Genomic DNA, 266,024 nt, shown 5'->3' with positions numbered 1-266,024 from the left:
CCCCCGAGCCCCCGATCCCCCCCACTGGGCCCGCAGCCCCTTCCACCCGGCTCCCTGCCAGCCCCGCCCCGGGGCGGCCCGTCCGGAGAGCAGAGCTGGGTGGTGGCCCGGGGGGCCGGACGGTGCAATATCACCGAGGGCTGGGGGGGGGGGCGATTGCCCGGCTTGCCCAGGGCGCCAGTTCCTGGCAGCTAGTCTAGGGCCGCCCCCGGCCCCAGGGTCCGCCTCCCTCCCTGCTTCCCACCAAGCCCCGGCTCCCCGCTGCTGCCTGGGCCAGGACCCGGACCGGGACCCGAACCCAGACCAGGACCCGGACCCGGACCAGGACCCGAACCCAGACCCGGACCCGGACCCGGACCAGGACCCGAACCCAGACCCGGACCCGGACCCAGACCCGAACCCGCCCCCGGCCCCAGGGTCCGCCTCCCTCCCTGCTTCCCACCAAGCCCAGGCTCCCCGCTACTGCCTGGGACAGGACCCGGACCAGGACCCGAACCCGGACCAGGACCAGGACCAGGACCCAGACCCGAACCCAGACCCGGACCAGGACCCGAACCCAGACCCGGACCAGGACCCGGACCCGGACCCGAACCCGGACCCGGACCCGGACCCAGACCTAGACCCGAACCCGGCCCCGGCCCCAGGGTCTGCCTCCCTCCCTGCTTCCCACCAAGCCCCGGCTCCCCGCTGCTGCCTGGGCCAGGACCCGGACCAGGACCCGAACCCAGACCCGGACCAGGACCAGGACCCGGACCCAGACCCAGACCCGGACCCGAACCCGGACCCGGACCCAGACCCGAACCCGGACCCAGACCCAGACCCAGACCCAGACCCGAACCCGGCCCCGGCCCCAGGGTCCGCCTCCCTTCCTGCTTCCCACCAAGCCCAGGCTCCCCGCTGCTGCCTGGACCCGGACCTGAACCCAGACCCGGACCCACCCGAACCCAGAGCCAGACCCGGACCCACCCGGACCCGGACCCGGACCCGAACCCGAACCCGGACCCGGACTGCCAGTTCAGCTCTCTCGCTGGGGGAGGGGAGCAGGAAGCGGGGGGCGGGTGTGACCAGGCCCCGGCTCCGTCCCCACGGCAGCGCTGGCAGAGGGACAGGCCCCGGCCGGTGGGGAGACGCGCCCCCAGGGCCCAGCTCTCCCAGGGCTACGCCCCCCTGCAGGGCCTCGTGGTAACGTCCCTCGGCGGCCAGGCGGGGAAGCGAGTGGGGTCTGCCCTGTCCCCTCGCCCGCCTCCCGTGGGCCCCGCCCTGCCTGCGTAGTGCAGGAGCCGCGCCCATCGCTGGGGCAGCCGGTGTGGGCGGCCCAGCTGCCACTGCCTGAGCGGGGGTCAGGGGGTGCTAGTCCACCACCCTGCACTCTCCCAACAGGCAGGCAGTGTGGGCCCAGTGGGCTGCTGTCCCCTCCCCGCCTCGCCCCCCATCCCTTCCCCCGCCCGCCCCATTGCCCTCCCTCGCCGGGCCCGGCCCCTGCACCCATGGACACCCCCTGCTGCGTCCTGCGCCCGGATTCCCTTCCTAGTCCCCGTCTCAGGCTGGAGACGAGATGGGATGCAGTCGCCCACCCCAGGCGCTCCCTGGCCCCCCGCCCCCCACCCGGCCCCCCGCCCCAGGTGCTCCCCGGCCCCCTGTCCCAGGTGCTCCCTGGCCCCCCACCCCAGGTACTCCCCAGCCCCCCACCCCAGGTGCTCCCCGGCCCCCTGTCCCAGGTGCTCCCTGGCCCCCCACCCCAGGTACTCCCTGGCCTCCCACCCCAGGTGCTCCCCGGCCCCCCGCCCCAGGTGCTCCCTGGCCCCCCACCCCAGGTACTCCCTGGCCTCCCACCCCAGGTGCTCCCCGGCCCCCTGTCCCAGGTGCTCCCTGGCCCCCCACCCCAGGTACTCCCTGGCCTCCCACCCCAGGTGCTCCCCCCCCCCGCCCCAGGTGCTCCCCGGCTGTCCATGCCAATCACTGAGAATTTCCAGGCAATGGTAGGGCCTCGTGGACACCTGAGCAGCCCCCTCAGCAGTACGGGGTCTATGACACACAAGGGAAGGGCTCTGAGTCTCTCCACAGAGGGCAGTGGGGAGACCTGCTGCTGGCCGCTCTGTGAGATCCACCCCCAGCAGCGCTCAGAGAAAACCCTCCCCAAGTGCTGGGAGCCGCACGCGGCCACCTCCCCGGAGGTGTTTTCCCTTCAAAACTTGGCTAAGACTCGGCAAGCACCAGTGCTTGTGCAAATGCGAATGTCTGTGGGCGTACGTGCATTAGTGCAAATGAGCGTGCATTTGTGGGTGAACATGTGTTTGAGTAAATGTGCCCATGTGAGTAAAAGTGTGTATATGCACGGGTGTGGAGGTTTGGGTGTTTACACAGGCAGCGCACACTGGCGCATGCGAGAGGTGCAGGGGGTGAATACGTGCACATGGGGGGGTTGGTTTGCACGGGCAGCGCACGCTGGCGCACGCGAGAGGTGCAGGGGGTGAATACGTGCACATGGAGGGTTGGGTGTTTGCACGGGCAGCGCACGCTGGCGCACGCGAGAGGTGCAGGGGGTGAATACGTGCACATGGGGGGCCGGGTGTTTGCACGGGCAGCGCACGCTGGCGCATGCGAGAGGTGCAGGGGGTGAATACGTGCACATGGGGGGCCGGGTGTTTGCACGGGCAGCGCACGCTGGCGCATGCGAGAGGTGCAGGGGGTGAATACGTGCACATGGGGGGTTGGGTGTTTGCACGGGCAGCGCACGCTGGCGCACGCGAGAGGTGCAGGGGGTGAATACGTGCACATGGGGGGTTGGGTGTTTGCACGGGCAGCGCACGCTGGCGCACGCGAGAGGTGCAGGGGGTGAATACGTGCACATGGGGGGTTGGGTGTTTACACAGGCAGCGCACGCGCACGCGAGAGGTGCAGGGGGTGAATACGTGCACATGGGGGGTTGGGTGTTTGCACGGGCAGCGCACGCTGGCGCACGCGAGAGGTGCAGGGGGTGAATACGTGCACATGGGGGGTTGGGTGTTTGCACGGGCAGCGCACGCTGGCGCACGCGAGAGGTGCAGGGGGTGAATACGTGCACATGGGGGGCTGGGTGTTTGCACGGGCAGCGCACGCTGGCGCACGCGAGAGGTGCAGGGGGTGAATACGTGCACATGGGGGGTTGGGTGTTTGCACGGGCAGCGCACGCTGGCGCACGGGAGAGGTGCAGGGGGTGAATACGTGCACATGGGGGGTTGGGTGTTTGCACGGGCAGCGCACGCTGGCGCACGCGAGAGGTGCAGGGGGCTGTTTGCTTTTGCAACGCCCCTTCGGCCAAGCTGGGAGCCAAACAGGCACAAACATTCCTGGTGCATGAGGGCCAGCGCTCACGGCGCATTTGTGTTCCTCTTCCCGGGAGCCGTGTGAGGGCTGCTGGGAGCTGGGCTGGGGTGGCGCAGCCCCTTCCTGCCAGGCCTTGGCCCGGCCCCGGGCCCTTTGCTGGCTCCCCGGCCCAGGAATCTCCGGAATGGCTGAGGACCCAGCTGCGGAGACGAGAACAGGCTGGAGCCGCGTGGGGGAGGCCCTGCTGGGCTGGAATTTCTTCACTCCCTCCCGCCCCCACGCATGCAGGCCTAGGGAACCGGGGGGCACGGCCCCTGGCTCGGCGTGTTCCCCATTCCCCGCAGTTTGGCTCAATGGCTCCCAGCCCCCCCAACAAAGCCACGGCTGGGACCCCCCCGGCCCATCTCCCGGGACCAGGCAGCACCCGGCTGCTCCCATTGCTGTCGGGGGGGGGGAGGATTCAACCCCGGCGCAGCCTCTGGCGGGGCCAGGCCGGGGAAAGTCCAGGAGGAAGTCAGCAGCGGGGGAGGGGAAGCAGCCTCGGTGCTTGTGGGCAGTGCGGCGCCGGGCGGGGACAGAGCCCAGCAGTGGGGGGTGGGGGGGCCAGTCCCGGCTCAGCCCAACAACCCCCAAGGTTTTAACATGCAAATACCCTGCTGAGAGACACTGCGCTAATCACTAGGCCTCGCTGCCTCCCCCCAGCTGGGCAGAGAACCGGGAGTCCTGCCCCCCCCCCAGTCCTGCACTGCCCCCACCCCGAGCTGGGCAGAGAACCCAGGAGTCTGCCTCCCCTGGAGTCCTGCCCCCCCCCCGGTGGGCTCAGAACCCAGGAGTCTGGCCCTGGCTCTACCCGCGCCCCCCCCTGTTCTTTGCTGCCCGGAGCCAGGCCCGTCCTGGGGGGTCTGTCGGGGCCGGACTCGCAGCTCCAGCCGAGGAAGCTCCCGGGGCCTTTCTTCCACCCTGTTGCCAAAGCAAACGGCCGCATCTCCAAGGAGACCAGGAGCCGGGACCGGGGCCTGGAAGTGAGCCACCCCGCCTGGCACGCGCAGGCTGGCGCCAAGCTAGCGGCCACTGCCCTGGCGAAGTGCGGAGGCCGGCGGGACCCAGGCCGGGGGCTGGGCAGACGCAGGTCGGCTTCGCGGCGGTGCTGGGGGCGGTGGGAATCTCTCGCCCCCATGCAGTGGGGCCCAGCGAGGCCAGGCTGGGGGGGGGGGTTCGCCAGCGACCCAGCTCCCGCAGCACCGGGCAAACCACTGGGCGTCTGGGGAGCCGTGGCCCTGGGCCTCCTGGGGAGCAGACCAAGAACCGTGCGCTGGGAGCCGGGAGAGTCGCTTTGCACCCGCGGCTGGTCTGCAGCGAGCGGCGCTTCCCCTTGCAAGCCCAGAGGCCGTGACCCGCGGCTGCAGGAAGCAGCGCGACCCGCAGGGCACTGGCATGGGGCTCGGCCAAGCGGCTTTCGCCCAGATCAGCGCAATCCCCTGCCCCACCCCCCGGCATGTGTCTGAAGTGTGGGGCAAGCCACAGAGCCCAGAACAGGCTGGTTTCTGCCCTGCCCCAGGCCTGGCCTAGTTCCTAAGCAAGAGCTGTTTGCACCTGCCCTCCCAAGCCGCCGCCAACCCCCCCCTCGTCCTTTCCAGAGTCCTGCACCCTGCCCCACGTGGCCCAGCAATGAGGATGTGGCTTGTGAGGCCTGTGTGGGGAGCGGGGGAGGAGACAGCCAGAAGGCTGGGAAAGGATGGCCCAGAACTGGAAAAACTGTCAGTTATTTGCTCTGCAACTGATGTCCTGTGTGACCTTAGGTGCATCACTTAGTCTCTCTTGGGTCCCCCTCTGTTCAAACCAGGCTTGTGGGGACCAGGGCCTACGACTGCTGGGGCGAAGGGCAGCGCGATGGAGATTGGGGGTCGCCCCTCCTCCTGACCTATGGAGCTGCTGCACCCGGAGCCCCAGCAGAGGGGCTGAGCCGGCAGCAGCGAGAGCCCCTCCCCCGCCCCCAGCATGTGCCCAGCCCCAGCAGAGCCCCTGGCCTCTGGCTCTGAGACATTCTGGGACAAACAAGCCCGGGGCCCTCTCGGTGGCTGCGTGTGCCGACCCCGCCCACGGCGCTGAGATCCGCCATGGCCTGCCGCCGCCGGTCCCCAAGGAGTCCCCGAAAGAGGCTCCTTAGTCCCATAGGACGCTGCCAGCCGGGCAGAACTGCTCAGGGAGTGGAGGAGCCGAAATGGCCCCAGCCCAACCCTGGAGCCAGTCCCTTGTGCTTGGCCGGGCAGGCCTCCGGCGGGACGTGCAGCCATCAGCAGAGCATTGTTTGAAAGACGGGCGCAGAGGAGAGAAAACCAGGCCGTTCTCTCATAACACAGGAACTAGAGGTCACTCAATGAACGGAACAGCCAACAGGTTTCAAACAAACCTGTTTTAGGAAGGACAATTTTCTTCACCCCGCACACAGACAACCTGTGGAACTCCCTGCCAGGGGATGTTGTGAAGGCCAAGACTATGACAGGCTTCAAACCAGAACTAGAGAAATCCATGGAGGTTGGGTCCATCGATGGCCGTTGGCCAGGCCGGCTGGGCAGGGGTCCTTGGCCTCCTCCAGATGCTGGGGCTGGGTGATGGGAGGGATCACGGGATGGTTCCCTGCTCTGTTCACTCCCTCTGAGGCCCCTGGCACTGGCCGTCGTTGGCAGCCAGGACCCTGGGCAAGATGGGCCTTGGGTCTGGCCCAGCCTGGCTGCTCGGATGTTTTCTTGGGAGTTTGGTCCAGTGGGGAATCCCCCTTGGTGAGGACAGGAGCCTTGTTTCTCCTAGAATCCTAGAGCTGGAAGAGACCTCAGGAGTCATCAAGTCCAGCCCTGCCCAAGGCAGGACCCACCCAACTCAATCAACCCGGCCAGGGCTTGGTCAAGCGGAAACTTTAACACCCCTAGGGATGGAGACTCCACCCCTCCCTAGGGACCCAGCCCAGGGCTTCCCACCCGCCTAGGGGAACACTTTCTCCTAATATCCAACCTGGACCCCCCCACATCGTAACTTGAGCCCATTGCGCCTTGTTCTGCCACCTGCCACCACTGAGACCAGCCTCTCGCCAGCCTCTTTGGAACCTCCCTTCAGGGAGTTGCAGGCTGCTCTCAAATCCCCCCTCACTCTGCTCTTCTGCAGACTAAAGAAACCCAAACCCCTCAGCCTCTCCTCATAAGCCATGTGCTCCAGCCCCCTCAGCATTTTGGTTGCCCTCCGCTGGGCCCTCTCCAATGCGTCCACATCCTTCCTGTATGGGGGGGCCCTAGAACTGGACACAATACTCCAGATGCGGACTCACCAAAGCCGAATAAAGGGGAACGATGACATCTCTGGATCTGCTGGCAATGCTCCTCCTAATGCAGCCTAATGTGCCATCAGCCTCTTGGCTACAAGGGCACACTGTTGACTCATATCCAGCTTCTCATCCACTGGAACCCCCAGGTCCTGTCTGCAGAACTGCTACTTAGCCAGTCAGTCCCCAGCCTGGAACAATTCTTGGGATTCTTCCATCCCGAGGGCAGGACTCTGCACTTGCCCTTGTTGAACCTCATCAGATTTCTAGTGGCCCAATCCTCCAATCTGTCCAGGTCACTCTGGACCTGATCCCTGCCCCCCAGCGTATCTACCTCTCCCCCTAGCTTAGTGCCATCCACAAACGTGCTGAGGGTGCAACCCATCCCCTCAGCCAGGTCATTCATAAAGATATTGAACAGAACCAGTCCTAGAACAGAACCTTGGGGCACTTCGCTAGAAACCGACCGACGGCCATCCTGACATCGAGCCGTTGATCCCTACCGGCTGGGCCCGACAGTCTATCCAGCTTTTTATCCATCTTACCGTCCATTTATCCAATCCACATTCCCTTAACTTGCTGGCAAGACTATTGTGGGAGACGTATCAAAAGCCTTGCTAAGGTCAAGGTCTATCACATCCACGGACTTTCCCACGTCCACAAAGCCAGTTACCTCATCAGAGAAGCTAATCAGGTTGGTCAGGCACGACTTGCCCTTAGTGAATCCATGTTGACTGTTCTTAATCACTTTCCTCTCTTCCAAGTGCTTCAAAATGGATTCCTGGAAGATCCCCTCCATGATTTTTCTGGGGACTGAGGTGAGGCTGACTGGTCTGTAGTTCCCTGGATCGTCCTTCTTCCCTTTTTTGAAGATGGCCACTACATTTGCCTTTTTCCAGTCATCCGGGATCTCTCCCGATCTCCACGACTTTTCAAAGATAATAGCCAAAGGCTCCTCAATGACATTTGCCAGCTCCCTCAGTACCCTCTGGTGCATTAAATCCGGACCCATGGATTTGTGTACGTTTAGCTTTTCTAAATAGTTCCTAACCTGTTCTTTCCCCACCAAGGGCTGTCCATCTTCATCCCATAGTGTGCTGCCTAGTGCATGTGTCTGGGAGCTGACCTTGTCCCTGAAGACAGAGGCAAAGAAAGCCCTGAGTACTTCAGCTTTCCCCACATCATCTGTCACTAGGTTACCTCCCTCATCCAGTAGGGGTCCCACCCCCTCTCTGATCACCCTCTTCTTGCTAACATGCTTGTAGAAACCTTTCTTGTTCCCCTTCACATCTCTTGCCAGCTGCAATTCCAATTGCACTTTCGCCTTCCTGATAACTCCCCTGCATTCTTGAGCAATATATTTATACTCCTCCTTAGTCATCTGTCCAAATTTCCACTTCTTGTCAGCTTCCCCTTTGAGTTTAAGCTCACCAAGGAGTTCCCCTGTAAGCCAATCTGGTCGCCTACCAGATTTGCTTTTCTTACTGCGCATAGGGATGGTTTCTTCCTATGCCTTCAATAATAAGGCTTCTTTAAAATACAGCCAGCTCTCCTGGACTCCTTTCCCCTTCATGTTACATCTCAGGGGATCCTGCCCATCAGTTCTCTGAGGGAGTCAAAAGTCTGCTCTTCTGAAGTCCAGGGTGTATTTTGCTACTCTCCTTCCTTCCTTCGGTCAGGATCCTGAAATCTACCATCTCGTGATCACTGCTTCCCAGGTTGTCACCCACCTCTACTAACCCTACTAGTTCCTTCCTGTTTGTGAGCAGCAGGTCAAGCTGTGCATGGCCCCTGGTCGGATCCTTCAGCACTTGTACCAGGAAGTTATCCCCAACATTCTCCGAAAACTTCCTGGATTGTCTATGTCCTGCTGTACTGGTCTCCTAACAGATGTCAGGGTGATTAAAGTTCCCCATGAGAACCAGGGCCTGCGATCTGGAAGCTTCCCTCAGTTGTCTGAAGAAAGCCTCGTCTATCTCATCCACCTGACTGGCGGTCCATAGCAGACACCAACCACAACATCACCCCTGTTGTTTCCACCTGTAAACTGAACCCATAGACTCTCAACAGGCTTTTCTCCCTCTATATACTGGAGCTCTGAGCGATCATACTGCTCTATTACATACAGCGCAACTCCTCCTCCTTTTCTCCCCCGCCTGTTCTTCCTGAACAGTCTATACCTTTCCATGGCAGTGCTCCAGTCATGCGAGTCATCCCACCATGGCTCTGTGATTCCAATCAAATCCTAGTTCTTCGACTGGGCCAGGGCTTCTGATTCTTCCTGTTAGTTTCCCAGGCTTCTCGCATTCATGTACAAACACCTTCGATAACGAGTTGATTGTCCTACTTCCCCATTCGAGTTGGGGGCCTCCTTTGTTGCTCCTTCCTCCTGGTTTTCTTCCCGGTATCCGACTTCCCCACTTACCTCAGGGCTTTGGTCACCGTCCCCCGACGAACCTAGTTTAAAGCCTCCTCACTAGGTTTGCCAGCCTGCTCACGAAGATGCTCTTTCCTCTCTTGGCTAGGTGGATCCCATCTCTTCCTAACAATCCCTGTGCCCAGAACAGAGTCCCATGGTGGAAGAAGCCAAGGCCCTCTCTGCGTCACCACCTGCGCAGCCTCGCATTCACTTCCTCAATTGGAGGATCCCTGCCCGGACCTTTCCCTTCAGCAGGGAGGATGGGCGAGAACCCCACTTACGCTCCCAATTCCCTGACCCTCCTTCCCAACGCTACGTAATCCGCAGTGACCCGCCGGATCGTTAGTTCCTGGTCTGGCCCTGACGTTGGCCACGGGGCCCGGCACTGCCTTGCCCACTGGCCGGAGAGCTCTGAGACCCGCCCGTGAGAACGGCTCTGCCTTGCTATCTCTGAGCCCTGCTCCTGGCCCCCGGCTCCTTCCACGTGTGGGGCATCCCCTGTGCACTGGGCGAAGGACGGCACCAAGGCTGGGCCAGGGCTCTGGCCCAGGGCACCCACAAAGGGACCCCCCACGGGGCACGGACCACGGGGACCCAGCCTGCCGGAGGCACTGCCAGCTGCTGATGGCGCCAGGCCCCTGCTGCCAAAGGGCCCCAGCTGGAGGCGGGCGTCATCGTTGGCCACCGGGGGGGGGGGGGGATTTGTTTGGGGGCTGGAACCTGGATCCCAAGCTGGAAGCCGAGTTCCTCCCCCCCGCCTGGCAGGTCCCCCCACAGGAAGCAGGAGTCCAACCTCTGTGGGCCACCCCAGGAGGTGAGCACTGAACTCTCCCTTCCCCCGCTTGTGCCGCTGGGACGGTGCCACGCTCCCCGGGACCCAGGGCCCCCGCGCTGGCTCCCCGGCCCACCCTGAGCAGTCGTGGGGACCACGCGGAGCCGGCTGACGAGGGGGGAGCAAGCGAGACTGTGCCCTGCTGCCTGGGGCCTTTTCCTGCAGCACCCCTTGACCGGAGAGGAGCGGGAGCAGCAGGAGACGGGGTCTGGGATGTAGGACGGTGCGGGGCCCCAAGCCAGGTAAACACCCCCTTGGGCCTCATGGCCAGACCCCGACCCCCCCCACGCTGAGGTCTGCACTCTCTGCCTGCTCCTGTGGCCAGCGGGGCCACAGCCACTGCCCGCCCTGGGGGGGCTGGGAGCAGTCAGACCTTGTGCCTCCCCCTGCCCCCCCCCCCTGCAGCCAGGGCTGCCCCTCCCGGGTCACCAGAGCTGCGGGAAATGCCCCTGGTGCTGAGTCAGGCAGCGGCCACTCAGGGGCCTTCCCGGACACCTGCCCGGGGGAATTTCAAGCCGAGCAAACAGGAACCTGCCCGGGCCAGGCAGGACACGGCTCGGGCCGGTGCGGGGCAGGCTCTGCCACAGCTCGCTCGGCACGGAGAGGGCTGATGGCGGGGGGGGTGACGATCATGGAGGGAGAGGGGTGCTGGCGGGGGGGGGGAGGGAGGGTGCTGGCGGGGGGGAGGGGATCATGGAGGGAGAGGGGTGCTGGCGGGGGGGGGGGGAGGGGGTGGCGGGGGGAGGGGATCATGGAGGGAGAGGGGTGCTGGCGGGGGGGAGGGAGGGGTGCTGGCGGGGGGAGGGATCATGGAGGGAGAGGGGTGCTGGCGGGGGGGGAGGGGAGGGGGTGGCTGGCGGGGGAGGGGATCATGGAGGGAGAGGGGTGCTGGCGGGGGGGGGGAGGGGGTGGCGGGGGGAGGGGATCATGGAGGGAGAGGGGTGCTGGCGGGGGGGGAGGGAGGGTGCTGGCGGGGGGAGGGGGGGGGAGAGGGAGGTGGCGGGGGGAGGGGTGGAGGGAGAGGGGGCGGGGGGGGGTGGCGGGGGGAGCGGGGGGGAGGGAGGGGTGATGGCGGGGGGGTGGGGAGCCCCCGGCGGGGTAACTGACTAACGATGGTGTCTCGGGGCACGTGGGGGGGTGGCCATTGGGCGATTCCAGCTGGCTAGTGACCCCCCCGGCTCCTCCCCCACATCCCGGCGCGGGTCTCGCCCCCACGCCCAGCCCAGCCCCACGCAGGGGGCCGGAAGGCTCGGGGGGGGAGCCCCCGCCTGGAGGAGCTCGGGCTCCGCGGCCTGCTCTGCCAAGTGCCCGTGTCCCCGGCCAGGCGGGGCAGCCCCGGCAGCCGCTGGGAAACCCGGCCCCGGGCTCAGCGCAGCCTCCCCCGCGGGAGAGCGCAGGGCAGGGGCAGGTCGTGTCCGCGGGGCTCGGGGGCATCTCCTGGGGCGATTTCCCGCTGCCAGCCGGGCAGATAAACACAGCGGGGGGGGGGCTGGAACGCGGGGACCCGAGAGGGACTCTCCCCTCTGCGCCACGAGGGACTCCCGTCCCAACCGGGGGGGGGGGGGGGGGGGGGGGGGGGGCTGCTGGCAGGGAGCCAGGCTCTAGCGCTGCTCCCAGCGGGGGGGGGGGGGGCGCGGAGCTGCTGGCAGGGAGCCAGGCTCTAGCGCTGCTCCCAGCGGGGGGGGGGGAGGGGCGGGGCTGCTGGCAGGGAGCCAGGCTCTGGCGCTGCTCCCAGCGGGGGGGGGGGGGGGCACGGAGCTGCTGGCAGGGAGCCAGGCTCCAGGGGTGGCCTGTCCACACAGCGACGGGGGGGGGGGGGGGGGGCGCGGCAGCAGTGCTACTGAGCACGCGGAGTCCAAGCCAAGCGGGGGGGGGGGGGGAGCACTGACCCTGCCCTCCCCCCCTGCAGGGGCTACTTGGCTCTGGGACACTCCCCTTCTGGCACAAAGCGGCAGCGAGCCGGCCCAGGAAACGAAACGGGCTCCGCGCCTCAGCTGCAGGCCTGGCCGCCCTGGCACCGCGTGGCCCCTGGAACGCCTGCGCTGGCTTTGCGACGTGCCCTGGCCCGGTGCTGGGAGGGAAGTGGAGTCTAGAGGTGACAGCCAGGGGAGAGGGACAGATACAGCTGGGATCTAGGAAAACTTTCTGGCGTCCAGCCCAAAGGTCCATCCACCCAGTGCCCTGGCTGCCGACAGATGCCAGTGCCCCTGGGGGAGGGAACCACCATGGGTTGCCCCCTCACCTATTCCCAGCCTCGGACACAGAGGCCAGGGACACCAGCCCTGGCTCGTAGCCACTCATGGACCTCACCTCCGTGAATGTGTCTAGTTCTTTTTTTAACCCTCCTCAAGTCCCGGCCTTCACCCATCCTCTGGCAAGGAGTTCCACAGGTTAACTGAAAAAATCTCATGTGTTTTAAATCTGCTGCCCACCTATTTCATGGGGTGACATTCCTGTTACATTAGCAAAGGGGTAAATCATTTCCTCACTCACTGCTCCCTGCACCACTCAACAAGGCCCAAAGCCACAGCCAAGGCAGGACCAGAACCCGGGAGTCCAGGCACCAGGCGTCCCAGCTGGTGTGTATAATCCCCTTCCTGGTGTAGAAATAGAACCCAGGGGGGCTCCCTGACCCCCTGCTCTAACCACTGGGCCCACTCCCCTCCCACAGCTGGGGACAGACCCCAGGAGTCCAGGCACCTACCCTCCTTGCTCTAACCACTAGAGCACGTGCTCCTGCCCTCTGCTGAAAATAAAACGCAGGTGCCCTCACTCTCAGGCCCCTGCTCTAACTACTAGGCCACATGCCCCTCCCCGTGCTGGAAACAGAACCCAGCAGTCCTGGCTCCCAAGCCCTGCCCTGCTCAGGCCGCTAGTCTGACGTTATTAGACTAGTTTTTTCCAACCAATTGGCCACGAGGCCCCAGGGCAGCACGTGCGAATAGAATCTCATGGTAATTGCGAACGATTCAGATCCCTCGGTCAGATCCTGGAGCCAAGGCAGCCCCTTTCCCCGGATGCGAACTGTGCGCAAGAGCAGCAGATGGAGGCTCAGCTCTGACCCTAGGGCCTTGCCTACACAGGCAGTTCTCTTGCCAAACAGTGAGTGCGCTCACACTACAGCGTGACTTTCAGTGGGAGGAGGGAATCCAGCTTTGGCAACAAGACGCTTCCAGCCCCGCCCCCATGACTTGTGTTTTCTCCTCTTTATTACCCACAAAGAGCCAGTGAGGACTCTGCCATTGTCCTGTGGAGACAACTGGCTTCTGCCGGTAGCCCACCTGCCTGCCCTGCTGGCTGCACTCAGTGTGTTGGGGTCTCCGCTGCCCTGCAGGCCTGTGCCCCTCCCCCTTCAAAGCTCGGGGAAGTGCCTGGCAGCTGGGGGAGCAAACAAAGAGCAAATCACTGGCCTGGCCGTGGTGCCGGGAGAGGGACCCAGTGGGGGGCCGGCTGCTGCTGCCAGGGAGGGCTGGGGAGAGTTCCCAGAGCTACGAGGGAATCCCAAGCAGTGCAGGGATCAGCTGCCTTCCCACCACACTGGGTTGCTTACCCACAATGCCTTGCTCTGTCTGCCGCCAGGGTGCTAGAGATGTGGCCAGGAAACCGGAGGCCTGACCAGTTTCACTGTTGGTGAGTTTGCACGTGGACCCTTTCCTCACCAAGCCCGACCAGGGGGGAAGGGGGGGGGCCGGAGCCAATCGAGCTGGGCACAGTTGTCCAACCAATCCCCTTTTCCAGAGCAAGCTGCGGCCGGGTGGCACGAGCCGGTCTGCCACCTGGGGCCAGCGCTGCTCGTTGGGGGAAAAGAAAAGTCCGAGAAACGGAAAAGGTTTGGTTTTTAGCGCAAAACCGATTTTCCTTGAAAAGAAAACGTGTGCAATTCCTCGAAACGGAGCAAAACGTTTCCTTCAGCCCGGCCCGGAGCCTGCTCCTGCCTGCGAGCCACGGACACGGGCCGCTGACGGGCTCTCGGCTGCACCACGCTCCCCCGCGGGCACCCTGCCCCCACCCGGCCTGTCACTCCCTTCACCTTCCCCAGCCAACAGGAAGGAAGCGTCGGGTCACAGAGCACCACAAAGGGGAAAGGGTTTCTCCTGCGCCAGGGCTGAGCGGAAACAGCCCTCGCCCGCTGCGGGGCTGCTTTCGACCCGGGGCTGGTTCCCACGCTGCCCATGTGCTGGGCCTGGCCCAACGGGCCCCGTCTCGGCTGCCACGATGCGCTCCACACACCAGAGAACGCCCCGGCTGCCCCCAGCAGAGAACCCCCCAACCCCCCCCAACCCCCCCAGCGCGGAGAACGCTCCGGCTGCCCCCAGCAGAGAACCCCCCAACCCCCCCGCGTGAACACCCCCAACCCCCCCAGCGCAGAGAACGCTCCGGCTGCCCCCCAGCAGAGAACCCCCCAACCCCCCCGCGTGAACACCCCCAACCCCCCCAGCGCAGAGAACGCTCCGGCTGCCCCCAGCAGAGAACCCCCCAACCCCCCCGCGTGAACACCCCCAACCCCCCAGCGCCCCCCGGAGAACACTCCCAACCCCCAGCAGAGAACCCCCCAACCCCCCCGCAGCCCCCCCAGAAAACACCCCAAGCCTCCTTAGCGCAGAGAACCCCCCCAAACTCCCCCCCCCCCCTTCGCCAGGCTGGGAGTCTGGGCTCCTCTCAGGCGTTGGGTGTTTCCCAGCCAGCTCTGCCCAGGGCTTCTGCGAGCACGGCCCCCCCCCCGCAGCCCAGCCTCAGGCCAGCCCTTCGGAGCCCCCGCTCCAGGAGGGGCACCCCTGGTGCTCACAACTGCACCGGGGCAGGAGCCTAGGGCCTCTCTCCTGCAGCTGTGGGCCCCAGGAGGGTCCAGCCCCATGACTCGTGCACAGGTCCCTCATCACGCCTTCTGCAGGGGGCCACCAGGGCCGAGACGCTGCCTCTGGGGGCAGGGGGAGGAGGGGCCAGGCCCCCTTGGCACACCCCTCCCCCCGTAGATATGGGGCTGCCTCACCTCCGCTTCCCCCCAGAACGGGAAGGGGGCTGGAGCGGAGCAGACGGGGGAGGGACTGCCTGGCCTGCACACACAGCGACACCGGCCGGCCAGCGCCCATGGGTGCCCCTCTGCTCATGGCCTCACGGCGTGCGCACGGCCTTGGCGGGGGCTGCCTTGCCCTGGGGCAGGAACGAAGGCAGCAGCCCTGATCCCGGCCGGCGCCGGAGGACCCTGCTCTGGCAGCTACCACGAGCGAGCAGGCTGACGGAGCCTTTCCGGTCAGGAGCCTGGTGCAGAACGGGGCGATGTGTCAAACTGTGCCAAGGGTGCGCGGTTCCGAGCCAAAGGAAACGGAGCCGGGGCCTCCTCGAGCCAGGCCGGATTCACAGGAACTGCCTGGACTGGAGGCAAGGAAGCACAGGCATGCCAGCGCGTGCTCGGACAGAACGCCGCACCCAGCCAGAGGGAGGAGGCAGCCAGGAGGGCTGCGGGGAGGGGAGAGGCTGGCGAAGGCCTGGGGCTGAGTGAGGGGCGCCTGGCCGGGCACAAGCCAGCAGCCCTGCCCCGCAGAGCATCAGTGAGACGTGGGACCAGGCCAGCTCCCCAGCCCGGCTGGGGGCCTGCGCCAAGGGGAGATCCCTCTGCCCCCGCAGGAATGCGCCAGGGTGCTATGCCGGTGTCTGGAGGGGAGACGGGATTGTTTCTGGAGGGTCTCCCAGAGGGCACAGGCTGCACACAGCAGCGCTAGTGCAGGGTCCAAGCACTGAGCTGCTGACAGAGGAACCTGCCCTGGGGAGCGACTGCAGCTCCAGCACCGACTGGCCTGGCTGGGCCCTGCCCTCCCGCCCTGCAGGCGATGGGGCCACGGCGGGGACCGGCCCGCCCCGCCAGGAACAGCCGCAGGGCAGGCAGCGTGGGAGGAGCAGCTCTTTATTGGCCGTGCGGCAGGACGGGCACAGACACCCCCCTGCCCTGGCAGTCACCTGCGCTCCCGGCGGCTAGGGCCAGTCGCAGTAGGGCAGCCGGAAGGGGTACAGCGCGGTGTAGCGGGCGTCGTGCCACAGCAGCTTCTCCTCCAGGAAGGCCAGGCTGTCCAGCGTCAGCACCAGCGTCTCGTGCTTGAGCATGCTGTACACGTTGAGCCCTGAGAGAGACCAGGGTGGGCTCCAGGGGTGTCCAGCTCCCGAGGCAGCCAGTGCCCCCAGACCTCCCCCCTCTGGTGCGCAGCGTTGCATGCAGCCGCCACGCCCCACCCCAGAGGCAGGCGCATCGCCGCCCAGGTGTGGGAGCCCTGCCCCGGAGCCAGCTGCATCCCGGGGGCGGAGGGATTCTCGCCCCGCCCCACGAGGAGGAAGGGCGTGGGGGCTCGCTGCTGCAGGCAGGGCCGAGGGGAGGCTGCGGTGGGGGGAGTGACCACCCAGCAGGGCACCCCAGCACTCACCTAGGGCTGGCACCAGGGTGATGGTTTTCAGGCTGGCTGCTGCCCGTGTGATGTTCTCTGGCATCCTGTCGCTGGGACAGAGGAGTCGTGAGCTGGGGGCCTTCCCAGGCTGCCTCAGGGCCCAGGGAACGGGGCAGCAAGGACCCCAAACCCCACCCCTCGAGAGGGGCTCCAGCTGCAGCAGTGCTCCCAGGGCACTTGCCCAGCAGGGGGCGCTCCCCCCCCCCGGCGCCAGGCCCAGCCCCCCAGCGCTCTGCCAGGGTTACGGTTCCCCTGGCGGCCCCGCCCCCACTCACACGTCGACAATCAGCACGGACTGGCCCCAGTGCCTGTATCGCGCCAGGTCCGCCAGGTACTGGGGGTCACAGGTCGGCAGGTCCAGGCTGTCCACCACGTGCAGGTTGTCCTGAAGACACAGAACAGGCTGGGTCCCCTCCAGCCGCTGCACGGCCCCCCCGCCCCCCGCTGCCCAACTAGGACAGCCCTTCTGGCAAAGGGCCAACCCCGCCCCCCGTTACCATGTGACCCAAACCGCCTGACAGCCCCCCCGACTGTGAGCGAGTCGACTGTGCATAGGGCTCAGTGCGAGGGGCAGGGACAGACCAGGAGTCCCAGCACCCAGCACCCCCCCCAATCTAGCCCAGGCACACAAGCCAAGAACCCCAGGGCTGGCAGAGACCTCAGGAGGCTGAGTCCAACTCCAACCCCCTGCCGGAGGCAGGACCACAGCTGGGGACAGGCCCTGGGGCTGGTTCCTAGCTCATCTCCCCCCCCCCACGTGATCTAGCCTGGTTCAATTGCTGGGGACAGACCCCGGGACCTGGTTCCTAGCTCATACCCCCCCCCCCCCCCACGTGATCTAGCCTGGTTCAATTGCTGGGGACAGACCCCGGGGCCTGGTTCCTAGCTCATACCCCCCCCCCCCCCCCACGTGATCTAGCCTGGTTCAATTGCTGGGGACAGACCCCGGGGCCTGGTTCCTATCTCATACCCCCCCTCCCCCCCCACGTGATCTAGCCTGGTTCAATTGCTGGGGACAGACCCCGGGACCTGGTTCCTAGCTCATACCCCCCCCCCCCCACGTGATCTAGCCTGGTTCAATTGCTGGGGACAAACCCGGGGGGCTGGTTCCTAGCTCATACCCCCCCCCCCCCACGTGATCTAGCCTGGTTCAATTGCTGGGGACAGACCCCGGGACCTGGTTCCTAGCTCATACCCCCCCCCCCCACGTGATCTAGCCTGGTTCAATTGCTGGGGACAAACCCGGGGGGGGCTGGTTCCTAGCTCATACCCACCCCTCCCCACGTGATCTAGCCTGGTTCAATTGCTGGGGACAGACCCCGGGACCTGGTTCCTAGCTCATACCCCCCCCCCCCCCACGTGATCTAGCCTGGTTCAATTGCTGGGGACAGACCCGGGGGGCTGGTTCCTAGCTCATACCCCCCCCCCCACGTGATCTAGCCTGGTTCAATTGCTGGGGACAGACCCCGGGACCTGGTTCCTAGCCACCCCCCCCCCCCCCCCACACGTGATCTAGCCTGGTTCAATTGCTGGGGACAAACCCGGGGGGCTGGTTCCTAGCTCATACCCCCCCCCCCCCCCACGTGATCTAGCCTGGTTCAATTGCTGGGGACAGACCCGGGGGGCTGGTTCCTAGCTCATACCCCCCCCCCCCCCCCACGTGATCTAGCCTGGTTCAATTGCTGGGGACAGGCCCCAGGGGCTTCATTTGCCCTCCGCGCCCGATCCAGCCTGGCTCTGTAGCGGGGACAGACCCGGGGGCCTGGCTCCCTGCCGGCCACGCTAGCAGCCCTGGGCACGCCCTGCGCACCGCCAGCCGCACGCTCCCTACCTGCATCAGCTTGGCCGTCAGCGCCACCTTGAGGCCCAGCACGCGCACTTTCATGGGCAGCATGTAGTAGTAGCTGGTGGGCCCTCGGGGGCCGTGGGCCACGCCACCTGGGGAGGTCAGGCGGGATCAGGGCCTGGAGTGGGAGGGAGCCTGTCCAGGGGGCCGCCCCGCTGCGCACCCGCCCGCCCACAGCCCCGGGACACAGGAGCAGGGTGGGTCGCGCAAGTCTGGGGCCCCCGGCTCCGTTCCCCTCCCCCACGCGTGCCAGGGCCGAGAGCCACTCACCGCCGCGCCAGAGGGGGGAGCGAATGCTGCCGTGCCGGGCCCGGCCGCTGCCCTTCTGCGCCCAGGGTTTCTTGCCACCCCCGCGCACCTCTGCTCGCGTCTTCACCTTGGCATAGCTCTGCAAGGGGTGCGCCCATCAGAGACAACCCCAAAGTCCGATCCCTGGTCCCCTCCCAGAGCTGGGACCCGCCCCGGCCCCCCTCAGGCCCCCCCCGCTCCATCCAGGCTGCCCAGCCCAACTCGGCGCACTCACTATCCGCTTGTAGTTCCGCTGCCAGACCATGACCGTGTGCAGAATGTCCACCCTGCGGAGGGGAGCAGAGAGCAGGAGGTTGGAGCAGGCCATGAGCGTGCCAGGCAGCCGGGGGGCGGGAGGTGGGGCACAGCGCGCCAGGCGGCCGGAGGGGAGTGGTGGGGCACAGCGCGCCAGGCGGCCGGGGGGGGAGCGGTGGGGCACGGCACACCAGGGGGGTGGACAGAGAGGTGGGGTACGGTACGCTAGGTGGCCGGGAGGGTGGGGAGTGAGAGATGGGGCAAGGTGTGTCAGGTGGCCAGGGCAGGGGAGAGAGTGACAGGCGGGGTATGGCGCGCTAGGTGGCCGGGGTGGGGGAAGTGAGAGATGGGGCATGGCGTGCCAGGCGGCCGGGACGGGGGGGAGTGACAGGCGGGGTATGGCGTGCTAGGTGGCCGGGGTGGGGGGAGTGAGAGATGGGGCATGGCGTGCCAGGCGGCCGGGGGCGGGGGGGGGGGTGACAGGAGAGGCATGGCGCGCAGGTGGCTGGGACGGGGGGGGGGGTGAGAGACGGGGCAAGGCGTGCTAGGTGGCTGGGGGGGGGGGGGGGGGAGAGACGGGGCATGGCGTGCTAGGTGGCTGGGGGGGGGGGGAGTGAGAGACGGGGCATGGCGTGCTAGGTGGCTGGGGGGGGGGGGGGAGTGAGAGATGGGGCATGGCGTGCTAGGTGGCTGGGGGGGGGGGAGTGAGAGATGGGGCATGGCGTGCTAGGTGGCTGGGGGGGGGGGAGTGAGAGATGGGGCATGGCGTGCTAGGTGGCTGGGGGGGGGGGAGTGAGAGATGGGGCATGGCGTGCTAGGTGGCTGGGGGGGGGGGGGGAGTGAGAGATGGGGCATGGCGTGCCAGGCGGCCGGGGCAGGGGGGAGTGACAGGAGAGGCATGGCGCGCTAGGTGGCTGGGGGGGGGGGGGGGGGAGTGAGAGATGGGGCAAGGCGTGCCAGGCGGCCGGGGCAGGGGGGAGTGACAGGAGAGGCATGGCGCGTAGGTGGCTGGGACGGGGGGGGGGGGAGAGACGGGGCAAGGCGTGCTAGGTGGCTGGGGGGGGGGGGGGAGTGAGAGATGGGGCAAGGCGTGCTAGGTGGCTGGGGGGGGGGGGGAGTGAGAGATGGGGCATGGCGTGCTAGGTGGCTGGGGGGGGGGGAGTGAGAGATGGGGCATGGCGTGCTAGGTGGCTGGGGGGGGGAGTGAGAGATGGGGCATGGCGTGCTAGGTGGCTGGGGGGGGAGTGAGAGATGGGGCATGGCGTGCTAGGTGGCTGGGGGGGGGGGGAGTGAGAGATGGGGCATGGCGTGCTAGGTGGCTGGGGGGGGGGGAGTGAGAGATGGGGCATGGCGTGCTAGGTGGCTGGGGGGGGGGGGGAGTGAGAGATGGGGCATGGCGTGCTAGGTGGCTGGGGGGGGGGGAGTGAGAGATGGGGCATGGCGTGCTAGGTGGCTGGGGGGGGGGGAGTGAGAGATGGGGCATGGCGTGCTAGGTGGCTGGGGGGGGGGGGAGTGAGAGATGGGGCATGGCGTGCTAGGTGGCTGGGGGGGGGGGGGGGGAGTGAGAGATGGGGCAAGGCGTGCCAGGCGGCCGGGGAGGAGGGGGCAGCCCCAGGCAGCGGGGAACAACGCTGCACTGAACACCCGGGAATTTGTCTCAGCTCTGGGCTGGAATCAGGCCTAGCAACTGGATCTGTGTTGAGCCCAACCCGAGCCCCCCCTCCCCTGGGGCCCTGGAACAGCCCCATGCCCCGCTCACCCAGCCCCTCCCAAAGGGCGGCTTTGCCTGCAGCAGCAGGAGTAACCCAAGTCTCCCCCTGCGTTGCCTCGGCTCATCGTACGGGGGGCTCTTCCAGGAAGGACTGCTTGGCGGAGATGGCGTTCACCTTTCCAGGAGCGGGAAGGCCTTGTTTGGACACAGACTGGCTAACCTTGTGAGGAGGGCTTTAAACTAGGTTCGACGGGGGCAGGTGAGCAAAGCCCACAGGTAAGTGCTGCATGTGCGGGACTGGGAGATGGGTTGGAAATGGGGGGGACTACGGCCTACAATGGCAAGGAGAAAGGAGGGTCAGGGCACAACAGGGAGGCAAGATCAAATCAGTATCTTAGATGCCTATATACAAATGCGAGAAGTATGGGTAATAAGCAGGAAGAACTGGAATTGCTAACCAATAAATACAACTTTGATATCATTGGTATTACAGAAACCTGGTGGGATGGGACGCATGATTGGAATATTGGTATGGAAGGTTACGGCTTGCTCAGGAAGGACAGACAGGGAAAAAAGGGAGGAGGGGTTGCCTTGTATATTAAAAACGTACACACTTGGACTGAAGTGGAGATGAACGTAGGAGATAGCTGTGTAGACAGTCTCTGGGTTAAGCTAAAAGGGTTAAAAAACGAGGGTGATGTCATGCTAGGAGTCTACTACAGGCCACCTAGCCAGGTGGAAGAGGTGGATGAGACCTTTTTTAAACAATTAACAAAACTAGCCAAAGCCCAAGATTTGGTGGTGATGGGGGACTTCAACTATCCAGACATATGTTGGGAAACTAACACAGCGAGGCACAGGCTATCCAATAAGTTTCTGGACTGCATTGGAGACAACTTTCTGTTTCAGAAGGTTGAAAAAGCTACCAGAGGAGAAGCTGTTCTGGATTTGGTTTTAACAAATAGGGAGGAACTAGTTGAGAACTTGAAAGTGGAAGACAGTATAGGGGACAGTGACCACGAAATAATAGAGTTCGTGATCTTAAGGAAAGGTAGAAGGGAGACCAGCACAATTGAGGTAATGGATTTCAGGAAGGCAGATTTTGATAAGCTCAGAGAACTTGTAGGTAAGGTCCCGTGGGAAGCAAGACTGAAGGGAAAAACAACTGAGGAGAGTTGGAAGTATTTCATAGGGACGTTGTTAAGGGCCCAAAAGCAAACAATTCCGCTGTGTAGGAAAGATAGAAAATATGGCACAAGACCAGCTTGGCTTAACAAGGAGATCTTGCATGATCTCAAAATAAAAAAGGAGTCATATAAAAAATGGAAACTAGGACAACTAACAAAGGAAGAATATAGGCAAGCAACACGGGAATGCAGGGGCAAGATTAGAAAGGCAAAGGCACAAAATGAGATCAAACTAGCTACAGGCATAAAGGGAAACAAGAAGACCTTTTATAAATACATTAAAAGCAAGAGGAAGACCAAGGACAGGGTAGGCCCACTGCTTAGTGAGGAGGGAGAAGCAGTAACAGGGAACTTGGAAATGGCGGAGATGCTCAATGACTTCTTTGTTTCGGTCTTCACCGAGAAGTCTGGAGGTGTGCCTAACGTAGTGAATACAAGCAGAGAGAGGGTAAGTTTAGAAGATAGGATACACAAAGAACAAGTTAAAAATCACTTAGGAAAGTTAGATGTCAGCAAGTCACCAGGTCCTGATGAAATGCATCCCAGGATACTCAAGGAGCTGATAGAGGAGGTATCTGAGCCTTTAGCTATGATTTTTGAAAAATCATGGCAGGCAGAGGAGATTCCAGAAGAGTGGAAAAGGGCAAATATTGTGCCCATCTATAAAAAGGGGAATAAGAACAACCCAGGAAACTACAGACCGGTCAGTTTAAGGTCTGTCCCAGGGAAGATAATGGAGCAGGTAATTAAGGAAATCATATGCAAACACTTGGAAGGTAATAAAGTGATAGGGAATAGCCAGCATGGATTTGTGAAGAACAAGTCATGCCAAACTAATCTGATAGCTTTCTTTGATAAGATAATGAGCTTTGTAGATAAGGGAGAAGCGGTGGATGTCATATACCTAGACTTTAGTAAGGCATTTGATACGGTCTCGCACTAGGCAAATATAACTTAGATAGGGCCACGGTAAGGTGGGTGCGTAATTGGCGGGATAACCGTAGTCAGAGAGTTGTTGTTAACGGTTCTAAATCCTGCTGGAAAGGGATAGCAAGTGGAGTTCCGCAAGGGTCTGTTTTGGGACCCGTACTGTTCAATATCTTCATCAATGATGTAGATATTGGGATAGAGAGTACGCTTATTAAGTTTGCAGATGATACCAAACTGGGTGGGGTTGCAACTTCTTTGGAGGATAGGGACATAATTCAAAATGACCTTAGCAAGTTAGAGAAATGGTCAGAGGTAAACAGGATGAGGTTTAATAAAGAGAAATGCAAAGTGCTCCAGTTAGGAAGGAACAATCAGTTCCATACATACAAGATGGGAAGCGACTGTCTAGGAAGGAGCATGGCGGAAAGGGATCTAGGGGTCATAGTGGACCACAAGTTGAATATGAGTCAACAGTGTGATGTTGTTGCAAAAAAAGCAAATATGATTCTAGGTTGTATCAACAGGTGTGTTGTAAGCAAAACTCGTGAAGTCATTCTGCCGCTCTACTCTGCACTAGTTAGGCCTCAACTGGAGTACTGTGTCCAGTTCTGGGCACCACATTTCAAGAAAGATGTGGAGAAATTGGAAAGGGTGCAGAGAAGAGCGACAAGAATGATTAAAGGTCTAGAGAACATGACCTATGAAGCCAGGCTTCGTGAACTGGGCTTGTTTAGTTTGGAAAAAAGAAGATTAAGGGGGGACATGATAGCGGTTTTCAAATATCTAAAAGGGTGTCACAAGGAGGAAGGAGAAAATTTGTTCCTCTTGGTTTCTGAGGACAGGACAAGGAGTAATGGGCTTAAAGTGCAGCAGGGGAGGTTTAGATTGGACATGAGGAAAAAATTCCTAACTGTCAGGGTGGTCAAATATTGGAATAAATTGCCAAGGGAGGTGGTGGAATCTCCCTCTCTGGAGATATTTAAGAACAGGTTAGATAGACATCTGTCAGGGATGGTGTAGATGGAGCTTGGTCCTGCCTTGAGGGCGGGGGGCTGGACTCGATGACTCTCGAGGTCCCTTCCAGTCCTATGATTCTATGATCCCCTTGACCGGGCGCGGCGTGAGCCTACCGGGGCGTCACTGCAAAGACATCAGGGTGCAGGTGGGCTAGGCCCAGGTGTCTGTCGTCATAGTGCCTCAGGGACTCCACCCAGGCCTGCGGGGGGGTGCGGTGAGCGGGGACGGCCACGCGGCAGTCCCGCAGGACAGGCAGCCCGGCCTGCGCCACGTGCGGCTTTTCTAGGAAGCACAAAGAGCAGATCTGAGTGTCCACGGCAAACCACGGAAGCCTCTGTCAGAAACATCCAGCCCACGGCCCGTGACGGTCACGGCCTAGCCTGGCTGGCACGGGCAGCCCTGCATGGCCACGCACCACGGCACTGCTGGGGCAGGGACCAGAGGCAGGAGCTCCCCTCCAGCAGAACCGCAAACTGCTGCCCAGTTCAACCCAGCAGCCTGACACCGAGGCGCAGCCGAGCGAGGGGCCACGCGCCGGCGAGGGCTGCCCCACACGCTGGTGAGCGGCCCGCCTGCCACAGTGACCAGGAGCTAGTGGTGACACGGGAGACCAACTCCCACTGCTGCCCAGGAGGGTGACCTGGGGCCAGTCCCCGCCCCAATCTGGGCCTCGGTTTCCCCTCCTGGGGCTGTCACTGGGAGGCTGGGGCCACCAGGTGCCTCTGAAACCTTTGTACTTCCTCGCAATCGATACGTGCAGCTGGCGCACTGGGCCCGACCCCGACCCACCCACGGACGCAGGGTCCATTGCTGCCCGCTCCCACCCAGGACACAGACCCCACAGCCCGGCCTCCCGGAGCCCCTCGGAGGCCACGCACCCCCAGACAGCAGGGGGAGGGCCTCCCTCAGGGCAGAGCACCCCCCGCCTGCAAGACAGAGATCCCCCCCGGGGCAGAGAGCCCCTCCCGCCCCCGCGCCATGCTCACCTGCTGGGGCGGCTGCACCCAGGGCTGTGGGAGGCTCGGCTGGGCCCCGCTGGCTGGAGGCGGCGGACAGCGCCTGGGGGGGGGGGAGGGTGGGACAAGTCGAACCCTGGTGGGAATGGCCCCCCCCACACACAGAACCCTACAACCAGGAGCTGGGAGAGGCCTCAGGTCAGGTCCCGCCCCCGCCCCAGGCAGGACCGACACCCCCCAGGGACGGGGACTCCCCCCCCCCAGCGCCTCCCCCCCGCCCGGGGGAGAGTTTCCCCCTCTCCGACCTGGACCCCCCCCCCGCAGCCTGAGCCCGTCGCTCCTCGTTCTGCCCCCCGAGACCGGCCCCTCCCGGCCCCTCGGCCCCCCCCGGGGAGCTGCCGGCCGCTCCCAGCCCCCCCGCTCTGCTGCAGACTGAACAGACCCGGACCCCTCGCAGGTCACGTGCTCCAGCCCCGCAGCATTTCGGTCGCCGCCGCTGCCGCCCCCCCGAGCCGAGCGAAGGGCACGAATCGCCCCTCCCCGCGCTCTGACCTCTGACCCCACCCCCCCGCGCTCTGACCTCTGACCCCCCCGCGCTCTGACCTCTGACCCCAGCCCCCTCACCCGCGCGGCCGCGCACCGGCCCCACAGGCGGATCATGGCGGCCCGGCCGGTTCCAGCGCAGGAAGCGCCGCGCGCTCCACGTGAGTAGCAGCCACACGCCGCTTCCGGCGCGCGCCGATGACGTAAGAGGGCGGGGCTGCAGGCGCTTCCGAGGGGAGGGGCCGCGGGGCGGGACAGGAGGAAATGGGGAGCCAGCCCCCCCCCCCCCCCGGGCCCTGCAGCGCCCCCTGCTGGCGGACGGATCCCAGCGCACGTGCCCCCCAGACCGGAGTGTGTCCTGAGCGCCCTTCTCGGGCCTGGCCCTGCCCCCCCCGGGGGTCCCATTGCTCTCTGCAGAGCCCCCCCAGACCGGAGTGTGTCCTGAGCGCCCTTCTCGGGCCTGGCCCTGCCCCCCCCCGGGGGTCCCATTGCTCTCTGCAGAGCCCCCCAGACCGGAGTGTGTCCTGAGCGCCCTTCTCGGGCCTGGCCCTGCCCCCCCCCGGGGGTCCCATTGCTCTCTGCAGAGCCCCCCAGACCGGAGTGTGTCCTGAGCGCCCTTCTCGGGCCTGGCCCTGCCCCCCCGGGGGGTCCCATTGCTCTCTGCAGAGCCCCCCAGACCGGAGTGTGTCCTGAGCGCCCTTCTCGGGCCTGGCCCTGCCCCCCCGGGGGGTCCCATTGCTCTCTGCAGAGCCCCCCAGACCGGAGTGTGTCCTGAGCGCCCTTCTCGGGCCTGGCCCTGCCCCCCCGGGGGTCCCATTGCTCTCTGCAGAGCCCCCCCAGACCGGAGTGTGTCCTGAGCGCCCTTCTCGGGCCTGGCCCTGCCCCCCCCGGGGTCCCATTGCTCTCTGCAGAGCCCCCCCCAGACCGGAGTGTGTCCTGAGCGCCCTTCTCGGGCCTGGCCCTGCCCCCCCGGGGGTCCCATTGCTCTCTGCAGAGCCCCCCCAGACCGGAGTGTGTCCTGAGCGCCCTTCTCGGGCCTGGCCCTGCCCCCCCCCCCGGGGGTCCCATTGCTCTCTGCAGAGCCCCCCCAGACCGGAGTGTGTCCTGAGCGCCCTTCTCGGGCCTGGCCCTGCCCCCCCGGGGGGTCCCATTGCTCTCTGCAGAGCCCCCCAGACCGGAGTGTGTCCTGAGCGCCCTTCTCGGGCCTGGCCCTGCCCCCCCCGGGGGGTCCCATTGCTCTCTGCAGAGCCCCCCAGACCGGAGTGTGTCCTGAGCGCCCTTCTCGGGCCTGGCCCTGCCCCCCCGGGGGGTCCCATTGCTCTCTGCAGAGCCCCCAGACCGGAGTGTGTCCTGAGCGCCCTTCTCGGGCCTGGCCCTGCCCCCCCCCGGGGGGTCCCATTGCTCTCTGCAGAGCCCCCCAGACCGGAGTGTGTCCTGAGCGCCCTTCTCGGGCCTGGCCCTGCCCCCCCCCCGGGGGTCCCATTGCTCTCTGCAGAGCCCCCCCAGACCGGAGTGTGTCCTGAGCGCCCTTCTCGGGCCTGGCCCTGCCCCCCCGGGGGTCCCATTGCTCTCTGCAGAGCCCCCCAGACCGGAGTGTGTCCTGAGCGCCCTTCTCGGGCCTGGCCCTGCCCCCCCGGGGGTCCCATTGCTCTCTGCAGAGCGCCCCCCAGACCGGAGTGTGTCCCTGAGCGCCCTTCTCGGGCCTGGCCCTGCCCCCCCGGGGGTCCCATTGCTCTCTGCAGAGCCCCCAGACCGGAGTGTGTCCTGAGCGCCCTTCTCGGGCCTGGCCCTGCCCCCCCCGGGGGTCCCATTGCTCTCTGCAGAGCCCCCCCAGACCGGAGTGTGTCCCTGAGCGCCCTTCTCGGGCCTGGCCCTGCCCCCCCCCCGGGGGTCCCATTGCTCTCTGCAGAGCCCCCCAGACCGGAGTGTGTCCCTGAGCGCCCTTCTCGGGCCTGGCCCTGCCCCCCCCGGGGGTCCCATTGCTCTCTGCACAGCGCCCCCCAGACCGGAGTGTGTCCTGAGCGCCCTTCTCGGGCCTGGCCCTGCCCCCCCCGGGGGTCCCATTGCTCTCTGCAGAGCCCCCCAAGACCGGAGTGTGTCCTGAGCGCCCTTCTCGGGCCTGGCCCTGCCCCCCCCGGGGGTCCCATTGCTCTCTGCAGAGCCCCCCCAGACCGGAGTGTGTCCCTGAGCGCCCTTCTCGGGCCTGGCCCTGCCCCCCCCGGGGGTCCCATTGCTCTCTGCAGAGCCCCCCCAGACCGGAGTGTGTCCTGAGCGCCCTTCTCGGGCCTGGCCCTGCCCCCCCCGGGGGTCCCATTGCTCTCTGCAGAGCCCCCCCAGACCGGAGTGTGTCCTGAGCGCCCTTCTCGGGCCTGGCCCTGCCCCCCCCGGGGGTCCCATTGCTCTCTGCAGAGCCCCCCAGACCGGAGTGTGTCCTGAGCGCCCTTCTCGGGCCTGGCCCTGCCCCCCCCGGGGGTCCCATTGCTCTCTGCAGAGCCCCCCAAGACCGGAGTGTGTCCTGAGCGCCCTTCTCGGGCCTGGCCCTGCCCCCGGGGGTCCCATTGCTCTCTGCAGAGCCCCCCAGACCGGAGTGTGTCCTGAGCGCCCTTCTCGGGCCTGGCCCTGCCCCCCCCGGGGGTCCCATTGCTCTCTGCAGAGCCCCCCCAGACCGGAGTGTGTCCCTGAGCGCCCTTCTCGGGCCTGGCCCTGCCCCCCCGGGGGTCCCATTGCTCTCTGCAGAGCCCCCCAGACCGGAGTGTGTCCCTGAGCGCCCTTCTCGGGCCTGGCCCTGCCCCCCCCGGGGGTCCCATTGCTCTCTGCAGAGCCCCCCAGACCGGAGTGTGTCCTGAGCGCCCTTCTCGGGCCTGGCCCTGCCCCCCCCCGGGGGTCCCATTGCTCTCTGCAGAGCCCCCCCAGACCGGAGTGTGTCCCTGAGCGCCCTTCTCGGGCCTGGCCCTGCCCCCCCGGGGGGTCCCATTGCTCTCTGCAGAGCCCCCCCAGACCGGAGTGTGTCCTGAGCGCCCTTCTCGGGCCTGGCCCGGCCCCCCCGGGGGTCCCATTGCTCTCTGCAGAGCCCCCCAGACCGGAGTGTGTCCCTGAGCGCCCTTCTCGGGCCTGGCTCTGCCCCCCCGGGGGGTCCCATTGCTCTCTGCAGAGCCCCCCAGACCGGAGTGTGTCCTGAGCGCCCTTCTCGGGCCTGGCCCTGCCCCCCCCGGGGGTCCCATTGCTCTCTGCAGAGCCCCCCAGACCGGAGTGTGTCCTGAGCGCCCTTCTCGGGCCTGGCCCTGCCCCCCCCGGGGGTCCCATTGCTCTCTGCACAGCCCCCCAGACCGGAGTGTGTCCCTGAGCGCCCTTCTCGGGCCTGGCTCTGCCCCCCCCGGGGGGTCCCATTGCTCTCTGCAGAGCCCCCCAGACCGGAGTGTGTCCTGAGCGCCCTTCTCGGGCCTGGCCCTGCCCCCCCCCGGGGGTCCCATTGCTCTCTGCAGAGCCCCCCAGACCGGAGTGTGTCCCTGAGCGCCCTTCTCGGGCCTGGCCCTGCCCCCCCGGGGGGTCCCATTGCTCTCTGCAGAGCCCCCCAGACCGGAGTGTGTCCTGAGCGCCCTTCTCGGGCCTGGCCCTGCCCCCCCCCGGGGGTCCCATTGCTCTCTGCAGAGCCCCCCAGACCGGAGTGTGTCCCTGAGCGCCCTTCTCGGGCCTGGCCCTGCCCCCCCGGGGGTCCCATTGCTCTCTGCAGAGCCCCCCCAGACCGGAGTGTGTCCTGAGCGCCCTTCTCGGGCCTGGCCCGGGCCCTGCCGGCCTGAATCCCTCCGCCGCGGAGCAGCAACACTTAAGGGCCATGGTCGGTCTAGTGCTGCCAGGCACCGAGTCGCCACCGGCGCCTGCCGATACCTCTGAGCAGCAAATAGCTGAGGTACCAGCCCAGAGCCGGTTCCCGGGACACACAGGGAGAGCCCCGGCTTTCAACAGGCACCTCACCGGGCCCGCTTGCCAACGCCCACCAGTGCCCCTGCTGCAGGGCTCCGTTCCCGCCGGCCCGGGGAGCGCAACCAGCATGCAGCGGGGCGGATGGCTACCCCCGGGCATCGCGTCAGCGACAACGGGAGCCTCCCTCCTGGAGATGCATGATGTCGACCTCACGAGCACAGTGGGGATGGGCCCCTGCGACTTTACAAAATCGAGCTGCGTCCATTCAACCTGATCCCCGCCGCAGAGACCGGCCATAGAGCCTGCGGCGTCAGTGACACCCCAGCTACAGCCCGAGCGGCAGGGTGATGGCCCGGCCACCACCCGAGCGACAGGGTGACATCGCACCTACCACCCGAGGGACAGGGTGACACCCCACCTACCGCCCGAGCGACAGGGTGACATCCCACCTGCCACCCAAGCGACAGAGTGACACCCTGGCCACTGCCCCAGCAACAGGGTGACACCCCACCTACCACCCGAGCGACAGGGTGACACCCTGGCCACCGCCCGAGCGACGGTGACACCCTGGCTACAGCCCGAGCGACAGGGTGACACCCCACCTACCGCCCGAGCGACAGAGTGACACCCTGAACACCGCCCGAGCGACAGGGTGACACCCCACCTACCGCCCGAGCGACACGGTGACACCCCACCTACCGCCCGAGCGACGGTAACACCCTGGCTACAGCCCGAGCAACAGGGTGACACCCCACCTACCGCCCGAGCGACAGGGTGACCTCCCAGCTACCGTCTGAGTGGCAGGGTGACACCCCAGCAGCCTGAGCAACAGGGTGATGGCCCGGCCACTACGGGAGTGGCAGGGGAGAAAGGAGGCAGCTCGGGGGAAGATGCGCTCTGTCTCCATCCTATTGTGCTGGAGCTGAGGACAGCAGGCCAGGGGGTGCTGGGGAGGGCAGGGAGAGGTGGGTCTGAGCTGTGGTCAGCTGAGTTGTGTTGCGGGGGGGGGCAGCCCCCCTCCCCTGGATCTCGGGAGCTTTGTCTGCTGGATTCCAGAGCCCGAAAGCTCTTTGTGGCAGCCGGGCACTTCCAGCCCCGCCCCCTCCTGGGGCATCCGGCCGTGGGCTGAGTCCTGTAGCTGCCTTGGGGTCTTTGTCTCGTGCCCACGCGGGACGCAGGGTCCCAGGCCAGTGGGGAAGGGCTTGTGCCCGGCCTCACTCCAGATCCAAGGGAATCCCAGGCCGGGGGTCAGAGCCGGTCTGCCCACGAGCGTGGGGCGGGGGCGGGGGCGGGAGGTCTCCCGGGGGCTGGCTGGGGACGGTCAGCAGCTGCCCCCGCTCCGGTGTCTGGCTGGGAAAGCGCCGAGCCGCGCCTGGCCGGGCGGGGAGCACCCGGGGGCTAATTTTAGCCGCTTTGTTTTGGGGAAGGCTGCGAGCGGAGATTTCACAAGCTCCGGCGCGTCTGGGCTTGGCCGGGCTTGGCCAGGCAGGCGCGGGCGGGCTGCTGCGGGGGCTGCCCGGGGGCTCCATGGCCAGGGGAGGGGACCGTGCCCGAGGTGGGAGACGCGGCGTGGGGCGCTGGGCCGGCTGCTGGGGGGGCGGGCGCAGGCAGCTGGAGGAAGGGGCAGGGCGGGGCCGGGGTCCTGCAGAGTTTGTGACCCGGTTCCCACAGAGGAGCAGCTGCTCGGGGCTGTCCCAAAAGGGCACCCGGGGCGCCGCCGGGGCAGCGGCTCCTGAGAACGGATCCTTTCCCCTCTGCCCCACAGGGGGCGCTAGTCACAGCCCGGCCGGGCCCCCTTCCTGCGCCCCACACGCGGCGCCCCCCACTGCCCCACAGGGGGGGCTAGTCACAGCCCGGCCGGGCCCCCTTCCTGCGCCCCACACGCGGCGCCCCCCACTGCCCCACAGGGGGCGCTAGTCACAGCCCTGCCGGCCCCCTTCCTGCGCCCCACACGCGGCGCCCCCCACTGCCCCACAGGGGGCGCTAGTCACAGCCCTGCCGGGCCCCCTTCCTGCGCCCCACACGCGGCGCCCCCTGGAGCCACAGGGCCCACACTGACTGTGAGATGAGGCCGCCCCCTACCGGTCTCCCCCCAGCACGGTGCCCCTGGTCGCCAGCTGGGACACGCTGGGATCGGCTCCCGGATCGCAGTTGGTGCGGAGCCAGCAGGATTCGTGCCCCTCCCCTCTCCTCCCCTCCCCCGCTCGGGACCCGGCCCCAGCTCCCTCCCCTCTCCTCCCCTCCCCCGCTCGGGACTGGGCCCGGCCCCTCCCCTCTCCTCTCCTCCCCTCCCCCGCTCGGGACCCAGCCCCAGCCCCCTCCCCTCTCCTCCCCTCCCCCGCTCGGGACCGGCCCCAGCCCCCTCCCCTCTCCTCCCCTCCCCCGCTCGGGACCCGGCCCCAGCCCCCTCCCCCTCCTCCCCTCCCCCGCTCTGGACCCGGCCCCAGCCCCCTCCCCTCTCCTCCCCTCCCACACGCCCTGTCTGGCTCTGCTTCCTGCCACGTGTGGGCCGTGGGAGGCAGGAGTGGGAGGCTGAGGAGAGGCGAGTGGGGTAGGGCTGGAAGGGAACCCGCCCTGCGCCTGGGTTGGAGCCTGCCCTGGGCTGCCAGAGCCCTCTGCCCCGGCCCCCCCTCTCCCGCCTCAGCAGGTTGAAGGGCTGGGGGCCCTGGGGGGGCTCTGGGGGGCAGCCCCAGCAGGGAACAGGACAAGCCGTCCCTGGAGCCCCCCCACATGACACTGAGCCCAGCCAGCCGCCATCCCCCAAGGGCTGGCATCTCTGGGCCCAGCCCCACATCCCACCCCAGCGCTGCCCCCGCCCCCCCAAGTGGGTGATACCCGGGAGGGCGGGACCCAGGGCCGCCAGTACCCAGTTGCACCCCTGGAGCTACAGCAGCAGCTCCGCGCCCTGCGGCCGGTAGTAGGCTGTTATCCACTAGTGGCCTGCATGCTCTGCCAGGGCGAGGGTTCCCCGCCCAGCATCCGCTCTGGGGCGCCCGCTGGGAGCTGGTCGGAGCCCCTCCTCCCCCTCCCAGGCCCCAGCGCGGAGGTGGGGGCAGGCGCGGAGCTGCCTGGGGGTTCGTGGGGGGCAGGGGACGAGTCCGGCAGCCGGTTGCTGAATGGAACCAGCTGCTGGGTCTCCCGGGGCCCTGGCTCGAGCAGCTGGAAGTGCCGGGGCCGACACCCCGCAGAGGGACACGCTGGCCAGGGCGGCCGCCGCGTGCACACGGGTGAGCCCATCGCCCCAGGGCCGCCCCAAACCCGCCAGGAGGGGAAGGGCTGGGTGAAAGGCATCTGCTTCCAGTTAGCCCCCGCTTGGAGACAAGAACCCAGGGAACTAGAGTGCTGCCTCTCCCAGCATGGCCCCCACCGCCTGCCCGGACCCTCCCCCTCCTACTCCCCTCCCCAGCACCCCTCCGCCTGCCTGGTCCCTCCCCCTCCTGCTCCCCTCCCCAGCACCCCCCCGCCTGCCCGGACCCTCCCCCTCCTGCTCCCCTCCCCAGCACCCCCCCAGCCTGCCCGGACCCTCCCCCTCCTGCTCCCCTCCCCAGCACCCCCCCAGCCTGCCCGGACCCTCCCCCTCCTGCTCCCCTCCCCAGCACCCCTCCGCCTGCCCGGACCCTCCCCCTCCTGCTCCCCTCCCCAGCACCCCTCCGCCTGCCCGGACCCTCCCCCTCCTGCTCCCCTCCCCAGCACCCCCCCCCGCCTGCCTGGACCCTCCCCCTCCTGCTCCCCTCCCCAGCACCCCCCCGCCTGCCCGGACCCTCCCCCTCCTGCTCCCCTCCCCAGCACCCCCCCGCCTGCCCGGACCCTCCCCCTCCTGCTCCCCTCCCCAGCACCCCTCCGCCTGCCTGGACCCTCCCCCTCCTGCTCCCCTCCCCAGCACCCCTCCGCCTGCCTGGACCCTCCCCCTCCTGCTCCCCTCCCCAGCACCCCCCCGCCTGCCCGGACCCTCCCCCTCCTGCTCCCCTCCCCAGCACCCCCCCAGCCTGCCCGGACCCTCCCCCTCCTGCTCCCCTCCCCAGCACCCCCCCGCCTGCCCGGACCCTCCCCCTCCTGCTCCCCTCCCCAGTACCCCTCCGCCTGCCTGGACCCTCCCCCTCCTGCTCCCCTCCCCAGCACCCCTCTGCCTGCCTGGTCCCTCCCCCTCCTGCTCCCCTCCCCAGCACCCCCCCGCCTGCCCGGACCCTCCCCCTCCTGCTTCCCTCCCCAGCACCCCCCCGCCTGCCCGGACCCTCCCCTTCTGCTCCCCTCCCCAGCACCCCTCCGCCTGCCTGGTCCCTCCCCCTCCTGCTCCCCTCCCCAGCACCCCCCCAGCCTGCCCGGACCCTCCCCCTCCTGTTCCCCTCCCCAGCACCCCCCCCGCCTGCCCGGTCCCTCCCCCTACTGTCCCCTCCCCAGCATGGCCCCCCTGCCTCATTCCTCACCCGGTCAGCCTCAGCTGCTCCCTCACCCAGTTCTTTCTGCCCCTTCCTTTCCCAGTCGCCTGCAACTCCGGCCACGTCCTCCTGCTCCCCTGCCCCCCAGCCCTGCCGGTGCCCCTCACTCCTGCCCCCAGCCCTGCCGGTGCCCCTCACTCCTGCCCCTCAGCCCTGCTGGTGCCCCTCACTCCTGCCCCCCAGCCCTGCCGGTGCCCCTCACTCCTGCCCCCAGCCCTGCCGGTGCCCCTCACTCCTGCCCCCAGCCCTGCCGGTGCCCTTCACTCCTGCCCCCCAGCCCTGCCGGTGCCCCTCACTCCTGCCCCCAGCCCTGCCGGTGCCCCTCACTCCTGCCCCCCAGCCCTGCCGGTGACCCTCACTCCTGCCCCCCAGCCCTGCCGGTGCCCCTCACTCCTGCCCCCAGCCCTGCCGGTGCCCTTCACTCCTGCCCCCCAGCCCTGCCGGTGCCCCCCACCCCGGCTGGAGCAGGGCAGAGCAGGGGCACTTTGCATAATGAATAAGTTCCTGCTGCTCACACGGCAACAGCTGGGCTGGCACATCTGGGGCTGGGTTTCCAGCTGTGGTCAGCTGTAAACCCAACCCCTCATTAGCTCCCCAGGCTGCCTGAGGAGGGAACCCACCGCGGCCCGGGCAACGGAGCTCCCTGTGGCAGAGCCAACAGGCCCCCAGGAGCACCTGCCACGCCGGGCGCCCCCAGACCCCGCCGGGCGCCCCCAGACCCCGCCGGGCGCCCCCAGACCCCGCCGGGCCCCTGCCCCCATGCTTCCTGCCCTGCTGCCGCCCCCCCGGGTCCTAGAAACCCCCCCTGCATGGCACCCCCAGCCTGCCAGCCCCACGGGCCCCCCGCGCGCACACTCGCCCCAGGCAGCCCCCTGCCCTTAGGCCCCTCCTGCCCAGCTGTCTACGTCTGGCACCTTCAGCGCTGCTGCTTCCTGCCTGCCTGCTGCCCAGAGCTCTCCAGGAACCTGCCCCGGCCTCAGTCGCTGCCCTGCACATCCCCTCCCACCCCCGCTGCAAGCTCTGGGGGAAGTGGGGGGCAGTGCTTAGAGCTGGGGGGCAGGGAGGGAGCCAGGACTCTGGGGGGGAAGTGGGGGGCAGTGGGGGACAGGACTCCTGGGTTCCAGCTCTGTGCTGACAGGCCGGCCCAGAACAGGGAGCACGGAGCTACTGCCTGGGGCGCACGGCCAACGGGAGCGCCCCAAAAGCCTTTGCCTCTGCCCACGTTTCCAGGGCAGGGCAATGGAGCCAGGAGCCGTCAGACGTCCCATGACGGGCTGCCTGGCAGCTGCGTCATTTCGGAGCAAGAGCCAGGGGCAGGATCAACGCCCCCCCCCCCGCCGGAAAACGCCCCAGCACCCCGCTTCCTGGAGCAGAGCAGCCGCGGCTGTGCCGGAGCGGGGCTGAAGGAGGCTTCCCCGACTCAGAGTGTTCAGGCTGCGTCTGGGAGCCTGGCCCAGGGACAACGTGGACACGCTGGGCTGGAACGCACACGTGTCATCACGCCTGCCTGCATGCAGACACAACTGCCACGCACACTCAGCCACACACTGACACACTGAGGCACACCCATTTGCACACACACACGTGTGCACTAACCGGCTGTGCGCCCAGCCCCGTGCGCTCACACGCGTGTGCACTAACCAGCTGTGCGCCCAGCCCCGTGCGCTCACACGCGTGTACACTAACCAGCTGTGTGCCCAGCCCTGTGCGCTCACACACGTGTGCACTAACCGGCTGTGCGCCCAGCCCCGTGCGCTCACACGCGTGTACACTAACCAGCTGTGCGCCCAGCCCCGTGCGCTCACACGCGTGTACACTAACCAGCTGTGCGCCCAGCCCCGTGCGCTCACACGCGTGTACACTAACCAGCTGTGCGCCCAGCCCCGTGCGCTCACACACGTGTACACTAACCAGCTGTGTGCCCAGCCCCGTGTGCTCACACGCGTGTACACTAACCAGCTGTGTGCCCAGCCCCGTGCGCTCACACGCGTGTACACTAACCAGCTGTGCGCCCAGCCCCGTGCGCTCACACGCGTGTACACTAACCAGCTGTGCTCCCAGCCCCGTGCGCTCACACGCGTGTGCACGCTCCCTGTCTGCCAAGTGACCAATCCCTGGCCGCTGCAGGCTGGAGGGAGGGGCCTGGCCAAGTCCTCTCACCTCTGGGAGAGGTGTGTGGCCGCTCTGCTGCGCAGGCTGGAGGGTTCACAGCGGAGGCTCCTGGGCTGCCAATCCAGCCACATCCTGCATGAAATGGACCCAGCGCCCGGCCGGGACAGATCCAAGGGCGGCCCCGGGAGGCCTGGCCCTGGACTTTGTGCCTGCGCACGGGGGAGCTGCCAGAGTCACCACAGAGCCCGAGAGCCGGGGACTGGCAGGGCCCTGCACCGTCCCCCGTCCCCGCCAGGCTGTCCAGCCTGCTCGGGAATGTCTCCAGCGACGGAGACTCCACCACCCCCGGCAGCTCAGCCCAGTGTTTGGCCCCCGGCAGGCAGGGAGGTTTCCAGCCTCAGCCTCCCTGGCTGCAGTTTCAGCCCCTTGCTTCTCGTCCCGTCCTCAGAGGCCCTGGGGAACGATTCCCCCCCCCTCCTCGGGACCCCCTTTCAGGTACTTGGAAACCGCTGTCATGTCCCCTCTCCCTCTTCCTTGCAAACTGAACCAGCCCCGTCCCTCAGTCGTCCCTCAGCTCCTGCTCTCCAGACCTTTCGTCGTTCGTGTTGCTCTTCTCTGAGCCCTCTCCCATTTCTCCATCTTTCCTGAAACGCGGCGCCCAGAACCGGGCACGATCCCCCGACCGAGGCCTGCCCAGCGCAGAGCAGAGCGAGAGAACGACGGCTCGTGTCTGGCTCACAACACTCCTGCTCACGCAGCCCAGAACCGGGCACGATCCTCCGACTGAGGCCTGCCCAGCGCAGCGCAGAGCAGAGCGGGAGAACGACGGCTCGTGTCTGGCTCACAACACTCCTGCTCACGCAGCCCAGAACCGGGCACGATCCTCCGACTGAGGCCTGCCCAGCGCAGCGCAGAGCGGGAGAACGACTGCTCGTGTCTGGCTCACAACACTCCTGCTCACGCAGCCCAGAACCAGGCATGATCCTCCGACTGAGGCCTGCCCAGCGCAGCGCAGAGCAGGAGAACGACGGCTCGTGTCTGGCTCACAACACTCCTGCTCACGCAGCCCAGAACCAGGCATGATCCTCCGACTGAGGCCTGCCCAGCGCAGCGCAGAGCGGGAGAACGACGGCTCGTGTCTGGCTCACAACACTCCTGCTCACGCAGCCCAGAACCGGGCACGATCCTCCGACTGAGGCCTGCCCAGCGCAGCGCAGAGCAGGAGAACGACGGCTCGTGTCTGGCTCACAACACTCCTGCTCATGCAGCCCAGAACCAGGCACGATCCTCCGACTGAGGCCTGCCCAGCGCAGCGCAGAGCGGGAGAACGACGGCTCGTGTCTGGCTCACAACACTCCTGCCAATGCAGCCCAGAACCGGGCACGATCCTCCGACTGAGGCCTGCCCAGCGCAGCGCAGAGCGGGAGAACGACGGCTCGTGTCTGGCTCACAACACTCCTGCTCACGCAGCCCAGAACCGGGCACGATCCTCCGACTGAGGCCTGCCCAGCGCAGCGCAGAGCAGGAGAACAACGGCTCGTGTCTGGCTCACAACACTCCTGTTCATGCAGCCCAGAACCGGGCACGATCCTCCGACTGAGGCCTGCCCAGCGCAGCGCAGAGCGGGAGAACGACGGCTCGTGTCTGGCTCACAACACTCCTGCTCACGCAGCCCAGAACCGGGCACGATCCTCCGACTGAGGCCTGCCCAGCGCAGCGCAGAGCGGGAGAACGACGGCTCGTGTCTGGCTCACAACACTCCTGCTCACGCAGCCCAGAACCGGGCACGATCCTCCGACTGAGGCCTGCCCAGCGCAGCGCAGAGCGGGAGAACGACGGCTCGTGTCTGGCTCACAACACTCCTGCTCACGCAGCCCAGAACCGGGCACGATCCTCCGACTGAGGCCTGCCCAGCGCAGCGCAGAGCGGGAGAACGACGGCTCGTGTCTGGCTCACAACACTCCTGCTCACGCAGCCCAGAACCGGGCACGATCCTCCGACTGAGGCCTGCCCAGCGCAGCGCAGAGCGGGAGAACGACGGCTCGTGTCTGGCTCACAACACTCCTGTCAATGCAGCCCAGAACCGGGCACGATCCTCCGACTGAGGCCTGCCCAGCGCAGCGCAGAGCAGGAGAACGACGGCTCGTGTCTGGCTCACAACACTCCTGCTCACGCAGCCCAGAACCGGGCACGATCCTCCAACTGAGGCCTGCCCAGCGCAGCGCAGAGCGGGAGAACGACGGCTCGTGTCTGGCTCACAACACTCCTGCTCACGCAGCCCAGAACCGGGCACGATCCTCCGACTGAGGCCTGCCCAGCGCAGCGCAGAGCGGGAGAACGACGGCTCGTGTCTGGCTCACAACACTCCTGCTCACGCAGCCCAGAACCGGGCACGATCCTCCGACTGAGGCCTGCCCAGCGCAGCGCAGAGCGGGAGAACGACGGCTCGTGTCTGGCTCACAACACTCCTGCTCACGCAGCCCAGAACCGGGCACGATCCTCCGACTGAGGCCTGCCCAGCACAGAGCAGAGCAGGAGAACGACGGCTCGTGTCTGGCTCACAACACTCCTGCTCACGCAGCCCAGAACCGGGCACGATCCTCCGACTGAGGCCTGCCCAGCACAGAGCAGAGCAGGAGAACGACGGCTCGTGTCTGGCTCACAACACTCCTGCTCACGCAGCCCAGAACCGGGCACGATCCTCCGACTGAGGCCTGCCCAGCGCAGCGCAGAGCAGGAGAACGACGGCTCGTGTCTGGCTCACAACACTCCTGCTCACGCAGCCCAGAACCGGGCACGATCCTCCGACTGAGGCCTGCCCAGTGCAGCGCAGAGCAGGAGAACGACGGCTCGTGTCTGGCTCACAACACTCCTGCTCACGCAGCCCAGAACCGGGCACGATCCTCCGACTGAGGCCTTCCCAGCACAGAGCAGAGCGGGAGAACGACGGCTCGTGTCTGGCTCACAACACTCCTGCTCACGCAGCCCAGAACCGGGCACGATCCTCCGACTGAGGCCTGCCCAGTGCAGCACAGAGCGGGAGAACGACAGCTCGTGTCTGGCTCACAACACTCCTGCTCACGCAGCCCAGAACCGGGCACGATCCTCCGACTGAGGCCTGCCCAGTGCAGCGCAGAGCGGGAGAACGACGGCTCGTGTCTGGCTCACAACACTCCTGCTCACGCAGCCCAGAACCGGGCACGATCCTCCGACTGAGGCCTGCCCAGTGCAGCGCAGAGCAGGAGAACGACGGCTCGTGTCTGGCTCACAACACTCCTGCTCACGCAGCCCAGAACCGGGCACGATCCTCCGACTGAGGCCTGCCCAGCGCAGAGCAGAGCGGGAGAACGACGGCTCGTGTCTGGCTCACAACACTCCTGCTCATGCAGCCCAGAACCGGGCACGATCCTCCGACTGAGGCCTGCCCAGCGCAGCGCAGAGCAGGAGAACGACGGCTCGTGTCTGGCTCACAACACTCCTGCTCACGCAGCCCAGAACCGGGCACGATCCTCCGACTGAGGCCTGCCCAGCGCAGCGCAGAGCGGGAGAACGACGGCTCGTGTCTGGCTCACAACACTCCTGCTCATGCAGCCCAGAACCGGGCACGATCCTCCGACTGAGGCCTGCCCAGTGCAGCGCAGAGCAGGAGAACGACGGCTCGTGTCTGGCTCACAACACTACTGCTCATGCAGCCCAGAACCGGGCACGATCCTCCGACTGAGGCCTGCCCAGTGCAGCACAGAGCGGGAGAACGACGGCTCGTGTCTGGCTCACAACACTCCTGCTCACGCAGCCCAGAACCGGGCACGATCCTCCGACTGAGGCCTGCCCAGCGCAGAGCAGAGCGGGAGAACGACGGCTCGTGTCGGGCTCACAACACTCCTGCTCACGCAGCCCAGAACCACGTTGGCTTTTTTTCCACAGGGTCCCACTGTTGACTCATATTTAGCGTGTGGCCCGCTCTGACCCCTGGATCCCTTTCTGCCGGACGTCTCCCTAGACAGCCGCTTCCCATTCTGTGTGTGACACGGATTGTTCCTCCCTAAGTGGGGCACTTGGCATTTCTCCTTCTTAAACGTCATCCTCTTGACCTCAGCCCGTTTCTCCTGTCCAGATCACTTTGAATTCTGACCCGTCCTCCCGAGCACTCGCAGCCCCGCCCAGCTGGGGATCATCTGCAGACTTAAGAATCGTCCTCTCTACGCCGATATGGAAATCGTTGATGAAGACACGGAACAGAACCGGTCCCAGAACAGACCCTGCGGAACCCCCTTGTTCTGCCCTTGCGGCAGGATTGTGAACCGTCAATAACTCCCCTCTGAGAACGGTTCTGCAGCCACCTTGCAGGAGCCCGTCTAAGCTGCATTTGCCTCGTTTATTGATGGAAGGCTTTGTGAGACCGTGTCAAATGCCTCACTAAAGTCTAGGTAGCCACGTCCACCGCTTGCCCCTTAGCCACAGGACTCGTGGCGCCGGCCCCGTGGGTCCAGCCCACTGCACTCCAGGGAGGCGGGATGGGCCGGCTGGCCAGCTGAGGAGGCGCTGGGCTCCACCGCCGGCAGGCGCAAAGGGAGACTCTCCCAAGGCGACACAAGCAGGCCCTGCCCGGGTGATGCGGGGCCCACGGGACGGGACGGGACGGGATGGGGGGGCAGCTCAGCAAGCGGAGGTGGCGGGGGCGGGAGCGGAAGCCGGTGAGCAGCCCAGCACCGTTCAGGGAAAGAGGAACCTGAGGATGTGGTGCAATTAAACGGCTCCCACCTAGAAACCAGCCCCCGGCGCGTCATCAGTGGAAACCCCCGACCGCCGGCTCCCACCGGGTCAGAGCCGGAGCCCTGTGGGCGGGGGGTGAACGGCACCGTCACTGCGGCTTCTGCAGGTGCCAGCCCGGCCGGCCCAGAGCCTCTGAGAGCCACGAGTGCTGCCTCTCCAGACCCCCCCACCCCGAGATCAGGGCCCGTCGGGCCGGGCGCCCCCAGACCCCCCCGAGAACAGGGCCCGTCGGGCGCCCCCAGACCCCCCTGAGAACAGGGCCCGTCGGGCCGGGCGCCCCCAGACCCCCCCACCCCGAGATCAGGGCCCGTCGGGCCAGGCGCCCCCAGACTCTGGCCGGGATCAGGGCCCGTTGGGCCTGGCACCCCCAGACCCCCCCGAGAACAGGGCCCGTCGGGCCAGGCGCCCCCAGACTCTGGCCGGGATCAGGGCCCGTCGGGCCGGGCGCCCCCAGACTCTGGCCGGGATCAGGGCCCGTCGGGCCAGGCGCCCCCAGACTCTGGCCGGGATCAGGGCCCGTCGGGCCGGGCGCCCCCAGACCCCCCCCAAGATCAGGGCCCATCGGGCCAGGCGCCCCCAGACTCTGGCCGGGATCAGGGCCCGTCGGGCCAGGCGCCCCCAGACCCCGGCCGGGATCAGGGCCTGCTGGGCCGGGTGCTGCCCCAACTCCCTCTGAGGTCCAGGCCCCAATGCTCCAGGTGCGGCCCAGCCCAGAAGCTCCCGTCTGACGGGATGAGGCAGACAGGACCCAGCAGGATTCAGGGCGTGTGGGCAGAGCCGGATGTTGCCCCTGCCCCAGCTCTCTCCCTCGCACCTCCCCGCCCCACAGCCCCTTGGGACGCGGGCGCAGTCGCTTGCCAGGGGGCAGGCTGGGGAGCAGCTGAGCCTGAGGCCAGGTTCCCTCTCCCTGCCCCGCCCCAGGGCTCGGGTCCCACGGGCAGGGCCGGCTGGCGGGGGGCGGAGGAGCCCGGCAGGTGAGTCATCGGCACCAGGCGCCAGGGACTTTCTGCCCCCCCTTGGCCGATTGGAGGCTGGTGGCTGCGCGGCGGCGTCCCCCTCCCGCGGCCAAGGCGGGGGGGGGGTTAACCCTCCCCTGGCCACAGAAGACAGACAGGGAGGGGGAGAGGGATTTGCTGGGGCACCCTGCAGCGGCTGCCCCTGGGAGCCCCCACAAGTGGCCCGGGTCGCAGCGGGCCCTGGCAATAGCCCTTCCTGGGGAGATGTGGGGAGCCAGGGCCCAGGCCGAGCCCCGAGGATTCCCGCCCTCGCCGGGCCGGCGGCCAAGAGGCCCAGATGGGAAACAGCCGAGCAGCAGAGCAGGGCCACGGAAGCTGATGCAAAGGCTGGGGGGGGTCTGGAAGAAGGAGGTTGGCTAAGGCTGGGGGTTGGCTAGGGTGGCTGCAAGACCCGGGGCAGAGGGCTGGGATCCGATCGGCTGGCTGTAGGGCCTGGGGGGATCGGCTGTAGGGCCCGGGGGGATCGGCTGTGCCGGCTGTAGGGCCCCGGGGGGATCGGCTGTGCCAGTTGTACGGCCCGGGGGGATCGGCTGTAGGGCCCGGGGGGATCGGCTGTGCCAGTTGTAGGGCCCGGGGGGCGTTGGCTGTAGGGCCCGGGGGGGATCGGCTGTAGGGCCCGGGGGGATCGGCTGTGCCAGTTGTAGGGCCCGGGGGGGATCGGCTGTAGGGCCCGGGGGGATCGGCTGTGCCAGTTGTAGGGCCCGGGGGGATCGGCTGTAGGGCCCAGGGGGGATCGGCTGTACCAGCTGTAGGGCCCGGGGGGATCGGCTGTAGGGCCCGGGGGGGATCGTCTGTAGGGCCCGGGGGGATCGGCTGTACCGGCTGTAGGGCCCGGGGGGATCGGCTGTAGGGCCCGGGGGGATCGGATCAGCTGTGCCGGCTGTAAGGCCCGGGGGGATCGGCTGTGCCGGCTGTAGGGCCCGGGGGGATCCGTTGTAGAGCCCGGGGGGGATCGGATCGGCTGTGCCGGCTGTAGGGCCCTGGGGGGATTGGCTGTGCCAGTTGTAGGGCCCGGGGGGATCGGCTGTGCCGGCTGTAGGGCCCGGGGGGATCCGTTGTAGGGCCCGGGGGGATCGGATCGACTGTGCCGGCTGTAGGGCCCTGGGGGGATTGGCTGTGCCAGTTGTAGGGCCCGGGGGGATCGGCTGTGCCGGTTGTAGGGCCCGGGGGGGATCGGCTGTACCGGCTGTAGGGCCCGGGGGGATCGGCTGTGCCGGTTGTAGGGCCCGGGGGGGATCGGCTGTACCGGCTGTAGGGCCCGGGGGGATCGGCTGTGCCAGTTGTAGGGCCCGGGGGGCGTTGGCTGTAGGGCCCGGGGGGGATCGGCTGTAGAGCCCGGGGGGGATCGGCTGTAGGGCCCGGGGGGATCGGCTGTGCCAGTTGTAGGGCCCGGGGGGATCGGCTGTAGGGCCCAGGGGGGATCGGCTGTAGGGCCCGGGGGGATCGGCTGTGCCAGTTGTAGGGCCCGGGGGGATCGGCTGTAGGGCCCAGGGGGGATCGGCTGTACCAGCTGTAGGGCCCGGGGGGATCGGCTGTAGGGCCCGGGGGGGATCGTCTGTAGGGCCCGGGGGGATCGGCTGTACCGGCTGTAGGGCCCGGGGGGATCGGCTGTAGGGCCCGGGGGGATCGGCTGTAGGGCCCAGGGGGATCGGATCAGCTGTGCCGGCTGTAAGGCCCGGGGGGATCGGCTGTGCCGGCTGTAGGGCCCGGGGGGATCCGTTGTAGAGCCCGGGGGGGATCGGATCGGCTGTGCCGGCTGTAGGGCCCTGGGGGGATTGGCTGTGCCAGTTGTAGGGCCCGGGGGGATCGGCTGTGCCGGCTGTAGGGCCCGGGGGGATCCGTTGTAGGGCCCGGGGGGATCGGATCGACTGTGCCGGCTGTAGGGCCCTGGGGGGATTGGCTGTGCCAGTTGTAGGGCCCGGGGGGATCGGCTGTGCCGGTTGTAGGGCCCGGGGGGGATCGGCTGTACCGGCTGTAGGGCCCGGGGGGATCGGCTGTGCCGGTTGTAGGGCCCGGGGGGGATCGGCTGTACCAGCTGTAGGGCCCGGGGAGATCGGCTGTACCAGTTGTAGGACCCGGGGGGATTGGCTGTACCGGCTGTAGGGCCCGGGGAGATCGGCTGTACCAGTTGTAGGGCCCGGGGGGATTGGCTGTACCGGCTGTAGGGCCCGGGGGGATCGACTGTACCAGCTGTAGGGCCCGGGGGGATCGGCTGTAGGGCCCAGGGGGATCGGATCAGCTGTGCCGGCTGTAGGGCCCGGGGGGATCGGCTGTACCGGCTGTAGGGCCCAGGGGGGATCGGCTGTACCGGCTGTAGGGCCCAGGGGGGATCGGCTGTACCGGCTGTAGGGCCCGGGGGGATCGGCTGTACTGGCTGTAAGGCCCGGGGGGATCGACTGTACCAGCTGTAGGGCCCGGGGGGATCGGCTGTGCCAGTTGTAGGGCCTGGGGGAGGGGTACGGGCACAGAACCTGACATCAAAGCAAGGACCCAGTGAACACCCGGTCACGGGCTCAGGCCAGGGAGCAGCAGGAGCAGGGGGGCCGGTAGCGGGGAGGAGCCAGGCCAGGGGGTTCGCAGGCTGAGCCCGTCGGATTTGCTGTGTTACTAACCACCCCCCGTCGGCCCCCGCACCGCGGGATGGGGCCCGTGGGGCACAGCAGCCTCGCAGCCCTGGCCCCAGCCGCAAGGACGGGGCTTTGATCGCCCATCAGCTCCCCTGCCCCTGCTGCACAGCGCCCAGGGACGCGTGTTCCCACGGAGCCAGCCACCGCCAGGCAGCCGTGCCCCCGGCACACGCGCCTGCCGTGACGCCCAGGCCCCGGCCGAGCTCAGGGCCCGTCGGGCCGGGCGCCGCCCCGACACCGGGCCGCTTGCAGGGGCGGCTTGACCCTGGTGGCCCTGTGGGGCTCCGGGCCACGCCAGGCCTGGGGGAAGGGCCCGCCCCAGCGAGCACAGGGCAGGCTGGGCCGATGCCCCGGGTGCTGGGCAGGACGTGGCCAGGCTGGGAGGGGGCCTGGGGACCATGCTGATGGGCGAGATGGCGCTCTGCCCCCTGCAGGGGGACGGGTGGGCAGCGCCCCACGGCCAGCAGGTGGGGCCGAGCCAGGCTGGCCCCGGGCAGCCTGGCACCCTGCCCCAGCCCTGCATCCTGGCCACGCCGCGCCGCCCCTGGCCAGATTCGCAGCCGGCAGGCAGGCAGGCAGCAGGAGCCCTGAGCAGCAGAACTGGCAGGGGCGGGAGCAGCGGCCGCCCCGGGGCAGGCAGAGGGGCGGCTCTCGCTGTCATTACAGGCCCAGCACAGGGGCTGCTTTGTTAATTGTCTAATTCGCCTGCCGGGGGCCTGCGGGGGGGCATCCGCCCCTTCGGCCCTGCTCCCAGGGTCCCTCTGAGGGGCCAGCACGGAGGGAGACGCCGTCGGGGCCTCTGCTGGGCATTGGGCCCCCCCCAGCAGCGTCTGCCGCAAAGGGGCCCGGGGCTGAGAGCAGGGCCACTGCACGTCCCCCAGAGCCGGCTCCTCTGGACAGCCCCTCTGTGCGCACGCCTGGCCCCGGCAGGGAGAGTGGAGGGAACTAGGCTGAAATACGAAAAGAATCGCCCAAGGAATCCACGTGTGTGCATGGCTCTGGGCCTGTGGCGCGTGAGCTGTGCGTACGCCTGGCTGCGTGTCCATGGCTGGGTGTGTGCAGGGCTGGGTGTGTGCACGGCTGGGTGTGTGTGTCCACGGCTGGGTGTGTGCACGGCTGGATGTGTGCACAGCTGGTGTGTCCACAGCTGGGTGTGTGTGCACGGCTGGGTGTGTGTGTCCACGGCTGGATGTGTGCACAGCTGGTGTGTCCACGGCTGGGTGTGTGGGCACGGCTGGGTGTGTGTGTGCACGGCTGGATGTGTGCATGGCTGGATGTGTGCACAGCTGGTGTGTGCACGGCTGGGTGTGTGTGTCCACGGCTGGGTGTGTGCACGGCTGGGTGTGTGTGTGCACAGCTGGGTGTGTGTGCACAGCTGGGTGTGTGCACGTCTGGGTGTGTGTGCACAGCTGGGTGTGTGTGTGCACGTCTGAGTGTGTGTGCACGGCTGGGTGTGTGGGCAGGGCTGAGTGTGTGTGTGCACGTCTGGGTGTGTGTGCACGGCTGGGTGTGTGTGCACGGCTGGATGTGTGCACGGCTGGGTGTGTGGGCAGGGCTGGGTGTGTGTGTGCACAGCTGGGTGTGTGTGTGCATGTCTGAGTGTGTGTGCACGACTGAGTGTGTGTGCACGGCTGGGTGTGAGGGCAGGGCTGGGTGTGTGTGTGCACGTCTGGGTGTGTGTGCACGTCTGGGTGTGTGTGCACGACTGAGTGTGTGTGCACGGCTGGGTGTGTGGGCAGGGCTGGGTGTGTGTGCACGTCTGAGTGTGTGTGCACGACTGAGTGTGTGTGCACGGCTGGGTGTGTGGGCAGGGCTGGGTGGGTGTGTGCACGGCTGGGTGTGTGTGCACGTCTGGGTGTGTGTGCACGGCTGGGTGTGTGCACGGCTGGGTGTGTGTGCACGGCTGGGTGTGTGCACGGCTGGGTGTGTGGGCAGGGTTGGGTGGGTGTGTGCACGGCTGGGTGTGTGGGCAGGGTTGGGTGGGTGTGTGCACGGCTGGGTGTGTGTGCACGGCTGGGTGTGAGGGCAGGGCTGGGTGTGTGTGTGCGCGTCTGGGTGTGTGTGCACGGCTGGGTGTGTGCACGGCTGGGTGTGCGTGTATGTAACCCCCAAGGAGATGACCTAGATTCTGGGGCTCTTCTGCTGGCGCTCAGGGGGAGACACAGTGTCCCTGGTAGGAAGGGGGAGCCCAGGCAAACTCGGAGTCTGCTCGGCAACCAGCAGGGCGTGAGATGCCGGTCCCCGGGAGCTCAGGAGAGGGGAGAAGCCATGTTTTGGAGTAGCCAGGGCAAGGGCAGGGCTGGCTGTGGGGGAGCCGGGGAGCCCCAGGCCTGCATGCAGGGTTCCCCCGAGAACTGGCCTCTAGGGACCCGGAAGCAGGATCCCTCCACCGGGCCTTTCCTTTCTCCGCTCGTCTTCCCAGTTTGTGGAGTTTGCTGGGACACTCCCCCCGCCAGGCTGCGTTGGCCTCCAGCTCCCTGGGTGAGAGCAGCCCCCCCCCCCCCCGTCAGCTCCGCTCTGTCGGCTAGTGCCGGGCTGCTGCCTGCGGGGTGTGTGTCTGGGCGCCAGGCTAGGACACTACACTTTGCGTTTTGGTGCAGTTGTGTAACCTGCACCTTGAGCCCTGCACCCCTTCGCGGGGAGGGGAAATCCTGGCACCGAAGCCGCCGGATTGCTGCCTGGAGAGGATCCCCGCCGCCAGCGATCAGCCCCCTGCAGTGACTGAGGCGTCCGGAGTCATCTCTGACCCCGAGGGTCGGTCGTGGAGCGTGTGAGTGCGCCGTCTCCGAGCCCGTCAGTCGGGGAATTTGTCAGGGGAGTTTAGAACCTGCTGCGTATTAAACCTGGGGAGGGATTTGCCCCCGTCTCCCGCCTGTGAGTCCTTTGGGCTGCACTGGACCCCGTCAGCCCCACTGCTACACCGCTGCAGAGAAGGATTGTGTGGTCATAGGTCGTCAAGGGCCCCACCAAAGGATGCGTCCCCGCGGGGCACTGATCTTACACTTGCTACATCGATTCACCAGACTGGGGCAAGTCGCACGTATTAGCAGCGTGGGCACCGGTGGCCCTGAAAACAGCGTTTTACCCGCTTGTGTTATACTGGTCTCCTGGTCAGTATCATGGTGTTGAATATAGTCTGTGTGTTCCTGTTATTTTCTGGGAGTCGCCACGCACATGGCGATTCCCCTGGGTTCGAATTTTCCTCCCAAGCTGCCCTGGTGACCTGCCGGGAAGGAGTGAGGGGGGTGGAGGCACCGCCAAATTCATAGGAAAAGATAAAGAGGATGCACCCTGCTGCGTGGGTGGCAGGATCCAGACGACCCCAGACCTGTCCATCAAACCTGTAGGCAGATTAGTGAGAGAGATGCAGCCGAGTTGGTCTGGTCTGGCTGAAACGAACGACCGGCTCTGCAGCACTGGAAACGCTAACAAGATGGTTTATTGGGTGATGAGCTTTAGGCAGATCGGCATTAAAGCAGGTAACCAGGTGGAGAGGGGGCGCTACGTGTATAGCTGGGTGTGTGCCCGGCTGGGTGTGTGCGTGTGTGTGACTGGGTATGTGCGTGTGTAGGGCTGGATGCGTGGGCACGGTTGGGCATGCATACCCCGCCTCTGTGTTTTATGGATGTGTGTCTGCACATGTGGATACGTGTGTGCCTCAGGTGTGCATGGCTCTGTGTGTGTGTGTGCGCGCTGCTTGGCCACGTGTGCAGGCCGGGCTGTGTGCGTGCCTGGAGCTGTTGTTGCACTTGTGTGTGTTGGCTCGTGTCCCGGCAGGAGGTGAACTCACATTCCCCCAACTGCCTGGCCTTGCTCTGCTGGGGCAGTTCCTCGCCACCCCAGCGTGAGGGTTGTGCAAGAGAGCAACGGCCTAGTGCACGACAGAGCAGCTTCCTCCTCTTCCGGGCTGTTGTGTCGCACGCTCATGTGCAACGGCCCGGCGCGCGATGGAGGTTTCCTCCTCTCCCGGGCTGTTGTGATGCACGCTCACGTGCAATGGCCTGGCGCACGACAGAGCAGCTTCCTCCTTTCCTGGGCTGTCGTGATGCACGCTCACGTGCAATGGCCTGGCGCACGACAGAGCAGCTTCCTCCTTTCCTGGGCTGCCGTGATGCACGCTCACGTGCAATGGCCTGGCGCACGACAGAGCAGCTTCCTCCTTTCCTGGGCTGCCGTGATGCACGCTCACGTGCAATGGCCTGGCGCACGACAGAGCAGCTTCCTCCTTTCCTGGGCTGTTGTGATGCACGCTCACGTGCAATGGCCTGGCGCACGACAGAGCAGCTTCCTCCTTTCCTGGGCTGTCGTGATGCACGCTCACATGCAATGGCCTGGCGCACGACAGAGCAACTTCCTACTTTCCTGGGCTGTCGTGATGCACGCTCCTTTCAGCTGCTCTGTAGTGATGCTCACGTGCTCCTCTCAGCTGCTCTGCCTATTGCCAAGTTCACACTCGCCCTCCCCCGCACTCAGCTCACCCCCCCCCCCCCCCCCCCCCCCCCGCTCCTTTTCACACTTGCATTCTCACAGCTCATGCTCCTCACCCTGCCTCCGCCTCAGCGACTCACCAGCCCAAAGGCCAGGCTGGTACATGCCTGGATCAGACTGTGGCCCGGGGCGCGATTCCCAGCAAGGTGCCCCCAGCGCGGATGGGGCCCTGCCAAGCACCAGCAGGAACCTGCCGGCTCCCAACTCTTCCCGCACCACGTGAGTCACGGCAGACAGCTGGCGGCATGCGTGTGCGGCGCTGCGTGTGCACGTGTCTGTGTGCACGGGCGCTGTGCGCGGCCGTGCGTGTGCGTGTGCGCGTGTGCGCGTGAGCGTGTGCCTGCGCGCCAGAGCAAGGCCAGGCAGGGATCGGGCTGGCGAGAGAAAACGGCGGCTCCCGGGGCCAGGTCCCACTCCCGCACTGGCTGGAGGCGGGTCCTTCCCAGGCTGCCTGTGCTGCACAGCTCCTAGCAGGCAGGGAGGGCCGCCCCCCCCCGGAAAGCACACGGGCTCTGGGGGGCTGGCCCAGGGCGGATCCCAACCACATGGCAGTCTTGCGCCACCTTGTGCAGCAGGGGATCCCCGAGCCCCCCCCCTGAGGGTCCCCCCATGTCCTGTTCCCTGAGGACACCCCCCCATGCTCCCCGTGCCCTTGCCCCACCCCTGCCATCGCCTCCAAAGGAGAATCTGCCTCAGTTTCCTCCGAGACACCTCTCCCCACCCCACTTGCCAGCCCCTCCTGGCTGGGGGTCACTGGAGCAAGGGGGGGGTCTGGTGTTCGGGGGGGCTGGGGCTTAGGCAGGGCTACTCAGCACGCGGCCCGTGGGCGGGGCCTTCGAACGGGGCCTCCACCGGGCAGCGAGGCCTCTCCCAGGCCGGGGAGTGCGGCCAGACAGGTACCGGGTGTCAGCGCCAGGGCATTGTATGAAAGACGCTATTTGCATACATTTGCATATCTATTTGCATGTCTGTGCAGCCACACTGAAGAGGTGGCTCTCGGCATGTGCTGCGAGTGTCACTGTGGCACCCGGGCTCCCACAGCTGAGACGCCCTGGGCTGCAGGCCCTTTGCTTCTGGGTAACAAGCTGTGGGGCCCTGGGGCAGGCTGGAGGTGTGGGGAGGGAGCAGACCAGGAATGTTGGGGGGCTCGTGGGCAGTGGGTGCAGGGGACCCCAGTGCAGCAGGAGAACCTGGGTGGCATGTTAGGCGGGTGGAGTCTTTCTGGGGGGAGGGGGGGGTCAGTGGTGGGTGTGGGGGGATTAGTGGGTTCAGGAGGGCCAGTGGGCGGGAGGGTCCGTGGGGGGGGTTGGTGAGTGCGAGGGGGCAGTGGGTTGTGCTGGGGGGCTAGGGGTTGTGGGGGTTGGTGGATGTGGAGGGCCCAGTGGTGGGCGCTGGGGGGGGGTCAATTGGTACAGGAGGCTCAGCAGTAGGTGCGGGGGGAAGTGGTGGCTGCGGGGGAGGTTGGTGGGTGTGGGGGAGGTTGGTGGGTGTGGGGGTCAATTGGTACGGGAGGCCCAGTGGTAGATGCGGGGGTTGATGGGTATGGGAGGAGAGTGGTGGGTGCATGGAGCCGGCGGGGGTCGCGGGGCGGGGGTCAATGGGTGCGGGCAGCCAGCAGGGGGTGCGGGGGAAGTGGGGAGCCGGTGGGGGCTGCGTGGCCAGGGTTGATAGGTACGGGGAGCCAGCGGGGGTCACGGGGCAGGGGTCAGTGGGTGCGGGGGCGGGGCTGCGGGGAAAGCGGGAAGCCGGCGGAGGGTGTGGGGGTCAGTGGGTGCGGGGGGGGGGTCGATGGGTGCGGGAAGCTGGCGGGAGGTGCGGGGGTCAGTGGGTGCGGGGGGGGGTCGATGGGTGCGGGAAGCCGGCGGGAGGTGCGGGGGTCAGTGGGTGCGGGGGGGGTCGATGGGTGCGGGAAGCCGGCGGGGGATGCGGGGGGTCAGTGGGTGCGGGGAGGGGGTCAATGGGTGCGGGAAGCCGGCGGGGGGTGCGGGGGTCAGTGGGTGCGGGGGTCTATGGATGTGGGGAGCCGGGGGGGGGGTCGGGGTGTGTGTGGGGGGGTCGATGGGTGCGGGGAGCCAACGGGGGTTGGAGGGTGAGGGGGGGGTCGATGAGTGCGGGGAACCAGCGGGGGTGCGGGGCGGGGGTCGGTGGGTGTGTGGCGGGGAGCCAGCGGGGGGGGGGGGTCGATGAGTGCGGGGAGCCAGCGGGAGTGCGGGGCGGGGGTCGGTGGGTGTGTGGCGGGGAGCCAGCGGGGGGGGTCGATGAGTGCGGGGAGCCAGCGGGGGTGCGGGGCGGGGGTCGGTGGGTGCGGGGGGGCGCTGGAGGGGGTCGATGGGTGCGGGGAGCCGGCGGGGGTGCGGGGCGGGGGTCGGTGGGTGCGGGGGAGGCGCTGGGGGGGTCGATGGGTGCGGGGAGCCGGCGGGGGTGCGGGGCGGGGGTCGGTGGGTGCGGGGAGCCAGCGGGGGGGCGCTGGGGGCGTGGCGTAGCGATCTCAGGGCGGGGGGCCGGGCCGACCTCGCCCCCCGTCCCGTTTCGGGCAGCGCCGCGCGCTCCTGCCCCGCCCACGTGCGCCGCCGCGCAGGGCCGAGCAGGGTCGGTCTGGGCGCAGGGAGCCGGGCGGAGCCGGGCGCGCCCCCGGGGAGCTCCGGGGGGCCGGGGCCGGGCTCCTCCTGCCGGGGGCGCAGCAGCGGCCGGGCCGGGGGCGAGTCGCTCCGGCTGCGCCCTGGCCACGTCCCCGCGCGGCGGGAGGGAACCGGAGCCGGAGCGCAGCGCGCCAGCGTGAGTAGCCGGGCGGGGCGGGATCCGCGAACCCCTCGGAGCCGCCCGTCGGAGCCTCGCTGCGGAGGGGACCGGGGCCTTTCCCCGCGCGGGCTGGCTCTGCGGGGATGGGGCAGGGGGCTGGCTGGTTCAGTGGCGAGGGGAGGGGGGCTGGCTCAGTGGGGGGCTGGTGCAGGGGGCTGGCTGGTTCAGTGGGGAGGGGAGGGGGGCTGGCTCAGTGGGGGGCTGGTGCAGGGGGCTGGCTGGTTCAGTGGGGAGGGACGGGGGGCTGGCTGGTTCAGTGGGGAGGGGCGGGGGGCTGGCTCAGTGGGGGGCTGGCTGGTTCAGTGGGGAGGGGCGGGGGCCTGGTGCAGGGGGCTGGCTGGTTCAGTGGGGAGGGGCGGGGGCTGGCTCAGTGGGGGGATGGCGCAGGGGGCTGGCTGGTTCAGTGGGGAGGGGCGGGGGACTGGCGTGGGGGTTGGCTAGTTCAGTGGGGAGGGGCGGGGGGCTGGGGAGGGGAGGGGGCTGGCTCAGTGGGGGGCTGGCGCAGGGGGCTGGCTGGTTCAGTGGGGAGGGGCGGGGGACTGGCGTGGGGGGGCTGGCTAGTTCAGTGGGGAGGGGCGGGGGGCTGGCTCAGTGGGGGGCTGGTGCAGGGGGCTGGCTGGTTTAGTGGGGAGGGGAGGGGGGCTGGCTCAGTGGGGGGCTGGTGCAGGGGGCTGGCTGGTTTAGTGGGGAGGGGAGGGGAACTGGCGCGGGGGGGCTGGCTAGTTCAGTGGGGAGGGGCGGGGGGCTGGCGCGGGGGGGCTGGCTGGTTCAGTGGGGAGGGGAGGGGGGCTGGCTCAGTGGGGGGCTGGTGCAGGGGGCTGGCTGGTTTAGTGGGGAGGGGAGGGGAACTGGCGCGGGGGGGCTGGCTAGTTCAGTGGGGAGGGGCGGGGGGCTGGCGCGGGGGGGCTGGCTGGTTCAGTGGGGAGGGGAGGGGGGCTGGCTCAGTGGGGGGCTGGTGCAGGGGGCTGGCTGGTTCAGTGGGGAGGGGCGGGGGGCTGGCTCAGTGGGGGGCTGGTGCAGGGGGCTGGCTGGTTCAGTGGGGAGGGGCGGGGGGCTGGCGTGGGGGGCTGGCCGGCACTTGGGTGGCAGGGCGGGGGCTTGTTCCCCCGGTAGGCTCAGGAGAACTGTTGCCACCTGGCCCCTCTCTGGACGCTGCAGAAAGCGTTTGCTGGGTCCCAACCCTCGATTTCCTGGGGCCCGTGTCCCCAAGCCCCTCTCAGCCCCATGGCACTGAACAACGCCCCCGTGTATCGGGGGTGGGGTGGGGCCCTACCATTTCCCGGGCCCGCCCCCAGTGACCACGAGCTCTGCCGGCTTTACTGCTGCTTGGGGGCTGCCGACTCCCCGCTCCCATGGGGCTGGGCCTGGGAGGCCGTGGGCTCAGGCGAGCCCCCGAGGCTCCTCTCCAGCCAGGGGCGGGGAGGGAACTGGGGCTGCAGGAGGCGTTACTCCCAGGCCTGGCCCTGGGCTCCTTCTGGGGGTGCTGCAGGCCTGTCCCGGCACGGCTCCCCTCCGCGTGAGCCCCCCTCTGTGTGAGCCTTTCAGCCAGGGAACAGCGAGTCAGAGGCAGGAGAAAACCTGCCCCCTCCCCCCCGCTCTAACCACTAGACCTCACTCCCTTCCTGGAGCCAGGAGAGAGCCCGGAAGTCTTGGCTCCCAGCTCCGGAGCCAGGGGAGAACCCCAGGTATTCTGGCTCCCAGCGCCTCCCCCCTCCGCTCTAACCACTAGACCTCTCTCCTCTGTGGTTCTGCTTTGCACAAGGCATAGACTGGTGCAGCTATTCTCACCCGGCTCAGGGCTGCGTTGAGTCATTTCGACCTTGTGGTAGACCAGGTCCTGCAGCAGCTCCACGTCCGCTCGCGCCCAGGCTGAGATTGGGAGCAACTGTTGACAGTGGCTGCAGGTGCAGCAGGGTTTGGGGCCTGTGAGCCCCGGCAGTGACCTGGGGGGGGGGCGTGTGCCCCTGCCCGAGCCCTACGCGGTGCCCCCTTGTGCCAGGCTATAGGAGGGGCGCGGGGGCACCGCAGGCGGGTGCTACGGGAGGGGGGCGGGGGCGCCGCAGGCGGGTGCTACGGGAGGGACAGGCACTTGAGGTCAGCGCTGGCGGGGCAGCCGGATGATCGATGGGCCACGGTGGCGAGCGGGTCGGTCGGTCGGGCTGGCGGGGAGGGGAGGGGCGTCCGCGCCGTAGTCCAGGGGGGTTTCCCGGCGAGGGAAGTGGAGCAGAGCGGAGGCAGCGGGCGGCCCAGGGAGAGTCCAGCCCGGGAACCTGCCTGCCCAGGCTGGGGACGTGCCCAGGGCGAGAGCCAGGCGCACACGCAGAGCTGCTGGGAGGGCAGGGCTGAGACCGGGTCCCAAAGGAGCTAGGGCCATGCGTGGAGGTGCGGCCCCTCGCTGGCTGCTGGCTGGGCAAGGTCCCTGGCCTCAGTCTGCCAGACACTGGGACTGGGCCCCAGGGCAGGGACCGCGTGATGGTCCCCCCCCCCCTCCCGTGGGCAGCCAGGGTCCTGGGCCCTTGCTCTAAGCCCGCGGGGCCGCCGGGCTGTTCTTAGAAAGCTCATGAGCATGGGGACTCCCCCTCCCGCAGCATCCAGGGGACATGCCGGGAGTGCAGGGGGCGGGGCAGCTCTGGCGAGGTGCACGGGATGTGGTCCAAGAGGCCTACGTGGGTGCGGTAACGAGAGCCGACCGCCCCCCCGTCCTCGCCGGGGCAGCGACACAAACCCGCCGGCCAAGGACTCGGAGCCAGGAGTCAGCAAGGCCACGTGCGGGGCTGTCGGCCGGAAGGGAGCTGGCCCAGACGGGGGTCAGCGGGGAGGGTCTGAAGCCCCTTGATGCGGGGAAGGGGCCAGGCCCGGCGCTGGGGAAGAGCGAAGGAACGAGGAGATTGTCAACGTGCAGCCCGGGCTCCCGGGGGCGGGAAGTTGGGTTTGCAGAAGGCCTGTGGCAAGGCCCCTTGGCTGGCAGCGAGCGTGGGGCCAGGGGAAGGTGACGGGCTGCGAGACAGGAGACGAGGGGCGGGAATCAGTGGTCTGTTCTCTCCGTGCTGGGCCCAGGCATCTCCCTAAAGCCGTGGCGCCCAGCCCACTAGCCGCTAGCCACGCGTGGCGAGTTGGCTCTGCCCCTGTGCTGGCTACTGCTTGAGAACGGGCTGGCCACCGCCCTAAAGGATTCCAAGCTAACCTGCCCTGAGTTGGGCGGTTTGCGGGTGATACGGAATGACGGCTGGCGACGGGGGGTGAGAGGCGGGGCCGGTAAAAGCAGAGGAAAGCACCCTGGCAAATCCGGCCCCCCAGAGCGCTGGGATCGGAGTCGGCCGGTACCGCGCCAGATGGATCTCGGAGGCGCTGGCAGAGCTCGCTGGAAACACCCCCGCACGGTGCAGCTGCAGGCGTACGCGAAACCCACAGCCTGCCAGGGAAGGGACGGGTCCCGTTCTGGAAGCCCCCGAATTCTGGGGGCCTTGATCCGAAGGCGAAGGGCGCAGAGCGGCGCAGCAGGATCCGTGCGAGGAGAGATTGACCCAAGGGCTGTGTCCCGGCGCGGGGGGCTGCGAACCCGCCACGGGTGCAGAGAAATCGAAAAGGGGGGGGTCCCCCCTTGTGTGGCCTGGGAGCCGGGCTCACCCACTGGGTGAGCACACGGCGGGGCTAGCACAGGCGGCAGCCAGGGTTTCTTCGCCCAGCACGCAGGCCGCTGGCGGCTCCCTGCCGGGGCTGTCGGGAGGCCAGAGGCGTCGCTGGATTCGAGACGTGTTTGCTAAGTTCCTGAAGAAGGCGCAGTCTGTCTAGACAGGGCGGGGGCGGGGCTGGGACCAGGCCTCCCCATGTCCTGACTCCCGGCCGACGCGCTCAGGACCCCGCCCCACACGGAAAGTCCCCCCGACGCTGGGGCGCGATGCCGGTGACCCTGGCTGAGAGCTGCCCCTTGTGGGAATGGAGTGCAGCCAGCGAGTGTCACTGGCGGGGGAGGCACCGTGCCTGCAGGACAGGGCGTCCCGCCTGCGACCCGCGGGGGGACAGGAAGCTCCAGTAGCAACGGCAAACAAGTGTCCCACGGGGGCCAAGGGACTGTAGTTCGATCCCAGCCGTGTCCCCGGCCACAGCGCGGGAATGGTGGGGGGGACCCTTTCTGGCCCATGGGCAGCTGCCCTGTCGTGGGAGATCCGGGTGGGATGGGGTGAGACGAGGGGGGCTCAGGAGCTGGAAAGTCCCCGACTGTATGGAGGGAAAGGAAACGCAGGCAACCCAGGGCCGTTAACCTGAGGGACTCGCCTCTGCAGGGCGAGGGACTCTGTGAGCTTGGGCAGGTCGGGGTCCTGGTGCGGCTGCCTCTGTCCCTGGCTGGGGCAGTGCTGGACGGATGAGGGCTGGAGAGATGGATAGGGGAGGTGGCCTACAGGAGGGCAGGGTGGCTGCAGAAGGGGAGGGGCTGCTGGGGGGAGGGGCATCCCACCCCCATCCTGGCATCCCCAGCCAGCTCTGAGCCCTCCTCTGTGTCTTTGTCCCCAGGTGGCCCCATGGCCGGCAGCCGGTGAGGCCGAGCTGCAGGGCCAGGCAGCCATGGGGAGCATCTACAAGGAGTACTTCAACCGGCAGAAGATCCAGGAGCACTACAACTACACCAAGGGGGTGACGGGGTCCCTGGGGCGCAGCGCCACCTCCCACTTCATCGTCGGGCTGTGCTGCCTCATCGTGCTGGAGAACTTGCTGGTGCTGGTGGCCGTGGCCCGCAACAAGAAGTTCCACTCGGCCATGTTCATCTTCATCGGCAACTTGGCCGCCTGCGACCTGCTGGCCGGCTTGGCCTTCATGGCCAACGTGCTGCTCTCCGGCCCCCGCACCTTCCGCCTGACGCCGGTGGAGTGGTTCGCCCGGGAGGGCACGGCCTTCGCCACGCTGGCCGCCTCGGTGTTCAGCCTGCTGGCCATCGCCATCGAGCGCCACGTGGCCATCACCAAGGTGAAGCTCTACAGCAGCGACAAGAACTGCCGCATGGTGCTGCTGATCGGGGCCTGCTGGGCCATCTCGCTCGCCATCGGGACCCTGCCCGTCCTGGGCTGGAACTGCCTGGGCCGCCTGGAGGACTGCTCCACCGTCCTGCCCCTCTACGCCAAGAGCTACATCCTCTTCGTGGTCACCGTCTTCTCCGCCATCCTGCTGTCCATCGTGGCGCTCTACGGCCGCATCTACTGCATCGTGCGCGCCAGCCACGCCGAGATCGCCGGCACCCAGACTCTGGCCCTGCTCAAGACCGTCACCATCGTGCTGGGCGCCTTCATCGTCTGCTGGCTGCCGGCCTTCACCATCCTGCTGCTGGACACCGCCTGCCCCCGGAAGGCCTGCCCCGTGCTCTACCGGGCGGACTACTTCTTCAGCTTCGCCACCCTCAACTCCGCCATCAACCCGGTGATCTACACGCTGCGCAGCAAGGACATGCGCCAGGAGTTCCTGCGGGTGCTGTGCTGCTGGGGCGTGGCGGGCTGGGGCCAGCCGGCCGAGCGGTGCCGGGTGCCGCTCCGCAGCTCCAGCTCCCTGGAGCGCTGCACCCAGCGACACGACCTGCCCACCTCGCCCATCCTGCGGGAAGGTACCACCGGCACCACCTCGGTGTGAGGCGCCCGGCGCTGCAAAGGGACCCGGCCCGGAGCCGGGCGCTTACTGACGGTCCGCGGCCGCCCGTGCCTGCTGGGGTCCTGCTCCAGCGGCCGGGGGAGACTGCCTGGCCCCGCGCGCCGGCCCCGGGGCTTTTCCGGCAAAGTCCCGCCCTGGTGTGCCCGCGAGGGGCGCTGCCCCCTGCTCTGCTGGGCAGAGGCCCCAGGGCTGGTGGCGAGGAGTGTGGCACAGAACTGGGCACGGTCAGACCCAAGCCCCCCGCACATCCCCTTGCCAGCTGGCGGTGTCAGGGCACGGCGCCCACCTGGCTCTGGCCGGGGCAGCAGGAGCTGGGTCAGGCTCTTGTGCAGCCCTCGCCCCTCCTCTCCCCCGGGCCGGGCCACTGAAACGCTCCGGGCTGCGGTTGATGGAAACCCCAGGCGGGGCCGGCTGCCTCCCCTCGCCCGCCTGTCTGCCCTGCCGACGCGGAGCCGCCCCGGCCAGGGCCTGTGGGCGCCGTGTCAGGCGAGGGTCCGGACCCGGCTCCTTAGTGCACTCGCAGCACGGGGGGCTGGGGTGGGGGGACCCGCCCTCTGGCTGGGAAACACTACGGGAGCCCCGGGCCCCATGCGCCGGCTGGATTAAAGGTTTGCTTCTGTAGCGCTGCTGCCTGTGTGAGTGCTGCCGGCACCGGCCCCGGCGAGGGACTGGAACCGGCCCACGCGCTGGGCCCTGCCCCGGCACTGAGCAGCGGGCGGGAGGGCTGGCCTGGGGGAACGGAGCTGCGTTGCCGGGGGCCGTAACCGGCCTGGGGGGCGCGGGGCTGCGTGGTCAGGGCCGTGACTGGCCTGGGGGGGGCGGGGCCGGCCTGGGGGGGCGGGGCTGTGACCGGCCTGGGGGAGGGGGCCGGGGGGGCGGGGCCATGACCGGCCTGGGGGGGGGCTGTGACTGGCCTGGAGGGGGGCCGCGTGGCCGGGCAGTGACCGGCCTGGGGGGGGGGGGGGGCCGCGTGGCTGGGCAGTGACAGGCCTGGGGGGGGGGCCGCGTGGCCGGGCAGTGACAGGCCTGGGGGGCGGAGCCGCGTGGCGGGCGGGGTGGGGCCGGCCTGGGGGGGCGGAGCTGCGTGGCGGGGGGGTGGGGCCGGCCTGGGGGGGGCGGGGCCGCGTGTCCGGGCCGTGACCCGCTGCCTGGGCTCTTGGCTGCGAGTCCGAACTTTGCTTTCTCAGAGCAGGACGTTCCCACCCTCGCTTCCTGCTGACGCCTTGGGGACCCGCTGGGCTGGGGGTGCAGCTGGGCCGGCGCAGGGACCCTGCTCTCTGCCAGCCCCGTCGCTCCCGCTGCCTGGGGGATGCCCCTGCCCGCAGGCCAGCCGGCACGGGGGAGTCTGGCCAGAGGGGAGAGCTGGCTGTGTGGTGGCAGCGGGGCCGGGCGCGGCGTGGTCCCTGCTCCAGAGCCCCCGGGTGGAGGAGAAGTGCCAAGAGGGACTGGGCCAGGGCGCACCCAGCTGTCCTGACTCCCAGCCCCCTAGGCCATGCTGCCTTCCCTGGGCCACTTGGGTATGGGGCTGCCCCAGTGCTGACTCAGGGCCTAGCCTGGGGGGGCAGGCGAGCAGCTGGGGCTTGTGAGGAGCACCGAGAGCAACTCGTCCTGCAACTCACCGCGCTTTGGAAGCTGCTGAGCCAGCATCCTGTGTGCAGCGGATGCTGCAGAGATACCGATCTGCGGGGGTGGGGGGCGGGGGCCAAGCCTGCGGGGCATGAGCCATCCCAAACACTCGCCCCTTGGGGCTGAGCCCCTGCCAGCCAACCACAGCCGGGCCCAGGGCTGCGGAAACCCGGGCGCTTCGGCAGCTGGGGGCTATTCTCAGCTTGCCCCTTGCTAGGGCTCCCTGCCCCCCCACGCTGGGCCCTGCTGGGGGGGGAGTGTTCCTGCAGCGCCGTACGTGTCCCGCATGTGTCTGGCCTGCCTCCCTCCTCCCTGGGGCTGTGCGGCCTCCTGTCCCCAGCCAGGCCCCCGGACGCCGGCGCCTCGCAAGGCAGACAGTCGCTGAGCGCCCCCGTGCCGGAGGTGACACCGTCTGGGCGCAGCTGCTCCCGGGCGTGGGGCCCAGCTCCTGCTGCCTGGGCTCTCCAGCCCCCCAGGGCAAGGGCTGCCTTGCGCTCCTGACGGGGACAGGGCATCGCTTTACGTTCCGCGCTCTGAAATGCAGAAGCCGCGCGGTCGCAGGCCGGCCGGGGTGGCGGAGGAACTGAGGGTTCCTTGAGTTTGTCTCCCCTGGAGTCACGGAGACGGGTTTTGCAGCCTCTCACGCTGCAGTGGCCCCCCTAGTCCCAGAGCCTCAGAGCTAGGCAAGTTCCTAACTCTCCTAGGTAGCTAGGTGCCTGATCCCCTGCACGTCCGCCTTCCGGCTCCCTCGGGGGCCAGGGCCCAGCAGGCTACGTTCTGGGAGCCAGGCCGCTCCTGGCCCCTGGAAATCAGGGCTGCTGGATGCGTGGGCCCGGCAGAGCAGCCTTAAGTCTCCTGCCCCCTAACCACATCCGAGAGCCAGCAGCACGTGTGCAGAGCGACTCCCCGAGGGGAAGTGGTCGGGGCCTCTCGCTCCAGCAGTGCAGCTGGCTGGTGTCTGGACTCGCTTAAGAGCACGGAGGCCTTGGCAGCGCCCCCGCCCCCACCCCACCCCGCCGCGCGGTTCCAGGAAATCGCGAGCTGCTCCTCATTCCAGCTGTCACTCGTCTGCTGCACTGGGTCAATGTCTAACTGTTGCCTGAGCCTTGCCCCACTCCTGGAAACCCCCCCTCCCCCGCTAGCTCCCCAGGGCAGAGCAGGGCTGGGGCGCCCCCCTCGGGTGAATCAGGCCTGCGAGGGCGACGTGCCTGGAAAATGAGTCATCCCCAAGCCCCAGGAAGCGGGAGACGCAGAGCCCAGCTCTGCTGAGTGCACACAGCGCACTGGAGGGCCAAGCGGGACCCGGGGCTGGGAAGGGAGCAGCGGGTGTAAGTGCCGATGGGGGGAAGGAGAAAGAATTCGGGCCGGGAACCGGTTTGCAGCCCCCCGGTTTGTAGCCCCCCAGGTTTGGGGGGCTCCGTGCCCTGGGGACGCTGGAGGGAAAGGCAGGGTGGGCAACATTTTGATAGGGCCTTGGCAAGAACTCGATGGGTGGTCAAGGCCATGCTCGACCATGCTCTTAATGGAGGACAGGGTTGTGACCTGGGGCCGGGGGGGGGGGTGTTACAGCGTCTGGGAAGGGTTGTGACGTGGGGCAGGATGCAGGAGGGTGGGTCTGGGAGGGGTTGTGGCCTGGGGTGGGTGTGACGGACCGGGCCAATCTGGGCACAGCTGAGGGCGTCCGCTCAGGTTGAATTGCTCAAATCCGGGGCTCCTTACAGCCCCCAGACTGGTGACCTTCCCAAACAGGCCACAAACCAGTCCCACAGAGCACTTCAGCTGCCTGCCTGAAGCCTCCCACGCAAAACCCCTCCGACACCCCAGCAATATCCGTGCCCCAGATGGCCCCGGGCCTCATACGCAGGTGGGGGGTCCTAGCACCCAATCCCACCTCCCCCGAACAAGTTCTGTCCGGTTCCAGGAAACCAGCCACAGATCCCTGGTCAATTTACCCTCTGGACCTTACCCACCAATCACGCTGGGCCAATCCTTTAGCATCTACCAACTAAAGGTTTATTACCACAAGAAAGAAAAGCATGAGAGTGAGGTTGTAAAGGATCCTACATTACATGCATCGAATCTCCCAGTCCTCGATGCAGGCTCTAGCAGAGATGTCGCAGCTGCTGGTTTAAAAGTCCTTGTTGCGCATCCTACGGTCAGGATGGGTCCACAGGTCTTTCCGGCTCTTCGATCCCTGCAGTGCTGCCTCTGGGATGAAGTGCTGAGCTGAGTACCAAGGTGGAGTCGACCACGTGGCCTCTTTATCCCTCCTTCCTGGTCTCTTCCTGGCTGCAGCAGGTCACCTGGCCAGCGGCCTATCCCTGTGTTCCCTGCTGGCAGCCCTCAGGTGTCAGCCCTCGTTCTTTAGGTGTGTCCTTGGCCCATTGAGTGCCATTGTCCCACAGGGCCTCGCTGATTAGCATGTCCACAGGCCGGGCTCTGCCCAATGCTCAACCACATGCAGAGACATATTCAGTCTCCACACAGATTACAGATCCCTGACTCCACACACAGACATTATACAACCACACGACTAGCGTACGGAGGATTAGCCGACAGTGAGCTTCTATTCAACACCCCACATGGCCCCTTTTATACCATTTCTGGGGCCAACACCCCCACCTATGGGTGCAGCAGTGATCTGGCGTCGCCTTTGGTGGCCAGGGGCAGCCCCGCGTGGCGCGTGGGGGGCGCTGCGGGAGGAGGTGTTGGAGACCTGCCAGGCAGGGCCCGTTGCGCCCGGCTCCGCTTTGCCAGGCCTGTCCTGGCGACCCCCCGGGGCAGGGACTCCCTGGCCTGGCCCAGAGCGGCACGGCCCTGAGCTCCAGCCGTTCCCCTAGCGTCTCCCCTTCCCCTCCCCTGCAGCCCATTCAGCCCCTGGAGAACCTGACCCCGCCCGTGGACGGCTGTTCCCAGCACCCCTCCCGGCGTCTCTTCTCCGCCCCACAGGCCGGGGCTGGCAGGCTCCTCGCGGCTCCGGTCTGCGCACCCTGCGCTCGGTCCGGGGTCTCCCGCGTGTCCCCGGCCTTCCTAACGGGCGGTGCCCAGACCTGGCCCGGGCTCCCGAGGGGCCGTGCAGCGCAGGACAACTACCCCCCCGCCGTGTGACGCCCCTGCCGACGCCCCTGCCTCACACTAGCCCCTCGGGCGGCTGCCTCCCCATGGCGGTTTGGGACCCCCCCGTCGGAGCAGTGTCCCCCTGCTCTGCCTGTCACAGTGGTCCCCCCCACCTGCCCCGTCTCAGCAGTGCCCCCTGCGACGGCGTGTCGGGTTCCCCCCGATCCCGGAGCAGCCAGAACAGGCTCCGCCGGCCCGTGGAACAGGGGGGTCATTGCTGCTCCAGGGCACAGCCCAGCACAGACGGGACGTGGCCACAGGAGTCAGGGCGCCTCAGACCCCTCGGGGCAGGGTCCCCCCCCCCGGACCCTCAGCCTAGTCTCTTCCCTTCCTGTTTCCCAGCCAGACCCTGTCCAGCTCCCAGGCCCTGCCCCCCAGCCAGGGGCCGTCTCCCCCCCTTTGTCTCTCCCCAGGAAGGGCCAGTGGGGGTGGGGGGGAACGAGACCCTTGTTCTCTGCCCCTGCTGAGCCTGGGTGTCTGGGCCAATCCACAGGTGGGGGAGTCAGAAGGAATCCCAGACCAGCACAGGGGGACCCCGGGTCACAGAGCAGACAGCCCCCCCCACGTCACCCCCCCACCTGCCTCGACTCAGCAGTGCCCTCAGCCCGGCTCTCCAGGCGTTTCCATTCCAGCCCTGCCCCCCACGACGTCAATGAGCAAATGCTCCGCTCCGTTAGCCACCTCGTTAACACACACAGGCTACGTCTACACTGGCCCCTTTTCCGAAAGGCATGTTAATCTCTTATTCCTACTTTGAAGTAGGAATAAGATCCTCTGGAAAAGGGCTTTTTTCTGGAGGATCAGGGCCAGTGTAGACGCTCTTTTCCGGCTTTTCTAAAAGCCGGAAAAAAGCGGCGGACATTTTTATTTAAATGCCGCGGGGGATATTTAAATCCCCCGCAGATTTCCCTATTACGACCTGTGAAATTAACATGCCCCTTTCGGAAAAGGGGCCAGTGTAGACGAGCTCACACTGGCTGCCCTGCACCCAGGCCTGCCCCCTGCTGGATGCCCCTGGCTGACAGCGCCCCCTTGGCAGCCAGCTGTGCCCATGGGAGCCGGGGCTGGGGGGAGGCCATGTCAAAGCCTGATTAGAACCACTCTGCTAGGCCGGAAGCCGAGCCCTGCCCGCCCCAGCCGGGTCCCTGCTCCCGGTGGGCTCCGGCTGGGCTGTTCTCGACCCTTTCTGGCCCTTCGTGCTCATGGGGCACCGGTCATGGGCTGCGCAGGCCGAGCGGTGGCCCTGGGGGAGAGGAGCTGCCGAGCGCTGTGGGACCCTCCTGCGTGCCCGTCACTGATGCCCCCGGAAGGCAGCGGGGCCTGTGTGGGCTGGGGGCAGTGGCTGGTGGGCGTGGTGCCATGGAGGCCTGGGCCGGAGCGGTGCCAGGGCAGGGGAGGGTGGCGTTTCGCTTCAAGATGCTTGGGCAACACCTGGACTCTTGAGCAGAAAGCAGAGAGTGTCTCCAGCAGGAGCCTGGTTTGAGGCGTCTCTGCGGCCCAGCGCAGGACCCCCCCGAGCCGGGCAGGGACTGGAGGGAGCCTCTCCCGGGGGAAGACGTCTCATGGCTGCTATCTGCTGGGCTCCAGAGTCGGGACCCTGGGCGAGGCTGGTGCAGGTGATGGGAGAGCTGGAGACGCCCGAAGCAGCAGCCCCGGCTGGTACCACGGAGCCTCAGCCCCACAAGTGGCCGTGATGCTCAGGCAGTTGGGGCTGTCCCTGTGGGGCGGGGGCTCCAAGGACGGGGATGGGGTGGAAAATCCTTTGCCCTAAAACTCAGTTGCTAGTGAATGGAGAGGTGACCTAGCGCCACCTGCTGCCTGCATGGGGGGACGCCGCACACTGCAGGCCACCCAGGCACCCGCACCCTTGGCTGCTTTGGGGGGTTTGTGCCCCCCCAGGGCAGTGTGTCTGGGGGGAGATGTTATCTGCTCTTCCTGGCGGCATCACCCGTCACCCCTCATCCGTTCGCCACGATGCCCCCACCCTTCAGGAACTGGCCGTGGACAATGAACGTCTCCCGGCCTGCTGAGACCTCTCAGCAGCCATATGAATCCTTTGGGACCTGCCTTCATCCCACGGGGGCACTGAGAGGCGTTCGCCCCTCCCCCCGAAAGGCCCAGTGTGTGGCACAACCTGATGTGTGGCACAGCCCAGCCTGTGGCACAGCCCGATGTGTGGCACAGCCCAGCACGTGGCACAGCCTGATGTGTGGCACAGCCCAGCGCGTGGCACAGCCTGATGTGTGGCACAGCCCAGCGCGTGGCACAGCCCGATGTGTGGCACAGCCCAGCGCGTGGCACAGCCTGATGTGTGGCACAGCCCAGCCTGTGGCACAGCCCGATGTGTGGCACAGCCCAGCATGTGGCACAGCCCGATGTGTGGCACAGCCCAGCGTGTGGCACAGCCTGATGTGTGGCACAGCCCAGCGTGTGGCACAGCCCGGTGTGTGGCACAGCCCAGTGTGTGGCACAGCCCGGTGTGTGGCACAGCCTGATGTGTGGCACAGCCCAGCGCGTGGCACAGCCTGATGTGTGGCACAGCCCAGCGCGTGGCACAGCCTGATGTGTGGCACAGCCCAGCGCGTGGCACAGCCTGATGTGTGGCACAGCCCAGCACGTGGCACAGCCTGGTGTGTGGCACAGCCCAGCGTGTGGCACAGCCTGATGTGTGGCACAGCCCAGCGCGTAGCACAGCCCGGTGTGTGGCACAGCCCAGCGTGTGGCACAGCCCGGTGTGTGGCACAGCCCAGCGTGTGGCACAGCCCAATGTGTGGCACAGCCCAGCGTGTGGCACAGCCCGGTGTGTGGCACAGCCCAGTGCGTGGCACAGCCTGATGTGTGGCACAGCCCAGCGCGTGGCACAGCCTGATGTGTGGCACAGCCCAGCGCGTGGCACAGCCTGATGTGTGGCACAGCCCAGCCTGTGGCACAGCCTGATGTGTGGCACAGCCCAGCGTGTGGCACAGCCTGATGTGTGGCACAGCCCAGCCTGTGGCACAGCCTGATGTGTGGCACAGCCCAGCGCGTGGCACAGCCCGATGTGTGGCACAGCCCAGCGCGTGGCACAGCCCGGTGTGTGGCACAGCCCAGCACGTGGCACAGCCTGATGTATGGCACAGCCCAGCGCGTGGCACAGCCTGATGTGTGGCACAGCCCAGCGCGTGGCACAGCCTGATGTGTGGCACAGCCCAGCCTGTGGCACAGCCTGATGTGTGGCACAGCCCAGCGTGTGGCACAGCCTGATGTGTGGCACAGCCCAGCGCGTGGCACAGCCTGATGTGTGGCACAGCCCAGCGCGTGGCACAGCCTGATGTGTGGCACAGCCCAGCGTGTGGCACAGCCCAGCGCGTGGCACAGCCCGATGTGTGACACAGCCCAGCGCGTGGCACAGCCTGATGTGTGGCACAGCCCAGCGCATGGCACAGCCTGATGTGTGGCACAGCCCAGCGTGTGGCACAGCCCAGCGCGTGGCACAGCCTGATGTGTGGCACAGCCCAGCACGTGGCACAGCCCGATGTGTGGCACAGCCTGATGTGTGGCACAGCCCAGCGCGTGGCACAGCCCGATGTGTGGCACAGCCCAGCGCGTGGCACAGCCCGATGTGTGGCACAGCCTGATGTGTGGCACAGTCCAGCGCGTGGCACAGCCCGATGTGTGGCACAGCCCAGCGCGTGGCACAGCCTGATGTGTGGCACAGCCCAGCGCGTGGCACAGCCTGATGTGTGGCACAGCCCAGCGCGTGGCACAGCCTGATGTGTGGCACAGCCCAGCGTGTGGCACAGCCCAGCGCGTGGCACAGCCCGATGTGTGACACAGCCCAGCGCGTGGCACAGCCTGATGTGTGGCACAGCCCAGCGCATGGCACAGCCTGATGTGTGGCACAGCCCAGCGTGTGGCACAGCCCAGCGCGTGGCACAGCCTGATGTGTGGCACAGCCCAGCACGTGGCACAGCCCGATGTGTGGCACAGCCTGATGTGTGGCACAGCCCAGCGTGTGGCACAGCCCAGCGCGTGGCACAGCCTGATGTGTGGCACAGCCCAGCGCATGGCACAGCCTGATGTGTGGCACAGCCTGATGTGTGGCACAGTCCAGCGCGTGGCACAGCCCGATGTGTGGCACAGCCTGATGTGTGGCACAGCCCGATGTGTGGCACAGCCCAGCGCGTGGCACAGCCCGATGTGTGGCACAGCCCAGCGCGTGGCACAGCCCGATGTGTGGCACAGCCTGATGTGTGGCACAGCCCAGCGCGTGGCACAGCCCGATGTGTGGCACAGCCTGATGTGCGGAACAGCCCAGTGCCTGGCACAGACCGGTGTGTGGGAACCCTGGAAGAGCAGTACCACCCTCCCACCTTCATGGTACATCCCAAAGGTCCTGCTCACTTGGTACATCCCAACCCAACCTCCCTGAGGTTGGTACATCCAGCTCCCCCTGTACTACCTTTCCCGTGGTGCATTCCAACCCTCCCTATAAAAATGGTACATGCCAACTGTCACACCTCTGCCCTAACTGCACTTGGTACCTCCCACTATGATGCATCCCAACGGTCTCTGCTCTGGTATAGGGCCATGTGGTACGTTCCATGCTCCCCCAAGATGGTATCTCCCGTTTTACACACTTCCCATCCCCCTGCCCAATTAGGATTTCCTATCCCCCCCCCCCGTCCCTGGGTGCACGTGTGACATTCCATCTCCCCTGTTCCGTGGAGATGGTTCGGCTCGTCCGTCACTCGCCGCATTCATGTTGATTCCCCGTCGAGGATGGTACATCCCACCCCTCTGCCCTGGGTGAGCATGGTACATCCCATCCGCCCCGCTCTCTTTGGTACCCGCCTTGCAAGGCCCGGCTCCCCTCCCGCATGGTTTGTCCCACGTCCCCCCCGCCGATGGAATCTCCCAGCCCGCAGAATGGTACAACCCTCCCCCCGCGAATGGTACCGCCCGCCCTCCCCCCGCGCCTGGTTTCCGCGCGAAACAGTCTCCGGCCCCGGCTCCCGCCCGCGCCCCCGATGCCGGCCCGGGCCGCCCCCCCCCCGCGCCGCTGCCGCCCGAGCTGCGCCGGCGGTGAGTGACCCCCCCGCGAGCCCCCCCCGGGCCAACCCCCCCCCCCGCCAACCGCCCCCCCGCGAGCCCCCCCGCGAGCCCCCCCCCCCCGCCAACCGCCCCCCCGCGAGCCCCCCCCGGGCCAACCCCCCCCCGCCAACCGCCCCCCCGCGAGCCCCCCCCGCCAACCCGGGCCAACCCCCCCCCCGCCAACCGCCCCCCCGCGAGCCCCCCCCGCCAACCCGGGCCAACCCCCCCCCCCCCGCCAACCGCCCCCCCGCGAGCCCCCCCCGCCAACCAGGGCCAACCCCCCCCCGCCAACCGCCCCCCCGCGAACCCCCCCCGCCACCCCGGGCCAACCCCCCCCGGGCCCCCCCCCCCCCGACCGCCCCCCCCCCCCCCCCGGGCCCCAACCCCCCCCCCCCGGCCCCAACCGCCCCCCCCCCCGCCAACCGCCCCCCGGGCCAACCCCCCCGCGAGCCCCCCCCGCCAACCCGGGCCAACCCCCCCCCCGCCAACCGCCCCCCGGGCCAACCCCCCCGCGAGCCCCCCCGCCACCCGGGCCAACCCCCCCCCCCCCGCCCCGCCCCCCGCGAGCCCCCCCGCCACCCCGGGCCAACCCCCCCCCGGGCCCCACCGCCCCCCCCCGGGCCCCAACCGCCCCCCGGGCCAACCCCCCCCCGCCCCGCCAACCGCCCCCCCCCCCCGGGGCCAACCCCCCCCGCGTGCCCCCCCCCCCGCCCCGCCAACCGCCCCCCCCGGGCCCCAACCGCCCCCCCGTGCCAACCGCCCCCCCCGCGAGCCCCCCCCCGCCCCCCCAACCCCCCCCCCCCGGGCCAACCCCCCCCGCCAACCGCCCCCCCCCCCCGGGCCAACCCCCCCCCCGCGAGCCCCCCCCGCCCCGCCAACCGCCCCCCCCCGGGCCCCAACCGCCCCCCCGGGCCAACCCCCCCCCCGCCAACCGCCCCCCGCGAGCCCCAACCGCCCCCCCCCCGCCAACCGCCCCCCCCCCCCGCCAACCGCCCCCCCGGGCCAACCCCCCCCCCGCGAGCTCCCCCCGTGAGCCCCCCGCCAACCGCCCCCCCTTGAGCCCCCCCGCCAACCTCCCCCCCGCCAACCTCCCCCCGCGAGCCGCCCCCCGCCAACCGCCCCCCCGCGCCAACCACCCCCCCCCCCCGCTGCTGTCGCCCGAGCTGCGCTGGCGGTGAGTGACCCCCCCTCCAACCGCCCCCCCGGGCCAACCTCCCCACCCGAGGGTCCGCCCCCCGCCAACCGCCCCCCCCTCGCGAGCCCCCCGCCAACCGCCCCCCGTGAGTCCCCCCCGCAAGCCGCGACCCCCCCACCAGTTTCCCCCCCGCCAACCACGACCCCTCCTGTCCCCCTCCGCGACCCCTCCCGCCACCCTCCACGAGCCTGACAGTCCCCCCAAGAACCCCTCCCCCGTCCCTCGCCCTACCCCTGAGTTTTGGTCCTCCCAAGTCTGCAGCCTCCCCCACTTACCCCCGTGTGACCCTCGCACTTGCCCCCCCAGGCTCCCCGCTGCCAGCCCGTGAGGGTGACCCCGTCTGAGCCCCCGGCCCGCTGCTGCCCCCCTCATGGAGACCCCCGTCTGAGCTCCCTGTTGGGGTCCAGCCCCCCAGGCCGTGGGGCTCTGCTCTGCTGTAGATGGGCCGGGGGTTCACCCTGCTGGGGGCTGGTGCTCCCACGTCAGCCTCCTTCGGGGTGCGCCCTGCGGCCCCAGGGGTGAGCGTGGGGGGGATCCTTGGGAGTTATCGGACCCTGACCCCCCCCTTGTCCTGCCGCAAGCCCCAGAGCCAGTACGGGTGGGTCCAGGCAGGGGCTGCACCCCACCCCTGCGTGGCACGGGCTGCTTTGTCTTCCTCCCGCCTCGCTCGCAGCCGTTTAGGACAGGACGTGGAGGAGAGCCCCAGACCCGCTCAGAACACAGGGGCACGAGGCTTGGGGGCAGCAGTGGTTTGCCGTTTAGGACAGGACATGGAGGAGAGCCCCAGACCCGCTCAGAACACGGGTGCGAGGCTTGGGGGCAGCAGTGGTTTGCTGTTTAGGACAGGACGTGGAGGAGAGCCCCAGACCCGCTCAGAACACGGGCACGAGGCTTGGGGGCAGCAGTGGTTTGCCGTTTAGGACAGGACATGGAGGAGAGCCCCAGACCCGCTCAGAACACGGGTGCGAGGCTTGGGGGCAGCAGTGGTTTGCCGTTTAGGACAGGACGTGGAGGAGAGCCCCAGACCCGCTCAGAACACGGGCACGAGGCTTGGGGGCAGCAGTGGTTTGCCGTTTAGGACAGGACATGGAGGAGAGCCCCAGACCCGCTCAGAACACGGGTGCGAGGCTTGGGGGCAGCAGTGGTTTGCCGTTTAGGACAGGACGTGGAGGAGAGCCCCAGACCCGCTCAGAACACGGGCACGAGGCTTGGGGGCAGCAGTGGTTTGCCGTTTAGGACAGGACATGGAGGAGAGCCCCAGACCCGCTCAGAACACGGGTGCGAGGCTTGGGGGCAGCAGTGGTTTGCCGTTTAGGACAGGACGTGGAGGAGAGCCCCAGACCCGCTCAGAACACGGGCACGAGGCTTGGGGGCAGCAGTGGTTTGCTGTTTAGGACAGGACGTGGAGGAGAGCCCCAGACCCGCTCAGAACACGGGTGCGAGGCTTGGGGGCAGCAGTGGTTTGCTGTTTAGGACAGGACGTGGAGGAGAGCCCCAGACCCGCTCAGAACACAGGGGCGCGAGGCTTGGGGGCAGCAGTGGTTTGCTGTTTAGGACAGGACGTGGAGGAGAGCCCCAGACCCGCTCAGAACACAGGGGCACGAGGCTTGGGGGCAGCAGTGGTTTGCTGTTTAGGACAGGACGTGGAGGAGAGCCCCAGACCCGCTCAGAACACGGGCACGAGGCTTGGGGGCAGCAGTGGTTTGCCGTTTAGGACAGGACGTGGAGGAGAGCCCCAGACCCGCTCAGAACACAGGGGCACGAGGCTTGGGGGCAGCAGTGGTTTGCCGTTTAGGACAGGACGTGGAGGAGAGCCCCAGACCCGCTCAGAACACAGGGGCGCGAGGCTTGGGGGCAGCAGTGGTTTGCTGTTTAGGACAGGACGTGGAGGAGAGCCCCAGAGCCGCTCAGAACACAGGGGCACGAGGCTTGGGGGCAGCAGTGGTTTGCCGTTTAGGACAGGACGTGGAGGAGAGCCCCAGACCCGCTCAGAACACGGGCACGAGGCTTGGGGGCAGCAGTGGTTTGCTGTTTAGGACAGGACGTGGAGGAGAGCCCCAGACCCGCTCAGAACGCAGGGAGCACGTGGTTTGCGGATCACCCATCCTGCAAACAAAGTGTGGGGGGCTGGGCAGGACCACCCCGTCCTGGTTGAAGGTACCTGCGGGCAGCCTGAGGCTTTCTGGTGCTGTGGCCATGCTCCCTAAGAAAGCGAAGCCTCCTGCCACTCTGCCATTAACTGTCCTCACTCCCGGGCATCTGCCTTTGTCTTGGCCCAAGCCTGATTCAGCCGGGGTCGGGCAGCTCTGATCTATGGGCAGCCCCTTGGCGCCAGGAAAGTGTTTCCTGTTGGCTGTTCAGCACAGCGGGGTAGACGTCTGCTGGCTCTCGTGGTCAAAGCTCTTTCTCTCGCCTGGACCGTTGGGGTTAGGCGAGGGAACCCAAGGACAGTCCAGAGAGCTTCCCGCTCCAGCCACAGCCCCACAGAAAAGCAGGCCTGCGCCCTACTGCTTTGGAAGTGCAGCGTGCTACTTCCGGAGACGAGAGACTTTGTTTTCCCAGGAGGCAGGGTATGCGCCGCCCAGCCCCCTTCGGCTCTGGGGCTGGCACAAAGTGGAGGCCGCTTTGTGTAAATAAATAAAGAAATGAATTCTCGTGTTCCTGGTCAGATCCTCTAATTCTCCTGGGATCTCTTGAGTCTGCTTCTCCCGTCACCCTCTCGGGCCCCTGTCCTGCCGTCCGATCCACCCCTGCTCTGGTGCGGATCTGGCTGCAGAACGTGCATGGGCGGGGGGGGGGGCAGTACAGTGCTCTAGTTCGCACACCAGGCCAGGCGGGTGCAGTTCACCGGGTGGCTGCAGAAGCGGGACTCTGTTTCCTCCTTAACGTCACATGAAACTGCTTGTGGCCCAGCCTCCCGTAACTCCCGTGTTTCCCTCTGCCCGGGGGGGTTGTGTATGGCGCATGGCATACGGGCACTTCCTGTGAGAACCCCCAGCCAGGCGGCTGCTGCCTCCCCCTTGGTACGTTTTTGCGGTGCTGCGTGCATCTGTGGACCCTGGCCTTGTGCTCGGCCGGCCGAGCTAGGTGCACTCAGTGACTTGTTCCGGCTGCCTCTTCCGGTGAAGGGTTGGCTGCCCAGAGCTGCCGTGCCCTGCAGAACCCTCCCTTCTCTCGGGAGTCGGGGCACTTTTGAAGTGTTGGCAGCCAGGGAGTGGAGGTGTTGGTGTTGGGCCCTTAGCTGGACGGGTGATTGGTAGACAGCCTGGAGCGCCTTTTGTTTCCCTACGGTGCAAATGGGCTGGTCCCCCCCAGCTAAGGAAGCAAGCGGGAGCCGCACTGGTTGCTCTTTCCCTACTGTTCAGAGAAGCTGCTGGAAGAATTGGGGCTGATAACGTATGGGGGGGGGGGTGAACGGCTTTGATTCCTGGCCCTGCTGCTTAGCCTGGCGACTGCAAAGCCGCTGTGCGGATGAGGCCGTTCACTTGCGTTCTGCTGTGGGGGGCGCGCGGTGGGCGCAAGAGCCAGCTGGCTTCCCAGCCCTTAGCGGCAGAGCTTGCTGCTTAAGCCATTGCGCGGGCCCGGGGGTACGCAGGTGGGGCCGCGGTTACTCATGGGCTCGTAACAGCCCTGCCATGTAGAGCAGGCGCTGTGTGTGGGGTGTGCGGAGGATCTGGGGTTGCCAGGGAGCCAGGTTGTGTGCGGTGTCGGTGGGCGCAGGGTCGGTGTGCGGTGTGGGACCCAGCCGCGCCATGTGTCTGGACCCGGGAGCAAGCGCTGCGCGTCTGAGCTCAGAGCCTTGTGGCTGAACACGCGCCCTCCAGGTAACCGGGGAGAGGCCCTTGGCAAGCTCTGGGAAGCTTCCCGGGAGAGAGGCTGGGGCACCGTGCGGCTCCCTGGGGTAGCGGCCCCTCGCGGGCACGTTCTCGCATGTCCCTGTGCCAGCAGCCAGCCAAGTGGGCGAGGTTTGCGTGTCCTGCCAGGCCCGTGTGCTCCCCTCCCGGAAGTGGCCTTCCCCTCCTTCTGGCTGTTGGCTCCTGTCTGGGCAGGGACCTGGTGTCTGCGTGTCAGTCCTGCTGAACTCTGAGGGTGCCTGGAATGACTCACCAGCTTAACTCTTAGTCTGTGGAAGGGCAGCCAGAGGCATTGCCCCGGTAGGGGGAGACAGGAGAGTGGGGGCTTGGTCCCCGAGTCATGACTGCAAAGTGCTGGCTGGGCAAGGTGCCGGGGGCCAGTTGCCAGGCTTTGTGTGCCCGATCTCTCCAGGCTCTTCCCCGACCTGCCTCGCCGAGGCAGCGCTCCTGCGGGGTGCCTGGGGCGCTCTCTTCTGGAATCCTTGGCTTCCGGGGCTTGTGGAGCCCTGGGCAGAGTCACCACAGGGTCATTTTCACAGCGTTGGCACAGCCGTGCAAACAGGCCCTCTGCCGCAGCCTTCCCTCCAGTGTCTGGCGCGAGGGCTCTCCCAGTGGCTGAGGCGCACCCCCCGCCCCCAGAGAGTCCCCTCCTCGGCAAGGAGAGGGGCTTGTGTTGGGGGGAAGCGCCCAAGCCCCTTTCCCTGGTCTCGGGGGCAGCGCAGGACTCGAGCCGGGAGTTTCGCTGGTGCCCAGGGCTGGGATCGTGCTGCCGGAGGCTCGCTTCCTTTGCGGGGGCAGCGTTCCCAGAGCCCTGGGCTCCCGGCTCGCTTTGAAAAGGGCACTTGGGCGCTGAAGTCGCGTCACTGCTTTTGAAACTGTCCCCAGGCTGGTATCGGCCGAGCTCGCCCTTCCCCTCCGCTAGGGGCCTTTCCTGCTGCAGGCCCTGGGCACGCCCTCCCTCCTCTTCCGAGTTGGGGCTGCAGAGGAATAGCCCCCGGACCCCGCGGCATGGCCAGGGGCAGCAGCGCTGACAAGCCACGCTTCTCTTGCAGGCTCCAGGATTTGGAGAAGGATGAAGAGGGGCTGAGTGAGAAGGTGAGGTTCTCTCTGCTGGCGGCGCGGGGCGTTCCAGAGACCCCCACTCCTATGGGTGGGCGTGGGCTGTAGCTGGTTAAAGGGGCCATCGGGCTGCCCGCGCACAACTGGCAGCGCTCCAGGCAGCGGGTCTTTCACACGGCGCTTCCCTCCCCCTGCATGTGCCTGTCTGACTCTGCTGGGCCGGCCTGCGGCAGCGGCTGCCGGGGGCTTGAGCGGCTTTCTGAGCTGTCTCCTGCATACTTGGCCCAAGAGTCACGTCCGTTCTGACGTCTGGCTTAGAGCCGTGATTCGCTGGGGGGCAGGGCGGCTTTGGGAGCTCAGTGGCACTGTCCGGATTACAGGAGCACCCGGGGCCCTTTGTGCCTGGTGCTGCTCAGACATAGTGAGCGAGGGTCTCTGCCCTGGGCACAGCTGGGGCTCGGCTGGACCCAGAGACCAGGGCTGTAAAGGGGTAGCCGGGTGCCCAGGAGGCTCTGCCCTGCCAGCATGCTTACTGGGGCATCCTGCCTGTGGGGTGCCAGTCCAACATGTAGCTTCACCTCTGTACCTGAGACCAGGGGCCTGTGTCACGGCTCAGAGCTGGGGCCGGAGCCTGGGTGAGGCCAGAGTTCGGGACCAGGGTCAGTGTTTGGGCTCCGAGCTGGGGGCATGGCTGGCATTAGCCCAAGTACCAAAGCTGGACTGGGACTGGAGTCCGGGTTCAGTGGCGGAAGCCAGGAGTCCAGGAGAGAGTCAGTCACAAGGCAGCTCTGTCGCCACGGCTGGGCGGGGGCGGCTTTGCTGCATGGCTGCTTCCTGGAACTGCACCTGGACCTGTCGGGGCCGCGAGAGACGCTGCCATCCTGGCCTGCCTGCGGCCTCCATCTCTGCAGGGCCGGGGCTGCTGCCTGGCGGCGCGGGGCCTCCCTGCGTCTAGCCCAGCGTTTCTCACCCCGCGGTACGAGGCCCCTCGGGGACGGGAGAGAAGTCTGGGGGGCTCGTAACACGACTGACGTGGAGAAAACTGAGTGTTTGGTTTAAGTTTTTCAGCGTTTTATTCTTTTTGTACTTTTTACACCCAAAACTGTCATCGCCCGCCCGGCTGCGCTTAGGGTGGTTAAACAAATGGGTTGCAATAGTAGAAAACCCGCAGGTCCTGGGGGTGTTTCTCGTTTGTTTCGGAAGAAGGGTGCTTCCGAAAGGTGGAGAAACCCTGGCCTGGTCCCATCCCTGCACAGCGCCGTAGAGACAGACGAGGTCTGGGCGGGAAGGGACCCATCCCAGCGGGTCGGCGGCGGGGCCAGGTGCCCTGCCCTGTGCTCCTGACAGCCTGCCCCAGGCCCCGTGGCGGGGACGCTGGCCGGAGGGAAGTGGCCCGGGAGGCGAACGCTGCAGGCGTGTTTCACAGAGAGCCTCTCGCGCACCTGGCCCTGCGCCTGCGCTGAGGTCGCAGGCCCGTGTTGTGCGATCTGCTGGCACGTTGCGCGCGGGCTTCCCGCCAGAGCCACGAGTCTGGAAACAACCTGCCCCCGGGCGAGATGCTGCTGGCGGCTCCCAGGAGGCTGGGACGAGGGGGGACTCGAAAGGCAGAGAATGGGCTGGGTGATTCCCCCCGCGGTGAGGGGGTCGCAGCCACGAGCACTGAGCAGTAGTGTATCGTGCTGGGGTGAGCCAGGCTTGGACCTCTCCCTGCTGGGGTCAGGGGGCAGCGCCACGCCCCAGCCCAGCCCAGCCCCCCGTCTTCCCACCCAGCGGAGGTGGGTAGCGGGGCCCTGCTCCGGCCCGGCCCGCTCTGAAATAGCGCGGCCGCAGCTGGCACCTTGGCTGCCCCAGGAGGGGTGTGCGGTGGGGGCACCAGTCGCAGGCGCCCGGCCTCTAAGGCGCGGCTCCGTGTCCCCTCAGGAGTGCGTGAAGGAGAAGCTGAGTCTGGTCCATGGCTTCCTGCAAGCAGATGCACAGAATCAGCTGAGCGACCTCGAGACCAAGCTGCGCAGGGAGGAGCTGTCGGAGGTGGGGCACGGAGCGCGGCTTCGCCCGCGTGGGCGGGGGCCAGGGGCCGGGCGCTCGCGGTTCCTGCCTGGGGCCCGGCTCAGAGTCCCGACCTCGTTGGCTTGGAAGTGGCCCCAGGTGGACCTGCTGCCTGGGCAAGTGCAGGCAGCCGGGAACGCCTAGGAGGGCGAAGTGGTAACTGGCCTCGCTCCGCAGGAGGGGTACCTGGCCAGGGTGAAAGCCTTGCTCAGCCAAGAGCTGTCCGTGGAGAATGGCGACGCCAACGGGTGCTCCGAGAACGGCGCCCAGGGGAGCGACGAGGACTCAGGGCGAGCGAGCCGCGACGGGGGGGAGGACAGCGCTATGGAGACGGAGGAGACGGCGGCCGCGTCCTCGTCAGCACTGGCAGCGGCGTCAAAAACCCGCAAGCCCAGGAGGAGCAAGTCCAACGGTGAGAATCAAAGGAAGGAGCTGGCCTTGGCTGTCTGGGGGCCTGGCAGGGCCTGTGGGGCGTGGAGGGCCCTGGCTGGGGCGGGGCGGGGCCTGTGGGGCGTGGAGGGCCCTGGCTGGGGCGGGGCGGGGCCTGTGGGGCGTGGAGGGCCCTGGCTGGGGTGGGGCGGGGCCTGTGGGGTGTGGAGGGCCCTGGCTGGGGCGGGGCGGGGCCTGTGGGGTGTGGAGGGCCCTGGCTGGGGCGGGGCGGGGCCTGTGGGGTGTGGAGGGCCCTGGCTGGGGCGGGGCGGGGCCTGTGGGGTGTGGAGGGCCCTGGCTGGGGCGGGGCGGGGCCTGTGGGGCGTGGAGGGCCCTGGCTGGGGCGGGGCGGGGCCTGTGGGGCGTGGAGGGCCCTGGCTGGGGCGGGGCGGGGCCTGTGGGGCGTGGAGCGGCCCTGGCTGGGGCGGGGCTGCTCCGCACCCAGTGTTCCCCGCTTCACGGGACGGGCTCCCCGTGTACCTCGGGTGGGGGCTGGGCTGGGCGCAGCAAACTCCTGTTGGTGGCTGCGTCAAGGTGTGCGAGCGCCGCGCCACGTGGGGTCGGATTTCTCCGTGGCGGCCGCCGCACCCTCCCCGTTTGCTATTCCCAGCCTGGTGGAGTGTCGCGCTCTGCGGCCGGAGTCCCCCTGCCCCGTGCTGCTCGGTTCTCTACCCTCCGTCCCGCTCAACGCAGCTGGAACCTCTGGGGCAGGAGCGTTGGCAGCAGAGGGCTGCTCCGCCCCAGGCACTGGGGCCGTCTGGGGAGTGGGAGGAGGGCAGGGGCAGCGCCGGGAGGCCAGCGGCACGGCCTCTTTTCTCACCTCGGCTCGAGCGCTGGGCCACGGTCTCAGCTGTGCCGTGCCGGGAGGGTTCTCGGGGGCTGGGAGGAGCCGGCGTCTGCCTCGTTCCCAGAGTAGGGGCGGACTGGGCAGGGCTGGAGTGCACTGCCCCGTGGCCGGTCTTTCCCTCCTGGGGCCGGGGAGCACAGCGAGAGCTCAGAGCCCCAGTGTTCCTAGTCTGCGTGGGAGCGGAGTGGCAGGGAGCGCAGCGGCGGGTCCGACCATGCGCTGGAGCGGGGGGGGCTCGGCTCTCCGGCGGGGTTAATGTGCTGGGGAGATGCGGGGCGCACGACAGCGCCTCTCCCTGCAGAGTCACGAGTGCTGGCTTTCTCCCCACAGGGTCCCCCGCCAGTTCGAGGGTCACGCGCAGCTCCGGCAGGCAGCCCACCATCCTGGCGCTCTTTGCCAAAGGGTCAGTACGTCCCGCAGCCCTGCGCGGTCGGGCCGCCCAAGCCACTCCGAGGTGGAGACGCGGTTCCTTGGTTGCCTGCGGCCCTGGCCCGTGGCTGGGGCGCTGGTAATGCCATATAACCGGGGCTCGACAAATCACCGAATCTACTCACCCCGGGCGAGTAGACTTCGGCCGGTTGCCCCGTTCACCGGCGGCGTGCGCGTGTGCAATGCGGGTCGTGCGCGTGCGCAGTACAGGGCTGGCGAGTAGGTTTCACTGCCGTTTGTCAAGCCGTGCATATAACACACACATTAGCTTGCTTGACGTAGTTACACTTATTAGGGCGGGAAGTCAGCTGATCTCTGTGAGGTTGGGAGTGGGCTAGCGGGCGGGTCGCTGTCCCGACTCTGCCACAGGCTTGCCTTGTGACCGTGGCAAAGTCACTTCCCCCACCCCTTGTCTGTTTAGAGGGTGAGTGTCTCCTGTATTTGTATATGGGACCCTGACTCTGGGTGCTGCTCAGACGTGACTAGTAAAAGCAAGGGGTAGTGGGTGAGAACCGCTTAGCTGGTTCTGCGACCAGTTTGGGAACAGTAGCTGCTGCTGTTGGCAGGGCTTGGGCAGCCCATTAAAGTTGCTTTCACAGACTTCAGGGGACTCTGCTGGTTTGGTCTGTTCCTCTGTCACCGCCCCTGGAAAGCAGTTTGTTCCTTCCAAAGACCTGATCTCTGTTGGGTTTCTCCTTTACCCCTGCAGCTCCAACAAACGCAAATCAGATGAGGTGAACGGAGAAGTGAAGCAGGAAACGAATTCGGAAAAGGAGGAGGAGGAGCTGGAAGAGAAGGTACGCCTGGCCCGGGTTAGGAAACCAATTCTCTGACATCTCCTTAGGCTGGTCGGGCGTGTTATTTCTGCTGCCTCATTTGTAAAGCCATTGAGTTCTTACACGCATTTCTTTGTTTCCCCTTCCTCCCTTCAAGGAGCATGACGAAAAAAGAATGAAAATTGAAACCAAAGAAGGGTAAGAGTGGCTGATACGTTTCTAAACCAGGTGTCTGAATGTTCTGGCTTGTGTGGGCCTGGACCAGATGACCTCTCGAGCTCCCTTCCAGTCCCACAATTGTGTGCGCATGTGTGGGTGTGTCTGTCTGTCTTTGCAGAAATCTGTCAGTTGTGGCAAATTGGAGCCGAGTTTCCTTGAGTTTCTGTGTCGGCCCTCACCCTAACCCTGGCGAGGCAGAGAGAGTGCTCAGGAATTGGAAGCTATTTAGCATCTGCAAGAAAAATGTTACTCTGGGAACTTACTGATTCCTAAAGCTTCGGCATGTTACCCCCACAAATGTCTCTCTCCCTTCCACACTGTAGGGACACACCTTTCCCAGTTCCCAGGCTCAAGGTGCAGCCCCATTAATTTATACACCCACCCGTACCCAATTCTTAGGGCTCAGGATGTAACAATAGGCGGGTTGGCAGGATCTTTCGCCAGTGAGAGAGCCTCCCACAGTAATGTCCTTCTCCTCTATTGATTGACCATTCCCAAACAAGCAAAATGTGCATGCTAAGCACACGGTCAGCTCAGCAATCCTGATACAAGCCGGCAGATTTCCCCTGTTGGCCAGGCAATATCAGTCTCTCTGGTCTCAGTCTGTGTCTCGGAGCTGAGTTGTTCTTTTCCAGGTCTTCCCCCCTCCTCCTGGTCCTCTTCCAGCCTTTTCTTCCTTCTCTTTTTCCTGATGATCTTCCTCTTCTCCTTCTTGAACCCCAGTTTATATAATGAAACCTGAGTCTTGCTTAGCTAGACCGTAACCAATTATTTTAATATTTTACAAACCAATCCTAACATAATGACCCACCACCTTAATTGATTTACACCTAGCAAAATTAATTAATACGGCAGACAGAAACAGTTACAAACCAGACCGAGATCACACAGTCAAACAACAGGCAAGTGTAGTGACGATGCTCATAGGATGAAGACTCCAACATCCGCTATTGAGAAGCAGCTTCTTGCCAGACAGCTTTACCCATCTTGAGATCTGTCTCTTTATCTGGTGCGAGTGGGGAGCGATCAGGGCAAAGTCCCTCCTCACAGCCTGGGGTGACACTTTTGAATACAATTTAGATGGGACTGTGAAAGTGAGACTCCAGGCCTTACAGTGCTGGCTGCTGCCCTTCAGTCTGGCTGCAGAAGGCGGCTTTGGTTCAGGCCTAACACAGGCCCTTCCACCATGGCTACAGAAAAGCCAGATTGTTACAGGCATAGATGAGAAAGTAGAAGAGCGAGGGATTAGCATTGTCCCAGCAGTACAGCCCACGCCCCTGGCGTGAGTGCGAGGTCCTGGTGCAGCTTTTCTCATGGGGACTTAGGCTGGTCGGCGCTTGGAACGCCCGTGTGGACGGTCTGGTCCCAGAGGAGGAGTGCCTTTTCCCCGCTTCGTCTGCCTCCAAAGTGGGCTTAAGCTAAACCAGCAAAAGGGAGTCAGAGCTTCCACAGGAAGAGCTATGCTGCTTGAATCCAGAGCCTCCCAAGTACTGGGGTAACGCCTGGTGTAGCTGCAGCCACACCAGGGTCCATCCTGGCGTGACCTGGTGGTTCCAGACACGCTGCTCCCGTATCGTACCAGTGGGGAGCAGGCGTGTTGAGAGAGGCCCCAAGTCACTTGGGTGCTTTGGAAAGTTTTACGTTCCCAGAGCTGGGCACGTGGCTCCCTTTACCTGCTTGGGACAGCCCCGCAGGAAAGCCCGGTGAGATGCACAGGTGGTAAACCCTGACCATACCTCGTCCCCACGCGACACCCTCCCAGCCAACGCCGGCAGCCATGTGAGAATGGGCGGGGCAGGGCGAACGGGAGGACGACCGAGTTCTGCTTACTGGGTCGAGGGTTGGCGTGCTGGGGTGTGTGGGCACCGTGACGGTGCGTTGGCTTTGCGGGGCGTCGGCAGTGAAATGTTTGCTTGTATTCGGGGGTCTCAAACAGTTGAGTGCCGTGTGGGTGGCGGAATAGCCTGTCACCTATACCTTCCTTCCTTGTGTTCATTCCTCATCCTTGTGTGTTGTGCCCAGGCCGGAGATAAAAGATGAAGCTACTCCAATTAAGACAGCGCCGCCTGCCAAAGTGAGTGGTTTGTCCTCTTCTCGTCAGAGCTCGAGCCCTCAAATCCGGATTAGTCAGCTAACCGGCTACATGTTAGGTTCACCTAACCTTTCCCCGACTAAGCAGGGTCCAGAGGACCGGTCCAGCCCGCAGGGCTTGCACTGCGGAGGCCAGCCCCGGCCGTGTGGGATGGGCTCCCGCGGGCTGCACTGGGGGAAGCGGTTAACTCTTCCCCAGGAATTATCAAGTTCTGCTGCCAGCTTCTGGAGCACGTGGGAGTAAGGGCATTAAAAGGCGGAGCGCTGGCTAATCGCGTGGTCTGCATGATTAGTTAGGGGAAGGGGCTCTGTCCTGGCTCATGCCGGGTGCAGGCGCTGCCCCCGCTGTGGCTCTGCAGTTAAATGTAGCAGGAGCCAAGTGCGCAGGCGGCCCGGCACCTAAACTGCAGAGCTGCAGCGGGGGCAGCTCCCGGAGCCAGCGTGCACTGGGACTGAGCAGTCCTGGCTGGTGCCAGCAGTGGGATCCCTGTGGCCCTGCCCCCCTCCTTGTGCACCGTGGAGACAAGGCAGCAAGCGGGGAGTGAGTAGTCGAGCACTAGGGTTGACACACAAATCCCAGACATGGCGGGGGAGAGAAATTGGTTGAGGGGAAAAAAATAAACGGGGGCCATAGTTGTTGAGTGGGGGGGGGGGTGTCACTGTGCCTTTAAATCCACCCGCTCCCCTCGCCCTCACCAGACGCGGCAGGGGAGGAATGTCCCCACCGGCCTTCTGTCCGAGGAAAAACAGAAAATACCAGGCATTTTGCATGTCCCGTGTCTTCTGTCTCTTTTAACGGACGGGGCCCCGAGTATTGGAGTGTCCGGGTGAGAACCGGACACCTGGCCACCCTGTCGAGTACTCCAGGAGTTGCTTACGTCCCTAGTCGAGAAAGCAGGCTGCAGCGTGGATGTGGTCGCAGCTCTGATCTTTCAGTGCCATGTCAACGGCCCAGGGAGCCGAACACGGCGCCTGTGGGTGCAGCGAGTCCTTGTGCCACACCTGGCCAGGGCAGAGGAGGGCCAGGTACTGGTCGTAGGCAGTGTGAGCCTCTGGTGACTCTTCCTGCTCCACGTTCCTGGCGGATTCAGGACCGGCCGTGGGCGGGGGTCTTTCGGTGATGGTGCCGGAGGGCTGAGGCTGGCGGCTGGCAGAGCAGTTAACGGGCAGGTCTCCTGATGTGTCTTGCAGACCACTCCTCCCAAGTGCGTCGAGTGCCGGCAGTACCTGGACGACCCTGACCTCAAGTTCTTCCAGGGGGATCCCGACAACGCGGTAAGCAGCTTGGTGGCGGGCTTCGGAGAGGCGGCCGTGCCGCTGGGCACAAAGGCCCAATGTCTTACCCTCCCTCCCCCCGTCCCCCTCAGCTGGAGGAGCCAGAGATGCTGACGGACGAGCGCTTGTCCATTTTCGACGCCAACGAAGACGGGTTTGAAAGTTACGAGGATTTGCCCCAGCACAAAGTGACCTCCTTCAGGTAGGGGCTGTGGGGCCGGGCGGGCTTCTTGCACTGCGGCGCCAACAGTCGTTTGGCAGCGCGGGGCGGATCGGGGGGGTCGCTTTCTCCTGCATGGCATGGGGAGACGTGGGTCTAGCCGCAAGACGGCTTCCCCGCACAGGCAGCCTGGTGTCGGCTCCTGGGCATGCGCGCCGCACGCAGGGCGCCGAGCCGCTGCCACGGGAACAGCGCCTGTCTGCTCTTTGCAGCGTCTACGACAAAAAGGGCCATTTGTGCCCCTTCGACACGGGGCTCGTTGAGAGGAACATCGAGCTGTACTTCAGCGGCACCGTGAAGCCCATCTACGACGACAACCCGTGTCTGGATGGTAAGTGTCTGGGCGCAGAGCTAGGCAGCCCAGGGGCCTGGGGAACGCAGCCTGTGGCAGTGCGGGGACGCCCTCCTCTCCGCTGATGTGGGAACAGTCTTAGGAGTGGGGGTGCTGACATGTCCCCCCCCCCCCCCCCCACGCACACAGAGCCCTGGTTGTGGGGCAGGCAGCGGATTCCAGCCCCTCCCCGGTGTGCAGGACTGGCAGCCGGGACCCCAGAGCCAGCAGGAGAGGCCAGGCTGCCGGGTTCCAGGGGTGCAGCCCCCCCCGTTCCTGCTGGGGAGTCCCTTGTGAAGTTGTTCTGCCGGGGCTCTGTCCCGCGGGGGGGGGGACCTCACGTGCTCCGGGTCGGCGGCCTGGTAAGGGCCAAGCGTTTCCAGAGCAGTTGTGAGGGCCTGGTTCTCCCGGGGCCTGTGGGGCGTGCGCCCCCCTTCCCCCTGCCAGCCGGACTCCCATGGTGAGAGCCTGTGTACGTCCCCCTCAGGTGGCGTTAGAGCCAAGAAGCTGGGTCCCATCAACGCTTGGTGGATCACTGGCTTCGATGGAGGAGAGCGAGCCCTGATTGGCTTCACTACGGGTAGGTGGGCTAAGCGGGGGTCTGACCCGTGAGGGCCACAGCGGCGAGCTGCTGGGGGGTGGAGTCAGCAACGGCCGGGTCGGCGGCTGAGGCTGGGAGCGTCGCCCCTCCTCCGAAGGGCTGATTTCCTCGGGGGTACGCGGCTGCCCCGGGCCAGCTCTGGGAGGGGTTGACTGGCTGGCGCAGGCGGGTGGATGGGCACGGATGGAACGGGCATGTTGCCAGCCCCGGCCGGGGCGCGACGCAGCGGGCGGATAACCGCTTCAACACGCAGCCTAACCCGTCGCCCTTTAGCGGGCAGGGTGACGCTATCTGAGCTAAGCCTCTTGACGGGTGTCGATGCCGGGCCCGCAAGCAGGACTCTGTCCCCAAGGCTCCTTTATGCTTTGCCCGCTGCACCCGCCGTAGCGTGTTTGGGCCTTTTGGCTGCTCCCCGCCGCGCTCGGCAGGGCCCTGGCAGTCACGGTCTCTGGCCGTCTCCCGCTTCAGCCTTCGCGGATTACATCCTCATGGAGCCCAGCGAGGAGTACGCCCCCACCTTCGCGCTGATGCAGGAGAAAATCTACATGAGTAAAATCGTTGTGGAATTCCTGCAGAACAACCCACACGTCAGCTATGAGGATTTGCTGAACAAGATCGAGGTGAGACCTCGGGCACGGCCACTCACGCCTAGGGGCCTCCCGCTGGGCGCCGGGGCGGTGCCAGTGTCGGTGGGAGGGGAGAGCCCTGGTCCCAGGACAGCCCCCAGCCTGGCAGCGTCTGTGCCTTCGCTGCTTCCTCTCCGGACGAGATGGCGGCCCCTTCCCCTCGAAGGGGGGCAGGTGGGAGGTAGGAAGATGGCCTGCGTGCTTGGACTCGTGAGCGGGGGAGTCCTGCCTCTGCTGGGCCGTACGGCGAGGGCGACGCGCTGCACCCCGGTCTGGGGGCAATGAGCTTGGCATGGCTGCGTGCCCCAATCAGCCGCGTGGAGTAAGCGAGCGGTCGCCTCTTTGGTAGCCTCTCATGGGTCTGGACGTCCAAGCTGAGCGGCCTGGCTCCAGGCTGTGCCACGCCCCAGGGCCCCGGACACTGGCTGCCTTGGAGCCGCTGTGGGGCAGGGGGAGAGGCGTGCTGTGTGCGCGGCTGTCCCATGACGCTCCGCTGCGTCTCTCCAGACGACCGTGCCTCCTGCTGGGCTGAACTTCAACCGCTTCACAGAGGACTCCCTGCTGCGGCACGCCCAGTTTGTGGTGGAGCAGGTGGAGAGCTACGACGAGGCCGGAGACAGTGATGAGCCGCCCGTCCTCATCACGCCCTGCATGAGGGACCTGATCAAGCTCGCGGGGGTCACCCTGGGGAAGAGGTAGGCGGGCGGGACGGCAGCGAGCCGTCCTCCAGCTGCTGGAAACAGCCGTGGCCTGTTGGGGGCTGCAGGGAGCTTGGCCGGCCTGGCCTCGTGGCATTCACACCCGGCCTCGTTCCGGGAGCGCGTCCCTCCGGGCAGGGCTGGCTAGAGGTGAGAAGTGCTCCTGAACTCGCGGCCAGGGTCCCTCTGGACTGGTGCGAAGGGAGTCCCTCCGCCGTGCTCTGTGGGATTTGGGGGCCTGGTGTCCAGCCCGGCCACAGGCTCCCTGTGCAACCGTGAGCGTGTCCCTGCATGTCTGGGCCTCAGTCCCACGTCCCAGCTTGGGCCGGGGGCCCTTCCGGCGTCTGTGGCGGGCGGAGGGCGTGGTGGTGCCCGGCTCTGTGGGCAGAGGGGTCCCTGCTGCCGCGGGCGGCGTCTGAGCGTCTCTCTGTTCCAGGCGGGCCGCCAGGAGGCAGGCCATTCGGCACCCCACCAAGATCGACAAGGACAAGGGGCCCACCAAGGCCACCACCACCAAGCTGGTGTACCTGATCTTCGACACCTTCTTCTCGGAGCAGATCGAGAAGAACGAGCGCGAGGACGACAAGGAGAACGCCATGAAGCGCCGGCGCTGCGGCGTGTGTGAGGTACCGGCGGCGGGCGAGGCTGGCTGGCTCCCAGCTGCCCTTCGGGCTGGTGCCCCAGAGGGTGACGTTCTCCTCAGCGGCTGGGGCGAGGCTGTTCTGGGCAGGCCGGCTCCGTGCTCTGAGGGCGGGCGCTGCTTCCCTCTCGGGGTGGCCTCGCAGTCTCCCTCCTACCCGCTGCTCCGCGAGGGAGGTTGCCGAGGAGCAGCGTTTCCGCGGGCCGTGGCCGGGAGCGCCCGACGGAGCTGAGCCCGCGTCTCGTCTCCTTCCCCCGCAGGTTTGCCAGCAGCCCGAGTGTGGCAAGTGCAAAGCCTGCCAGAACATGATCAAGTTTGGGGGCAGTGGCCGGAGCAAACAGGCCTGCCTGCAGAGGAGGTAACGGGGTGCCGGGGAGCAGCGCGGGGGGGCTGGCCGCCGGAGGAGAGCAGGGAGTGCTTGTCCGGGACTCAGCCGTCTTCTGGCAGTGGGGACCAGACCGGCTCGGAGGAGGGGCCCAGCCTTCAGCAGGGCGGCACCGGCTGAGCCAGAGGCTGAGCGCCCCGGAAGCAGGCAGGGCCCCAGGGAAACTCCCGCCACCGGAGGCCCGCCGGGCTTGTGGCCCTTGGAAAAGGCTTGGCTGCCGGAGAGCCCCCGCGGTCAGTCGGGGCAGTGCTGGCCGGGAGCCTGCGGGGCTCGGTGGCGGGCCCTTTCTGCAGAACGCCAGGCCAGCGCAGGGGGTGGGGGGCTAGAAAACCTGGTGGAAATTCCCTCCTTCCGTGTCAGAGCGAGGGCAGGGCCCTTATCCGCCCGTCTCCTGGGGGTGAGCACGGAGGGAGCCACCGAGCCCTCAGCCAGGGCTGGGCCGGCGCCCCAGGAATGGGGGGGGGGGGGGCTGCGTCTCCCTCGGGACGTAGCGCCCGGTGGCCTGCTGGGGGCGCTGACTGTCGCTCCCTCCCCAGGTGTCCCAATCTGGCCGTCAGAGAAGCGGATGAGGACGAGGAGGTGGACGACAACATCCCCGAAATGCCGTCGCCCAAGAAAATGCTGCAGGGCAGGAAGAAGAAGCAGAACAAAAGCCGGATTTCCTGGGTGGGGGAGCCGATCAAGGTAGGGCTGGAGGAGCGCACACCTTGCCCCCGGCGGGAAAGAGCTCCTCCCCCCGGGCTGGGCCGTTCCTGGGCCATTGAGCCAGCCTTCCCTTCCCGTCTCCCTGCGCTGGGCGTGTGCGGCGAGGGGCAGGTGCCGGGCGCGCTTCCCGGTGGGGTGTCTAGACTACAGGGCTTTTCGAAAACTTCCCCTGCGTCTGGACGGCTGCCGTATTCCTTCGAAAGTCAGCGTTTTACGCGGGAGAGCGCCTGTGATGCAAACGGGGCTGTCCCGCGAGAGCGTCCAGACGGCCCGGGTGCCCTTTGGGAAAAGCGGCTTGCTTTCGGTTGCAGTCTAGACGCTCTGTGGAAAGAGGCTTGCAGCCCACACGTAGCCTCTGAGCTGGGGGCAGCGTGCTGTCCGGGGCGCAGACTGGCGTGGGAATTGGGGGCTGTCGAGGGGTGACCAAGCCTGAGCCTCCTTGCTCCCTGCACACCTGCGGGTCGTCCCCTCCTCTGGAATGGTCCCGGCTGGGGGCGGCTTGCGTGATGGTTCCGCTCTTGCGGGTGGGACCCTGCCGAGGCGGAGCCGCCGTCCCGGGAGCAGGGGTCGGGGGTCATGGCTCGGCTGCGGTCGCAGCAAGGTGCCCCGCGAGGCTGCCTAGAGCGGAGGGGCACTGGAAGCTCTCGTCCTCCCTTGAGTGTGCGTGTGGCTGCCTCGGGGTCAGCACGCTGGGGACTGAGCCAGGGCCTCCAGGGCAAAAGGCAGGAGCCAGGCTGCCTGCTCCTAGGCCCTGTGCAAGGGCCCGGCTCCCCCGCGGGCGCCAGGCCTGTGTCTAGCTGTCTGCCGCGATGCCGGGCTCCTGCCCGCCTGACAGCCAGCCTTGTCTGCAGCGCGACGGGAAGAAGGACTATTACCAGAAGGTGTGCATCGACTCGGAGACCCTGGAGGTGGGGGACTGCGTCTCCGTCAGTCCTGACGAGCCCTCCAAGCCTCTGTACCTGGCGAGGTTGGTGGGCGTGCGGAGCAACGGGCACAGGGATGGGGCACGGGCGTTCTTCGGGGTGGCCCTGTCTGCATGGGGCTGCCTGCCTCTGTTACTGCTCTGTGCCAGCAGGGCCCCCTCGCGCTGGCACCGGCACGTGTGGATACGTGGGAGGAGGCCTGTCCCAAGAGCTCACTGAAATACACAGGCCGGGCGGCTGGGAGGGGACAGGCGCTGACTTGCCCCGGTCCCCCAGCAGGGCAGTGGGGGTTGGGAAGAGGTTCCAGCAGAGCTCCCTGGCTGGCAGCCCCAGACGGCTCAGGGGAGGGGAGTGGAGGGAGCCTGTCCCGTGCTAACCCGGAGCCTGTCCTGCAGAGTCACTGCGCTGTGGGAAGACAGCAGTGGGCAAATGTTCCACGCCCACTGGTTCTGCCAGGGCATGGACACCGTCCTGGGGAAGACCTCGGACTCCTTGGAGCTCTTCCTGGTGGACGAGTGCGAAGACATGCAGCTGTCCTACATCCACGGCAAAGTGAACGTGGTCTACAAGGCTCCCTCGGAGAACTGGGCCCTGGAGGTGGGTGGCTGCCGGCCCTGAACCGCTGGGCGCTGGCTGGCGGTGCTGTGGCCGAGGTCAGGGCCCCGTTGCCCGGTGGTCCCGGGTCTGGGAGGTGGGAGGGGAAACGGGCACAGAGCAGGCCGCAGGGCCGGGAATGGAGCCCAGGCGGCCTGGCGCCTCTCGCTGTAGGAATTGCAGGTGGGCGCCGCCCGTGTAACTTCCCGGGCGAGGTCTGGGAGGCTCCTTTGCGCCCTCGCCGCAACCCCTCTGCATCGCCTGTCCCCGCAGGGGGGGCTGGACATGGAGATTAAGATGGTGGAGGACGACGGCAGAACCTATTTCTACCAAATGTGGTATGACCAGGAGTACGCCCGGTTCGAGTCTCCCCCGAAGATCCTGCCCTCCGAGGACAACAAGTACAAGTGAGTGCAAGAGGCCAGCTGCTCCCGGGATCTTCCCGAAGGACCTGCCTTCTGGCCACCAGCGCAGCTGAGCCGAGCTTTGCGCTGCCGCCGGGCCTGGGGGAGACTCCGCGCACGGAGAGGGAAGCCGGTCTCGGAGCGCTGTGTGGAGCGTCCCAGCAATAAGGGCGGGCCGGCTGGTTCTGGTCCCCTGGCCCGGCCGCTGGTCAAACAGTGCCTGGGGGGGGATGCCGACTGTGTCCGGGACCATGGTCAGCCGCTGCCTTGCTCAAATCGGAGTGCTACTTCCCTCCTTCCCCGTGGGCTAAGCCTGGCGCGGTGGGGCTGTCTTGCGGGGATCCGGCCCGTGGGGTTGGGCTGTGTGTGACAGAGGCAGGCCCGGCCCCAGGAGCTTGGAGGCCAAACAAAAGGCAGTTTACAGCCCCCGTCGGTGTCTCGGCAGCTGGGCCGGTTCCTGAGCTACAGCTGCTTGGTCCAGCTGCCCTCCGAGCTGTCTGCTTCCCCAGGTTCTGCATGAGCTGCGCCCGCCTGGACGAGGTGAGGCAGAAGGAGATTCTTAAAGTCATGGAGCCCCGGGAAGAGGTGGACGGGAAGATGTTCTATGGCCTGGCGACGAAGAACGGCGTGCAGTACCGGCTAGGGGACGGCGTCTTTCTCCTACCCGAGGCTTTCTCCTTCAGGTTGGTTCTGGCCAGGCGGGCGGCGGGTCTCCGGTCGGCAGGGTGTATGCACAGCCCCCAGGCAGGGTCCTCGTAGCATCTCCCAGGATGGAGAGCACATGAGCCTTGGCTTCCGCTGTACATCGCGCGCCAAGCAAGCCAGCTGCAAACGGGCTCCTAGATCGCTGAGAGTGGAGGGGACCGTGTCGGTCGCTTGGTCCGACCTCCAGCCGCGCGAGTGGAACAGGAAACGCTGCAGCAAATAGTGTCTCGGGTGTTGCTAGACTCTCACAACACGTAGACGGCGTCGTGGGCGCAGGCCGCTCCGTCAGGTGACACGCCGTCTTGATTGCAAGAGCGTGTGCTGGAGAATCCACCGGTTCCCCTGCGCAATTGCCCTCCTCACTTCTAGTCTGCCTTCCGCCACTGGGTCTCCTTCTGCTGTTCTCCACCAGGCCAAAGCGCCCTCGGCTGCCCTAATCCCCCAGGTAGCTCCCGTCCCCTCTTAGCCTTCTCTAGGGTAACTCAGCAGCTTCCTCAGTTGCTCTGTGGCCGTGAGAGCCCGTCTGCCAGGTGCTGGGTGTCTCCCGGGTCAGGGAGAACGTGGCTCGCTGGCACACGCCAGGTAATCTGGCTCTGAATTGCCTGGCACGCAGCTCGGCAGTGGCTGCTCGGGCCAGACTTACGGCGCAGGGCGTGTGCGTGGGGCCCCCGGGGGTGTGCAGCAGGCAGAGCTTCCACCTGGCACCCTGGGGCAGGGCCTGGCACCTCTCACAACCCTCCTCCAGGTCAGAATCCTCTCCTGCAGCCGAGCCCCCGGCCCTGCACACCAGCTCCGACCCCCTCCCAGAGCGCGGCCCTCATCCACTTCCCGAATTCCCGGAGTGCCCCGCCCCCAGTCTGTACAAACAGCCAAGAGCCCTGCTCCCGCAGTGACTTGGAGCCTTGCACCTTCCTGTGCAGCCCTGCCACCCTGGGCTGCTCCAGGAGACGCGTATCCACGCGGCACTTGGGCTCCGGCGTGCCTCTGGGCTGCACAGGCCGGAGAGGGGCCCTGCTGCGGGGAGCGCGTGGGGCTTGCGCCCGAGGCAGTTAGCACCCCTCAGCCCCGCTGCGCTCCCCCCCACTCAGCATGAAGCTGGCCAGCCCCGCCAAGCGCCCCAAGAAGGAGGCTGTGGACGAGGAGCTGTACCCCGAGCACTACCGCAAGTACTCTGAGTACATCAAGGGCAGCAACCAGGACGCCCCGGAGCCGTACCGCGTGGGCCGGATCAAGGAGATCTTCTGCAGCATGCGCAGCAACGGCAAGCCCAACGAGGCCGACATCAAGCTGCGGCTCTACAAATTCTACAGGTGAGCTGCAGCCGGCTGGGCGGCCGGAGCCAGGGCAGGGCGCCGCGCAGACAGACCTTCTCCGGGTCTGCCCCGCGGCTAGGAGGGAGCTTCCCAGCTCAGCCAGCCCGGGTGCTGCTGTTTGCCCCGTGCTCGCAGAGGTGGGACGCGCGCTCCCAGCCCCCGCCTGTGCGGGCTCAGCACTGTTCCCAGGCTTCCTCTCGCTCTGGGTCACCAGACCAGAGCCGCAGGGATAACAAGCCAGCTGCCCTGGGCGTGGGGCGGTAACCTCTGCTCCGAGGGGGGCCCCGGGGACTGCGCCCCTCCAAGCGCGGCCCTAGGGACAGCGCCCTGTCTGCCGCAGGCCCGAGAACACCCACAAGTCTGTGAAAGCCAGCTACCACTCGGACATCAACCTGCTGTACTGGAGCGACGAGGAGGTGACGGTGGACTTCAAGGCCGTGCAGGGCCGCTGCACGGTGGAGTACGGGGAGGACCTGACGGAATGTATCCAGGACTACTCCGCCAGCGGGCCTGACCGCTTCTACTTCCTGGAGGTAGCCTCCGGCGGGGCGTTGGGCACCCTCCCCCGCCTGTGGGGCGCGAGTAGATACAGCCCTGGGGAGTCGGGAAAACCGGCCCGTGGGGCAGGCCCTCGCCCTCGCCAGACGCTGGGCTGGGGCAGCCGCTCGGGAGCACAGCGCGGCCGGAGGAGCGGGGCGTCCCGCAGGGCTGGCTGGCTGTGGAGGGGAAGGCCCACCCCGCGCACTGGGCAGATGGCCGGCCCAGGAGGCCTGCGGCCGCCAGGTTTGACATTTCGAGTGATGGGGGGGCTGCCCTCAGTTAAACAGAGCAGCCCAGTCCTTGTGGACACTGCCCCAGCCCCCCCCCCCCCACACACACACATCCCTGGGCCAGGGCTGAGCGCTTCTGACTCCTGCAGGCGTACAGTGCCAAAGCCAAGAGCTTCGAAGACCCTCCCAACCACGCCCGGAGAGCTGGCAGCAAGGGCAAGGGCAAGGGCAAAGGTAGGCCTGGCTCCTGCATCCCTTTGGGAGCTGCTGCGCCTGGTGTGGGGGGGAGGGGCGGGGGGGCAGAGGCACTGCTGCTCTGCGGTGTGGGGGGGAGGGGTGTGGGGGGGGCAGAGGCGCTGCTGCTCTGCGGTGGAGGGGTGTGGGGGGGGCAGAGGCGCCGCTGCCCTGCGGTGTGGGGGGGAGGGGCGTGGGGGGGGCAGAGGCGCTGCTGCTCTGTGGTGTGGGGGGAGGAGGGGCGTGGGGGGGGCAGAGGCGCTGCTGCTCTGCGGTGTGGGGGGGAGGGGCGTGGGGGGGGCAGAGGCGCTGCTGCTCTGCGGTGTGGGGGGGGCGGGGCGTGGGGGGGGCAGAGGCGCTGCTGCTCTGCGGTGTGGGGGGGGCGGGGCGTGGGGGGGGCAGAGGCGCTGCTGCTCTGCGGTGTGGGGGGGGAGGGGCGTGGGGGGGCAGAGGCGCTGCTGCTCTGCGGTGTGGGGGGGGAGGGGCGTGGGGGGGCAGAGGCGCTGCTGCTCTGCGGTGGGGGGCGGGGCGTGGGGGGGGCAGAGGCGCTGCTGCCCTGCGGTGTGGGGGGGGGCGGGGCGTGGGGGGGGCAGAGGCGCTGCTGCTCTGCGGTGTGGGGGGGGCGGGACGTGGGGGGGCAGAGGGGCTGCTGCTCTGCGGTGTGGGGGGGGCGGGACGTGGGGGGGCAGAGGCGCTGCTGCTCTGCGGTGTGGGGGGGGCGGGACGTGGGGGGGCAGAGGGGCTGCTGCTCTGCGGTGTGGGGGGGGCGGGGCGTGGGGGGGCAGAGGGGCTGCTGCCCTGCGGTGTGGGGGGGGAGGGGCGTGGGGGGTGCCGAGGCGCTGCTGCTCCAAGGAGCCCAGTCCAGGCTGCTGTGCTTGTTGCTTTGCCGTCCCCCACGGTTCCCCCCGGACTGGGCCGCATCCTGGCGGGGGCAGGGGCGTGGTGGGAAGGCGACCCCCCTCCTGCAGTGAACGGGGGGCGGCTCCTGTCCCTTGGCCTCTGGGGGGTACGAGCCTGTTTCACACACCGGGGTCGGCAGCACACGACTGCCCTCGGCCCTGTCCCCCGGCACCCAGCGGCTCCTGTCCCTTGGTGGCTCTGGGGGGTACGAGCCTGTTTCACACGCCGGGGTCGGCAGCACACGACTGCCCCCGGCCCTGTCCCCCGGCACCTAGCGGCTCCTGTCCCCCGGCACCTAGTGGCTCCTGTCCCCCGGCACCCAGCGGCTCCTGTCCCTTGGTGGCTTTGGGGAGCAGGAGCCTGTTTCACACACCGGGGTCGGCAGCACACGACTGCCCCTGGCCCTGTCCCCCGGCACCCAGCGGCTCCTGTCCCTCTCCAGGCAAAGGCAGGTCGGCGGCTGCCGCAGAGCAGAGCCGGCAGGAGGCTGCCGAGGTGAAGCTGCCCAAACTGCGCACCCTGGACGTGTTCTCCGGCTGCGGGGGCTTGTCGGAGGGGTTCCACCAAGCAGGCAAGGAGGCGGGTGGGAGGGGTGGGCGGGTGCACGGGCCCCTCCCTCCATGTGAAACCTCACCCTGGCCACGCTGGAGTCTCCGAAGGGCCCGAGGTTGGCAGCTCCTGCTCGCCCCCTTGGTTAACCTGGAGGCTGGCCGAGCTCCGCGCCCGGGTTCGCGTTGCTTTGTGGTGGATTGCAGCCTCCCCCAGCGCCCCATGACCCGCCGGGCTGGCCTGCAGGCCACGCGCTGCCTCCGGAGTCTGGACGGGCCTCGGGGCTGCCGCGTGCAGCTGCTCCTGTGAATCGGTCCCTGGCTAGCGGGCCCGCGGCCCTGGGGCGGGAGAGGGGCTTGCCCCGGGTCAGCAGCACAGCCGGCCGGAGTCCCGGCCTGACGCGCTCTGCTCCCGCGCCAGGGATCGCGGAGACGCTGTGGGCCATCGAGATGTGGGAGCCGGCGGCCCAGGCCTTCCGCCTCAATAACCCGGGCACCACGGTGTTCACGGAGGACTGCAACGTGCTGCTGAAGCTGGTCATGTCCGGCGAGAAGACCAACTCGCTGGGCCAGAAGCTCCCGCAGAAGGGGGACGTGGAGATGCTCTGCGGCGGCCCGCCCTGCCAGGGCTTCAGCGGCATGAACCGCTTCAACTCCCGCACCTACTCCAAGTTCAAGAACTCCCTGGTGGTCTCCTTCCTCAGGTGAGGGCCAGGCGCCTGCTGGGCTCCCGGGGCCGCCCCTTGCGCATGGGAATGCAAACCGGGCCCCGGGGGGGCGGGCTCTGACCTGGGGGGAAGGGCCGGATGATGTGGGAAACTGAGGCATGGCAGCGGGGGGGTCGTGCCCCAAGGTCAGAGAGCTGAGGAATCCTACCTGCTGCTCGAACCACTGAGCTGCTCCCTGGGTGGGGGAGGGGATGCTGGGGGCTGGTGAGACCCCCTGCCCTGCCCCCTGCGGCATCCACAGCCTCCCTGCTGCCCCGTCTGGCCCCCTCAAGCGAGCCCCCCCACGCTGCAGCTGCCCGGCTGGGACCAGCAGTGCCCTGTGCCCAGGCAGCGCCAGCACCTCGCTAGAGGGGACCCGCTGGGCTCGGGGCCTTCCCTGGGGCAGCGTGACGAGGCCCCAGATCCGTGCGCTGCCTCCCGGGGTAGTGGGGGCGCTGCTGGCTCCAGGGGTCTCCCCCAGCCCTGTCTGACTTGCCCCCTCGCGCAGTTACTGCGACTACTACAGGCCACGCTTCTTCCTGCTGGAGAACGTCCGCAACTTCGTCTCCTTCAAGCGCTCCATGGTGCTGAAGCTCACCTTGCGCTGCCTCGTGCGGATGGGCTACCAGTGCACCTTCGGGGTGCTGCAGGTGGGGGCCGGGGGGTTATTAGTGCACCTTCGGGGCCCTGCGGGTGGGGGCCGGGGGGTTATTAGTGCACCTTCGGGGCCCTGCGGGTGGGGGCTGGGGGGTTATTAGTGCACCTTCGGGGCCCTGCGGGTGGGGGCCGGGGGGTTATTAGTGCACCTTTGGGGCTCTGCGGGTGGGGGCCGGGAGGGTGGGCTGCCCGTGCACCTTCGGGGCCCTGTAAGTCGGAGCCGGGGGGGGAGGGTGCCGGTGGGACTGGGCTACCCGTGCACCTTCGGGGCTCTGTGGGTGGGGGCCAGGGGGGAGGGTTATTAGTGCACCTTTGGGGCTCTGTGGGTGGGGGCCGGGGGGGAGGGTTATTAGTGCACCTTCGGGGCCCTGCGGGTGGGGGCCGGGCACTGGCCAGGATCTGGGGGGGGGCTGCTCTGAGGGAGGCTGCCCCTCCTCTTCCGGAGACTCGACTGAGCCAAGTCCCGCTGTGCAGAGCTCGCTCCCCGGGGGCAGGGCTGGGAGCCGCGCCCCCGTGGGTGGAGGACGCCCCCCGGCGCCCCTGGCCTGCTACGCAGCGGGCCGCTCGCCAGATGGGGGCACGTGCGGCTCAGGACGCCGGGGCCGGCTGGTGACGCTCTCCCTCGGCGCAGGCAGGGCAGTACGGCGTGGCCCAGACGCGCCGACGGGCGATCGTCCTCGCGGCAGCCCCTGGAGAGAAGCTACCCATGTTCCCCGAGCCCCTGCACGTGTTCGCGCCCCGGGCCTGCCAGCTGAGCGTCGTGGTGGACGACAAGAAGTTTGTCAGCAACATAACCAGGTGGGCGCCGGCCCTGGGAGAGGGGCGAACCGGGCTGAGCTCGCGCGGGCAGCCGGTGACTCGCTGAGCGGCCGCTTTCTCTGCCCCCAGGACGTACTCGGGGCCCTTCCGAACCATCACGGTGCGGGACACCATGTCCGACCTGCCAGAGATCCGGAACGGCGCCGCGGCTCTGGAGATCTCCTACAACGGGGAGCCCCAGTCCTGGTTCCAGAGACAGATCCGGGGCTCGCAGTATCAGCCCATTCTTAGGGACCACATCTGCAAGGTGGGGGCCTGGCCACGCCAGGCAGGGCGTGACCCCCGCAGGGGCGCTGGGATCGCACGGGACTGGCCCCGCCCCATGGCCAAGGGCGGGATTGAGGCCCAGATGCGGTGGCTGCCCGGCTTGGGGTAACGCCGGGGCTTGGCCTTGCAGGACATGAGTGCGCTGGTAGCTGCTCGCATGAGGCACGTCCCCCTGGCCCCGGGCTCAGACTGGCGCGACCTGCCCAACATCGAGGTGCGGCTGTCGGACGGCACCACCACGCGGAAGCTGCGTTACACTCACCACGAGAAGAAGAACGGGCGCAGCAGCACGGGAGCGCTGCGGGGGGTGTGCTCCTGCGCGGAAGGTACAAGCGGGTGCCCGCAGAGCCTGAGCGTGCAGCAAGGAGGGGTTGGGGGGCGCTGCTGATTCTTCCCTCCCTTGAGGCTGGAATGCCCGTCTGGCTGTAACGAGCACAGAGGGCGAGCGCGCCTCTTGGGCTATCCCCAGGGCTGCCATCTTGAGGTTAAACACAGGGCCCTTGGCGCTGGGTACTGCGGGCTGCAATGTGGAGGAGCCAGGCTGTGCGCCCGGCTTCCTGGCCATCCGCCCTCCAGTGTGCGCCGAGCGACGTTCCCAGGACACCCCCGCGCTCTGGTCTCTCCCGCAGGCAAACCGTGCGACCCTGCAGACCGGCAGTTCAACACCCTCATCCCCTGGTGCCTGCCCCACACCGGCAACCGGCACAACCACTGGGCGGGGCTGTACGGCCGGCTGGAGTGGGACGGCTTCTTCAGCACCACCGTCACCAACCCGGAGCCCATGGGCAAGCAGGTGGGTGAGCGCGACCTGGCAGGGGCTGGGGGGCGGGGAGGCGGCCACACAGCGTGGCCTTGTGGGCGAGAGCCTCCTGTGCGGGCCCTTGGCCACAGCTGCCTCTCTTTACCAGGGCCGGGTGCTTCACCCGGAGCAGCACCGGGTGGTGAGCGTGCGGGAGTGCGCGCGGTCGCAGGGCTTCCCTGACACCTACAGGCTCTTCGGGAACGTGCTGGACAAACACAGGCAGGTGGGTGTCGCCGGGCGGGGCGTCTGCGCGCAGGAGCCGAGCCCAGCGCCACCCCTAGGTTCACGGCGGGGGAGGGCTCCTGGGCGGGGGGCTAAGCAGGTGAGTGGTGGAGGGCCAGCGCCCCGCCTCAGCAGCAGGGGGCAGAGAGGCGGCTGGGAAGCAGGGTCCCGGGGGGGAGAGGGGCTGGCTCAGAGGGTCACGGGTGTGATCGCACTGGGAGCTCGTGGCCGGATCTGGGCCCGTGTGAGCTCCCCCCTCTCTCGGCAGGTCGGGAACGCGGTGCCTCCGCCGCTGGCCAAATCCATCGGGCTGGAGATCAAGGCGTGCGTGTCGGCGAAAATGAAAGAGGAGGCCACAGGTACCTCGGGGGCGGGCGGACTCCGGGCCTCTGTGCCTGTGCTGAGGGAACGTGAAAACGGAACCGTGGGGCTGCCCTCCTGCGGGCTCGGCGGTCTGTCCTCGGCTAGTGGGCTGGCGTCTGTTTTCCCCCTTGGCCGCCTGCTGCCCGCGCTCGACGCCCCCGCCCGGCCCGGCTTGGGGGAGGATCGGCAGGGCCGCAGCTTTAGAAAGGTCCCTGAGCAGCTGGCTGAGTGGCACCCGGAGGCCGCCCCGCCAGGGTCTCAAAGCGGGCGGCTTGTGGGTGTTCGTGTTACGGCGCCGCCTGCTGCCCAGACTGGCTAGTGGCTCCCAACTCTCAGCCTTGCTGGGGGGCCAGGCTGAAGTGGGACCTGGGGTGACGTTGACCCTCTTGGCCCTTGGCAGAGCCCAGCAAAGCAGCCAAGATGGAAGTGGCGGACTAGCCCGAGTCCCCGGCCTCGGACTCAACCATGCACTGATTTTCGTGTGTTCTGTTCTCGTTGGGCTTGCTGCCGTGACGAGGTCTGTCTCCGTGTTGGTCTCCCTGGCGCCGCGGGAGCTGTGTGTGATGGTCCAAGTGTCACTACTAATCATTCGTGATCGGCTGTGCAGTGCCCCACCGCATTCTGGATTTTAAGGACGATGTTTTTATTATGCATTGAAAATAATCAGCCACTTCCTGCGAGTGGCAATTAATACTCTGTAGTTTTTATATGTTGTAATATTTCTTCAAATAAATCTCGCCTGTAAATTATCCCCTCGGGGACGCTTCTGCTTCCCCTTCCTGGCGGCTGTTGCTGCGCCGTGTGTGAGGCGCCGACTGGCAGCTGCTGCGCTGCAGGCTCCCCCTGATCCTGCTCCTCCCCCCAGCCGGCACGAGGCCATGGCTGTACCGCTGCGGCGCTGGGCTCCATGCTGCTCCCGGAGGGGCCCGAATGCAGCACGCCTGTGAACAGCGAGATGTCTCCGGAGGGTGCCGGGGTCTCCAGTTTCTCAGAAGCCTCCGTCTTTCCATGGACTCTGCGTTCTGCTGCTTGTGCCTGGGCTGGCCAGGCCTTCCACAGGGTTGCGGGGAGTTTATTGCTTCTCCACGATACAGCCCAGCACAGATGTCATCTGGTTACAGGAACTGGGGCTAGGAGGCCTCAGTGCCCCCCTTGAGATAGGGGAGTCCCAGCCCCCTCCCCAGCTCCTTCTCCCCTGCTTTCCAGCCAGGAACTAACCACCTCTCCTCCAGCCCTGCCCCCCAGCCAGGGCAGCATCCACCTTCCTTTGTTCCTCTCCATGGGGGGTGGCTGGTCAGACAGGTTGAGAGACCCTCTTTGCATAATGACTCATCCTGGTTTGCTGGGCCGTGGTACCAACTGCAGCCAGTGGGGTTACCCCAGAGCCAGCAGCATAGAAACCAGCCAGGTACCCCCACTACGTCACAGCCACGTGGCCCACGTGTTGAGTAGCCCTGGTCTAGACCATCCCTGATAGAGGTCTGTCCAACCTGCTCTTAAGTATCACGAGCGATGGAGATTCCACAACTCCCCCCCCCCCCTCCCCCGGCAACTTATTCCAGTGTTTGACCCCCTCTGACAGTTGGGAACTTTCCTAATGTCCAGCCTGAACCTCCCTTGCTGCCGTTTAAGCCCAGTGCTTCTTGTCCTGTCCTCAGAGGCCAAGGAGAACAAGTTTTCTCTGTCCTCATGACACCCTTTTAGATACCTGAGAACCGCTCTCATGTCCCCTCTCAAATCTCCTTTCCAGACTAAACGAAGCCAATTCCTTCAGCCTCCCTTCATCCGTCATGTTCCCCAGACCGTTCATCATTCTTCATGTAGTGCACAGTCACGTTGGCTTTTTTTACAACAGTGTCAGGCTGCTGACTCATTTAGCTTGTGGTCCACTCTGACCCCTGGCTCCCTTTCTGCCGAACTCTCCTAGACAGTCACTTCCCATTGTGTGAGAGACACGGATTGTTCCTCCCTAAGTGGAGCACTTGGCGTTTCTCCTTCTTAAACTTCACCCGATGTAGCTTAGACAATTTCTCCAGTCTGTCCGGATCAGTTTGAATTGACCCACTCGCAGCCCCGTCCAACTTAGGACCATCTGAGCACTTAATAATGGCGTAACTGGAGCCTGCACCCCTCCCTTTCCTACTGGCGCCTCACTCTGCCCCACGGGTCTACGAGGGGTGGGAAACGGGGGGCGGGGGCAGCAACGGTCTATGAGGTGGGCTCACAACCCAGGGCCGTGCCCTGGGGCCGTGCTGCCCCTGCCCCAGCGAGGGGAGAACACGCAGGCCGGACTCTGCTCAGCAGCAGGGCAGATCCCTGGGAGAGGCCTGGCCCCTGCCCCGCGGTTCCCAGCTGTTCCCTTTGACGTTTCCAACCTTGGGGCAGGCTTGCTGGAGCAGTGCTGCCTAGTAGGCTGTGCCTTGGAGCCGCAGCGTCTCCCCATGTGCGCTATGGCCGGGGGTCCCAGCGCCCCGCATGTGTGCTATGGCCGGGGGGTCCCAGCGTCCCCCCACGTGCGCTATGGCCGGGGGGTCCCAGCACCCCCCATGTGCGCTATGGCCGGGGGGTCCCAGCGCCCCCCCCCATGTGCGCTATGGCCGGGGGTCCCAGCGCCCCCCCATGTGCGCTATGGCCGGGGGGTCCCAGCGCCCCCCCCATGTGCGCTATGGCCGGGGGGTCCCAGCGCCCCCCCCATGTGCGCTATGGCCGGGGGTCCCAGCGCCCCCCCATGTGCGCTATGGCCGGGGGGTCCCAGCGTCCCCCCACGTGCGCTATGGCCGGGGGTCCCAGCGTCCCCCCATGTGCGCTATGGCCGGGGGGTCCCAGCGCCCCCCCCCATGTGCGCTATGGCCGGGGGTCCCAGCGCCCCCCCATGTGCGCTATGGCCGGGGGGTCCCAGCGCCCCCCCCATGTGCGCTATGGCCGGGGGGTCCCAGCGTCCCCCCACGTGCGCTATGGCCGGGGGTCCCAGCGCCCCCCATGTGCGCTATGGCCGGGGGTCCCAGCGCCCCCCCATGTGCGCTATGGCCGGGGGGTCCCAGCGTCCCCCCACGTGCGCTATGGCCGGGGGTTCCCAGCGCCCCCCCCACGTGCGCTATGGCCGGGGGGTCCCAGCACCCCCCATGTGCGCTATGGCCGGGGGGTCCCAGCGCCCCCCCCCATGTGCGCTATGGCCGGGGGTCCCAGCGCCCCCCCATGTGCGCTATGGCCGGGGGTCCCAGCGCTGCGCCCTGCGGGAGCCCGGACCCCGCCCAGCAGGGGGCGCCGCCGCTACAGCCCCGCAGCAGGTGCGTCTCCCGGCATGCACCGCGCCAGCTCCGCCCCTCCCCGCTCCCGGCCAGGTGCGGCTCCCGGCATGCACTGCAGCGCCACGCCCTCTCCCAGCAGGCCCCGCGCCGCCATGCCCACGGGGCCGCTCTAGCCGCGACTCGCTGCCCCGCGCGCTTCCGCTTCCGGCCCGCGCGAGAGAGGGAGCGAGGCCGAGTCCTGCCGTCGCCGCCATGCCCACGGGGGACTACGAGTGAGGGGCGGGGCCGGGGGGAGCCGAGGGGGCCGGGGGGCTCTCGGGGGGCGGGGCCGGGGGGGGCTCTCGGGGGCCGGGGGGGCTCTCGGGGGGCGGGGCCGGGGGGCTCTCGGGGGGCGGGGGGAGCCGGGGGGTCTCTCGGGGGGCGGGGCCGGGGCGGGGCCGGGGGTCTCTCGGGGGCGGTGCCGGGGGGAGCCGAGGGGGCTCTCGGGGGGCGGGGCCGGGGGGCTCTCGGGGGGCGGGGGGGGCCGGGGGGCTCTCGGGGCCGGGGGGGGCCGGAGGGGGCGGGGCCGGGGGGCTCTCGGGGGGGCCGCTCTGTGACTGTCTCTGTCCCGCAGCTCGAAGCCCAGCTGGGCGGACCAGGTGGAGGAGGAAGGCGACGACGGTGAGAAGCCCCCGCGCGCCAGGACCCCCCCGGACCCCCCCGCCCCTCCCGGCTGGGGGCCGGGTTCGAGCCTGCAGCTCCCGGGGGCCGGGCCCCCCCACTTGCCGGGACGCGGGTGACTGCGCTGAGCTGCTGCAGGGCCAGAGCCTGGGGGTCCCCTGCCCTGGGGCTTCCTCCTGGGGGGGGGGGTCTGAGGAGGGGAGGGCAGGCAGGTTGCTCTGTGCCGGGGGGGGGATGGTCTGAGGAGGGGGGGGCAGGCTGGTTGCTCTGTGCCGGGGGGGGGGGATGGTCTGAGGGGGGGGGCAGGCTGGTTGCTCTGTGCCGGGGGGGGGGGATGGTCTGGGGGGGGGGCAGGCTGGTTGCTCTGTGCCGGGGGGGGGATGGTCTGAGGAGGGGGGGGCAGGCTGGTTGCTCTGTGCCGGGGGGGGCAGGCTGGTTGCAGCCTCTCCCAGCCCCGGGGCGGAGGGGGCGTCCTTCCCCTCCCATCCTTAGATCAGTGCCGCGACCTCGCTTCTCTTCCCAGACAAATGCGTCACTAGCGAGCTGCTGAAGGACCTGCCCCTGAGTGGGGGGCTGAGCGTGACCCCGACCGTGACCCCCCAGAGCGTGGACCTGAGCGCAGATGCTGAGCTGCTGAAGGGAGGTAAGAGCCGCCGGGGTGCAGGACCCCCTGCCAGGAGCACCTGGTCTCACAGTTCTTACCGGCTTCCCCTTCCCTCTGTAGGTCCTCTCCCGTCCCCAAAGGAGCTCATCAACGGGAACATCAAAACCATCACAGAGTACCGGGAGGAGGAGGATGGGCGCAAAGTGAAGGTGAGTGGGGGGGGCTGGAGAGCAGGCCCTAGAGTTCCCTGGGCTCCCGGCTGGAATCCTGCGTCTGCAAAGCCCTTCCCAGCCCCTGAGCAGTGGGGCTCCCCAGTCTGGGGCTTCATTTGCTTTCGCTTCTCGGCCACTTTCTCCTAATCGCAAGGACTGGCCCTGCTAGGACTCACCCCCCTCCGAAGCCCCCACGCGCCCTGTGGCCCTCCTGCCCCATGGCCCGGCAGGCAGGCATGGCAGCTGGAGCATGGGGTGGCAGGCCCCCCCCCCGGCAAGCTGTGACCCCGCCTGACCCCAGGGCTCTCAGCGACTGGTACTGTGGTCAGTCCAAAGCAGCCGGGAAAGGCCTCGAAAGGAGCTCGCAGAGCCAGGGGGCTGCTGAGTCCAGAGCCAAGGGCCAGGGCGGCTAGAAATGGAGTCTCTGGCCTCTGTCAGAGGCTGGGAATGGGCAAGGGGGGCGGCTCACTGGAGGGCTCTGTCCGGTCCCGCTGGGGCGCCTGGCAGTGGCCGCTGTCGGCAGCCCGGACCCTGGGCTGGGTGGGCCGTTGGTCTGACCCCGCCGGGCTGCTCTTCTGTGCTTATGTCCCAGATCATCCGCACCTTCCGCATTGAGACCAGGAAGGCCTCTAAGGCTGTGGCGCGTCGGAAGGTGAGTGAGCTCGGCCCTGGCCGCTGGCCGGGGGGTGGGATCACAGGTGTGTGCAGGGCGCTGGGAAGTGCCCCAGCCTAGTCCCACCCCACTGCTCCCCTGGGAGCCCCTTGACCTGCTGGGCAGCAGAGCTGGGTCCCGGTGTCAGCCGGGGCTCCCGTGCCTGCAGGACGCTTGGTGTCAGGGCCTGAGACGGCAAGGCCCAGGGAGTGCGTGTGGGGAACGGGGGGACGGTCTCCTCAGCCCCTCCCCCACCAGCTCATTGGCTCTTGCCCAGAACTGGAAGAAATTCGGCAACTCCGAGTTCGACGCTCCGGGCCCCAACGTGGCCACGACCACCGTGAGCGATGACGTCTTCATGACCTTCATCACCAGCAAGGAGGTGAGGGCAGAGCGGGGAGTGGCGGGGGGCCCAGGGCTCTGACAGCAACCCATGGGCCCTCCTGCCCCCATGCGTTGGAGCTGGGCTGCTCTAAGAGGCGGGGGGAGTCCAGGCTCGCCGGGGTGGAGTCCGGGGCCCTGCCCCCGGCGAGGAGGGCGCCGTGGGGCTGACGGGGCTCCCCCTCTGCTGTAGGACCTGAACTGCCAGGAGGAGGAGGACCCCATGAACAAGCTGAAGGGGCAGAAGATCGTGTCGTGCCGGATCTGCAAGGGCGACCACTGGACGACGCGCTGCCCCTACAAGGACACGCTGGGCCCCATGCAGAAGGAGCTGGCCGAGCAGCTGGGCCTGTCTACGGGCGAGAAGGAGAAGCTCCCAGGAGGTGCGGCTGGGGAGGGCAGGGGGCACAATGGGGCACTCTGGCTTGACTGTGGGCTGGCCAGCGGGGGCAAGGCAGGTCCCCAGGCGTGGGAGATGGGCAGGGGGCTGTGTCCAGAGATCTGGGGCTATGTGAAGGCTTAGTGAACCTGGCTGTGCTGCCTTGCTGTATGCTCCCACTGGGTCCCCCGGTGCCGGGCGCCCCTGCTGCTCCGGGTCTGGGTGCAATTGAGTCCGTCCGCCCGCCTGGCCGCACCCAGAGCTTAACCCGCCTTGCCAGCTCGTTGACTAGCCCACCCCTGGCGTGGCTGCTCTGCCTCTTCCCAGGCAGCTCGTGAGTCGTCTCCCACTGGCAGTGTGAGCGCCAGCCGGGGCCATAAACCCGGCACCGGGAAGCCAGGCCGTGAACCCCGTGTCACCCCTAGGCCACAGCCGGAGCAGAGGCTGCCTGACCCAGCTAACTCCCGACTCTGCCAGCCCAGCCCCGGCCCGCCAGGAGTCACTCGCTGTAGCCCAGAGGGGTCTGCGGGGTCCAGGCTGCCTGGCGTGCTGAGCGAGGTCTGGTCACACACTGGCCTGCTGGAGACTGGGATGTGAGAGCAGCTGCCTCCAGTGCCAGGAGCCCTTTGTCCGTCAGGGCTGGCTCTCCAGGGGTCCCCGTTGCTCCCCTCCACCGTCCCGGAGACCCCTGAAAAGTGAACGCCACCCCGCCCGCAGGCTGCTGCTGCTTTGGGGCAGGTGCCAAGCCCTGCTTCAGCCCCAGGCCCCTTTGCCCTTTCGGCTGCCTCGCTGCACGTGCCCTGCTCCGCCCTGGGGCTCTGCCCCTGCAGACCGGGCGGGGCCCTTTGCTGCCTCAGCTCATTTCTTAGGAATGTCCTTTCGGTGCAGACAGCTCGTCCTGCATGGCCTGACCAGCCAGCGGGCACCAGGCTTGCAGGGGAGCTTCCCGGGGCCGTGGGGGCTGCTCTGCCAGCTGGCTTCAGTGGCTCTGAGGGTCATGGGCTCCCCAGTGGCGGCTCCATGTGGGAGCCGGTCTCTGGGGAGGGGGCGGGGGCTCCCCAGTGGTGGCTGTGGGGCTGGCCGGTCCCGTGGGGTGTGGGCTGTGGGGCTGGCCGGTCCCTTGGGGTGGGGGGGCTGTGGGACCGACCCATATCTGGGGCGGGGGCTCCCCAGTGGTGGCTGTGGGGCCAGCTGGTCCCGTGGGGTGTGGGCTGTGGGGCCGGCCGGTCTGGGGAGGGGGCGGGGGCTCCCGCTGGCCGGTTCCTGGCGGGTGGCTGGGGTCCAGGCACTGCTCTCAGCCCTACTCCCTGCCCTCAGAGCCGGAGCCAGTGCAGGCGCAGGCCAGCAAGACGGGGAAATACGTCCCGCCCAGCCTGCGTGACGGAGCCAGCCGCCGGGGGGAGTCCATGCAGCCCAACCGCAGGGGTAAGTGGCAGGCCTGGACCTTTCCGCTCCCCACCCTTAGGCTAGGGGCCGCCCTCCTGCGGGGACACAGCAGCAGAGCCGCTCTGCCGGCTCCATCACCGATCCACAGGCTGGCGTTTGCTGCAGCCCCCCGAGGCCCATCTGGAGGGGTGGGGTCTCCGCGGGGTGGTGCTCACCTCTTGGCCCCCCTGCAGGGAGATTTAGGAGGGAGCTGGTGCCACCTGGCGATGGGAGGTAGGGGGAGCCCTGCATGGACACGCAGGGCTCTCCCCATGTGCCCCAGGAGCAGTAGCACCCCCTGGGGGTGCCTGTCCCTGGTGCTGCGCTGTTCCCACTGCCCTGACTGGCCCCTTTCCCCAGCCGACGACAACGCCACCATCCGGGTCACCAACCTGTCGGAGGACACGCGGGAAACCGACCTGCAGGAGCTGTTCCGCCCCTTCGGCTCCATCTCCAGGATCTACCTGGCCAAGGACAAGACCACGGGACAGTCCAAGGTGAGGGCTGGGGCAGGGGCAGAGCCAGGCTGTCCCCCACAGCTCCCTGGGGCCTGAAGCGAGCTCACCTCCTGCTTCCTCCCCAGGGCTTCGCCTTCATCAGCTTCCACCGCCGAGAGGATGCTGCCCGGGCCATAGCCGGCGTCTCCGGCTTCGGCTACGACCACCTGATCCTCAGCGTGGAGTGGGCCAAGTGAGTGCTGGGTGTGGGCTGCCTGCGGGGGCGGGGGAGCATGGTGTGTGCGTGTGCGTGTACAGGCCTCCCATTCTAATCCCCCCTCTCGCCCACACAGACCCTCCACCAACTGAGGCCGGCGCCTGCCTGCAGCTCCCGGAAGGGCTGACACCGTTTGGGGACTCGGTCGCTAATAAAGATTCATCCCAGCCGGGCGTGTGGGAGACTCATTTCCTCCGGGGCCTCCCACCCTGCTCTGCCTGCTGGGTAGGGCCCTGTGAGCTGGCGGGAAGCGGGGGCGAGCCCCCGTGCCCTGCTTGTGTCAGGCGGCTGGCTCGCGGCGTGATGGGAACAGGCAGCGGCGCGGGCCACATGCACAGGAAACCAGCCGCTGCGGGGGAGGCGGCCAGAGAGCAGGCGACTCGGAGCAGCTGGCTGATGCTTCGCTTTAATGACTGAGCTGGCAGGAGCCCACCCCCAGGCAGGGCCGTCCCGGGGCCTAGCGTGCACTAGCCACAGCTAGTCCCTGAGCCTGGCGCTCGGGCGGCTCAGCCCCAGGCGGCCGGGGGCGGGCGCTGCACCAGCCCCACATGCTGTTGGCCAGGGCAGTGTAGAGCAGCGGGTGGGCGCAGATGTTGAGGGTGACCAGGACCTTGCTGAGCTGGTAGGCCGTGTGGATGTTGAGCGAGCCAGAGTCAGGGCTGCAGAGCTTCCGGCGCCGGTCCAGGTTGAGGTTGCGCAGGACGTGGTAGGGCAGGTAGGACACCGCGTAGAGCGCCAGCCCCATGCTCACCAGCCGCCCCACCTTGCGCTTCTCCAGCCGGGTGATGTGGGGGTTGCGGCAGACGGTGCGGAGGATGGCCGCGTAGGAGCAGAGCGTGAGCAGGAAGGGCAGCCCGCAGCCGAAGGCCGCCAGGAAGAGGCCGTAGGGCTGGTAGGTGGGCAGCTGCTCCTGTTTGGCACTGCCCAGACACTCTGTCTCGTTCCCCTGGGGCCGCAGCTCCGAGAAGTGCAGCGTGGGGGCGGCCAGGACGGCCACCAGCAGCCAGCCGCCGGCGCTCAGCAGCTTGGCGTGGCGCGGCTCCAGCCGCCCGTGCACCAGGAAGGGGTGCACGATGCCCAGGTAGCGGTTGAGGCTGATGCAGGTGAGGAAGAAGATGCTGCCGTAGAGGTTGCAGGTGAAGAGGAAGCGCTCGAGCTTGCAGAGGGCCAGGCCGTGGCTCCAGTGCTTGGGCGGGTAGTAGTAGGCAGCCAGGAAGGGCAGGGAGAGGGCGTAGAGCAGGCCGCTGACGGCCAGGTTGAAGGAGTACACGATGCCCGAGTGCCAGGCGCGCTCATGGGCCACAAAGCGGTAGATGGCCAGCGCATTGCCAGGCACAGCCAGGAGGAACTCCACCGCCAGCACGGGCCACAAGCGTTCCTGGAAGTCACGGATGGCCCCCTCTGTGCAGTTCATCCTGGGCCAAAGCAGGGGGGGTTGGAGTTAGGCAGGGAGCCTTTGTCTCCCCTCTGCTGCTAACGGGGGGCCAGCCCCCGGCTCCGTCTCACCCAGTGCCCCAGAGGGCGGGAGCGGAGCAGGCAACCAGCAAGTGACCCCCCCCGGGTCATTCCCAGGCTCTGGCACATGGATTCCTCCCCCCGCCCCCCCGCCAGTTGCCATTGAGGGACCTCGCCTCCATTCAGCACCCTTTCCAAGTCCTGCCCTTCACGCCTCATGGCAGGGAGTTCCGCAGGTGACTGCTGCAGGAAATATTCCTTGTGTTTTAAACATGTTGCCTATTTGGTGACCTAGTCTGTCACACGCAGGATTCAATAACTTTCTCTGCACCAGTCGCCTACAAAGCTACCCTGTCGTGTTACCCTTTGCTGAGCCTTCCCAACTCCAGCAGTGTGTGTGTGTGGGGGGGGGGGGGGGGGGCGACTACACGGGGGCTGGGTCAGTTTTTCTGGAAAATCAGCCACTTCTCTGGAAAATCTTGCCAGCTGTCTATGCTGGTGGCTTGAATTTCTGCAACAGCCCTGACGTCCTGTCTGAAATCAGGGCTTCTTGCGGAAATACGGTGCTGCTCCCGTTCGGGCAAAGTCCTTTTGCGCAAAAGGGCCGGTGTAGGCAGCTCAGATTTGTTTTGTGCAAAAAAGCCGCAGTTGTGAAAATGGCGATCAGGCTTTCTTGCACAAAGCGCGTCTAGACTGGCACGGACACTTTCCGCAAATGCTTTTAATAGAAACTTTTCTGTTAAAAGCATTTCCGGAAAATCATGCCAATTAGCCGCAGCCTGGCTGTGCCACTGAGCTTGTCCTGTAGAGGGGCTGATGTGAAGGATGTTGCCTCTTAGGTGAATGTGGCTCCATGTGCCTGGTGCAGCTGGCCCTTCAGCAGCCTTGAGCCATGCCCCCCTCCCCCCCCCGATGGTGCCAACAATTTGGCCTTGCTGGGTGGCCTAGGTGCTGGCTGCCTTGGTTCCAGAAGCCAGGCAGCCAGTGGCACGGTAGAGCCCACCGGCTGTTAGGACGTGAGTGTGGCTGTGGCCAGCCCCCAGGCCAGCCCCTCACGCAGGACACAGAAGAGGAACAGCCCAGGCTGCAGAGAAGTGTTGCTGCCCACTGGCCGCAGCGTGGCCCCAGGCTTCCTGCTGCTGGGGGGCAGTGTTGTACAGGGGGATACCGTGAGCAGTTCTGACCTCCCTGCCTGCGGGACTGACCTTCCGCCCCCGCCCTGGGGCTCTGAGCTGAGCTGCTCTCACCCGCTGCAGGCCAGGCCCCAAGGTGACAACTGGGGGAGTTCACAGGCTGCAGCCTGGGCTGTGCTCAGCCTGGTCCCCGGGCCACAGCCATGCCGAGTGCAGCCACAGGCCCAGGCCGCCTGCCCACAGGCCCCTGCACAAAAGCTGCGCTCACTGCAGCAGCCAGCGCAGTGGAAAGTCCCGTCCCTTCCCCCCCCCCCCCCCCCCCCGGCCACCTCCCCCATTTACAACAGAGCCCTGAGCTGGGGCTTAGGGGGCTCTTGTGGGTTACAAGCTGACTTCTTCCCCACCCCCACAGGGGCCCAGGGAGGGGTCAGCCTGTGCTGCCAGCAGCCCCATGCCGCACACTGAACAGACAAGGGCCGGTAGCCCCCAATAGCTGCACTCACCTCCCCACTGCCTCCGTGCCTGTGAGCAGTGCCCCTCCCCCCTCAGCCTTACCCCACAGGGCATGGTTCCTACCCCCCAGTCCTGGGATCCTGCTCTAGGGTCTCCTCCCCCAGCTGCTGGGTGCCAGGGCCTCTGGGACAGACCCTGCCCGCCCCCCCTCCCCCACACATGGCAGCCAGCGCACCCGCCCCGGGCAGGAAAGTCCAAGTCTCAGGCCTCAGAGAGCCCAGAAGTGCCCCCTCACCTGGCACGGCCCTGGCTCCGTGCTGCTCGCCCCAGGACAGCAGACAGAGGTTCCTTCCTGCCCGCGGCTGGCTGAAGGGAGAAGCTGCCCCACCACTTCCCCAACACCACAAGGAAAGGCTCAGCGTGTGCCCGCGCTCAGACTGTGCTTCCGCCCTGCGGGGGGGTAACCCTGCACCCATCGCGCCCCGCCCAGAGGCGGGGAATGCAGCAACCCCTCGCTCAGCAGGAGACAGAGGGCAGGGCCAAGTGGTGTATTGCAGCCAGCACAGGGCACCCACAGTCTATAGCCAAGACAGAGTCCGGGAGGGCTCTAGTGCCGCCCCTTCTTGGGGGCCCTGGGCCCCTGGCGTGTCCCCTTCTGCTGGGCCGCCTGCTTCCTCCGCTGCCCCAGCCTTCTGAAATTCGAGGCAAGGACCCTCGGGCCTCGGGCACGTCCCTGCTGCCCCGGAGACCTGGGGCCTTTCGGCTTCGGTTCGCGTGTTCCTTGCTGCTGTCTGGGGCCCCCCGGCCTCTGGGAGTCCCCTGTCGCCTGGGGGGGGCGCCTGCCCCTCCGTGGCTGGCCAGGGGATCGCCCGGGCTTCGCCTTGCGGCTGGCTCTGCCAGGCTGCTCCCCCGTTCTCAGTCTCTTCCTGGGCTGGGGGGAGTGCAGGAGCCCTGCTTTTCTCTTGGCACGTTTGGGGAACAGATCTGGGGGAGGAAATGCAGAGTCATGAGCTGGGGCTGCAGAGGCCCGGGGGTGAGAACCAGGACAGCTGGAGGGCACAGGGGGTGGACCCTGGGCAGATTACTAGAACCACCCACCAGAGGACTTGACCCCCCCCCCCCAAGCATCAGGTGCCAGGGGGCTCCGAGGGCAGGGCCGGCTGGTGACGGGACCCAGGCCTGAAACTGGACTCCCGTAGCAGCTATTAGACACAGCTCTGCCGGGGGCCGGGGCCCAGCGCCGTTCCGGTGGCCCTGCCGGGGGCCGGGGCCCAGCGCCGTCCCGGTGGCCCTGCCGGGGGCCGGGGCCCAGCGCCGTCCCGGTGGCCCTGCCGGGGGCCGGGGCCCAGCGCCGTCCCGGTGGCTCTGCCGGGGGCCGGGGCCCAGCGCCGTCCCGGTGGCCCTGCCGGGGGCCGGGGCCCAGCGCCGTCCCGGTGGCCCTGCCGGGGGCCGGGGCCCAGCGCCGTCCCGGTGGCCCTGCCGGGGGCCGGGGCCCAGCGCCGTCCCGGTGGCCCTGCCGGGGGCCGGGGCCCAGCGCCGTCCCGGTGGCCCTGCCGGGGGCCGGGGCCCAGCGCCGTCCCGGTGGCCCTGCCGGGGGCCGGGGCCCAGCGCCGTCCCGGTGGCCCTGCCGGGGGCCGGGGCCCAGCGCCGTCCCGGTGGCCCTGCCGGGGGCCGGGGCCCAGCGCCGTCCCGGTGGCCCTGCCGGGGGCCGGGGCCCAGCGCCGTCCCGGTGGCCCTGCCGGGGGCCGGGGCCCAGCGCCGTCCCGGTGGCCCTGCCGGGGGCCGGGGCCCAGCGCCGTCCCGGTGGCCCTGCCGGGGGCCGGGGCCCAGCGCCGTCCCGGTGGCCCTGCCGGGGGCCGGGGCCCAGCGCCGTCCCGGTGGCCCTGCCGGGGGCAGCCGAGTCTTTACTTTGAACTAGAGTCACAGCCCGGCTCGGGCAGAGCCCGTTGGCAGCTGCACCCGCAGAGACCGGACCAGCTGGCCTGGGCCCAACTCACCCTCGTCGGGCTCCTCGCCCACTTCCTGGCGGTAATACTCCGCGTCGTCGTCTGATTGGTCAGCCGGGTCCTGGTCCTGCAGCATCCCAGGATCCTCCGCTTCGCTGTCGCCGTCCTCCCCCTGCTGCTGCTTCCTCTTCATCCCGGCCAGGCTCAGCGTCCTGCGGGCCACAGCGCCGTCAGGCCCCCCGAGAACTACAGCTCCCAGCATGCACCGCTCCCGGGCCGGAGCCCGCTCACCTGTGGGCCTCCCGCTGCTCCTTCTTGCGCTGCACGTCGGCCTCCTGCTTGTGGCGCCGCGCGGCCTTGAGCTGCAGCCTCCGCTCCCGCCGGGCCAGCACGGCCCGGAGCTCCTCCTCCGTCTTGTGAACTGGGGGGGGAGAGGCTCAGTGGGGCCGGGCCCGGGGCCAGGGCTGCAGAGGGGTGGGGCAGGGGCACTTACCCAGGCTGTGGTACAGCACGCTGCCCTGGCCCAGCCCTTCTTCCACCTTGACCAGCTGCAGGGTCATGCGGGGGCCGATCTGCCGGGGAGGGGACAAGCCGTCAGCCGGGCCAGCCCCACCCAGCTTCCCCGTGGGGCGGAGCAGAACGCTTAGTGGCTCCTTGATGGCTCAGACACCCCGACAGGTGGCACCCGCCCGCCAGCTCCCCCTGCCACCGAGCCCCCCGTCCCACCCACCCACCACCCACCCACCACCCCGCCAGCTCCCCTTGCCACCGAGCCCCCCGTCCCACCCACCACCCACCCACCACCCCGCCAGCTCCCCCTGCCACCGAGGCCCCCGTCCCACCCCACCCACCACCCCGCCAGCTCCCCCTGCCACCGAGCCCCGTCCCACCACCCCGCCAGCTCCCCCTGCCACCGAGCCCCCATCCCACCACCCCGCCAGCTCCCCCTGCCACCAAGCCCCCCGTCCCACCCCACCCACCACCCCGCCAGCTCCCCCTGCCACCGAGCCCCCTGTCCCACCCCACCCACCACCCCGCCAGCTCCCCCTGCCACCGAGCCCCCGTCCCACCACCCCGCCAGCTCCCCCTGCCACCGAGCCCCCTGTCCCACCACCCCGCCAGCTCCCCCTGCCACCGAGCCCCCCGTCCCACCCCACCCACCACCCCGCCAGCTCCCCCTGCCACCGAGCCCCCGTCCCACCCCACCCACCACCCCTCCAGCTCCCCCTGCCACCGAGCCCCCCGCCCGCTCCCCCTGCCACCGAGCCCCCCGTCCCACCCCACCCACCACCCCGCCAGCTCCCCCTGCCACCGAGCCCCCCTGTCCCACCCCACCCACCACCCCGCCAGCTCCCCCTGCCACCGAGCCCCCTGTCCCACCCCGCCAGCTCCCCCTGCCACCGAGCCCCCTGTCCCACCCCACCCACCACCCCGCCAGCTCCCCCTGCCACCGAGCCCCCCGTCCCACTCCGCCAGCTCCCCCTGCCACCGAGCCCCCCGCCCCACCACCCCGCCAGTTCCCCCTGCCACCGAGCCCCCTGTCCCACTCCGCCAGCTCCCCCTGCCACCGAGCCCCCCGCCCCACCACCCCGCCAGCTCCCCCTGCCACCGAGCCCCGTCCCACCCCGCCAGCTCCCCCTGCCACCGAGCCCCCGCATCCCCCACCTCCCCCTCCTACCGAGCCCTCCGCCCCCCGCCAGCTCCCCCTGCCACCGAGCCCCCGCGTCCCCCACCTCCTCTTCCTACCGAGCCCCCCGTCCCACCCCACCCACCACCCCGCCAGCTCCCCCTGCCACCGAGCCCCCCGTCCCACCCCACCCACCACCCCGCCAGCTCCCCCTGCCACCGAGCCCCCGCGTCCCCCACCTCCCCTTCCTACCGAGGCACCCGTCCCATCCCACCCACCACCCCACCAGCTTCCCGTCACCGAGCCCCCGCGTCCCCCACTTCCCCCTCCTCCCAGCCCCCCGCCCCCCACCCCCTTCTGAGCCACCCCACCCCCCACCACCCCCTCCCATCCCACCCACCACCCCGCCAGCTCCCCCTCACCACCCCCGAGCCCACCACCCCCACCTGCCAGCATGCTGCTGCCCCCACCCCACCCCCCCGCCTGCAGCACACCTCTGTTAAGCGCACTGCACTCTGCTGGGCCTTCATGTTCCCCCGGCCCGCGTAGGCCTGAGGCAGCTCCAGGATGTTGTGGCTCCCGTCCTGCTCGGCCTCGCTCTCCGACAAGTTAATGTCCCTGCGGGGAAAACCCAGCCAGTGGCAGGACAGCTGGGCCGAGCTCTGCTTTGCCCACTAGGCTCCCCTGCCCCAGTTGGGAGCAGAAACCCGGAGACCTGCCTCCACCCCACCCTGCAGCCTCGGAGGCTGCTCCCCAGGCCGGCAGCAGGCACGGGCGATGCAGGGCGACCTGTCGGAGGGAGCCATGGCCGGGCTGAGACGCTAGGCGCAGCTGCGAGTTCCCGACTCCCCCGGGCAGGCTCTGGCGCACGGGGCCCCGCGCTCACTTGGCCAGCAGCTCACTGATGTCCTGCAGCCGGCTCATGTTGGGGAACTTCTCCTGCAGCAGCTTCTTGAGGCCTTTGCTGGCGCCCACGGGCACCACCTTCACGCTGCTGGGGGAGGAGACAGGCGGGTCACGCCCGGGGCCATGCTCAGCAGGCAGGGGCCTCTGGGAGCAGGACCGGGGGTGGGGCTCAAGGGCAGATGGGACTGAACAGCTCTGCCAGCTGGGGCAGCCTGGCCACGGCCACGTGATTCCAACCCAGCGCTGCTGCTCCCGGGCTCGCGGGTCCCCACCTGCCGCCGTGGCTCAAGCCAGGCCCCGGGGCCCACCCCCACACAGCTGCAGGGACGGGCCGCTGTACATCACAGGGCCTGCCCCGAGACGCCGTCTCCAGCCCGGGGATCAGCCCACACCTGGGAAGGAGGAGGAGCTGCTCGTGTGTCTGTCTGCTGAGCCCCCGCCCCCCCCGGATGCGTCAGAGCGTTTACTGTAGGAGGAAATCACCAAGCCATCAGCAGGTTGACCTCTCATCAGAGCATCCAGGCCGGCAGAGCCCCCCACCCCCAGCCCCTTACTAGTGGCGGAAGTCCAGGCGCTGGGTGTCCGGGGCATAGGTGATCAGCAAGCACCGCTTGATGGTGTTCAGGTTGACCTGGGGGCAGAGCCATGAGGTGAGCGCTGACTCGGGGGGGGGGTCCCGCCCCCCAGCCTCTCCCCACGCACCTTGTGCACGTTGATGGAGGGGAACATGTTCTGGAACATGGTGGCCATGAGCTTGACGTGCATCTGCGGCAGGCCGAAGTTGTTGAGCACCAGCAGCGGGTGGTGCGTGAACTGCTGCTCGTGCATGCGGTGGCGCTTCAGCGAGGACACCACGTCCCTGATGAGCGAGTACTGCAGGGCAGACGAACAGGGCTGGGCGCTGGCGGCCGGTTTGCTCTGTGCTGACCAGCTGGGCTGGGGCTCACCCCCCGGGCATCCCCGGCTCGTTCGCTGCATGGGGGCACCCTGCCCAGCTCGGACACTGGCCAGGCACACCCACAGCAGTTTAGCAGGCCTGGGCTGTAAGGCCACAGGGTTAAATAAATCCCAAACTATCAGAGGTGGACGCAGCTCCGGACCCCCAGCACCCACCTGCATGACCTGGAAGGTCAGCGTTGGCCCTCCTGGGAGACGGAAGAGTTTCTGCAGGGGAGACACACACCGGAGTGAGGCCGGGGGAGGCAGCACCAGCGGGCCCCCCCCAGCAGGACGGATGCATCAGTGCGTTTACTTTGAAAGCGACATCAGAGCGTGCTCAGTGCGATTTGCATCATCAGCTGCATCGGACCCACTTGCAGACCCCAGGGGAGGAACGGCACCGGGTCCTGCCCACGTGCCTCTCTGCGCCCAGCCAAATGCAGCACCAGGCAGGCCAGGGCCATGCTCTGGGCCGGGCTGTAGGGGAAGGTGGTGGGCACAGAGCGACTCCAGCAGACCCCTCCCAGCCCCAGGGCAGCGCCTGCCCCTTACTGAACCCAAGGAGAGTCCCAGCCTGGCAGAGCACGGAGCTGGGGCAATCAGGGTCCTGCCCAGCCCCACAGGCGCCTGCTGGAGCCCCACTTACAAAGTTGACGCTGGTGGGGGATTTGGTGAAGACCAGAAAGTGCGTCACTCCCAAGGGCCCCGCCACCGCCACAAAGTCCTTCAGCGAGTTCTTCTTCCGCACCTGGAAGACAGCAAGAGTCCGGCTCCCACGCGTGTCCTGCTCCTCCCTGCCCCCGCCCCGCCACCCCCGCAGCCGGGCAGGGCTCACCTGGAGGGCGCTGCCCGTGAACGGCTCCATGACCCGCCGCACGTCCAGGACCAGCTGCTGCAGGCTCCGGCCCGCTCGGCCGCGGTGGAAGACGAAGGAGTGAGGGACGGAGGCGAACAGCTCCTGGGCCTGCTGCTGGGCGGCTGCCCGCTGCCGCTTCTGGTTCCTGCTCTGCGGGGCGGGGGGGCAGGGTGAGTGCAGCCCCAGCCCCCCGGCTCCCCCAGCCCCCCCGAGTCCTCCCCCGCCCCCGGCCCACCCCAGAGCCCCCCCCCCCCGCCCTGGATCTCCCCCCGCCCACCCCCCCCCAGAGCCCCCTCCCCCCGCCCTGGATCTCACCCCCCCCCAGAGCCCCCTCCCCCCGCCCTGGATCTCACCCCCCCCCAGAGCCCCTCCCCCCGCCCTGGATCTCACCCCCCCAGAGCCCCTCCCCCCGCCCTGGATCTCACCCCCCCCAGAGCCCCCTCCCCCCGCCCTGGATCTCACCCCCCCCAGAGCCCCCTCCCCCCGCCCTGGATCTCACCCCCCAGAGCCCCTCCCCCCGCCCTGGATCTCACCCCCCCCCCCGAGCCCCCTCCCCCCGCCCTGGATCTCACCCCCCAGAGCCCCTCCCCCCGCCCTGGATCTCACCCCCCCAAACGCCCCGCGCGGCCCGAGCCGCCCCGCACCTTGCTCGCCCGCCCCATGCTGCCTCCCCACGTGCACGCAGCACTTCCGGTGCAGCTCCCTCAGCGCTCCGGTCACTTCCGGCCGGTGCTCCCCTTAAAACGTCCGGGTACTTCCGGGGCGGGGAATCCCTGGGCGTGGCCCCCCCTTGCACCCTATAGATAGAACCCTGCTACACCCACCACTGTGCCCCCTGCCCCCCACCCCATTGCACCCCCCGCACCCTCATTCCTCCCTGCACCCCCCACCCCATTGCACTCCCCTGCACCCTCCATTCCCACCTGCCCCTCCCTGCACCCCCCACACCTCCATTGCACCCCCCGCATCCCCCATTCCTCCCTGCACCCCCACCCCATTGCACCCCCCTGCACCCTCCATTATCACCTGTCCCCTGTGCCCCCCACCCTGTTGCACCCCCCTGTATCCCCCATTTCTCCCTGCACCCCCACACCCGTTGCACCCCCCTGCACCCTCCATTCCTACCTGCCCCTCCCTGCACCCCCCACACCCCATTGCACCCCTTCTGCATCCCCCATTCCTCCTTGCACCCCCACATTCCATTGCACCCCCCATTCCCACCTGCCCCTCCCTGCATCCCCCACACCCCATTGCACTCCCCTGCACCCTCCATTCCCACCTGCTCCTCCCTGCACCCCCCACACCCCATTGCACCCCTTCTGCATCCCCATTCCTCCTTGCACCCCCACATTCCATTGCACCCCCCATTCCCACCTGCCCCTCCCTGCATCCCCCACACCCCATTGCACTCCCCTGCACCCTCCATTCCCACCTGCCCCTCCCTGCACCCCCACACCCCATTGCACCCCTTCTGCATCCCCCATTCCTCCTTGCACCCCCACATTCCATTGCACCCCCCATTCCCACCTGCCCCTCCCTGCACCTCCCACACCCCATTGCACCCCTTCTGCATCCCCCATTCCTCCCTGCACCCCCCACACCACATTGCACCCCTTCTGCATCCCCCATTCCTCCTTGCACCCCCACATTCCATTGCACCCCCCATTCCCACCTGCCCCTCCCTGCATCCCCCACACCCCATTGCACTCCCCTGCACCCTCCATTCCCACCTGCTCCTCCCTGCACCCCCCACACCCCATTGCACCCCTTCTGCATCCCCATTCCTCCCTGCACCCCCCACACCACATTGCACCCCTTCTGCATCCCCCATTCCTCCCTGCACCCCCACATTCCATTGCACCCCCATTCCCACCTGCCCCTCCCTGCATCCCCCACACCCCATTGCACTCCCCTGCACCCTCCATTGCCACCTGCCCCTCCCTGCACCCCCACACCCTATTGCACCCCTTCTGCATCCCCCATTCCTCCCTGCACCCCCACATTCCATTGCACCCCCCATTCCCACCTGCCCCTCCCTGCATCCCCCACACCCCATTGCACTCCCCTGCACCCTCCATTCCCACCTGCCCCTCCCTGCACCCCCACACCCCATTGCACCCCTTCTGCATCCCCCATTCCTCCCTGCACCCCCACACCCCATTGCATCCCGCTGCACCCTCCATTCCCACCTGCCCCTCCCTGCACCCCCCACCCCCATTGCACCCCCTGCATCCCCTATTCCTCCTTGCACCCCCTACCCCCATTGCACCCCCCTGCATCCCCTATTCCTCCCTGCACCCCCCACCCCCATTGCACCCCTTCTGCATCCCCCATTCCCACCTGCCCCCCTCTGCGTGGCTCCCGGGCTCTGCGCTCCCTTCCCGGAGCACAGCCCTCCGACCTGCTTTCCGCCCTGCTGGGCCAGCTCCCGGCTCCTAGTGTGCTTTGGCCGCGCTACAAAGCCCAGGAAATTCAAAGCAGATTGTGCCCTTCCCTGTGCTGGAATGAGGCGGCTTGGCTCCGGGCTTGCCCTGCCTGAGCTCCAGCGCTGCACCATGGGGCCTACCAGGGGCTCCCTGCTCCATGCTCACCCTGCCGGGAGAGCCCATCACAGGTGGCTTGGTACATGCTCCCCTAACTCCCAGGGCCGCTGTGTGGGTGGCAAGATCCCTTTGCCTTTTGGGCTCCGCTGCCAGGCAGAGTGGGGGGTGTCTGCCCCGCACTCCTGCGCCCGTTGTGCGCCCAGCGCGCCAGCCCCCGCTCCCAGGCCCTGCAGGGCTGGGCTAGGGAGGGAACGGCTGTTTGACTAGCTGATAACCAAATGCTTATTGGACAGTTGACACACTCGTCATAGTCGCTCCCGCCCCCCTTGCTGCCGCTGTCGGAAAGGGGGGAAGAGGAGGGGGAGCCTGGGGTCCCTCCCCTGCTGATCCAGGGCTCTATGCGGCGCTGCTGCTTTGAAACGCCTTGTGGAGCTAAAGGCCATGCTCCTGCAGCGTTTCAAAGTGGCAGCGCCACATGGAGCTGGGGACTCAGAGTCCCCCACTGGCCCCGTGCTCCCTGCAGCACTTTCGCTCCAAAGGCCGAGGCGCCCTTATGGACTAATCGAATAGTCAGTTCAAGTTGCAGCGACTATTCCATCCGCTAACTGACCCCTAGGCTGGGCAGAGGCCTGGCGCGAAGCAGCTGCCGGATCCGTGTGGTTCTCAGGCTCCCTCGCAGCCCGGGGCTTGGCCCCACGGTGCTCTGCCTCCCCCGGGCTGACAGGCTGTGCCCACACTCGCAATAGGCCCTGCTCTCAGCCCAGCCATGGGTGCTACACACCAGCTGGCTTTGTGGGTACAACCCAGGCTCGGCCTCATCTTGCTTAGGGGGCACTGCCCCACACAGAGAGCTGCCCTGAGAGCACAGGCCAAGGCGCTCAAACCCAGTAGAGCTGGGCGGGCTCAGCCCCCAGGACGCAGGAGCCCAAGGTTCAACCAGGCCGAGCAGGGGCCTGACCTGAGCCCCCCACAGCCCAGGGGATCCCATGCTGCTGCCCACAACGGCCTAAGAGCCTTTCCCGCAAACCTCGGACCAAGGCCTCATTTTGCACCAGTGTTGCTACAAATCTCTGGCTGGCTGGGCCTGACCACTCCCCAGCATCAGCCGTTGGAGCCCACGGGGCGCCGGAGCCACCCGCTCCCCAGCATCTGCCAGCTGAGCCCACGGGGCGCCGGAGCCACCTACTCCCCATGGCTGAGCGCACGGGACGCCGGAGCCACCTACTCCCCACGGCTGAGCGCACGGGATGCCAGAGCCGCTGCTCCCCAATATCCATTGGCTGAGCCCACGGGGCGCTGGAGCCACCTACTCCCCAGCATCCCTCGGCTGAGCCCACGGGACGCCAGAGCCACCTACTCCTCAGCATCCCTCGGCTGAGCCCACGGGACGCCAGAGCCGCTGCTCCCCAGCATCCGCCGGCCGAGCACACGGGGCGCCAGAGCCACCTACTCCCCAGCATCCGCCAGCTGAGCCCATGGGGTGCCGGAGACGTCCGCTCCCCAGAATCCCGTGGCTGAGCACACGGGGCGTCAGAGCCGCCTGCTCCCCAGAATCCCGTGGCTGAGCACTCGGGGCGCCAGAGCCACCTGCTCCCCAGCATCCACCGGCTGAGCCCACGGGGCGCCGGAGACGTCCGCTCCCCAGAATCCCGTGGCTGAGCACTCGGGGCGTCAGAGCCGCCTGCTCCCCAGAATCCCGTGGCTGAGCACTCGGGGCGCCAGAGCCACCTGCTCCCCAGCATCCACCGGCTGAGCCCACGGGGCGCCGGAGACGTCCGCTCCCCAGAATCCCGTGGCTGAGCACTCGGGGCTTGTGGGACCCCAGTGTCCCCGGGAGCCCGTGATGCTTTCTGGAGCCGAGGGCTGGGAGGCTCCTCAGTGCCCCGCTGCCAGCTTCTAGAGGTGACATCTCGTCCCCGGGCAATGGCTGCAGCGTCTGTCGCTCGCCCTGGGCTCCCTTTTCAGAGCCTGTCCCAGGATCCATTTGTGCCCCTGCCTGGAGCTGCCCTGACCCCGGCAGCCCTGAGCCTCACGAACGTCCCCGCCACCGGGCCTGGCCCTCGGCCGCCGCAGTGATGGCAGGTCTGGGACCCCCGTGTCCCCGGGGTGCCTCTCGAGCAGGCTGCCCACGGCCACTCAGACTGCAGCCGGGAGAGGTGCCTGGCGCTGCTGCCGCTCTCTCTGCCAGCCGTTCCCAGCCCCTGCCCTCCAGGGCTTAGGGCGGGAGGCGCTGCCCCCTAGGCTGCTGCTCCGGGGGTGGGCAGGGCCCCTGCTGGGGGCTGTGTCTGGCCAGCCGCAGGGCCCTGGGGCAGCTTCACGCTGGGCCGGGCACCGGGGGCCTGATCTCGGCCAGGGCTGAAGGCAGGAGCCGGAGTCGGCTCCCCGCTGGTGCCAGCCCAGCCGCCGGGGCTGGGCCCTGCTCTGCGCTGGGAGGGGAGGCGGAGGAGGCGGGGAGCAGTAGCTGGAGCCGTCCCTGGCCGCCTGCCTGTCCGGGAGCAGCATTCCTAGGCAGGCAGCGGGCGGGCGCTCGGCTGGGGCCTGCCGCTGTCACTGCTCTCGCACCCCTGCCAGGGGCTGGGGCTGCCACTCCCGGCGGTGCCACTGGCCGGCCCTGACACTGCATCCAGGGGGCAGGCGGGCTCCAGGTGGGTCCGGGGGCCAGGGAGCACGTGCCGAGGGGGGCGGTTCGGGGAGCACCGGCCCCGGGGCTGCATGGGCAGGAGGCGAGCGGGCGCAGAGCAGAGGAATGAGCAGGATAAATATTTACAGCTGGGCTTGGGCGCTGGGGTCAGGAGAGGCATTCCCAGGCCAGCTCTGCTTAGTGTCAGGGGCCAGGGTGGGTCTGGCTGGGCAGGGGCGGGAGGGGGCTGGGAGCCAGGCCGCCTGGGTCCCATCCCTTGGCTGGGGACAGGCTCTCCCACGTCTAATGCGTCTCCTGCTTAGTGCCCGGCTGCCTGCACCAGCAGCGACCGCGCCCACGGCCGAGGGGCAGAGCCGCGGGGAGGAACTGGTGAGTGGCAGCCCCAGGGGCCAGGCCTGTCCCTCTGATGGGGATCCGCAAACGCGGGGGGGGGGGGCCTGCTGCACGTGGCATAAGGGGCTGCCCCCCGGGCACGCAGCCAGCAGGGGTTCGATTCCTGGCTCCCTGAGGGGGCCGTGTAGGGCTCTGGGGTCTGGGCGGTGCCCTGATCTCGGCGGGGTCCAGGCAACACCCTGGTCCCTCCTGCTAGCATCACCCCCCAGCCCGTTAGCAGCACGTGCGGCCGAGCTCTGAGCTGGGGGCTTTCCCCTGCTCTGCCTGTCTCAGCGTCGGGGGGGCAGCCCCCCGCCAGCCCCCTGTGCTGTGGGCAGGCCTGGCAGCTGGGGGCAGCCGGCTTGCTGAGCCGCGGGAGCGGGGCTGCCCTGCTCTGGACAGGAGCCAGTTCCGGGGGCTGTGGTGGGGCCGGGCGGCTGGAGGGTTAGGCAGGGCTGGTCCCTGCTCCGGGCCTGTGGATCGGCCCCAGGGCAAAGCTGGGCGCTGGGTGGGTGGGTGCCTGCGACGGGGCTATGAACAGCCTGGGAAACGCTTTCGCTGGCAGCTGGAATCGTCACCTGACGTGCTGGGGTTTGGCACGGGGGCTGTTTTCCCCTTCCTGGCCCTGCATGTGTGGGCAAAGGGGGAGAGTGGCCCCTGCCTGCAGCCTCTGCATGCCAGGAGCAGGCGGGGAAGGGTCGCTGTGCTGGGGGTGCAGCTGGGAGCCAGGACTCCTGAGTCCTGTCCATAGCTCTGCCGGAGGAGTGGGGGCTAGTGGTTAGAGCGGGACAGAGCCAGGACTGTCCATAGCTCTGCCGGAGGAGTGGGGACTAGTGGTTAGAGCGGGAGGGAGCCAGGACTGTCCATAGCTCTGCCGGAGGAGTGGGGACTAGTGGTTAGAGCGGGAGGGAGCCAGGACTGTCCATAGCTCTGCCGGAGGAGTGGGGACTAGTGGTTAGAGCGGGAGGGAGCCAGGACTGTCCATAGCTCTGCCAGAGGAGTGGGGACTAGTGGTTAGAGCGGGAGGGAGCCAGGACTGTCCATAGCTCTGCCAGAGGAGTGGGGGCTAGTGGTTAGAGCGGGAGGGAGCCAGGACTGTCCATAGCTCTGCCGGAGGAGTGGGGACTAGTGGTTAGAGCGGGAGGGAGCCAGGACTGTCCATAGCTCTGCCGGAGGAGTGGGGACTAGTGGTTAGAGCGGGAGGGAGCCAGGACTGTCCATAGCTCTGCCGGAGGAGTGGGGACTAGTGGTTAGAGCGGGACGGAGCCAGGACTGTCCATAGCTCTGCCGGAGGAGTGGGGACTAGTGGTTAGAGCGGGAGGGAGCCAGGACTGTCCATAGCTCTGCCGGAGGAGTGGGGGCTAGTGGTTAGAGCGGGAGGGAGCCAGGACTGTCCATAGCTCTGCCGGAGGAGTGGGGACTAGTGGTTAGAGCGGGAGGGAGCCAGGACTGTCCATAGCTCTGCCGGAGGAGTGGGGACTAGTGGTTAGAGCGGGAGGGAGCCAGGACTGTCCATAGCTCTGCCGGAGGAGTGGGGACTAGTGGTTAGAGCGGGAGGGAGCCAGGACTGTCCATAGCTCTGCCGGAGGAGTGGGGACTAGTGGTTAGAGCGGGAGGGAGCCAGGACTGTCCATAGCTCTGCCGGAGGAGTGGGGACTAGTGGTTAGAGCGGGAGGGAGCCAGGACTGTCCATAGCTCTGCCGGAGGAGTGGGAGCTAGTGGTTAGAGCGGGAGGGAGCCAGGACTGTCCATAGCTCTGCCGGAGGAGTGGGGGCTAGTGGTTAGAGCGGGAGGGAGCCAGGACTGTCCATAGCTCTGCCAGAGGAGTGGGGGCTAGTGGTTAGAGTGGGAGGGAGCCAGGACTGTCCATAGCTCTGCCGGAGGAGTGGGGACTAGTGGTTAGAGCGGGAGGGAGCCAGGACTGTCCATAGCTCTGCCGGAGGAGTGGGGGCTAGTGGTTAGAGCGGGAGGGAGCCAGGACTGTCCATAGCTCTGCCGGAGGAGTGGGGACTAGTGGTTAGAGCGGGAGGGAGCCAGGACTGTCCATAGCTCTGCCGGAGGAGTGGGGACTAGTGGTTAGAGCGGGAGGGAGCCAGGATTGTCCATAGCTCTGCCGGAGGAGTGGGGACTAGTGGTTAGAGCGGGACGGAGCCAGGACTGTCCATAGCTTTGCCGGAGGAGTGGGGACTAGTGGTTAGAGCGGGAGGGAGCCAGGACTGTCCATAGCTCTGCCAGAGGAGTGGGGACTAGTGGTTAGAGCGGGAGGGAGCCAGGACTGTCCATAGCTCTGCCGGAGGAGTGGGGGCTAGTGGTTAGAGCGGGAGGGAGCCAGGACTGTCCATAGCTCTGCCGGAGGAGTGGGGACTAGTGGTTAGAGCGGGAGGGAGCCAGGACTCTGTCCCCACCTTCACTCTGGAGTGGCCCAGCTTGGCTGCAAGGCCCGGCTGGCGCTGTGCCCGGTTTCCCGGGGCAGAGTGGGGTGGCCCAGTGCTTGGGGCCGGGGGCAGGGCTGAGTTCTCGGCGCTGCCCGGAGCTAGCCAGGGGCTGCCGTCGGCCCCTCTCCGCCCCTGCCCAGTGGTGCTGGGTCCGCCAGCAGGGCTCTGCTCCTGAGGCCAGCCTGGGAACGGGGGTGGGGTCGGTGTTGTTTAGGGGCCGTGATAAGCGCAGCGCCAGGCCTGAGACAGGGCGTGGGGGGCTGGAGCAGGCTGAGCTCCGGTGGAACTGCACCTGGACCCCTCTTCTGTTAACCCCGCCACAAGGGGAACCCCTGGGTGGGTGGGGAAACTGAGTCAGCCAGCAGGGCAGTGGCCGAGATGGGTCCCGCTCCCCGGCATGCCGGCTTCCAGCTGCATTCTCCCCCCAGAGCCCGGTGCCATGGCCACCTGGCACATGGCCCTGCTGCTGAGCCTGGCGGGACCGGTGCATTCCCAGAGCCGGGGGGGCCAGGCGGCCGAGCCCCGCGCCGGGGCCAAGTGCACCTTCACCTTCATCGTGCCGCAGCAGAAGTTCACGGGGGCCGTGTGCTGGAGCAGCGTGCGCGTGACCCCTGAGCCGCCCGGGCCCAACCGCAGCGAGGCGCGGGCGCTGCAGGAGGCGCTGGGCCGGCAGCAGACGGAGCTGCAGCGGCTCCGGGGCCTGGTGGAGGTGGACGGGGCGCTGGTGAGCGAGGTCAAGGCCCTGCGCAAGGAGAGCCGCACCATGAACGCCCGCGTGAGCCAGCTCTACACTCAGCTGCTGCATGAGATCCTGCAGCGACGCCGCCGGCCTGGCTCGCTAGCCCAGCTCGAGGAGCGCGTGGCCAACGCCTCGGCCCAGGCGCTGCACCTGGCCGCCGGCTACCGGCAGCTGGAGCTGCGCTACCAGGCGCTGGCCACCCTCGTCAACAACCAGAGCGCCCTCATCCAGCGGCTGGAGCGGCAGTGCCAGCAGGGCACCGGGCCAGCCCCCCCGCAGGTACCTCCTGGCAGGGCTACCCCGCTTTGCTATGCGCACGTGCAGATCGCATTTTGTTACGTGCACTATTGTGGTTTGGTGCACGATGCAGAAATGGTGCGTGACATGGAGGTGGGGTGGCATATGGGTGCACATAACAAAATTCATTCTGCACATGGATGATCTGTGGCAGGGGTGGGGCTGAGGGATTCAGAATGTGGGGGGCTCAGGGCTGGGAGGACAGGAGTTCTGGGGGGCAAGGAGGCATCTGGGGTATAGGAAGGGGCTTCAGACTGGAGCCAAGGGTTTGGAGTGCAGGAGGGGGCAGGAGATTAGGGGTGTGGAGTCGGGGCAGGAGCTAGGATCAGGAGGGGCTTAGGGCTGAGGCACACATTGGGGTCCAAGGCACCTACCTGGAGCAGTTCGCGTTTGCTCTTGGGGGAACAGGTGGCTGCATGCTGCCCTGGGCTCACCTGCAGGCCCCGCCCCCCGCAGCTCCCATTGGCTGTGATTCCCGACCAATGGGAGTGGCAGGGTCCAAGCAATTCCAGCCGAGCCCCATAGCCCAGGGCTGCAGCCCCTAAAGCCTCTTTCTTAACGCAGCCCAGCCGCCGGGCTCCCTGCGGGGCCCGTGTGTCCCCCCAGCCGCGGGGCTCCCTGCGGGGCCCGTGTGTCCCCCCAGCCGCGGGGCTCCCTGCGGGGCCCGTGTGTCCCCCCAGCCGCGGGGCTCCCTGCGGGGCCCGTGTGTCCCCCCAGCCGCCGGGCTCCCTGCGGGGCCCGTGTGTCCCCCCCAGCCGCGGGGCTCCCTGCGGGGCCCGTGTGTCCCCCCAGCCGCCGGGCTCCCTGCGGGGCCCGTGTGTCCCCCCCAGCCGCCGGGCTCCCTGCGGGGCCCGTGTCCTCCCCCAGCCGCGGGGCTCCCTGCGGGGCCCGTGTGTCCCCCCCAGCCGCGGGGCTCCCTGCGGGGCCCGTGTGTCCCCCCAGCCGCGGGGCTCCCTGCGGGGCCCGTGTGTCCCCCCCAGCCGCCGGGCTCCCTGCGGGGCCCGTGTGTCCCCCCAGCCGCCGGGGCTCCCTGCGGGGCCCGTGTGTCCCCCCAGCCGCGGGGCTCCCTGCGGGGCCCGTGTGTCCCCCCCAGCCGCCGGGCTCCCTGCGGGGCCCGTGTGTCCCCCCAGCCGCCGGGCTCCCTGCGGGGCCCGTGTGTCCCCCCCAGCCGCGGGGCTCCCTGCGGGGCCCGTGTGTCCCCCCCAGCCGCGGGGCTCCCTGCGGGGCCCGTGTGTCCCCCCCAGCCGCGGGGCTCCCTGCGGGGCCCGTGTGTCCCCCCCAGCCGCGGGGCTCCCTGCGGGGCCCGTGTGTCCCCCCCAGCCGCCGGGCTCCCTGCGGGGCCCGTGTGTCCCCCCCAGCCGCGGGGCTCCCTGCGGGGCCCGTGTGTCCCCCCCAGCCGCCGGGCTCCCTGCGGGGCCCGTGTGTCCCCCCCAGCCGCGGGGCTCCCTGCGGGGCCCGTGTGTCCCCCCCCCAGCCGCCGGGCTCCCTGCGGGGCCCGTGTGTCCCCCCAGCCGCCGGGCTCCCTGCGGGGCCCGTGTGTCCCCCCAGCCGCGGGGCTCCCTGCGGGGCCCGTGTGTCCCCCCAGCCGCGGGGCTCCCTGCGGGGCCCGTGTGTCCCCCCCAGCCGCGGGGCTCCCTGCGGGGCCCGTGTGTCCCCCCAGCCGCGGGGCTCCCTGCGGGGCCCGTGTGTCCCCCCAGCCGCCGGGCTCCCTGCGGGGCCCGTGTGTCCCCCCAGCCGCCGGGCTCCCTGCGGGGCCCGTGTGTCCCCCCCAGCCGCGGGGCTCCCTGCGGGGCCCGTGTGTCCCCCCAGCCGCCGGGCTCCCTGCGGGGCCCGTGTGTCCCCCCCAGCCGCCGGGCTCCCTGCGGGGCCCGTGTGTCCCCCCAGCCGCGGGGCTCCCTGCGGGGCCCGTGTGTCCCCCCAGCCGCGGGGCTCCCTGCGGGGCCCGTGTGTCCCCCCCAGCCGCGGGGCTCCCTGCGGGGCCCGTGTGTCCCCCCAGCCGCGGGGCTCCCTGCGGGGCCCGTGTGTCCCCCCAGCCGCCGGGCTCCCTGCGGGGCCCGTGTCCTCCCCCAGCCGCGGGGCTCCCTGCGGGGCCCGTGTCCTCCCCCAGCCGCGGGGCTCCCTGCGGGGCCCGTGTGTCCCCCCCAGCCGCGGGGCTCCCTGCGGGGCCCGTGTGTCCCCCCAGCCGCGGGGCTCCCTGCGGGGCCCGTGTGTCCCCCCAGCCGCGGGGCTCCCTGCGGGGCCCGTGTGTCCCCCCCAGCCGCGGGGCTCCCTGCGGGGCCCGTGTGTCCCCCCAGCCGCCGGGCTCCCTGCGGGGCCCGTGTGTCCCCCCAGCCGCCGGGCTCCCTGCGGGGCCCGTGTGTCCCCCCAGCCGCCGGGCTCCCTGCGGGGCCCGTGTGTCCCCCCAGCCGCCGGGCTCCCTGCGGGGCCCGTGTGTCCCCCCCAGCCGCCGGGCTCCCTGCCGGGCCCGTGTGTCCCCCCAGCCGCGGGGCTCCCTGCGGGGCCCGTGTGTCCCCCCAGCCGCGGGGCTCCCTGCGGGGCCCGTGTGTCCCCCCCAGCCGCCGGGCTCCCTGCGGGGCCCGTGTGTCCCCCCCAGCCGCCGGGCTCCCTGCGGGGCCCGTGTGTCTCCCCAGCCGCGGGGCTCCCTGCGGGGCCCGTGTGTCCCCCCAGCCGCGGGGCTCCCTGCGGGGCCCGTGTGTCCCCCCCAGCCGCCGGGCTCCCTGCGGGGCCCGTGTGTCCCCCCCCCAGCCGCCGGGCTCCCTGCGGGGCCCGTGTGTCCCCCCCAGCCGCGGGGCTCCCTGCGGGGCCCGTGTGTCTCCCCAGCCGCGGGGCTCCCTGCGGGGCCCGTGTGTCTCCCCAGCCGCCGGGCTCCCTGCGGGGCCCGTGTGTCCCCCCCAGCCGCCGGGCTCCCTGCGGGGCCCGTGTGTCCCCCCCAGCCGCCGGGCTCCCTGCGGGGCCCGTGTGTCCCCCCCAGCCGCCGGGCTCCCTGCGGGGCCCGTGTGTCCCCCCCAGCCGCCGGGCTCCCTGCGGGGCCCGTGTGTCCCCCCCAGCCGCCGGGCTCCCTGCGGGGCCCGTGTGTCCCCCCCAGCCGCGGGGCTCCCTGCGGGGCCCGTGTGTCCCCCCAGCCGCGGGGCTCCCTGCGGGGCCCGTGTGTCCCCCCAGCCGCCGGGCTCCCTGCGGGGCCCGTGTGTCCCCCCAGCCGCGGGGCTCCCTGCGGGGCCCGTGTGTCCCCCCAGCCGCCGGGCTCCCTGCGGGGCCCGTGTGTCCCCCCAGCCGCCGGGCTCCCTGCGGGGCCCGTGTGTCCCCCCCAGCCGCCGGGCTCCCTGCGGGGCCCGTGTGTCCCCCCAGCCGCCGGGCTCCCTGCGGGGCCCGTGTGTCTCCCCAGCCGCGGGGCTCCCTGCGGGGCCCGTGTGTCCCCCCAGCCGCCGGGCTCCCTGCGGGGCCCGTGTGTCCCCCCAGCCGCCGGGCTCCCTGCGGGGCCCGTGTGTCCCCCCCAGCCGCCGGGCTCCCTGCGGGGCCCGTGTGTCCCCCCCAGCCGCCGGGCTCCCTGCGGGGCCCGTGTGTCCCCCCAGCCGCGGGGCTCCCTGCGGGGCCCGTGTGTCCCCCCCAGCCGCCGGGCTCCCTGCGGGGCCCGTGTGTCCCCCCCAGCCGCCGGGCTCCCTGCGGGGCCCGTGTGTCCCCCCCAGCCGCGGGGCTCCCTGCGGGGCCCGTGTGTCCCCCCCAGCCGCCGGGCTCCCTGCGGGGCCCGTGTGTCCCCCCAGCCGCCGGGCTCCCTGCGGGGCCCGTGTGTCCCCCCAGCCGCGGGGCTCCCTGCGGGGCCCTTGTGTCCCCCCCAGCCGCGGGGCTCCCTGCGGGGCCCGTGTGTCCCCCCAGCCGCGGGGCTCCCTGCGGGGCCCGTGTGTCCCCCCCAGCCGCCGGGCTCCCTGCGGGGCCCGTGTCCCCCCCCCAGCCGCCGGGCTCCCTGCGGGGCCCGTGTGTCCCCCCAGCCGCGGGGCTCCCTGCGGGGCCCGTGTGTCCCCCCAGCCGCCGGGCTCTCTGCGGGACCCGTGTGTCCCCCCAGTCGCCGGGCTCCCTGGGGGGCCCGTGTGCCCCGCAGCCATGAGCACTGTGTGGGGGTCTCGTTAGGCAGGTGGGCGGCCAGGTGGCCCCCAGGGCGGGGTGCAGGGGGTGATGGGGGGCAGGGGGGTCAGGCAGGCAGCGGGGCCCAGCAGGGCGCTATGGGGGTGCCAGGCTCAGGCCCCCCTTGTCTCCCCACAGCCCCCTCTGGTGCCGGTTGTGCCCCCCCGCGCGGCCGGCGTTGCTAACGAGAGCAGGGCGTATTTCGACGCTGCGGCCGAGCTGCAGATGGACCAGACGGAGCTGCCCCCCCCGACCCTGCCCTCCGGGCCCTCCGGTGAGTCAGGGAGCTGGGGGGAGGGCGGGCTGCAGCCCCCTCGGCCTGTTCTTGGCTGAGCCCCGTGCTGGCTGCCTGCAGCCGGGGGGGGGGGGGAGGGCTGGCCCATGGCCTCCCTCTGCAGGGCTGGGACGTGCCCCCCTCAGGATCTGGCAGAACATTCACGGGGGGGGGGGGGGAGCCACGATTCACCACAGGCCTTCCAGCCTGGCAGTGATACAGTGCAGCCCTCGTCCGACCGGCCCCTTGGAGCCCCCCCACGCGCCCAAACCTGCCCCCTTCCCCCACTTGGCTCTGCCTAGGCCCATCTCTCCCCACACGGATGGCCTGCGGGCTTCCCCTTCGGCTCCCTCCTCCCCCAGCCCAGCCCCAGGGACCAAAGCGGTGCCATGGGGCCAGCGAGTGGGGGGTGACTGCAGCCCTCCCCTTTAGTGGGGGGGCAGGGAGATGTCCGGGGAGCCAAGGGGCGACTGACGTGGCTCCCTGGCACAGGGCCGTGGCGCGACTGCCTGGAGGCGCGGCGCGCTGGGCACGCCACCAGCGGGGTCCACGTGGTGCAGCCTGGGGGCTCGGGCCCGTCCCTGCAGGTCTGGTGCGAGCAGGAGCACGAGGGCGGGGGCTGGACCGTGATCCAGCGGCGCCAGGACGGCTCCGTCGACTTCTTCACCACCTGGCACCACTACAAGGTATGGGGGGGGCACACGGCCGGGGGGGTCTGGGAGAAGCTTGGGGCCTAGCCTTCTGGCACACGGCCGGGGGGAGGTTTGGGGACCTGGCCAGGGAGGGGCGTGGTCAGGGGGGCACACGGCCGGGGGGAGGTTTGGGGACCTGGCCAGGGAGGGGCGTGGTCAGGGGGGCACACGGCCGGGGGGAGGTTTGGGGACCTGGCCAGGGAGGGGCGTGGTCAGGGGGGCACACGGCCGGGGGGAGGTTTGGGGACCTGGCCGGGGAGGGGCGTGGTCAGGGGGGCACACGGCCGGGGGGAGGTTTGGGGACCTGGCCAGGGAGGGGCGTGGTCGGGGGGCACACGGCCGGGGGGAGGTTTGGGGACCTGGCCGGGGAGGGGCGTGGTCAGGGGGGCACACGGCCGGGGGGCTGGGAGCATTCACCTGGGGATACAGGGCATGGGGGGCACAGGGCAGCCCCTGGTGGGATCCATCCCCGGGGGGCTCTGGGAGCAATGCCACCACCTCGCCGGGCCAGGGCAGGGCTCAGCCCCACGCAGGGCCCCCAGCCTGGGGCAGGGCCTGAGCAGCCAGTGACTGTCCCCTCACTGCCGTCCCCCCAGCTTGGCTTCGGGCCCCTGGCGGGCGAGCACTGGCTGGGCCTGGAGAGCGCCCGGCGGGTGACGGGGCAGGGCCCGGGGCCCTACGCGCTGCGGGTGCTGCTGGAGGACTGGGCAGGGCGCCAGGCCTACGCCCACTACGACCGCTTCCGCCTGGAGCCCGAGAGCGACGCCTACCGGCTGCGGCTGGGCCGGTACCGCGGCAGCGCCGGCGACTCGCTGGCCTGGCACGACGGCCGCCCCTTCAGCACGCGGGACCGCGACCACGACGCCTACGCCGGTAAGGGCCCGGCGGCTCTGGGGGGAGGGGGGCTCCTGGGCCGGGGGGGCACGGCCCCCAGCACCTCCTGGCCCCGACGCCGTGTCCCTCCCCCTTGCAGGGAGCTGCGCCCAGTACCAGAAGGGCGGCTGGTGGTACAACGCCTGCGCCCACTCCAACCTCAACGGGGTGTGGTACGCAGGCGGGCACTACCGCAGCCGCTACCAGGACGGCGTCTACTGGGCCGAGTTCCGCGGCGGCGCCTACTCCCTGCGCAAGGTGCTGATGATGGTGCGGCCTGTGCTCGACGCCTGAGCCACCCGCCCCGACGCCTGAGCCCCCGGAGCCGCCTGAGCCCCCAGAGTCGCCTGAGCCACCCGCCCCGACGCCTGAGCCCCCGGAGCCGCCTGAGCCCCCAGAGTCGCCTGAGCCACCCGCCCCGACGCCTGAGCCCCCGGAGCCGCCTGAGCCCCCGGAGTCGCCTGAGCCCCCCAGTCATCCAATGCCTGCACTGCCTCAGCCCCCTGCTGCAGCACCTGAGCCCCCAGAGCCACCTGCCCCGATGCCTGAGCCCCGGGAGCCTCCCACACGCTGGGCAGGCCACAGCATCACTAAAGCCCAGAGGGAAAACTGCCATCACGGGGAAGGGCCCCCGGAGCCCCCGGCCTTGCCGGCCCCAGCGCCCTGGACACGGCCGGTGCCACGAAGTCTTTATTGTCACTCGGTTTAAAAAGGCAGCTGGGAAGAAACGGTTGCCACGGCGCTGGGCACGGGGGTCAGAGCATCATCCCCTTTTGCCCAGGGCACACGGGCAGGCCCAGCGTCTCAGGCAGGGCTGCAGAGGGCACGTCCCCCCGACCCGCCGTGGCTTGGTCCTGGGGCAGCCGGCCTCGCCCCCTTCAGCCCCGCATCCCGGCTCCAGCCCTGGCCCCAGGCCTCCCTGCGGGGCCCCCGGCGTCCTGCGGCCCCTGAGCCGTACAAGGAATACACGGAGGGGAGGGCAGAGTTGCAGAGCCCTCTCCAGGGCGCAGCGGAGGAGAAAGTGCAAGCAGGGCCCCAGGGCCGGGGGGGGGGGGCTAGTCCCCGGAGTCCTCGCTCTCCTCCAGGTCGTCCAGGAGCAGCTCGTCCAGGTTGCACTGGGCCAGGCTGCCCTGGCTCAGGCAGGTGGCCACGGTGGAGCCGGTGCTGTGGTGCTCCTGGCTGGCACACAGCACCTTGGGCAGCTGGTTCCTGGTGCGGCTGCGGGGGTGCACGCAGTGGGTGCCAGGCACATGGGGCTCTGCGGGGGGAGGGGAGGAGAGCGTCACACGCGGCAGCGGCTGGGGCTCATGGGCCGCTGCCCACCCGTTACCAAAGGGGAAACTGAGGCGCGGAGCGGGACTGGAGTCCATGGCAAAGGCTGGAATAGAACCCGGGGGTCTGGGCTCCCACCTCCCCCAGCCGGGTGGTACCCGGGCGCCCTGGCTCCCAGCCCCCCACCTCGGCGGTTGTAGCAGTCCTCAGCGTAGCAGGAGTGGGGGTTGCGGCTCCGGGGGCCGAGGGCCTGGCGCGGCGAGAGGATGCAGCTGGGCAGCACGCGGGTGCCACACATGAAGCAGGGGGAGGCCATGCCCATCTGCGCCGAGCCACTGCCAGGGAGAGAGCGGGGGGCGGGTGAGTCAGACGCCCCCAGAGCTGCCTGGGCGCCCCCTGCCCCCGGCCCCTCACCTGAAGCTGCGGTTGCAGGAGGGGCAGTGGAACTCGGCCGTGCCCCACATCTTGTCGTAGGGCACCGGGTCGTAGCGCCTCCTGCACAGCCGGCACCGGGACACCTGCGGGGGCGCCAGAGAGTGAGCGGCCCGGCCCCGGCACCCCCCCCCCCCCCCGCCGTACCTGCTTCCGCTGGGGCACCCGGCGCCACCAGGCGCTGTCGCAGGGCTGGCAGGCGAACTGGCGCTCGGCCCAGGGCAGGAGGTTGTGGCTGGCGTGGTCCAACATGCGCAGGTTCCGCTCGGTCAGGGGCAGCACCCGCAGCTGCCGGGCTATGGCCTGGGGGGAGGTCGTCTGTGTTCTCCTCACTGACTCCTGGCCCTCCCCCCACCTGCTTCACCGAGCTGGCCAGGGACAGGCTCCCTCGGGTCGACCGGGGTCTAGGGGGCCCGGCCAGACGGGGCCCTGAGCTCGGCTGGGGTCTGGGGGGGGGGCCGAGCCCGACGGGGCCCTGAGCTCGGCCGGGGTCCGGGGGGGGGGGCCCGGCCCGACAGGCCCTGAGCTCGGCCGGGGTCTCTATTCGCCATTGTGGGAGCTGCGGAGGGCAAGATCTGCCAGGAACAGGGAGCTAAGGCTCCGCTCCTTGGGCCTGGCCCCCTCACCTTGATGTCCTGGTCGTTCTCACAGTCCTGGCTGGATTTCTGCACAGGGAGGGACAGCAATAAAAGGAGAATGCAAATAACCAGACGTGTACGAATAACGACACTCAGCGCTGGGACCTCGTGCCAGGACAGGCGGGCACCCCCTCCCCCAATGCCAGGCGCCCTCCTCCAGCCAGGGACAGACACAGACCACGCACACGTACCCAGGCAGACGCGCTCACCTGTTTCTGCTGCTCCTCTTCTTGCTTCAGTTTCTCCACCACGCTCTAGGGGAAGCGAGAGGAACCAGGCTGGAGAGGGAGGCTCAGCGAGACCCGGGTGACCCAGCCGCAGCCCAGCACCCCAAGGCGCAGACACCCGCCCTCCCGCCGTGAGCAGGGACCCCAGAGCCGTGCCTGGCGGTGACGGTGACGGCCGGGGCCCCCCAGCACAGCCCCATGCCCCCACCGCTGAGAACGGAGACCTACCTTCATCACAGGGTCCTGCTGCAGGGCCCGGCGCTCCTCAGGGTCCATGTCTAGGGCAGGAGAGACCCTGGTTACCCCCAGCCTCTCCGCCCAGCCTGCCCCAGCATCTCGCCCCCCGCCCCGGCCCACGGGCTGCGCCCGCACTCACCCTCCAGCTGCTCCCTGCAGAGCACGATGACCTTGCAGACCATGGCGTGGTCGTTGCAGTACCGACCCATCAGCAGCACGGCCTGCTCCACGCTCACCTGCCCATAGAACTTCTCCCGCAGCCGCCGCACGCTCTTCTCCAGCTGCCAGGCGAGCCCACCTTACACAGCCGGCCCCCCCGGCCTCCCGGGGACACTGCAGGGCCCCGCTCAGCCCTGGGAGGGGCTCTGCCCAGGAGCCCGTCTGCTGAGCACAAGGGGGGCCCCGGGGCTGGGCCTGGGTTCATCCGCCCCCCCGCCTGGCCCAGGGAGCTGGCTGTTTCTGGGCCCTTCCCACCTCTCACCTGCCCTGGTATGTGGCGGGAAAGATGCCGCAGGACAGAGCAGATGCCAGCAGGATGGGGGGGCCTGAAACCTCCCTCGGGCTGCCAGCCTGGGCTCACGACTCCCCCCGCGGATCCGCAAGGCGCCTGCTGGCTCTGCCGGCTGGGCCCGTGGTCACAGGCTCCCTGCCCAGGCCAGCGCAGGCCAGAGTCCGAGGGCCCCGGAAGCACCAGCCGGACAACGGCTCCGTCACATGCCAGGAACCAGTGGGCCTTGCGCAAACCCCTGGCTGGGACGGCCGGGGGCCAGACCCACAGGGCTCTTAGCTCGGCCCCGCGGGTCCATTCTGGGGGGCAGGCGCCCTCCAGCCGGGGACTCCCCCAGAGAGCCGGAGCTCTGCGGGCGCCCCACGCTGGCCCAGGCAGGGACCGTCCAAAGACGTGGCGGGCGGGCACGTGAGGCTCCAGCAGGGCCGAGCGCCCCCCATGCTCCCAGCACCGGGGGGCCGGCGGGGAAGGGAGGAGGCCAAAGTCCTTGAGCCCTGGCCCAGTGCTGGCTGCTCAGGCCACCCGCTCACCAGTGGGGCCCATGCGCCCGGCTGGGCTCTCAGCGCCCCAGGCGGCTCTAGGCCTGGCAGAGGCGGGGGGGGGGGCGATGCCCTAGGCAAGTGGGGCAGCCAAGTCCTGCTCCAGGGCTCGTCCCTACCCTCCTGGCGCTGCCCCCCATCTGCCCCATGGCCCCGCCCCGGCACACCCTTCCTCTGCCCCATGGCCCTGCCCCAGCACCCCCCTCTGCCCCATGGAACCTCCCCTCGCCCGCCCCCCTCCTCTGCCTCAGCACCCCCCTCCTCTGCCCCATGGAACCTCCCCTCGCCCGCCCCGCCCCCCTCCTCTGCCTCAGCACCCCCCTCCTCTGCCCCATGGAACCTCCCCTCGCCCGCCCCTCCCCCCGGCGCACCCCTCTGCCGCGGCGCCCCCCGCCCCGTACCTCCACCGCCGCTCTCCGGTGCTCCATGGCCCCCGGCGCCCGCCCTGCGTCGGCTCCTGCGCCCGGACTCGCTCCGCCCCGCCGGCCGCTTTCGCTTTCGCCCGCCGGGCGGCTCCTCCCCCGGGGCGCAGCGAGCTCCGGGCGCCCCTGGCCCGAGGGGTCCGGGGAGGGCGCGGGGCGGGGACGCACCTGGGGAGGCTCCGGCCCCTGCCCCGTCCCAGCGGGCCGGGCTCCCTCGGCAGGGAGCAGGGCGGCCAGGTCCCTCCCTGCTCCGCCAGCACCTCCCGTCCGGGGTCCGTCAGCGCAGGGCCCTGGGGTCTGCCCCGTGATCAGCTGCCTCGAGCCCAGAGCTGCGCCCCACGGGGACAGGGGCAGGGGCCCGGGCGGAGCGGTTTGGCCCTGGGTCGCCCTGCAGTGTTCTCAGACCAGCCAGCTCCCCGGTTCTTTGGGCGCTGGAGGGGCAGCCCCAGTCCCGTGCCCGGCCCTTCTCCCGCCGGGCCCATCGCCCCAGGCCTCGGCGCCCTCACTGCAAAGGGCTTCGGCCTTATTGGCAAGCAGGCCAGGCGCAGGGAGCCCCCAGCCCCCAGCCCACAGGGCTCCATGCAGCTGGCCAGGTCCCAGCTGGTGTAAAGGGGTGCAGAGGCGTCGAGGGGCGGCACCTCTTTGTGCCAGGCGGGGGCTGTGTCCCTGACATCCACACGCAGCCCCTGCGGAGCCGGGTTCCTTGTTCCTGCGCCTTGGCAGGAAGGCCCGGCCCAGAAAGGGTGTTGCTCCTGATGGAGCTGGGGCGCTTGGTAGCAGCTGGGGCGCTGGCCTTTGGTTCCCATTCTGACTGGCCGAGGTCGAGTGGAGCCGGTCAGATTAACGGACGTGTTTGTTAGATGCAAACAGAATAAAGTCCAGAGCAGAGAAGATCGCCTCTGTGCCAAGTAAGGCCCAGTTCCACTCAGCCGGAAAAAACACCCTGAACCCAGTTCACTGGGAGAAAGGGTTTACATGGAAAAATTGGGAACATCTTAAGAGCATTTTACTAGATGTCCAAAAATTGAGTCAAGACAGAAAGTCACACTGGTTCAAAACCAACCAAACCCCACCCCTAACTTAAGGGGTAGTGAAAGTGGCTATGAAGAATCATATATAACAAATGGGAGTAAGGAGAAGTTTAGAGTAACAGATAGATATTAGAAGTTAGCAAGTGTAAAACATTGATAAAGGAAGCAAAAGGACACAAGGTAGAAGAACAGGGTTGGAAGAGACCTTAGAAGGTCATTTAGTCCAACACCCTGCTCAAAGCAGAGTCAACCCCAACTAAATTGTCCCAGCCAGGGCTTTGTCAAGTCGGGCATTAAAAACCTCTAGGGATGGAGATTCCACCATGTCCCTCATCAACCCATTCCAGTGCTTTACCGCCTTCCTAGACAATATCTCCTAATAGCCACCTAGACCTCCCCCGTTGCAACTTGAGCCCATTGCTCCTTGTTGTCATCTGCCCCCACTGAGGACAGCCCCTCGCCAGCCTCTGTGGGACCCCCCTTCAGGTAGCTGGAGGCTGCTCTCAAATCCCCCCTCACTCTTCTCTTTGGCAGACTCAATAAGCCCAAATCCCTCAGCCTCAGCTCTAAGGCTGTGTCTACACTGGTGAGTTTTTGCACAAAAACTTGCGGCACGTCCACACTACAAGTGCGTTCTTGTGCAAAAAAAGTACCGTAAATCGTAAGAACACGGGGCTTTTTGCACAAGACTTGCTCCTCTTTCTTTGAATAAGAATCCTGCAGTGTAGACGTAGCCTAGCCCATGTGCTCCAGCTCCTCAGCAGTTTGGTTGCCCTTCTCTGGCTCTCTCCAATGTGCCCGCATCCTTCCTGTAGTGGGGGGCCCAGAACTGCAACACGCCAGCTGTGGCTTCCCCAGAGCCAAATCAAGGGGACTCATCACTTCTCTAGATTGGCTGGCAATGCTCCTAACCCAGCCCAATGTGCGTTAGCCTTCTCGGCTACAAGGGACCCTGTTGACTCACATCCAGTGTCTCCTCCACTCTCCTCCCCAGATCCTTTTCTGCTGAACTTGAGAACTTGCTCCATGATTTCCCCAGGGACTGAGGTGAGACTGACTGGTCTGTAGTTCCCTGGATTCTCTTCCTTCCCTCTTATAAAGATGGGCTCTGCATTGGCCTTTCTCCAGTTTCCCAGGGATTCCCTTGATTGCCACGAGTTTTCAAAGCTAATGGCCAATGGCTCCACATCAGCCAACTCCCTCTGCACCCTCAGCAACGCCGGCCCAGAAGGCATATTTGAAGCGTGTGTGAAAGTAGAAAGAATTATACTGTAAGAGAAAGATGAATTGTACTGTAATAATTGAATAAGTTGAAGGAATTCTGTTTGTCTTTCAAGAGGAAGAAGAAAAGTATGTTAATGTTGATTGTAGGTATGCAGATCAAGGTGCTAGCCAATTTGGGCCTGAGTTTAACAGGAAAAGGAACATTAGGTGTTAGACAGAAAGCAATTCCAGATAATCAGGGAGATATAGCCAGGAGATTGCTGTGTGCTTGATATTGAAATGAAGATCCTTAACCACACTAATAATGTGAAGTTTTGCCACACCCTTTGATCTTGTTAACTTGGCCTTTTGACTGTATAAAATCAAGGGGTTTGAACCTTGTATGGTACTCACATTTTCTGAATGCATTTTAGCAAAGCTTTGCAGAATAAACAGAGCAGTCTGCCAAATCTGTGAGTCCTGTCTGACTTTGACAATTTGGAGGTTCTACCGAGATGGCAACCGTCTTCGCTGAGGCTGTGTGATCCCTGACCGTCTTGCAGGATGACCGTGGTAGCTGGCACCTGGGCATTTGGCCGGAGCGGTCCTCTGCCAGAATGGAAAGGTGCACAGCCACAGCGAAGTCTACGCCATCGAACCTGTTGGTTCCCGCTCTGTTCTGGTAGGGATCCCGGGATCTAACATCAGGACTCTGGTCAGGTAATTATTTCTATGTTTTGTCCGGACTGAGGACTGTCTTGTCTCTGTGTCTGTCCGTCTTCCCTGTGGTGTGAGTGAGTCTGGGAGCCATCCCTGTCCGGGGACTGGCTGACCAAGGGGGCTCAGGATGCGCAGGGGCTGTGCAGGGGGGGCCCAGGATGTGCAGGGGCCGTGCAGGGGGGGCCCAGGATGTGCAGGGGGCCCAGGGTGGTCTGGGCACAGGGGCCGTGCAGGGGGGCCCAGGATGTGCAGGGGCCGTGCAGGGGGCCCAGGGTGGTCTGGGCACAGGGGCCGTGCAGGGGGGCCCAGGATGTGCAGGGGCCGTGCACGGGGGGCCCAGGATGTGCAGGGGGCCCAGGGTGGTCTGGGCACAGGGGCCGTGCAGGGGGGCCCAAGATGTGCAGGGGCCGTGCAGGGGGGGCCCAGGATGTGCAGGGGCCGTGCAGGGGGGGCCCAGGATGTGCAGGGGCCGTGCAGGGGGCCCAGGGTGGTCTGGGCACAGGGGCCGTGCAGGGGGGCCCAGGGTGTGCAGGGGCCGTGCAGGGGGGGCCCAGGATGTGCAGGGGCCGTGCAGGGGGCCCAGGGTGGTCTGGGCACAGGGGCCGTGCAGGGGGGCCCAAGATGTGCAGGGGCCGTGCAGGGGGGGCCCAGGATGTGCAGGGGCCGTGCAGGGGGGGCCCAGGATGTGCAGGGGCCGTGCAGGGGGGGCCCAGGATGTGCAGGGGCCGTGCAGGGGGGGCCCAGGATGCGCAGGGGCCGTGCAGGGGGCCCAGGGTGCGCAGGGGCCGTGCAGGGGGCCCAGGATGTGCAGGGGCCGTGCAGGGGGCCCAGGGTGGTCTGGGCACAGGGGCCGTGCAGGGGGCCCAGGATGCGCAGGGGCCGTGCAGGGGAGGCCCAGGATGCGCAGGGGCCGTGCAGGGGGGGCCCAGGATGTGCAGGGGCCGTGCAGGGGGCCCAGGGTGGTCTGGGCACAGGGGCCGTGCAGGGGGGCCCAGGATGTGCAGGGGCCGTGCAGGGGGGGCCCAGGATGTGCAGGGGCCGTGCAGGGGGGGCCCAGGATGCGCAGGGGCCGTGCAGGGGGCCCAGGATGTGCAGGGGCCGTGCAGGGGGCCCAGGATGTGCAGGGGCCGTGCAGGGGGCCCAGGATGTGCAGGGGCCGTGCAGGGGGGCCCAGGATGTGCAGGGGCCGTGCAGGGGGCCCAGGATGTGCAGGGGCCGTGCAGGGGGCCCAGGGTGCGCAGGGGCCGTGCAGGGGGCCCAGGATGTGCAGGGGCCGTGCAGGGGGGCCCAGGATGTGCAGGGGCCGTGCAGGGGGCCCAGGATGTGCAGGGGCCGTGCAGGGGGCCCAGGGTGCGCAGGGGCCGTGCAGGGGGTCCAGGATGCGCAGGGGCCGTGCAGGGGGCCCAGGATGCGCAGGGGCCGTGCAGGGGGGGCCCAGGATGTGCAGGGGCCGTGCAGGGGGCCCAGGGTGCGCAGGGGCCGTGCAGGGGGCCCAGGATGCGCAGGGGCCGTGCAGGGGGCCCAGGATGCGCAGGGGCCGTGCAGGGGGGGCCCAAGATGCACAGGGGCCGTGCAGGGGGCCCAGGATGCGCAGGGGCCGTGCAGGGGGCCCAGGATGCGCAGGGGCCGTGCAGGGGGGGCCCAGGGTGGTCTGGGCGCAGGGGCCGTGCAGGGGGTCCAGGGTGTGCAGGGGCCGTGCAGGGGGGGCCCAGGATGTGCAGGGGCCGTGCAGGGGGGGCCCAGGATGCGCAGGGGCCGTGCAGGGGGCCCAGGATGTGCAGGGGCCGTGCAGGGGGGGCCCAGGATGCGCAGGGGCCGTGCAGGGGGCCCAGGATGCGCAGGGGCCGTGCAGGGGGGGCCCAGGATGCGCAGGGGCCGTGCAGGGGGCCCAGGATGCGCAGGGGCCGTGCAGGGGGCCCAGGATGTGCAGGGGCCGTGCAGGGGGGGCCCAGGATGCGCAGGGGCCGTGCAGGGGGCCCAGGATGCGCAGGGGCCGTGCAGGGGGGGCCCAGGATGCGCAGGGGCCGTGCAGGAGGCCCAGGATGCGCAGGGGCCGTGCAGGGGGCCCAGGATGCGCAGGGGCCGTGCAGGGGGCCCAGGATGCGCAGGGGCCGTGCAGGGGGCCCAGGATGCGCAGGGGCCGTGCAGGGGGGGCCCAGGATGCGCAGGGGCCGTGCAGGGGGGGCCCAGGATGCGCAGGGGCCGTGCAGGGGGGGCCCAGGATGCGCAGGGGCCGTGCAGGGGGCCCAGGATGCGCAGGGGCCGTGCAGGGGGGGCCCAGGATGCGCAGGGGCCGTGCAGGGGGGGCCCAGGATGTGCAGGGGCCGTGCAGGGGGCCCAGGGTGGTCTGGGCACAGGGGCCGTGCAGGGGGGCCCAGGATGTGCAGGGGCCGTGCAGGGGGGGCCCAGGATGTGCAGGGGCCGTGCAGGGGGGGCCCAGGATGCGCAGGGGCCGTGCAGGGGGCCCAGGATGTGCAGGGGCCGTGCAGGGGGCCCAGGGTGCGCAGGGGCCGTGCAGGGGGCCCAGGATGCGCAGGGGCCGTGCAGGGGGGGCCCAGGATGCGCAGGGGCCGTGCAGGGGGCCCAGGATGCGCAGGGGCCGTGCAGGGGGCCCAGGATGCGCAGGGGCCGTGCAGGGGGGGCCCAGGATGTGCAGGGGCCGTGCAGGGGGCCCAGGGTGGTCTGGGCGCAGGGGCCGTGCAGGGGGGCCCAGGATGCGCAGGGGCCGTGCAGGGGGCCCAGGGTGCGCAGGGGCCGTGCAGGGGGGGCCCAGGATGCGCAGGGGCCGTGCAGGGGGCCCAGGATGCGCAGGGGCCGTGCAGGGGGGGCCCAGGATGCGCAGGGGCCGTGCAGGGGGGGCCCAGGATGTGCAGGGGCCGTGCAGGGGGCCCAGGATGCGCAGGGGCCGTGCAGGGGGGGCCCAGGATGCGCAGGGGCCGTGCAGGGGGGGCCCAGGATGCGCAGGGGCCGTGCAGGAGGCCCAGGATGCGCAGGGGCCGTGCAGGGGGGGCCCAGGATGCGCAGGGGCCGTGCAGGGGGCCCAGGATGCGCAGGGGCCGTGCAGGGGGCCCAGGATGCGCAGGGGCCGTGCAGGCGGCCCAGGGTGGTCTGGGCGCAGGGGCCGTGCAGGGGGCCCAGGATGCGCAGGGGCCGTGCAGGGGGCCCAGGGTGGTCTGGGCGCAGGGGCCGTGCAGGGGGGGCCCAGGATGCGCAGGGGCCGTGCAGGGGGCCCAGGGTGCGCAGGGGCCGTGCAGGGGGCCCAGGATGCGCAGGGGCCGTGCAGGGGGCCCAGGATGCGCAGGGGCCGTGCAGGGGGGCCCAGGATGCGCAGGGGCCGTGCAGGGGGCCCAGGATGCGCAGGGGCCGTGCAGGGGGGGCCCAGGATGCGCAGGGGCCGTGCAGGGGGGGCCCAGGATGCGCAGGGGCCGTGCAGGGGGCCCAGGATGCGCAGGGGCCGTGCAGGGGGGGCCCAGGATGCGCAGGGGCCGTGCAGGGGGGGCCCAGGATGCGCAGGGGCCGTGCAGGGGGCCCAGGATGCGCAGGGGCCGTGCAGGGGGGGCCCAGGATGCGCAGGGGCCGTGCAGGGGGCCCAGGATGCGCAGGGGCCGTGCAGGGGGGGCCCAGGATGCGCAGGGGCCGTGCAGGGGGGGCCCAGGATGCGCAGGGGCCGTGCAGGGGGCCCAGGGTGCGCAGGGGCCGTGCAGGGGGCCCAGGATGCGCAGGGGCCGTGCAGGGGGCCCAGGATGCGCAGGGGCCGTGCAGGGGGGGCCCAAGATGCACAGGGGCCGTGCAGGGGGCCCAGGATGCGCAGGGGCCGTGCAGGGGGGGCCCAGGGTGGTCTGGGCGCAGGGGCCGTGCAGGGGGCCCAGGATGCGCAGGGGCCGTGCAGGGGGGGCCCAGGGTGGTCTGGGCGCAGGGGCCGTGCAGGGGGGCCCAGGATGCGCAGGGGCCGTGCAGGGGGCCCAGGGTGGTCTGGGCGCAGGGGCCGTGCAGGGGGGCCCAGGATGCGCAGGGGCCGTGCAGGGGGCCCAGGATGCGCAGGGGCCGTGCAGGGGGCCCAGGATGCGCAGGGGCCGTGCAGGAGGCCCAGGATGCGCAGGGGCCGTGCAGGGGGGGCCCAGGATGCGCAGGGGCCGTGCAGGGGGGGCCCAGGATGCGCAGGGGCCGTGCAGGGGGCCCAGGATGCGCAGGGGCCGTGCAGGGGGCCCAGGATGCGCAGGGGCCGTGCAGGGGGCCCAGGATGCGCAGGGGCCGTACAGGGGGCCCAGGATGCGCAGGGGCCGTGCAGGGGGGGCCCAGGATGCGCAGGGGCCGTGCAGGGGGCCCAGGGTGGTCTGGGGGAGCGTCGTGGGGACCAGCGATGTCACAGCCGGCTCTGCGGCGCAGCGGCCGGCCGGGAGGCGAGGGAGCCAGTGGAAGGAAGGGGGCGGCGGCGCGGGACAGCGGCTGGAGCCGGCGGTTTGGGCCGGGGCCGTGGCTCAGGCGGGGACGACGCGGCGGCGGCAGCACTGGCAGGTGAGGCAGCGCAGGGCCCGCAGGCTGGCGTGGAAGAGCGCGCCGTGGTCGAAGAGCAGGCGGTGGAACGTGCGCACGGAGAGCTCCCCCGAGGGGTCGGCGTATTTCAGCGCCGTCAGCGGCGTGTACAGCGGGTTGGTGAGAGTGCGGAAGGGGGGACGCGACGCCCCAATCACCTGCACCACAGCCTGTGGGGGGGGGCGGTCAGTGCCCTGCAGCATCCGTCTGTCCGTCCTCTCGGCTCGCTCCCCCGCCCGTCTGTCCGTCCTCTCGGCTCGCTCCCCCGCCCGTCTGTCCGTCCTCTCGGCTCGCTCCCCCGCCCGTCTGTCCGTCCTCTCGGCTCGCTCCCCCGCCCGTCTGTCCGTCCTCTCGGCTCGCTCCCCCGCCCGTCTGTCCGTCCTCTCGGCTCGCTCCCCCGTCTGTCTGTCCGTCCTCTCGGTTTGCTCCCCCGTCCGTCTGTCCATCCTCTCGGCTCACTCCCCGTCCATCTGTCCATCTCTCCGCTTGCTTCCCTATCTGTCTGTCCGTCCTCTCAGCTTGCTTCCCCGTCCATCTGTCCTCTTGGCTCGCTCCCCTGTCCCTCCTCCCGGCTCGCTCTCCTGTCCATCTGTCTGTCCTCACAGCTTGCTTCCCCTCTGTCTGTCCATCCTCTCAGCTCGCCACCCCCCCATCCATCCATTCTCTTGGCTCACACCCCCGTCCGTCTGTCCATCCTCTCAGCTCGCTCTCCTCTCCACCTGTCTGTCCTCATGGCTCATGCCCCCATCTGTCCGTCTGCCCGTCCTTATGGCTCACTCACCCTGTCTGTCTGTCTGTCTGTCTGTCTTGCTCACCCCATCTGTCCATCTGCCCGGGCCCACCCAGACCCCACCTGTGCCACCCTCTCATGCCCCCGGTGGCTGGAAGCGGCATTGCAGGTCGTCCCCCCCCCCCCCCCCCGACTGTGGGCCCTCAGTGCCCATGGGGCCGAATCGCCCGCCCGCCTGGCTCAGCTGCCCACCCTGCCACTGCAGCGAGCCCCACCCGCCAGGCAGCGTCCCTGCCCGCGCCCAGCCCCAGGGTCCCCGCCCAGCCCACGCCCTGCCTCTTCGCCCAGCTCCCACCCGTGCCAGACCCGCACCTGGCAGCTGAGTCACCAGGAGCAGCAGGCCCGCAGGCAGAGGCTGGGGGCAGACACTGGGGGGTGCCCCGGTAGCCTCACACCCACCTTGGCCACGGCCTCGGGGCTCTGCCCCATGGTGCTGAAGATCTGGCGGGAGGCGGGCACGTAGACCTCCCGGAAGTAGCGCAGGGTGGCCGGGTCGGTGCCAGGGAACTCGGAGCGGGACACGTCCGCCATCAGCTTCAGCTCGAAGTCCGTGTTCACCGGGCCCGGCTCCACCAGGGACACGCTGCAGGGAGCCGGCGTCAGGGGCTGCGAGCACATGGCTCTCGGCTCCGGGAGCAGGCGGGCGCCAATCCCAGGGTGGGCTCCGTGTTCACGCGTTGCCTGGGCCCACCGAGCAGCCAGCCTGGCGCCTGCACAAGGACCTGCCAGGCTGGGGCTGGAGCCCTGCTCTCCGGCTGGGCATGAGGAGCAACTGGGGGGCCTCCCTACCCCTAGCCCCTCCCTCTGGGCCCCCCTGGGAGGGGGTGGCCGGGTGACACCCTTTGCCTGGGAAGCAAGACAGGCGGGAGGAGGGGCTGGCTGGGGGCTGGGACTAGGAGCTGAGAGTTGGTCAGTCTGGGCTGGCTTGGGGGGCAGGGAGAGGGGGGCTGGGCCAGACTCAGAGCCCCTCCCCCCAGGCTGGGCTGCGCTGGCTGCTCCTGGGCCCTGTACTGACCAGTTTGTGCCGTGCTGGGTCCCTGGGAACCCCCCTATTCTCCCTGCCGGCTGGGAGCCCCCTGGCTGTGGGGCGGGGGGGCAGGGCCTGGGGCTCCCCCCCTCGGAGACGCCTTGACTGGCTGCTCCTGTCTCCTGGGCTAATGAGCGCTGGGCTGCACCCCGCCACCGCTGTTCCACACGGCGGCTGGGTCTGGCTGGCTGGGGGTGGGGCGCAGGCCCCCTGCCTGCCTCGGGAGACCTGCCTGGTGGACTTGCTGCGTGGACGGGGCAGACCCAGGAAGGCTGAAGCCCCACAGGCTTCTTGCCCAGGCGTCGGGGTGTTCAGAGCAGGGAGGCGCCGCCCCAGAGTCCTGGCTGGCCTCCTAGGGTCTGTCTACACTAGCCCCCCAGTTCGAACTAGGAGGGTAATGTAGGATTTGAATTTCCTGGGCTTCATTTGCATCTCGCCGGGCGCCGCCATTTTGAAATCCCCGCTCGTGCGGACTCCCTGCCCGCGGCTCCAGGCGGCTCGAACTAGCTAGTTCGGACCAGGCTTCCTATTGCCACCATCACGCCTCGGGGAGAGCGCAGAGAACTGTCTCCTGGCCCCGCCAACGACGTCCCCCGGAAGGGGAGGGGCTCGGCCACCTCCCCACTGGCCCCGGGTGCAGGCTCGCAGGCCGAAGCTGCAGCGCCCCGCGGTTCCCAGGGAGACCCCTCAGCGGGCCAGCCTCCTGAAGGGTGAACCCCCCCAGGGATAGACCGCGGCCCCCTCCGCCTCTGGGACCACTCCCCCCGTCTGCCGGGGAACCCCTCCTTCGGGCCCCCCGAGGATCACACTCAGGTTCCACCGTGGGCCCCTCCGCCTCTGGGACCACTCCCCCCGTCTGCCGGGGAACCCCTCCTTCGGCCCCCCCGAGGATCACACTCAGGTTCCACCGTGGGCCCCTCCGCCTCTGGGACCACTCCCCCCGTCTGCCAGGGAACCCCTCCTTCGGCCCCCCGAGGATCACACTCAGGTTCCACCGTGGGCCCCTCCGCCTCTGGGACCACTCCCCCCAGTCTGCCGGGGAACCCCTCCTTCGGCCCCCCCGAGGATCACACTCAGGTTCCACCGTAGGCCCCTCCGCCTCTGGGACCACTCCCCCCAGTCTGCCGGGGAACCCCTCCTTCGGCCCCCCGAGGATCACACTCAGGTTCCACCGTGGGCCCCTCCGCCTCTGGGAACACTCCCCCCGTCTGCTGGGGAACCCCTCCTTCGGCCCCCCCGAGGATCACACCCAGGTTCCACCGTGGGCCCCTCCGCCTCTGGGACCACTCCCCCCGTCTGCCGGGGAACCCCTCCTTCGGCCCCCCCGAGGATCACACTCAGGTTCCACCGTGGGCCCCTCCGCGTCTGGGACCACTCCCCCCGTCTGCTGGGGAACCCCTCCTTCGGCCCCCCCGAGGATCACACTCAGGTTCCACCGTAGGCCCCTCCGCCTCTGGGACCACTCCCCCCGTCTGCCGGGGAACCCCTCCTTCGGCCCCCCCGAGGATCACACCCAGGTTCCACCGTGGGCCCCTCCGCCTCTGGGACCACTCCCCCCGTCTGCCGGGGAACCCCTCCTTCGGCCCCCCCGAGGATCACACTCAGGTTCCACCGTAGGCCCCTCCGCCTCTGGGAACACTCCCCCCGTCTGCCGGGGAACCCCTCCTTCGGCCCCCCGAGGATCACACTCAGGTTCCACCGTAGGCCCCTCCGCCTCTGGGACCACTCCCCCCAGTCTGCCGGGGAACCCCTCCTTCGGCCCCCCGAGGATCACACCCAGGTTCCACCGTGGGCCCCTCCGCCTCTGGGACCACTCCCCCCAGTCTGCCGGGGAACCCCTCCTTCGGCCCCCCGAGGATCACACTCAGGTTCCACCGTAGGCCCCTCCGCCTCTGGGACCACTCCCCCCGTCTGCCGGGGAACCCCTCCTTCGGCCCCCCGAGGATCACACTCAGGTTCCACCGTAGGCCCCTCCGCCTCTGGGACCACTCCCCCGTCTGCTGGGGAACCCCTCCTTCGGCCCCCCGAGGATCACACTCAGGTTCCACCGTGGGCCCCTCCGCCTCTGGGACCACTCCTCCCGTCTGCTGGGGAACCCCTCCTTCGGCCCCCCGAGGATCACACTCAGGTTCCACCGTAGGCCCCTCCGCCTCTGGGACCACTCCCCCCAGTCTGCCGGGGAACCCCTCCTTCGGCCCCCCGAGGATCACACTCAGGTTCCACCGTGGGCCCCTCCGCCTCTGGGACCACTCCCCCCAGTCTGCCGGGGAACCCCTCCTTCGGCCCCCCCGAGGATCATACTCAGGTTCCACCGTGGGCCCCTCCGCCTCTGGGACCACTCCCCCCAGTCTGCCGGGGAACCCCTCCTTCGGCCCCCCCGAGGATCACACTCAGGTTCCACCGTAGGCCCCTCCGCCTCTGGGACCACTCCCCCCAGTCTGCCGGGGAACCCCTCCTTCGGCCCCCCGAGGATCACACCCAGGTTCCACCGTGGGCCCCTCCGCCTCTGGGACCACTCCCCCCAGTCTGCCGGGGAACCCCTCCTTCGGCCCCCCCGAGGATCATACTCAGGTTCCACCGTGGGCCCCTCCGCCTCTGGGACCACTCCCCCCAGTCTGCCGGGGAACCCCTCCTTCGGCCCCCCGAGGATCACACCCAGGTTCCACCGTGGGCCCCTCCGCCTCTGGGACCACTCCCCCCAGTCTGCCGGGGAACCCCTCCTTCGGCCCCCCGAGGATCACACTCAGGTTCCACCGTAGGCCCCTCCGCCTCTGGGACCACTCCCCCCGTCTGCCGGGGAACCCCTCCTTCGGCCCCCCGAGGATCACACTCAGGTTCCACCGTAGGCCCCTCCGCCTCTGGGACCACTCCCCCGTCTGCTGGGGAACCCCTCCTTCGGCCCCCCGAGGATCACACTCAGGTTCCACCGTGGGCCCCTCCGCCTCTGGGACCACTCCTCCCGTCTGCTGGGGAACCCCTCCTTCGGCCCCCCGAGGATCACACTCAGGTTCCACCGTAGGCCCCTCCGCCTCTGGGACCACTCCCCCCAGTCTGCCGGGGAACCCCTCCTTCGGCCCCCCTGAGGATCACACTCAGGTTCCACCGTGGGCCCCTCCGCCTCTGGGACCACTCCCCCCAGTCTGCCGGGGAACCCCTCCTTCGGCCCCCCGAGGATCACACCCAGGTTCCACCGTGGGCCCCTCCGCCTCTGGGACCACTCCCCCCGTCTGCCGGGGAACCCCTCCTTCGGCCCCCCCGAGGATCACACTCAGGTTCCACCGTAGGCCCCTCCGCCTCTGGGACCACTCCCCCCGTCTGCCGGGGAACCCCTCCTTCGGCCCCCCCGAGGATCACACTCAGGTTCCACCGTAGGCCCCTCTGCCTCTGGGACCACTCCCCCCAGTCTGCCGGGGAACCCCTCCTTCGGCCCCCCGAGGATCACACTCAGGTTCCACCGTGGGCCCCTCCGCCTCTGGGACCACTCCCCCCAGTCTGCCGGGGAACCCCTCCTTCGGCCCCCCCGAGGATCACACTCAGGTTCCACCGTGGGCCCCTCCGCCTCTGGGACCACTCCCCCCAGTCTGCCGGGGAACCCCTCCTTCGGCCCCCCGAGGATCACACTCAGGTTCCACCGTGGACCCCTCCGCCTCTGGGACCACTCCCCCCAGTCTGCCGGGGAACCCCTCCTTCGGCCCCCCCGAGGATCACACTCAGGTTCCACCGTAGGCCCCTCCGCCTCTGGGACCACTCCCCCCAGTCTGCCGGGGAACCCCTCCTTCGGCCCCCCCGAGGATCACACTCAGGTTCCACCGTAGGCCCCTCCGCCTCTGGGACCACTCCCCCCGTCTGCCGGGGAACCCCTCCTTCGGCCCCCCCGAGGATCACACTCAGGTTCCACCGTGGGCCCCTCCGCCTCTGGGACCACTCCCCCCAGTCTGCCGGGGAACCCCTCCTTCGGCCCCCCGAGGATCACACCCAGGTTCCACCGTGGGCCCCTCCGCCTCTGGGACCACTCCCCCAGTCTGCCGGGGAACCCCTCCTTCGGCCCCCCCGAGGATCACACTCAGGTTCCACCGTGGACCCCTCCGCCTCTGGGACCACTCCCCCCAGTCTGCCGGGGAACCCCTCCTTCGGCCCCCCCGAGGATCACACTCAGGTTCCACCGTGGGCCCCTCCGCCTCTGGGACCACTCCCCCCGTCTGCCGGGGAACCCCTCCTTCGGCCCCCCCGAGGATCACACTCAGGTTCCACCGTGGGCCCCTCCGCCTCTGGGACCACTCCCCAGTCTGCCGGGGAACCCCTCCTTCGGCCCCCCCGAGGATCATACTCAGGTTCCACCGTAGGCCCCTCCACCCCCTTCTTTCTCTTGCGTCCCAGTCCACAGGCTGCAATCCATCCCACCGCTGCCACCAGTGTAACAGAGGTGTGGGCACCCCTCCACCCACGCTCAGCCCCAAACTCCCCTCCCCCCACACTCCCCTCCCGGGCACCCTCCCTCTCCCCTCCTGGCCACTGGCACTCACAAGACGTGGAACTGGAGGAGCTGCACGGCCAGGCTCTCGCAGAAACCCTCCATGGCGAACTTGGAGGCGGCATAGACGTCATTAAATACAATGCCTGCGGAGTCACCGGGGGTCCATTTGTTACTGTCCACAGCCCCTGCATTGTCCCCGCCTCCCCTGCTAACTGCCCCCCAGTGCTCCCCAACCTCTGACCCAGCCCCCACTGCCCCCCAGTGCTCCCCAACCTCTGCCCCAGCCCCACTGGACCCTGCTGCTCCCCAACCTCTGCCCCAGCCCCCACTGGACCCTGCTGCTCCCCAACCTCTGCCCCAGCCCCCACTGGACCCTGCTGCTCCCCAACCTCTGCCCCAGCCCCCACTGGACCCTGCTGCTCCCCAACCTCTGCCCCAGCCCCCACTGGACCCTGCTGCTCCCCAACCTCTGCCCCAGCCCCCACTGGACCCTGCTGCTCCCCAACCTCTGCCCCCAGCCCCCACTGGACCCTGCTGCTCCCCAACCTCTGACCCAGCCCCCACTGGACCCTGCTGCTCCCCAACCTCTGCCCCAACCCCCACTGGACCCTCCTGCTCCCCAACCTCTGCCCCAGCCCCCACTGGACCCTCCTGCTCCCCAACCTCTGCCCCCAGCCCCCACTGGACCCTCCTGCTCCCCAACCTCTGCCCCAGCCCCCACTGGACCCTCCTGCTCCCCAACCTCTGCCCCCAGCCCCCACTGGACCCTCCTGCTCCCCAACCTCTGCCCCAGCCCCCACTGGACCCTGCTGCTCCCCAACCTCTGCCCCAACCCCCACTGGACCCTGCTGCTCCCCAACCTCTGCCCCCACCCCCACTGGACCCTGGTGCTCCCCAACCTCTGCCCCCACCCCCACTGGACCCTGCTGCTCCCCAACCTCTGCCCCAGCCCCCACTGGACCCTGGTGCTCCCCAACCTCTGCCCCAACCCCCACTGGACCCTCCTGCTCCCCAACCTCTGCCCTAGCCCCCACTGGACCCTGCTGCTCCCCACAATCCCCCTCACCCTGCAGCCCCATCACGCTGCTCATCACCACGATGTGGCCACTCTGGCGCTGCTTCATGTCAGGCAGCACGGCCTGCACCATGCGCACGGCGCCGAAGAAGTTGGTGTCGAAGACGCGCTTCATCTCTGCGATGCTGATGCTCTCGATGGGCCCGATCTGCCCCACGCCCGCGTTGTTCACTGGGGGGAGACGCTCAGAGCCCCTGGCCTGGCGTGGGGCAGAGAGCACAGCCCCCCTGGCCCCGTCCCCCCAGCTCAGCCCCCCTCCCCCCAGCTCAGCCCCCGCTGGCCCCGTCCCCCCAGCTCAGCCCCCCCTCCCCCCCAGCTCAGCCCCCGCTGGCCCCGTCCCCCCAGCTCAGCCCCCCCTCCCCCCCAGCTCAGCCCCCGCTGGCCCCATCCCCCCAGCTCAGCCCCCTTCCCCCCAGCTCAGCCCCCGCTGGCCCAATCCCCCCAGCTCAGCCCCCCTCCCCCCCAGCTCAGCCCCCGCTGGCCCCGTCCCCCCAGCTCCGCCCCCGCTGGCCCCGTCCCCCCAGCTCAGCCCCTGCTGGCCCAATCCTCCCAGCTCAGCCCCCCTCCCCCCCAGCTCAGCCCCCGCTGGCCCCGTCCCCCCAGCTCAGCCTCCGCTGGCCCCGTCCCCCCAGCTCAGCCCCCGCTGGCCCCGTCCCCCCAGCTCAGCCCCCCTCCCCCCCAGCTCAGCCCCCGCTGGCCCCGTCCCCCCAGCTCAGCCCCCCCTCCCCCCCAGCTCAGCCCCCGCTGGCCCCGTCCCCCCAGCTCCGCCCCCGCTGGCCCCGTCCCCCCAGCTCAGCCCCTGCTGGCCCAATCCTCCCAGCTCAGCCCCCCTCCCCCCCAGCTCAGCCCCCGCTGGCCCCGTCCCCCCAGCTCAGCCTCCGCTGGCCCCGTCCCCCCAGCTCAGCCCCCGCTGGCCCCGTCCCCCCAGCTCAGCCCCCCTCCCCCCCAGCTCAGCCCCCGCTGGCCCCGTCCCCCCAGCTCAGCCCCCCCTCCCCCCCAGCTCAGCCCCCGCTGGCCCCATCCCCCCAGCTCAGCCCCCCTTCTCCCCAGCTCAGCCCGTGTGACGGCGCGTTGGGGGTTCCCCGTCTCCTGCACCCCGAAATGGCACAAACAGACTGTACCAGCCAGTGGAATTGAGGGTGGTTTATTGCTCCTCCAGCACAGCGCAGCACAGATGTAATCTGGTTACAGGAACTGGGCTAGGATGCCTCAGGCCCCCTTGAGATGGGGGAGACTGGGCCCCTAAACCTCCAGCTCCTCTCCCTAGGCTGTCTCATCCATCCTCACAGACAGCCACCAACCAACTCACTTCCAGCCCTGCCCCCCAGCCAAGGCAGCATCCACCTTCCTTTGTTCCTCTCCATGGGGGGTGTCTGGCCACTGGTTTGCATAGTGACTCATCCTGTTTTGCTGGGTCGTGGTACCCACGGCAGCCAGTGGGGGTTCCCCCAGAGCCAGCAGCATAGAAACCAGCCAGGTACCCCCACTACGTCACAGTTCTCCCCCCTCCGAGAGCGAACTGAGCAGGGTCACTCCGCTCGTGACCTAGGGAAGTTCGGGTCCTCTGCGTGGGAACCCGCCCCGGGGACATGGGTGCTCCCCTTGACTCGGGCCGGCCGTGGCGAGGCCCCACATGAATTGGCTTCCCTCTGTCCACTCGCCGCCCCGCTCCAGGGCGACTGGCGCAGGCCTGTCCTCGGGGGTCACACCCACCCTTCCACTGGCCTTGATCTCTGGCCAGGGTCTCTCGGGCCGGGGCCATGAGCCCAGTGAGCCTTCTCTGGACAGCCAGGGCGGCTTCCACCCCCGATGCTCCATCCAGGGAGGACTTCCCCTCCCATAACTCTCTCAGCCAGCCCAGAGGGTCTATCTGGGGTAGAGACCCCCAAGCCGCTTTCCTACTGTCTTGGGCCTTCCCGCCCCTCTGGCAGGAGTCACAGGACCGGCAGTACCGCTGCACGGCTGTAAAGATTCCCGGCCAATAGAAGTGCTGGAGCAGCCTCAGCCGGGTGCTCCGGATCCCCTGGTGGCCCCCAACCGGGACATCGTGGGCCAAATACAGCAGCTTGAGGCGATACTTTCGGGGGACGACCAGCTGCCGCTCTACCCTCCATGCCCTCGCCTTCCTGGGGGGGAGCCACTCACGGAACAGGAGCCCACGCTCCCGCAGGAATCTCTCCTGGCCACCTCTCCCCCGGGGCTGAGCTGCACGGAGGCCAGCCTGGTCCCTCAGCCTCTGCAAGGAGGGGTCTGCCTGCACCTCAGCCTGGAATTCAGCTGCTGAGGCAGGGATCGGGACCTGTCCCCCACCTCTGCCTAGGTCCGGAGTCCCAGCCTGGCTGGACCCCGTGTCCACTGGGATGGGACCCTGAGGACGCTGCCAGGAGTCCTTCCCTGGACCCACGTTGTCAGCCCCCCGCTGGCTCTGGCTCCAGGTAGTGACTAGAGCCCGCTGGGATTCATGGGGCCACTCCTCTAGGTCATTCCCCATCAGCACCTCGGTGGGCAAGTGCGGGTGCACCCCCACTTCCTTGAGGCCCTCCTTGGCCCCCCATTTCAGATGCACCCGGGCTACAGACACCTTAAACGGGGACCCATCTATGCCCTTCAGGGTCAGCTGCGCGTGGGGTAGTATCCGCTCCGGGGCCACTATGTCGGATCGGGCCAGAGTCACCTCCGCCCCCGTGTCCCAGAAGCCCGTCACCTTCCTACCATCCACCTCCAGGGGTATGAGGCACTCGCTCCGCAGGGGCCGTCCTGCCCCCACCCGGTACACGGAGAAATCCGCCTCCTGAGAATCAGACCTCCCAGGGGAGGTGCACTGAGCATCCTTCCCCTCTCTCTGAGCTGAGGTTTGCCTGCCAGCCCCTGCCTCTGGGGCAGCCTGCCCTTCCTCCCGCCCCAGCCAGTTAACCCTGGAAAGTCCCCGGTCCTGGGACCTGGTGCACTGAGCCCTCTTGTGGCCTTTTTGCCCACAGCGATGGCAAGTTAGGCTTTGGGCTGTCTCTGTCCAGGGCCTGGCTGGTTTTCTGGGGTATCGATGACTGGTCCTGGTCCCCGGGGCTCGCCTCGGAGGTGTCTCTCTCCGTTGCTCCGCCGGGAACTGGTCTCTGCGCGATTCTCCTTCTCTCCGGGACTCCCGTTCAGCCCCGGACCGGCTCTCCGTGAACTCATCCGCCAGTCTCCCGGCCTCCTGGGGGTTCTCTGGTCTCCGGTCCTTGAGCCACAGCCTCAGTTTGGGTGGGCACGCTTCATAGAACTGCTCCATCATGACCAGCTTGAGCAGCTCCTCTGCGGTCTGGGCTCCGACTCCAGACACCCACTTGCGGCAGTATTGCGCCAGGCGGGAGGCCAGGTCCACATAGGTCTCCCGTGGCCCTTTCTGTACCCCCCGGAACTTCTTCCTGTACATCTCGGGGGTCAGCCCGAACTTATGCAGCAGGGCCTCCTTGACTCGGTTGTAATCCCCTGGCTGTAGGTCCTCCAGCTGACTGAGCACTCCGGCCGCCTCCTGGCTCAGTGCGGGGATGAGCTCCTGCAGCCAGTCAGCTGGGGGAACCCGTTGCAGTCCACAGGCCCTCTCAAAGGCACTGAGGAACCCGTCTATGTCACCCATGTCCTTCAATTGGGCCACCATGAGCCTCTCCAAGCGTCTGGCAGCCCTGAGACCCTGGGGCCCATCCGCACTTGGCGCAGCCGGTGCCCCGCCGGTTCTCCGCTCTGCCATGGCCAGCTCATGCTGCCGCTGCCTCTCTCGATCTTGGCGCTCCTTCTCTCGGTCCTCTACTTCCAATTCCCTGATCCGCAGCTGGATCTCCAGGCGCCGCAGCTCCGCTGGGCTGGCCCCTGCCCTAGATGGGCTACTTGCAGGCCTCCCGGGAGACGCTGTCTCATCTCTCCGGTGGGTTCCAGCGCTCCTCCCCCTCTCTGAGCCTGACACACTCTCAGGGGGGGTCTGGCTGCTTCCCCTGGGGACAAGATCCTGGCCCTGTGGCTGGTCATTCTCTTCCAGCTGGGTAATCAGCTGGGCCTTGGTTGCTTTCCGCACAGGCAAGCCCCTCTCTCTGCACAGCCCCACCAGCTCTGCCTTCAAGAGTTGGGCGTAGGCCATCTGCCCGCTGGTCCCCTCGGTGCGGACTCACCAGTCTAGTGCTGCAGCGCCCCACGATTCCCAGGAACCGCTTCGCTCTGTCTCCAGCACGCCTGGCTCCAGGGCTCTTGCTTCTACTGCGCCTTGTCGCTTGCCGCTGGGAGCTTCATCCACGGGGTGCAGTGCATCCCACTCCTGACACCAGTGTGACGGCGCGTTGGGGGTTCCCCGTCTCCTGCACCCCGAAATGGCACAAACAGACTGTACCAGCCAGTGGAATTGAGGGTGGTTTATTGCTCCTCCAGCACAGCGCAGCACAGATGTAATCTGGTTACAGGAACTGGGCTAGGATGCCTCAGGCCCCCTTGAGATGGGGGAGACTGGGCCCCTAAACCTCCAGCTCCTCTCCCTAGGCTGTCTCATCCATCCTCACAGACAGCCACCAACCAACTCACTTCCAGCCCTGCCCCCCAGCCAAGGCAGCATCCACCTTCCTTTGTTCCTCTCCATGGGGGGTGTCTGGCCACTGGTTTGCATAGTGACTCATCCTGTTTTGCTGGGTCGTGGTACCCACGGCAGCCAGTGGGGGTTCCCCCAGAGCCAGCAGCATAGAAACCAGCCAGGTACCCCCACTACGTCACAGCCCCCGCTGGCCCAATCCCCCCAGCTCAGCCCCCCTCCCCCCCAGCTCAGCCCCCGCTGGCCCCGTCCCCCCAGCTCAGCCCCCGCTGGCCCCGTCCCCCCAGCTTAGCCTCCGCTGGACCCTCCCCCCTGATGAGCCCCCTCCAGCCCCTTCCCCCCCCAGCTCAGCACCTGTCAACCCCCCCCGGGTGAGCCCCTGCCAGACCTTGCCCCCCAGCTCGACCCTCACCGGCCCGTCTCTGCCCCCTGGCTGTGCCCAGCCTCACCCAGCACGTCCACCCGGCGCTCGGGGATGCTGCCCAGGCACTCGGCCACCGAGGCGTCGCTGCAGACGTCCAGGCGCTGGATGCTCAGGGTCCTGCCCAGGGCCGTGCCCGCCGCCCGCTCCAGCATCTCCTTCTTCTGCAGGTCCCGCATGGTGGCGATGACTGGAGGGGGAGCGGCGCTGAGGGGCCGGGGCAACATGGGGGCCAGCCACGGCCCTGAGCGCCCCCCCCCCGCCCGGCACGGCCCCTACTGCCCCGCCCCCCCGCCCGGCACGGCCCTGAGCGCCCCCCCCTGCCCGGCACAGCCCTGAGCGCCCCCCCCGCCCGGCACGGCCCCTACTGCCCTGCCCCCCCCGCCCGGCACAGCCCTGAGCGCCCCCCCCTGCCCGGCACAGCCCTGAGCGCCCCCCCCGCCCGGCACGGCCGCTACTGCCCTGCCCCCCCGGCCTGGCACGGCCGCTACTGCCCTGCCCCCCCTGCCCGGCACGGCCGCTACTGCCCTGCCCCCCCTGCCCGGCACGGCCCTGAGCGCCCCCCCTGCCCGGCACGGCCCTGAGCGCCCCCCCCATCCGGCACGGCCCTGAGCGCCCCCCCCCGCCCGGCACGGCCGCTACTGCCCCACCCCCCCCGCCCGGCACGGCCGCTACTGCCCCACCCCCCCCGCCTGGCACGGCCGCTACTGCCCCACCCCCCCCGCCCGGCACGGCCGCTACTGCCCTGGCCCCCCCCCCTCCCGGCACGGCCGCTACTGCCCTGCCCCCCCCGCCTGGCACGGCCCTGAGCGCCCCCCCCGCCCGGCACGGCCGCTACTGCCCTGCCCCCCCCGCCTGGCACGGCCGCTACTGCCCTGCCCCCCCCCCCCCCGGCCTGGCAGCGGCGGGGGAGGGGCTGGCTCAGAGTCACAGGGTTAAAGGGTCAAGCCGGGATTCTCGCTCCCTAAGAGGCTTTGGTGTCACGGTGCCTAATCCCCAGTGACTGAGCCCCTGCGTGTGGCTGCGTGTGCTCGGCGTGTCCATGTGTGTTCTGTGTGCTCCGCGTGTGGCTGCGTGTGGCTGCATGTGCTCCATGTGTCCATGTGTGTTCTGTGTGCTCCGCGTGTGGCCGCGTGTGGCTGCGTGTGCTCCGCGTGTCCATGTGTGTTCTGTGTGCTCCGCGTGTGGCCGCATGTGGCTGCGTGTGCTCCGTGTGTCCATGTGTGTTCTGTGTGCTCCGCGTGTGGCTGCATGTGCTCCGCGTGTCCATGTGTGTTCTGTGTGCTCCGCGTGTGGCCGCATGTGGCTGCGTGTGCTCCGCGTGTCCATGTGTGTTCTGTGTGCTCCGCGTGTGGCTGCGTGTGCTCCGCGTGTCCATGTGTGTTCTGTGTGCTCCGCATGTGGCTGCGTGTGCTCCGCGTGTCCATGTGTGTTCTGTGTGCTCCGCGAGTGGCCGCATGTGGCTGCGTGTGCTCCGCGTGTCCACGTGTGTTCTGTGTGCTCCGCGTGCGCCCGCATGTGGCCATGTGCGCTCCGCGTGTCCATGTGTGTTCTGTGTGCTCCGCATGTGGCCATGTGCGCTCCGCGTGTCCATGTGTGTTCTGTGTGCTCCGTGTGTGGCCACGTGTGCTCCGCGTGTCCATGTGTGTTCTGTGTGCTCCGCGTGCGCCCGCATGTGGCCACGTGCGCTCCGCGTGTGCTCTCTGTTTTGTGTTTGGCTGGGGGGCTACTCCATGCATTCAACTCTGCTCAGCCCCATTGCTCCGTGTGGGGCTGTGACGGTGCGTTGGGATCCCCCGTCTCCTGCACCCCCGAAATGGCACGAACAGACTCCCCCAGCCAGTAGAATTGAGGGTGGTTCATTGCTCCTCCACGATACAGCACAGATGTCATCTGGTTACAGGAACTGGGGGCTAAGAGGCCTCAGTGCCCCCCCTTTGAGATAGGGGAGTCCCAGCCCCCCCCCCCCAGCTCCTTCTCCCCTGCTTTCCAGCCAGGAACTAACCACCTCTCCTCCAGCCCTGCCCCCAGCCAGGGCAGCATCCACCTCCCTTTGTTCCTCCCCATGGGGGGTGGCTGGTCAGACCAGTTTGGAGCCCCCTTTGCATAATGACTCCCCCTTCCCTGCTGGGTCTTGCTCCAGACAGCAGAGGTCCCACAGCCCAGCAAGGCCCCCCCACTACGGCACAGGGGCCTACGAGGGGGGTTCAGCCCCAGACAGAGGCAGCTGCCCCAAATCAGCCACTGGGGTCAGGCCCCTGGCTCTGAGCAGGGCGGGGGTGGGGCAGCTGGGGGAGGGTCATGCCCTGGCTGGGGGGGGGGTGTTATACAAGTGCCCTCCTGGTGGCCCCGCAATCGGCTCTGCCGGCTAATCCCCAGGGATGGGGCCGGGGGGGGGCAGGGCACTGGCTGGGGGCAGCAGGTCCCCCCACTGGCTGGGCCTCAATGCAGCCCCTAGGCCAGGCCTTGCTGGGAGCAGAGGGTGTCGGGGCCAGGACTGCAGGACCCCCCCATGGGGGAAAGAGCCGGAGCCAGGGGCAGCCCCTTCCTCATTCTGCCCCCCGTCCCATTCTGCCCCCCTGCCCCGTTCTGCCCCCCGTCCCGTTCTGCCCCTGCCCCGTTCTGCCCCCCTGCCCCGTTCTGCCCCCCGTCCCGTTCTGCCCCCTGCCCCGTTCTGCCCCCCTTCCCCATTCTGCCCCCCGTCCCGTTCTGCCCCCCGTCCCGTTCTGCCCCCGTCCCGTTCTGCCCCCCCGCCCCGTTCTGCCCCCCCGCTCCATGGACCCTCACCCTGGAAGCGCTGCCCAGGGTCCTGCGCCAGCTGCACGGCCACTCGGAGCCCGATGCCCGAGGAGCAGCCGGTGACCAGCACCGTCCTCGGCGCCGCGCTGCCCATGGCTGAGCCGCACGGCCCCAGGGCTCCGAGGGGATCAGACCCGGCATCACGTGGGGCTGGGATCAGCCGCTCCTGGCAGCCCTGAGCCCGGCGGGGCAGGGACGGTGGGTTCTGGCCTGGCCCCCTTCCGCCTGCTGCCTCGGCCCCTGGCCCCAGGGCCTTGGCCCCCACCCCTCTCGCCCCCACCCACACAGCCCCTGGCCCCCACCCCTCTCGCCCCCACCCACACAGCCCCTGGCCCCCACCCCTCTCGCCCCCACCCGCACAGCCCCTAGCCCCCACCCCTCTCGCCCCCACCCACACAGCCCCTAACCCCCACCCCTCTCACCCCCACCCACACAGCCCCTGGCCCCCACCCCTCTCGCCCCCACCCACACAGCCCCTAACCCCCATCCCTCTCGCCCCCACCCGCACAGCCCCTGGCCCCCACCCCTCTCGCCCCCACCCACACAGCCCCTAACCCCCATCCCTCTCGCCCCCACCCGCACAGCCCCTGGCCCCCACCCCTCTCGCCCCCACCCACACAGCCCCTGGCCCCCACCCCTCTCGCCCCCACCCGCACAGCCCCTGGCCCCCACCCCTCTCGCCCCCACCCGCACAGCCCCTAGCCCCCACCCCTCTCACCCCGACCCCACACAGCCCCTGGCCCCCACCCCTCTCGCCCCCACCCGCACAGCCCCTGGCCCTCACCCCTCTTGCCCCCACCTGCACAGCCCCTGGCCCCCACCCCTCTCACCCCCACCCCCACCCCACACAGCCCCTGGCCCCCACCCCTCTCACCCCCACACCCACCCCACACAGCCCCTGGCCCCCACCCCTCTCACCCCCACCCCCACCCCACACAGCCCCTGGCCCCCACCCCTCTCGCCCCCACCCGCACAGCCCCTGGCCCCCACCCCTCTCGCCCCCACCCGCACAGCCCCTAGCCCCCACCCCTCTCACCCCGACCCCACACAGCCCCTGGCCCCCACCCCTCTCGCCCCCACCCGCACAGCCCCTAGCCCCCACCCCTCTCACCCCGACCCCACACAGCCCCTGGCCCCCACCCCTCTCGCCCCCACCCGCACAGCCCCTGGCCCCCACCCCTCTCGCCCCCACCCGCACAGCCCCTGGCCCTCACCCCTCTTGCCCCCACCTGCACAGCCCCTGGCCCCCACCCCTCTCACGCCCACCCCCACCCCACACAGCCCCTGGCCCCCACTCCCTCTCACCCCCACCCCCACCCCACACAGCCCCTGGCCCCCACCCCTCTCACCCCCACCCCCACCCCACACAGCCACTGGCCCCTCCCTCAATGGGGGTATGTCTACACTGCCACCTTAGTTCTAGGGTGGCAGTGTAGACATACCCTGGGATTGCCACTGAGGGAGGCTGCCCCCACCCCTCCCCCATGCACACACTGGCCGAGGCCCCTGGGGGCAGGTGCAACCAGGGGACACAGGCGGCAGGGGGGGTGGCTGGGGCCAGGGACGGGAGCCTGGAGTGGGTCAGTCTCGGCTGGTTTGGGGGGCAGGGCCCGGGCTCTGAGCCCCTTTCCCCGGAATGTGCCACGTTGGGTCCCTGGGAACGGGCTGGGAGCCCCACCTGGCTGCGGTGGGGCGGGGGGAGAGGGGTGTGTGCAGGGCCTGGTGACTCCTCCAGCCCCGGCGACACCCCGTGTACGTGCCTCAGTTTCCCTAGTTTCCTCAGTACCTAGCCGAGGTTGCCTGCGGGAGCGAGGGAGGACACCAGCCTCCCCCACGTGCTGGCCTGGCCCCCCCAGCTCAGCCCTTGCCCCGGACGGCCAGTGCCCCCCCCGCCCCCCTGTGACCCCCGGCCTGACACGGGCTGAGTCCCTGCCCCATGCTTGCCCCCCAGGGTCCCTCTCACACCATGAAGGGCTGGGGGGCAGGGCTGAGAATCCCCGGCACCCCCCACAGGCAGCTCCTCGGCCCTGGCCCAGGCGGGGGGGGGGGGGCAGGACTCCTGGGTCCCATTCCCGCCCCGCCCGGTGCGGAGGGGGAGGGGCCCCTCGGGGGGCTGGCCAGGTGTGCGGGGAGCCCCCCCCCAGGAATGTGGGCGGGACAAGTTCCAGCAGGAGGGTAAAGGGGGCTCGTGGCCTGGGGCCCAGGGCTGCTCTGGGGAAATGGGGGGCCCGGGGGGGGCGGAACTGGCGGGGGGGGGGGTCCCCGCGGGCTCTGCCGCAGCCGGGCCGGGCCCGGGGCCCGTTACTGCAGAGACCGCGGTAAATATTTGCCGGGGGGGGGGAGCCCAGCGGTGACTCACGCGCTGAGCAATGGGGAGGGCGGGAGCGGAACAGCAGCTGCAGGGCCGGGGCGGGACCCAGGCCGGGCCGGCAGCGCCGGGGGGCGGGGGTGAGGGGCGCTGGCAGGGCCGGGGGGGGCGGGAGTGAGGGGCGCTGGCAGGGCCGGGGGGCGGGGGTGAGGGGCGCTGGCAGGGCCGGGGGGGCGGGGGTGAGGGGCGCTGGCAGGGCCGGGGGGGCAGGGCCGGGGGGGCGGGAGTGAGGGGCGCTGGCAGGGCCGGGGGGCGGGGGTGAGGGGCGCTGGCAGGGCCGGGGGGCGGGAGTGAGGGGCGCTGGCAGGGCCGGGGGGCGGGAGTGAGGGGCGCTGGCAGGGCTGGGGGCAGGGGTGAGGGGCGCGGGCAGGGCTGGGAGCAGGAGTGAGGGGCGCTGGCAGGGCTGGGGGCAGGGCTGGGGGGCAGGGGTGAGGGGCGTGGGCAGGGCTGGGGGCAGGGCTGGGGGGCAGGGGTGAGGGGCGCTGGCAGGGCTGGGGGCAGGAGTGAGGGGTATTGGCAGGGCTGGGGGCAGGGCTGGGGGGCAGGAGTGAGGGGCGCTGGCAGGGCTGGGGGCAGGAGTGAGGGGTATTGGCAGGGCTGGGGGCAGGGCTGGGGGGCAGGAGTGAGGAGCGCTGGCAGGGCTGGGGGGCAGGAGTGAGGGGCGCGGGCAGGGCTGGGGGCAGGAGTGAGGGGCGCTGGCAGGGCTGGGGGCAGGGGTGAGGGGCGCGGGCAGGGCTGGGGGCAGGAGTGAGGGGCGCTGGCAGGGCTGGGGGCAGGGGTGAGGGGCGCGGGCAGGGCTGGGGGCAGGAGTGAGGGGCGCTGGCAGGGCTGGGGGCAGGGGTGAGGGGCGCGGGCAGGGCTGGGGGGCAGGAGTGAGGGGCGCGGGCAGGGCTGGGGGGCAGGAGTGAGGGGCACGGGCAGGGCTGGGGGGCAGGAGTGAGGGGCGCTGGTAGGGCTGGGGGCAGGGGTGAGGGGTGCGGGCAGGGCTGGGGGCAGGGCTGGGGGCAGGGGTGAGGGGCGCGGGCAGGGCTGGGGGCACCCACACGTCTGGCTCCTGAAGAGGGAAAGGAAACGGCCTCCTAACCTCAGGGAGCCCAGGGGGGCTGGAAGACTCAGCTGGTGCCGAGGCCAGGGGCTGCCGGCGGGCAGACAGACAGACAGACAGACAGACAGAATCAAGGCAGTGGGGATGAGGGCAGCCCCGGGGGCACCAATGGGCCCCAACCTTTGCTCTGCTGGGGCCTGGCTGTGGGACAGGGGAAGGTTGGGGGGCAGTGTGACCTAGTGGTCAAGGCAGAGCCGGAGTGAGGGCTCTGGGGGGCTGGGCTGATTCATCCGGCTGAGCTGGGGGAGCTGGGCAGGTTGAGGCGGGGCAGAGATAGAGGGGCTGTGGGGTTAGCCAGAATTGGGGGGAGGCAGGAGTGTGGGGCGCAGGTGGGGGAGGGGTGCAGCCCTTGGGGGGCTATGTGGGGAGCCACCCTCAACCATGTCAGTGGGGAGGGGCTGCCCCAATGGGGGAGAGGGGACAAGCAGCCTGGAGGGGGGCTGCTGGGGGGTTGGTGGGCTCAGTCCATGGGGCTGGGGTGCTGCCTGGCCCCCACTTCACAGTGCTGAGGGGTCAAACTCCCAACCCTGGGATTCAGGTGTTGCCAGAGCCAGCTCCTCTTGGCCTGAGCCCTGGACGCAGGATGGGGGCTGAGGAGAGATGTCAGGAGCCAGGCCCAGATGGGGCTGCAGGACACCTGGGTTCACCCCAATCTCTGCCCCAGCCCCCTTGGGCTCCAGCTCACTGGGCGCCAGCCACATTGCTCCCGCCCGCCTCTCGGCACCAGCCTGGGCACATCCGGCTAAGAGCCGTGGATAGACCTTCCCCCCTGGATTTATCCAGCTCTTCCCGGAACCATTACTGGCCTTCGCAGCGTCCTCTGGCGAGGAGTTCCACAAGTTGACTGTGCACTGGGGTGAAGAAAAACTTCCTTTGGTTTGTTTTAAACCAGCTGCCTATTAATTTCATTGGGTGGCCCCTAGTTTTTGAGTTATGGGAACAAGTCAATAACTTTTCCTTATTCATTTTCTCTACTCCGGCCATGACATTATAGCCCTCTGTCCTATCCCCCTCGTCTCCTCTTTCCCAAGCTGCAAAGTCCTTGGCTTTTTAGTCTCTCCTCAGAGGGCAGCAGTGGGAAAGAGGGTCCGTGGGGGGCAGCCTGTGACCACTGCCAAAATGCGTGAAGAGGCCCCCCTACAAAAATTCTTGCCCACCCCATCATAGGGGAGTAGGGAAGGCAGTCTGAGCGGGGAGGGGAGGGGAGGGCAGGGGAGGAGGGAAGCGGGGGGAGGGGAGGAGGGAAGGCCGGGGGAGGGCTCTCTGCTCACAGTCTCTCCAAAGGGCTGGGTGAGTCTGCACACGGCCAGGCAGCGGGTCCCGGGATCGGAGGCTGGAGCGGCAGGGAGCTTGGCCGAGTCAGCGCTGCGGATGGAGAGGTGCCCGGGCGCACAGGGGCCCGCGAGGGCCACGCTCCTGCTCCTGCTGGCCCTGCTGCGTGGCCCACCCCGGGTGCAGGCAGGTAACAGCGGGATTCAGGGCCTGGCCGGTGTCGCCAGCAGGGAAGCAGGGAGGTTCCAGGGGTCTCTCTCTGGGTGTCTCAGCCGTGGCACAGCGGGCAGCTCACCAAGGGGGCAGAGCCAGGCAGCTCCCATGTGGGGGCTGCGAGGCAGGGTAGGGGACTAGGGGTTCTCCCCATGCACCCCATGTGCCCCACTCCTGCACCCCCCCGAATCCCCCTGCTTGCACCCCCCCAAAACACCCCACCCCCACATGCTCTGCACCCCTTCCCCGGCTGCACAGTCTGTCCTCCGCCCCCACCACAGACGCAGGAGACCAGACCCCTTGCCTGGGCCAGGCGCCCTCTGGCACAGACACACGCCCAGGTGCCCCCCCCGGCTGGGCTGCCCCGATCCCGCAGGGACAATTCTGCCTGGCCCGGGGGGGGCAGGGGCGTAGAAAATGTGCTTTGATTGAAAGTGACAGGGGTGGGCAGGTGGGGGAGGTCGGGGCAGGCCTGGCCCCTGCCCCCTGCCGAGCCAGCTCCCCCTCCCACCTCTGTGCCCCAGCCCCCCAGTCCAGCCCCAGCGCAGCCCTGACTGGCCCCAGGGGCCCATCCCCTCCCGCCACCATGCTGGGTCCCTGGGCTCCCTCCCGGGTGCTGGCTGAGCCAGGCAGGGCAGGAGCAGCAGGGGCTGGGGCCCTGCTCGACCAGACGCTGGCCTCCCCCCGGGCTCAGGGTGCTGGGGGCCAGGAGGGGCCAGACTCATTTCTCTGCTGTCCCCAGGCTCTGGGCGCAGGGGGCCGGTGCCCGGGCCCGGTTCAGCACCATGGACAGAGCACTAAGGAGGGCCCTGCCCCCACACCTGAGGGAGGGAGCGGCCCTGGAGCAAGGGGGCAGCCTGGTTGGCCGGGCCCAGCCCGGGTATGGGACCAGCCAGAACCTCTGGCCTCAGCTGCTTGGCTCTGCCCTGGCATGGGGGGCTCCTCTGCCCCAGTCTCTCCCTGACACCCCCCCGGAGGGGCCAGACAGGTGTCCAACTCTGTGGGGACGACCTGCCCAAAACCACCTGCATCCAGGCCCCCAGCCTTCCCCACGGCTGTCTGGGGGAGCTGGGCCGTCCATCCGTCCCCCACGGCTGTCTGGGGGAGCTGGGCCGTCTGTCCGTCCGTCCCCCACGGCTGTCTGGGGGAGCTGGGCCGTCTGTCCGTCCGTCCCCCACGGCTGTCTGGGGAGCTGGGCCGTCTGTCCGTCCGTCCCCCACGGCTGTCTGGGGAGCTGGGCCGTCTGTCCGTCCGTCCCCCACGGCTGTCGGGGGAGCTGGGCCGTCTGTCCGTCCGTCCCCCACGGCTGTCGGGGGAGCTGGGCCGTCTGTCCGTCCGTCCCCCACGGCTGTCGGGGGAGCTGGGCCGTCTGTCCGTCCGTCCCCCACGGCTGTCTGGGGGAGCTGGGCCGTCTGTCCGTCCGTCCCCCACGGCTGTCTGGGGGAGCTGGGCCGTCTGTCCGTCCGTCCCCCACGGCTGTCTGGGGGAGCTGGGCCGTCTGTCCGTCCGTCCCCCACGGCTGTCTGGGGAGCTGGGCCGTCTGTCCGTCCGTCCCCCACGGCTGTCGGGGGAGCTGGGCCGTCTGTCCGTCCGTCCCCCACGGCTGTCGGGGGAGCTGGGCCGTCTGTCCGTCCGTCCCCCACGGCTGTCGGGGGAGCTGGGCCGTCTGTCCCCCATGGCTGTCTGGGGAGCTGGGCCGTCTGTCCATCCGTCCGTCCCCCACGGCTGTCTGGGGAGCTGGGCCGTCTGTCCGTCCGTCCCCCACGGCTGTCTGGGGGAGCTGGGCCGTCTGTCCGTCCGTCCCCCACGGCTGTCTGGGGGAGCTGGGCCGTCTGTCCGTCCGTCCCCCACGGCTGTTTCAGGGGAGCTGGGCCGTCTGTCCGTCCGTCCCCCATGGCTGTCTGGGGGAGCTGGGCTGTCTGTCCGTCCGTCCCCCGTGGCTGTTTCAGGGGAGCTGGGCCGTCTGTCCGTCCGTCCCCCACGGCTGTTTCAGGGGAGCTGGGCCGTCTGTCCGTCCGTCCCCCACGGCTGTTTCAGGGGAGCTGGGCCATCTGTCCGTCCGTCCCCCATGGCTGTCTGGGGGAGCTGGGCCGTCTGTCCGTTCGTCCCCCGTGGCTGTCTGGGGAGCTGGGCCGTCTGTCCGTCCGTCCCCCGTGGCTGTCTGGGAGCTGGGCCGTCTGTCCATCCGTCCCCCGTGGCTGTCTGGGGAGCTGGGTCGTCTGTCCAGTGTGCCAGACACTGCAATACCGCAGGGCCAGGCTGTGAAGCCCCAGGCGGGGCTGGCTCCTTGGTGCCCCTGGGGTTCAGCGCTTTGATGGGCAGGGCCCTGCCACCCCGGGGTGCTCGGGCAGAGGACGGGGACCGCGAGGCGATGGGGTGGGGTCAGGCCGGAGCCAGGGCCAGGCTGTATTCACACAATGGTGCCACCCGGGCCAGGCCCCGAGCCGGAGAACGAGGCTGCCAAGGCCCCTTCCCGTGGGCTCCGGGTCTGGACCCTTCTCGGGGGCCCCTCCCTCGGGGCTCAGCCCTGGGGCAGCCCCTCTGAGCCCCCAGCCGCCTGTCTCTGCCGTGGGCCCTTGGGGAGTCCCCTCGCCCGGGGCCCCTCCCAGAGCAGCCCTGGTCTCCGGCCCAGAGCGACTCCCAGCCAGGGCAGAGGGTGTCTCACGCTTTGAACCCAGCCCAGCAACTCTCAGGCCTGTCGGTCTGCCCCCCGCCCAGCCCCGAACGTCTCCCCTGCAGCCAGGGGGCTCTGCCTGCCCCCCATCCCGCAGCCCCCTCCCTCCAGCCCAGCCTCCCATCCCCCCAGCAACCCCTCCCCCGGCCTGTGTCTGCTGGACAGATACCCGGGTCGCCTGGGCCCCCTCTTCTCTCCCCTCCCTGCCCTTTGCCCCCCGCTTGGGACTGGCCCTGGGGGCCTTTTTCCACGGCCCTTTGGCCCCCACTGGCCAGACCCGGCCGTGCCCTGCGAGCTGGGTCTGCCGGGCCCGGGGCCCCAGTGGCCAGGGGGCCCAGGTCTGTGCTGGACCTGGAACAACCAACTCCCCCCCCTTCGTTACACCAGTAACCCCCCGGGTACCGAGTGCCCCCCAGCAGGCAGCCCCTTGGCAACCCCCACAAATCCCCCACTTTTTCATACACCCGACCCCCAGCCCCTGCCCCCCAGCCCTGCCAGTGCCCCCACTCCTGACCCCCAGTCCCTGCCCCCCAGCCCTGCCAGTGCCCCCAGTCCCAACCCCCAGTCCCTGCCCCCAACCTTGCCAGTGCCCCCCTCTCCCAACCCCCAGCCACTGTGCCCCATCCCTGCCAGTGCCCCCACTCCCGACCCCCAGCCCCTGCCCCCCAGCCCTGCCAGTGCCCCCACTCCTGACCCCCAGCTCCTACCCCCCCAGCCCTGCCAGTGCCCCCACTCCTGACCCCCAGCCCCTGCCCCCCAGCCCTGCCAGTGCCCCCACTCCCGACCCCCAGCCACTGCCAGCTCAGCCCTGGGCCTGTCCCTGCCTGAGGGGGTCTTTGCTGGGGGGTCCTGATCGGTTGTCCCGCGTCCTGTGGCTGGGGAGGAGACTCGGGGGTGGGGATGGCTCCCAGGACACCAAGAGGGGCAGCCCCCTTGCCCCCAGCTCGCCGCAGCCTGTGAGCCGAGCCGGGGGCGACGCCGCCCCCCTCGCTGGGGCCGGAGATGGAGGTGGCTCCCCCGGGAGCTCCCGGCAGGAAATGGGAACCAAGTGGGGTCAAGAGGGCCTGGGAGACGGAGCGGCCTGGGCCCTGCTCTCAGATGTGGGGTGCAGGCGCCGCTCGCCCCTCCCCAGCCTGTCCAGGCAGCTCCCTGCCAGGCGGTGGGGAGGGGAGGGGCTGCCCCAGGGCAGAGGGGCCCCTGTGTGTCTCCTGGAAATCCCCCGCCCCTCCCCCTGCTCTGGGATTAACCTCCGAGGTGCCGCGTCTGTGGGGCTGCTGGGGGCGGGGCCTCATCCCATTGCCTGGGGTGTGGGAAACTGGGGGGGACAAGTGACCCCTGCGGGGTCCCCCAGGAGGTGGGGACAGGGCGGATCTATGCCCCATGGGGGGATGAGCCCCAGAGGCGCCTGCCTGGCCCCACTGGTCCCCAGCATGAGTCCTGGCCTGAGCGGGAGGGCTGGGGGGTCAGGGAAGGGATCTGGGCCGGAGGGTGGGGGCTGGGTCTTGGGGCCACACAGCTGCCTGGCCCCGCGCTGGCCCCCCATGCCAGGCATGGGCAGCACCCCAGGGTGGGGAAGCTGAGGCACTGGGCGAGGCTGGGGGTGGATTGTGGGGGGTGAGGCGGGTTCTGGAGGGGGGAGCGACCCAGGACGGTGACCCTGCCCCCCCTTGCACCGTAGCTGAGCCTGTGGACGTGCTGCGGGCCCTGGGGCTGTGGGACAGCAGGGACGGAGTCTCCATTGTGACTGGCATCTGCCCCCAGCGGCGCGGGGCCAAGGAGAGCGACTTCGCCTTCCGGCTGCAGAACGGCTCCCAGCTGAGCGCCCCCACCCGCCAGCTCTTCCCCGGTATGGCTGCAGGCAGGGCCTGGCGTGGGCAGAGGGTGGCAGAGTGGGGCTTAGGAGCCGTGGGCAGGGGGGCTGTGGGCAGAGGGGCTGTGGGCAGAGGGTGGTTGTGTGGGGCCGTGGGCAGAGGGGCCGTGGGCAGAGGGGCCGCGGGCAGAGGGTGGTTGTGTGGGGCTGTGGGCAGAGGGGCCGTGGGCAAAGGGGCTGTGGGCAGAGGGTGGTTGTGTGGGGCCGTGGGCATAGGGGCCGTGGGCAGAGGGGCTGTGGGCAGGGGGTGGTTGTGTGGGGCCGTGGGCAGAGGGGCCGTGGGCAGAGGGGCTGTGGGCAGGGGGTGGTTGTGTGGGGCCGTGGGCAGAGCGGCCGTGGGCAGAGGATGGTTGTGTGGGGCCGTGGGCAGAGGGGCCGTGGGCAGAGGGGCTGTGGGCAGGGGGTGGTTGTGTGGGGCCGTGGGCAGAGGGGCTGTGGGCAGGGGGGCTGTGGACAGAGGGTGGTTGTGTGGGGCCGTGGGCAGAGGGGCCGTGGGCAGAGGGGCTGTGGGCAGGGGGTGGTTGTGTGGGGCCGTGGGCAGAGCGGCCGTGGGCAGAGGGGCTGTGGGCAGGGGGTGGTTGTGTGGGGCCGTAGGCAGAGGGGCCGTGGGCAGAGGGGCTGTGGGCAGGGGGTGGTTGTGTGGGGCCGTGGGCAGAGGGTGGTTGTGTGGGGCCGTAGGCAGAGGGGCCGTGGGCAGGGGGGCTGTGGACAGAGGGTGGTTGTGTGGGGCCGTGGGCAGAGGGGCTGTGGGCAGGGGGTGGTTGTGTGGGGCCGTGGGCAGAGCGGCCGTGGGCAGTGGGGCTGTGGGCAGGGGGTGGTTGTGTGGGGCCGTAGGCAGAGGGGCCGTGGGCAGAGGGGCTGTGGGCAGGGGGTGGTTGTGTGGGGCCGTGGGCAGAGGGTGGTTGTGTGGGGCTGTGGGCAGGGGGGATACTGCACAGGGGTGCTAAGTTGGGGAGGCACCACGTGGGCAGGTGCAGGGCCCAGGCGCCCTGGGCACAGGGCCGGGGCTGAGCCCCACACCGAGTCTTCCCCCACCCCAGACAACCCCTTCCCCGAGGATTTCTCCATCCTGACGACGCTGCGGGCCCGGCGGGGCAGCCAGGCCTTCCTGCTGTCGCTGTACGACGAGCGTGGGGTGCAGCAGCTGGGCGTGGAGATCGGCCGCTCGCCCGTCTTCCTCTACGAGGACCAGGCCGGGCGGCCGGCGCCGGAGAGATACCCGCTCTTCAGCCGGGTCAGCCTGGCCGACGGGAAGTGAGTGCCAGGCCTGGGTTGGCAGCCCGGCGGGCGGGCCAGGTAGACGCGGGGGAGCCCCGTGTCCCCCCGGGCCGTGGCGGGGACCCAGGCGGCTGGGCCTGTCCCTGTGACGCTGTCGCCCGCAGGTGGCACCGGGTGGCGCTCAGCGTGGAGGGCACCAACGTGTCGCTGCTGGTGGATTGCGAGGAGCCTGTGACGCTGCCCCTGGAGCGTGGGCCCCGGCCCATCGTCAGCACCGCGGGCATCACCCTGCTGGGGGCCCGGCTGCTGGACCAGGAGGTGTTCCAGGTGGGGGGCTGAGCATGCCGGGGGGAGCCGGCCTGGGGGGTGGCCTGCCTGGCACGGCACTTCCCGCCCGGTCAGGGTGAGTTGGGGCCGGGCAGGGGGCTGCTGCGGGTGGGGCGTTTGCCATCAGCCATGCAGGGGTCCCTGTCCCCCGTGGGTGCAGGGGCAGGGCAGTGCCCTGCAGCCCCCTGGGTGCCCGGGAGGTGCTGAGAGCTGCCCCGGCCCTGCCGCTCCCGCATTCCTGCCGGCGCCAAATGTCAGGGGCCGCGGAGAAGGGCCCTGTGAGGCCGGGGGCGGCTGGGGACAAGGCTGCATTGTCTCCCAAGGGTGCGGCTGGAGCGGGGGGGCCAAGGGGACTGGACGCTGGCCCGGGGGGGGGCAGGGCTGCCTGCCCCGGGGGCTCCTTTTCTCTGACAGCTGCAGCTGGGCGGGGCTGGGGAGCAGCGTGACCTGGGCTGACCCGGGGCCCCCCCCGGCGTGGCCCCCCCCGGCGTGGCCCCCCCCAGCGTGGCCCCGATGCCCCGGCCTGGCTGCTGGCCGTGCCCAGCTGGAGAGGCCGATCTCCCTGGGAACGTGGGGGCGGCCAGGCTGGGAGGAATGTTCCCAGGGAGCCCCCGCCCGCCCATCTGGCCCCCGTTCTCACGACTCACCACGGACGTGCGCTCGGCTGCGGCTGCGGCCAAGCCCTGCGGGGAGCCAGGCAGCATGGGGGGCTGCCCCAGGCAGTGGGCCGGGGTGGCTTGGGCTGGGTGTGGGGGGCAGGAGAGAGGGGTTGGGGGTATCTGGGTATGTGGGGCTTAGGGGGCAGCCATGGGGGGCTACTGGCCCGTGTGCCATTCTCGCAAACCCCTGCCCGGCGAGCTGTGCCCATCACCACGGCCTTGTGGCTGGTCTCACCCGTGGAGGCGCCAGCAGGCCGGCAAGGCCCTGGGGAGGCGGCTTTTGGCTTGGGCAGCACCTGGGCCCCATGCCAGCCCCATCACGCTGCATCTTCGGAAACACCTGTGCCGAGTCCTGGCCAGCTACTCACAGCTGCAGCCATAGGGCTGGCCTGGGCCCAGGAGGGCTGGGGAGCTGGGCTGGGGGGCTCGGACATGGGAGCGCAGGGGGGCAGGCCCAGGAGGGCTGGGGAGCTGGGCTGGGGGGCTCGGACATGGGAGCGCAGGGGGGCCAGGCCCGGGGGGGCCGGGGAGCTGGTCTGGGGGGCTCGGACATGGGAGCACAGGGGGGCAGGCCCAGGAGGGCTGGGGAGCTGGGCTGGGGGGCTCAGACATGGGAGCGCAGGGGGGCAGGCCCAGGAGGGCTGGGGAGCTGGGCTGGGGGGCTCAGACATGGGAGCGCAGGGGGGCCAGGCCTGGGGGGGCCGGGGAGCTGGGCTGGGGGGCTCAGACATGGGAGCGCAGGGGGGCCAGGCCCGGGGGGGCCGGGGAGCTGGGCTGGGGGGCTCAGACATGGGAGCGCAGGGGGGCCAGGCCTGGGGGGGCCGGGGAGCTGGGCTGGGGGGCTCAGACATGGGAGCGCAGGGGGGCAGGCCCGGGGGGGCCGGGGAGCTGGGGTGGGGGGCTCAGACATGGGAGCGCAGGGGGGCCAGGCCCGGGGGGGCCGGGGAGCTGGGCTGGGGGGCTCAGACATGGGAGCGCAGGGGGGCTGTGCCTGGCCCATGCCAGGACCCCCAGCAGGCCCAGGCCCCGCTCAGCCCCTTTCGTCCCGGCCCCCAGGGCGATGTGCAGCAGCTGCTGATCGATCCGGACCCGCGGGCGGCCCTGCGCTACTGCCAGCACCACATGCCCGGCTGCGAGGAGCCGCTGCCCCACGGGCTGCCGGGCCTGGACCCCCAGGAGGTAGGTGCCCCCCCCGCCCGTGGAGCTGGGGCCAGGGGCGTCCCCCCTGCCAGGAGGTGCCCAGCCGCATCGGTGGCTCCGCCCGGGCTGGGATCAGTCACGGGTGGGGCCTGGGAACGGGCCCTGGGAGCCGCCCCCATCCTGGCCAGAGGGGTCCCGCGGCTCGCGATGAGCCCCGCCCCCGAGAGCACTAGGGCACAGCTGGGCAGGGACGGGCCCAGGGGCCCCAGACATGGGCTCTTGCGCCCCGTGCCCGGAGTGCCCGCCCCAGCCGGGGGCCGTGGGCGCGTGTGGCTCTCTCATGCCCCTCTCTGTCTCTCCCCGCCCTCCGGCCGCCCCGCCCCGCCCCACCCCTGCAGAGCGGGCCGGAGCCCCCCGCCGCTCCCGCCCGCAGGCGGGGCAAAGGGAAGGGCAAGCGCCGGGGCCAGGGCAAGAAGAAAAGGAAGAAGGATCTGACGGAGCGGCAGGACGCGACGGCCACCCCCGGGCCGGGCCAGGTAGCGCCACGACCCCGCCGCTGCCCGGCCGCCGCCGCCTTCCGCCGCCTTCCGCCGCCGCCTAACCCAGCTCTGCCCGACCCGCTTGCCGCCGCCGCTCGCTGCTGGGGGCCCTTCCTGGGTGCAGGCCCCAGGCACCCGCCTCGGCCGGGGCCCGCCGCCCCCTGCACCCGCCGCCCGGAGCACCCGCCTCGGCCGGGGCCCGCCGCCCCCTGCACCCGCCACCCCCAGCCCCCGCTGCCCCAACCCCCGCCGCCCCCTGCACCCGCCACCCCCAGCCCCCGCTGCCCCAACCCCCGCCGCCCCCTGCACCTGCCACCCCCTGCACCCGCCACCCGGAGCACCCGCCTCGGCCGGGGCCCGCCGCCCCCTGCACCCGCCGCCCCAAGCACCCGCCTCGGCCAGGGCCTGCTGCCCCCAGCATGTGCCTCAGCCCCCTGCCCCCGCCGCAGCCCTCAGCACCTGCCGTAGCCCCGCTGGCCCCTGCCCCCGCCACCCCCACCCCATCTCTGCCTCCAGCCCAGCCCTCCCGCTAGGCACCGCAGCCACCTCCACGCCTGGGCCCTGCACTGGGAGAGGACTCAGCTTTGGGCCCCCGCTGAGCCCTGGGTGGGGGGAGTCAGGGCAGCTGCAGGGCCTGGGACAGCCCCTCCCGCACAGGCCTGTGCATCCCGCCCAGCTGGCTCCTGACTGCCCCCGACACCTGCTGGGGATGGAGCTGCTGCTGGGTGGAGCAGGGAGCCAGGGGTGGGGGGAGCCTGGGGGGGCAGGGAACCGGGCAGGACGGGGAGCCTGGGGGGGTAGGGAACCAGGCAGGACGGGGAGCTGGGGGCGGGGGGGCCTGGGGGGCAGGGAACCGGGCAGGACGGAGAGCCGGGGGCGGGGAGGCCTGGGGGGGCAGGGAACCGGGCAGAACGGGGAGCTGGGGGCGGGGAGGCCTGGGGGCAGGGAACCGGGCAGGACGGGGAGCTGGGGCGGGAGGGTCTGGGGGGGCAGGGAACCGGGCAGAATGGGGAGCTGGGGGCGGGGGGGCCTGGGGGGCAGGGAACCGGGCAGGACGGAGAGCCGGGGGCGGGGAGGCCTGGGGGGCAGGGAACCGGGCAGGACGGAGAGCCGGGGGCGGGGGGGCCTGGGGGGCAGGGAACCGGGCAGGACGGAGAGCCGGGGGCGGGGGGGCCTGGGGGGGCAGGACGGGGAGCCGGGGGCGGGGGCTCTCTCCAGACTCCTCTGGGGTCCTGCCCCCCAGGACCGGGAGGGGAGTGGGCAGGCCCTGGCGTTGGGCGGGACGGGGCGGGATCGACCCCTCGCCCGGGATCCGGGCCAAGGCTCCAGCTGGGAGTGGAACTGGAGCCATGAGTCACGCTTGGCTGGCGGGCGGCGGGGGGGGGGGGGGGGGTGGATTCCTGCCCTGGCTCCCGGAGCCGCCGGCTGCTGCCATCTCGGGGTCCCGCCCCCCCCCCGGCCCCTGCAGCTGAGATTCATTGTCCCCAGCCCCACTCCCACACTGCCCCCAACCCCCTCCCTCCCTCCCTCAATGCCTCACCCCCCTCCTTCCCTGCCCTCCAGCCCCCCTCTGCCTCCCAGACAGCCCCTCTCTTCCCCAGCCCAGCCCCCCTGCACCCAGCCCCCTTGCTGCATCAGTTCCTCTGCTGCCCCCAACCACCTGCCTCCCACCCCCTCACTGTCTCTCAGCCCCCCCGCTCGCCGCCCCCTGCCAGTCCCTCCCCTCCTGGCACCTGGGCCCAGCGTGGGGCACCCCTAACACCCCGTTTCTCTCCACTGCCCCTCAAGGAGGAGGCCCTGAACCACGCGGCCCCGGCACTAGAGGCGACCCCATCTGGGGAGGAGCCCGTCGCCCCGCTGCCTGCGACAGCCCCTGCCAGCACCATGGCCATCAGCCTGACCCTCACCGAGGCCTACGAGGTACCCCGGCCGGAGGGCTGTGGGGGGGCACAGCTCAGCCCCACACACCCCACTGACCCCCAGCTAATCTCGCCCGCAGAGCCTGCCAGAGCAGCATGTGGTTGGCACGGAGGGAGCCTCTGAGTCCCACGCAGCCGCCCTGGGGCCGGTCGAGGAGCAGGACCACGGGGAGCCCCCCGGCCCGGGGCCGGTCGAGGAGCAGGACCACGGGGAGCCCCCCGGCCCGGGGCCGGATGAGGAGCAAGACTACGGGGAGCCCCCCGGCCCGGGGCCGGTCGAGGAGCAGGACCACGGGGAGCCCCCCGGCCCGGGGCCGGACGAGGAGCAGGACCACGGGGAGCCCCCGGAGGAGGAGCACGAGGCCAGGGAGCCGTGGGAGTCCCGGAGCCAGGCTGCCTGGGTACGCGCCCGGGGTGCCAGGGTGCCGGGTGGGAACGGAAGCACCTGGGAGGGGACACGGTGTCAGGGACCCCCAGGCTGTACCCCACGGTTGGGCTGTGTGATGCCCGGGGGGACCCCTGCAGTGCGACAGCCCCTTCTCGGGGGCCCCTCCCTCGGGGCTCAGCCCTGGGACGGCCCCTCTGAGCCCCCAGCCGCCTGTCTCTGCCGTGGGCCCTTGGGGAGTCCCCTTGCCCGGGGCCCCTCCCAGAGCAGCCCTGGTCTCCAGCCAGTCACCCAGGGGGTTTATTGGCTTTGAACCCAGCCTGTCGGCCTGGCCCCCCCAACCCATCTGAGTCTCCCCTGCAGCCAGGGGGGGGCTCTGCCTGCCCCCCCACAGCCCTCTCCCTCCAGCCCAGCCTCCGATCCCCCCAAGCAGCCCCTCCCCCAGCTTGTGTCTGCCGGCCAGGTAACCAGGACACCTGCGCCCCCTCTTCTCTGCCTTTGGCCCCCCCAGCTGAGACTCGCTGGACAGGGCCCCTTGGCCCCCACTGGCCAGACCCCTGCTGTCACCGAGGGGTGGGTAGTCCCTGGGCCCTGCCCCCCGGCAGCCAGAGGGGCTCCCAGCCGGCAGGGGGCACGGGAGGATTCTTGGTTCCCAGGGACCCATCCTGGGGAGAGGGGCCCAGGCCCTGCCCCCCCCGGCCCCCCTACCCCTCAAGCCAGCGAGAGTCACTGACAGCCCCAGCAGCTGGGTCCAGCCCTGCCCCCGCCATGCCCAGCTTCCCCTGGGCCAGTGTGGACCGACTGGGCTGGGGCAGCCTCCTGCAGTGAGTCACGTCCGGGATCCCCAGCCGGCACCAGGCAGTGTCCAGGGAAACTGAGGCACGCACACATGAGTGAACAGAGCGAATACAAGCCCCGTGCAACCCTGTGACCAGCTGCAGCCCAGAATCAGGCCCTCACCAAGCTAGAGGTCTGGCGTCCAGGGGCAGTAGCGCGGGACGGCGCCCACGGGCAGTATTACAGGACGGTGCCCAGGGGCAGTATTACAGGACGGTGCCCAGGGGCAGTATTACAGGACGGTGCCCAGGGGCAGTATTACAGGACGGTGCCCAGGGGCAGTATTACAGGACGGCGCCCAGGGGCAGTATTACAGGATGGTGCCCACGGGCAGTATTACGGGACGGTGCCCAGGGGCAGTATTACAGGACGGCGCCCAGGCGCAGTATTACAGGACGGTGCCCAGGGGCAGTATTACAGGACGGCGCCCAGGCGCAGTATTACAGGACGGTGCCCAGGGGCAGTATTACAGGACGGCGCCCACGGGCAGTATTACAGGATGGTGCCCAGGGGCAGTATTACAGGACGGTGCCCACGGGCAGTATTACAGGATGGTGCCCAGGGGCAGTATTACAGGACGGTGCCCAGGGGCAGTATTACAGGACGGTGCCCACGGGCAGTATTACAGGATGGTGCCCAGGGGCAGTATTACAGGACGGCGCCCAGGGGCAGTATTACAGGATGGCGCCCAGGGGCAGTATTACGGGACGGTGCCCACGGGCAGTATTACAGGATGGTGCCCAGGGGCAGTATTACAGGACGGTGCCCACGGGCAGTATTACAGGATGGTGCCCAGGGGCAGTATTACAGGATGGTGCCCAGGGGCAGTATTACAGGATGGTGCCCAGGGGCAGTATTACAGGACGGTGCCCACGGGCAGTATTACGGGACGGTGCCCAGGCGCAGTATTACAGGACGGTGCCCAGGGGCAGTATTACAGGACGGTGCCCACGGGCAGTATTACGGGACGGTGCCCAGGGGCAGTATTACGGGACGGTGCCCAGGCGCAGTATTACAGGACGGTGCCCAGGGGCAGTATTACAGGACGGTGCCCAGAGGCAGTATTACGGGACGGTGCCCAGGGGCAGTATTACAGGACGGTGCCCAGGGGCAGTATTACAGGACGGCGCCCACGGGCAGTATTACGGGATGGTGCCCAGGCACAGTATTACGGGACGGTGCCCAGGGGCAGTATTACAGGACGGTGCCCACGGGCAGTATTACGGGACGGTGCCCAGGGGCAGTATTACGGGACGGTGCCCACGGGCAGTATTACAGGACGGTGCTCACGGGCAGTACCACAAGACAGAGCCCAGGGGCAGTATTACAGGACGGTGCCCACGGGCAGTACCACAAGACAGTGCCCAGGGGCAGTATTACGGGACGGTGCCCACGGGCAGTATTACAGGACGGTGCCCACGGGCAGTACCACAAGACAGAGCCCAGGGGCAGTATTACAGGACGGTGCCCACGGGCAGTATTACAGGACGGTGCCCACGGGCAGTACCACAAGACAGTGCCCAGGGGCAGTATTACGGGACGGTGCCCAGGGGCAGTATTACGGGACGGTGCCCACGGGCAGTACCACAAGACAGTGCCCAGGGGCAGTATTACGGGACGGTGCCCAGGGGCAGTATTACGGGACGGTGCCCACGGGCAGTACCACAAGACAGAGCCCAGGGGCAGTATTACGGGACGGTGCCCACGGGCAGTACCACAAGACAGAGCCCAGGGGCAGTATTACGGGACGGTGCCCACGGGCAGTATTACAGGACGGTGCCCACGGGCAGTACCACAAGACAGAGCCCAGGGGCGGTAGCGCGGCCCAGCGCCAGGGGAAGAGGGCTTGTGCTCTCCAGCGTGGTAAGGCCGAGGGGCAGAGCTCCCTGCACGGGGGGCTGCTGTGCCTGGCGGGGGGGGCGGCTGTTTGCGGCCCCGTGACACCCTGCCCCCCCCCGTCCATTGCAGGAAGCCGGCGAGAAGGGCGAGAAGGGGGAGCCGGGCGCCTTTGAGCCTGTGAGTACCCGCAGCCTCGGGCGGCGCCATGGCCCAGGGGAGAGCGACCCGCAGGGTGCATGGCTCCCGGGGGCCCTCATCCGCCAGCCGAGCCTGGAGGGTCGGGGGGACTGGGATTGGGCCCTGGCCAAAGGGAAGGGGGGGTTCCGAGCCCAGGCCCCCCTGGCCCAGGCTGGCCGGCCCTGGGGAGCGGGCGCCCTCTCGCCCACGGCAGCAGGGCCGGGGGGTCACAGTGTGGAGGCGGGGGGGGGGGGGGGCGCGGGAGGCTCTGGGGGGGGGCTGAGCCCCGGTCTAACTGGCTCTCTCCTCCTAGGGCCGGCAGTTCGAGGGGCCGCCGGGAGGCCCGGGCCCAGCGGTAAGGACCCCGCGCCTGGGGCCCCTCAGTGAGCGCGGCTGGCCTGGGGCGGGTGCCGGGGGTCCCAGTGGGGGCAGCCAGTGAGGAGGGGACGGAGCGGGAGCGTGGCGGGGGCTGGGGGGTCGCCGCAGTGACTGAGGCTCCTCTGTGTCTCTCCCAGGGCGAGATGGGCCCCCGGGGGCCGGCGGGGCCGGTGGGGCTGCCGGGGGACCCTGGCGAGCAGGTGAGCAGGCGCGGGGGGAGGGGCTCAGGAATGGCTGGCATGCTGCCTGCCCCAGGGGCTGCGGGTCCCTGCCTGCCTCGCCCTGATTGACGGGCTCCCTCCCTCCTCTGCAGGGCCCCGTGGGGTGGCCGGGGCTGCCAGGAGCCGACGGGGGCCGGGGCCCTCCAGGGACCATGATCATGCTGCCGGTAGGTCGGGCCAGGATAGTGGGGGGGGGGGTCCTGCAGGGCTGAGCATTGACACCAGAGGGGGGCGGGCAGGACCCTGCTCTGCGGGGGGGCTGGTGCCGGGGGGGCGGGCAGGACCCTGCTCTGCGGGGGGGCTGGTGCCGGGGGGGGGGCAGGACCCTGCTCTGCGGGGGGGCTGGTGCCGGGGGGTGGGGGTGGGCAGGACCCTGCTCTGCGGGGGGGCTGGTCCCGGGGGGGTGGGGGTGGGCAGGACCCTGCTCTGCTGGGGGGCTGGTGCCGGGGGGTGGGGGTGGGCAGGACCCTGCTCTGCTGGGGGGCTGGTGCCTGGGGGTGGGGGTGGGCAGGACCCTGCTCTATGGAGGGGTGTCTGGAGGGGAGGCCAGGGGGGCAGGCAGGACCCTGCTCTGCGGGGGGGCTGGTGCCTGGGGATGGGGGTGGGCAGGACCCTGCTCTATGGAGGGGTGTCTGGAGGGGAGGCCAGGGGGGCAGGCAGGACCCTGCTCTGCTGGGGGGCTGGTGCCTGGGGGTGGGGGTGGGCAGGACCCTGCTCTATGGAGGGGTGTCTGGAGGGGAGGCCAGGGGGGCGGGCAGGACCCTGCTCTGCTGGGGGGCTGGTGCCTGGGGGTGGGGGTGGGCAGGACCCTGCTCTATGGAGGGGTGTCTGGAGGGGAGGCCAGGGGGGCGGGCAGGACCCTGCTCTGTGGGGGGCTGGTGCCGGGGAGGCGGGCAGGACCCTGCTCTGCGGGGGGGCTGGTGCCGGGGAGGCGGGCAGGACCCTGCTCTGCGGGGGGGCTGGTCCCGGGGGGGGGGTGGGCAGGACCCTGCTCTGCGGGGGGGCTGGTGCCTGGGGGTGGGGGTGGGCAGGACCCTGCTCTATGGAGGGGTGTCTGGAGGGGAGGCCAGGGGGGCGGGCAGGACCCTGCTCTGCGGGGGGGCTGGTGCCTGGGGGTGGGGGTGGGCAGGACCCTGCTCTATGGAGGGGTGTCTGGAGGGGAGGCCAGGGGGGCAGGCAGGACCCTGCTCTGCGGGGGGGCTGGTGCCGGGGGGGCCAGCTGCTCCCTTTCCTATTGCTGACGGGTGCCCCCCCCCAGTTCCAGCTCGGCGGGGAGCAGCCCCAGGGCCCCGCCGTGTCGTTCCAGGAGGCCCAGGCGCAGGCCGTCCTGCAGCAGGCCAAGGTGAGGCCGGGGGTTGCGCCCACACTGGGATCCCCCCCCATCCCTGGGCTCTGCCCCCCCCACCGCAGCCAGGGGGGGTTCCCAACCAGCAGGGGGCACAGGAGGGTTCTTGGTTCCCAGGGACCCGAAGTGGGGAGAGGGGCCCAGACCCCTCCCTTCCTGCCCCCCAAGCCAGGGCCCTGACCCGCCCACTCCCCAAGCCAGCCCAAACTGACCCACTCCCCACTTCCCACTTCCAGCCAGCCCCTCCTCCCGCCTGTGCCCTGCTTCGCAGGCCAAGGGTGTCACCCAGCCACCCCCTCCTGGGCTCGGGTTGCGAGCCAGTGTGTGTGCGTGTGTGCGTGTGTGTGTGCGTGTTTACACATTTGTGTGTGTGTGTGTTTACATGTGTGTGTGTGTGCGCGTGCGTGTGTGCGCGTGCATGTGTGCGCGTGCGTGTGTGCGTGCGTGCGTGTGTGCGTGTGTGTGTTTACACATTTGTGTGTGTGTGTGTTTACATGTGTGCGTGTGTGCGTGTGCGTGTGTGTGTGCGTGTGTGCGTGTTTACACATTTGTGTGTGTGTGTGTTTACATGTGTGTGGGGGGCACCTGGGCCAGCCTCCCTCAGTGGCAGTCACACCCAAACTCTCTATCCCCATCTAAGGATTGGTGCAGCACCCAGGGAAACTGAGGCACGCCCACGGGGGTCACTGCAGGACAGTAGAACTCCCACACACCAGGGGGCTAAAAGACTAAAAGCCCCCCCCCCCCATGCAGTCTGTGCCAGCCTAACCTGTCTCCTTTTCTTCCAGCTCTCCATGAGGGGACCCCCAGGCCCTATGGGCTTGACGGGCCGGCCAGGTCCCCTGGTGAGTTGGGGGGCGGACAGCCTCGTGTGGGAGTAGGGGGGGAACGCACGAGGGGGGCAGTCTGGGACATGTGAGGGACCAGCCTCGTGTGGGAGTAGGGGGGGAACGCACGAGGGGGGCAGTCTGGGGCATGTGAGGGACCAGCCACGTGTGGGAGTACGGGGGGAACGCACGGGGGGGCAGTCTGGGGCATGTGAGGGACCAGCCACGTGTGGGAGTACGGGGGGAACGCACGAGGGGGGCAGTCTGGGGCATGTGAGGGACCAGCCACGTGTGGGAGTACGGGGGGAACGCACGAGGGGGGCAGTCTGGGGCATGTGAGGGACCAGCCACGTGTGGGATTACGGGGGGAACGCACGGGGGGGCAGTCTGGGGCATGTGAGGGACCAGCCACGTGTGGGAGTACGGGGGGAACGCACGAGGGGGGCAGTCTGGGGCATGTGAGGGACCAGCCACGTGTGGGAGTACGGGGGGAACGCACGAGGGGGGCAGTCTGGGGCATGTGAGGGACCAGCCACGTGTGGGAGTACGGGGGGAACGCACGGGGGGGCAGTCTGGGGCATGTGAGGGACCAGCCACGTGTGGGAGTACGGGGGGAACACATGGGGGGGCAGTCTGGGGCGTGCGAGGGACCAGCCACGTGTGGGAGTACGGGGGGAACGCACGGGGGGGCAGTCTGGGGCATGTGAGGGACCAGCCACGTGTGGCAGTACGGGGGGAATGCACGAGGGGGGCAGTCTGGGGCATGTGAGGGACCAGCCACGTGTGGGATTACGGGGGGAACGCACGGGGGGGCAGTCTGGGGCGTGCGAGGGACCAGCCACGTGTGGGAGTACGGGGGGAACGCACGAGGGGGGCAGTCTGGGGCATGTGAGGGACCAGCCACGTGTGGGAGTACGGGGGGAACGCACGAGGGGGGCAGTCTGGGGCATGTGAGGGACCAGCCACGTGTGGGAGTACGGGGGGAACGCACGGGGGGGCAGTCTGGGGCATGTGAGGGACCAGCCACGTGTGGGAGTACGGGGGGAACACATGGGGGGGCAGTCTGGGGCGTGCGAGGGACCAGCCACGTGTGGGAGTACGGGGGGAACGCATGGGGGGGCAGTCTGGGGCGTGCGAGGGACCAGCCACGTGTGGGAGTACGGGGGGAATGCACGAGAGGGGCAGTCTGGGGCGTGCGAGGGACCAGTCACGTGTGGGATTACGGGGGGAACACATGGGGGGGCAGTCTGGGGACTGTGAGGACCAGCCACGTGTGGGATTACGGGGGGAATGCACGAGGGGGGCAGTCTGGGGACTGTGAGGACCAGCCACGTGTGGGATTACGGGGGGAACGCATGGGGGGGCAGTCTGGGGCGTGCGAGGGACCAGCCACGTGTGGGAGTACGGGAGGAACACATGGTGGGGGCAGTCTGGGGCGTGCGAGGGACCAGCCACGTGTGGGATTACGGGGGGAACGCACAGGGGGGCAGTCTGGGGCGTGCGAGGGACCAGCCACGTGTGGGATTACGGGGGGAACGCACAGGGGGGCAGTCTGGGGCGTGCGAGGGACCAGCCACGTGTGGGAGTACGGGGGGAACACATGGGGGGCAGTCTGGGGACTGTGAGGACCAGCCATGTGTGGGGTACCGAAGCGGGAGAGTGCATGAGGGTGCCCCAGGCAGGCCCCCTGGGACCGGGCTCACTGTGGGGCCTGGGGCCAGGTAGGGGCCAAGCCACATGGGCTGGGACCGGCTCATGGTCACCCCAGAGATGGTGGCAGCCAGCAGTGGGGTCAGAAGGGGCCGGCCTGAGGGGCAGGGCCGGGTCGTGACCTTTGTCCCATGTGTGACTCTGACCTGTGGGCCACCTCCCCACCTGAGGATTTTCTCCTTTGTTTTTTGTAGGGTCTCCCAGGGAACCCGGGCCTGAAAGGGGATGCCGGAGATGTGGGGCCGCAGGTGAGCGGAGCTCCCGGGGCTGCCTACAGCTTGGGGCAGGGGCCGTCACAGGGGAACCCAGGAGCTGCCTGCGCCGTGGGGCAGGAGCCGTTGCAGGGGAGCTGGGCTGCACACGGCCCCTGTGCCCAGCCAGCTGTAGCCTTCCCAAGGCCCTGGCCCTGACCTGGAAGCGCTGAGCCCCTGTTCCATCTCGGGGAGACCCAGGGCCTTCTACCCCTGAACCCCCCATCTGAGTCCCAGAGCAGTGCCCAGGGAAACCGAGGCACACATGGGGTTACTATGGGCCAGTTGAACTCACGGGCGACCTAACAGGGGGACTCAACCGCCCCTTTGGCACAGGGGGTCAGTGCTGGGGCTGGGGGGGCAGCATGGGGCCCAGTGGGGTGGAGGTGGGAGAGGTTGGGGGCCCAGTGGAGGGGACAGGGTGGGGCGTGTGGGGCCTGGGGGTGTCCAGTGGAGATTTCAGCCCCTCTCTTCCCTGCAGGGTCCGTCGGGGATGCAGGGCCCACCAGGCCTGCCGGGCAAAGGGGGCAAACGGGTGAGTGCGGCTACTGGGGGGGTCCCTGCGGGCGGCTCCCCACCCGGCCCGAGGGGCCTGGCACCGCAGTGCCCTGCCCAGGGCAGAGAAACCAGGGCCGGGTCCCTGGTCCCCGCAGCCCGCTCTGTGCCCCCCGCACCCCGCAGTATCCCACAGCGCCCCCTGCTGGCACCTGGCTCTGTGCCCCCCGCCTGCCCCCTGCGCCCCCCAGTATGCCACAGCGCCCCCTGCCGGCACCTCGCTCTGTGCCCCCCGCCTGCCCCCTGCTGGCACCTCGCTCTGTGCCCCCCGCCTGCCCCCTGCTGGCACCTCGCTCTGTGCCCCCCGCCTGCCCCCTGCTGGCACCTCGCTCTGTGCCCCCCGTCTGCCCCCTGCACCCCCCAGTATCCCACAGCGCCCCCTGCCGGCACCTCGCTCTGTGCCCCCCGTCTGCCCTCTGCTGGCACCTCGCTCTGTGCCCCCCGCCTGCCCCCTGCTGGCACCTCGCTCTGTGCCCCCCGCCTGCCCCCTGCGCCCCCCAGTATGCCACAGCGCCCCCTGCCGGCACCTCGCTCTGTGCCCCCCGCCTGCCCCCTGCTGGCACCTCGCTCTGTGCCCCCCGCCTGCCCCCTGCTGGCACCTCGCTCTGTGCCCCCCGCCTGCCCCCTGCGCCCCCCAGTATGCCACAGCGCCCCCTGCCGGCACCTCGCTCTGTGCCCCCCACCTGCCCCCTGCTGGCACCTCGCTCTGTGCCCCCCGCCTGCCCCCTGCGCCCCCCAGTATGCCACAGCGCCCCCTGCCGGCACCTCGCTCTGTGCCCCCCGCCTGCCCCCTGCGCCCCCCAGTATGCCACAGCGCCCCCTGCCGGCACCTCGCTCTGTGCCCCCCGCCTGCCCCCTGCACCCCCCAGTATGCCACAGCGCCCCCTGCCGGCACCTCGCTCTGTGCCCCCCACCTGCCCCCTGCACCCCTCAGTATCCCACAGCGCCCCCTGCCGGCACCTCGCTCTGTGCCCCCCACCTGCCCCCTGCACCCCTCAGTATCCCACAGCGCCCCCTGCCGGCACCTCGCTCTGTGCCCCCCACCTGCCCCCTGCACCCCTCAGTATGCCACAGCGCCCCCTGCCGGCACCTCGCTCTGTGCCCCCCGTCTGCCCCCTGCACGCCTCAGTATGCCACAGCGCCCCCTGCCGGCACCTCGCTCTGTGCCCCCCGTCTGCTCCCTGCGCCCCCCAGTATCCCACAGCGCCCCCTGCCGGCACCTCGCTCTGTGCCCCCCACCTGCCCCCTGCACCCCCCAGTATCCCACAGCGCCCCCTGCCGGCACCTCGCTCTGTGCCCCCCGCCTGCCCCCTGCGCCCCCCAGTATGCCACAGCGCCCCCTGCCGGCACCTCGCTCTGTGCCCCCCACCTGCCCCCTGCACCCCTCAGTATGCCACAGCGCCCCCTGCCGGCACCTCGCTCTGTGCCCCCCGTCTGCCCCCTGCACGCCTCAGTATGCCACAGCGCCCCCTGCCGGCACCTCGCTCTGTGCCCCCCGTCTGCCCCCTGCACGCCTCAGTATGCCACAGCGCCCCCTGCCGGCACCTCGCTCTGTGCCCCCCGCCTGCCCCCTGCGCCCCCCAGTATGCCACAGCGCCCCCTGCCGGCACCTCGCTCTGTGCCCCCCGCCTGCCCCCTGCACTCCCCAGTATGCCACAGCGCCCCCTGCCGGCACCTCGCTCTGTGCCCCCCACCTGCCCCCTGCACCCCTCAGTATGCCACAGCGCCCCCTGCCGGCACCTCGCTCTGTGCCCCCCGCCTGCCCCCTGCTGGCACCTCGCTCTGTGCCCCCCGCCTGCCCCCTGCTGGCACCTCGCTCTGTGCCCCCCGCCTGCCCCCTGCGCCCCCCAGTATGCCACAGCGCCCCCTGCCGGCACCTCGCTCTGTGCCCCCCACCTGCCCCCTGCTGGCACCTCGCTCTGTGCCCCCCGCCTGCCCCCTGCGCCCCCCAGTATGCCACAGCGCCCCCTGCCGGCACCTCGCTCTGTGCCCCCCGCCTGCCCCCTGCACCCCCCAGTATGCCACAGCGCCCCCTGCCGGCACCTCGCTCTGTGCCCCCCACCTGCCCCCTGCACCCCTCAGTATCCCACAGCGCCCCCTGCCGGCACCTCGCTCTGTGCCCCCCACCTGCCCCCTGCACCCCTCAGTATCCCACAGCGCCCCCTGCCGGCACCTCGCTCTGTGCCCCCCACCTGCCCCCTGCACCCCTCAGTATGCCACAGCGCCCCCTGCCGGCACCTCGCTCTGTGCCCCCCGTCTGCCCCCTGCGCCCCCCAGTATCCCACAGCGCCCCCTGCCGGCACCTCGCTCTGTGCCCCCCACCTGCCCCCTGCACCCCCCAGTATCCCACAGCGCCCCCTGCCGGCACCTCGCTCTGTGCCCCCCGCCTGCCCCCTGCGCCCTCCAGTATGCCACAGCGCCCCCTGCTGGCACCTCGCTCTGTGCCCCCCGCCTGCCCCCTGCTGGCACCTCGCTCTGTGCCCCCCGCCTGCCCCCTGCGCCCCCCAGTATGCCACAGCGCCCCCTGCCGGCACCTCGCTCTGTGCCCCCCGCCTGCCCCCTGCACCCCCCAGTATGCCACAGCGCCCCCTGCCGGCACCTCGCTCTGTGCCCCCCACCTGCCCCCTGCACCCCTCAGTATGCCACAGCGCCCCCTGCCGGCACCTCGCTCTGTGCCCCCCGCCTGCCCCCTGCGCCCCCCAGTATGCCACAGCGCCCCCTGCCGGCACCTCGCTCTGTGCCCCCCGCCTGCCCCCTGCACCCCCCAGTATGCCACAGCGCCCCCTGCCGGCACCTCGCTCTGTGCCCCCCGCCTGCCCCCTGCACCCCCCAGTATGCCACAGCGCCCCCTGCCGGCACCTCGCTCTGTGCCCCCCACCTGCCCCCTGCACCCCTCAGTATCCCACAGCGCCCCCTGCCGGCACCTCGCTCTGTGCCCCCCGCCTGCCCCCTGCACCCCCCAGTATGCCACAGCGCCCCCTGCCGGCACCTCGCTCTGTGCCCCCCACCTGCCCCCTGCACCCCTCAGTATCCCACAGCGCCCCCTGCCGGCACCTCGCTCTGTGCCCCCCACCTGCCCCCTGCACCCCTCAGTATGCCACAGCGCCCCCTGCCGGCACCTCGCTCTGTGCCCCCCGTCTGCCCCCTGCGCCCCCCAGTATCCGACAGCGCCCCCTGCCGGCACCTCGCTCTGTGCCCCCCGTCTGCCCCCTGCACCCCCCAGTATCCCACAGCGCCCCCTGCCGGCACCTCGCTCTGTGCCCCCCGCCTGCCCCCTGCGCCCCCCAGTATCCCACAGCGCCCCCTGCCGGCACCTCGCTCTGTGCCCCCCGCCTGCCCCCTGCACCCCTCAGTATGCCACAGCGCCCCCTGCTGGCACCTCGCTCTGTGCCCCCCGTCTGCCCCCTGCACCCCTCAGTATCCCACAGCGCCCCCTGCCGGCACCTCGCTCTGTGCCCCCCGTCTGCCCCCTGCACCCCTCAGTATGCCACAGCGCCCCCTGCCGGCACCTCGCTCTGTGCCCCCCACCTGCCCCCTGCACCCCCCAGTATGCCACAGCGCCCCCTGCCGGCACCTCGCTCTGTGCCCCCCGTCTGCCCCCTGCACGCCTCAGTATGCCACAGCGCCCCCTGCCGGCACCTCGCTCTGTGCCCCCCGCCTGCCCCCTGCACCCCTCAGTATGCCACAGCGCCCCCTGCCGGCACCTCGCTCTGTGCCCCCCGCCTGCCCCCTGCGCCCCTCAGTATGCCACAGCGCCCCCTGCTGGCACCTCGCTCTGTGCCCCCCGTCTGCCCCCTGCGCCCCCCAGTATCCCACAGCGCCCCCTGCCGGCACCTCGCTCTGTGCCCCCCGTCTGCCCCCTGCGCCCCCCAGTATCCCACAGCGCCCCCTGCCGGCACCTCGCTCTGTGCCCCCCACCTGCCTGCCCCATGTGCCTCCCAGTATGCCACAGCGCCCCCTGCCGGCACCTCGCTCTGTGCCCCCCGTCTGCCCCCTGCACCCCTCAGTATGCCACAGCGCCCCCTGCCGGCACCTCGCTCTGTGCCCCCCACCTGCCCCCTGCACCCCCCAGTATGCCACAGCGCCCCCTGCCGGCACCTCGCTCTGTGCCCCCCGTCTGCCCCCTGCACGCCTCAGTATGCCACAGCGCCCCCTGCCGGCACCTCGCTCTGTGCCCCCCGCCTGCCTGCCCCATGTGCCCCCCAGTATGCCACAGCGCCCCCTGCCGGCACCTCGCTCTGTGCCCCCCGCCTGCCCCCTGCGCCCCTCAGTATGCCACAGCGCCCCCTGCTGGCACCTCGCTCTGTGCCCCCCGTCTGCCCCCTGCGCCCCCCAGTATCCCACAGCGCCCCCTGCCGGCACCTCGCTCTGTGCCCCCCGTCTGCCCCCTGCGCCCCCCAGTATCCCACAGCGCCCCCTGCCGGCACCTCGCTCTGTGCCCCCCGCCTGCCCCCTGCGCCCCTCAGTATCCCACAGCGCCCCCTGCTGGCACCTCGCTCTGTGCCCCCCGTCTGTCCCCTGCACCCCTCAGTATCCCACAGCGCCCCCTGCCGGCACCTCGCTCTGTGCCCCCCACCTGCCTGCCCCATGTGCCTCCCAGTATGCCACAGCGCCCCCTGCTGGCACCTCGCTCTGTGCCCCCCGTCTGCCCCCTGCGCCCCCCAGTATCCCACAGCGCCCCCTGCTGGCACCTCGCTCTGTGCCCTCAGTCTGCCCCTTGCGCCCCTCAGTATGCCACAGCGCCCCCTGCTGGCACCTCGCTCTGTGCCCTCCCCAGCCTGCCCCATGTGCCCCCCAATATCCCACAGCGCCCCCTGCTAGCACCTCGCTCTGTGCTCTCCCCAGCCTGCCCCATGCGCCCCCCAATATCCCACAGCGCCCCCTGCCGGCACCTCGCTCTGTGCCCTCCGTCTGCCCCCTGCGCCCCTCAGTATCCCACAGCGCCCCCTGCTGGCACCTCGCTCTGTGCCCTCCCCGGCCTGCCCCATGCACCCCCCAGTATGCCACAGCGCCCCCTGCTGGCACCTCGCTCTGTGCCCTCCCCAGCCTGCCCCATGCGCCCCCCAATATCCCACAGTGCCCCCTGCTGGCACCTCGCTCTGTGCCCTCCCCGGCCTGCCCCATGCACCCCCCAGTATCCCACAGCGCCCCCTGCTGGCACCTTGCTCTGTGCCCTCCTCAGCCTGCCCCATGTGCCCCCCAATATCCCACAGTGCCCCCTGCTGGCACCTCGCTCTGTGCCCTCCCCAGCCTGCCCCATGTGCCCCCCAATATCCCACAGCGCCCCCTGCCGGCACCTCGCTCTGTGCCCTCCCCAGCCTGCCCCATGTGCCCCCCAATATCCCACAGCGCCCCCCAATATCCCACAGCGCCCCCTGCCGGCACCTCGCTCTGTGCCCTCCCCAACCTGCCCCATGCGCCCCCCAATATCCCACAGCGCCCCCTGCTGGCACCTCGCTCTGTGCCCTCCCCAGCCTGCCCCATGCACCCCCCAATATCCCACAGCGCCCCCTGCCGGCACCTCGCTCTGTGCCCTCCCCAGCCTGCCCCATGTGCCCCCCAATATCCCACAGCGCCCCCTGCCGGCACCTCGCTCTGTGCCCTCCCCAGCCTGCCCCATGTGCCCCCCAATATCCCACAGCGCCCCCTGCCGGCACCTCGCTCTGTGTCCTCCCCAGCCTGCCCCATGCACCCCCCAATATCCCACAGCGCCCCCTGCCGGCACCTCGCTCTGTGCCCTCCCCAGCCTGCCCCATGCGCCCCCCAATATCCCACAGCGCCCCCTGCTGGCACCTCGCTCTGTGCCCTCCCCAGCCTGCCCCATGCACCCCCCAATATCCCACAGCGCCCCCTGCCGGCACCTCGCTCTGTGCCCTCCCCAGCCTGCCCCATGTGCCCCCCAATATCCCACAGCGCCCCCTGCCGGCACCTCGCTCTGTGCCCTCCCCAGCCTGCCCCATGTGCCCCCCAATATCCCACAGCGCCCCCTGCCGGCACCTCGCTCTGTGCCCTCCCCAGCCTGCCCCATGCGCCCCCCAATATCCCACAGCGCCCCCTGCCGGCACCTCGCTCTGTGCCCTCCCCAGCCTGCCCCATGCGCCCCCCTTTACTGAACAGTGCAGCTCCTCAGCTACTGCCCCAGCCCTTCCCCTGGCCCCCCTGTGGCCCCAGGTGCCCCGAGAGCTCGGTGCTTCGTTCTGTTCCTGTGAGCTGGTGGCTCGGCCCCCAGGCTGCCTCAGTCCCTGCAGACACCCCAGGGCTCCCCGGGCCTCCAGCGCCCCCCCCAGATCACCCCCGTCCTGTGTTTTGCAGGGACGCTCTGGGGCAGACGGGGTCCGAGGCCTCCCAGGCGACACCGGACCCAAGGTCTGTGGCTGGACTGAGGTCCCTGGGGGGGGAGGCTGGGCCAGGGGAGCAGCTGGCGGCTCGGGAGGGTGGGGCCAGGCATCCAGCTGGGGGCACCCCAGCCCTTGGTTGCCTCAGTTTCCTTCTCTGAGATGAAGAGGCACCTAGGTCCTGTGCAGCCGAGAGGGTTTGCAGGCGGAGCTGGTTGCGGTAGGGGCTGACGGGAGGGCAGAAGTGGGGACGAGGGGGCAGGGGAGGGGGGACGAGGGGTGGGAGGAGGAGGAGGGGGAAGAGGGAAGGGGCGAATGGAAGAGGGAATAGGGGGTGGGGGGACGAGGGGGAAGGGGGAGGAGGGGAACGAGGGGGCGGGGGAGGAGGGGGAAGAGGGAAGACGGTGGGAAAAGGGCTGGCTGAGCAATTGTGGCAAGACCTGAGCCCTGTGGGGTGGGGCAGCGCCACCTGTGGCCCCCTTATGCCGTGGGCTGGGCCCGGTCCCTGCCCCACACCCCACCAAGCCGGCACGGCTAATGCTGCCCCCCCGCAGGGAGAAAGGGGCTTCGATGGGCTGCCGGGGCTACCGGGCGAGAAGGGTCACAAGGTAAGTGTGAGCACGACCCCCCCCCGGCCGAATCCCACGGGCGGGTGTGAGCACGACCCCCCCCCGGCCGAACCCCACGGGCGGGTGTGAGCGCGACCCCCCCCGGCCGAACCCCACGGGCGGGTGTGAGCGCGACCCCCCCCGGCCGAACCCCACGGGCGGGTGTGAGCGCGACCCCCCCCCGGCCGAACCCCACGGGCGGGTGTGAGCGCGACCCCCCCCGGCCGAACCCCACGGGCGGGTGTGAGCGCGACCCCCCCGGCCGAACCCCACGGGCGGGTGTGAGCGCGACCCCCCCCGGCCGAACCCCACGGGCGGGTGTGAGCGCGACCCCCCCCCGGCCGAACCCCACGGGCGGGTGTGAGCGCGACCCCCCCCCGGCCGAACCCCACGGGCGGGTGTGAGCGCGACCCCCCCCGGCCGAACCCCACGGGCGGGTGTGAGCGTGACCCCCCCCCCCCGGCCGAACCCTGTGAGCGCGACCCCCCCCGGCCGAACCCCACGGGCGGGTGTGAGCGCGACCCCCCCGGCCGAACCCCACGGGCGGGTGTGAGCGCGACCCCCCCCCCCCCCAGCCGAACCCCACGGGCGGGTGTGAGCGCGACCCCCCCCGGCCGAACCCCACGGGCGGGTGTGAGCACGACCCCCCCCCGGCCGAACCCCACGGGCGGGTGTGAGCGCGACCCCCCCCCATGTGCACACCAGGACCCGACACCCGGCCCCACAGGCCTCACCTCTCCCCTCTGTCCTGCAGGGGGACGTGGGAAAGCTGGGGCCAGCAGGGCCCCCCGGAGAGAGCGGAGCCAAGGTAAGAGCCCCGGGCAGGGCAGGGGGCTGGGCGCTGCTGGCCCAGTGCCCCCGTCACTCTGCGCTCTCTCCCCTAGGGCGCCAGCGGCCCGCCAGGACCCAGGGGGCAGCCCGGGGAGCCCGTGAGTATCCCCAGTGGCAAACGGGGGGGGCAGGACTCTCGGGTTCCCTGCCTGGCTCGGGGGGGGGGGGGGGCAGGACTCCCGGGTTCCCTGCCTGGCTCGGGGGGGGGGCAGGACTCCCGGGTTCCCTGCCTGGCTCGGGGGGGGGGGGGGGGCAGGACTCCCGGGTTCCCTGCCTGGCTCGGGGGGGGGGGCAGGACTCCCGGGTTCCCTGCCTGGCTCGGGGGGGGGGGGCAGGACTCCCGGGTTCCCTGCCTGGCTCGGAGGGGGGGGGGGCAGGACTCCCGGGTTCCCTGCCTGGCTCGGGGGGGGGGGCAGGACTCCCGGGTTCCCTGCCTGGCTCGGGGGGGGGGGGCAGGACTCCCGGGTTCCCTGCCTGGCTCGGGGGGGGGGCAGGACTCCCGGGTTCCCTGCCTGGCTCGGGGGGGGGGGGCAGGACTCCCGGGTTCCCTGCCAGCCTGGGGTGTCGGGGGGGGGGCAGGACTCCCGGGTTCCCTGCCGGGCTGGGGGGCCGGGGGAGGGGAGGGCGTGGCGTGTGGGGCAGGCTGACCTCTCTCTCTCTTCGGCCGCAGGGTGTACGAGGCTTGGTTGGCTCCCGCGGCCCCAGCGGTGCCCCAGGACAGCCGGTAGGAGCCCTGTCTGTGTGAGCCCCCCTCCCCCGCCTGTGCTGCCCCCCACTAACGGTCCCCCCTTCCCCCGCAGGGCATCAGCGGCATGGATGGCACCCCCGGGCCCAAGGGCAACACGGTGAGAACAGGCGGGGCAGACCCCGGGGCCTGTGCTGGGGAGCTGGGGGGGAGGGAGGGGATGTATGGGGCTGTGGAGGGGGGTGGGTTGGCTGCGGAGGGGGTAGGGAGCTGGGGTCAGGTGGGGGCTGTGGAGGGGGGCGGGGGGGCTGCGGAGGGGGTAGGGAGCTGGGGTCAGGTGGGGGCTGCGGAGGGGGTGGGGGGCTGCGGAGGGGGTAGGGAGCGGGGGGGCAGGTGGGGGCTGTGGAGGGGGTAGGGCACGGGGGGGCGGGTGGGGGGCAGGCAGGGGGGCCTGGCTGAGGTGGGGGCTGTGGAGGGGGGTGGGGGGCTGCGGAGGGGGTAGGGAGCGGGGGGGCAGGTGGGGGCTGCGGAGGGGGTAGGGCACGGGGGGGGCGGGTGGGGGGCATGCAGGGGGGGCCTGGCTCAGGTGGGGGCTGCGGAGGGGGGTGGGGGGCTGCGGAGGGGGTAGGGAGCGGGGGGGCAGGTGGGGGCTGCGGAGGGGGTAGGGCACGGGGGGGCAGGTGGGGGGCAGGCAGGGGGGCCTGGCTCAGGTGGGGGCTGCGGAGGGGGTAGGGAGCGGGGGGGCAGGTGGGGGCTGCGGAGGGGGTAGGGCACGGGGGGGCGGGTGGGGGGCAGGCAGGGGGGGCCTGGCTCAGGTGGGGGCTGCGGAGGGGGTAGGGCACGGGGGGGGTGGGTGGGGGGCAGGCAGGGGGGGCCTGGCTCAGGTGTGGGCTGCGGAGGGGGGTGGGGGGCTGCGGAGGGGGTAGGGAGCGGGGGGGCAGGTGGGGGCTGCGGAGGGGGTAGGGAGCGGGGGGGCAGGTGGGGGCTGCGGAGGGGGTAGGGCACGGGGGGGCGGGTGGGGGGCAGGCAGGGGGGGCCTGGCTCAGGTGGGGGCTGCGGAGGGGGTAGGGCACGGGGGGGTGGGTGGGGGGCAGGCAGGGGGGGCCTGGCTCAGGTGGGGGCTGCGGAGGGGGTAGGGCACGGGGGGGGTGGGTGGGGGGCAGGCAGGGGGGGCCTGGCTCAGGTGGGGGCTGCAGAGGGGGTAGGGCACGGGGGGGTGAGTGGGGGGCAGGCAGGGGGGGCCTGGCTCAGGTGGGGGCTGCGGAGGGGGGTGGGGGGGCTGCGGAGGGGGTAGGGAGCGGGGGGGCAGGTGGGGGCTGCGGAGGGGGTAGGGCACGGGGGGGCGGGTGGGGGCAGGCAGGGGGGGCCTGGCTCAGGTGGGGGCTGCCAGTGGTGGTTCCCAGCCGGATGCCCTGTGCCGGGCCAGGTCTCTCTGCCCCATTGGCCGAGAAGCCCCCGACCCTGGCGGCAGGAGGGGCGGGGGGCTGTGCCCGTCTCACCGGTGCTGCTCTCTTCCCAGGGGATCCAGGGGGAGTCAGGCCCCCCTGGGCAGCAGGGGACCCCGGGACCCCAGGTACGTCTGGTGCCGGCCCCGGGGCCGAACGTGGGTCCAGGGGGAGGCCGGACCCACAGGCAGTTCGCTGACCGGCCCCGTCTCTCGGGGGGGGGGGCTGTGGCCTGGTGTGTGGGATGTGGGGGGCTGGTGTCCGGGGGAGGTGTTGGGGCGGGGCTGGGGGTTTGGGGCCCAGAGCATGGGGGGGTCAGGGCTCACAGGTAGTGCCCACACTCGGCCTGTCGGTCCCTGGGCAGGACCCCCCCCAGTGCGGCGACCCTCTTGTGGGGGGCCCCCTCTCACCTGGGGGTCCACCCCCCACCTCCGGGACGGGCCTGCCTCCACCGTGAGCCCCCCGGGGCCCCCATCCCAAAGGGGCGATTCCCGGCCGGCGCCCAGCAGGAGGGGTTATGGAGCTCGGAACCCGGCAAAGGATCCCTCCGGCGGGTCGGCCTGGCCCCCCCCGGGCCCCCACGTCTGCAGCCTGCTCTGCCCCCCATCCCAATCAGCCCCATCTGCCAGCAGAGCCCCCAGCACCCCCAGCAACAGCCCCTCCCCAGCCAGTGTCTCTGCAGGTAACAGGGTCACCTGGGCCCCTCTCCCCTCCCCTCCATCCACGGTCGCCAGGGTCCCCCTCCGTAGCCCCTTGTCTCTCGTCTGGGAGCGGGCGCCGGCTCCAGTTCTGGGCTGTTCTCTGCAACAACCAACTCCCTCCCCCCTCACGTTAGCCAGTAACGCCCGGGCACTGAGCCCCCCCCCCCCGCACGCAGCCCCCTCTGCACCCCAAACTCCCCACTTCCTCACGGGGTCTGTTCGCCTCCCCCCGGTGACACGTCTCTGTTCTCTGCCAGGGCCTGCCTGGGCCCCAGGGGCCCGTGGGGATGCCGGGCGAGAAGGTGAGTGTGGGGCTAGGATGGGGGAGTGGCCCCCAGCTGGTCCTGCCACAAGATTGGGGGCATAGAGCCCCTGGTGGGGTGGTGGCCAGCAGGGCAGCCAGTGCTGGGGGAGGGCTCTCGTGGCTAGGGGTGTTATGCTCATAAGAGGTACACACATGCGCAGACACACACGCACAGACACAGACATGCACACACACGCATGCGCAGACACACACGCACAGACACAGACATGCACACACATGCACGCACAGACACACACCTGCACACACGCACAGGCACAGACACACATGCACAGACATAGACAGGCACACACACGCACGCACAGACACACTCCTGCACACACGCACAGGCACAGACACACACGCACAGACATAGACAGGCACACACACGCATGCACAGACACACTCCTGCACACACGCACAGGCACAGACACACACGCACAGACACAGACATGCACACACACGCACAGACACACACACCTGCACACACGCACAGGTACAGACACACACGCACAGGCACAGACATGCACACACACGCATGCACAGACACACACGCACAGACACAGACATGCACACACACACACACGCACAGACACACACCTGCACACACGCACAGGCACAGACACACACGCACAGACACAGACATGCACACACACGCACAGACACAGACATACACACACGCACAGGCACACGCACAGGCACAGACACACACACCTGCACACACGCACAGACACAGACATGCACACACACGCACAGGCACACACCTGCACACACGCATGCACAGACACACACGCACAGGCACACACCTGCACACACGCACAGGCACAGACACACACGCACAGACATAGACAGGCACACACACGCATGCACAGACACACTCCTGCACACACGCACAGGCACAGACACACACGCACAGACACAGACATGCACACACACGCACAGACACACACACCTGCACACACGCACAGGCACAGACACACGCACAGGCACAGACATGCACACACACGCATGCACAGACACACACGCACAGACACAGACATGCACAGACACACACCTGCACACACGCACAGACACACACACCTGCACAGACAGACATGCACACACACGCACAGGCACACGCACAGGCACAGACACACACACCTGCACACACGCACAGACACAGACATGCACACACACGCACAGGCACACACCTGCACACACGCATGCACAGACACACACGCACAGGCACACACCTGCACACACGCACAGACACACACACCTGCACACACGCACAGGCACAGACACACACGCACAGACACAGACATGCACACACACGCACAGACACAGACATGCACACACGCACAGACACACACACCTGCACACACGCACAGGCACACACAGACACACAGAGGCACACACATGCGCACAGGCTGTGACGGCGCGTTGGGGTCCCCCGCCTCCTGCACCCCCGAAATGGCATGAACAGACCCCCCCAGCCGGTAGCACAGAGGTGGTTTATTGCTTCTCCAGGGTACAGCCCAGCACAGATGGAATCTGGTTCCAGGCCAGGCCTAGGACGCCTCAGCCCCCTTGATATGGGGGAGCCTGGGCCCCTAAATCCCAGCCCGTTGCCTAGGCTGCTTCCTCCATGATCCCAGCCAGAAACCAAACTCCCTCACTTCCAGCCCTGCCCCCCAGCCAGGGGCTGCCCTCCGCCTTCCTCCCTTTGTTCCTCTCCCTGGGAGATAACTGGCTGGACAGGTGACCTCCCGGTCCCATCAGCTACTCGGCTGGGCCGTGGTACAGGCAGCAGCCAGTGGGGGTCACCCACAGCCCAAGCCAGCAACCAGCAAGGTACCCCCACTATGTCACACATGCACACACAGATACACATACAGACACAGAGACACACACAGACACACACGTGCACATGCACATATAGACACACACAGAGACAGAAGCAAAATGCAGGACTATGTAGCACTTTAAAGACTAACAAGATGGTTTATTAGATGATGAGCTTTCGTGGGCCAGACCCACTTCCTCAGATCAAATAGTGGAAGAAAATAGCACAACCATATATACCAAAGGATACAATTAAACAAAAGAACACCTATGAAAAGGACAAATCACATTGCAGAACAGGAGGGGGATGCGGGGGGGTGGGAAGGGGGAGGAAGGAAGGTAAGTGTCTGTGAATTGATGATATTAGAGGTGGGGAGAGTGGGATGTTTGTGAGTTAATGGTATTACAGGTGATAATTGGGGAAACTGTCTTGGTAATGGGTGAGAAAGTTTGAGTGTTTGTTCATTCCTTCCCGGAGAATGTCGAATTTTAACATGAATGACAGTTCAGAGGATTCCCTTTCAAGTGCAGATGTAAAAGGTCTTTGTAGCAGAATGCAGGTGGCTAAGTCATTTAGAGAGTGTCCTTTCTGGTTAAAGTGGCAAGAAACTATTTTCTCTTTGTGATCTTGTCTGATATCTGTTTTGTGGGCATTAATCCTTTGGCGAAGTGTCTGAGATGTTTGTCCAATGTACATAGCAGACGGACACTTTCGGCACACGATAGCGTAGATTATATTTCTGGATGCGCAGGAATATGTGTTCTTGATCTTATAACTCACTTGGTTGGGTCCAATAATGGTATCAGCAGAATGAATATGTGGACAAAGCTGGCAACGGGGTTTGTTGCAAGGGAAGGTACCAGGGTTGGTATTAGTGTGGTATGTCCTGTGGTGGTTGGTAAGAATCATCTTGAGGTTAGGTGGTTGTCTATAGGGGTATGTCTACACTAGAAAGTTAGTTCGAACTAACGGACGTTAGTTCGAACTAACTTTCCTATGCGCTACACTAGCGCTCCGCTAGTTCGAATTTGAATCGAACTAGCGGAGCGCTTAGTTCGAACTAGGTAAACCTCATTTTACGAGGACTAACGCCTAGTTCGAACTAGCTAGTTCGAACTAAGGGCTGTGTAGCCCTTTAGTTCGAACTAGTGGGAGGCTAGCCCTCCCCAGGTTTCCCTGGTGGCCACTCTGGCCAACACCAGGGAAACTCTATGCCCCCCTCCCGGCCCCGGACCCCTTAAAGGGGCACGGGCTGGCTACGGTGCCCGTGCCAGGTGCAAGCCTGCCAGCACCCAGCTAGCAGACCCTGCACCTGGCACGGCACAGAGCCACCCACCCGATGCCCCCCAGCCCACCCCCTCTTGCCGGGACCAGGCTGGCGGCTCCCGGGAGCTTGCCCTGGACCGCAAGAGGCGGGCACCTTCCTGGGCTAGTGCGGACATCGTGGACCTCGTCCACAATCTCCGCACTAGGCACAGGAAAGTGGCCGTCTAGGGCAGGAGAGCTGCCAGCCTGGCCACCCAGGACCAGGTGTGCATGAAAATCAAGGGGGTCCACTGAGACCCCCGACACTGAGCCCTGAGCTTACAATGGCCGTACTGGGTCAGACCAAAGGTCCATCTAGCCCAGTAGCCTGTCTGCCAACAGCGGCCAACCCTAGGGACCCTGGAGGGGATGGACTGAAGACAGTGACCAAGCCATTTGTCTCGTGCCATCCCTCTCCAGCCTTCCACAAACTTTGGGCAGGGACACCACTCCTACCTCCTGGCTAATAGGACTCCATGGACCCAACCTCCATCACTTTATCTCACTTCCCTTTAAACTCTGTTCTAGTTGTAGCCTTCACAGCCTCCTGCAGCAAGGAGTTCCACAGGTTAACTATTTGCTTTGTCAAGAAGAACAACTTTCTCTTACTAGTTTGAAGCCTGCTACCCATTCCTTTCCTTTGGTGTCCTCTAGTCCTTCTTTATGGGAACTCAGGAAGAACTTTTCTGAATGCACCCTCTCCACCCAACCCCTGCTTTTAGAGACCTCTATCCTGTCCCCCCTCCATCTCCTCTTTTCTAAGCTGAACAGTCCCAGTCTCTGTAGCCTTTCTTCATCTGGGACCTGTTCCCAACCCCTGATCATGTTAGTTGCCCTCCCCTCTCCCAGCCTTTCTCTTCCCCTCTCCCACCTCCTTTTCCCAGTGTCCCCCAGTTTTTTTCAATAAAGACAGAGTCAATGTTGGAAGAAACGTTATCTTTATTTTGTACATCAATAAGAAGAGGGGCTAGGGAAGGGTAAGTGGAAGGAGGTGAGGGAGGAATGGGGTACGAGCCCCCGATGGGGAGGACTGGGCTGGCTCTGCGGGCTTCTGGGGGTGGAAGCTCTCCTGCAGCCCCCCAATTACTCCCTCTCCCCAGATGGCAGCCTGCGGCAAGTGCAGCCGGGCTGATGGCCGAGTGGTGTGATGTGCCCAGTGTGGGCACTCAGGGCACTCCAAGCCAGAACTTCTTTGCAAGCGGGGCACCCCTTAGAACTGTGTGTCCGGGGTGGGGGTCGGGACCCTTTAAGCGCAGCCCTCGGCTAGCCTGAGACAGCATCTCCATGCTCTAAGTCCTCCTTTTATGCCCTGCCGGCACTGCTTCCGGCCATCCTTAAGCCCTGTTCAGAGTCCACTCAATGTGGACTTACTAGTTCGAACTAGCAAAACGCTAGTTCGAACTAGTTTTTAGTTCTAGATGCGTTAGTTCGAACTAGCTTAGTTCGAATTAACTAATTCGAACTAAGTTAGTTCGAACTAGCGCTGTAGTGTAGACGTACCCTAGGAGACTATGGGTCTGTCTCCCAGAGCCTCTTGGAGTATGGTATCCTGTTCCAGTATAGGCTGTAGTTTATTGATAATGTGTTGGACAGGTTTAAGTTGGGGGCTGTAGGTGATGACAAGTGGTGTTCTATTGTTGGTTTTCTTGGGTCTGTCTTGAAGTAGATGGTTTCTAGGTATTCGTCTGGCTCTTTCAATTTGCTTTTTTATTTCTCTGGGTGGGTAGTTGAGATTTATAAATGCTTGGTAGAGATCCTGAAGCTTCTGGTCTCTGTCAGTGGGGTTAGAGCAGATGCGGTTGTATCGAAGGGCTTGGCTATAGACGATGGATCGTGTGGTGTGTTCTGGATGGGAGCTGGATGCATGTAGGTAACTGTATGAGTCGGTGGGTTTTCTGTAGAGAGTGGTGTCTAATTTTCCATTGTTGATTTGTACTGTGGTGTCCAGGAAGTGGATCCCTCGTGTAGAATGGTCCAGGCTGAGGTTGATGGTGGAGTGTAGGTTGTTGAAATCTCTCTGGAATGTCTCCAGTGTTTCTTGGCCATGCGTCCAGATCATAAAGATGTCATCGATGTACCGTAGGTAGAGGAGGGGTGAAAGGGGACGGGAGCTGAGGAAACGTCGTTTTAAGTCAGCCATAAAGATGTTAGCATACTGTGGGGCCATGTGTGTACCCATGGCTGTGCCGCTGATCTGGAGGTATAAGTTGTTCTCAAACTGGAAATAATTGTGGGTGAGAACAAAGTTACATAGGTCTGCTATCAGGTTGGCAGTGGTGTCCTCTGGGATAGTGTTTCTAATTGCTTGTAATCCGTCTTCATGTGGGATGTTGGTGTCTAGAGCTTCTACATCCATGGTGGCCAGGATGGTGTTATTGGGGAGGTTATCGATGTTTTGTAGTTTCCTTAGGAAGTCAGTAGTGTCTCGGAGATAGCTGGGGGCATTGGTTACGAAGGGTTTGAGAAGAGAGTCTACATAGCTGGATAGACCAGTAGTGAGCCTGCCAATACCATGTGCACACACACAAACACACAGACACGCACATGTGCACATGCACACACACAAACACACAGACACACGCACATGTGCACATGCACACACACAAACACACAGACACACACATGTGCACATGCACACACACACACAGACACACACATATGCACATGCACACACACAAACACACAGACACGCACATGTGCACATGCACACACACAAACACACAGACACACGCACATGTGCACATGCACACACACAAACACACAGACACACACATGTGCACATGCACACACACACACAGACACACACATATGCACATGCACACACACAAACACACAGACACACTCACATGTGCACACGCACAAACACACAGACACACACATGTGCACATGCACACACACAAACACACAGACACACACACATGTGCACATGCACACACACAGACACACAGACACACACACATGTGCACACGCACAGACACAGACACACACAGACTGTACCGTTATTGGCCAAGCCAGACTGAGCACAAGCGAGGTCTTTGGGTCGCGGTTCGAGGCTCCTCGGAGGCCCGGCCTGCAGGACCCAGGCGAGTCTCTTGGCAAACGCCCCTTTAGACACGTCACTTCCCGGGGAGTCTGGGGGTTTTGCCGCTCCCAGCACCGGCTGCACCTTGGTGGGTCCCCAGGCGCTGCAGGGCCAGTCGCTGCTGTCGCTTGAGGCCAACGGGAGCCGCCTGTGACCCCCACCCAGCCCTCCCCGGGCTGTTGTCAGGCGCCCGGCCTCGTCTCTAGCTTGTGTCTCGCTCTGGGGTGTCCGCCTGTCTCTGGGGTTCCTCTGGTCTGCGCCGGGGGTGTCCCTGGTTACCTCCAGGGGTCCCACTCCTGGGCCCCGGGGCATTTGCGCAGGTGTCACCCCAGACTCCGCCAGAGGTTCCACCCGGGGCCTGGCGCAGAGGGGAGGTGCAGCCTGGAAGCAGGGTGCCACGGCTCACAGGGCGCGCCCACACGCAGCCCCCCCAGTGCGGCAGCCCCTTCCCGGGGGCCCCCCAGCCCAGCGGCAGAGACAGCCCCTTCCTGGGGGGGACCCTCTCTCGGGGGGCCCCTCTCCCCTGGGGGGCCACCTCTCTGCCTCTCAGGGCCTCCGCCGTGAGCCCCCCAGGGGTCCCCTCCCAGAGGGCCTAGAGCCCCTCCCGGCCAGCCCCAAACAGGGGGACTATGGAGCTCTGATGGCAGCAAAGGATCCCTCCGGCCGGTCGGCCTGGGCCCCTGCCCCCAGCCCTGCACGTCTGAGCCTCCCCTGCCACCCGGGGGTTCTGCCCGCTCTGCCCCCGTCCACATCAGACCCCCCGAGTCCCCAGCAACAGCCCCCCCCGGCCAGGGTCCCTCCCGTGACAGGATCACAGACCCCCCGAGTCCCCAGTACCCCAGCAACAGCCCCCCCCCCCCGGCCAGGGTCTCTCCCGTGACAGAGTCACAGACCCCCCGAGTCCCCAGCAACAGCCCCCCCCCGGCCAGGGTCCCTCCCGTGACAGGGTCACAGACCCCCCGAGTCCCCAATACCCCAGCAACAGCCCCCCCCGGCCAGGGTCTCTCCGTGACAGGGTCACAGACCCCCCAAGTCCCCAGTACCCCAGCAACAGCCCCCCCCGGCCAGGGTCTCTCCGTGACAGGGTCACAGACCCCCCGAGTCCCCAGTACCCCAGCAACAGCCCCCCCCGGCCAGGGTCTCTCCGTGACAGGGTCACAGACCCCCCGAGTCCCCAGTACCCCAGCAACAGCCCCCCCCGGCCAGGGTCTCTCCGTGACAGGGTCACAGACCCCCCAAGTCCCCAGTACCCCAGCAACAGCCCCCCCCGGCCAGGGTCTCTCCGTGACAGGGTCACAGACCCCCCAAGTCCCCAGTACCCCAGCAACAGCCCCCCCCGGCCAGGGTCTCTCCGTGACAGGGTCACAGACCCCCCGAGTCCCCAGTACCCCAGCAACAGCCCCCCCCGGCCAGGGTCTCTCCGTGACAGGGTCACAGACCCCCCGAGTCCCCAGTACCCCAGCAACAGCCCCCCCTGGCCAGGGTCTCTCCGTGACAGGGTCACAGACCCCCCAAGTCCCCAGTACCCCAGCAACAGCCCCCCCGGCCAGGGTCTCTCCGTGACAGGGTCACAGACCCCCCAAGTCCCCAGTACCCCAGCAACAGCCCCCCCCGGCCAGGGTCTCTCCGTGACAGGGTCACAGACCCTTAGGGTCCCAGGGCAGAAGAGACCTCATCAGGTCCTGGCCCCTCTTCTCCGGCTCCCCCTCCCCCTCCCCCTCCTCCCGACTGTTCTCCCCTCGCGGGGTCTCCCCTCCGCGCCCCTTGTCTGGCATCTGGCCGGACCCAGCCGTGTCCTCCGAGCGCTCCAGTTCTGGGCTGTTCCCTGCAACGACCAACTCCCTCCCCTCGGCTCATCAGCCAGTAACGCCCGGGCACTGAGCCCCCCCAAACTCCCCAGCTCCTCAAGCCGTGCCCAGCAGTCGGGGGCCCTGCGGCTCCGGGGCTGGGCCCTGCATGGCTGAGCCCCGTGGGGGGCAGGGTCTGACGTGCCTTTCTCTGCACAGGGCTCGCCGGGAAAGCAGGGCATCCAGGGCGTGGCCGGGGCCGACGGGCCCCCCGTAAGTACCAGGGATGTCGGGCTGTGGGGGGTGGGGGCCGGAGACCCACCCAGAGAGCCGGTTGCCATGAAGGGGAGGCAGGTCCCCCCCGAGCCTGTCTCCCCAGAGCACTCCCCCGGCATGTCCTTCCCCTCCCCCCAGCACGCCTCCCCCTGCAGCCACCCCTCGCAGCAGGCCATCCCCAGCCCCCCCGGCACGCCCTCTGGCTTGTCTCCGGCAGTCACCCCTCCCTGCAGCCAGTGGGGCCGGGGGCCTGGCCTGGCACCACGTTCCCAGCCCGGGTCTTGCTTCCTTGCAGGGTCACCCAGGCCGAGAGGGACCGGCAGGGGAGAAAGGGCTCCAGGTACAGACCCAGGGGAATGGGGGGGGGTGACGGCGCGTTGGGGTTCCCGCCTCCTGCACCCCGGAGTGGCACGGACAGACTCCCCCAGCCAGTAGCACAGAGGGGGTTTATTGCTTCTCCAGGGTACAGCACAGCACAGATGGAATCTGGTTACAGGCCCAGGCCTAGGATGCCTCAGCCCCCTGGAGATGGGGGGGGGTCTGGGCTCCTAAACCCCAGCCTGTTGCCTAGGCTGCTTCCTTCATGATCCCAGCCAGAGACTAACCCAGTCTTCCAGCCCGGCCCCCAGCCAGGGCAGCATCCCCCTTCCTTTGTTCCTCCCCATGGGGGGTAGCTGGTCAGACAGGTTTGGCGCCCCCTTTGCATAGTGACTCACCCCCTGCCCTGCTGGGCCACGCTACAGCCAGCAGCCAGTGGGGGTCGCTCACAGCCCCAGCAAGGTACCAACACTACTGTGACGGCGCGTTGGGGTCCCCCGTCTCCTGCACCCCCGTAAGGGCACGAACAGACTCCCCCAGCCAGTAGAATAGAGGTGGTTTATTGCTTCCCCAGGGTACAGCCCAGCACAGATGTCATCAGGTTACAGGGCAGGCCTAGGATGCCTCCGCCCCCCCTTGAGATGGGGGGGGTCTCGGCTTCTAAACCCCCCAGCCTGTTGCTGAGGCTGCTTCCTTCATGCTCCCAGACAGAAACTAACTCACTCTCCTCCAGCCCTGCCCCCCAGCCAGGGGCAGCATCCCCCTTCCTTTGTTCCTCCCCATGGGGGGTAGCTGGTCAGACAGGTTTGGAGCCCCCTTTGCATAGTGACCAGACAGCAGAGGTGGCCACAGCCCTAGCAAGGCCCCCCCACTACGTCACAGCGATGTCACAGGGGCACGTATGGGGCGGGGCAGGGCTGCCTCTGGGGCACCAGACAGCCCCACGCCTTGGGCCACGGGGGCTGTGGGGCGCAGGGCTGGGGAGTCTGATGCGCTTTCTCCCTAGGGCCCAGCCGGCACCGTGGGACCCGTTGGCTACCCGGGCCCCCGTGGGGTCAAGGTGGGTACCACCCCGAACGCCTGATGCCTGCACCGCCAGTCAGGCCAGCCCCATGGCAGGGTCAGAGCCCCCCACCACCCTCCTGGGCCCACGTTTCCCACTGTGCCCTGCCCCCCATGTGCCCCGGAGCCCCCCCCCATGCGCAGGTCCCCGCCTGACACCAGCCTGGATCCCATCCTGCACCTGGGGGTCTCTGCTGCCCCCCTGCCCAGAGCCCTGCTCTGATCCCCCCTCGTGTCTCCCCAGGGGGCCTTTGGAGCCAGAGGCCTGAAGGGAAGCAAAGGGGAGAAGGTAAGAAAGGGGCGGGGGAGGGGAGGGGAGGGACCAGCTGGGACCTGCCAGATGATGAAGTGATGGAAAATGTCCCACTGCAGGTCTGGGGGGTTGGAGTGAGGGGCGCTGGGGGGCAGGGGCAGGGGGGCGGAGTGAGGGGCGCTGGGGGGCAGGGGGGCAGAGTGAGGGGTGCTGGGGAGTAGGGCTGGGGGTCGGAGTGAGGTGCTGGGGGGCAGGGGCAGGAGGGCGGAGTGAGGGGCGCTGGGGGGCAGGGGCAGGGGGGCAGAGTGAGGGGTGCTGGGGAGTAGGGCTGGGGGTCGGAGTGAGGCGCTGGGGGGCAGGGGGCGGAGTGAGGGGCGCTGGGGGGGCGGGGCAGGGGGTCGGAGTGAGGGGCGCTGGGGGGCAGGGGCAGGGGGGCAGAGTGAGGGGTGCTGGGGGCAGGGGGGCAGATTGAGGGGCGCTGGGGAGTAGGGCTGGGGGGCGGAGTGAGGAGCGCTGGGGGGCAGGGGGGCGGAGTGAGGGGCACTGGGGAGTAGGGCTGGGGGGGCGGAGTGAGGGGTGCTGGGGGGCAGGGGCAGGGGGGCGGTGTGAGGGGCACTGAGGGGCAGGGGGGCGGAGTGAGGGGCACTGGGGAGGGGCAGGGCTGGGGGGGGGGTGGGGGGGCGGAGTGAGGGGTGCTGGGGGGCAGGGGCATGGGGGCGGTGTGAGGGGCACTGGGGGCAGGGGCAGGGGGGCGGTGTGAGGGGCACTGGGGAGTAGGGCTGGGGGGCGGAGTGAGGGGTGCTGGGGGGCAGGGGCAGGGGGGCGGTGTGAGGGGCACTGGGGGCAGGGGCAGGGGGGCGGTGTGAGGGGCACTGGGGGGCAGGGGGGCGGAGTGAGGGGCACTGGGGAGTAGGGCTGGGGGGGCGGAGTGAGGGGTGCTGGGGGGCAGGGGCAGGGGGGCGGTGTGAGGGGCACTGGGGGCAGAGGCAGGGGGGCGGTGTGAGGGGCACTGGGGAGTAGGGCTGGGGGGCGGAGTGAGGGGTGCTGGGGGGCAGGGGCAGGGGGGCGGTGTGAGGGGTGCTGGGGGCAGGGGCAGGGGGGCGGTGTGAGGGGCACTGGGGGGCAGGGGGGGGCGGAGTGAGGGGCACTGGGGAGTAGGGCTGGGGGGGCGGAGTGAGGGGCGCTGGGGGGCAGGGGCAGGGGGCGGAGTGAGGGGCACTGGGGGGCAGGGGCAGGGGGGCGGAGTGAGGGTTACTGGGGGGCAGGGGCAGGGGGGCGGAGTGAGGGGCACCGGCGGGGCTGGGGGGGGGCGGAGGAGGGGTTACTGGGGGGCAGGGGCAGGGGGGCAGAGTGAGGGGCACTGGGGGGCAGGGGCAGGGGGGCGGAGTGAGGGGCACTGGGGGCAGGGGCAGGGGGGCGGAGTGAGGGGCGCTGGGGGACAGGGGCAGGGGGGCGGAGTGAGGGGCACTGGGGGCAGGGGCAGGGGGGCGGAGTGAGGGGCGCTGGGGGCAGGGGCAGGGGGGCGGAGTGAGGGGCACCGGTGGGGCTGGGGGGGAAGATGCTCGAGACCTTTGGGCGTCCCTACGTGGGTCTCGCCAGGGGCTGCGTCTCTGTCCAGGGAGAAGACGGATTCCCCGGCCTCAAGGGTGACATGGGCCACAAGGGCGACAGGGTGAGTGGGGCCCGAGGGGGTGAGGGGGGCCCGAGGGGGTGAGGGGGGCCCGAGGGGGTGAGGGGGGCCTGAGGGGGTGAGGGGCCCGAGGGGGTGCGGGGGGCCCGAGGGGGTGAGGGGGGCCCGAGGGGGTGATGGCTGGTTGCTGAGGGGACCGTTGCCCCACATTTCACTGCGGATTGTGGGGCATTTCCTGTTGGCAGGGTCTGGCAGAGCTGGACAATGGGGCAGAGTCACAGGGGTGGGACGGTGATGAAACCTGGGTGGGGGGAGGGGAGGGGCTCTGGGGACAGAAGAGGAGGAGCTCTGGGTGGGAGTAAGAGGGGGAGGGGAGGGTCACAGGGGAGGGACGGTGCCCTGGGTGGGGGCAGGGGCTCTGGGGGGGAGTGAGGGGGAGGGGAGGGTCACAGGGGAGGGACGGTGCCCCGGGTGGGGGCAGGAGCTCTGGGTGGGAGTAAGAGGGGGAGGGGAGGGTCACAGGGGAGGGACGGTGCCCTGGGTGGGGGCAGGGGCTCTGGGGGGGAGTGAGGGGGAGGGGAGGGTCACAGGGGAGGGACGGTGCCCTGAGTGGGGGCAGGGGCTCTGGGAGGGAGTGAGGGGGAGGGGAGGGTCACAGGGGAGGGACGGTGCCCTGGGTGGGGGCAGGGGCTCTGGGGGGGAGTGAGGGGAGGGGAGGGTCACAGGGGAGGGACGGTGCCCTGGGTGGGGGCAGGGGCTCTGGGGGGGAGTGAGGGGGAGGGGAGGGTCATAGGGGAGGGACGGTGCCCCGGGTGGGGGCAGGGGCTCTGGGGGGGAGTAAGAGGGGGAGGGGAGGGTCACAGGGGAGGGACGGTGCCCTGGGTGGGGGCAGGGGCTCTGGGGGGGAGTGAGGGGGAGGGGAGGGTCACAGGGGAGGGACGGTGCCCTGAGTGGGGGCAGGGGCTCTGGGGGGGAGTGAGGGGGAGGGGAGGGTCATAGGGGAGGGACGGTGCCCCGGGTGGGGGCAGGGGCTCTGGGGGGAGTGAGGGGGAGGGGAGGGACGGTGCCCTGGGTGGGGTAGGAGTTCTGGGGGGCAGGAGGGGAGGGGTTCTGGGGGGTCCCAGTAGGGGGCTCCAGCCCGCTCTGCCTGCTGCGGTACCCTGGCCCCGTGGGGCGTGTCTCTGTTGCAGGGCGACGCGGGGCCGCTGGGGCCGCGGGGGGAGGACGGCTCCGAGGGACTGAAGGGCCAGCTGGGCCCCGTGGGGGAGACGGGCACCTCCGGCCCCCCGGGGGAGAAGGTGAGTGTGGCCCCCTCTCGGCCGCGTGGCTGGCTCCGGGCACGGCTGCCTCTCAGCTCCCCGTCTCTCCTTGCAGGGCAAGCTGGGCGTGCCAGGCCTGCCAGGGTATCCCGGGCGCCAGGGCCCCAAGGTAAGTGGGGGGCTGGGCTCCCAGCACCCCCCAGCTGGCTGTAACATGGGGGTGTCTGGGGCAGCGCTGGGAGGGGCGCTGGAGGGCGAATTGCTCAAAACCGGGCTGCGTACAGCCCCGGCCTGCGGGCCCTTCATTGTAAGCACCAGACCCGGCACATGGAGCACGGCAGCCGGCCAGCGAGGAGTCACGAGAGTGAGTCCCTCCCACTCTCTGTGTTCTCCGTGCAAGCACCGCTCCTCGCACGGGTGAGAGGTTATAAACCCCTCCCACCCCGAGCGCTCCCCGTGCGACAGCCAGCGCTGCTCCTCGCACGGGTGAGAGGTTATAAACCCCTCCCACCCCGAGCGCTCCCCGTGCGACAGCCAGCGCTGCTCCTCGCACGGGTGAGAGGTTATAAACCCCTCCCACCCCGAGCGCTCCCCGTGCGACAGCCAGCGCTGCTCCTCTCATGGGTGAGATTTATAAACGCCTCCCACCCCCAGCGCTCCCCGTGCGACAGCCAGCGCTGCTCCTCGCATGGGTGAGATTTATAAACCCCTCCCACCCCGAGCGCTCCCCGTGTGACAGCCAGCGCTGCTCCTCGCACGGGTGAGATTTATAAACGCCTCCCACCCCCAGCGCTCCCCGTGCGACAGCCAGCACTGCTCCGTGCACAAGTGAGATTTATAAACCCCTCCTACCCCCAGTGCTCCAGTGGAACGAGGTGTACCGGTAGTTCGAAGTAGAGATCCTAATTTGAACTACCTACTCCGTGCCGCGTGTAGCCACGGGCATGGAGTTCGGACTAAGGGGGATTTAAAAATGGCAGCGCCTGGGAACATGCAAATAAAGCCCGGGATATTTAAATCACGGGCTTCCTTTGCAACTTCGAATGCTGACATTAGCCTCCCTAGTTCCAACTAGGAGGCTAGTGTAGACAGACCCTTAAAGTCCTAGCCTTCACCACATCCTCTGGCAAGGAGTTCCACAGGTTGTGCAGTGAGTGAAGAAAAGCTTCCTTTTGTTTGTTACACAGGTGAGGGGTTATAAACCCATCTCCCCAACTCTGAACTGGTTCCCCCAGTCCCAAAGGACCAGCCACAGTCCCAGGTCAATCTGTACCTCAGATCTTACTCCAAAGAGCTCGCGAGGCCAAGCCTGTAGAACAGGGGTGGGGAACCTTTTTATGGGTCGGGGCCTGGACACGCATGAGAAGCAAAAAACCCCAACCCCTCGCGGAGGGGCCCCCTGAGCGAGGAGAAAGACCCCCCCCCCTGCATTCCAGCCCCGTGGCGAGAGAGCAGGGGAGAGAGGGAGGGGCTGGAGCCCCAGTGCGGGGGCTGGATCCAGGCAAGCCGGGTTCCCCACCCCTGCTGTAGAATCTGAAATCTCCACCGTGATTCAGAAAAGGGTGGGAGTTTATCTCTCGAGGGGGGGGGGGGGGCAGTGCCCAAGCCAAGCCAGATTCGTCCTGGCTCCGCGTTGTTAAAGACTCAAAGCCGCCCCGCGGGGGTGGGCGTGGGGGGGATACGCTGCTGCTTTGAGTCCAGCCTTGGGAGTCCCGGCCGGCACAGGACGGGCAGCCGTCCTATTCTGCAGGCCCCCCCGGAGAGGAGGGGAGACCGAGGCCAGCGCAGGGCCCTGGCGATCCCGGCCATGCCGGAGACGTCCCAGCACCCGGCCGGCGTGTGGGGCTGCAGGACTCAGGGCTCCGCAGGCGGGCGCAGGGCCCCCGGGAAAGGCCGTTCGGGTGGCTGCTGCCTCCTGGCTCCATTGCCCGTCGGCTGGTCCGCGCTGGGCCAGGCGGCCGAGCAGCCTTCCCCGACGGGCCGGCCGGCTGCTCCGGGGTCACCGCGGGGGCTGCCGTGGGACAGACGCAGCCTGTGCCCTCAGGCGGCACAGACAGACCCAGCGAAGCCTCCGCTTCCCCCCACCCCCGGCTTGGCCTCTTGCTCCAGGGGCTGCTGCAAACCTCGACCCGGGGGCACCTTCCTGTCGCAGCCATAACCTCACTGCCCTGTGCTCTTCCGCAGGGCTCCAGCGGCTTCCTGGGCCCCCCGGGCCTCGCAGGGGAGAAAGGCAAGAGGGTGAGTGAGCGGGGACCCCGCGCCGGCAGCCGGGGACACTGAGGCACGGAGCACCCAGGGATCTGGCCTGAGCCCTGAGTCGCAGCCCTGTGGGTCCCACACTTGGCCAGTCTCCCCCCCCCCCCCCCCCCCCAGTTCAGGCCCCTGGCTTGAGGTTGCTTGGAGAGAAATGCCACCTTTGCCCTGCTCCACAGCAGTCTTGGGAAGGCCCGATCCTGGGCCAGGCCCCTGGGGTCCCCAGTTCCTCTGGGGCAACCCCATGTCCCTGCTGCCAGAGCTCTGGGCCTGCAGCCTCCTGCACCCCAGGAGCTCCAGGCACCACGTCCCAGGCAGATGCCTCTGGGACTGACACCCCTCACCCACCCTGCCAGGCAGCAGCACATCGGGGAAACTGAGGCACGTTCCGGCTTGGTATCAATACAAGATTCCCAGGTGGGCAGGGGCTTTGGGTGCTGGCCCTGGGGCATGCGGGTGGGCGCCCGTGGGCAGAGCAGTGCTCACACCGCCATCGCCTTTTCCCCTCGCAGGGCAAAGCCGGCCAGGCCGGGCAGACTGGACAGCGGGGACCTCCGGTGAGCAGCCCCCTCCCCCGCCCCCCAGCACCAGGGACAAGCCACAGACCCTGCTCTGCCCTCCAGTGACAGCCCTGATGCCCCCACGCCCCAGAGACCGGCCCCAGTGACCCCCCCACGCCCCAGTGACCCCCCACACTCCAGAGACCGGCCCCAGTGACCCCCCCACGCCCCAGTGACTGGTCCCAGAGACCCCACCCATGCCCCAGTGACCCCCCCACACTCCAGAGACCGGCCCCAGTGACCCCCCCCCCACGCCCCAGTGACCCCCCCACGCCCCAGTGACCCCCCCACACTCCAGAGACCGGCCCCAGTGACCCCCCCACGCCCCAGTGACTGGTCCCAGAGACCCCACCCATGCCCCAGTGACCCCCCCACACTCCAGAGACCGGCCCCAGTGACCCCCCCCACGCCCCAGTGACCCCCCCACGCCCCAGTGACCCCCCCACACTCCAGAGACCGGCCCCAGTGACCCCCCCACGCCCCAGTGACCGGTCCCAGTGACCCCCCCACGCCCCAGTGACTGGTCCCAGAGACCCCACCCATGCCCCAGTGACCCCCCCACACTCCAGAGACCGGCCCCAGTGACCCCCCCACGCCCCAGTGACCCGGTCCCAGAGACCCCATCCATGCCCCAGTGACCCCCCCACACTCCAGAGACCGGCCCCAGTGACCCCCCCACGCCCCAGTGACCGGTCCCAGAGACCCCACCCATGCCCCAGTGACCCCCCCACACTCCAGAGACCGGCCCCAGTGACCCCCCCACACCCCAGTGACCGGTCCCAGAGACCCCACTCATGCCCCAGTGACCCCCCCACACTCCAGAGACCGGCCCCAGTGACCCCCCCCACGCCCCAGTGACCGGTCCCAGAGACCCCACCCATGCCCCAGTGACCCCCCCACACTCCAGAGACCGGCCCCAGTGACCCCCCCCCCCCCACGCCCCAGTGACCGGTCCCAGAGACCCCACCCATGCCCCAGTGACCCCCCCACACTCCAGAGACCGGCCCCCGTGACCCCCCCCCCATACCCCAGTGACTGGTCCCAGAGACCCCACCCATGCCCCAGTGACCCTCCCACACTCCAGAGACCGGCCCCAGTGACCCCCCCACACTCCAGAGACCGGTCCCAGAGACCCCACCCATGCCTCAGAGACCGGCCCCAGTGACCCCCGCCACACCCCAGAGACTGGCCCCAGAGACCCCCCCACACCCCAGTGACCGGCCCCAGTGACCCCCGCCACACCCCAGAGACCGGCCCCAGAGACCCCCCCACACCCCAGCGACCGGCCCGAGGCCCCAGTGACCCCCGCCACACCCCAGAGACTGGCCCCAGAGACCCCTCCACACCCCAGTGACCGACCCCAGTGACCCCCGCCACACCCCAGAGACCGGCCCCAGAGACCCCCCCACACCCCAGTGACCAGCCCCAGTGACCCCCCCCATGCCCCAGTGACCGGCCCCAGTGACCCCCCCACGCCCCAGAGACCGGCCCCAGAGATCCCCCCACGCCCCAGTGACCGGCCCCAGTGACCCTCCCACGCACCAGCGACCAGCCCGAGACCCCACCCATGCCCCAGTGACCCCCCCACACCCCAGAGACCGGCCCCAGTGACCAGCCCCAGAGACCCCCCCCATGCCCCAGAGAGCCCCCGACACACCCTAGTGACCAGCCCCAGTAACCCCCCCACACACACCCCAGTTACTACCCTCTGGGGTTCCCCCCATGCCCCAGTGACTGACCGAGCCCTTTACCCCCACACCCCAGTGACCGGCCCAGTACTGAGGAGGCCACGATGCCCCCTCTGTTCCCCCCCCACCTCGCATGGCACCGGCTCATCCACCTCCCTTCTTCGCCCAGGGCCTGCAAGGGGAGCGAGGCCAGATCGGAGCGACAGGGAAGCCGGGCCCAAAGGTACCTCAGCATCCGGCAGAGCAGCCCCCGCCCTGCCCGCGCGCCTGTTGTCTGTCCGCCTGTCCACCTGTCATCTGTCCGCCTGTCTGTCTGTTGCCTGTCCGCCTGTCCATCTGTCTGTCCGCCTGTCGCCTGTCCGCCTGTCCACCTGTCCATCTGTCTGTCCGCCTGTCGCCTGTCCACCTGTCCATCTGTCTGTCCGCCTGTCCGTCCATCTGTCCGTGTCAGCGGCTGCCAGCCGAGTCTCACCTGGCACCACTCGGGGGCACCCAGCCCGACACCCTGTCACCCCCATTGGCCTGTAGTCACAGCGTGCGGGGGAGTCACAAGGGCTTTCGGGGACGGGGACACGGCTGGGGCCATCAGGACAATCCGACTTGGGGAGGGGGCCCAGAGCCGGTGCCCTGCCCCCCTCACAGCCCCAGCCTGCAGGCAGCCCCGCCCCTCCCTGGGCCAGATTCCCAGGCAAGGGGCCACCTGGCTGCTCCCCCACGCTGGCTGTACGTGCTGAGATGGGGCAGCCTGGCACGGCTCTCCCCCCCAGTGTGGTGACCCTGTCCTGGGGGCCCGCTCTCCCCGGGGTGGCCTCCCCTCCACTTCCGGGACGGCGCCTCTCAGGGCCTCCAGCCGCCACCTCCGCCGTGAGCCCCTTGGGGGGTCCCCTCCCCCGAACCCCGGGGCCTCCCCTCCCAGAGGGGCAGCGCCGCCCCCTTCCCCGGCCCAGAGCGACTCCAGGAGGCTATGGAGCTTTGAATGCAGCCCAGGATCCCTCGGGCCAGTCGGCCTGGGCCCCCGGCCCCCACGTCAGCCTCCCTGCAGCCGGCTGAGTCCTGCCTGCCCTGCTCTGCCCCCCAAACAGCCCCCGGCTCCCAGCAGAGCCTCCAGTGTCACCCGCAACAGCCCCTCCCCCGGCCACTGTCTTCTCCCCAGGTAAGAGGGTCGCCCGGCCCCTCCTCTCCGCCCCCCTTCCCGTCCAATGTTCCCCCCTCGCTGGGCCCAGGGTCCCCCTCTGCAGCCCCTTGTCTGGCGTCTGGACGGGACCGGACGTGTCCCCTGAGCGGGGCCGGGGGCACAGACCCTGCGGCTCCAGTTCTGGGCTGGTCTCTGCAACAACAAACTCCCCCCCTTGTCACATTCAACCATCAACATCCGAGCCCCCCTGTATGTAACCCCTTTGAGCCCCCAAAGCTCCCCACTTCCTCACACAGCCCCCCTCAGTGAGAGCCACACCCACTATTCCCATCCCTCGCTGGGCACTGGTGCAGTGCCCAGGGAAACTGAGGCACACACACGGGGTTACAACAGAGCAACACAGGACAGGAGTAGGAATCACATGTAGGGTGGCCAGGTGTCCGGCTTTCGCCCGGACTGTCTGTTATTCGGGTCCCCCGTCCGGAAAACCCCCAGAAAATACCGAGATGAAATGTCCGGTGTTTCCTGTTTCCCTCGGTCGGAAGCCCGGCAGGGACAATTTCCCCTTCCGTGTCTAGGGAGGGGTGGGGGAGTGAGGAGCGTGGGGCTATTTAAAGGCTCCACGCCCTTTTTTTTTTTTGCTCAACAGCTTTGGTCTCCTCCCCTTTTTTTTTCTTCTCAACAGACTTTTTTTCCCGGTGGGTTTTTTTTTTTGTGGGGGGGGGGGTGCAGTATTTTTTTGTTAAACCATCTGGCAACCCTAAACAGGGTACGTCTACACTACAGCGTTAATTCTGCCCTGAGGCCTCCTAGCCCCAGTTCCTGTAACCAGATTGCATCTATGTTGTGCTGTATCGTGGGGTGTGTCTACAATGCAACGTTAATTCGAAGTAACAGCCGTTACTTCGAATTAACTTCAATAGCGTCTATACAGGCAAACGGCTAGTTCGAAATTAATTCAAAACGGCGGAGCGCTTAATTCGAATTTGGGAAGCCCCATTCCACGAGGAGTAACGCCAAATCTGAAATAGCTATTTCGAATTAAGTGCTGTGTAGACACTTAATTCGAAACAGGAGGCCTCCAGCCTTCCCAGGGAGCCCTGGTGGCCACTCTGGGCACAACCAGGAAAACTTAGGGTATGTCTCATTTTTTGAGGAGTAACATTAGTTGGGACTAAGGGCTTTAGTCCGAACTAACGCGTCCCGGCGCGCACTTCCTGGTTTGAATCAGCTGTGATTCGAACTAGCGCGCCGGCGAGATCATGTTAATGGAGCGCGGGATATTTAAATCCCCGCTTCATTAACTAGTTCGATTGTCTCCATTTGCATCCCTAGTTCGAACTAGGGATGCAGTGTAGACGTACCCTTACTCTCCTCTCCCCCAGCCCTGGAGCCATTAAAGGGGTAGACCCTGGCCGCAGTGCCTGTGCCAGCTCCAAGCCTGCCAGCCCAGAGCCAGCAGTGGCCACCGGGGCCCCTGACCCAGTGGCCCCAAAACATGAGCCAGCAAGCCACTGGCAGCCAGCCCTCCACCGCTCCCCAGGAGCAGTCTGCCAGCTCCCAGGAGCCTGACAGGGGCTGGAGAAGGCGGGCGCCTTCCTGGTCCAGGATGGAGATCATGGACCTTATTCAGGTTTGGGGGGGATGCCCCCAACTTCCATGATCTCAGCCCTAGATGGAGGAACACAGCCGTCTATGGTAGGATAGCTGCCAGCCTGGCCTCCAAAGGCCAGGAGCAGGTTAGCATGAAAGTCAGGTTGGTCTGACGAGACCCCCAACCCTGAGCCCTGAGCTTCCCCCCCCACTTCTTCCCCTTGCTTCCCCCTTCCAGCTCCCTCTGTTGTACCAATAAAAGCAAGCAGGCTCTTATGAGGGGGATAAGGCAAAAAGCCACATTTATTGTAAAGATAATAATAAAAAAATAAAGAAAAGATAGAAGCAAACAACGTTGTTTAACGTTTAACCAGCCTGGAGGTTGCTTGTGACCGAATACTGGCCAGGTATTCTGTACACAAGTGATGGGAGTGGGGAGCGAAGTCCTGATCGGATGCGCATCTCAAGCTCCTGATGGGCTGGCAGCAGAACCTTGGACTCTGACTCAATAGTCTTTTAGTCCAGTTCTTATAGGAATTTCTTCCTAGGCCAGTCTATGGGAATTGCTGCATCATGCTGATGTCCAGGGTGGCTGCCAGGTGCTCCTCAGTGATCTCATCGGGTGGGTCTCCAGTACTTGGTTTTCTCCACTTGACACCTTTTGGTTGCACTGGCACCTGACGCCTTCTTCAGCCCTTTGTTGCTGCATTCTCAGGCTGGCACCTCTCAGAACCATTCATTCATCGTCCAAGCTCGCGCTCTCTCTCTCTCTCTCTCTCTCTCAAGTACATTCCCTAATTCATGTTTCCCAGACAGTATTTTGCATAATAATAAAAGTTGTAGTTACAAAAGTTTCTGGGTGGTTTTGCTCAAGACATTCTCCCAGTGCTGAGTAAAGTTACAATGTTTTAAAGAGAACAGGTCAATTAAGTAACAAGGCCCTTAGTCAATTACAGGGCTTGGCTCCCAGAGCAGAGTTAGTGGCTTGACAATGCATCTTTACAATGTATCTCTGCAATGTCAATTTCAAGCAGCCCCTTGCACAAGCCTGAGCATGCCCTGGGGCAGAGGGGGGGCTGTTTCTGGCTACATAGGGTTATATTCTTAACAGTTCTAAGTTCCATGACCTAATACATTATATTCTAAAGGGGCAATAATAATAATAAATCCAAACATTTAACGATCTTAACTAATAATAATAATAAGAATTAATAATAAATCTAAACACTTTAAGTTGTGGGGAACAAATTCTGGGGAGTCACTTCCATTTGGGGGAATCATTTTCAATACATTAATATGTTATCCCTACACCTCCTCCCAGGTTTCCCCCTCCCCTCTCCCACCCTCTCTCTTCCCCTCTCCCGCCTCCTTTTCCCAGTCTCCCCAGAGATTCACCCCCCCAGTTTTGTTCAATAAACCCAGTTTCTATTTTTGAACATACGTGTCTTTTATTTGACATCAGGAAGGGGGGCTAGGGAGGGGTAAGTGGAAGGACGTGAGGGAGGAATGGGGCACGAGCTCCCGGTGGGGAGGACCAGGGAGGCTCTGAGGGCTCCTTGGGGTGGACGCTCTCTCTCAGGGCCTCCTGGATCCTGACAGCCCCCTGACGGATCCCCAGATGGCAGCCTGCAGCAAGTGCAGCCAGGCTGAGGGCAATGACCCCACGAGACACACCGGCGTGCCCAGGGACAGCTCTGGCTCCATGTGGCCGAGTGCTGTGGTGTCCCGAGTGTGGGCACTCAGGGCACTCCAAGACAGGACTGCTTTGCTGTCCCTCATCGAGGTAGACAAGCAAGCTGGGAACCCTGAGAACTGTCTGTCCGGGGCCCCACACACTAAGTCCCAACCTGATGCCCTGACGGCACTGGTTCCAGCCAGCTTTAACTTCGGTTCAGGGTCCACTCAGGGTGGACTTGCTATTTCGAAATAGTTTTTGTATCTAGATGTGTTATTTCAAATTAGCTTCATTCGAATTAACTATTTTGAATGAAGTCAATTTGAAATAGCGCTGTAGTGTAGACAGACCCTGGAGAAGCAATAAACTCCTCTATTCTGCCAGCTGGTGGAGTCTGTTCGTGCCATTACGGGGGTGCAGGAGGCAGGAAACCCCGATGCGACATCAGTCCCCCAGCGCCGCATCCTCCTAACCTGGCACCTCCGCGGTGCCTCCTGCCCAGCACCCCCCTCGCCTCACCCTGGGTGCCCAGCCCCCACCTCTCAGCCCACACCCACCCGATGCTAGCCCCTGCTGCCCTGGCCTGGCTGGGGTCCCCGGGCGGCTGACGCATGCTCTGGCGCGGGTGCCCAGGAGAGTCTGGTCGCTCTCAGCCCATTCTGTGTCCGCAGGGCGACGCCGGCCATGATGGGGCCCCTGGGGCCGGGGGGGAGAAGGTAAGTCCAGTTTCCAGACTGTGTCTGTGCCATGGGGTCCACCATAGGCCCCGTGTCCTGGGGGAGCAGGGCTGGTGGAGGAGTGGTATAGAGCCCCAGGAGGGGTGGGGGAAGGGCGCAGGGCCTCTGGGGCCGAGGAAGGGGTATCGGGCCCCTGGAGGGGTGGGGGAAGGGAATTGGGGGGGTGTCAGGATGCTATTTCCCTTGTGCTCACAGCTGATCTCTCCTGCTCTCACAGGGCCCCCAGGGGCCACAAGGCCCCAATGGTTTCCCAGGCCCAAAGGGGCCACTGGTAAGTACCCACCAGAGTAGAGGGCTCAGCACCCTTGGGACCACCCAAGCCAGGTTCCCCCCCACACCAGTCACTGGCCGGTTGGTGTGTGACAGTCCTGGGGCTGCCTGGGGTGGGGGAGAATCCGGCCAGTCACTGGGGGGGCAGGGAAGTGTGTGGGGCTGCCCGGGGGGAACCCGGACAGTCATGGGGGGGCAAGGAGGAGTGTGCGGCTGCATGGGGGGAACCCGGCCAGTCACTGGGGGGGCAGGGAAGTGTGTGGGGCTGCCCGGGGGGAACCCGGACAGTCATGGGGGGGGCAAGGAGGAGTGTGGGGCAGCCTGGGGGGAACCCGGCCAGTCTTGGGGGGGGCAGGGAGGCGTGTGGGGCTGCCCGGGGGAACCGGCTGGTAGGCGCCCGCAGCCCCTGACTCTGAGCCTTGGCAGGGCCCTGTCGGGAAGGACGGGTTGCCCGGACACCCAGGACAGCGTGGGGAGCCGGTGAGTACCCCCCCGTGCCCCGTCGCTGCCCCAGTGGGGCCCGTCACAGCTGCCCGTCGCTCACCCCTTCTCTCCGCAGGGATACCATGGCAAGAACGGCCCCCCTGGCCCCACAGGGGTGGTGGGACCCCAGGTGAGTGAGCCCCCGGTCCGCGATGGGTCCCCGTCCCCCCGGGGGCATGGCACAGGCTTGCCCTGCAGCGGGTGCTGTGCTCCCTGGGGTGTCTGTAGGTCCAAGCCCCGGCAGCCGCTGCGTGGGGTGTCGGGGTGCCAGGGCCAGGCTCTGGCGCTGCCCGGGAGGGAGCCAGGCAGGACTCTGGGCAGCCTGTGGCAGGGGCCAAGAGGCCTCGTGGCACTGCCCTTGGAGCACTCAGCCCCCATCCCCATGTGGGGGGCTCCCGGGGCAGCCACAGGGCCTGCGCCCCAACTCGGCAGCCTCTGGGCCCACCCAGCGCCTGGAGCCGCAGGTGTGTGAGCTGGGTTGGGCCGTGGTGACAGGAGCAGTCAGGGTCTGTCTACACTACCCTGCTAGTTCGAACTACCGAGACTCCTCATTCCACGAGGTGCCTCATTCCACGAGGTGCACCGGTAGGAATAGGAAGCCTAGTTCGAACTACCTAGTTCGAGCCCCGTGTAGCCGCGCTGCACGGGGTTCGAACAAGCGGGGTTTTAAAAATGGCGGCTCCCCGCTTATGCAAATGAAGCCCGGGAAATTCAAATCCTGGGCTTCATTTGCAAGTGCGGTATGCCTACATTACCCTGCTAGTGCGAACTAGCGGGGTAGTGTAGACAGACCCTCAGTCAGGTACATCTGGGGAGCTGGGTGGGCCTCAGTTTCCCTGGCTCTGCCCCTCCCCTAAACCCCACCAGCCAAGACTGACCTGCTCCCAGCTGCCTGCCCCCTCCCCTGGCCTTTGTCGGGCCCAGGGTCCCCTGGTGCCCCCCTCCCCTGCCCGGCTCAGGATACGAAGGGCACCGACCCTACCCTCAGCAAACACCCCCCGGTTCCTACCACCGGGACATTGGTGCCACACACAGGGAAACTGAGGCATGCCCAGCATTCACGCAGAGCAGCCAGACTCCCATACACCCTCACAAGGGGAGAGCCTGCCTCCTCAGCCCCCTTCTCTTGCAGGACCCAGCAAGCCTCACATGGGGGGCAGCCCATCCTGCCCCCCTCATTGCTGCCCCTTCTCTGCCCTTCAGGGTAACTCGGGCGAGACGGGCCCCATGGGAGAGAGGGGGCATCCAGGCTCCCCCGGGCCCCCTGGGGAGCAGGGCCTCCCAGGGGCTGCCGGCCGGGAAGGCGCCAAGGTAAGTACCATGTGCAGGGAATGCGGGGTGTTTGTGTGCACCCCCAATGCCTGCACAGGCAGCACCGCCAGCAGGCCTCACCCAGGGCTGGGAGCTTGGACCCCTGGGGCCTCTCCCTGGCTCTGGGAGGGCAGTGGGGCCTAGTGGTTAGAGCGGGGGGGCGGGGGCGGGGGGGGCGGGGGTCTGGGGATTGCTCAGAGGCCAGACTCCTGGGTCCTCTCCCTGGCTCTGGGAGGGCAGTGGGGCCTAGTGGTTAGAGCGGGGGGGCGGGGGTCTGGGGATTGCTCAGAGGCCAGACTCCTGGGTCCTCTCCCTGGCTCTGGGAGGGCAGTGGGGTCCAGTGGTTAGAGCGGGGGGGGCGGGGGTCTGGGGATTGCTCAGAGGCCAGACTCCTGGGTCCTCTCCCTGGCTCTGGGAGGGCAGTGGGGCCTAGTGGTTAGAGCGCGGGGGGCGGGGGGTCTGGGGATTGCTCAGAGGCCAGACTCCTGGGTCCTCTCCGTGGCTCTGGGAGGGCAGTGGGGCCTAGTGGTTAGAGCGCGGGGGGCGGGGGGTCTGGGGATTGCTCAGAGGCCAGACTCCTGGGTCCTCTCCCTGGCTCTGGGAGGGCAGTGGGGCCTAGTGGTTAGAGCGGGGGTTGCCTGGACTCCTGGGTCCTACCCTTAGCTCTGCCCTGCAGGCTCGGTTCCTGGCCACAGACTAACTGGCTAAAGGCAGGAGGACGCGCCCCGAGGGCAGCCCCCCCCCCTCCTGCTGCACTGGAGGCCCCAGGCCAAGGGCCATGATGCCCTGGAAGCAGCTGCCCCCCCCCCCCCCCCCCGCAAACACCGGTACCGTCCTCCCACTCTGCGTGTGCCCAGCACCTGCTCCTGGCCCCCACATCCTGCTCGGCCTGCAGCCCCCCCACTGCTCCCCATACCACCGGGGCCCTGCCCCAAGGCACGGGGAATGGGGGAGGGGTCCCCACTCACTGCTAACCCTCTGTCCCCTAGGGTGACCCTGGCCCAGCCGGCCTGCCTGGGAAGAACGGCCCCCCCGGCCTCCCAGGGTTCCCTGGTGCCAGGGCCCCGCCCGGCCAGACGGTGAGTGTAGCGGGGGGCGGGGGGGGGGGGGCTGGCAGGGGCCGGCTGTAACGCTCCCACCTTGTCTTCTCCACAGGGGCCCGCCGGCCTGAAGGGCAGGGAAGGGCCCCCAGGACCCCCCGGCCCCACGGTGAGTAGCTGGCCCCAGGGGGGGGAGAACCCGCATGGGACCTGAAGGGAAGGGGGCTTGGGAATAGCTGGGGGCCTTTGGAAGGCTTGTGGGATGGGGGAGGGGCTAGAGGGGTCTCGGGGGTGATGGGTGGGTTGGAGGGTGGGGGGTTTCCATAGGGCGCTGGGGGCATGGCCCCCCCAACACATGTGCACTTCTCTCCAGGGCGCCCCTGGTGAGCGAGGCCCCTCGGGGGCAGCTGGAGGCATCGGGCTGCCAGGCCATGGAGGGGAGCAGGGCCCCCCCGGCCCCGCTGGGGAGAAGGGGGCCCCGGTAAGTGCGGGCTGCTCCTGCTGGGGCCACTCTGAGGCTGTGACTTGGGGGGGGCAGTGAGAGCATTGGGGGCTGGGCCTCTCTGAGGTTGGTCTGTGCCCTGGGGGGGTTGGTCTCTGCCCCAGGGGGGTCAGTCTGTGCCCCGGGGGGGTCAGTCTGTTTCCCCCGGGGGGGGTCGGTCTGTGCCCCGGGGGGGATCAATCTGTTTCCCCTGGGGGGGTCAGTCTGTTTCCCCTGGTGGGGTCGGTCTGTGCCCCGGGGGGGGGTCAGTCTGTTTCCCCTGGGGGGGTCGGTCTGTGCCCCGGGGGGAGGGTCAGTCTGTTTCCCCCAAGGGGGTCGGTCTGTGCCCCGGGGGGGGGTCAGGCTGTTTCCCCCGGGGGGGTCGGTCTGTGCCCCGGGGGGGTCAGTCTGTTTCCCTCAGGGGGGTCGGTCTGTGCCCCGGGGGGGGGTCAGGCTGTTTCCCTCGGGGGGGGGGTGTGACGTAGTGGGGGTACTTGCTGGGCTGTGGTGACCCCTGCTGTCTGGAGCAAGACCCAGCAGGGAAAACCTCGCTAGGCAGAGGTAAGGCCAAACTTGTTGAACCAGTGGCCAGACACCCCCCATGGAGAGGAACAAAGGAAGGTGGAATGCTGCCTTGGCTTGGGGGCAGGGCTGGAAGTTAGGGGGTTGGTTGCTGGCTGTTGGAGGGCATGGAGGAGAGCCTAGGGGAAGGGGCTGGAGTTTAGGGGCCCAGTCTCCCCCATCTCAAGGGGGCCTGAGGCATCCTAGCCCAGTTCCTGTAACCAGATTCCATCTGTGCTGCGCTGGGCTGGAGGAGCAATAAACCACCCTCAATTCCACTGGCTGGTGCAGTCTGTTTGTGCCATTTCGGGGTGCAGGAGACGGGGAACCCCCAACGCGCTGTCACAGGGGGGTCGGTCTGTGCCCCGGGGGGGGTCAGTCTGTTTCCCCCGGGGGGGTCGGTCTGTGCCCCGGGGGGGGGTCAGTCTGTTTCCCTCGGGGGGGTCGGTCTGTTTCCCCTGGAGGGGTCGGTCTGTGCCACGGGGGGAGGGTCAGTCTGTTTCCCCGGGGGGGTCGGTCTGTGCCCCGGGGGGGTCAGTCTGTTTCCCTCGGGGGGGTCGGTCTGTGCCCCGGGGGGGTCAGTCTGTTTCCCCTGGGGGGGTCGGTCTGTGCCCCGGGGGGGGGTCAGTCTGTTTCCCTCGGGGGGGTCGGTCTGTGCCCCGGGGGGGGGTCAGTCTGTTTCCCCTGGGGGGGTCGGTCTGTGCCCCGGGGGGGTCAGGCTGTTTCCCTCGGGGGGGTCGGTCTGTGCCCCAGGGGGGTCAGGCTGTTTCCCTCGGGGGGGTCGGTCTGTGCCCCGGGGGGGGGGGTCAGTCTGTTTCCCCTGGAGGGGTCGGTCTGTGCCACGGGGGGAGGGTCAGTCTGTTTCCCCTGGGGGGGTCGGTCTGTGCCCCGGGGGGGTCAGTCTGTTTCCCCTGGGGGGGTCAGTCTGTTTCCCCTGGGGGGTCAGGCTGTTTCCCTCGGGGGGGTCAGGCTGTTTCCCTCGGGGGGGTCAGGCTGTTTCCCCTGGGGGGGTCGGTCTGTTTCCCCTGGGAGTGGGGGTGTAAAATGGAAGGAGGGTTGGTCTGTGCACCATGTGGGGGGGGTCAGTGTGCGGGTGGGGGGGCTGTCTGCTCTGTGACCGGGGTCCCCTGCGCTGGGAGGGGAGATTCTCACCGACTCCCAATGTGGATTAACCAGACACCCCGGCTCAGCGCCCGGGGGGGGGGGGGGGATCAGCCCCTGGCTGGGGCAGGGCTGGAGGAGAGTTTGGTTTCTGGCTGGGGTCGTGGAGGAGGCAGCCTAGGGAAGGGGCTGGGGTTTAGGGGCCCAGCCCCCCATCTCCAGGGGGCTGAGGCATCCCAGGCCTGCCCTGGAACCAGATCCCGTCTGTTGGGGCCATTCCGGGGGTGCCGGAGGCGGGCCCCGCCATGCCGCCACGGGGGGCCGTCTCTGCCCAGCCGCTGACCCTGCTCTCAGTGGCTCCCATTTCTTCCCACAGGGGGAGAGGGGCCCGACGGGGCCGGCCGGGCACGACGGGATCCAAGGCCCCGGGGGCCTGCCAGGCCCAGCTGGGCCCCCGGGCCCCGGCGGCGAGGACGGTGACAAGGTGGGGAGATGGGCAGCAGCGTCTGCCTGTCCTGAGGCCTCGCACCGAGCTGGAGCTATTCTGGGGGGGGGGCTGAGCTGCACCCCCCCCTTATTCCTGCTGGGATTGGGCCCCGTTGCTGTGAATGGCTCTGCCCCCTCCAGCTGCAGAGCCCGGGACTGGCGGCAGGACCCCGAGGGCCGGGCAGAAACATGGGGCCAGCAGGACCCCCGGGGGCCACCCAGAGGACAGGACCTGGGGCGGGAGGAGCCAGCGACAGGTCCAGTCCCCAGTGTGGGGAACCCAGGTGCAAAACCTGGGGGTGCTACAGCTGCCTCTGCAAACACCCACTTTCCATGCCTACGGCTGCCACGGGCAGGGCTATCTGGGGCTATGGCGATGGCCGGTTCCTGGGGGACGGTTCCCCTGGCGATGGCGGGTTACCTGGGGCTAGTTGCTATGGCGATGGCCAGTTCCTGGGGGACGGTTCCCCTGGTGATGGCGGGTTACCTGGGGCTAGTTGCTATGGCGATGGCCGGTTCCTGGGGGACGGTTCCCCTGGCGATGGCGGGTTACCTGGGGCTAGTTGCTATGGCGATGGCCAGTTCCTGGGGGACGGTTCCCCTGGTGATGGCGGGTTACCTGGGGCTAGTTGCTATGGCGATGGCCGGTTCCTGGGGGACGGTTCCTCTGGCGATGGCGGGTTACCTGGAGCTAGTTGCTATGGCGATGGCTGGTTCCTGGGAGACGGTTCCCCTGGTGATGGCGGGTTACCTGGGACTAGTTGCTATGGCGATAGCCGGTTCCTGAGGGATGGTTCCCCTGGCAACAGGGGGTTGCCCTGGGGTGCCCCTGGTGCGGCTTATGAGGTCTCTTTGCCTTTGCAGGGGGAAATGGGGGGCCCTGGCCAGAAGGGGAGCAAGGGGGACAAGGGTGAGGCGGTAAGTGCCGGGGCATGTGCGGGGGGAATGGGGGTGTCTGAGGAGGGGGCAGGCAGGGGTGTAATGTGGGGGCTTGGGAGATGCTGAGGGGTGAACAGTGGGGCGGGGTGGGGGGCTGCTTTTGCCCCAGCTCTGACTGTCCTCTCCCCAGGGCCCGCCAGGACCCACCGGTATCCAGGGACCCGTCGGGCACCCTGGCTCCGCGGTGAGTATCTAGGGAGCCCAGTGACACCCCATCTGCTCTTTCCACCCCCCCATCCCTGGCCAGTGCCCCCCACTGCCCTGAGTCTGGCTGGGCCTGGGGGCTGTATGCCCTCCCTGAGCTGCCTGACCCCCCCCGGAGCCGCCTGACCCTCTGGGGCCTCCTGACCCCTCGGATCTGTATGGGCCCCTGGAGCTGCCTCACCCCCTGGAGCTGCATGTCCCCTGGGATGGGGGGGGTCGGCCTGTGTCCCAGGGATGGGGGGTGGGGAGGGTGGCTCTGCAGCTGGGGGTGCTGACCCCAAACCCTTGGGCCCTGCAGGGAGTGGATGGGGAGCCCGGCCGACGTGGGCAGCAGGGGATGTTTGGACAGAAGGGAGACGAGGGGGCACGGGGATTCCCTGGCCTGAGCGGCCCTGCTGGATTGCAGGTAGGGAGGGGCGCTGGCTGGGGGGGGGGCAGGGCCGGGCTGGCAGGGGCTGGGGGTGGGGAGGGAGGGGCGCTGGCTGGGGGGGCAGGGCAGGGCCGGGCTGGCAGGGGCTGGGGGCTGGGGTGGGGAGGGAGGGGCTGGGGGCTGGGGAGGGGGAGGGAGGGGGCTGGGGGGGCAGGGCAGGGCCGGGCTGGCAGGGGCTGGGGGTGGGGAGGGAGGGGCGCTGGCGGGGGTGGGGGGGCTGGGGGGGGGTGGGAGGGAGGGCAGGGCCGGGCTGGCAGGGGCTGGGGGTGGGGAGGGAGGGGCGCTGGCTGGGGGGGGCAGGGCCGGGCTGGCAGGGGGCGGGGGGGGCGGGCTGGCAGGGGCTGGGGGTGGGGAGGGAAGGGCGCTGGCTGGGGGGGCAGGGCCGGGCTGGCAGGGGCTGGGGGGTGGGGAGGGGCGGGGGTGGGGGGAGGGGGCGCTGGCTGGGGGGGGGCTGGCTGGGGGGGCAGGGGCTGGGGGTGGGGGGGCAGGGCCTGGGGGGGGGGAGGGAGGGGGCTGGGGGGGGGCAGGGGCTGGCAGGGGGGGGTGGGGAGGGAGGGGCGCTGGCTGGGGGGGCAGGGCCGGGCTGGCAGGGGCTGGGGGCTGGGGGGAGGGAGGGGCGCTGGCTGGGGGGGCAGGGCCGGGCTGGCAGGGGCTGGGGGGTGGGGAGGGAGGGGCGCTGGCTGGGGGGGCAGAGCAGGGCCGGGCTGGCAGGGGCTGGGGGTGGGGAGAGAGGGGCGCTGGCTGGGGGAGCAGGGCCGGGCTGGCAGGGGCTGCAGGGGTGGGGGGGGAGGGAGGGGCGCTGGCTGGGGGGCAGGGGGGGGGGCAGGGGCCGGGCTGGGGGCAGGGGGGGCTGGGGGTGGGGAGGGAAGGGCGCTGGCTGGGGGGGCAGGGCCGGGCTGGCAGGGGCTGGGGGTGGGGAGGGAAGGGCGCTGGCTGGGGGGGCAGGGCCGGGCTGGCAGGGGCTGGGGGTGGGGAGGGAGGGGCGCTGGCTGGGGGGGCAGGGCCGGGCTGGCAGGGGCTGGGGGTGGGGAGGGAGGGGCGCTGGCTGGGGGGGCAGGGCCGGGCTGGCAGGGGCTGGGGGTGGGGAGGGAGGGGCGCTGGCTGGGGGGGCAGGGCCGGGCTGGCAGGGGCTGGGGGTGGGGAGGGAGGGGCGCTGGCTGGGGGGGCAGGGCCGGGCTGGCAGGGGCTGGGGGTGGGGAGGGAGGGGCGCTGGCTGGGGGGGCAGGGCCGGGCTGGCAGGGGCTGGGGGTGGGGAGGGAGGGGCGCTGGCTGGGGGGGCAGGGCCGGGCTGGCAGGGGCTGCGGGTGGGGAGGGAGGGGCGCTGGCTGGGGGGCAGGGCCGGGGGCAGGGGCTGGCTGGCTGGGGGGCAGGGCCGGGCTGGCAGGGGCTGGGGGTGGGGGAGGGAGGGGCGCTGGCTGGGGGGGCAGGGCCGGGCTGGCAGGGGCTGGGGGGGGGAGGGAAGGGCATGGGCAGAGCTAGGGTCGGAGGAACAGTGCTGGGCTAGCAGGGGGCTGCTGGGGGTGGGGAGGGGGGGGCCTGGGGGGCAGGGCCGGGCTGGCAGGGGCTGGGGGTGGGGAGGGAGCAGAGGGGCAGTGGGGGGGCAGGCCTGTGAGCCCCGTATCCAGGAGGGACTGGCAGGGCCTGCACCCCTATTAACCGTCCCCCCCCCGGTTCTGTGCAGGGCATGCCGGGCCCACAGGGCGACAAAGGCGAGAGTGGAGATGTTGGCCCCATGGTAGGAACTCCCTGCCCCTCCCCTCCTCCTGCCTCAAGCCCTCAGCCCCCCGCCCCCCGTCACCCCCTCTCTCAGGTCCCGTCCAAGCGGCCAGGTGGGGTCAGACCAAAGGTCCATCCAGTCCCGTGTCCTGGCTGCCCACAGTGGCCAGTGCCCAGTGCCCCAGAGGGAGGGAGCAGAGCAGGGAACCACCATGTCCCCTATGGCCCAGTCCCAGCGTCCGGCAGAGGCCAGGGACCCCCGCCCGGCCAGCCTGGCTAAGAAGTGTTCAGGGACCTTGCCTCCATGAACTTCTTTAGGGGTTTTTTTGGACCCTGTTAAAGTCCTGGTCTTCACAACATCCTGTGGCGAGGAGTTCCACAGGTTGACTGTGTGCTGCGTGAGGACACCCCCCTGCCCTGTCATGCTCTCACAGGTTGTTCCCACACTGGCCCCTATGGTCCCGGGTGGAACCCCCAACAGTGAGACAGCCCCTTCTCGGGGGCCACTTGTACTTAAAAGAAGCACTCGGGATCTTTTTCAGGGGGATAAGGCAACACGCCCCATTTACTGATCACACATAGAATAATTAACAGTTATCATATGCATCTGATATATATATATATATATATATATATATATATATATATATATATGTCACACACACACACTCACACACACTCACACACACTCACTCACACACACACTCACACACACACTCACTCACACTCACACACACTCACACACACTCACACACACTCACACCACTCACACACCACTCACTCACTCACTCACACTCACTCACTCACTCACACACGCACAAGCACACTCTGTCTTGCTGTTGTTACCAACAAGTTGCTCCCCTTAACTTCACTGGCCAGTGCGTTAGATGGGGGAGGGGTAGAGCCGGGCTTGATCCGGATCGATGCTCCGATGGTGACTAGACGAAACCCGGGGTCCTCTGCAAGACAACTCACTTTTCTAGCAGCTTCCCTCTTATGCAAATAGATCCCAGATTCAAACTCTGGGTCTGTGTCCCTTGGTCCCTTTGTGCTGCAGAGAGGGGGTTTTCCAGAGAAGGTGCCTGCTCCTAATCCCCAAGGCCGTCAGTATGTCTGCTCCCCTTTCTTCAGCCCATTGATACCCTGGGTCTGGCTTCCACCCCCTTTTCAACTGGTGTAGCTCTCTGGAGGTGCTGGGCTCCCAAGTGTTGCTCATTCACACCTCGTTCATTCAACTGGGCAATTGATTACAGAGTGGGGGGAGAGAGTGGGGGAAAATCTTATTCTGCTCCAAGTTTTCTATCTAGGGTTCTAAGACAAAGTTATTTCAAGCAGCCCCTCGCACAAGCCTGAGCCTGCCCTGGGGGGGGGGGGGGGGGCTGTTTCTGGCTACATAGGGTTATATTCTTAACAGTTCTAAGTTCCATGACCTAACACATTCTATTCTAAAGGGGCAATAATAATAATAAATCCAAACATTTAACGATCTTAACTAATAATAATAAGAAGAATTAATAATAAATCTAAACACTTTAAGTTGTGGGGAACAAATTCTGGGGGGTCACTTCCATGTGGGGGAATCATTTTCAATACATTGATCTGTTATCCCCACACTCTCTCCTGGGGGTTCAGCCCCTCTGAGCCCCCAGCCGCCTGTCTCTGCCGTGGGCCCTTGGGGAGTCCCCTCGCCCGGGGCCCCCTCCCAGAGCAGCCCAGGTCTCCGGCCCAGAGCGACTCCCAGCCAGGGCAGAGGGTGTCTCGCGCTTTGAACCCAGCCCAGCAACTCTCAGGCCTGTCGGTCTGCCCCCGCCCAGCCCCGAACGTCTCCCCTGCAGCCAGGGGGCTCTGCCTGCCCCGTCCAGCCCAGTCTCCGATCCCCCTAGCAGCCCCTCCCCCAACTTGTGTCTGCTGGTCAGGTAACCAGGGCGCCTGCCCCCCTTCTCTGCCCTTAGCCCCCGGCTGGGACTGGCCCCGGGGTCTCTCGGCAGCCCCTTGGCCCCCACTGGCCAGACCCGGCCGTGCCCTCTGAGCTGGGTCTGCCGGGCCCAGGTCTGTGCTGGGCCCCGGAACAACCAGCCCCCCCGTTACACCAGTAACCCCTGAGACACCGCGTGCCCCCCAGCAGGCAGCCCCTTGGCAACTCCCTCCTGCCCCCCACGCCAGGGACTGTCCCTTCGGTGCCTGCGCACCCGGCTCTAACGGCTCCTTCCCCTTCTCTGCAGGGCCCCCCTGGCGCTGCCGGACCCCGTGGGGCGCAGGGCCCTGCTGGCGGCGATGTAAGTGCCTGTCTGCTCCAGGGGCGCCCATGCGGGGGGAGGCGTCTGGGGGAAGAGGCTGGTGGGTGAGCCCCCTCCCTGCGCTCCCGTGGGGGAAGGGGCGCGGCTCCCAAGGGGCTGAGCAGCGAGTGACCCCCACCCCTGTGTGCCTAGGGCCCTCTGGGGATGCCTGGTGGAGCGGGGCAGCCGGGCGCCGTCGGGGACAAGGTGAGTGGGGGGCGCAGGACGACGCGCAGCTTCGCCCCTCGGAGCCACCTCCCTGCCCCCTCCCAGCAATGCCCCCTGCACGTGTCCCCCCTGCCCTCCCCCGCTGCCCCAGGGCCCCCTCCCCTGCACACGCCCCGCCCCCCTGCCTGGCCCCCCTGCCCCAGGGCCCCCTCCCCTGCACACGCCCGGCCCCCCTGCCCCAGGGCCCCCTCCCCTGCACCCGCCCAGCCCCCCTGCCTGGCCCCCCTGCCCCAGGGCCCCCTCCCCTGCACCCGCCCGACCCCCCTGCCTGGCCCCCCTGCCCTCCTCCGCTGCCCCAGGGCCCTCTCCCCTGCACCCGCCCGACCCCCCTGCCTGGCCCCCCTGCCCTCCTCCGCTGCCCCAGGGCCCTCTCCCCTGCACCCGCCCGACCCCCCTGCCTGGCCCCCCTGCCCCAGGGCCCCCTCCCCTGCACCCGCCCAGCCCCCCCTGCCCTCCCCCACTGCCCCAGGGCCCCCTCCCCTGCACCCGCCCGACCCCCCTGCCCTCCCCCGCTGCCCCAGGGCCCCCTCCCCTGCACTCGCCCGACCCCCCTGCCCCTCCCCCACTGCCCCAGGGCCCCCTCCCCTGCACCCGTACAGCCTCCCTGCCCTCCCCCGCTGCCCCAGGGCCTCCTCCCCATCACCCATACAGCCTCCCTGCCCGCCTCCGCTGCCCCAGGGCCCCCTCCCCTGCACCCACCCAGCCCCCTGCCTGGCCCCCCTGCCCTCCTCCGCTGCCCCAGGGCCCCCTCCCCTGCACCCGCCCAGCCCCCCTGCCAGGCCCCCCTGCCCTCCCCCGCTGCCCCAGGGCCCCCTCCCCTGCACCCGCCCAGCCCCCCTGCCGGGCCCCCCTGCCTGGCCCCCCTGCCCCAGGGCCCCCTCCCCTGCACCCGCCCAGCCCCCCCTGCCTCCCCCCCCTGCCCCCCCCCGCTGCCCCAGGGCCCCCTCCCCTGCACCCGCCCAGCCCCCCTGCCGGGCCCCCCTGCCCTCCCCCGCTGCCCCAGGGCCCCCTCCCCTGCACCCGCCCAGCCCCCCTGCCGGGCCCCCCTGCCCTCCTCTGCTGCCCCAGGGCCCCCTCCCCTGCACCCGCCCAGGCCCCCTGCCAGGCCCCCCTGCCCTCCTCCGCTGCCCCAGGGCCCCCTCCCCTGCACCCGCCCAGCCCCCCTGCCGGGCCCCCCTGCTCTCCCCCGCTGCCCCAGGGCCCCCTCCCCTGCACCCGCCCAGCCCCCCTGCCAGGCCCCCCTGCCCTCCCCCGCTGCCCCAGGGCCCCCTCCCCTGCACCCGCCCAGCCCCCGTGCCCTCCCCCAGTTCCCCTGCGCCCCCTCCCCTGTCCTAGAGCCCTCCCAGGGGTGCCATCCCAGTCCCAGCTCCAGACAGGGCCCCTCCCCAGTCCAGCTGTGCTGTCCAGAACCGTTGTGCATAGCACACCCTGCGAGCCCAGACAGGTGGGGGGAGGGTCCAATCCGCCTCCCTTTTACCCCACCCAAGAGGGAAAAGTAGCATCTGAGGGGGGAGCCAGTACAGCATGTGGGGAAACCGAGTCACACATGGTATCCCTGCAGATATTACCCCTCTACATCCTGCCCCTGGCCTTGCCCTCTGGCTCCCCCCGGCCTAGCAGGGCGGTGGCCTCTGCCTGGGCCAGCCAGGGTGGGGAGTCCCCAGGCCCTGCCCCCTCGTCCTCAGGCTGGAGAGAGTCACCCCCCCGCCCCCGCCAGCAATTGATCCCAGCCCTGCAGGCAGCCCCCTCCGCCATGCCCAGCTTCCCCTGCACAAGGGGTCACCGGTCGCACCCCCTCCTGGGCTCAGGTCACTGTGAGCCTGGGCCAGTGTGAACCGGCTGAGCTGGGGCAGCCTCCTGCAGAGAGAGTCACGCCCGGAACCTCTATCCGGCACGGGGCAGTGCTCGGGGAAACTGAGGCACGCACCCATGGGGCCGGGCCAGTAGAAATCCCAGGAGCGAACAGCGAAGACAACCCCTGCTTCCTCACAGGCTTGCTCTGCTCTTCTCTGCCATGCAGGGGGAGCCGGGCGAGGCAGGAGACCCCGGGGCCCCAGGGGAGCCAGGCCGGCGGGTAAGTTCTGCGCACAGGTGGGCCGGGGGGTCTCTACGCTTGGGCACAGCAGCGGGGAGCAGGGATGGGACCCGGGCAGCACACTGAGCACTCAGCTGAGCGCATGATCTGTGGCAGCCTGGCCAGCTCCCTCCTGCGGCAGGGTGACGGCGTGTTGGGGTCCCCGCCCCCTGCACCCCCGTAGCGGCACGAACAGACCCACCAGCCGGTAGCACAGGGGGAGTTTATTGCCTCTCCAGGGTACAGCCCAGATGTCAGCTGGTTCCAGGGCAGGCCTAGGATGCCTCAGCCCCCCTTGAGATGGGGGGGGAGTCTGGGCTCCTAAATCCCAGCCTGTTGCTGAGGCTGCTTCCTCCATGATCCCAGACAGACACTAACTCCCTCTCCTCCAGCCCTGCCCCCCAGCCCGGGCAGCATCCCCCTTCCTTTGTTCCTCTCCATGGGGGGTAGCAGGTCAGACCGGTTGAGAGCCCCCTTTGCATAATGACTCACCCCCTGCCCTGCTGGGCCGTGGTACCGGCAGCAGCCAGTGGGGTTACCCCAGAGCCAGCAGCATAGAAACCAGCCAGGTACCCCCACTACGGCACAGGCAGGTAGAATCATAGAATCATAGGACTGGAAGGGACCTCGAGAGGTCATCGAGTCCAGCCCCCTGCCCTCAAGGCAGGATCAAGCTCCGTCTACACCATCCCTGACAGATGTCTATCTAACCTGTTCTTAAATATCTCCAGAGAGGGAGATTCCACCACCTCCCTTGGCAATTTATTCCAATATTTGACCACCCTGACAGTTAGGAATTTTTTCCTAATGTCCAATCTAAACCTCCCCTGCTGCACTTTAAGCCCATTACTCCTTGTCCTGTCCTCAGAAACCAAGAGGAATAAATTTTCTCCTTCCTCCTTGTGACACCCTTTTAGATATTTGAAAGCCGCTATCATGTCCCCCCTTAATCTTCTTTTTTCCAAACTAAACAAGCCCAGTTCATGAAGCCTGGCTTCATAGGTCATGTTCTCTAAACCTTTAATCATTCTTGTCGCTCTTCTCTGTACCCTTTCCAATTTCTCCACATCTTTCTTGAAATGTGGCGCCCAGAACTGGACACAGTACTCCAGCTGAGGCCTAACTAGTGCAGAGTAGAGCGGCAGAATGACTTCACGAGTTTTGCTTACAACACACCTGTTAATACAACCTAGAATCATATTTGCTTTTTTTGCAACAGCATCACACTGTTGACTCATATTCAACTTGTGGTCCACTATGACCCCTAGATCCCTTTCCGCCATGCTCCTTCCTAGACAGTCGCTTCCCATCTTGTATGTATGGAACTGATTGTTCCTTCCTAAGTGGAGCACTTTGCATTTCTCTCTATTAAACCTCATCCTGTTTACCTCCGACCATTTCTCTAACTTGCTAAGGTCATTCTGAATTATGTCCCTATCCTCCAAAGAAGTCGCAACCCCACCCAGTTTGGTATCATCTGCAAACTTAATAAGCGTACTCTCTATCCCAATATCTACATCATTGATGAAGATATTGAACAGTATGGGTCCCAAAACAGACCCTTGAGGAACTCCACTTGTTAGGTAGGCCTACAGGTTAACGCCTGGTCATCCTGTGTCCGCACTGGGGCTGCCGTGGGGTGGGGACCTGCTGCCAAGGGGCAGGCTCCAAGTAGCCCTGACACCCGTGTCTCCCTGCAGGGTGTGAAAGGAGACGTGGGGGAGAAGGGAGAGTCCGGGCCATCGGGCGCTGCTGGGGCTCCTGGCAAGAGAGGGCCCCCAGGAGAGGATGGAGCCAAAGGCAACCTGGTGAGTGCAGCGGGGCTGGGGGGCAGGGCATGGGGCCTGTGGGGCTGGGGGGCAGGGCATGGGACCTGCAGAGGTGGGGGGCAAGGCATGAGGCCTGGGGGAGGGGAGGGCATGGGTCCTGTGGGGCTGGGGGGCAGGGCATGGGGCCGGGGGGCATGGCCTACAGAGCTGGGGGGCATGGCATGGGGCCTGGGGAACAGGGCATCGGGGCTAGGGGCAGGCTCCTCCCCTGGCCTTTGTCTGCCTCTGGGGCCCAGGGTCACCCGTCGTATCCCCCACTGGGGCTCAGGGTACGAGGGGACTGGCAGGCACATGTGCAGGCAGCTGGAGCAACCCCCCACAACACTCCCTCTGGTGCCACACATGGGGAAACTGAGGCACACACAGTGTTCATGCAAAACAGACCCACGTGGGCTCACACCCGAACACAAAGGGACCCTCCCTCTTCGGGCCTGAGCTGTAGCCAGGGACCCGAGTCCTGGGGGGCAGGGGGCACTGACATTTGCACTCCCTGCACGGGGCCCTGGGCCGCAGACTCCACCTCTGGAGCTCCGCCCTGTAGCCAGGGCAGCGCCCAAAGAGATCCCGCGGCAGCCCCCCAGCCCAGGGCCCAGCAGCCTCCCTGTGGCTGTAGCCGGGCTCCCGGGCAGCTGCTCCCCCCGGCTCTCGGGGGTGTCTTTGCCCCCCTGCACTGGCCTGTGTCGGCGCCGCGCCAGCCTGCCTCTGGGGCAGGGCTGAGCCCCAGAAAGGGCCTGGGGAGGCCTGGCCAGTGTCCTCGGCGCCCAGGGACCCCCGGCCCGGCTCAGTCTGGCTCACAGACACCGCGGGCCCCGCCCCCCTCCGCAGCCGGGGGGCTCCCAGCCGGCACGAGCACGGGACGGGTCTTGGGTCCTAGGGACCCAGCGCGGCACAGACTGGTCAGCCAGGGACCAAGAGCAGTGAGTGCAGTCCAGCCCGGGAAGGGGGGCCCAGAGCCCGGGCCCTGCCCCCCCCCAGCCTGGGCCCTGCCCCCCTCCCAGCCCCCCAGCCCGGGCCCTGCCCCCCCCAGCCCGGGCCCTGCTCCCCTCCCAGCCCCCCAGCCCGGGCCCTGCCCCCTCCCAGCCCGGGCCCTGCCCCCATCTCTGCTCCCCCAGCCCCCCCAGCCCGGCCCTGCCCCCCTCCCAGCCCCCCAGCCCGGGCCCTGCCCCCCCCCAGCCCGGGCCTTGCTCCCCTCCCAGCCCCCCAGCCCGGGCCCTGCCCCCTCCCAGCCCGGGCCCTGCCCCCATCTCTGCTCCCCCCAGCCCCCCCAGCCCGGGCCCTGCCCCCTCCCAGCCCCCCAGCCCGGGCCCTGCCCCCTCCCAGCCCGGGCCCTGCCCCCATCTCTGCTCCCCCAGCCCGGGCCCTGCCCCCTCCCAGCCCCCCCAGCCTGGGCCCTGCCCCCCTCCCAGCCAGGGCCCTGCCCCCATCTCTGCTCCCCCAGCCCGGGCCCTGCCCCCTCCCAGCCCCCCCAGCCAGGGCCCTGCTCCCCTCCCAGCCAGGGCCCTGCCCTCATCTCTGCTCCCCCAGCCCGGGCCCTGCCCCCTCCCAGCCCCCCCAGCCTGGGCCCTGCCCCCCTCCTAGCCCCCCCAGCCAGGGCCCTGCCCCCATCTCTGCTCCCCCAGCCTGGGCCCTGCCCCCTCCCAGCCCCCCCAGCCAGGGCCCTGCCCCCATCTCTGCTCCCCCAGCCTGGGCCCTGCCCCCTCCCAGCCCCCCCAGCCTGGGCCCTGCCCTCTCCCAGCCCCCCCAGCCCGGGCCCTGCCCCCTCCCAGCCCCCCCAGCCTGGGCCCTGCCCCCCTCCTAGCCCCCCCAGCCAGGGCCCTGCCCCCATCTCTGCTCCCCCAGCCTGGGCCCTGCCCCCTCCCAGCCCCCCCAGCCAGGGCCCTGCCCCCATCTCTGCTCCCCCAGCCTGGGCCCTGCCCCCTCCCAGCCCCCCCAGCCTGGGCCCTGCCCCCCTCCTAGCCCCCCCAGCCAGGGCCCTGCCCCCATCTCTGCTCCCCCAGCCTGGGCCCTGCCCCCTCCCAGCCCCCCCAGCCTGGGCCCTGCCCTCTCCCAGCCCCCCCAGCCAGGGCCCTGCCCCCTCCCAGCCCCCCTCCCAGGGCCCCTCAGGCTCTGCTCTTGCGCACACGGCTCCTTTCTCCCTGCAGGGCCCCGTCGGCTTCCCTGGTGACCCAGGCCCCGCCGGGGACCCTGGCGTGCCGGTGAGTACCCTGCTCTCCCACCCGGCCGAGGCTGGACCTGGGGCCCTGCACCTCCCCGACGAGTGTGCCTGCCCATGGCAGCGCCAGCCCAGCCAGGCTGGGGGACCCAGTTCCTCACCCGGCTCTGGGAGGGGCATGGGAGCTAGTGCAGTGGGTCTGGGCCAGCGGCCGCCGTCAGCTCAGTGCCGTGTGGTACCCCGCGGCCGGGACAGATGCAGCCCACAGTGGTAAACAGGGCCAGTGGTTAGAGCAGGGGGCTGGGTGCTGGGTCTCCCGGGTTCTTGCTGTCATTCGGGGAGGGGAGGGCAGTGGGGGCCAGTGGTTAGAGCAAGGGGCTGGGGGCCGGGTCTCCCGGGTTCTTGCTGTCATTAGGGGAGGGGAGGGCAGTGGGGGCCAGTGGTTAGAGCAAGGGGCTGGGGGCCGGGTCTCCCGGGTTCTTGCTGTCATTAGGGGAGGGGAGGGCAGTGGGGGCCAGTGGTTAGAGCAAGGGGCTGGGGGCCGGGTCTCCCGGGTTCTTGCTGTCATTCGGGGAGGGGAGGGCAGTGGGGGCCAGTGGTTAGAGCAGGGGGGCTGGGGGCCGGGTCTCCCGGGTTCTTGCTGTCATTAGGGGAGGGGAGGGGAGTGGGGACCAGTGGTTAGAGCAAGGGGCTGGGGGCCGGGTCTCCCGGGTTCTTGCTGTCATTAGGGGAGGGGAGGGCAGTGGGGGCCAGTGGTTAGAGCAAGGGGCTGGGGGCCGGGTCTCCCGGGTTCTTGCTGTCATTAGGGGAGGGGAGGGCAGTGGGGGCCAGTGGTTAGAGCAAGGGGCTGGGGGCCGGGTCTCCCGGGTTCTTGCTGTCATTAGGGGAGGGGAGGGGAGTGGGGACCAGTGGTTAGAGCAGGGGGCTGGGTGCTGGGTCTCCCGGGTTCTTGCTGTCATTCGGGGAGGGGAGGGCAGTGGGGGCCAGTGGTTAGAGCAAGGGGCTGGGGGCTGGGTCTCCCGGGTTCTTGCTGTCATTAGGGGAGGGGAGGGGAGGGGAGTGGGGGCCAGTGGTTAGAGCAGGGGGCTGGGGGCCGGGTCTCCCGGGTTCTTGCTGTCATTAGGGGAGGGGAGGGGAGTGGGGACCAGTGGTTAGAGCAAGGGGCTGGGGGCCGGGTCTCCCGGGTTCTTGCTGTCATTCGGGGAGGGGAGGGGAGGGCAGTGGGGGCCAGTGGTTAGAGCAGGGGGGCTGGGGGCCGGGTCTCCCGGGTTCTTGCTGTCATTAGGGGAGGGGAGGGGAGTGGGGGCCAGTGGTTAGAGCAAGGGGCTGGGGGCCGGGTCTCCCGGGTTCTTGCTGTCATTAGGGGAGGGGAGGGGAGGGGAGTGGGGGCCAGTGGTTAGAGCAGGGGGGCTGGGGGCCGGGTCTCCCGGGTTCTTGCTGTCATTCGGGGAGGGGAGGGGAGTGGGGGCCAGTGGTTAGAGCAGGGAGGCTGGGGGCCGGGTCTCCCAGGTTCTTGCTGTCATTAGGGGAGGGGAGGGGAGTGGGGGCCAGTGGTTAGAGCAAGGGGCTGGGGGCCGGGTCTCCCGGGTTCTTGCTGTCATTAGGGGAGGGGAGGGGAGTGGGGGCCATTGGTTAGAGCAGGGGGGCTGGGGCCGGGTCTCCCAGGTTCTTGCTGTCATTCGGGGAGGGGAGGGCAGTGGGGGCCAGTGGTTAGAGCAGGGGGGCTGGGGGCTGGGTCTCCCGGGTTCTTGCTGTCATTCAGGGAGGGGAGGGCAGTGGGGGCCAGTGGTTAGAGCAGGGGCTGGGTGCCGGGATTCCCGGGTTCTTGCTGTCATTCGGGGAGGGGAGGGGAGTGGGAGCCAGTGGTTAGAGCAGGGGCTGGGTGTTGTGGAGATCGGGAGAGATCCCGGATGACTGGAAAAAGGCAAATGTAGTGCCCATCTTCAAAAGAGGGAAGAAGGACGATCCAGGGAACTATAGGCCGGTCAGTCTTACCTCGGTTCCTGGAAAAATCATGGAAGGGATCCTTAAGGAATCCATATTGAGGAAAGTGATCAGGTTAGTCAGCAGGGATTCACCAAGGGCAAGTCGTACCTGGCCAATCTGATTAGCTTCTCTGATGAGGTAACTGGCTCTGTGGACGTGGGAAAGTCCGTGGATGTGATAGACCTTGACCTTAGCAAGGCCTTTGATACGTCTCCCACAATAGTCTTGCCAGCAAGTTAAGGGAATGTGGATTGGATAAATGGACGGTAAGATGGATAAAAAGCTGGATAGACTGTCGGGCCCAACGGGTAGGGATCAACGGCTCGATGTCAGGATGGCCGTCGGTCGGTCGGTTTCTAGCGGAGTGCCCCAAGGTTCAGTTCTAGGACTGGTTCTGTTCAATATCTTTATTAATGACCTGGATGAGGGGATGGATTGCACCTCAGCAAGTTTGCGGATGACACTAAGCTGGGGGGAGAGGTAGATACGCTTAAGGGCAGGGATAGGGTCCAGAGTGACTTAGACAAATTGGAGGATTGGGCCACAAGAAATCTGATGAGGTTCAACAAGGACAAGTGCAGAGTCCTGCACTTGGGATGGAAGAATCCCAAGAATTGATACAGGCTGGGGACCAACCAGCTAAGTAGCAGTTCTGCAGAAAAGGACCTGGGGGTTACAGGGGATGAGAAGCTGGACATGAGTCAGCAGGCGCCCTTGTAGCCAAGAAGGCTAATGGCATATTAGGTGCATTAGGAGGAGCATTGCCAGCAGATCCAGAGAAGTCATTATTCCCCTTTATTCGGCTCTGGTGAGGCCACATCTGGAGTATTGTGTCCAGTTCTGGGCCCCCCACTATAGAAAGGATGCGGACGCATTGGAGAGGGCCCAGCGGAGGGCAACCAAAATGATTAGGGGGCTGGAGCACAGGACCTACAAGGAGAGGCTGAGGGATCTGGGCTTATTTAGTCTGCAGAAGAGTGAGGGGGGATTTGATAGCAGCCTTCAACTTCCTGAAGGGAGGTTCCAAAGAGGATGGAGAGAGGCTGTTCTCAGTGGTGACGGATGCAGAACAAGGAGCAATGGGCTCAAGTTGCGGTGGGAGAGGTCCAGGTTGGATATTAGGAAAAACTATTTCCCTAGGAGGGTGGTGAAGCACTGGGATGGGTTCCCTAGGGAAGTAGTGGAGTCTCCATCCCTAGGGGTGTTTCAGTCTCGGCTTGACAAGGCCCTGGCCAGGTTGATTTAGTTGGGATTGGTCCTGCCTAGAGCAGGGGGCTGGACTTGACCTCCTGAGGTCTCTTCCAGCTCTATGAGTCTATGACTCCCGGGTTCTTGCTGTCGTTCAGGGAGGGGAAGGCAGGGGAGGGGAGTGGGGGCCAGTGGTTAGAGCAGGGGGGCTGGGGGCCGGGTCTCCCAGGTTCTTGCTGTCATTCAGGGAGGGGAGGGGAGTGGGGACCAGTGGTTAGAGCAGGGGGGCTGGGGGCCAGGTCTCCCGGGTTCTTGCTGTCATTTGGGGAGCGGAGGGCAGTGGGGGCCAGTGGTTAGAGCAGAGGCTGGGTGCCGGGACTCCCGGGTTCTAGGCCTGGCACCGCGCCGCACGCTGGGTGCCCAACCGTGTTCCCGGACCAGGTTGAGTTGTTCAGAGATTCGGTTCGTCACGGGGACGGCAGGGACGGGCACTAACCCGGCGGCTGTGCACAGGGCCTGGCCGGCGGCCCAGGGGTGGAGGGGGATGGCGGGGCAGGGCCTGGCCGGCGGCCCAGGGGAGGAGAGGGACGGCGGGGCAGGGCCTGGCCGGCGGCCCAGGGGAGGAGGGGGACGGCGGGGCAGGGCCTGGCCGGCGGCCCAGGAGAGGAGGGGGATGGCGGGGCAGGGCCTGGCCGGCGGCCCAGGGGAGGAGAGGGACGGCGGGGCAGGGCCTGGCCGGCGGCCCAGGGGAGGAGGGGGACGGCGGGGCAGGGCCTGGCCGGCGGCCCAGGGGAGGAGGGGGACGGCGGGGCAGGGCCTGGCCGGCGGCCCAGGGGTGGAGGGGGATGGCGGGGCAGGGCCTGGCCGGCGGCCCAGGGGTGGAGGGGGATGGCGGGGCAGGGCCTGGCCGGCGGCCCAGGGGAGGAGGGGGACGGCGGGGCAGGGCCTGGCCGGCGGCCCAGGGGAGGAGGGGGACGGCGGGGCAGGGCCTGGCCGGCGGCCCAGGGGAGGAGGGGGACGGCGGGGCAGGGCCTGGCCGGCGGCCCAGGGGAGGAGGGGGACGGCGGGGCAGGGCCTGGCCGGCGGCCCAGGGGAGGAGGGGGACGGCGGGGCAGGGCCTGGCTGGCGGCCCAGGGGAGGAGGGGGACGGCGGGGCAGGGCCTGGCCGGCGGCCCAGGGGAGGAGGGGGACGGCGGGGCAGGGCCTGGCCGGCGGCCCAGGGGAGGAGGGGGACGGCGGGGCAGGGCCTGGCCGGCGGCCCAGGGGAGGAGGGGGATGGCGGGGCAGGGCCTGGCCGGCGGCCCAGGGGAGGAGGGGGACGGCGGGGCAGGGGCTCCGGGTGGCAGAGCACTAACCCCGCGGCTGTGCGCAGGGCCTGGCCGGCGGCCCAGGGGAGGAGGGGGACGGCGGGGCAGGGCCTGGCCGGCGGCCCAGGGGAGGAGGGGGACGGCGGGGCAGGGCCTGGCCGGCGGCCCAGGGGAGGAGGGGGACGGCGGGGCAGGGCCTGGCCGGCGGCCCAGGGGAGGAGGGGGACGGCGGGGCAGGGCCTGGCCGGCGGCCCAGGGGAGGAGGGGGACGGCGGGGCAGGGCCTGGCCGGCGGCCCAGGGGAGGAGGGGGACGGCGGGGCAGGGCCTGGCCGGCGGCCCAGGGGAGGAGGGGGACGGCGGGGCAGGGCCTGGCCGGCGGCCCAGGGGAGGAGGGGGACGGCGGGGCAGGGCCTGGCCGGCGGCCCAGGGGAGGAGGGGGACGGCGGGGCAGGGCCTGGCCGGCGGCCCAGGGCAGGAGGGGGACGGCGGGGCAGGGCCTGGCCGGCGGCCCAGGGGAGGAGGGGGACGGCGGGGCAGGGCCTGGCCGGCGGCCCAGGGGAGGAGGGGGACGGCGGGGCAGGGCCTGGCCGGCGGCCCAGGGGAGGAGGGGGACGGCGGGGCAGGGCCTGGCCGGCGGCCCAGGGCAGGAGGGGGACGGCGGGGCAGGGCCTGGCCGGCGGCCCAGGGGAGGAGGGGGACGGCGGGGCAGGGCCTGGCCGGCGGCCCAGGGGAGGAGGGGGACGGCGGGGCAGGGCCTGGCCGGCGGCCCAGGGGAGGAGGGGGACGGCGGGGCAGGGCCTGGCCGGCGGCCCAGGGGAGGAGGGGGACGGCGGGGCAGGGCCTGGCCGGCGGCCCAGGGCAGGAGGGGGACGGCGGGGCAGGGGCTCCGGGTGGCAGAGCACTAACCCCGCGGCTGTGCGCAGGGCCTGGCCGGCGGCCCAGGAGAGGAGGGGGACGGCGGGGACCCCGGCCTGCCGGTGAGTGCTGCCAGCAGGGCCTGTCCGGGGCGGGTGCAGACCCTTAAGGGGGAGGCACTGGGGAGATGCCAACAAGTGGGGGGGCTCACAGATCCCGCCCCCCGCCCCCCGGCTCTGGCCCTGCTCCTGGAGCCGGCCCCCTGGTGGGCACGTGAGGCGCTGGCCAGCCCTGGGCTGTGGGCGGAGCCTTGTGAACCCCGGAATTCAACCCCTGGGCCCAGCCTGTCACTGCTCCTGGGGGGGCTCCACTCCAGCGAGACGGCCCTTCCCGGGGGGGGGCTCCACTCCAGCGTGACGGCCCTTCCCGGGGGGGGGGCTCCACTCCAGCGAGACGGCCCTTCCCGGGGGGGGGCTCCACTCCAGCGTGACGGCCCTTCCCGGGGGGGGGGGCTCCACTCCAGCGCGACGGCCCTTCCCGGGGGGGGGGGCTCCACTCCAGCGCGACGGCCCTTCCCGGGGGGGGGCTCCACTCCAGCGCGACGGCCCTTCCCGGGGGGGGGGCTCCACTCCAGCGTGACGGCCCTTCCCGGGGGGGGGGGGGCTCCACTCCAGCGCGACGGCCCTTCCCGGGGGGGGGCTCCACTCCAGCGCGACGGCCCTTCCCGGGGGGGGGCTCCACTCCAGCGCGACGGCCCTTCCCGGGGGGGGGCTCCACTCCAGCGCGACGGCCCTTCCCGGGGGGGGGCTCCACTCCAGCGCGACGGCCCTTCCCGGGGGGGGGGGCTCCACTCCAGCGCGACGGCCCTTCCCGGGGGGGGGGGCTCCACTCCAGCGCGACGGCCCTTCCCGGGGGGGGGGGCTCCACTCCAGCGCGACGGCCCTTCCCGGGGGGGGGGGCTCCACTCCAGCGCGACGGCCCTTCCCGGGGGGGGGCTCCACTCGTGGGGCGACGGCCCTTCCCGGGGGGGGGGGCTCCACTCCAGCGCGACGGCCCTTCCCGGGGGGGGGGGCTCCACTCCAGCGCGACGGCCCTTCCCGGGGGGGGGCTCCACTCCAGCGCGACGGCCCTTCCCGGGGGGGGGCTCCACTCCAGCGCGACGGCCCTTCCCGGGGGGGGGCTCCACTCCAGCGCGACGGCCCTTCCCGGGGGGGGGCTCCACTCCAGCGCGACGGCCCTTCCCGGGGGGGGGGGGGCTCCACTCCAGCGAGACGGCCCTTCCCGGGGGGGGGGCTCCACTCCAGCGCGACGGCCCTTCCCGGGGGGGGGCTCCACTCCAGCGCGACGGCCCTTCCCGGGGGGGGGCTCCACTCCAGCGCGACGGCCCTTCCCGGGGGGGGGCTCCACTCCAGCGCGACGGCCCTTCCCGGGGGGGGGGGGGCTCCACTCCAGCGAGACGGCCCTTCCCGGGGGGGGGCTCCACTCCAGCGAGACGGCCCTTCCCGGGGGGGGGGGCTCCACTCCAGCGCGACGGCCCTTCCCGGGGGGGGGGCTCCACTCCAGCGAGACGGCCCTTCCCGGGGGGGGGCTCCACTCCAGCGCGACGGCCCTTCCCGGGGGGGGGGGGCTCCACTCCAGCGCGACGGCCCTTCCCGGGGGGGGGGCTCCACTCCAGCGCGACGGCCCTTCCCGGGGGGGGGCTCCACTCCAGCGCGACGGCCCTTCCCGGGGGGGGGCTCCACTCCAGCGCGACGGCCCTTCCCGGGGGGGGGGGGCTCCACTCGTGGGGCGACGGCCCTTCCCGGGGGGGGGCTCCACTCGTGGGGCGACGGCCCTTCCCGGGGGGGGGGCTCCACTCCAGCGTGACGGCCCTTCCCGGGGGGGGGGGCTCCACTCCAGCGTGACGGCCCTTCCCGGGGGGGGGGGCTCCACTCCAGCGAGACGGCCCTTCCCGGGGGGGGGGGCTCCACTCCAGCGCGACGGCCCTTCCCGGGGGGGGGCTCCACTCCAGCGCGACGGCCCTTCCCGGGGGGGGGGGGGCTCCACTCGTGGGGCGACGGCCCTTCCCGGGGGGGGGCTCCACTCGTGGGGCGACGGCCCTTCCCGGGGGGGGGCTCCACTCCAGCGTGACGGCCCTTCCCGGGGGGGGGGGCTCCACTCCAGCGTGACGGCCCTTCCCGGGGGGGGGGCTCCACTCCAGCGCGACGGCCCTTCCCGGGGGGGGGCTCCACTCCAGCGTGACGGCCCTTCCCGGGGGGGGGGGGCTCCACTCCAGCGTGACGGCCCTTCCCGGGGGGGGGCTCCACTCCAGCGCGACGGCCCTTCCCGGGGGGGGGGGGGCTCCACTCCAGCGCGACGGCCCTTCCCGGGGGGGGGGGGGCTCCACTCCAGCGCGACGGCCCTTCCCGGGGGGGGCTCCACTCCAGCGTGACGGCCCTTCCCGGGGGGGGGGGCTCCACTCCAGCGCGACGGCCCTTCCCGGGGGGGGGCTCCACTCCAGCGTGACGGCCCTTCCCGGGGGGGGGGGGCTCCACTCCAGCGTGACGGCCCTTCCCGGGGGGGGGGGGCTCCACTCCAGCGCGACGGCCCTTCCCGGGGGGGGGGGCTCCACTCCAGCGTGACGGCCCTTCCCGGGGGGGGGCTCCACTCCAGCGCGACGGCCCTTCCCGGGGGGGGGCTCCACTCCAGCGCGACGGCCCTTCCCGGGGGGGGGCTCCACTCCAGCGTGACGGCCCTTCCCGGGGGGGGGGCTCCACTCCAGCGCGACGGCCCTTCCCGGGGGGGGGCTCCACTCCAGCGTGACGGCCCTTCCCGGGGGGGGGGGCTCCACTCCAGCGCGACGGCCCTTCCCGGGGGGGGGGGGGGCTCCACTCCAGCGCGACGGCCCTTCCCGGGGGGGGGGCTCCACTCCAGCGTGACGGCCCTTCCCGGGGGGGGGCTCCACTCCAGCGCGACGGCCCTTCCCGGGGGGGGGGGCTCCACTCCAGCGTGACGGCCCTTCCCGGGGGGGGGCTCCACTCCAGCGCGACGGCCCTTCCCGGGGGGGGGGGCTCCACTCCAGCGCGACGGCCCTTCCCGGGGGGGGGGCTCCACTCCAGCACGACGGCCCTTCCCGGGGGGGGGCTCCACTCCAGCGCGACGGCCCTTCCCGGGGGGGGGGGGCTCCACTCCAGCGAGACGGCCCTTCCCGGGGGGGGGCTCCACTCCAGCGCGACGGCCCTTCCCGGGGGGGGGCTCCACTCCAGCGCGACGGCCCTTCCCGGGGGGGGCTCCACTCGTGGGGCGACGGCCCTTCCCGGGGGGGGGGCTCCACTCCAGCGTGACGGCCCTTCCCGGGGGGGGGGGCTCCACTCCAGCGTGACGGCCCTTCCCGGGGGGGGGGCTCCACTCCAGCGCGACGGCCCTTCCCGGGGGGGGGCTCCACTCCAGCGTGACGGCCCTTCCCGGGGGGGGGGGCTCCACTCCAGCGTGACGGCCCTTCCCGGGGGGGGGGGGCTCCACTCCAGCGCGACGGCCCTTCCCGGGGGGGGGGGGCTCCACTCCAGCGCGACGGCCCTTCCCGGGGGGGGGGGGGCTCCACTCCAGCACGACGGCCCTTCCCGGGGGGGGGGCTCCACTCCAGCGCGACGGCCCTTCCCGGGGGGGGCTCCACTCCAGCGTGACGGCCCTTCCCGGGGGGGGGGGCTCCACTCCAGCGCGACGGCCCTTCCCGGGGGGGGGCTCCACTCCAGCGTGACGGCCCTTCCCGGGGGGGGGGGCTCCACTCCAGCGTGACGGCCCTTCCCGGGGGGGGGGGGCTCCACTCCAGCGCGACGGCCCTTCCCGGGGGGGGGGGCTCCACTCCAGCGTGACGGCCCTTCCCGGGGGGGGGCTCCACTCCAGCGTGACGGCCCTTCCCGGGGGGGGGGGCTCCACTCCAGCGCGACGGCCCTTCCCGGGGGGGGGCTCCACTCCAGCGCGACGGCCCTTCCCGGGGGGGGGGGCTCCACTCCAGCGCGACGGCCCTTCCCGGGGGGGGGGCTCCACTCCAGCGTGACGGCCCTTCCCGGGGGGGGGCTCCACTCCAGCGCGACGGCCCTTCCCGGGGGGGGCTCCACTCGTGGGGCGACGGCCCTTCCCGGGGGGGGGCTCCACTCCAGCGCGACGGCCCTTCCCGGGGGGGGGGCTCCACTCCAGCACGACGGCCCTTCCCGGGGGGGGGGGGCTCCACTCCAGCGTGACGGCCCTTCCCGGGGGGGGGGCTCCACTCGTGGGGCGACGGCCCTTCCCGGGGGGGGGCTCCACTCCAGCGCGACGGCCCTTCCCGGGGGGGGGGCTCCACTCCAGCGTGACGGCCCTTCCCGGGGGGGGCTCCACTCGTGGGGCGACGGCCCTTCCCGGGGGGGGGCTCCACTCCAGCGCGACGGCCCTTCCCGGGGGGGGGCTCCACTCCAGCGCGACGGCCCTTCCCGGGGGGGGGGGCTCCACTCCAGCGCGACGGCCCTTCCCGGGGGGGGGGGGGCTCCACTCCAGCGCGACGGCCCTTCCCGGGGGGGGGGGGGCTCCACTCCAGCGCGACGGCCCTTCCCGGGGGGGGGGGCTCCACTCCAGCGCGACGGCCCTTCCCGGGGGGGGGGGCTCCACTCCAGCGCGACGGCCCTTCCCGGGGGGGGGGGGGCTCCACTCCAGCGCGACGGCCCTTCCCGGGGGGGGGGCTCCACTCCAGCGCGACGGCCCTTCCCGGGGGGGGGGGGCTCCACTCCAGCGCGACGGCCCTTCCCGGGGGGGGGGGCTCCACTCCAGCGCGACGGCCCTTCCCGGGGGGGGGGGCTCCACTCCAGCGCGACGGCCCTTCCCGGGGGGGGGGGCTCCACTCCAGCGCGACGGCCCTTCCCGGGGGGGGGCTCCACTCCAGCGCGACGGCCCTTCCCGGGGGGGGGGGCTCCACTCCAGCACGACGGCCCTTCCCGGGGGGGGGGGCTCCACTCCAGCACGACGGCCCTTCCCGGGGGGGGGGGGGCTCCACTCCAGCGCGACGGCCCTTCCCGGGGGGGGGGGCTCCACTCCAGCGCGACGGCCCTTCCCGGGGGGGGGGGGGGCTCCACTCCAGCGCGACGGCCCTTCCCGGGGGGGGGCTCCACTCCAGCGCGACGGCCCTTCCCGGGGGGGGCTCCACTCCAGCGCGACGGCCCTTCCCGGGGGGGGGGGCTCCACTCCAGCGCGACGGCCCTTCCCGGGGGGGGCTCCACTCCAGCGCGACGGCCCTTCCCGGGGGGGGCTCCACTCCAGCGCGACGGCCCTTCCCGGGGGGGGGGGGGGCTCCACTCCAGCGCGACGGCCCTTCCCGGGGTGGGGCTCCACTCGTGGGTCGACGGCCCTTCCCGGGGGGGGGGGGCTCCACTCGTGGGGCGACGGCCCTTCCCGGGGGGGGGGCTCCACTCCAGCGCGACGGCCCTTCCCGGGGGGGGCTCCACTCCAGCGCGACGGCCCTTCCCGGGGGGGGGCTCCACTCGTGGGGCGACGGCCCTTCCCGGGGGGGGGGGCTCCACTCCAGCACGACGGCCCTTCCCGGGGGGGGGGGCTCCACTCCAGCGCGACGGCCCTTCCCGGGGGGGGGGGGCTCCACTCCAGCGTGACGGCCCTTCCCGGGGGGGGGGCTCCACTCCAGCGCGACGGCCCTTCCCGGGGGGGGCTCCACTCATGGGGCGACGGCCCTTCCCGGGGGGGGCTCCACTCGTGGGGCGACGGCCCTTCCCGGGGGGGGCTCCACTCGTGGGGCGACGGCCCTTCCCGGGGGGGGCTCCACTCGTGGGGCGACGGCCCTTCCCGGGGGGGGGCTCCACTCGTGGGGCGACCCTCTCTCGGGAGTTACAGGGTCACCTGGGCCCCTCCCTCCTCACTGGAGCCAGCTGGGCCGGTCCCAGGGTCCCTCTGGCCAGACCCGGCCTGTCCCCTGAGCGGGGCCGCGGCTCCAGTTCTGGGCTGGTCTCTGCAGTGTGGCCAGTAACAGGCTGTGGGGGCTGTGGCCAGAGTCCCTCGGGGGGCGAAGCCCCTTTCTCGAAGTGGGGGGGCCCCGCGCCCTAACCCAGCCCTACTGACTGTGTGTTTGTGCAGGGGCCAGCCGGCGCCTCCGGGGAGCCGGGTCCCCCTGGCGCCCCCGGCAAGAGGGTAAGTGGGGGCCAGTCGGGGAGGGGGGCTCAGGGTCTCGCTCCCCATGGCGGCGCGTCGGGGGCCCCTGCTCGCTGTGACCCGCCGGCCGGTTCACTGGCTCCAGACAGGGCAGCCTCGCCCCCGGGGGAAGGGTCCACGGGCCCCTGAATCCCCCTTCTCCTGGACTTAGTCTGCTCCCCTCATGCTCCCCCAGCTCCCAGGCCCTGCCCCCAGCCAGGGGCCGTGGCCGCCCCCCCACGAGCCTTGTTCCCTGCCCAGGCTGGGACCAGGTGTCTGGGCCAACCCACGTGTGGGGGAGTCGGTGGGAATCACTGGTAGCAACACAGCCACATGAAGGGCTGCAGTGGGGGGGGGGGCTGCAGCGGGGGATGGGGCGGGGGGGCCACAGCGGGGAAATGGGGGGGCCATAGCAGGGGATGGAGCAGGGGGCCACAGCGGGGGATGAGGCTGGGGGCCGCAGTGGGGGGGCCGCAGCGGAGGGCGGGGGGGCGGCAGCGGGGGATGAGGCTGGGGGCCGCAGTGGGGGATGGGGCGGAGGGGCCATAGTGGGAGATGAGGCTGGGGGCCGCTGTGGGGGGGGGGGCGGCAGCAGGGAGTAGGGGGGATGGCAGTGGGGGGTATGGTTGGGGGGGGCCGCAGCGGGGGATGAGGCTGGGGGCCGCAGTGGGGGAGCAGCAGCGGAGGGCAGGGTGGGGGGACTGCAGCGGGGGATGGGGCGAGGGGAAGTAGCGGGGGATGAGGCTGGGGGCTGCAGCGGGGGATGGGGCGAGGGGAAGTAGCGGGGGATGAGGCTGGGGGCTGCAGCGGGGGATGGGGCGGGGGAAGCAGCGGGCGTTGGGTTGGGGGGGCCGCAGCGGGGGATGGGGTGGGGGGGAGCAGCGGGGGATGGGGTGGGGGGGCCGCAGCGGGGGATGAGGCGGGGGAAGCAGCGGGCGTTGGGTTGGGGGGGCCGCAGCGGGGGATGGGGTGGGGGGGAGCAGCGGGGGATGGGGTGGGGGGGCCGCAGCGGGCGATGGGGCGGGGAAGCAGCGGGGGATGGGGTGGGGGGGCCGCAGCGGACGATGGGGCGGGGGAAGCAGCGGGGTTTCGGGGGGCCGCAGCGGGGGATGGGGCGGGGGAAGCAGCGGGGGATGGGGTGGGGGGGCTGCAGCGGGCGATGGGGCGGGGGGAAGCAGCGGGGGATGGGGCGGGGGGAAGCAGCGGGCGATGGGGCGGGGGGGGCCGCAGCGGGGGATGAGGCTGGGGGGGGCCGCAGCGGGGGATGGGGCGGGGGGAAGCAGCGGGGGATGGGGTGGGGGGGCTGCAGCGGGAGATGGGGTGGGGGGCCGCAGCGGGCGATGGGGTGGGGGGAAGCAGCGGGGGATGGGGTGGGGGGGCCGCAGCGGGGGATGGGGCGGGGGGAAGCAGCGGGGGATGGGGTGGGGGGGCCGCAGTGGGCGATGGGGCGGGGGGAAGCAGCGGGGGATGGGGTGGGGGGGCCGCAGTGGGCGATGGGGCGGGGGGAAGCAGCGGGGGATGGGCCGGGGGGAAGCAGCGGGGGATGGGGTGGGGGGGCCGCAGTGGGCGATGGGGCGGGGGGAAGCAGCGGGGGATGGGGCGGGGGGCCGCAGCGGGCGATGGGGCGGGGGGAAGCAGCGGGGGATGGGGTGGGGGGGCCGCAGCGGGGGATGGGGTGGGGGGAAGCAGCGGGGGATGGGGTGGGGGGGCCGCAGCGGGGGATGGGGCGGGGGGGCCGCAGTGGGCGATGGGGCGGGGGGAAGCAGCGGGGTTTCGGGGGGCCGCAGTGGGGGGGCGACGGTGACTCACTCCCCTGTCTCCGTTCAGGGTGCGGTGGGGCCAGCCGGGCGCGAGGGTCGGCCGGGTGAGACGGGCACCAAGGTAAGGGGACCCCCCAGCACCTCGTGGGCGCTGCCAGCCCCCCTCCCGGCAAGAGCGAAGCCGCCCCTGGGGGCCCTGCCCAGAGCCCGGGCTCTGACGTGGCCCCTTCTCCCCTTGCCCAGGGCGAGCCTGGCCCGGAGGGACCCCCCGGGAAGATGGGCCCTGTGGGGGTGCAGGGCCCCCCTGGCCGGCCTGGCTCAGAAGGTCTGCGAGGGATCCCTGGCCCAGCCGTGAGTGGGGCACAATGGAGGGGCAGGGGGCGGGGGGGTGAGCAGGGGCGGGAGACACGTTGGCTGTGGGAGACCCTGTCTGACAGTGGGGATGCCTGGGGGGGCTGGGGGGGCACTTGGCATTTTGGGGGACTCATGTCGGCTCCACGTTGCACTCTCATAATTCTCTGTTTCCTCCCCAGGGCGAGCAGGGGCTGCTGGGGGCCCCGGGGCAGGCGGGGCCACCAGGCCCCATGGTGAGTGAGCTCCAGGCCTGGCCAGGTCCGGGGGTTGGGGGCCGGGAGGGGCAGGGCTGGGGGGCAGAGCCAGGGGCCGGGAGGGGCAGGGCTGGGGGGCAGGGCCAGGGGCCGGGAGGGGCAGGGCTGGGGGGCAGAGCCAGGGGCCGGGAGGGGCAGGGCTGGGGGGCAGGGCCAGGGGCCGGGAGGGGCAGGGCTGGGGGGCAGAGCCAGGGGCCGGGAGGGGCAGGGCTGGGGGGCAGGGCCAGGGGCCGGGAGGGGCAGGGATCAGCACCCAGGAAAAATGACCCCCAGTCTCTTGCAGGGCCCCACAGGTTTGCCCGGCCTCAAGGGCGACCCCGGCTACAAGGGCGACAAGGTGAGTGAGGCCCCAATGGGCGGGGGTGCCCCCCCCACCTTCCCCTCCCCCAGGCCCCTGCAGCCTAGGAATTGCCCCCAAGCCTCTCCTTGGCTTGCCCCTGCCCCCGGCCCCTGGGATCTGTCCCGGCTCACAGGTGGTGCCCACACGTGGCCCCTCGGCTCCTGGGTGGGACCCCCTTCCCGGGGAGCCCCCTCCATTGGCAGTGAGACAGCCCCTTCCCGGGGGCCACTCCAGTGGGGTGACCCTCTCTCGGGGGCCCCTCTCACCTGGGGGGGCCCCCCTCCGCCTCCGGGACGGCGCCACTCAGGGCCTCCAGCCGCCTCCTCCACTGTGAGCCCCCGGGGCCCCCTCCCAGAGGGCCTAGCGCCCCCCTGCTCCCCAGCCAGAGCGACTCCCAGCCAGCCCCAAGCAGGAGGGTTATGGAGCTTTGAACAGCAAAGGACCCTCAGGCCGGTCGACCTGGGCCCCCCCCCAGCCCCACGTCAGCCCCCCCGCAGCCAGCTGAGTCCTGCCTGCCCTGCCCCCCAAAACAGCCCCCGTCGCCCGGCAGAGCCTCCAACACCCCCCCAACAGCCCCTCCCCCCAGTGTCTTCTCCCCAGGTAAGAGGGTCGCCCGGCCCCTCCTCTCGCCCCCTCCCCGTCCAATGTTCCCCCCTCGCTGGGGTCAGCTGGGCCGGTTGCCGGGGTCCCCCCTGCAGCCCCTTGTCTGTGTCTGGCCAGACCCGGCCGTGTCCTCTGAGCGGGGAGGGGGGGGGGCACCAGGGCCCAGACACCCCGGCTCCAACTCTGGGCTGTTCCCTGAAACCACAACCCCCCCCCCCACATTGAACCAGTAACTGCTGGGCACCGACCCCCCTGTGTGCAACCCCCCCGAATCCCCAAACTCCCCCCTTCCCCACGGGATCCACCCCAGCACGAGCCCCCTCCCATCCCAGCCAGCGCTGCCCTCATGGGGGGCTGGCGGGGGGGGTGTAGTTGAGGGGGCCCGGCTCGTGTGCTGGCACCATCCCCCGGGGCACCTCCCGGGTCTGCGCTTGGAGCGTTTGGCCGAGTGGCCTGGGCAGGGCGCCCCCCAGCTAAACCCTGCGCCCCCAGGGCCACGCCGGGCTCATCGGCCTGATCGGCCCCCCAGGAGAGCTGGGGGAGAAGGGCGACCAGGGGCTGCCTGGCAACCAAGGGGCCCCAGGGCCCAAAGGAGACCCAGTGAGTAAGCGGGGGTGAGGCAGGCGGGATGGGAGAGTGGGGGGGGCTGAATGGGCGGCAGGGGGCTTGAGTGGGGGCTCTGTTGGAGGCAGGGGGCTCAGGCAGGGGGCTGTGAGGGGGCCAGGGGCTCAGGGGGGAGATGTGGGGGCAGGGGGGCAGGGGGCTCAGGCAGGGGGATGTGAGGGGGCCGGGAGCTAAGGGGGGAGATGTGGGGCAGGGGGCTGTGAGGGGGCCAGGAGCTAAGGGGGGAGATGTGGGGGCAGGGGGCTCAGGCAGGGGGCTGTGAGAGGGCCGGGGGCTAAGGGGGGAGATGTGGGGGCAGGGGGCTCAGGCAGGGGGCTGTGAGAGGGCCGGGGGCTAAAGGGGGGAGATGTGGGGGCAGGGGGCTCAGGCAGGGGGCTGTGAGAGGGCCGGGGGCTAAGGGGGAGATGTGGGGGCAGGGGGCTCAGGCAGGGGGCTGTGAGAGGGCCGGGGGCTCAGGGGGGAGATGTGGGGCAGGGGGCTCAGGCAGGGGGCTGTGAGAGGGCCGGGGGCTAAGGGGGGAGATGTGGGGGCAGGGGGCTCAGGCAGGGGGCTGTGAGAGGGCCGGGGGCTAAGGGGGGAGATGGGGGGCAGGGGGCTCAGGCAGGGGGCTGTGAGAGGGCCGGGGGCTCAGGGGGGAGATGTGGGGGCAGGGGGCTCAGGCAGGGGGCTGTGAGAGGGCCGGGGGCTAAGGGGGGAGATGTGGGGGCAGGGGGCTCAGGCAGGGGGCTGTGAGAGGGCCGGGGGCTAAGGGGGGAGATGTGGGGGCAGGGGGCTCAGGCAGGGGGCTGTGAGAGGGCCGGGGGCTAAGGTGGGGGGGGGAGATGTGGGGGCAGGGGGCTCAGGCAGGGGGCTGTGAGAGGGCCGGGGGCTAAGGGGGGAGATGTGGGGGCAGGGGGCTCAGGCAGGGGGCTGTGAGAGGGCCGGGAGCTAAGGGGGAGATGTGGGGGCAGGGGGCTCAGGCAGGGGGCTGTGAGGGGGCCGGGAGCTAAGGGGGGAGATGTGGGGGCAGGGGGCTCAGGCAGGGGGCTGTGAGGGGGCCGGGAGCTAAGGGGGGAGATGTGGGGCAGGGGTCTCAGGCAGGGGGCTGTGAGAGGGCCGGGAGCTAAGGGGGGAGATGTGGGGGCAGGGGGCTCAGGCAGGGGGCTGTGAGGGGGCCGGGAGCTAAGGGGAGATGTGGGGGCAGGGGGCTCAGGCAGGGGGCTGTGAGGGGGCCGGGGGCTAAGGGGGGAGATGTGGGGGCAGGGGGCTCAGGCAGGGGGCTGTGAGGGGGCCGGGGGCTCAGGGGGGAGATGTGGGGGCAGGGGGCTCAGGCAGGGGGCTGTGAGGGGGCCGGGGGCTCAGGGGGGAGATGTGGGGGCAGGGGGGCAGGGGGCTCAGGCAGGGGGCTGTGAGGGGGCCGGGGGCTCGGGGGGAGATGTGGGGGCAGGGGGGCAGGGGGCTGTGAGGGGGCCGGGGCACAGGTGAGGGGGCTATATGGGAGGCAGGGGGCAGGCGGGGGTGAGGGGTAGGGGACACAGGGGAGCAGAGCTGACATGTCCCTTCCCCCGCAGGGCTTGACTGGCCCCATTGGACCCCCAGGGCCTCCCGGATCCCCAGGGCTTGCGGTTAGTATTGGGGGGGCTGCTGACATCATCAACCCAGGCCTGGCCCAGAGATTCCAAGGCCCCTTGCCCCCTGCACACCTCAGAGCCCTTCGCTTGCCCCCTGTGACGGCGCGTGGGGCCCCCGCCTCCTGCACCCCCGGAGTGGCACGGACAGACCCCCCCAGCCGGTAGCACAGGGGGGTTCATTGCCTCTCCAGGACACAGCCCAGATGGAATCTGGTTCCAGGCCAGGCCTAGGATGCCTCAGGCCCCTTGATATGGGGGAGCCTGGGCCCCTAAATCCCAGCCCGTTGCCTAGGCTGCTTCCTCCATGATCCCAGCCAGAACTAACCAAACCGTCCCTTCCAGCCCTGCCCCCGGCCAGGGGCTGCCCTCCCCTCCTCCCCTCCCCTCCCCTCCCTCCCCCTCCCCTCCCCTCCCCTCCTCCCCCTCCCCTGCCCTCCCCTCCCCTCCCCTCCCCCCTTTGTCTCTCTCCTGGGAGGCGACTGGTGGGACAGGCCGGGAGCCCCCGGCCTAGTGACTCAGCCCCTGCCCTGCTGCAAACAGCCGCCAGCGGAGTCACCCGCAGCCCACCGCCCAGCACAGCACCCAGCAAGGTACCAGCACTACATCACAGCCCCTATGTACCCCGGGGCCCCTCGCCACCCCTACGTACCCCGGGGCCCCTCGCCCACCCCTACGTACCCTGGGGCCCCTCGCCCACCCCCTACGTACCCTGGGGCCCCTCGCCACCCCCTACGTACCCTGGGGCCCCTCGCCCACCCCCTACGTACCCTGGGACCCCTCGCCCACCCCCTATGTACCCCGGGGCCCCTCGCCCACCCCTACGTACCCTGGGGCCCCTCGCCACCCCCTACGTACCCCGGGGCCCCTCGCCCACCCCTACGTACCCTGGGGCCCCTCACCACCCCCTACGTACCCTGGGGCCCCTCGCCCACCCCCTACGTACCCTGGGGCCCCTCACCACCCCCTACGTACCCTGGGGCCCCTCGCCCACCCCTACGTACCCTGGGACCCCTCGCCCACCCCCTACGTACCCTGGGGCCCCTCGCCCACCCCCTATGTACCCTGGGACCCCTCGCCCACCCCCTACGTACCCTGGGACCCCTCGCCCACCCCCTATGTACCCCGGGGCCCCTCGCCCACCCCCTACGTACCCTGGGACCCCTCGCCCACCCCCTACGTACCCTGGGACCCCTCGCCCACCCCCTATGTACCCCGGGGCCCCTCGCCCACCCCCTACGTACCCTGGGACCCCTCGCCCACCCCCTACGTACCCTGGGGCCCCTCGCCCACCCCCTATGTACCCCGGGGCCCCTCGCCCACCCCTACGTACCCTGGGGCCCCTCGCCCACCCCTACGTACCCCGGGGCCCCTCGCCCAGCCCTACGTACCCCGGGGCCCCTCGCCCACCCCTACGTACCCTGGGGCCCCTCGCCCACCCCCTATGTACCCCGGGGCCCCTCGCCCACCCCTACGTACCCCGGGGCCCCTCGCCCACCCCTACGTACCCTGGGGCCCCTCACCCACCCCCTACGTACCCTGGGGCCCCTCACCCCCCGTGCACTATGGGACCCCTCGCCCACCCCCTATGTACACCGGGGCCCCTCGCCCACCCCCTATGTACACCAGGGCCCCTCGCCCACCCCCTACGTACCCTGGGGCCCCTCGCCCACCCCCTATGTGCCCTGGGGCCCCTCGCCCACCCTCTACACACTCCAGGGCCCCTCGCCCACCCCCTACGTACCCTGGGGCCCCTCACCCCCCGTGCACCATGGGACCCCTCGCCCAACCCCTATATGCCCCGGGGCCCCTCACCCACCCTCTACGCACTCCAGGGCCCCTTGCCCACCCCCTACGTGACCCAGGACCCCTCACCCCCCATGCACCATAGGACCCCTCGCCCACCCCCTACACACCCTAGGGCACCTCACCCACCCCTTATGTACCCTGGGGTCCCTCACCCACCCCTGCACCCCAGGCTGGAGGCATATCCTGCTGTCACTGCCCCCCACCCCGGCAGTGTCCCTGTCAGCTGGGCGCTTGTGCAGCCGCCCAGGAGAGCTGCACATGCCACCCAGCGGATTAGCAGGGCGCCAGGAGCTCAGGGGTTTGTTTGCACTGGTGGTGCACGTTTGCACAGGCGTCGGTGCACAGAACACATTTTCTCCCGCACCTGGGAGGAATCAGAGGGAACACTGCAGCTGCTGGTGCCATACAGCCAGGTCAGTCCGTGTGTTGTACTTAAAAGAAGCACTCGGGATCGTTTTCAGAGGGATAAGGCAACACGCCACATTTACTGATCACACATAGAATAATCAATACTGATCATTTGCACATGACACATCACACGCACACGCACACTCACACGCACGCACACGCACACATTCACACGCGCACGCACACGCACACGCACACGCACACGCACACGCACACTCCATCTTGTTACCAAAAGTTGCTCCCCCTCACTGCACTGGCCAGGTGAGTTAGGTGGGGGAGGGGTGGAGCCGATCCGGATCCATGCTCCCATGTTGTCAAGAGGAAAACCCGGGGTCCCTCTGCAAGACGCCTCCTAGTTCTCCCTCTCGTGCAGCCGGTTAGTCATCAAGGGGCCTTTCCTCACGCTGCTCCAGAGAGAGCTTCCAAGGGCGGCACTTGCTGCTGGACTCCCGAGGCGTCTGTCTGTCCAGTCTTAACGAGCTCACTTTGCAGGGATTGGCTTGGGTCTGGCTCCCAGCCCTCTGCTGCTGGAGGGGCTCCCCTTCCGTTCCCCATTCTCAGGGACGGGCAGAGCTCAGAGACAGGTTTCCTCCCAAGATCTATGTATCTTAGGAGAAACGTTCCGGAGATTCTCTAAGACACTGAACAGAGACAGATCGACAAGGACGAGATCTTAATACCAAGTTCTATGAGCTTGATAAAATTCCAGGGATTTATCCGCACGTGCGTCTGTCTCAGGGACGGGGCGGCAGAGACAGGGGACCTGCCCACCCCTGCCCTGGCTCTGGGACCCCCCAGGCCTCCCGACTGTTCACCCCCTTTTCTCTCCCCAGGGGCCGCTGGGCCAGAAGGGCTCCAAGGGGTCACCGGTGAGCACCCAGGGCAGGGCGGGGGGGGGGAGCAGGAGGGTCCCAGGAAAGCTGCCTGTATGGTGAGCCTCCCCCCCACCCTGCCCCACAGAGCCAGGAGAGAACCCAGGAGTCCTGACTCCTAAGAACAGCCCGGTGGCCAGGCGGGCTCAGAGCAGGGGCCCAGCCGGCTCAGGACCCTGGCTGCCCACGGGGGGGGGGGGGGGGAACCATCACGTGGTTCCTGCCCTGGGGCCCAGTCCCAGCGTCTGGCAGACTAAGGCCAGGGACCCCGCATGGCCAGCAGCCAGCGAGGGGCTGCACCTCCACGCATGGCCCTAGCTCCTTTGGGACCCTGTTAAGGTCCTGGTCTTCACAAGAGGGGAGGGGAGGGGAGGAGCTGCGGGGGGGAAGGGGGCTGGGGGGGGCCTGTGGGGAAGGGGAGGGGTGCGGCTGGGCGACTCCGTGCTCTGCTCTTCTGCCCTTCCTCTGCAGGGCGCTCTGGGCCCCAGAGGGGACACGGGACCCCCTGGACCACCAGGGCCACCGGTGAGTGATGGGAGGCAGGAGGGGTTGGGGGAGGAGGGAGGGGCCCCGGTTCCTCCCTTTCCCCTCACAGCCCGTCTCTGTCCAGGGCCACCCGGCAGAGGGGGAGCCGCAGCCCCTAGGGGGAGGCCAGAGGAGACGCCGGGCGGCGGAGGAGGACGAGGGGGGCCTGGAGGAGGTGTTCGCTTCGCTCAGCTCCCTGCGCACCGAGATCGAACAGCTGAGACGCCCCCTGGGCACCCCCGAGAGTCCCGCCCACATCTGCAAGGAGCTGCACCTGTGTCACCCCCACTTCCCCGACGGTGAGCCTGCCCCGGGACCCCAGAGCTGGGGGGGCGCTGGGACCCCAGAGCCGAGAGGGGAGGGGCGCTGGAACCCCAGAGCCCAGAGGGGAGGGGCGCTGGGACCCCAGAGCCCAGAGGGGAGGGGCGCTGGGACCCCAGAGCTGGGGGGGGCGCTGGGACCCCAGAGCCCAGAGGGGAGGGGCGCTGGAACCCCAGAGCCCAGAGGGGAGGGGCGCTGGGACCCCAGAGCCCAGAGGGGAGGGGCGCTGGGACCCCAGAGTCCAGAGGGGAGGGGCGCTGGGACCCCAGAGCCCAGAGGGGAGGGGCGCTGGGACCCCAGAGTCCAGAGGGGAGGGGCGCTGGGACCCCAGAGCCCAGAGGGGAGGGGCGCTGGGACCCCAGAGCCCAGAGGGGAGGGGCGCTGGAACCCCAGAGCCCAGAGGGGAGGGGCGCTGGGACCCCAGAGTCCAGAGGGGAGGGGCGCTGGAACCCCAGAGCCCAGAGGGGAGGGGCGCTGGGACCCCAGAGCCCAGAGGGGAGGGGCGCTGGGACCCCAGAGCCCAGAGGGGAGGGGCGCTGGAACCCCAGAGCCCAGAGGGGAGGGGCGCTGGAACCCCAGAGCCCAGAGGGGAGGGGCGCTGGGACCCCAGAGCCCAGAGGGGAGGGGCGCTGGAACCCCAGAGCCCAGAGGGGAGGGGCGCTGGAACCCCAGAGCCCAGAGGGGAGGGGTGCTGGGCTCCTGGAATTGGGGATGTCATCGTGGAGTCGAGACGCTTAGAGGCAAATGCTCTAGACCCCCCGCCCCCCACCAGTCCACTTGTTAGCGGGCTCAGGGTATGTCTACACTACAAAGTTAGTTCGAACTAACGGACGTTAGTTCGAACTAACTTTAATAGGTGCTACACTAGCGCTCCGCTAGTTCGAATTTGAATCGAACTAGCGGAGCGCTTAGTTCGAACTAGGTAAACCTCATTTTACGAGGACTAACGCCTAGTTCGAACTAGCTAGTTCGAACTAAGGGCTGTGTAGCCCTTTAGTTCGAACTAGTGGGAGGCTAGCCCTCCCCAGGTTTCCCTGGTGGCCACTCTGGCCAACACCAGGGAAACTCTATGCCCCCCTCCCGGCCCCGGACCCCTTAAAGGGGCATGGGCTGGCTACGGTGCCCGTGCCAGGTGCAAGCCTGCCAGCACCCAGCTAGCAGACCCTGCACCTGGCACGGCACAGAGCCACCCACCCGATGCCCCCCAGCCCTCCCCCTCTTGCCGGGACCAGGCTGGCGGCTCCCGGGAGCTTGCCCTGGACCGCAAGAGGCGGGCACCTTCCTGGGCTAGTGCGGACATCGTGGATCTCGTCCACGATCTCCGCACTAGGCACAGGAAAGTGGCCGTCTAGGGCAGGAGAGCTGCCAGCCTGGCCACCCAGGACCAGGTGTGCATGAAAATCAAGGGGGTCCACTGAGACCCCCGACACTGAGCCCTGAGCTTACAATGGCCGTACTGGGTCAGACCAAAGGTCCATCTAGCCCAGTAGCCTGTCTGCCAACAGCGGCCAACCCTAGGGACTCTGGAGGGGATGGACCGAAGACAGTGACCAAGCCATTTGTCTCGTGCCATCCCTCTCCAGCCTTCCACAAACCTTGGGCAGGGACACCACTCCTACCCTCTGGCTAATAGGACTCCATGGACCCAACCTCCATCACTTGATCTCACTTCCCTTTAAACTCTGTTCTAGTTGTAGCCTTCACAGCCTCCTGCAGCAAGGAGTTCCACAGGTTAACTATTTGCTTTGTCAAGAACAACAACTTTCTCTTACTAGTTTCAAGCCTGCTACCCATTCCTTTCCTTTGGTGTCCTCTAGTCCTTCTTTATGGGAACTCAGGAAGAACTTTTCTGAATGCACCCTCTCCACCCAACCCCTGCTTTTAGAGACCTCTATCCTGTCCCCCCTCCGTCTCCTATTTTCTAAGCTGAACAGTCCCAGTCTCTGTAGCCTCTCTTCATCTGGGACCTGTTCCCAACCCCTGATCATGTTAGTTGCCCTCCGCTCTCCCAGCCTTTCTCTTCCCCTCTCCCACCTCCTTTTCCCAGTCTCCCCCAGTTTTTTTTCAATAAAGACAGAGTCAATGTTGGAAGAAACGTTATCTTTATTTTGTACATCAATAAGAAGGGGGGCTAGGGAAGGGTAAGTGGAAGGAGGTGAGGGAGGAATGGGCTACGAGCCCCCGATGGGGAGGACTGGGCTGGCTCTGCGGGCTTCTGGGGGTGGAAGTTCTCCTGCAGCCCCCCAATTACTCCCTCTCCCGAGATGGCAGCCTGCGGCAAGTGCAGCTGGGCTGATGGCCGAGTGGTGTGATGTGCCCAGTGTGGGCACTCAGGGCACTCCAAGCCAGAACTTCTTTGCAAGCGGGGCACCCCTTAGAACTGTGTGTCCGGGGTGGGGGTCGGGACCCTTTAAGCGCAGCCCTCGGCTAGCCTGAGACAGCATCTCCATGCTCTAAGTCCTCCTTTTATGCCCTGCCGGCACTGCTTCCGGCCATCCTTAAGCCCTGTTCAGAGTCCACTCAATGTGGACTTGCTAGTTCGAACTAGCAAAACGCTAGTTCGAACTAGTTTTTAGTTCTAGACGCGTTAGTTCGAACTAGCTTAGTTCGAATTAACTAATTCGAACTAAGTTAGTTCGAACTAGCGCTGTAGTGTAGACGTACCCTCAGTTCCGGCTCGCGCCGGGGCTGGGCGCTCAGACCCTGCCCCCCAGACAGGGGCTGCTGCGACCCCGCAGGGCCCCCTCTTTCTCAGCGGCAGCAGCACAGGGCGGCAGGCAAGCGCCCCCTGGTCGGCAAGAGGAGCTAGCGTTTACAGGCTCCCACCTGCCCCCCGGCCGGCCGCCGGCCCCCCCGGGGCTATGGGCCAGTCACGGAACCCATACGAACTATAACATCCCTCCCTGCGGGCTAGGGGAGGGGCTGGGAGTCAGGGGATGGGGGTATTGGGGTGCCAGGGGCTCTGGAAAGGGGGGCTGGTGCTGGGAGATGGGGGTATTGGGGTGCCAGGGGCTCTGGAAAGGGGGGCTGGTGCTGGGAGATGGGGGATGGGGGTATTGGGGTGCCAGGGGCTCTGGAAAGGGGGGCTGGTGCTGGGAGATGGGGGTATTGGGGTGCCAGGGGCTCTGGAAAGGGGGGCTGGTGCTGGAGTCGGGGGATGGGGGTATTGGGGTGCCAGGGGCTCTGGAAAGGGGGGCTGGTGCTGGGAGACGGGGGATGGGGGTATTGGGGTGCCAGGGGCTCTGGAAAGGGGGGCTGGTGCTGGGAGATGGGGGTATTGGGGTGCCAGGGGCTCTGGAAAGGGGGGCTGGTGCTGGAGTTGGGGGATGGGGGTATTGGGGTGCCAGGGGCTCTGGAAAGGGGGGCTGGTGCTGGAGTCGGGGGATGGGGGTATTGGGGTGCCAGGGGCTCTGGAAAGGCGGGCTGGTGCTGGAGTCGGGGGATGGGGGTATTGGGGTGCCAGGGGCTCTGGAAAGGGGGGCTGGTGCTGGGAGATGGGGGATGGGGTATTGGGGTGCCAGGGGCTCTGGAAAGGGGGGCTGGTGCTGGAGTCGGGGGATGGGGGTATTGGGGTGCCAGGGGCTCTGGAAAGGGGGGCTGGTGCTGGAGTCGGGGGATGGGGTATTGGGGTGCCAGGGGCTCTGGAAAGGGGGGCTGGTGCTGGAGTCGGGGGATGGGGTATTGGGGTGCCAGGGGCTCTGGAAAGGGGGGCTGGTGCTGGGAGATGGGGGATGGGGGTATTGGGGTGCCAGGGGCTCTGGAAAGGGGGGCTGGTGCTGGGAGATGGGGGTATTGGGGTGCCAGGGGCTCTGGAAAGGGGGGCTGGTGCTGGAGTCGGGGGATGGGGTATTGGGGTGCCAGGGGCTCTGGAAAGGGGGGCTGGTGCTGGAGTCGGGGGATGGGGTATTGGGGTGCCAGGGGCTCTGGAAAGGGGGGCTGGAGTCGGGGGATGGGGGTATTGGGGTGCCAGGGGCTCTGGAAAGGGGTGCTGGTGCTGGAGTCGGGGGATGGGGTATTGGGGTGCCAGGGGCTCTGGAAAGGGGGGCTGGTGCTGGAGTCGGGGGATGGGGTATTGGGGTGCCAGGGGCTCTGGAAAGGGGGGCTGGTGCTGGGAGACGGGGGATGGGGGTATTGGGGTGCCAGGGGCTCTGGAAAGGGGGGCTGGTGCTGGGAGATGGGGGTATTGGGGTGCCAGGGGCTCTGGAAAGGGGGGCTGGTGCTGGAGTCGGGGGATGGGGTATTGGGGTGCCAGGGGCTCTGGAAAGGGGGGCTGGTGCTGGAGTCGGGGGATGGGGTATTGGGGTGCCAGGGGCTCTGGAAAGGGGGGCTGGAGTCGGGGGATGGGGGTATTGGGGTGCCAGGGGCTCTGGAAAGGGGTGCTGGTGCTGGAGTCGGGGGATGGGGGTATTGGGGTGCCAGGCTCCCCTCCCAACCTCTCCCCCCACCCCAGGTGAGTATTGGATCGACCCCAACCAGGGCTGCGCCCGCGACGCCATCAAGGTTTTCTGCAACTTCACGGCAGGCGGCGAAACCTGCCTGTTCCCGGACGAGAAATTCAAGAGTGTGAGTGGGGGTGGGGCAGGGGGTCGGGATGAGGGGCACGGGCGGGGCTGGGGGGGCAGCGGGTCGGGAGTGAGGGGCACGGGCGGAGCTGGGGGGGCAGCGGGTCGGGAGTGAGGGGCACGGGCGGGGCTGGGGGGGCAGCGGGTCGGGGGTGAGGGGCACGGGCGGGGCTGGGGGGGCAGCGGGTCGGGAGTGAGGGGCACGGGCGGGGCTCGGGGGGCAGGGGCAGCGGGTCGGGGTGAGGGGCACGGGTGGAGCTGGGGGGGCAGCGGGTCAGGGTGAGGGGCACGGGCGGGGCTGGGGGGGCAGTGGGTCGGGGGTGAGGGGCACGGGCGGGGCTGGGGGGGCAGTGGGTCGGGATGAGGGGCACGGGCGGGGCTGGGGGGGCAGTGGGTCGGGGGTGAGGGGCACGGGCGGGGCTGGGGGGGCAGTGGGTCGGGGTGAGGGGCACGGGCGGGGCTGGGGGGTCAGCGGGTCGGGGTGAGGGGCACGGGCGGGGCTGGGGGTGCAGCGGGTCGGGGTGAGGGGCACAGGCGGGGCTGAGGGGGCAGCGGGTCGGGGTGAGGGGTACGGGTGGGGCTGGGGGGGCAGGGGATCGGGGTGAGGGGCATGGGCGGGGCTGGGGGGGCAGGGAGTCGGGAGTGAGGGGCACGGGCGGAGCTGGGGGGGCAGCGGGTCGGGGTGAGGGGCACGGGCGGGGCTGGGGGGGCAGCGGGTCGGGGGTGAGGGGCACGGGCGGGGCTGGGGGGGCAGCGGGTCGGGGGTGAGGGGCACGGGCGGGGCTGGGGGGTCAGCGGGTGGGGGGTGAGGGGCACGGGTGGAGCTGGGGGGTCAGCGGGTCGGGGTGAGGGGCACGGGCGGGGCTGGGGGGGCAGCGGGTCGGGGTGAGGGGCACGGGCGGGGTTGGGGGGGCAGCTGGTCGTGGGTGAGGGGCACGGGCGGAGCTGGGGGGTCAGCGGGTCGGGATGAGGGGCACGGGCGGGGCTGGGGGGGCAGCGGGTCGGGGTGAGGGGCACGGGTGGGGTTGGGGGGGCAGTTGGTCGGGGGTGAGGGGCACGGGCGGAGCTGGGGGGTCAGCGGGTCGGGGGTGAGGGGCACGGGCGGGGCTGGGGGGGCAGCTGGTCGTGGGTGAGGGGCACGGGTGGAACTGGGGGGTCAGCGGGTCGGGGGTGAGGGGCACGGGCGGGGCTGGGGGGTCAGCGGGTCGGGGTGAGGGGCACGGGCGGGGCTGGGGGGGCAGCGGGTCGGGGGTGAGGGGCACGGGCGGGGCTGGGGGGTCAGCGGGTCGGGGGTGAGGGGCACGGGCGGGGTTGGGGGGGCAGCGGGTCGGGGTGAGGGGCACGGGCGGGGCTGGGGGGGCAGCGGGTCGGGGTGAGGGGCACGGGCGGGGCTGGGGGGGCAGCGGGTCGGGGGTGAGGGGCACGGGCGGGGTTGGGGGGGCAGCGGGTCGGGGTGAGGGGCACGGGCGGGGCTGGGGGGGCAGCGGGTCGGGGTGAGGGGCACGGGCAGGGCTGGGGGGGCAGCGGGTCGGGGTGAGGGGCACGGGCAGGGCTGGGGGGGCAGCGGGTCGGGGTGAGGGGCACGGGCAGACCTCTCTGCTCCTTCCCCATGTGGCACAACCCCTCTCGCCCCCCAGGTGCGCCTGGCTGCCTGGAGCAAGGAGACGCCGGGGAGCTGGTACAGCACCTTCAGGAGGGGCAGGAAGGTAGGAGCGGGGGGGGGGCTGTCATGGCTCTCAGGTGGGGGGAGCTGGAGGGGGGCTGTTTTGCGATGACACGGGGCTCTGGCGGGGAGCTGGAGGGGGGCTGTTTTGAGGTGACACGGGGCTCTGGGGGGGAGCTGGAGGGGGGCTGTTTTGGGATGACACGGGGCTCTGGGGGGGAGCTGGAGGGGGGCTGTTTTGGGATGACATGGGGCTCTGGGGGGGAGCTGGAGGGGGGCTGTTTTGGGATGACACGGGGCTCTGGCGGGGAGCTGGAGGGGGGCTGTTTTGGGATGACACGGGGCTCTGGGGGGGAGCTGGAGGGGGGCTGTTTTGGGATGACATGGGGCTCTGGGGGGGAGCTGGAGGGGGGCTGTTTTGGGATGACACGGGGCTCTGGCGGGGAGCTGGAGGGGGGCTGTTTTGGGATGACACGGGGCTCTGGGGGGGAGCTGGAGGGGGGCTGTTTTGGGGTGACACGGGGCTCTGGGGGGGAGCTGGAGGGGGGCTGTTTTGGGATGACACGGGGCTCTGGGGGGGAGCTGGAGGGGGGCTGTTTTGGGATGACACGGGGCTCTGGCGGGGAGCTGGAGGGGGCTGTTTTGGGATGACACGGGGCTCTGGCGGGGAGTTGGAGGGGGCTGTTTTGGGATGACACGGGGCTCTGGCGGGGAGCTGGAGGGGGGCTGTTTTGGGATGACACGGGGCTCTGGGGGGGAGCTGGAGGGGGGCTGTTTTGGGATGACACGGGGCTCTGGGGGGGAGCTGGAGGGGGGCTGTTTTGGGATGACACGGGGCTCTGGCGGGGAGCTGGAGGGGGGCTGTTTTGGGATGACACGGGGCTCTGGCGGGGAGCTGGAGGGGGGCTGTTTTGGGATGACATGGGGCTCTGGCGGGGAGCTGGAGGGGGGCTGTTTTGGGGTGACACGGGGCTCTGGGGGGGAGCTGGAGGGGGGCTGTTTTGGGATGACACGGGGCTCTCGGGGGGAGCAGGAGGGGGGCTGTTTTGGGGTGACACGGGGCTCTGGGGGGGAGCTGGAGGGGGGCTGTTTTGGGATGACATGGGGCTCTGGCGGGGAGCTGGAGGGGGGCTGTTTTGGGATGACACGGGGCTCTGGCGGGGAGCTGGAGGGGGGCTGTTTTGGGGAGCCAAGGGGCTCTGGGGGGGAGCTGGAGGGGGGCTGTTTTGGGATGACACGGGGCTCTGGGGGGGAGCTGGAGGGGGGCTGTTTTGGGATGACAAGGGGCTCTGGCGGGGAGCTGGAGGGGGGCTGTTTTGGGATGACATGGGGCTCTGGGGGGGAGCTGGAGGGGGGCTGTTTTGGGATGACACGGGGCTCTGGGGGGGAGCTGGAGGGGGGCTGTTTTGGGATGACACGGGGCTCTGGCGGGGAGCTGGAGGGGGCTGTTTTGGGATGACACGGGGCTCTGGCGGGGAGCTGGAGGGGGGCTGTTTTGGGATGACACGGGGCTCTGGGGGGGAGTTGGAGGGGGGCTGTTTTGGGATGACACGGGGCTCTGGGGGGGAGCTGGAGGGGGGCTGTTTTGGGATGACACGGGGCTCTGGCGGGGAGCTGGAGGGGGCTGTTTTGGGATGACACGGGGCTCTGGGGGGGAGTTGGAGGGGGGCTGTTTTGGGATGACACGGGGCTCTGGGGGGGAGCTGGAGGGGGGCTGTTTTGGGATGACACGGGGCTCTGGCGGGGAGCTGGAGGGGGCTGTTTTGGGATGACACGGGGCTCTGGGGGGGAGCTGGAGGGGGGCTGTTTTGGGATGACACGGGGCTCTGGCGGGGAGCTGGAGGGGGGCTGTTTTGGGATGACATGGGGCTCTGGCGGGGAGCTGGAGGGGGCTGTTTTGGGATGACACGGGGCTCTGGGGGGGAGCTGGAGGTGGCTGTTTTGGGATGACAAGGGGCTCTGGGGGGGAGCTGAAGGGGGGCTGTTTTGGGATGACACGGGGCTCTGGGGGGGAGCTGGAGGGGGGCTGTTTTGGGGTGACACGGGGCTCTGGGGGGACGTGGGGGGCGGGAGGTCCCTGGCTCCAGTGCCTGGTTCTGCCCCGCCCAGTTCTCCTACGTGGACACGGCCGGGACCCCGCTGGGCGTGACCCAACTCACCTTCCTGCGGCTGCTGAGCGCGGGCGCCCGCCAGACCTTCACGCTGACCTGCCAGCACGTGGCCGCCTGGTACCACGCCGGCGCCGCCAGCTACACCCAGGCCCTGCGCCTCCGCGGCGCCAACGGCGAGGAGCTGGGACACAACCACACTGCGGCGCCCGTCCGCGCCCTCCACGACGGCTGCCAGGTGAGCCGGCCCCGCGTGCCCCACTGCTCCTGCCCCACAGCCTGCCCAAGCACTCCTGTTCCTGACCCACTGCTCCTCCTCTGAGCCTGGCCACGCAGCCCTGCTCCTGCCCCACTGCTCCTGCCCCACAGCCTGGCCCCACGGCCCCGCCTGCTCCACAGCCTGGCCCCACGGCCCCGCCTGCTCCACATCCTGGCCATGCACCCCCTCGTGCCCCACAGCTCCTGCCCCACAGCCTGGCCAAGCACTCCTGTTCCTGACCCACTGCTCCTCCCCTGAGCCTGGCCACGCAGCCCTGCTCCTGCCCCACTGCTCCTGCCCCACAGCCTGGCCACAGGGCCCCACGCGCCCCACAGCTCCTGCCCCACAGGCCTAGGATCAGAACTGAGGGTATGTCTACACTGGCCCGGACAGTCTCTGGGACAGCCCCCTGCAGTGCGACAGCCCCTTCTCGGGGGCCCCTCCCTCGGGGCTCAGCCCTGGGACGGCCCCTCTGAGCCCCCAGCCGCCTGTCTCTGCCGTGGGCCCTTGGGGAGTCCCCTTGCCCGGGGCCCCTCCCAGAGCAGCCCTGGTCTCCAGCCAGTCACCCAGGGGGTTTATTGGCTTTGAACCCAGCCTGTCGGCCTGGCCCCCCCAACCCATCTGAGTCTCCCCTGCAGCCAGGGGGGGGGCTCTGCCTGCCCCCCCACAGCCCTCTCCCTCCAGCCCAGCCTCCGATCCCCCCAAGCAGCCCCTCCCCCAGCTTGTGTCTGCCGGCCAGGTAACCAGGGCACCTGGGGCCCTCTTGTCCCCCCCTCGTCCACCCTTTGTGCCCCCAGATGGGCAGCGCACTGGGGGCCTGTCTCTGCAGCCCATTGTCCCCCCCCGACCCAAACTGGCTGCCTGCCAAATAGGGCTAAGCCCCTTGGTGACCTGTCACTGGGGTCTCCCATCTCCAGGCCATTGTCCTGGCTGCTAGGTGAGTCCCCCCGGTCCCCTGCCACGGCCACCTTCCTCTCCCAGCGGCTGTTGAAGAGGCAGCATGTGGGGAAACTGAGGCACGCACCTAGGCGTGGACACGCCGCTCGGTCACAGCCGGAGACTGGCTGTGCCAGGCACCAGCCCCGGCCACACGGACACTTCTCGAGGGCCGCGTGGTTTTTGGACAGTCCCCGTGGCCACTCTCCAGCCCTGACCCCCCGGTGTCTCGGCAGCTGCGGCAGGGCCAGGCTCGCACGGTGCTGGAGGTGACGACGTCGCGGCTGGAGCAGCTGCCGCTGGTGGACGTGGCCGTCCCGGACTTCGGAGCCGCCCACCAGAAGTTCGGCTTTGAGCTGGGCCCTGTCTGCTTCGTGGGCTGAGGGGCCGGGGGAGATCCCGGGGGGCCCGCTCCAGACTGGGGGTGGCTCCAGGGCCCAGTGCCCCAGCCCCTGCCACTGTCCCTGAGCCGGGGAGCCCTGTGGCCCCCAGGCCTAGTGATGCTGCAGCCCCGGCGTGGCTTGGGGCAGGCAGGCGGGTGCCTCTGTGGACTGAACGGGGAGCCGGGCGCGGACGGACCCCCATGGTGCTAGGATCCTGCAGGAGCCTCCGCTAGCAACACACTGGACTCCGCCCCCGGCCACGCAGCCCCCCACGGCCCCCGATGCCCAGCTGGGGGGATGGGCCCTGGGGGCCACGCAGCCCCCCATGGGCCCCATGATGCCCTGGCAAGAGGCTTGATTGGGGCATCAGGGTCCCGCCCCACGTGGCACCACGGGGAGACCTGGCCAGCTCACCCTGCTGCCAGAGTGTCCGTCCACGTGGGCATCTCCAGGGACTGGGGGGACCGAGACCCCTGTAACCAGGGTGGAGCTCTGGGCACCCCATGTCAGGTCCAGAGTGACGCTCGAGCCCCCAAGCTGTGGGGCCCGTTAGACCCAACGACTCCCCGCGGGCCCTGGCCCCCAGCTGGCAGGGGGGAGTGCGGTGGGGCAAGTGTCTGAGTGCAGCATGGGGGTGGGGGAGATGCAACCTTGCCCCCCCCACACCCCGGGCCCCATAGCTGGTTTTGGCCACGTCTCGGCATCACAAAGCAGCGCGGACACTGTCCAGTCATAAACCGAACTGTCTGAAATCTCAGTGTGCCCCGCGCCTCTGTGCCCCACGGCTCTCTGTGTCCCCTGCCCCACGCCTCTGTGCCCCACGGCTCTGTGTCCCCTGCCCCACGCCTCTGTGCCCCACGGCTCTCTGTGTGTCCCCTGCCCCGCGCCTCTGTGCCCCACGGCTCTGTGTCCCCTGCCCCACGCCTCTGTGCCCCACGGCTCTGTGTCCCCTGCCCCACGCCTCTGTGCCCCACGGCTCTGTGTGTCCCCTGCCCCGCGCCTCTGTGCCCCACGGCTCTGTGTGTCCCCTGCCCCACGCCTCTGTGCCCCACGGCTCTGTGTGTCCCCTGCCCCGCGCCTCTGTGCCCCACGGCTCTGTGTCCCCTGCCCCACGCCTCTGTGCCCCACGGCTCTCTGTGTGTCCCCTGCCCCGCGCCTCTGTGCCCCACGGCTCTCTGTGTGTCCCCTGCCCCGCGCCTCTGTACCCCACGGCTCTCTGTGTGTCCCCTGCCCCGCGCCTCTGTGCCCCACGGCTCTCTGTGTCCTGCCCCACTCCTCTGTGCCCCACGGTTCTCTGTGTCCTGCCCCACGCCTCTGTGCCCCACGGCTCTCTGTGTCCCCTGCCCCACGCCTCTGTGCCCCACGGCTCTCTGTGTCCCCTGCCCCGCGGCTCTGTACCCCACGGCTCTCTGTGTCCCCTGCCCCGCGCCTCTGTGCCCCACGGCTCTGTGTGTGTCCTGCCCCGCGCCTCTGTGCCCCACGGCTCTCTGTGTCCCCTGCCCCGCGGCTCTGTACCCCACGGCTCTCTGTGTCCCCTGCCCCGCGCCTCTGTGCCCCACGGCTCTGTGTGTGTCCTGCCCCGCGCCTCTGTGCCCCACGGCTCTCTGTGTGTCCTGCCCCGTGCCTCTGTGCCCCACGGCTCTGTGTGTCCCCTGCCCCACGCCTCTGTGTGTCCTGCCCCGCGCCTCTGTACCCCACGGCTCTCTGTGTCCCCTGCCCCGCGCCTCTGTACCCCACGGCTCTCTGTGTCCCCTGCCCCACGCCTCTGTACCCCACGGCTCTCTGTGTCCCCTGCCCCACGCCTCTGTACCCCACGGCTCTGTGTCCCCTGCCCCACGCCTCTGTGCTCCACGGCTCTCTGTGTCCCCTGCCCCACACCTCTGTGCCCCACGGCTCTCTGTGTCCCCTGCCCCGCGCCTCTGCGTGTCCCCTGCCCCGCGCCTCTGTGCCCCACGGCTCTGTGTGTCCCCTGCCCCACGCCTCTGTGTGTCCTGCCCCACACCTCTGTACCCCACGGCTCTCTGTGTCCCCTGCCCCACGCCTCTGTGTGTCCTGCCCCACACCTCTGTACCCCACGGCTCTCTGTGTCCCCTGCCCCACGCCTCTGTACCCCACGGCTCTCTGTGTCCCCTGCCCCACGCCTCTGTGCCCCACGGCTCTGTGTGTCCCCTGCCCCACGCCTCTGTGCCCCACGGCTCTGTGTGTCCCCTGCCCCACGCCTCTGTGCCCCACGGCTCTGTGTGTCCCCTGCCCCGCGCCTCTGTGCCCCACGGCTCTGTGTCCCCTGCCCCGCGCCTCTGTGCCCCACGGCTCTCTGTGTCCCCTGCCCCACGCCTCTGTACCCCACGGCTCTCTGTGTCCCCTGCCCCACGCCTCTGTACCCCACGGCTCTCTGTGACCCCTGCCCTGCGCCTCTGTACCCCACGGCTCTGTGTCCCCTGCCCCGCGCCTCTGTGCCCCACGGCTCTGTGTCCCCTGCCCCACGCCTCTGTACCCCACGGCTCTCTGTGTCCCCTGCCCCACGCCTCTGTACCCCACGGCTCTGTGTCCCCTGCCCCGCGCCTCTGTACCCCACGGCTCTGTGTCCCCTGCCCCGCGCCTCTGTACCCCACAGCTCTCTGTGGGTATGTCTACACTACCCTCCTAGTTCGAACTAGGAGGGTAATGTATGCATACCGCACTTGCTAATGAAGCCCGGGATTTGAATTTCCCGGGCTTCATTAGCATAAGCGGGGAGCCGCCATTTTTAAATCCCCGCTGCTTCGAACCCCGTGTAGCGCGGCTACACGGGGCTCGAACTAGGTAGTTCGGACTAAGGTGCCTATTCCGAACTACCGGTACACCTCGTTTCACGAGGAGTAACGGTAGTTCGGAATAGGACCCTAGTCCGAACTACCTAGTTCGAGCCCCGTGTAGCCGCGCCACACGGGGTTCGAAGCAGCGGGGATTTAAAAATGGCGGCTCCCCGCTTATGCTAATGAAGCCCGGGAAATTCAAATCCCGGGCTTCATTAGCAAGTGCGGTATGCATACATTACCCTCCTAGTTCGAACTAGGAGGGTAGTGTAGACATACCCTGTGTCCCCTGCCCCGCGCCTCTGTACCCCACGGCTCTCTGTGTCCCCTGCCCCGCGCCTCTGTACCCCACGGCTCTCTGTGTCCCCTGCCCCGCGCCTCTGTACCCCACGGCTCTCTGTGTCCCCTGCCCCGCGCCTCTGTGCCCCACGGCTCTGTGTCCCCTGCCCCGCGCCTCTGTAGCCCACGGCTCTGTGTGTCCCCTGCCCCACGCCTCTGTGCCCCACGGCTCTCTGTGTCCCCTGCCCCGCGCCTCTGTACCCCACGGCTCTCTGTGTCCCCTGCCCCGTGCCTCTGTACCCCACGGCTCTCTGTGTGTCCTGCCCCGCGCCTCTGTGAGTCTCCTGCCCCGCGCCTCTGTGTGTCTCCTGCCCCACGCCTCTGTACCCCACGGCTCTCTGTGTCCCCTGCCCCGCGCCTCTGTACCCCACGCCTCTGTGTGTCCCCTACCCCACGCCTCTGTGTGTCCCCTGCCCCGCGCCTCTGTACCCCACGGCTCTCTGTGTCCCCTGCCCTGCGCCTCTGTACCCCACGCCTCTGTGTGTCCCCTGCCCCACGCCTCTGTGTGTCCCCTGCCCCGCGCCTCTGTACCACACGGCTCTCTGTGTCCCCTGCCCCGCGCCTCTGTACCCCACGCCTCTGTGTGTCCCCTGCCCCACGCCTCTGTACCCCACGGCTCTCTGTGTGTCCTGCCCCGCGCCTCTGTGTGTCTCCTGCCCCGCGCCTCTGTGTGTCTCCTGCCCCACGCCTCTGTACCCCACGGCTCTCTGTGTCCCCTGCCCCGCGCCTCTGTACCCCACGCCTCTGTGTGTCCCCTACCCCACGCCTCTGTGTGTACCCTGCCCCGCGCCTCTGTACCCCACAGCTCTCTGTGTCCCCTGCCCCGCGCCTCTGTACCCCACGCCTCTGTGTGTCCCCTGCCCCGCACCTCTGTACCCCACGGCTCTGTGTGTCCCCTGCCCCACGCCTCTGTGTGTCCCCTGCCCCGCGCCTCTGTACCCCACGCCTCTGTGTGTCCCCTGCCCCGCGCCTCTGTACCCCACGGCTCTCTGTGTCCCCTGCCCCGCGCCTCTGTACCCCACGGCTCTCTGTGTCCCCTGCCCCGCGCCTCTGTACCCCATGCCTCTGTGTGTCCCCTGCCCCGCACCTCTGTACCCCACGGCTCTGTGTGTCCCCTGCCCCGCGCCTCTGTACCCCACGGCTCTCTGTGTCCCCTGCCCCGCGCCTCTGTACCCCACGGCTCTCTGTGTCCCCTACCCCGCGCCTCTGTGCCCCACGGCTCTCTGTGTCCCCTGCCCCGCGCCTCTGTGTCCCCTGCCCCGCGCCTCTGTACCCCACGGCTCTCTGTGTCCCCTGCCCCGCGCCTCTGTACCCCACGGCTCTCTGTGTCCCCTGCCCCGCGCCTCTGTGCCCCACGGCTCTCTGTGTCCCCTGCCCCGCGCCTCTGTGTCCCCTGCCCCACGCCTCTGTACCCCACGGCTCTCTGTGTCCCCTGCCCCGTGCCTCTGTACCCCACGGCTCTCTGTGTCCCCTGCCCCGCGCCTCTGTGCCCCACGGCTCTCTGTGTCCCCTGCCCCGCGCCTCTGTGTCCCCTGCCCCACGCCTCTGTACCCCACGGCTCTGTGTGTCCCCTGCCCCACGCCTCTGTGTGTCCCCTGCCCCACGGCTCTCTGTGTCCCCTGCCCCGCGCCTCTGTGTCCCCTGCCCCGCACCTCTGTACCCCATAGCTCTCTGTGTCCCCTCCCCCGCGCCTCTGTACCCCACGGCTCTCTGTGTCCCCTGCCCCGTGCCTCTGTACCCCATGGCTCTCTGTGTCCCCTGCCCCACGCCTCTGTACCCCACGGCTCTCTGTGTCCCCTACCCCGCGCCTCTGTACCCCACGGCTCTCTGTGTCCCCTGCCCCGCGCCTCTGTACCCCACGGCTCTCTGTGTCCCCTGCCCCACGCCTCTGTACCCCACGGCTCTCTGTGTCCCCTGCCCCGCGCCTCTGTACCCCACGGCTCTCTGTGTCCCCTGCCCCGCGCCTCTGTACCCCACGGCTCTCTGTGTCCCCTGCCCCGCGCCTCTGTACCCCACGGCTCTCTGTGTCCCCTGCCCCGTGCCTCTGTGTCCCCTGCCCCGCGCCTCTGTGTGTCCTGCCCCACACCTCTGTACCCCACGGCTCTCTGTGTCCCCTGCCCCACGCCTCTGTATGTCCCCTGCCCCGCGCCTCTGTGTCCCCTGCCCCGCGTCTCTGTGTGTCCTGCCCCGCGCCTCTGTGTCCCCTGCCCCGCGTCTCTGTGTGTCCTGCCCCACACCTCTGTACCCCACGGCTCTCTGTGTCCCCTGCCCCGCGCCTCTGTGCCCCACGGCTCTGTGTGTCCCCTGCCCCGCGCCTCTGTGCCCCACGGCTCTGTGTGTCCCCTGCCCCGCGCCTCTGTACCCCACGGCTCTCTGTGTCCCCTGCCCCACGCCTCTGTATGTCCCCTGCCCCGCGCCTCTGTGTGTCCTGCCCCGCGCCTCTGTGTGTCCCCTGCCCCGCGCCTCTGTACCCCACGGCTCT

The 266,024-nt window shown here is 69.0% G+C and overlaps 11 protein-coding genes across 22 annotated transcripts in view; 7 read left to right on the top strand and 4 right to left on the bottom strand.

Annotated features, from left to right (window-relative positions):
• The window catches only part of LOC149520902 (uncharacterized), a 3,480-nt gene extending 1,810 nt beyond the window's left edge, over positions 1-1,670 (top strand). The window contains exon 2 of the mRNA XM_089774862.1: positions 1-1,670. This exon is cut by the window's left edge and continues 40 nt beyond it. Within this exon, the coding sequence (XP_089630988.1) occupies positions 1-1,186 (1,186 nt within the window). The 3' untranslated portion in view covers positions 1,187-1,670.
• An 11,437-nt stretch (positions 1,671-13,107) lies between these two features.
• On the top strand, positions 13,108-23,653 carry LOC149520901 (uncharacterized). Its single transcript, XM_089774633.1, has 2 exons — positions 13,108-13,500; positions 20,550-23,653. Exon 2 carries the CDS (start codon positions 20,720-20,722, stop codon positions 22,532-22,534), a length of 1,815 nt encoding a protein of 604 aa, XP_089630759.1. The 5' UTR covers positions 13,108-13,500; positions 20,550-20,719; the 3' UTR covers positions 22,535-23,653.
• On the bottom strand, positions 14,593-25,252 carry MRPL4 (mitochondrial ribosomal protein L4). 2 transcript variants are annotated; one of them, XM_089774634.1, is made up of 10 exons: positions 25,098-25,220; positions 24,525-24,597; positions 23,652-23,820; positions 18,674-18,725; positions 18,421-18,538; positions 18,136-18,242; positions 16,580-16,689; positions 16,284-16,354; positions 15,826-15,986; positions 14,593-15,243 (listed from the first exon to the last, which is right to left on the bottom strand). In XM_089774634.1, exons 1-9 carry the CDS (start codon positions 25,152-25,154, stop codon positions 15,841-15,843), a joined length of 903 nt encoding a protein of 300 aa, XP_089630760.1. In that variant the 5' UTR covers positions 25,155-25,220; the 3' UTR covers positions 14,593-15,243; positions 15,826-15,840. The 2 variants fall into 2 exon arrangements, with proteins under 2 accessions (XP_089630760.1, XP_089630761.1); XM_089774635.1 differs by lacking the exon at positions 14,593-15,243 and having other exon boundaries at positions 15,757-15,986; positions 25,119-25,252.
• Positions 25,253-46,539: 21,287 nt separating this feature from the next.
• On the top strand, positions 46,540-57,464 carry S1PR2 (sphingosine-1-phosphate receptor 2). 3 transcript variants are annotated; one of them, XM_075902525.2, is made up of 2 exons: positions 46,540-46,692; positions 55,722-57,464. In XM_075902525.2, the coding sequence occupies exon 2, from the start codon at positions 55,773-55,775 to the stop codon at positions 56,823-56,825; it is 1,053 nt and encodes a 350-aa protein (XP_075758640.1). In that variant the 5' UTR covers positions 46,540-46,692; positions 55,722-55,772; the 3' UTR covers positions 56,826-57,464. The 3 variants fall into 3 exon arrangements, with proteins under 3 accessions (XP_075758640.1, XP_075758641.1, XP_075758639.1); XM_075902526.2 differs by lacking the exon at positions 46,540-46,692 and adding an exon at positions 47,014-47,032; XM_075902524.2 differs by lacking the exon at positions 46,540-46,692 and adding an exon at positions 50,977-51,185.
• Positions 57,465-66,347: 8,883 nt separating this feature from the next.
• On the top strand, positions 66,348-96,062 carry DNMT1 (DNA methyltransferase 1). Its single transcript, XM_089774861.1, has 35 exons — positions 66,348-66,374; positions 66,487-66,650; positions 72,761-72,803; positions 74,688-74,795; positions 74,991-75,225; positions 76,420-76,492; positions 77,228-77,315; positions 77,452-77,492; positions 79,536-79,587; positions 80,796-80,879; positions 80,972-81,081; positions 81,312-81,430; positions 81,918-82,010; positions 82,500-82,651; positions 83,165-83,352; positions 83,792-83,981; positions 84,256-84,353; positions 84,917-85,064; positions 85,937-86,052; positions 86,404-86,605; positions 86,876-87,009; positions 87,516-87,689; positions 88,800-89,021; positions 89,365-89,557; positions 89,944-90,028; positions 91,371-91,499; positions 91,898-92,180; positions 92,692-92,833; positions 93,472-93,638; positions 93,729-93,906; positions 94,057-94,252; positions 94,556-94,719; positions 94,835-94,951; positions 95,219-95,309; positions 95,714-96,062. The coding sequence occupies exons 1-35, from the start codon at positions 66,348-66,350 to the stop codon at positions 95,749-95,751; spliced, it is 4,644 nt and encodes a 1,547-aa protein (XP_089630987.1). The 3' UTR covers positions 95,752-96,062.
• A 2,609-nt stretch (positions 96,063-98,671) lies between these two features.
• Positions 98,672-103,757, top strand: EIF3G (eukaryotic translation initiation factor 3 subunit G). Its single transcript, XM_075902519.2, has 11 exons — positions 98,672-98,833; positions 99,175-99,221; positions 99,745-99,864; positions 99,946-100,034; positions 100,630-100,689; positions 100,967-101,071; positions 101,264-101,453; positions 102,767-102,874; positions 103,235-103,371; positions 103,458-103,564; positions 103,665-103,757. The coding sequence occupies exons 1-11, from the start codon at positions 98,814-98,816 to the stop codon at positions 103,678-103,680; spliced, it is 999 nt and encodes a 332-aa protein (XP_075758634.1). The 5' UTR covers positions 98,672-98,813; the 3' UTR covers positions 103,681-103,757.
• A 221-nt stretch (positions 103,758-103,978) lies between these two features.
• On the bottom strand, positions 103,979-113,700 carry LOC102457682 (uncharacterized). The gene is made up of 14 exons (XM_075902517.2): positions 113,548-113,700; positions 112,883-113,053; positions 112,694-112,795; positions 112,222-112,272; positions 111,811-111,981; positions 111,663-111,739; positions 111,089-111,196; positions 110,697-110,820; positions 109,069-109,147; positions 108,867-108,996; positions 108,627-108,787; positions 107,242-107,613; positions 106,925-107,060; positions 103,979-105,003 (listed from the first exon to the last, which is right to left on the bottom strand). Exons 1-14 carry the CDS (start codon positions 113,563-113,565, stop codon positions 104,046-104,048), a joined length of 2,658 nt encoding a protein of 885 aa, XP_075758632.2. The 5' UTR covers positions 113,566-113,700; the 3' UTR covers positions 103,979-104,045.
• A 4,224-nt stretch (positions 113,701-117,924) lies between these two features.
• Positions 117,925-128,423, top strand: ANGPTL6 (angiopoietin like 6). Of its 2 annotated transcripts, XM_075902511.2 has the most exons (7): positions 117,925-118,091; positions 118,390-118,456; positions 121,323-121,912; positions 126,185-126,320; positions 126,813-127,006; positions 127,609-127,885; positions 127,986-128,423. In XM_075902511.2, exons 3-7 carry the CDS (start codon positions 121,334-121,336, stop codon positions 128,177-128,179), a joined length of 1,380 nt encoding a protein of 459 aa, XP_075758626.1. In that variant the 5' UTR covers positions 117,925-118,091; positions 118,390-118,456; positions 121,323-121,333; the 3' UTR covers positions 128,180-128,423. The 2 variants fall into 2 exon arrangements, with proteins under 2 accessions (XP_075758626.1, XP_075758627.1); XM_075902512.2 differs by lacking the exon at positions 118,390-118,456.
• A 139-nt stretch (positions 128,424-128,562) lies between these two features.
• Positions 128,563-134,798, bottom strand: SHFL (shiftless antiviral inhibitor of ribosomal frameshifting). 2 transcript variants are annotated; one of them, XM_075902513.2, is made up of 9 exons: positions 132,140-134,790; positions 130,831-130,972; positions 130,683-130,732; positions 130,437-130,481; positions 130,216-130,254; positions 129,737-129,892; positions 129,572-129,675; positions 129,344-129,492; positions 128,563-129,143 (listed from the first exon to the last, which is right to left on the bottom strand). In XM_075902513.2, exons 1-9 carry the CDS (start codon positions 132,164-132,166, stop codon positions 128,941-128,943), a joined length of 915 nt encoding a protein of 304 aa, XP_075758628.2. In that variant the 5' UTR covers positions 132,167-134,790; the 3' UTR covers positions 128,563-128,940. The 2 variants fall into 2 exon arrangements, with proteins under 2 accessions (XP_075758628.2, XP_075758629.2); XM_075902514.2 differs by lacking the exon at positions 130,831-130,972 and having other exon boundaries at positions 132,140-134,798.
• Positions 134,799-139,422: 4,624 nt separating this feature from the next.
• RDH8 (retinol dehydrogenase 8) lies at positions 139,423-155,072 on the bottom strand. The gene is made up of 6 exons (XM_075902510.2): positions 154,771-155,072; positions 152,012-152,173; positions 147,005-147,184; positions 145,988-146,081; positions 140,837-141,020; positions 139,423-139,817 (listed from the first exon to the last, which is right to left on the bottom strand). The coding sequence occupies exons 1-6, from the start codon at positions 154,874-154,876 to the stop codon at positions 139,593-139,595; spliced, it is 951 nt and encodes a 316-aa protein (XP_075758625.2). The 5' UTR covers positions 154,877-155,072; the 3' UTR covers positions 139,423-139,592.
• Positions 155,073-159,494: 4,422 nt separating this feature from the next.
• On the top strand, positions 159,495-261,160 carry COL5A3 (collagen type V alpha 3 chain). Of its 7 annotated transcripts, XM_089774559.1 has the most exons (67): positions 159,496-159,717; positions 164,093-164,260; positions 165,325-165,538; positions 165,667-165,829; positions 167,545-167,667; positions 168,027-168,164; positions 169,956-170,087; positions 170,167-170,487; positions 173,277-173,324; positions 173,638-173,679; positions 173,840-173,902; positions 174,016-174,090; positions 175,182-175,265; positions 176,057-176,113; positions 178,000-178,053; positions 178,538-178,591; positions 184,924-184,977; positions 185,501-185,554; positions 186,309-186,362; positions 186,439-186,483; positions 187,056-187,109; positions 187,186-187,230; positions 188,590-188,643; positions 189,474-189,518; positions 197,736-197,789; positions 198,088-198,132; positions 199,117-199,170; positions 199,417-199,461; positions 201,044-201,097; positions 202,246-202,353; positions 202,430-202,483; positions 204,499-204,552; positions 205,080-205,124; positions 206,985-207,038; positions 211,890-211,934; positions 212,173-212,226; positions 212,652-212,705; positions 212,785-212,838; positions 213,912-214,019; positions 215,009-215,098; positions 215,175-215,228; positions 215,433-215,540; positions 217,579-217,686; positions 218,553-218,606; positions 218,758-218,811; positions 219,130-219,237; positions 220,943-220,996; positions 223,200-223,253; positions 223,407-223,460; positions 225,502-225,555; positions 227,256-227,363; positions 229,526-229,579; positions 234,942-234,995; positions 240,967-241,020; positions 242,848-242,901; positions 243,024-243,131; positions 243,314-243,367; positions 243,672-243,725; positions 244,824-244,931; positions 246,506-246,559; positions 249,613-249,648; positions 250,123-250,176; positions 250,262-250,475; positions 254,948-255,060; positions 256,697-256,765; positions 258,832-259,068; positions 260,262-261,160. In XM_089774559.1, the coding sequence occupies exons 1-67, from the start codon at positions 159,627-159,629 to the stop codon at positions 260,406-260,408; spliced, it is 5,478 nt and encodes a 1,825-aa protein (XP_089630685.1). In that variant the 5' UTR covers positions 159,496-159,626; the 3' UTR covers positions 260,409-261,160. The 7 variants fall into 7 exon arrangements, with proteins under 7 accessions (XP_089630686.1, XP_089630689.1, XP_089630685.1 ...); XM_089774560.1 differs by lacking the exon at positions 249,613-249,648 and having other exon boundaries at positions 159,495-159,717; XM_089774561.1 differs by lacking the exon at positions 168,027-168,164.
• Positions 261,161-266,024: the final 4,864 nt, after the last annotated feature.

Source organism: Pelodiscus sinensis, chromosome 31 (genome assembly GCF_052426305.1).
Source record: "Pelodiscus sinensis isolate ZL-2025 chromosome 31, ASM5242630v1, whole genome shotgun sequence".
Taxonomy (NCBI): Eukaryota; Metazoa; Chordata; order Testudines; family Trionychidae; genus Pelodiscus; species Pelodiscus sinensis.
The sequence above is the reverse complement of the archived record's forward strand: the minus strand, read 5'-3'. Positions and strand labels throughout refer to the sequence as shown.

What these genes read in the sequence shown, in the direction of transcription:
- LOC149520901 (XM_089774633.1), top strand. Translation starts at nt 20,720, where the DNA reads ATGGGGGGGACTACGGCCTACAATGGCAAGGAGAAAGGAGGGTCAGGG.
- SHFL (XM_075902513.2), bottom strand. Translation starts at nt 132,166, where the DNA reads ATGGAGCACCGGAGAGCGGCGGTGGAG. An exon ending in ACCGGAGAGCGGCGGTGGAG is followed by an intron (nt 130,973 to 132,139) that starts GTACGGGGCGGG and finishes CTCGCCTGGCAG; the next exon opens with CTGGAGAAGAGCGTGCGGCG. An exon ending in GGACTGCTACAACCGCCGAG is followed by an intron (nt 129,144 to 129,343) that starts GTGGGGGGCTGG and finishes CTCCCCCCGCAG; the next exon opens with AGCCCCATGTGCCTGGCACC.
- EIF3G (XM_075902519.2), top strand. Translation starts at nt 98,814, where the DNA reads ATGCCCACGGGGGACTACGA. An exon ending in AGGCTGTGGCGCGTCGGAAG is followed by an intron (nt 100,690 to 100,966) that starts GTGAGTGAGCTC and finishes GCTCTTGCCCAG; the next exon opens with AACTGGAAGAAATTCGGCAA. An exon ending in CCTTCATCACCAGCAAGGAG is followed by an intron (nt 101,072 to 101,263) that starts GTGAGGGCAGAG and finishes CCTCTGCTGTAG; the next exon opens with GACCTGAACTGCCAGGAGGA.
- COL5A3 (XM_089774559.1), top strand. Translation starts at nt 159,627, where the DNA reads ATGGAGAGGTGCCCGGGCGCACAGGGGCCCGCGAGGGCCACGCTCCTG. An exon ending in TGGGGATGCCGGGCGAGAAG is followed by an intron (nt 189,519 to 197,735) that starts GTGAGTGTGGGG and finishes TTCTCTGCACAG; the next exon opens with GGCTCGCCGGGAAAGCAGGG. An exon ending in CAGGGCCCAAAGGAGACCCA is followed by an intron (nt 244,932 to 246,505) that starts GTGAGTAAGCGG and finishes CTTCCCCCGCAG; the next exon opens with GGCTTGACTGGCCCCATTGG.
- S1PR2 (XM_075902525.2), top strand. Translation starts at nt 55,773, where the DNA reads ATGGGGAGCATCTACAAGGAGTACTTCAACCGGCAGAAGATCCAGGAG.
- LOC102457682 (XM_075902517.2), bottom strand. An exon ending in CCCCCACCAGCGTCAACTTT is followed by an intron (nt 112,273 to 112,693) that starts GTAAGTGGGGCT and finishes TCTCCCCTGCAG; the next exon opens with AAACTCTTCCGTCTCCCAGG. An exon ending in CGCCTGGACTTCCGCCACTA is followed by an intron (nt 111,197 to 111,662) that starts GTAAGGGGCTGG and finishes CTCCTCCCCCAG; the next exon opens with CAGCGTGAAGGTGGTGCCCG.
- MRPL4 (XM_089774634.1), bottom strand. Translation starts at nt 25,154, where the DNA reads ATGATCCGCCTGTGGGGCCGGTGCGCGGCCGCGCGGGTGAGGGGGCTG. An exon ending in CTCCCCCCTCTGGCGCGGCG is followed by an intron (nt 18,243 to 18,420) that starts GTGAGTGGCTCT and finishes TGACCTCCCCAG; the next exon opens with GTGGCGTGGCCCACGGCCCC. An exon ending in TCCGTGCTGATTGTCGACGT is followed by an intron (nt 16,355 to 16,579) that starts GTGAGTGGGGGC and finishes CCTCTGTCCCAG; the next exon opens with CGACAGGATGCCAGAGAACA.
- RDH8 (XM_075902510.2), bottom strand. Translation starts at nt 154,876, where the DNA reads ATGGGCAGCGCGGCGCCGAGGACGGTGCTGGTCACCGGCTGCTCCTCG. An exon ending in CAGCGTGATGGGGCTGCAGG is followed by an intron (nt 146,082 to 147,004) that starts GTGAGGGGGATT and finishes GTGACTCCGCAG; the next exon opens with GCATTGTATTTAATGACGTC. An exon ending in GCCCCGAGGCCGTGGCCAAG is followed by an intron (nt 139,818 to 140,836) that starts GTGGGTGTGAGG and finishes CCCCCCCCACAG; the next exon opens with GCTGTGGTGCAGGTGATTGG.
- ANGPTL6 (XM_075902512.2), top strand. Translation starts at nt 121,334, where the DNA reads ATGGCCACCTGGCACATGGCCCTGCTGCTGAGCCTGGCGGGACCGGTG. An exon ending in CCGGGCCAGCCCCCCCGCAG is followed by an intron (nt 121,913 to 126,184) that starts GTACCTCCTGGC and finishes GTCTCCCCACAG; the next exon opens with CCCCCTCTGGTGCCGGTTGT. An exon ending in CGACCACGACGCCTACGCCG is followed by an intron (nt 127,886 to 127,985) that starts GTAAGGGCCCGG and finishes TCCCCCTTGCAG; the next exon opens with GGAGCTGCGCCCAGTACCAG.
- DNMT1 (XM_089774861.1), top strand. Translation starts at nt 66,348, where the DNA reads ATGGTACATCCCACCCCTCTGCCCTGG. An exon ending in AGACAGCGCCGCCTGCCAAA is followed by an intron (nt 79,588 to 80,795) that starts GTGAGTGGTTTG and finishes TGTGTCTTGCAG; the next exon opens with ACCACTCCTCCCAAGTGCGT. An exon ending in CAGGCCTGCCTGCAGAGGAG is followed by an intron (nt 84,354 to 84,916) that starts GTAACGGGGTGC and finishes CTCCCTCCCCAG; the next exon opens with GTGTCCCAATCTGGCCGTCA.